Source organism: Neodiprion pinetum, chromosome 5 (genome assembly GCF_021155775.2).
Source record: "Neodiprion pinetum isolate iyNeoPine1 chromosome 5, iyNeoPine1.2, whole genome shotgun sequence".
In the NCBI taxonomy this organism is placed as follows: domain Eukaryota; kingdom Metazoa; phylum Arthropoda; class Insecta; order Hymenoptera; family Diprionidae; genus Neodiprion; species Neodiprion pinetum.
In genome coordinates, this window is record NC_060236.1 from 21,765,005 (window position 1) to 22,019,237 (window position 254,233).

At 41.2% G+C, this 254,233-nt stretch overlaps 2 protein-coding genes across 2 annotated transcripts in view; both read left to right on the forward strand.

Annotated features, from left to right (window-relative positions):
- The first annotated feature begins 109,579 nt into the window (after window positions 1-109,579).
- On the forward strand, window positions 109,580-236,658 carry LOC124219716 (uncharacterized). Its single transcript, XM_046627702.2, has 10 exons — window positions 109,580-110,969; window positions 117,812-117,837; window positions 119,037-119,636; window positions 202,756-202,926; window positions 204,585-204,674; window positions 206,662-206,850; window positions 220,143-220,361; window positions 227,171-227,335; window positions 230,956-230,997; window positions 231,778-236,658. The coding sequence occupies exons 3-10, from the start codon at window positions 119,451-119,453 to the stop codon at window positions 233,275-233,277; spliced, it is 2,562 nt and encodes an 853-aa protein (XP_046483658.2). The 5' UTR covers window positions 109,580-110,969; window positions 117,812-117,837; window positions 119,037-119,450; the 3' UTR covers window positions 233,278-236,658.
- Window positions 236,659-247,996: 11,338 nt separating this feature from the next.
- LOC138191061 (muscleblind-like protein 3) overlaps window positions 247,997-254,233 on the forward strand; it is a 12,783-nt gene continuing 6,546 nt past the window's right edge. Inside the window, exons 1-2 of the mRNA XM_069136615.1 lie at window positions 247,997-248,257; window positions 253,813-253,897. Of these exons, the coding sequence (XP_068992716.1) occupies window positions 248,165-248,257; window positions 253,813-253,897 (178 nt within the window). The 5' untranslated portion in view covers window positions 247,997-248,164. The remainder of the gene's footprint in view (window positions 248,258-253,812; window positions 253,898-254,233) is intronic.

Here is a 254,233-nt window from a genome sequence, read left to right on the forward strand (position 1 = left end):
ATGTGAACGAAAAACTTGGTATGAGGTAGATTTTATTCGAAAAAAATCGAAAATAGGAATAAAACTGAAGAAAAGAAACGGACCGATCGGTTCCCACATTTGGCTATACATATATTCATACACCGAGTTGCCCTAGGGGTGATTTTGCGTTGGCGCCGGGATGTCGAGCACTGGCGCCGCGCGGACGCCTGAGCCTTCGATCGGCGGCCGCGTGGCAGCCAGTAACCGGGGTCTGGGGTCTGGTGGGTCGACGGAAAGACTTGGGCGAGAACGGAGAAGCGAATGGGATGCACGAGGAGAGCGGGTGGCGTAGAGCGGAGAGAGAATGCAATTAGACAGTGGTCGGTCGGTCGGCTAGGTGGCTTGTTTATGCGAATTAACGGGGGGCGACGGAGAGCCGGAGCCACTCCGAAGGAGCGAAGCAGACCCGAGCGGCCCGGAAACGACCCCGACGGCAAATTAAACAGAGAGCAGAAAAAAACCGGGACAAAACAAATGCGCTAATGAAAGAGAAGGAGAGAGTTATTTATTCCCGTACGGTGACGTCGTTGGCGTGGTTGGTTTACCCGTTTAAAACCGAGAAGAAACTTCTTCAACGCCGATTTGGTACGTCCAACTGTTTTTGAATTATCGAGCTTCTTCTCACCGGCCAATCACCGCCACCCTCAAAACCGTTACGCTTTGCTCTCCGCGCGCCAATTGGTCCAAGCTTCTATTCGTTCTCATTTGAAAACTGACCGTTCTACAAAGTTCGCGCAAAATAAATTTCCACTTCATTTCCAACCAGGAATCGTCTCGCCGAGTTGTAACCGTTTTGGAAACGAATTAAATATCGCGTTTTTAATTTCTTCGTAAACAATTCGTACCCTAAGATTGCTGCTTTTTACGTCAAACGACAGTTTGATGTTCTCATTTTCCACCTCTGGTTCCCGGGTTCCTCCTTGCCGTTTTCTCGCTTTTCACTTTGTGTATTTCCGGCAGTAGGCTCCGTTGTAATATCGTAGTTCTCGGAGCAATTCCGCCTCTCTAAAAGCGCGAGTCGTAAAATCCCGCGAAAATTGCGCCACCCCAACGGCCCGTGCACCGGGGGTTCGGGGGTACGTAGCGTGTGTTGCGTAGGTATCCTTCGAGCTTCGTCTGACGGAATACAAATTGATTGCGAAATAATTCATGAACCGACCAAATGGTCCATCCAATAAGGACCCTTGGAATGACCGGTCAAATTGTCCCGAAAACCAGCGCCATCCAACCACCACCCCGCCCAAAAATATAAGAAAATAATTCATGATAGCCGGGAGTCCGGGGTTTGGGTTCAGGTTTGGATCCTCCTCGCATCTCCTCCTAGCAACAGTAGGATAAAGTCACGCCCTGCTTTACTCGCGCATATACGCTCTCCCCCCGCGTTACCCAAGGGTTTCAAATTTTCCCCCGACGTTAGCTGACTCACCGAGGTTATCCTGGAACCGCTAAAATTTTATCTGCAACTTCTTGAACGAAACCAGAAATACTAAAAAAATCAAAAGAACGAGAAGAAGAACCAGAAGAAATTATTGCACGATTGGTCTATTTTTGGTTAAATATACCTAGTCTTTTACACATCATAGGTGTAAAAAAAGGTTTCCAAGGAAAAGTCGACGTTAAGAAAAAAAAATTCGTCTACCAATCTATTTTATTATCTTGTGGTTTTGGATTTAGAATTTTTAAACAATTTAGGAAGGAAATATTTGCACTGTCAATTCTCTTTTATCGAGTATTATCGTGCATAGGTATAACATATTAAGACACATATCACAGACATATACCAAGTGTGACAGAACGTTGGCAAAAATAAGGTTGTTCTTTCGCTCGCGGAATGTGGTTATGTGTACATTATATTTCGGTAATGGCACATGATGTATACAGGTAGACGGACGCATGTATTATGTGTATGTACTCGCGTGTATATTTTATACATACCTACAAGAAGTTAGAGTTAACCGATCAATGCATAAATATACCATAAACCGTCGTTTCTATCGTGCTTCCGTGAACCCCTTTTTCATCTCCCCCTCGCCAACAAATCGCTGCGGAATCACATTATATGCCATCTTTTTCGCGGTCTCTTGCAGACGAGCGCGCTTTATAAAGAGAAACCAATGCCATACATAAAATACACAAGCGATTTCATGTACTGTACGGTTTCGTGTGTATGAACATACATTATGTAGGTAATGGCAAAGGAGGGGAAAGAAGGGAGTAGAGATAAAAAAAAAAAAAAAACTTCCAGCGACATCGCTTTTTAAAAAAAGCAATTTTTTGAATCCTCCAATCTATGGAACTGTTTCAAAGCTATAGATATTCCATCAATAAATGTGACTATAGAAGAGGGGATTAAAAATTCATTCGAAGTGTGAATTACAAGAAAATAATTTTAATAACAATATCACCAATGATGTATAATTTATTCTCTTCAAAGTTTAACTCCAACGGTCATTTTGCCGACTCGATCCTACCACAGGGACACTTGACTCTCTTTGTTAATATAACTCCGTAGATTCCGAGAATCATTATTAATTACCGCGGCTATAAATAAGTACGCAATAGATTAATCAATCATCCCTATAGGGGATGCCGTGACTGTAACGATATCAGCCCGGTACTGTTGCAACACATACATCTAGGTTCGTGATGTCACATCGGTATATTTTTGCGCTCATGCAATAGCGCTGAAGAAACTGAAAATGGTTTTTTCGAAATTTGAACTACAACAGCGGGGAGGTCCAAAGAAATTATTTGGAAAAAGACCATTCGTGCTAGTAAAGGAGAAAGACGAAGAGAATTACGAGAGTGCCGGGGAAGTAAGAGCAGAAAATTTTACTCGCGGAGCGAGGGGGGGAGGAGATGGGTAAATGGCCGCGGAGGGGTGGAGGGGGAAATCCTGGATACTGCAGGCAGGTACACCGAGGCACACTCATCCTCAAAACTTTGCTTATTAAACCGTCCCGCGCGCGGGCGGTTTTAGTGCGGATACGTAGGTATAAGGTGAGTAGCGTGGGGCGGGGGAGGGGAGCGTATATAGACGTGTGGCAGCCCCCCAAGCCGCCCGGAAATCCAGCGGAAGGTAGCATATGAGCCGCTTTTTCCGTCCATTTTTGTATAAATTTGAAGTATCTTTCGCTGTTCTCTTTGGGTTACACAGATGGTTTGTTTATTAGCTGTAGCCCAAATTGTACACTTCTTTATCCGTGAATGTACTCAGATAAGTTTTTACGGGTTTGTTCGCCGGGCGAAAGTAAAGCTCGTGTCCAAGTTTGAAGCGATTTGGAGAAAAATTCACGGAGTTAAGGCGGATAATGCTGCTAAATATGAAAATTTTTCAAAAACTACATTTCGAGGTGCAATTATTCGTTTATCAAATTCAGACCTCATAAATTTTGCATCTTTTCGTAGAAAAGCTATCGAAATACAAAACTAAATGAAAAAAACTCTGTATAGGAGAGAGAAGACTGAAGGGAGTAACAGCTTTCAGGTGGTTCCGACATCCAATGGAAAGTAGAATACGAGCCACCTTTAGTGAACAGTTTTGTGTAAATTTGAAGTTTTTTTCATTAGAACCTCATTCTACAGATACATAACAGAATTTTTCCGTCGGGTTAGGCAGGAAGTTCATTGACGACTGTTACCAAATTATATATGTTTTAATCCATGGATATACTCGGATAAGCTTTCAAGGCAATTAATTGGATCAAGTAATAATGAAGAAATAATACGATAATATTAATTAAAAATAAATTTAATGTATTCAATCAAAATGAAACAATCATGCTTCTACGGAAGTTGAAAAAAAAAAATTGAAGAAAATGACCAGTGCCAAAATGAGTGTTCTGTACAAGTTTGAATTTATTTAAAGCGATATTCACTGAGATGAGACGAGCAATGCTACTAAATATGGCAATATATCAAAAACCGTACTTGAAGGTGCAGTTTTTCTTCAATCAAATACTAACGTGACAAGATTATTCTCTTGCCTTAGAAAGGTTACAAAAAATCCATATCAGAATAAAAAAAACGTCAGACGCACAGGGTGTACTATAAATAAAGAGAAAAAAAAAGACGGAATGATTTTTTTGAGCTCCGACGTCTGAAGCAAATTACGAAACAGTCTGAACACCATGCTCATTTCGTCAAGTAGAATTCCTCATCAGTTATAAATTACTTCTAGTTTCTAGACTCATTTCATTTTATTCCTTGGCGCATGTCTGGACGCTTTATAGGCAGTCAAACCGCCTCGCGAGGCAGCAGTACTCGCACTAACGCTCGCCAAGTTGTCTATCAATAAGGGGCAGACGTGTTGCACGAGGCTAACTGACGATCAGTCCGGCATAAGTAGCGTGAAATACGAGAAACAGATGAAAATATTGTAGCAAACATCTCCTTACTTACAATGAAAAAATTTTAAACCAACAAACTAAAGCGAAAAGCAAGGCCACAAAAATTTGAGGTATTTTCTCTAAGAAGAAGTCAAATTTAGATCGATCATGCTGCTTTTTCAAAGTTACCTCTAATTTTGAAGCTGTCGTATGATAAATGTTTTAGTTTCCACGATTCGTTTCATTTTATTTCATCACATTTCTTCGGATCATTATTTGTTTGTAGTAATTATTATTTTCTTCGTTTCGTTGTTCGTAAATGAGAAAAAAAAAAACAAAAATCCGACGGATCCTGAGTTGGGAATCAAATGTAAACAAACGTATCAGTCAGGGAGAAAATTCGTGGATGCTGGTCAAAGTGTGATATTTATTGATTCACTACAAAAAAAATACGACACTTTGACCAGCATCGATCAATTTTCTCCCTGTCTATTCCCCTGGTCACGAATTCATCACAAACAAATCAGTCTCTCAAACCTCGAGGATCATAATATTTTCATTTCATGTTGTAAGAATTTGCTCTCCGTTGGTAATTTTGCCGATACAATGTATCGCCCGCAGCGTAGTTACCTATTCAAATGTGAAACGGATGGATCAATCGATGCCGGAGTCGATCATCGGGCATCGAAGCTGTTACCTGGCAACCTCGACCAGGCCGTCTAATTGTTTGTTTCGATAATTATTCAGTTACCGCTTGACCGCGTCGCACGTCGCTCGCTGCAGCCTTTTGTTGCCCCGTTCTTGCTTCTCCGCGGCTTCGACATCATCGTGCTTGGACTTTATCGCGTTTTCTGGTCTTCACACCCTCGGTTCACTGTTTCATTTGTCACTTCCCTGGTGTTCGCATTATTAATTGTAGTCGTTAATTGTTTGTTCGCGTGTGTTTAGTGCTGTGAAGTTTTTTCTTCGCGTTGTGTGCCTGCAGTTTTTTTGTTTTCCGTTTTCACCTTACCGTGTTCGTGTTTTTCATCTGTGGATATCTACCCGGAGCTTCTTTCCTGCCTTCGAGTGCTTCTAGCTTCTGGAATTCTTCGTAAGTTGACGAGATGCAATTTTTTACATTTTTTTTTTTGCTTCAATCTTTGTTATTCGGAACATGAATGAAGCTGGTCATAAACAAATTTGATATTTGGTTAGAATGAATTGTGTAGTTGCCAAAATTGGAACGACAGATCGTAAAGATTATTTTAGATCCGTTTCTTGAACGATATTTGACTTGTTACATTCGACGAACAACCGTTGTGTGTATTTAATAATAATTATCGTTTGTTAATTTTCATTCTTTTCGAGTTGTTTATCGATTCACTTTAACCTCCGGTAAATAAAACCTGCAGTTTTTGTATCCATGAAACAACCTCCCGGGACAAAAGTCAGCCTCACTCAGCCGAGCAATAAATACATGAACAAAAAATTTGTCGACGCAATGTGCAATGATTTTTCGGATATCGATAACTTTGAAGTACATACACGGGTGAATCAATGTCGGTAATTGGAAACACCGAAAGATGGAGAATTATAAACAAAACACAGCTGGTATGTTGTTGTTCTTCCTTCTTTGGCCGGTCATGGAGTTCTGTACGTATAACGCACAAGGCGAGGTACACAGGAAGAAACCTGTGGAGTGTGGATATAACTCTGCAGCAGAGAGGGGCTTCGAATATCAATGTAACAGCCGTACGTTATACGTACCTCATAGGCCTCCAACTATTATAGGCGCGGCAACTGACCGAACTACTTGTGCTTTCTGTTAATGATCTCTTGGTTGGTCGGTTAACGTAATTTTCGAACGAAAGTCGAAGTCGTTGATTTTTATTTTTTTTATTAAAATTCGATTAATTCGATTACCGCATCGTATAGGTTTCCGGATTTACTGCAAATGATTTTTCAGACGGACTTGGTCACTTTCCATTTCGGAGAACGGTTGATGAACAAGTTTTTTGGTCGGGAATCAAAATGTAGAATCTTCACATAGTGGAACGATCACAGTACTAAACGGTCAAAGATGCGAAAATCTGATTCATGGTATTTGAAAATTTAGCAGGGTAAAAGTCGAGGTAAAAATATACGAAACCAAATTGTAGATCCGTAAAAATTTTTTTTATTCTCTTGTATTTTTTGTGGAGGTAAATATATAGAAAAATCGGTAAATATGAGAGTTGGAATATAGCATTTGTGTAGACGCGTAAATTTATTTGATAGAATTTTTAATATGAAGAAAAGTTGAATTATATAAGCGAAGTGAAAATTTATACAGGCTCAGTTTAGAAAACCAGAATGGAGAATCGTCAGAATTTCGCTAAATTCTTATTCATTGATATACTTGGATCTTTCTACGCTTCGACTTTTCTGTATATTAAAAATCCTATAAAATATGTTTTCAGCTTTTTGAAAATCTCACATTGCGTCCCATATATTCTCCAATCTTTCCGTATTTTTTGCAAAAATTAAATTTTCTGCATTCACATTAACGATTCTATCTATTCGCCTTTCCATTTTGCCACTTTTTTAAGGTTCGTCTTCGTACACTTAAAAATTCTACGAATCAGTGTCCTGCGGTTCTTAGAAATTCGGAATTACAAATCATCTAATGGGCGGCGATTCTACCGTTTCATCATTTTTTCATCCCATTGATAGTTCTTGCTTTTCATTCCATTGGGTAAATTCTCATTTCGCGTAATCGGACAGAAAAACTGCGCAGTCAAAGCTGAGGAACGAAATTCGTTTCTTGGAATCTGGGATAAGAAACGAATAGAAGAGACATAGAAAATAGCAGTAAGGGTCGTACGACGCAATACGCTTCTCAGTGATTACTCTGAGTCATTGAAGTTCTCCTCTGACAGTAAATGGCGATGAGTAACCAGCAGCCGTGACGAATCTCGGTAAAGTTGTGGGAAGAATCCGGAGACTTTTTTGCGACGAAAAATTAGAATTTGGTTTGAGAGTAAAAGTGTAGGAAAATTAGAAAATAGAATGGTCACGATATAGAGTTTTCTAAGGCGTGGAATCTATTTTACAGAATTTTTGAAAAGTAAAAAGACGATTTCTATATGAAAGTAGAAAGTTCAAGTGATGAAAACCAAAACGTTAGAATTTGACGATTCTGTGTTTTGGATTTTCAGGCTTTGCCTTTCTACATTCATTCATAATTAGTGTTTCTAATATTTCGAAATTGTGCATATTGAATATTCTATAACATAACGTCTCGCATCTTTTAAAAATTGGCCGTTTTGACCATTTTCATTTTCCAATCCTTTTATACTTTCAATCTCTACCCAAAGATTTAATATTCTGGATTTCTGTATCGACTATCTACGATTTGACTTTTCTAAAATTCGACTTTTAACATTTGAAAATTACTGCAAAATGGATGTTACCGTTTTTGAAAATTCTAATCCTTCCACATCCTCACCCCCACCCAAAGACTTAATATTCTGATTTTCTCCACATCAACTTCAGACCTTTTGCATTTCCCAGAATTCGAGTATCCGCATTTAAAGAATCTTGTAAAACAGGCGTTCGCGTCGTTGAAAATTCGCTTTCGTGACCCTTCTATTTTTCAATCCTTCCACGAGTTTACCTTCGCCCACCGATTTAACAATCCGATTTTCCGTACCGTAACCTCGTACATTTCCGATATTTCTACAATTCGCCTTTCCGCGTTTAAAACAATCCTGTAAAATCCTCCGCGTCTTTGAAAACTCGCCCACCTCGGCCCTTCCATTTTCTGACCCTTTTCAATTCTCACCCCCTCACCCCGCGAATTCACGCTGTCCGAGGGTTCGTCACAGTGCACCCTCGAACAATTTTGCGTCGGGTGCAGCGGCTGAGCGTTCGGTGTTGTTAATGACGTGCACCCTGGCACAGCCAAAGAGGCGCCTGCACGCCGTGGACAAGTAGCAGCGGTGGCACTCTAGCTAACGAAGAGCACAATTCAAATTATACCCAACCTAACAACCCAACAACTGGACGGACACGAACTGCATTTGCTGGAAAATACGATTCCCAGGAAAATTAGTTTGGCGCCGCCGCCGCCGCCGCCGCTTTTACCTACCCCCAGCGCTCTAAATGCACCGCTTCGCTTTGCAGACGCAACGTCGAATATCCTAACCCCTTATACTCTCGATCACTTCCCCCCCCTCCCCCACATAGAAAAACACACTCATGGAGAACTGCTGGTGGGAGTTGGATTTCTATTCGCGTATGAACCTGACAAAAAATTCAACGACAGCAACAAATATTGATGTTATTCAACTTCGTAGAAAAATCGTGTTTCACTTCGGACAAATCAAATCTACGTATTTAATTCAACCGGACATTCAGTTGGCCAGAGACTAAGACGTTTCATTGATTCAAAAAGGCAAACGTTGACGAGTGTGGCAAATAAACTTTCCGGTAGTCTTTTTGTCGGTGCACGTATTTAACTTAAATTCAGTCGACTTCGCCACTTCGGTTTACCAAGCGTAGCACGGTAAGTCGTGATATAGAAAAATTTAAATCGGTGTACAAGCGGGTGTACAAGCTTCTTCATTTTTATGTCCTGTGTTTACGTGTGCGATCCATCTCAAAATCGAAAAAAAAAAATCATGCAATACAAAATAACTATCACGCTTTGCGCTTTTTTAAACGCTTTCAATTTGCACCACCAAAAGACCGTTGTGTTTCATCTGGAAATCAGTTTGAAAAATGATTCTCTGAGAAATTGTTTTCACCTCGGTTTTCACGAATTAGGTTAAGACATAAGATTACCCAACAATTAATGTCACGTTTCATTCTGTTTCTTGAAAATGACTTTTCTCAAAAAAAAAAAAAAAAAAAATACGCCGACACATTATGAAGGTTGATACATTTCAATTTTTACATTTTCCACAAATTTCATATTACATATCATTCTAAAAAAATCGCCGTCATCCCTTGGAATGTTTCCTTGACTGTCACCAGCAGCGAAAAGAATTCCGGATCCCAAAAAAATCTGTCCTTTGGATTACTTGATAGCAAGTAGGAAAAAGAACAAAAATATTAATCCTTCTACTGTAATGCAAATTTACTAGGAAAACTTTGTAAATTATCTTTGAAAGCTGTATATGTATGTATAATCATTTTATCACATATTTACACTGTTCTGACAATCAGTGTGAATGTACAAATCATCTGTGAACTCTCTTCTAGAAGTGTTCCAGATGTCGTGAAAAATGGACATCGTAGCGTTATCGGTATATTTATTTCCATGCAGCTGGAATTTCCTAGCATTGTTGAAAACACACAAAAAAAAAAATAGATGGAAATCAAATACGACGCGAATTAATATTTCTTTGATTCAAACACACGTGACTTTGTAGTCGATAGCCGAAATTATTGTTTCAATCACTGTTTCGTTGAAAAAGATGACGTCATTTTGAATTAAAAAAACAAAACTTCTTCATCCGTCACAAAAATCTTTTCCCTCTGTGACAGCCAACATCGAATTATATCTATAATACGTAAAATCCAAAATCGTCATCTGCACGTATTCGTTGTAGTCACTGGAGAAGAGTAATAGTTTGAATAACACAGGTAAAAAAAAAAATATTTATTTTTCCGAGTTCATAATTCAATGTATAAATTTTAATAATAATAAAAATCTTCATTGATTACTCATAAACTTTGTTTTTGTCTTTTCTATGTTGATAAATAAGTCTTCAAGTTTTTGGTTGATAGTATGAGCAGCAGGTGGCAGCACGTCGAAATAAAAAGCAAACTTTATTCGATGAAACTGTTTCTTCTTTCATTAGTTACGTATAAGAATTACAAATTTGACATCTAGTAATATTTCGTCGGAATTGACGCCTCATAGTCAATTTCAATGATTTTCGCGACGATTCTGGATCCCATTGTCCGTGATCGTGATTTTTTTCATTACCCTCCTTCTTTCTCTACAGTTTAAACGGTCCGTGAGACAGCAGAATACAAAACCATAAAACTGGCGAAAAATGAAAGCTCGGACGTCGGTTCTCGTCGAAGAGCATCATCCAGCAATCCTCCGCGAGGTCTTGAGAAGAAGGCGAAGCCTAGCGAAAAAAATCTCGCGTCTCTGCCCCCGGCCTTGGCTCGCAAGTTCAAGCTTTCGGCGAGCCTTGACCTTGGCAATGACTCAGAGGATGTTATCCTGCTGGGAATGTTGAATTCGGGGGTGGTGGAGGTGGGACGAGATCGGCTCAGGTGCGGAAGGGCAAGCGAGCGAACGACGTCGGCGCGAGACGGAAAGAGAGCGAGGAATAAGGGACGAAAGCACGGAAGGGAGAAAGGAAGGAAGGAAGGAGGGAAAGATCCTGGTTGGCGGGCGAAAGGCGGGGCGCGAAGGGGGGGGGGGGGGGGCGAGGCGTGCAGGCAGCCGGCTCGACGGCTCGGTTTCCTCAGTTTCCTCAGTTTCCCTCTGCCTCCCTCCGCCTGAAAGCTGCTAGCCAGCTAGCCAGCCGCCAGCAGCCAGCCAGTCGTTCGTCGACACTTCGCTGATAGCTTCGATAGCTTCCCTGCGTTTGTTTCGTGCCGAAGGCTTAAAACCACCCTCACTTGCCAAACCCAAAGAAGAACCAACCACCCACCCCCCACACACACACACACACACACACACGCACACGTACGCGCGCGCAAACTCGCATAAAACAAACAAACAAACGAACAAACAAACAACGCTTTCCTCAAGCTCTCACGCATAAGCTCATCCTTGTCGCGATATAATATTAACAGCTGTAATCAATCGCTCGTAAATAAATAACACGATAATCACACCGATCTTTCACCCCCGACGAATTTGCTTTCGAATACTGATATCCGACTTCTCGATCGTAGACGTATACACGCGACAATCGGTTTCGACCGTAAAAAGATAGATTTTACAAACAGTTAGCCGGACCCGACGCGTGTGTCCTCAATGCGCTTGCATCGTACGGAGTGAGCTTTTACACTAATCGTGTATCTTTTTTTTTTTTTCTCTTTAACTAACAGTATAATTGTGTGCCGCTGGGGTTATTGTAACCGAACGATATACTCCGAAGAATGTAAAATACTAAACCAGCAAAATAGAAAAACTAATTAGCCGTTGCGTATATAGACCGCGATAAATTGTCCAGAAAGCCAGAAAGAGAGAGAGAGAGAGAGGAAAAGTTATCGCCGCCGCTGCTGCTGTCGCTGCTGTTCTCTAAACTAAACTGCAATATTGTGCGTTTTTATTGTGCGTCGTAAGTTTCACGCCGTACGAGTTGGGTGAAAATTACGCGAAGAAAAAAGAAAGGAAAAAAAAAAAAAAAACAAGCCTGAAAATATCTTCGAAGAGATTTCGATCTTGTTGTACTAATTCGTACGTTTAGTTGGCAACAATACATCGCTTAAACAATCGCGCTCCAATCGAATAAGCATTCTTCGAGTTACTTGTAATTCGATACCGTTAAACGTTGTTTTTTTTTCTTAACGTGCAGTACCGTCGTGACGTTGATGCTGATCCGGGTCTAAACTTCCCCAGGATTTGAATCGTAAGCTCGAAGTTTACTGAATCAATGTCAATGTTATAACACTTTGGGTAACTTTTTCACCCTTTTTACGACTCGTTCTGAAAGACGATTAATTATTTTTTTTTCTCGTACCGCTCCTCTGGCTCCTCACGTTCTGGTGATCTTTTTTTCTTACAATTAGTACAGTTCAATTAACGAGTCATGGACAAGAATGAAATTATTGGTTATAGAAAAAGTCCGTAGATATTTTTAAAATCCGAGCTCATTTTCAATTATTTTCCTCTTGATCTTATTTTTTTGTTTTAAATATTCGTGTTTCAGGTTGAACAGTGTGAGACAAACGTTTGGACAGACGGAACGAATCCGAAAAGCTGAGCTTTCCCAAAATATACCGTAAAAAATTTGAACAGCAAAAAACGAAGAAAAAGAAACCGAGAGCTAAATAATTATAGTAAAGAAAAAGTTGCGCCCGATTAATTTTGACAGCTGCCAAAACTTCGGACATTTATACACACAGTGAGAATATTGGACATGCATACACATATACATACATATATACATATATATCAGTGTGTGTATATATATGTATATATGTATAATATAGTAATCTCGTAGAATTTGTAGGCTAATCATTTTCTCTCTTGCATATTTATTTTTTTTTTTCAATTATTTTGCATGACATATTTTCAGAATAATATAATATCAAACACAGATTGAAATAAAAAAAACCGCAAGAAAAGGTGTGAATATTTCTTTAAATTAAACAAATTTTTCGTATATAAAAAAAAAAACAAAATCGCGGTCTGAATAATTTTAATCGTTCTCGTCGATATTTTTTCGTATCGGTGATGTAACGCGCAAAGTTTGAAAACTCGTCGTTCCAAAAATCAAAATAATAATTTAAATAGAAATAAAAATAAACGGTAAACAGAAAAGCAGATTATTTAATTAATACATCGATTGATGATAAAAACAAAATATTAATCACATCGAAGTGTGTAAAGTGCACTGAAAAATAAATCTACGGAGAAGAAGAAGAAGAAGAAGAAGAAGAAGAAGAAGAAGAAGAAGAAGAAGAAGAAGAAGAAGGTAGACAGTTCTCTTATCCAACACCGGAGAGGAGAAGATGTCGAGCTTTTTTTTCTTTTGAGGATCAATCATCCCTTCGCATCCCGATACTGTCGATGCTTTTTCACGCAATCGAGTAAGGTGAGTCCTTGAAACTTTGAAAAGTATAGAATACTCGATAATAATTAATTCTGCTTCAACGTTCGATCATTATTTCGTGTATTTCCCGATTCTCGTGTAACGTAAAAACTCTCGTATAACTGTTTATCTGACTTGAAAAGCTTTCGGACGTATTTTCGCGAAATTAATGAACCCTGAAAAAGGAGAATCGATTTCTTGTGATTTTGATTGCAATTCCCGCGATTGCCGAATCGATGCGATGACCTGCGACAATCATTTATTGACCGATTATCGAGAAACGAACGTTGATTAATTTACGTTTAGGGATACTTGGGTACTCAATCAATAACATAGATTATTAAAGAAATGAGAATAATTTTTTTACTCTCTCGTAAACATTTTCGTGAACACCTAAACTTTATTCACTTGTAATAGAAGATGACATCGAAAACGTACATTGAGAAAAATTTCGTTTGTCATGGTAACTAGAAAAATTTAGTAAAACAGGTATCGTTAAAAAAACTGTTTGAATATTGTTGGAATTACGAAAAACGAGGTTCGCGTAACCATTTTGCGCTATCGTCGATCCTTTTTTGGTAATTGCAACTCAAAATCAGTTTGTTCGGTTTACTCTACTTTTTTTAGTTAAATAAGGCTTTAACGTCAATTTATTGTTGCACAGGCATTAAATTTTCGCAATAATTACAAGAAAATACAGTAACAGTGATCGTAATGAGAAATAATAGTAACGGATACTAGACTTTTCGGTAACAGCTAAAAAAACTAATTTTCATTTTCTACCTAGAACTATATTTTTCTATTGTGGTAACCGGAACTAAAAATTTCTCTCAGTGTATCTATATACATTAGGGTGGTCCTTATTCAGGGTGTCGACGAATTTTTGCCAGACCATCCCCCAAATCAACTTCAAATAATTCGAAAACAATCTAAGATAGTCCGCGTTGTGATCCAAGTTTCTTATGGAAATTAACACGGGTAAAACTTTTTTTCTCAGTATATATTTTATTGCAAGAGTAATAATGTTCCAAATAATCTGTAACCGCGAGGTTTTGGTGAGGATTAGTGCTACTATCTGGGAAAAAATACACATCATTGTACCAGGCAATCTAGACGAATTGCACAACCTCGAAACCTGACTTTTTTTTTACTTAGAGGAAGTGCAATTGGTTTAGATTGCCTCGTACGATGATGTGTATAATTTTTTTCGCACAGTATCACTAATGCCGACTAAAACCTCGCAGTTACAGATTTTTCGGAACATTATTACTTTCACGATAAAATATATAGTGCGAAAAAAAGTTTTTCTCGTGTCACTTCCATAAGAAACTTCGATCGCAATGCGGGCTATCTCAGACTTGCTGTAAGAATCTGAAAAAATTTGGCGACTCTTTTCAGATGATGTAAAATTAATTTCAGTGATGGGGCGGTAAAAATTCGTCAACATCCTAAACAAGGACCACCCTAATAAACACAGACGTTTTATGAATGCTTGTTGGCTTGGAAAGGGGATGAGTGATTACCAGCGATTCTCGTAATTGCGTGATTATTTTTTGATTCCGCAAGATTTCCTATAAATTTTGAGAAATCATTATGAAATAAGAAATCACGCGATCAATGATTTCTTAAGTGAGTAGCCCCTCGATCGTATGATCATTTTCCCGTTTCCTAACTTTTAATTCGTTCGACGTTAAACGCTCCAATATCCTCGCCTCATTTCCGGCGATCATTTCTATCGGGAATTACACGCGTACCTCACGCAGAGACAGAGAAATATCGAAGCGACACGCGTCAGAGGCTCGTATAATCGGGGGTTGGGGCCAAAACACCGAGCCTCAGGCCTCAGCTTCGGGCTTCGGGGTTCAGGCTTCAGGTCCTTTGGCTTTGAGTCGGTTATGTCGGTCGCTTCTCGTCCTCCCACGTCGCCGCCCTTTGACTGACAGCCCGAGTCAACCCCTGTCGGCTTATTCCTGTCTGCCCTTTCTCATCCCTTTCCTCATTCTCGGTCACGTTAATCTCATACCAATTTATTCACACACTTGGTTCTATTCATAATCCCAAGTTTATGAATTTATTTTCTTCATTGATGTGGATTTTTTTTTTTTTTTTTTTGTCCTTAAACGAACGAACCGGAGACTCAACCGTAATTAAAAACAACTCTAAAACTTCCGAATCGGTTTCGGAACAGTGTCTGATAATCATCCCCTGCAATTTTTATCATTAAATCTTGGAGCTTGGAATAAAATCTTCGTCAACTTTTCGGAACTTTTTTTTTCAATTCAACAAATCTAACAAACTTCGGTTTTTAAAGATAATTTCTTCCTCTAATTCGTCTCAGAATCTATAGTTGATTTTGGTAAACATCTCCAGAGATTCGGAGAAAGTAGCATCGTTATACATAAGATGCGATAGAAAATGCGCAAATAAGGGATGAAAATTTGGGGCGGAATATACGGTCGACTGGTTTGAAAATCTATTAGTATCATCCTCTTCGTGGATTTGTACACACGTGTAGTACTTTGCAGAAATGCGGCTAAACGATATTACGATCGTTTTAGTTTTATACTATAAATCTATTTCAAATCCTCCGAGCATCTCCCTTATGAAAAGCTTATTGACTGTAGAACTCTCTCTCCCTCTCTCTTTCGCTCTATTTTTCCCCGTCTCTCCTTCTATCTCCCATTTTTTCTCTTCATCTCTTTTTCCGTATATGGACCCCGTCCGCCGGCTCGTTTCGCGTTCATGATACTCGTTTAGTCGAGGGGAAAATTAATATAATGGGTTTAAAACGAGGAGCTATTCTTCCTTCTTCGTTTTTCTTTCACATTTTGTCAGTCCCTTCCGGAGCTCGACAATTTTTCTTTTCCATCGGATGATGATGACGACCCCCTTGTTTAGTTACCCTTGTTCAATGAAAAACTTAGGAAAAACAAGAGCAACGGAACGCACGCGATACAGAAAAATATTGAAATTCATCCCTTGCGCTGACGCTTATGGAGCTCAGCGTTACACCATCTAAATAAGCGGCGGTAACGATACACTGACGATGAGAGAAATTTTTAGATCCGATTACCGCTCAGTCCTTGGCTATTTTCATTTTTTACCACAATCGAAAAATATAGTTCTAGGTGTAAAATGAAAACTAGTTTCCCAGCTGTTACCGGAAAGTCTAGTATCCGTTGCTATTCTTTCTCATTACGATCACTGTTGCTATATTTTCTCGCAACTGAAAATTTAACGCTTGTGCAACTATAAGTTGACGTTAAAGCCTTGTTTAGCTAAAAAAGTAGAGTAAACCTCACAAACTGATTTTACGTTGCAATAACCAATAAAAGGATCGACAATAGCGCAAAACGATTACGCGTACCTCGTTTTTCGTAATTTCAACAATATTCGTACAGTTTTTTTTAACGATACCTGTCTTACCGAATGCTTCTAATTACTGTAACAAATGAAATTTTTCTCAGTGCAATAAAAGCGAAATTAACAGCGAAGCATAAATAAAAGAGAAAATATAAACTGTGCTGTCCCGACAATCGGGACAATTGAAAATGTTCTCGCATAAATGCACGACAAGAAGAAGAAAGAAGAGAAAAAGAGGGACAAAAAAGTAGAAAGAAAGGAACAAAGAACCGCTTTGGTGTGGTAGGCTCAGGCATTTATACCTTGGGTTACAGTTACGGTTATTGTTACTGTTGCCGTTGCCGTTACTGTACGAGATCGTAACTCGAGTTATTTTTATTTTTTTTTTTTTTCCTTTTTACTTTCCTCTTTCAACCCCCTTCGCGTCGGTATATAACAGGCGTACGTTCACGCGCATTATTTAACACTTACGTGAATTTTCGTTCCCCTACGACCTGTCACAAAGTCATTAGCGGAGAAAAACGTTCAACTTATTTTGGCACTAAATTTTAATGTATTCGAATATTAAAAAAATAACGCAATAAAGCGCAAGAAGAATGACGCATTGCTTGACATGTTTTTTGTAAAAAAAAAAAAAAAAAAATTTTTTCACGCCTCTCTTCTTTCGTTACGAAACTGGTTTGGGGGTTCTGAACGAGAACAAGAAATTGCATCACCCGTTTGGCAGAGAATATATATTCGTGAATCAGCAAAGTAAACTTCATTTCAAACTTGCATATCAAGTAGTTTTCCTCACGCTAATTACCTAAGCTGCGCGAATTCTAAACCGAGTAAACAAACGTACGTGAAGTTTATAATAATAAATCGTAGTAATACGTCGACGTCACTCGCTTGTATAAACCAGAACGCCATTGCAACGTGTAAATTGAATACACAGCACATATCTGCAGTTAAAGAAAATTCTCTCCGCATGGTCGGTGGAAGTTTTCTGTAAAAAGTGATAGAAAAAAAAAAAAAAAATCAAAAAAAAAAGAAATCGCACGCCGGAAGTTCCGTGCTTATCGATTCAATTGAATTCGAAAATCGAATTGAATAACCGGAATTCCGTAACGACGACGGTGATGGTTTTTGTCTCGTTGAAATTTCGCACACGCCAAAAAACCCAAGCCGCAAGACTAGATTCGGAGATTTCACCAGACAGGAAGATACCCTTGGGGTAGAAACGGGGGTGCGGGAATTGGGGGCTAGAGCAGCATGCAGCCATTACAGTAAATCCTGCTTTGCGCGCGAAAACACAGACGCTAAAGCGATTAAATTATAACGGTAGAAGGGGCCAATGGTGGCGGAGGAGGGCGGTAGATGAAGGGGGGGGGGGGGGTAGTTCCCTGCATTTCCCTCCCTCTCTTCCTTCCTTCCTTCCTTCCTTCCTTCCGCCCCCTCTCCTTGCGTAGTTGCTAATAGTTGTAGGCGTAAATTAGTGGGTTGTTCCCAGTGCGGACAAAGACACATTGCACCCCTAATTTATACGCATCATGTGCATACATGTGTACCTTTACACGTTCCGCATACACGATTCAAAATTGTGTTTTTCATACAATTTTGTTGAATATTACGAATCTTTAGGTGTGTTTACAAGTACAGCCAGAGTACGCGATCGGTTGGCTTTTTTTTTTTTTTTTTTTTGCCAAAAACTAGTTTAAAAGAAGAAAAAATTTCACTTACGCCGGATTTTGTGGCGGAAATTGAGTCCTGAATTTTTTTTTTACGTTTTGTGAACATTTACATTATTGTTCAACTTCCAATCACCGTCTCCAGATTTATAACTAATTTACAAATTGTGAACCAACGAACAAGCCTTTCCGCAGTTTATTTCACACGATAATATGCTGATACGGTGTGGTTGCGCTCTTTTACAATGCCCCGATAACATTCACCAAACTCAGTATTCTTTTGCGAGAGGTTGACCAACGAAATTACGAAAGAAACGAATACAAAGCGTGCTCAACAGTTTGAAAATCTTCAAAGAAATGTTTGAAAATTGGATGAAAAAGAAGGCAAACGATATTGTTGTGCCAAGTTTACTGTCAAATCGACGCAGTATTAATTTTTTTTTTTTTTTTTTTTTTTTTTTTTTTTTTAACGGGTGGTGCAACAAAATTGAATATAGAGCAACAAGTCAACAACGAAATACTAAACGGAGAAAAAGGAAAAACCGAGTAGCTGTACTAATTCAAGTAACAAGTCTGCAGGAACACTGTTGTAAAAAAAGAAAAAAAAAAAAAAAAAAAACGCAGTAGAAAAATTGCTTCAATTACTATCACGATTATGCTCACTTGATTTTGTCAGCTTACCAGACGCGAATCCGACAATCTAAAAAGTTGACTTTTCCCTTAAAATTTTTCAACCCATCTCCTTCGTTCAGTGCAAAATAAACTCAAGTACCAATTTATATTTCGAATTATTTAGTGGTATCAATTGATATTATGTTTCCTCCGCAGCCACCAAATTCACAGTCAATAATTGACTCGGGAAATTTATCCTCCTAATTTGGGTTGCGAAATGAATTCGACATCCTTTTGTCCCCTTCAATGAGTTTCATGCTGCAATAAAAATTGGAAGGACGCAATTTTCCCTGCCTCATACACTCATACATACGCCGGCATCTCGTCCGAGGTAACCTTCTGTCAATACGTCCGAAGATATCACGATGATTAGCCATTGATACACGTCGAATTCCACCTGATTACCCCGTCGCGTTCAGATATAAATATACCGACATCCACCCAACTCCGTGCGAAGGCTTACATCCGCAGTTCGGTCAGTGTCGCGACTATATTTTATAAGCGTATGCATGTGCAGCACTAAGAGAAGTTTTTAGTTTCGGTTACCGCTCACCCCTTAACTATTTACATTTTTTACCACAATGGAAAAATATTGTTCTAGGTAGAGAATGAAAATTAGTTTTCTAGCTGTTGCCGGAAAGTCTAGTATCCGTTACTATTCATTCTCATTACGATCACTGTTAATATATTTTCTTGCAACTGTTGCGAAAATTTAACGCTTGTGCAACGATAAATTGACGTCAAAGCCTTGTTTAACTAAAAAAGTAAAGTAAATCGAACAAACTGATTTTGCGTTGCAATTACCGAAAAAGGATCGACGATAGCGCAAAATTGTTACGCGTACCTCGTTTTTCGTAATTTCAACGATATTCGAACAGTTTTTTCAACGATATCTGTTTTACCGAATTTTTCTAGTTACTGTAACAAATGAAATTTTTCTCAGTAAAGGTGTCGACGATGACGAAAAAAAAAATCTATCCTCACATCACAATTCCGTCGGGTTCTTTCGTTTTTTCTAATCATTCTGAAATTTTTAAAAATATCTTTCAGGGTAGATTATATAATATGTAATAAAATTAGTTTCAAACAAAGAATATATAATAGTTAATAGTTAGTTAATATAAAATAGTTTTTTGTACAACGGGAATAAGACTGTGAGTTAAAGGGAGACTTTAGTGAAATCGTTGACAAATATTACCAAATAAAAGACTCAGTCAGTTAGGGTAATAAACACTGAATGATTTGTAAAACCTCGACCAAAAGAATCTTCCAAGAAAGATCAATTCGTGGCAGTAGGTGGGTCGAAAAAAAAAAAATTTCTACCATTCTACGATTAAAGAAAATACGAAATCAGAAGCGTTTGGAAAAAATATTAGAAAACTATTCACAACTTTCAGATAGCTCTATTTTTATCGATCTTATATTTGAAGCAAATTTTAATTTCATTATTCTAGAGACGGGGTAAAAGTTTGAGAAACATTCATCCAAATTATCGTGAAACTTTTGAGTTTCGAAGAAGCCTCCCCTTGTAAGGAAGTAAGAAAAAACAGATAACGGTTATAAATCGTATAAAATTTGACGTTGAGAATTATAATAAAAAGCATCGAATCAAGGGGTGAGAAAGGGAAAAAATTGGCACAGCTGACAAGGAGAGCCGTGTGTACGTGTGTATATTAATACAGAGCATATTTGCACTCGGATCTGACGCAATGGCTCCGGGCTTTGCGAGACTCCGCGTTACCCCTCGAACTCAATGCATACCGCACGGTATATAACAGAAACCGCAAACCTTGACAAAACAACCATCTGGAACCGCGGTCTTCTATACCAGGTGCCCGACTAGATAGCGACGTGCATGAGGCCGCAATGCAACCAATCCCAATCCTTCCTCGCATCTCTCGGTCTCGCTCTATGAAAGGAAACTTCAAAACGGAGCAGAAACGTGAAAAAGGAGAGGAAAAAAAAAAAACTTGCTTTATTCCATGAAACATGTCTAGTCTAGTGAGTAATTTTTATTTCTTTATTTTTTAAACGTTATCTAAAAAACCTATGACTGGACACAGGTTTCGTACCGTTGCTATTTTTTTTTTTTTTTATTATTACAATTCAGAGACTCTCGGTCGCAGTCATTAAAAAGTACAGTTTTTGCCCGTAGGCTCTCAAAGTTTCTGAAAATTATATCTCGTTCAGGAAAAGTTGCAAAAATCTGAAAATAATTGAGGCTATTTCTAGCGCGTAGGGCAATGTGAAAAAAGAATCTGAAACGAAATCAAAGAGGGTTGAATAATTTATTTTTTTCACACGCTCATCTTCCGGTAGAGCAACCCAAATAGAATATCCCAGCTAAATATGAGCTTTTAATATCGATATTTAGAGGTGCCTATTTTATTTTTTTCATTTACCTTTTGAAAAAAATTGCACCCCCCCCCCCCCTGAAACGACTTGACTTATTGACTATCTAAATACAGATTTTTGTAGGCAATTTCACCTTGTATAAAAAAATACTAAGACACAATTTCCCCAACTCTAACCGACTAAGAGATATTTGTCTATAAACATTGAGTCATCTTGAATATCTCTTAATCGGTTAAAGTTAAGAAAATTCTGCCTCGGTACTTTTTTTTTATAGAGCGTGAAATTTCCCGTAATAATCTGTATTTAGATAGTCTTTTCAAATCTGTGATTAGATTAGATTAGATTAATATCTAATATTATTCTAACGAATAATCTGTATTCAGATACAAGTCAAGCAGTTTACAAGAAAAATAATTCCAAAATTTTTCGATTTCTTTCGCGTGTCATTTGAATGGAAGGTGGAAAAAATAGCACAGGCACCTCTGAATATCAATATTAAGACCTCATATTTGACCGAGATATTTCATTTGAGATGGTCTACAGAAATTTTGATAGGCGTTTAAAAAAAAATAAATAATTTTTTCAAGGAACACCCAAGGGTTTATTAAATCTACTTCCGGATTAAAGTGGTATAAAATGCTCCGCGTATACATATACCGTATAAAATATATATATATATATATATATATATGCGACCGAATTGAGATGTAATGATAATGAAGTTTTCTGCCTCCCTTCCCCTCGCTGCTATATTACCTTCTCGAATTATTTGTCCCCGAATAATAATTTTTACCGTATCCGCAGCGGGATAATTTGGTCGGGAAAGCTGCGGGTTTTAGGTACCCTCAGATATATGGGTGCAGCGCCGGTATATACTGCATACATATGTATACCTACATTGGGTACACATATATACCGATGCGAAATTACCGCCTCCGCCGTCGGAAACAAAAACTGCAATTAAAAATAACCGAGCAAAGTTTTCAGCACGCCACGCCGCGCTCCCTCGTATATTTAGCGACTCGGTGACGCGGTATGTTTTTCTAATATCGATGGGGTGGATTAAACCACCGGGATTTGAACCTACGATTATTATTGCCAAATTTCTATCTAGATTCCGGTATATAGGTTTTGTTTTTTTTTTTCTTTTGTTGCGTTTTTGTCTCCGTTCCGTTTTACTTTCCGAACCACTTTTTTTTTCCGACGGAATACTTTACTAATCTCGAAATGAGATCCTACCGGTTTTAAAGATATTTTGAAACACGTTATTGGTGCATTTCGAAAAGCAAATAAGCGGAAAATAAACAAGGAATTGGATTTTCAGCATTCTTTCGAACTAACTAGAATTATGTGTCACGATTGTACGATTTTCTGTTGAGGATTTCGAAAGGATGCTAGAACATGATTTTCTTGGGAGGTATCGATAGATCCTCGGCTTATAAAAGGAATTTTTTTTTTCTTACGGAAATTGAGTCGGATTTATGAGACAAATTTTCGTAGTCAAGTCAATTAGAATCATCAAAAAGTTCTTTTATATAGTATACGACCCTCAATACGACTGAAAAAAATGTCTTTCTAAGGATTTGCTAGAATTTCGAAAGTTTCAATGTCGGATACAAAACAATTTTTCCCACATAATCAAGGTACAATTTCGAAAGATACTTCTCACGAGGAAGATTTGTTCTATTTTGATATATGAAAATGTTCGGAAATACTTTTTCACAACTTGCAAAACCGGTTCACACTTGCTGCTCCGAAATTTTCGCATGTTTTCAATCGTGATGAAAAATGATTACCGGGACCTGGACGCGACGTAAAGAAATTTAGTCAAATTCGATAAGGCGAGGCAATCGAGGGTTCCGAGAATTTGATAAACCCTTATCGCAGGCATTCGAAGCTACCAGAATGTGCATAATTTGAGGTGGTTTTGACCGCGTCGAATGCACGCGCAGCACACCGAGTGTATACACAAATGCCCTGGGGGTGTGGTAACATGAATGAATTCCGTCTAGGAAGAGAAGAGACCGCAAGCTGCCGACGTCGCCGCATGGTATAAGCGCGAAGGTGGAGCAGAACCGACGCCGACGACGTCCGAGGTAGTTTCTCCACCGTGAGTTGATACGTGTGTATGCGAGGAACCATTGTGTTCCTGCACAGCACCGAGCACCGAGCTGCGCCGCGCCGCAGATCCGAGGATTCGATAAAGGGTAATACACCGCGTCATACGGCAAGCCGACCTGCCGGCATGCATGGGCGTCCGCCTCGCCGTGCTCAGCCACTAAAACTTTACGACGTTTGATTATAGTGCTCGTGAAAGCATGGTTAATGAGTGCATCAAATTATTTCGCACATGTATGCCCTCGTACACGCGCGGTATCGTCACGAGTCAAGGAGATAGAGGGAGATAGAGAAAAGGACGCCAGTGGTAACGAAAAAATTCGCCGATCTTACATCTGGCCGCAAAAAAATTTACCGCCGTATTTAATTATAGACTGCATGCTCCGTCCCATTTTTTACGCTGCGTTGACCGAACGTGAAAAAAATCAGGACCTCTCGGTTCTACGTGTCCCGGTTTCCTATAATTACGCCGAATGAATCAGCTGTTCGATCGATCCGACGCCATATTGCTTTTTCTAATCCCTATTGTCAGTCATTCGAATCGCGTTGCGTCATTCGTTCTGTTGAAAGTCGTTCATGGTTTTCACTTCAATATTCACCCCTGTGCTGCCGGTAACTTACAACTGTATACACGAGCTTCGTTGATTGCTAATTACTCCCAGAATCAACAAATGAATGGTCGACTTTCATCAGGTTGTCGATAATTATTTTTGAGGACAATGAAGTTATCAGGTTGAGTCGAACCTCGTCGGAGTCACGGAGACTTCTGCGCATCGTTTTGTATTGCTTTTGATTTGACCTTTCGTGACTCAGAAGGCCTTGTTTTAATTTGATAATCAATCCATAGTTTATCGGATGAAGATGAAATTTGACTGGGTTTCAATGGTTTCAAAAGTGCACCAAATGTACCGTACCTTGTTCCAACGCTTTTGTAACTCTTGTGTGTATTCCGGGGGTGTCAAAATGTACAAAAACCTTATTTCCCACGCATTTTGTATCGTATGTAATATTCCCTCACCGTACGTAATATATTCAGCGTATTTCGCTCCGAACTCCGTCGCCTTGTTCCTTTTCTCCCACACGGTACCCAGCCACGTTCGTTCTTTGCAGTTTCATATCTGACAACAGATGCCGCTGCTGTCGGCCCTCCTGTGCGATGTCCTTTATCTAATAATACCGCCGACTATACGACACCTGAATGAGATATCTCTGTTTCCACGTTATAATACAAGCTGAATGTTTACGACGAACATTGGGTGCATGGTATATAACTATGGTATATTCGCAGCTAATGCCGTTGAGTCGCGATTTGTCGAGGAGTTTCTTTCAACAATGACTGTGCAGTCTGACGAAATTTTTGCGCCCTAAAAAGACTCCGTGAAATACTTCTTGAGGCTTTTGATCGCGAACCGTCCCTCCGAATTGACCTCCAGATAGAGCCTCACTTTTCTTGCAGTCCGGCGTATCGATTGAGTACCCACATGCCTGGGGAAATATAATAACAGTCTGATCCGAGTTACGGTGTTATTGAGCGCAAAAAAGTGTCTGCTATACAGAGGTTAATGGATAGGCACTTCTAGTTTTCTTTTTCGATAGAACTGCCGGTGAGCTCAATGCCAAATAGAGGCACGGTGGAGGTTCGAATTTTTGAAGGATAACACGGAGCGCAATAAGAACTAGAGAGCAGGCTTCATCTCTTAATACACACACATATACGCCCTTTAATGCTATGCCATACTTGGCGTGGCGGCATAATTCAACCTCTGCGATGCCAAATTGATCCTATTACCGTAAGGAGAATAAGAAGAAAAAACAGTGCGCCCGATCCCCGTCTTTCTTCTTAACATCCCCGTCGCATAAACGTGATTTGTGTTACAATATTGCGCTTCGGCTTACCGAGTTTACTGCCAAATTGGCCAATTTAAATCAGACGCCGATACACCGCCTAGTTCTCAATCTCATTTCTCTTCTCCTTCTTCTCCTACTTTTTCTTACTTTAGTCTCGAAAGACTCGATTCCGCTTTCAGCTTTTCACGGACACGTAACTGATGAATAACTAAAAAAACTTTCCGCATTCCGCACATGTCTGACCAATTAGATAAAGATGTTTCTTTCCCGAAGAATGAATACCATGCTCAACGCCGTATAATTGAAACACGAGAAGAACACGAAAGCCAAAAAAATCAGATCCGAGTAAATTTTTCGATCCGTTTTTGATCTTTCTCCTCAAAACTCAAGGCTGTTGTCCATGCCTTCAGCTATCATGTTGAGTATTTTTCTCTCTCTTATCCTGTGTGTTGTGCCCATAACAGATGTTCGGATAATCTGCATCGACACAGAGCGCGAGTCGTTGTTCGCACTATTGTGAGACGCGGTTTGCTATCTCTGGCCCGTTATATCCCCGTTATCCGTTCGCACTTCAACCCCCGGCTACTCCCGAAACCCGCTGTCCTTTTGCATACCATCAGACTTTCAGGTTTTCAAGCTTCCCTAGCCTTTTCAACTTCCGAGAGCGAGAGAGAAAGAGAGTGCGAAGAGAAGAAGGACCGACAGCCCTTATCCCTTCGACTTCTTTCTTCCCCCTGCTGCCTTCATTCATTCACCTTTTGTCGACGCTATCTCCCTCGAAATGGGGTGAAGGAAGAAAAGCATTGGAAAAAAATTGCAAGAAACAAATGCGAACTTCAAATCATTTACGAGAAGCTGAACGAAAAAAATTCTGGTAAATTTGACTAGATGAAGAAGAATTGTTATTTCAACTGCTCGCTATGAATCGATTCTCGGTTTTTCTTTCAATTAATCATTATATTATATATTATATTGTAATTATTATATATCAATTTGAATAATTTAATTTTTTGCACCACAAGTTTGATGATTCAAAGGTGCTGAAACATAAATTAAAAGCTTCTTGATTCACGTGGTTGTTGATCCGTTCACAAAGGTCGAATTGTGTTTATTTCTTTGTAAATTCCTATTCTCTATGATTATTGATATGCCTGATGCGAAACTGGTAAAAATATAAGAAAGAATAATCCTCCCAAAAAGCAGGTCTCGTGCTAAATCCTTTCGCCAATTACATTGAAAATGTGGTCATTGCCCTCCAAAATACCTTCTCTGATCAAAAATGTATGCATTTAATCACCTCGTCCAAAAAGAAAATTCGAATCAAATACTACTGTCAATTACATGTCTGCCAATTTGCAATAAAAGAATGATAGAAACTTGACCCTCAGCTTCCACATCTCTCTGGAATCACACTGCTGTCACACTGGGGTCAGACCAACCCAAAATTCATCCAATTCTAAATGATGATTTAGTATGAATAATAAACAAAATAACTCAAACATGGATGAAAAGCCAGGAAAACGAAAATGTACTTTGCGAAAGGTTCTTACACTGGAAGTGCTTTTGGGGGGGGATATCATTGCTTTTTGTATAAATTTATTTGTTACTCGTTCTTATGTGTAAACTACTTTTGGTAGACATTGATGGCTTCGAAATGCAGAAAATTGTCTTAGAACCAAATCATGGTTATTTTAAGACGGTTTCATCGCAGCATCTAGTTGGTTCGAAAGTGCAATAAATTGTCGAACCAAGTATAGCCGATTGCATGAGCATAAACTTAAGCTTCGCGAGACTTTCAACTCTGCACTAGCCTCATCGTGAGCTCCGTTGTCCATGAAACCAATTTAAAGTAGTCTAATAGTTACGAACAAAATGGTATATTTTACCGAGTTCTGAACATGTGACCATGAACCACGTGAACATCACTTTCTTGCGTCACATTATGCAAATTAAGTCAGTGTCCAAAAAATGACATTAGCACTGTGACCAGTTATATTGTTTTTATTGTATCAAAAAGGTTCTTTTCTTAAAATTTATAAATTTGTGCTGAGATTCGTATTGCTGACGTCGCTTGATCGAAGCTTTATGCTTTGTGTCCCGGAAGATGAATTACAATTGGAAAGATATGCTTTGTTAGTTCGACTTTATCCACCTGACTATGTTCGATACAATGAGCACTCAGTGCTACATATATCGCTTCATATACTTGAAGTTTTGATCAATCAAGCTTATTTGCGGAGATTGAAGCTTCCCAAGTTTCCGTAATTATTCAAATATTTGTCATGCAATCTGGATATCAACACCGAATTAACTTTTTGATTGTAGTTTATCGATCGAAACTCCAGGCAAATCTCGTTTATCAATCAGGCACTAGGAAATACAAAATTTAATTAACGAACGTCACGTAGCGGAAGACTTGATCGTTGAAAGTTACACAACATCAAGAGTAAACATGTTCGAATTATCTTCAATCTTGTGAACTTTTACTCCGAAATGACCAACATTTAATTGGTGGATTTCCTGGTGATGTCCAATATTCAAAAACAGTTTGACAATCCACTAGTCTTCAAGTGGTTCCTAAGCGTTTGAAGATGGTCAGTATACTACGGATTTCCAGTTGGTGTTAAATATTACAGTACACCTTGATTCCCAGTGATTTCCAATTAATTCCTCAAGTGAATGGTCCCTCGATGCTGGTGTTTGATCCTGCGTTCGGTACGTTCATATTAAAAAAACTAGTTGTCCATGCGCACGTTACACCAATTCTACTTCAGTCAAAGCTTTTAATATCTCAAATATAGAAGTAATGTTTTAATGTTCAGGATGGACAGAAAAATAGATTACGTAAAAGAGAGCACTACACATTTCATAAATGTTTTCACTCCAAGTTATGGCTCAAACAATATATCAAACCATCAATAGCGTTCAAGTAATTATCTGCCGCCCTTATAACTTGCATTTTGTAGCCCTACAAAATTCCCAACCCTTGTGACGATAAATAAATGAACAAAAACCGAACAAGAACAGATCTGGAACTAGTGCGCACAGAATACAATACAATCAACTTTTCGGGGTAACAAGGCCGAAGAGGAGACACCAAGGCCAGTAAATGCTTGAACGGCAACTCATTTGACGGATAGTTTTCAAAATTAGTTGTTAAATGAGAGCCTACTTTTCTGTACATTCCAGCCCTTGTCCTTCGCTTTTCGCCAGTATCAGCTGACTTTTGTAGATGCCGGATCTACGCTTCTTCGGTGAATCCACATGAGAGAGGCAATAGTATGCTTACATTCACTTGTCAAAGAAGATAATAAATGGATGATACTTCACACATATTTTACGCCAAAACGTATCGCTTTGTACATTCCAGCTGTCGCTGCACACTCTTCATATTCTGCAGATTTCATTGGCTCTTGGTCTTTGTCTGGCATCGATGTTACGACGTACCATTTGCTACGCACTTTGTGCTCTGGACTGATTTTTGTTCCACAGTGCATGCTGTTCCGGCGTTTATGTTTTTTTTTAATGAACTTTGCGCGATCGGCGAGCGCCGATCTTGATAAAGTATGGAAGATTATCGATTTCATGAAGCGTGGCGAATGGCGAAGTGGAAAAAGCAAATAGAAAAAGAAAAATAGAAAAAGAAAATGGAAAAGAAAGAGAAAAGCGAAAAAACCGGGGGCTACTTTCGAATTCAGTTCCTCATCTTCGGGGCGTCAATACGTTACGTGCTTCGCCAATTTACGCTCGATCTGGTTTTCCCCGAGATCCTTGCAACCCCCGTCGCACATACCAACTCTCGAATCGTGGCATTTTCGCCTGTAGGTACATACCTGACTCTGTATATATTCCTGACTTGCAAGTACGCATCGTAAAACAGCGAAGCCAGAGCTATCAGCCAGCCAGACTATTCCATAGCTGTAGAAAACCTCTCCATCCAGTCGAGGCTAATTTTAAAAATCGATTACATTTTTTTTGTTACAGGTGAGTCATTTTACGCACACCTTTTTCGTCCGAGTGATCAAATTCGACGTATACATATGTTTTTCAAATACAACTTTCGGGACGCTAAGACTAAGGTACGTGACTGTTTTCATTGGGGTAGAAAAAAAATTGTCACACGCATTTTAAAAAATTTATTCGTCTCAAAAAATAGTAGACTGTGACGATTACCTGGTTAATTTTCATATTTCTGTACTAATTTGTGGTGGAAATGATCTGATCAGAAATGTTTACAAATTAGATTGAAACTGTCCATTGCAGTGTTTTGATGACTTTTGCAAATGATTTTTACTCACTTTAATCTATTTCGGTTTTAATTCTAACGATTGTATCTTTAATCTTGAGTGAATTAGGATGACTTGTAACGGTTTCGAATGATATTAAATGAGGCTAAATGATAACGACCGATTTCACACGATAGTAATTCTGATTTTGAAGCATCACCAACTGTTTTAAGTGATTTCAAGGGTGTGAAATTCTGGTTTAGAATGTATTGAAGTAGCTTGAGATAATTTTGAATGATTTCGAATGTTTTGAACAAATTTCAACGCCGTTTCCGACCGATTTAAAATTTTTAGGATAAGTGATTTCTGATTGACTTGACAGTCTGATTCCCATCAAAATGCCTTTTATTTAATTTTCACAGCAGGTGATAAAAGTGGGACAAAAAATTCCTAATGAGCTCTCAACTAAATATTCGGTGAGATTAAGAGTATTGAAATCGGGGTAATGTAGAAAAAGAACTCGAGTTTACTTCGCGAAGCACCTAGGGAAGTACGAATTGTAGGTGCAGGCTTAAGACCAATGCGGACTACATTGTGCAGGTATAAGGGTTCGCATCCCTTATTCGCACGCTCGGTCATCCGGTTCATCTTGAACCACTAATGAAATTCCGACGGGGTTTCAACCACCTCTTCTTTCGCCACCGCGACCAGAGCCCTTTTTACCACGCAGCTTCACCGCAGATCGCATTTCTCTGTCTCTCACTCTCACTCTTTTCTTCATCTTCCTAACTTTTTTCTACTCTCCTCCGCAGAAGTCCGTACACCTCATATTTTGCTTTTACCTAACAACTAACTTCATAATTCTCAAGTGGAAGAGATGGTGTTCATTGTGTGCAAATATCGACGAACCAAAAAATTTTATAGATTGTCTGTTGTTTGTGGCTAGGTAGCTTTTCTAGCTACAAGTGTGAAAAGAGAAACGAAGAGAAAGAGAGAGATGTCGCAGGTGTATTCCGAGATTGAGTAAATAGGTTCAACCTGGAAACGCTTCTTAGTCACTATCGGAGATTGCAGGTCGTCGTGGTCCGTATCGCCGAGCGCCTAAGCTAACCTAACCTAACCTGATGCGAGTTAACCTCACCTAAGCGAACCCAACCTCACCGCATCGCAATGGCGCAGCCTGGCTTGATACGATTTTATTACCAGGCAGCGGCAGTTAGTCTTCACTTAGGGGTCGGAGTTCGTCCGTAAACGTCTGGCAGGCCAGGATAGGTTGGTTGGTCGGTAGGACGTGGTGTAAGGTTGGTACGACTACGCCGCAGCTATCGGCCCGAAGTGGAACGCGGGAAACGGGAAAACGGGAGGACCTGCGGAACAGGCCGACCTCGGGGAAGAATATGTCAAGTCTGCCAACCCTTATAAATCTCCCTCTCTCCTTCTCGTTCCTCTCTTCACGTCTGCACTCCCCTCTTTCTCTCCCTCTCTACTAACTTTTGCGGGCGTTAAATACTAAGTTAGGGGTTTGTTTTGGGATTATCGAGGCAACACCACCCTTTTGGATAGCTTTCAACTTTTCTCGCTGTCTTTTTTGTATTCTTTTTTTCTTCCGCTTCTGCTTTCGCATTTTTCAAATTTTTTCTAAAACGACTATTATTACCCATTATAGTCATGCGATGTAATTATTTTATCGATTGTAGAGAGGAATCGTGACAAGAATATCAATATACAAAATGAAAGAATGAATATGAACTGACAACGGTAAATTCCTTTTTCTTTTATACCGCTAAACTCGTACCCGCATATACAAAAAATTTTCACTACGCGGAACAAGCGAAAGCGAGAAGAGGAAAAGAGATCAGCGAGGCGGAATTTGGTGCGGATGAGTAGGTGACAGGCTCGGAAAGAGGAAGCGGAAGAGGAGCTGGAAGCGTAACGTATGATGCCGCAGCAGCACCAGCAGCGAGGCAACGTGTCCCTAGGGAGAACCTGTTCCCCGTACCACATTTCCCTGGTACGCCGCGCTCGTTTCCGAAATTACGATGACGGTCGTTTAAGCATAGAGAGCGAGAGAGAAAGGAGCGAGAACGAAAGCACGGAAGTTGGTGATATCCGCAATGATTATTACCGTCAGTCGGTAAAGAAATATAATGACGAAGTAGATGATACAATTACGCAGGGGGTGAAAGACAGGAAATTACATCGAATGAAAAAAAACATCATATGAATTCTTCTTTCAACCCTGCAAATGGCTTCCTCACAAAAAATCGAGCCGATTTGGTTTTGACGAAATTTTTTCAAATCCAACCGTTTCCGAATTACAGTCTCTCAAAGTGGGTCGACCGTTACGGAAGTCGCGCGACGCGATTGGTCGAGAGGTTCGATCGTCTCTAGTTTGAAAATTTTTAGAGCTACACGAATGTTGATCAGACAAAATCGCCGTGGTTTTTCGTGAGAAATCTGTTAAATATATTACGAAAATGATCGGAATCGTTTTTACTTTAGTCACACTGTCGTCAATCATAGGTTACCGTAGCTTGAAAACCGTTGCTAAGATGTTTGAATCGAATAAAATGGTTCCCAAAACGTTCTCTCACCGCTTCTGTGTGTCAAGGAAAGGTCTAATCACCGTCTTTGTCGGTGTTGAATCGGCTCGAGAAGCGCGGCTGAAGAATCTTACAATTAGTGGGTGGTGCCCGCGCTGTAAGCGGAGCAGTCTTAAAAGCACAAAGAAGCTCGAACTTTCCCTTTCCTTTACTTCCCTCACCTACCTTTCCGTTTCATTTGATCGTTTGATCCACCAGTCGATGAGATTAGCACTCGGTATATAAAAACCCCATGCGGACGAATTCGAGAGACTCGGCAGAGTCTCGAGTCAAGTGAAACAGCTCTCCAAAACGAGGAGAGGTACGAAAAAAAAGGTGTAGAGTGAAACGGCAATCGACGAAAGAGCCACTCGATCTCCCCTGTATATTATGCGTGCTTACTTTTTCTTCTTCGTCGGGTTCTTTTCTAGCCGCGATAATTATAATTATCACAGTTGAACGAGCGAGCGGGAAAATGAGAAGAGAAAGAAGGGAGAAACGCAGCGGGGAGTTCATTGTCGCCGCGGTGATGTACATTTGGGAAAACCGCACGCTATTCGCACCCGACGCGAAAGGTGGTGAAGAAGCGTCAACGATTAAAGCCTATACCGTCGGTAATAATTCACCCCCTCCCCTTTGCCCTCTCTTTCCAGCTCTACCAATTTTCCTCTGAGTATACTCCGAGCTGGCTTTTTTTTCTCACAGCATCGCGCGCTCGAGAGATTAACTCTCACACACTGTCTCCTTCTCTCTCTTTCTCTCTCTTTCTCTGTCCGTCCCTCTCTTTAGCAGGTTTTATAATCCGCGAGGCGGGTAAAACAGAAGAGCGAAACGGAGAAAGAGAGAAAATGAAAAATAATGATAATGAAAAATGAGAGAGGAGAAGAAAAAAATTTAGAGAGGAGAAGAGAAGAGGGAGGGCTCGACTGACTTTTATTTTAACGCGTTGCCCATTTTCACGGAGTCCCATAAAAATGTAAAACAAATGATTTTAATCTAGCTGTGTGCTTTATGTGCTAAGTATTAGCTCTCTATGTATATTACCTGGCACCGGGTATTATACGCTTTCAGCGCCATCTAAAAATCCAATGGGCGCTCGGCGAATTCTTACGGTTTGTAAAAATGAACTTCCGTACAAGCAAATCGCCGGATCCAGCGACGAATGAGTTTCATTTTTGGAGAACACCTGGTTAGAAAGTTCCAATTTTTCAAGCCTGTGCAGCGTGCGTAAAGTGTCCTATTTCCAAACATTGCGCACAACCAATGTCGGCGCATGCGCATAAGTGAACTGCTCTGTTTTCCACACTAGGACTCTGAATAGCGCACGCGCATGTTCGAATCAACTCGATCTTACGCATCATATCACTGAGCGTAAGTTCCCTTTGCTGCTTCGCAAATCAAATTTTTTACCCAGGTATTGCGAAAAAGTATATTTGCAAATCTTATTAAAACATGTACAGAATTATTCAAAATGGGGGATTGAATTTGGTGGGTTTAGATTGGCGCGCGTGGCTCTGCAGATGCGCGACCCAAACGCCGACTAATTGTATGTAAACCGTAGTGAATGCGACGCCGGGAATCCCGCCTATACGCCGTGGCTGGTTGGTACAGCGGGTTTTCCGGGTCAGGCAACTGGCACTAAGCGCGGTATTAGTCGGTTATAATCTCAGGATATACAGACAATGGACCGTAATGGGCATCTATTAAGAGAGCGAGTGAGACGGCGAATGAGCGTGAAATCATACTCGCCGCACCCTGGACGGTCAGTTGAATTATAATCAGTTGGGAAATTCGGATTTAGTCAAGAATCGGTTCATCTTTTGTATTCTCGCACTTAAAGTCTGGATCGGTTCCGAAAGTTTCGGGCTGGAAGGGTTAGAAGCGAGTAGTCTTCGCCGCTGGAAGACGGAAAATCATTTAGAGGTTGGCAAAACGGAACTCGCACGTTTCTCTTCTTCTCCTTTGCTTCTCCTTTTGTCGGAGACACTCAACGGCGGGTGGAAGTTCGTCTTGACGGGGGTCGCGGAGAGTTTCACTTTGACGCTTAGCGGGGTGTCGAGCGGTCACGGGTGGTTTGCGGGCATCCCCGATCCCCCGCAACTTCGACGTCTTCGCACAAAGTGATGTGCCTACACCTAGGAGCAGTCCAAGGGTAGTTTTGCGCGCTGAGCGCTCGCCAAATCTAATTACTCGATAGGTCCCCACCTCCGGTTTCCGCACCGCATCATCATCCATCCCCGAATTAGGACGCGATTTACTTTCGTATCGTGGATGTCTCACCCTAATCGCGTTTCCGAGAGTGAGAATGAACGCTTGACAGAACAGGCACGCAAAGTAATGAAGTTCAGTTAAGGGAGACAAGCTTCTATTCAAATTTTACAAGCTCGGAAATGCTTTTCACAACCTTACGACTTCAAGTAACGCCGTAGTGATTCTTAGAACTTGAGAATAATCAACACATTCGAAATTCCAAAACTTTAACTCAGCATAAGCAGCAATCAGGGGTCCATCGTACTCGGAGCAACGCGAGGACTTTATGTTGGAATCATCTAAAGTTACTTAAAGTCATTTAAAGTCACCTGTACTCACTTTAACACTAAGAATAGTTGAAGTCACGTGTGTTTTTGAGACTAGGTCACTCAATTAAAGTCATTTGAATCAAGTTGACGAGAAATTGGGTGAAGTCAGTTACAGTAAGTTGAAGTTCGGTGCAATCTTGCTCCTAAGTCACCTGCAGAATTAGTTAAATTGAGGTCATTACAATTCTTTTTTCAGATAAACTCACTTCAAGTCAGTTGAATTCATTTGAATCCACTAAAACTCATACGAAGTGAATTGTATTGATTGGAATTAGTCATTTTCAAGCTTGAGCGAATTATATCCTCAATTCAAAAACGGTAAATTCTGATGAACCTCCAGGCGATTTCCACGACCATTAATCAAAAATTTAAGTGAAATTTGTCGGTACATTTGCTGATCGTCAATCGATGGGGTGACGCCATTAATTTTCAGACTTGACATTGGCTCGAGAGGTTCGAAAAGCTGAACGGTTCAGTAGAGCAAGTCGGCGGCTTTTGGCCCCCAAGGAACGAAAGTTTTCTTTAAAAGCCAGTCGAGTATTAAAGACATGCAAGTGCTTACATTACTTCAGTTGGTACCCCGAGGCCCTCCTTAAATCTCAGGCGATTTCAAAGTGTTTGATATCAGACAAATCGGACGCAGAGCCTGGTTTATTAATATTATTTTTACCTCATTTTCCCGGCCGTTAATATAACTCCGAGGCGTGGGCTGATCTCGGCTCGCGTCGTCTCGACAGCCAACCGAGCGTGTGATGAGATAATAAGTTAATCAGATTCATATCTCCGGTTTCTTCTTAGCGCAGTCTCCTTTTCCTGCAGCAAGCAGTGAGCTGAGGAAGAGAATCTGCGAAATCCGACTCGACTCGCCTCGCCTCGTCGGGCAAGTTTCTCTCACCCTCCTTGAAACTTCCCTGTCCCCTCTGCAGGCATCCGAAGACAGTTCGTTAAGAAAGAATAATATTTGAGGCTGTAAACTCGCTCCTTAGTTTCGCCCGTTCGTCGAGTCATCCGACTGTTTGAATATCTCGACGGTTAAAAAGAAACAGAAAAAAAAGCAAATCGCACCCGGAAGGGTAAAAGTTTGTGTTTTGACATGGGGATGACGACTTCCATCCCTCAACCCTTCCACCGTTCCTTTTAATTAATTACCCCACAACGGATCTCGGGATCCCAAGAAGGTGGATAATTCTGTGATTCCAAAAGCAAACTGGGAGACACCATCTATCAGTCCGTCTTGCCAAGCTCCGCTGTATACACACGCCGTAGAACCCGCTCCTTTTTAATCTTCCCCTGAAGCATCGTCCGATGGCAAATATCGCGGCGGGCATCCCCTGCAACGCCGATACGTTTGGATTACCCGGATCTACGTTCTCCGTCTTGCTGCAGGTCCGAAGAAGAATCCACGAGCAACGTCGGCCTCATTCTTCCCGGCACTTTGCTTCATACCGATACATGGATGCTAGGTACGCAGAGTATGTATGCGGACGGTGTAACCGCCCACCCGCCTGCGTATAAATATATCTTACAACCACTACCATCATGCCACGATGCAGCCATAGAGTCCGATTCCACCGATAAGTCGGGTAGACGCATATTTCTCTCCTGGTGGAATAACAGAGGACAAGAACGGGGGTTGGAGAGCCTTGGATATTCGAAAAAATACATACATTTTTACTACGCACCAATGCACTTACCGTAGGTTATATATAAATGTAGTATAGACCGATTTACGTGTGCCTCGAGACCTTCTTCTTTTTTCATTTCTTTTTCTCTCTTTCGTAATACGCTTTGTTTTGTTAGTGTGGTTTCTTTTTTCATCCAGGATATCGGAGATTCGAATTATAACTTAAGAAGGTTCAATTGAAACGGCATCGTTGAATCCACGGTCAAGATAATGAATGGATTGTACAGTTGCTTTACTTATGCCATACTTTTTACAATAAACTTTCATCATTGACAAAGCATAATTGAAATTGCCGAATTACGGAAACGTTATTATTCGATGAACGATCTTCCATGAACAGCTTCATTTTCGAACAGTGTAAGTTTCTCGTTTTCATTTCTCTGCAAAACGGCAGACATCATCGTACAAAATCGCGTTCACTCTTTCCTGGCAGAATTTGGGGATTGCAATCTGTACTCCGTGAAAGGTTTCCGATTCAGTTATGACGATGCTCGTGGAAGTCAAGAAGCAACAGGATATCTGGTATAAGTTGAAAGGGACGAGGGAAGCGAAGAAGGAAGCTTTCGGACATTAGGATAGCTGTGTGAACGAATCAACAGGAGTGAGTGAGTGAAGGAGGGGATGTGAAGCGGCGGCTCGTTAATCACCGATAGCAAACAGCTCGCTCCTCTCTCTCTCTCTCTCTCTTTGCGACTACGTCGGCAAATTTAGATTGGTATTTAAATTTCGATTTCCAGTCGTTTCCTAAGCCCTTATAGACCGCCTACTGCGGGTGTCTCGACTCTGCTTATACCGAATGCTGACTCCGGATGGCCTTTTCCCGCATCCGAAACCGCAGTCCAACCAATACTCCGCGAAACTCCGAGTTCAGGACCCGGGGGGACGTAATGTTGGTCCCAGAAGCTGATGAATGTTGTCACTCGGTTCAGAAAGTTGAGGAAGTAGACGATTTTCATCATTCAAGTGGTGAACTCGACTCCTTTGTCATGTGCGGTGTCACATGTGTGGATGATGCGAGATTTCAAATAGTTCCCATAGATTCTCAATATCGAATAGAACTGCAAGTTCAACAGGGTGAGAAACCGAATTTCGGAATAACGACTAGAAGAAGAAGAACAGGAAGAGGAAAAAGGGTACAGAGCAAGGGTCGAGGATAGCAATTCTAAAATGGTACACGACTGGTGGGTTGGTTTGAGTCTGTGACCGTATACATGAGCTGGGAGTTGGTTCACATCGGCCAAACATCACGAGGCTGCAATACGTGTTCGGATTTCGAAGTCGAGGTAAGGAAGGTAGGAGAAATGATAGGAATTGAGGGAAGGCTGGAGGACCTCGGCCAGTCGTTCCTTCTTGCCTGGCCAGTAAGGACTTTTATTCCTTCCAAATATACTATTTTCCTCCGGTTCTCCTTATTCCTCGATATATATGTAACTTTCATATTGATTCTATTTTATAAATTTTTTCGCTGTTCCTCTGTCTGCCCATTTCTCCATCACTTACCGGGTTCACAATATCAGGAAATGAATTGGAATATCAGAAATAAGAGACACGCACATTTCGGTGCTTGGAACGAGTAAAAGGGAAAGATCAGTTTCACATTGCTCTTTTTTCTCTTGAAAAGGCAAAGAAAGAAAAAAAAAACACAACTCACACACTCACCGAAATTTTGGAATCCCCGATGGAACGGCTTTGCCGATCGGAAAGGGACCCTATAACGACTATCGGTGTGTGTGAGCGGGTGTATAAGGTTACTTTATCGAAAGGTCACCAGCTCAGCCTGACTGTTCTACTCTGATTATCCCCGGAATGCGGTCGCAATCTTATACCCTCAACGAGAGCTCGAATACTCGAAGCAGGTTGAAAAAACTCGACGGTAACGAAGGAATTATTTTCCCTGGTGAATCGTCTTCACGGCTGATTGCGCTAATTTTCCTTAATTGGTTCGTTGAATCATCGATCCGGAGTCTCGAAAGGCTTTCGTGAAACCGAGCCGGAATTCTGGTGAAAAACACTTTGCTCTGCAATTGGCAATTGATCGGATCGGGTTGCCACTGAATCTTTTAATAAAATGCTGAAGGGAGGGGAAAAGAGAAAAACGAAGAACTATTCCACAACTCACTACAGCTTTTTATTTTATGACTGCAGGGATACGCTGCCTACAAGAATCTAAGCGAAAAGTCGCTCCAGGCTCTCTCTCCCTTTCGTTTCATAGGTACTTTTTCTGCAGGCTAGTCCCGGAATCGGCGTTGATCGTCACGGAGTTTCACTCCGCAGAACACGAAAGTTATTGCCCCAGGTTGGCCGGTCATGACATTCAAATAAAATTTCACACTTTATCGCCGCCGCACTTTCCATAGATCCGAAGAGTGAATTTAAAACGCACGTCATTCCCGCGGTATGGCTGGGGGATTGGGGCTGAAAAACCATCCGAGAAGCTTTTCCTCCCCTTTCCTACGTCTCTCGCTGCAGCTCGGAAATTGTACCGTGTATCGCAATCCCCTTCCTGCCTGCCCGCCCGACTCGCTTCCTAAATGTTTAAAACTTCACCCTCTTTGCCTTGTCGATGTATCACGAAAGGGGAGAAAAGTCGAAAGCCACGACGCAATTTGTACTTATCAATAATACTAGAACGGGTTTGTTAAAAAAAAAAAAAAAACCAATCGCAGAGAAAAAAGGTTTTGCAAATTACTGCGGCTAACTTGCTTCGAGATTTGGAGTTTGAAATTTTAGCGTCTAGAATCTGGTGTATTTATTCAAAGTGAAAGTAGGGAGGCCAGAGAATATGGAATAGCTACACAACAGAAGGCGCACAATACCAAATTTCAAAAAACACGAAGAGCTTAGTTTACACAATATCAAATTGTAGAAAGGTGAAGTAGAGTGAAAATCGTAATGATGAATAATGTCAAATCGGTATTATCAAAAGAAAAGTTACGTCATTATCGAGAAATTTTCAGATATCAATTTTTAGTGGTAAACTTTATAGGTGGTTTTAACTCACGAAACAGCTGGATAGGTACGTGGAAAAAACACGTCTGTGATGTTTTTTAATTTACTACACATATCACAGACTAAATAAAATTGGTGGGACGCACCTTGGCTATTTTCCTTGTGACAGTTTTTTAATCGTGTAAAATAAGTTGACTAGTTAAAAGTTATGAACGTTATTTCAAGACTGCTATTCTCAAGTGCTCCTCTGGCTTTTCACTCCAAGTTGGAAATTTTTATCGGAGTATACAAATGTAGCTTCGCCATAGCGGAGGCAAAGTACCTATCGGTAATATTTTAGGGGTTGGGGTTTTCGCATCCCTTCAATTTGGGGTTGGGCTTCCAGGAATTTGCGTTCGGACCTTCGAGAGGCACGAAGTGGGTCAGGTTAGGTCGGAGCTGAGGTCGGATTTGAGGTTGAGGGAAAACGCAGGGCCGTATCTCGCTCACTCGACGTTCCCGACGCTCGAGGAGGATACGAGTTACAGTCTTCTCTCCGCTGCCGCGCGTTTAAACTTACTGAATTATACAGGTACCAGGGTTACTTTACGGCAACGCCTCGACCCTGAATAACCCAAAACCCCCGCTTGCTCCAAACCCTCCCCGATGCCCACCCATCGTGAAGTCGTCGCCCTGAGAACGGTTGCTCAGGGTGTGTCTTGCTCGTTTATTTATTTATGTATTCATTCATTTTTCTCGCTTTTCCTCTGGCCAAACACACTTTTCAGAATCATGAGGAAAAGTTGCTTTAACACGTATTCGACGATTCACATTTGACGGCTTTGTTTTCGTACTCGAAACCGATATCTTGCATGTCGAGAAAAAAAAAGAGTCAATTTCAGCTATATCATCATTGTTAAACAACTAATATTTTTAGTTTTTATTTTAAGATTAAATTGATACTAGCAGAAAACACCGAATAAACCTTTTTTTTTTTTTTGTGAATCAACCCTTTAGTAGCCAGTATACCAAATTTGGTCCATTACTATTCAGTGTGTTTATTAATTTCGGTCACCGAACTTTGTAAGATATTCTCAAGCTTTCGGACAATTTAAGAACGGATCTAGTAGACAAAACATCTGTTAGACAAAAAATTTCATCCCGTCGAGAAAATTGAACAACCGAGTGTTTCAAAATGAAATGGTGGAAAATATTTTACGAAGTATAATCATTCCTCTTTCTCCGATTTTCGGTAAGCATAACACGGCGTGCGATCTTAATCGCACTTCTAGTTTGCGAATATAGTATATTTGCTATGCAAACGCGTCTTAATAAGTTCGCTTAGGATATGCACCGAATAAAGCCTGAACAAGTGGCGCCGTATCGTCGGCAAGAGAAGCCGTTTTCCGATATTCTTCGGATCTTAGAATCCCCATCTTAATCCTCAATGCCTCTTATACGTATCCTGACTGCCTGCCCCGGTACCAAGTCGCACGAAAAATCCCTCGGAACTCAGGAAGGCCGGATATTGTAGAACACAGGGACTTTTTTCTGTCGCTGACTTTTTCCGTTTCTCCAAAGTTTTGATGCAAATGTTATTTCCCATGCAGTTGTAATCGAACGTCGATTATTTCTCTTCCGATCTGAAATCTGTTCACTCTTGCGTTCCTCCGTTCCTCCATGTCCTGCATTCACAGGCGTAACCATACCGTGATATTACGCTGGTGGAAAATTAGGTAATACCGTATATAACGTACCTGTGGATAATCTTTTAATAAGATCTCTTAATAACCGCACTTGCTATTCCATACGCATACTATATACATGTATATTCTTTAAAATCCTATCCGTTCCCCTCTTCACAGAGTCACATTTCATCCCCTATTATTATCACAATTATGATCATAGCCACTACTATACGGTGATGATAAAAATTTAATTGTTCTTATTATTACAATTGTATGACAGTTTTTTGTGAGATCAGGAAAATAGCTATACTAGAGCTCATTCTGTTGTAACAAGTCAACTTGAATACTGCATCTTAGTTACCTCGGAGAGAGAAGAAAGAAGAATAAATTGTTTACGAAACGAAAAACCGACAAAGAGGATCTCGACGAGTAAATTGGAGAGAAAAAACCACCCCTGTTAAGCTGGTTGTGCCAATATAGCATAACGAGTAAGTACAAATTGGAGAATAAGTCACTAATGAAAACAAAATTTTTCGCTCCAGCCGTTTTCGAAATTCAAAATTCGAATTTGAAAACTTCCTATGCGAGATTTATTTACTAATTAATCGCTGTTGATTAACATCAGTTCCGTTCTCTTACAACCACCCTCACCCCTGATGTTGTACCCCCGTCACCACACCCCACCCTAAGCCGATAATTACGCAAACTTTTTGTACATACGTAAAGCAAAGCGTTCACGCGATGACCCAAAATTCGATATTTTATCGACGCGTGAAACAGTTTGGTTTTTCGACATCAGGGGTGGAATGTTCGGGGTGGGGGTTCTAACTAACTAATTACCGAATAAATCTCGTGTTGAAATTTTTCGAATTCAGCTTCATTTTTTTTTTTTCTTTTCAAAAACAGTTGGAGTGAAAAAAATTTTGTTTTTCCGCAATTAAAATTCGTTCAATTAGCGACTAATTCTTCAATTTGTATTTATTTGTTGTGCTCCATTGGCATAGCCAGCTTAACGGAGGTGAAAACACGGAAACGGCGTCAGAAATGTGGATAAAGCGTGCATATCTATAACAATACCCCCAAGGCAATACCAGCCAGGTACAAATACGGGCGACGTGGGGTGTGAATAAGCGATCGGTGCGGGGATTTCGAGGCATAAAAAGTATTGCTGTGCACTGGATCGCGGAGGGTGCGGGTGGGATATACGTATAAAGTGTATACATATACATGTATAAGAATGCTTTCAGACTGTTCCGTGTTATATTTAAATTAGGATGGCGGCGACGAGCCGTGGAGGAGAGGAAGGGGTGAGTCCGTCGGCGAGCAGCTACCCCGGCTGTATGTATGGTATATCTATATCTGGATAAATCGCCGACGAGAATCCTCCAGGCTCCCGTATCTACTCCCGACTGGTCTATGCACCCCCAGAAAACCCTCTTCCGCCAGAATATATCATCCGTTACTCTTTTTTAATCTAAAACGCGTATAATAATTGCACCCGGAGTTGGATTCTGGCAGTCATTTTTGGAATTTATATAACGTCTTACCAATTTCTCAAGAATACACCAGTGGTGTACAGTACCTACTTTCGTTCGGTAAAAGTCATTTCCGTCCAACTGAAGTCTTTCTAGATGTTCACAAACTCACCCGATGTCATTTGAAGTTAATAAAAGTTTTCGAATAGACTTGAAGTCTTTTGACTTCTTGGAATGACTCGGAGGTTCTTTAACTTCATAAATTCATTCGGTAAAGTATTTTTTATCCTTTCCAAGTCGTGAATTGACTTTTAAGTTTTTTCGAAACATTTTAATCGACTTACAGTCTTTCGAATCAGTATTGTCTCGAAGTTAATCTTACCATGAATTCCTGAATGACGAATCTCTCGGAAAATGCAACTTATGTGAGTGCATTCAGAAGCCCGTGGTTCGACCTGAATGTATCCATCTCTCCGATACGTCACACGAGATTCGTACAGAGAGAGAGAGAGGGAGGCGGGGGGGTTGTCCGGGGGTACGTCGAGAGGTAGAAATAGGATATTCGGAAGGAAAGGAAGCAACTTGAACGAACGACTTAAGGGCGAGGCGGAGGTCTCAGTTTGAGTCTAAGGAAGGCGCGCGCCTCGTCGTGTGGCACTAAATATTCCCAAACGGTTCTCTGGAGGCCAACTCAACTGGATAGGGACAGAATTATATTCCAACCATACCGAGGAGCCAAAGGAGCCCTGTGCATGCAGTCAGTCGGGCCGCGCAGACGAGGCCCCTCTTCCTCTTTCCCCTTCTCAGTATGTGAGGGTACCTTCACCACCTGAAACACACCCATACTCAACGGCGAAGAGGCGTGCATTTACGCTAATACTTCGCAGCACTGGGCGAATTTCGCTCGAGGCCTGCAGACTCATACATACCGTCTAGGCACGTCGGGAATTCCCGTGTCAACCGCCTTCGTGATATTTGGCAGTACAGGAGCCTCTTCGACCAATGCTTAAGGCGCTCGGCAGTTCTCTACTTATCTACCACTTCCATCTTGACACGTGGCCTTCGTTTCCTGACTCAAATCTCCTTGTTTCTATCTTCTAATTCCTTAAACAAGAATCTAAAGCATTTCGACGAGACTTTGTAAAGGTCCGATCGCATTGCTTATTTAAATACATTCAGAGACATGATTCTTTGAATATCGTAAAAGAAATGGGAGTAAGACCGCAGTCTCTGTTAAGTTTGTACGAATTGGTCGAGTATCTGTTTATAAAAAACAAACCAAGAAACATTTTACCACCAGGGCATTGTACCTCTGAGGATATTCACCGCTTCATCTGATTTGGAATCTAATTGAAATGATTCCTGGAATAGAAGGCTGGCAGCTTCCTTTTCTCCTCTTCTTCCGATGCGGAAAGAGCCACTTGATATTTCCACCGACCTGCAGAAGCTCTCTTTCTCTCTCTCTCCTCGGTTCATTTAAACGAAACCGCAGCGAAATAAGAAGAAGGGAATAAGAAATGGAAGCGAAGGAATAAGAGAGGGGGGGGGGGGGGGGGGGGGCGCGTGATATTTCACGGTAAACTTTTGTCCGAGGCAAATATTGGAATCAACTTTCCAATACCTTGAATTGGACGCTCTCGAGTTGCGGCCGGCTACAGGGGTTGGGTCAACAGGTCTGACCGACCCGGGACGCGGATTATTTCCTCCGGATTTCTCCCGTCGGCCTTCGAGTATGTTGAACATAGAGCGAAGTGCGGCGCGCGCGTCGCCTTCGCGTCATCGGGTGAAAACGAATGCAGGAAGCCGGCAGCGCTCGTTGCTTGCCCGGCTGTCTGCTAATGGTGAATAAACGTGAGTCTTAGAAAGTGATTAAGAAACGTTAGCGGAAGGGCGAATTGGTGAAGAAGTCGCTTCTCTCTCTTTCTCTGCTGCTCTTCTCCTTCCTCCCGTCCCCGAGGCTTCTGACAGACGACAGTTGGCCCAAAACTTTTGCCCAAGAAAGAGGAAAAGAGAGAGAGAGAGAGATAGATAGAGAAAGGGGGGAGGCGATAGAGAGATGGGGGAAAAGTTTTCCACCAAGAATACGTAAACGTCTAGGGCGATTTACATTTGTTAGTGAATTTGTAACGGAGCCTAGACAGGACGGGCCGAGCATCCGGAACACCGAAAAGATTCTTCGGCGGGCAGGGAAACCAACCGGGAGCTTCGAATCGCCTGCAGGAGGTGATAACTCCTGATTTACTCTCTTCTCTCCTCTCCTCTCCTCTCGGGCGGGTACTAGAATTCTCATTTTCTCACCTCTTCGACTCTCTGGTAGTCCGCCGCCTGTGCGACGGAGAATAAGAGGAACGAACAAGAAGAAGACGAGGAAGGAGACGAAGGAAGAGCCGGGCTCCACTCCAATTAACTTTTAATGGCGCAGATAGGGAAACGTATGCCCCCTTCCGCCTCCCCCCCACCTCCTTCCGCCCCTCAAAGCTCCGATCTACACCTCGCTCGCTCGCGCCACAATTTTCCTCGCTTCAAACATCGCTATAGAACCCCGCCTGAAGGCAACGACACAACTTTGTAAGTAATTAACTGTTGTTCCAACTGCTCGCTTAATAATAATTTACCACCGCTTAAGCACGCTTCGAAACATTATCACTTATATTCCAAGGACAGCGCCCGTTGCGTCTAAAGCGGTTTTCACTGATCGTTTGAAACTTTCCTCAGGAATAAAGAACAATGTATTTCCAACGTCAAAATCAAAATCTTGATAAATTCCGATTGAAATTTAATTAAGATTTTCCTTTGTGCGTGGTAACAAAGTTCAGTACTTGATGCAATTTATGACCATGCGTAGAGATAGTGTTACAGGGTATACTATTGAAAATACCCAAGGAAGATATCAGCAAACGGTAAGTTTCAAGCTCGATTCAAGAGAGTCAGCACCTGTGTAAGAAACTTCCACCTCAGTAGGATTACGGAATCCCATCGTCGGGTGAGTTGGGCTTTCTTAAGATGGAGGTGAATGTCGTCTTCTCTTCCTCTGCCACTTGTGGAGTGCTCTTGCAGGTATTGTGAGTCATCCAAGCGGCATATTTTACCGGTTTACCTCATTGTGGTCCGAAACATTGTCCCGAAAATCCGTAACATCCGAAAAAATATCGCCGAACTTTCGGGGATCAAATTCAAGGCCGACTATCGTGAAAGAACTTAGCAGTTGAAGCAGGGCCAAATCATAAAGATCACCAAGTTCAAAATGTCGAATTCTTAGTGAGCATATAAAAAGTTGTGACATTTTGTGAACCACGTATTCTATTTTGATGAATTTTTATTGAAAAAAAACTAAATTTATCACGAATGCAGTAACTTATGTTACAAATTTTAGCAGTTTCAAAGTTCACCTACTCTCTTAAATGGTCATTAAAACACTATATTTTGCATTTAATAGTGTTCTAACCGCAGCAACACAAAGAATACGGTTTCATAAGATCATGCTTTTCTTGTGATAGAGTTCGACATGGTAAATATATGAGGAAGACGGCTGGGAGACAGTTATCAAAGCAGTCCAAGATCCATAATATCGTAGGAGTCGAAGCCGAGTGCCTGACACTGTAAACTGATATGAGCCCACCCTTCTTAGCCCAATATCTCGTCGAAATTATCCGCAAGGTCAGTTTTCCAGTCTCACTGGTCTCGGTGCCGGCTCCTTGGAGAAGAAATTCGAGAAAGCTGCAGCAGCCTGGAATATATTCCAAATTTTCATTCGGTGCTACTACTCGACATCTACGTGTCACACACCCCGTAACAACGCGGGCTGAATCTGTAAGCATCGAGGGGCGCCAGCCAGCCAGTCGAGGCGGCAATACGTCATTGGCGAAACGAGAAGAGCCGCCAGAGAAGGAGGAAGAGCGTGTTGAGACGACGAAGACGCGGTCGATCATTTGTTAGAGAAATTCAATAATCCGATCCACCGGGTGACAGCCGCTGCTGCAGGGTGACGTTAACGTATCCGACGGAATCACCTCACGGCAGAGAGAGAGAGAGAGAGCGAGAGAGAGTGGGTGAGAGGGTGTCGCGTCGCCGGACTCTCATGCCGCCCCCTCTGGCGCTAAACTCTCTTTATTTCCACCGCCGCGCCACCTCGTTGACGTCGGCGTCGACGTTTCTCAATAAGGTTTAATTCTTCAACTTCTGCTTCTTCTTCTTCTTCTTCTTTCCCTGCTTTTTCTCGTCATATATCTTCTAGTTCATAGACCAGCGCCATACCAGCTACCGCAGAATAAAGTCAATTACTACCAGACACGCGAGGTTTAGTCCACACTGTACAACACAACACCGAGCCAAACCACCATCATGCGATGAGATCGGATCCTGACTATCGAAAATTGAATATTAAACCTCATGACCCTCGTCAGAAGTCGCCTGATCAATTTCGACTATTCTTGGGCCTTCGTTATCGCCTAAAATTAAATGTCACCTCAAGTTCGTCGTTAGCGCTTCATGCGAACACGTTTTAAAAGCGATTTTACTGGGTAAAGGACTGTCAAAGTTCACACATGAGGCTGTGATGAGCTTTTTACGCTGTCAGTGACAAATGGTGATGTTGAAATTGACCAAATTGGCCAGGGTATACTACTACAAAGTACAATTTACGTGGTCAATTCGGAACTTCAACATCAGATAGTGTTAGATTGACATCAAATTGCAGTCCATAGAAGTCTTGACCGCATTTTTGCCACAGTGCGCAAATTGAGTACCTGTTGTAATAGTTTGACAACTTAACGTCGTGCAGCAAAAAAATTTTTACGTCACAAACGCATAAGAAAGCCGATACAAGTAGGTCTGAAATTATAAGAGTCGGTAAGAAAGCCTCTGAATTCAGAACGCAAACAAAAAAATTTAAAATAACAGTGGTGGTGGAGGATCGAGAGGAAGAGGAGAGTACACGTGCTAATGAAAACGTGCTCGAGGCAACGCTAGTCGAGTTAGACTCGCAACGCGATAGTAGCAGCTTCAAGGACCTTCACGTCAAGTGCACGCAAGCTCAGTTTAAGCTCAAAGAAATTGCACCAGATTTAGAGACCTGCTTCTCGATGCTGGTTTCTCATCGTGTGAAAATAAAAATTAACTTTAGTGATTTCATTAATGCTTCCTAAACATATTCCTATTCCGTCAAGAGTATCCAACCAGCAACAACTTTGTGATTGGAAATAAATACTCGGAAAGATGTCAGTTTTAATGGTAAGTGTTCAAACCTGATAAATGAAAAATTCATCTTCATGAGGATTTCTGAGACTTCATCCTCAAAAGTAAATTCTGAAGGTATACATTTGGAACCCTCCATATACACGTGAGATCAAACTACCGTCTTATAATCAAAAGTTCGGAAATCTCTGGGATCCTATAATCGTCAGGAGTAGAGGTATAAATCAATGTAAGCGATATGTCGTCTTCAAGAACGAACTCCGCACATTCCAGACATTTAATCTGCACGGATGAGTAAATTCCCTGTGTTCTGAGCCAAAAAAGTTGGTTCGAAGGACAAGTCTCCTTATCACGGTGATGAAACATATTAAAAGTGGAAATTTGTCATTAACGTTCTTCTTTCACTTCTCTCTTTTCTTTCTGTTTCTCCTACCCAACAACAAAGTATCCATTCATCTGACCATCCAACTATCTATCTGTACCGCATAAATTTACCAACCGACCGAAAAGTTTTCTCCGGCCAAAAAGCGGGATGGAGGCTTAAGGGTGGAGGTAAACGAGTGGGAGAGGAAGGCGGGGGGCAGCAGGGAAGGGGGAAGAAGAAGAGAAGAGGTGCAAGTCTATCGATTATCAAAACTTTTCCGCAGTCGAAACTTTGCGGGAGTAGGCAGCGAGTTCCGTGGCGATGCTCAAAAGTCCGGGTATCTATCTATCCGTCTGTCTATCAATGCATGTATATTCCTCTCGGGAGGATCGCGTGTCCATTCGCCATAGCGGGAACGGCGGTTACCACTGCGCAGAAAACGCTCACGGCACACACAGACGACACTATCGCACAACTAGCAAATGGGAACCGGCAGACGGGGGCTGAGGCGACACGGAGAATGGAGTGAAAAGTAAACAGGCCCCCGGCAACACGGGCGTGCAACAAGGCTACTGGCAAGTTGTGCAACCCTGAGGAGAGGAGGGCCTCCTTACCCTCGCCCCTCGCCCCAGTTATTAATGACTCTAATTAATTGTAATTCACTGTTCCATAGGGTCCTTGTTGTCTCTTGTATATCCGATATATACCGCCTTCGCCATACTTTACCAACATCCCAGAGGGGCCCGGCCAACCTGACTTACCGAAATTAGAAACAGTATATGAGACCCCGTCTTTGCCCAGCAGCCTGCGACCCCAGACTCGATAAGCAATGACAAATTTGATGGCAAAAGAATCGAGCTCAGTTTTGCTCTCTGGGACCAACTATGCAAAATCACTGTGGTCAGGTTTAGAACGATTTGGACTGGTTGGAATCTTTACTATAAACTAGGTGGGTCCAGTGAATGCATGGTTCGTTCAATTTATTCTCTTTCCTTATTCATACCACGATTCTCTGCGCGCGCACGGATCTTATACCAAAACGTGGAATCGTGATACAAGTTCACGGCGCTATCTTGGCGATGCGGAAGACGAATGCAGTTCTTCCTCTACTCTATCCTCCCACTTCTGCACCCCGTCTTATCTGTTTAATACTTTGCCTGCGAGGGGGTTTTGTGCCAGTGTACACGCTGAGCACGCTCGGCATACAGTCCAGGACGTATAAAGGTGCAGGTATCCTTCCATCTTTATCTCTCCCAGCCCCCGACCCTCCATTTCCATCTATCCATCTATTCATCCGTCCATTGTACTCAGACCAGACCCATCCTCTTGTCGGTATACTTGACGCAGTGTAGCTGGGTAGTTAGCTTAAAATACAAAGTGTAAACCGTGTACCGGTTATACAATGGCGACATCGTTGTTTTGCAGATCATTTGCCAAGTATGCATATCAACAGTGACAGAAAAAAACGTGTTATTTCTTGATACTTTCCTTGACGACACTGATTAACATGTATTTAAAATCCTGACGATAAAACAAGACTTCCGAATCTTCTTACTAAAGTGAAACTTGTCTCGGAAAAAGATTCTGCGTTTAAGTGCGTAAATAATGGAGGTAATGTATTAGATGCAGGGGGTTTCCAGAATTTGTAACTGGGGTGAAGGAAAATTGATGGAACCGGGAATAAGTTGCGGATCCCCAAAACGCCGGACAGCGAACTGTGTATGCCACCCGTCTGCCTATACGTATAACGTACCTCAATATTTCTCTGCCGAATTCATACAGATGGATTACACGTATGTCCGAGTATGTGTATGGGTGTACATATGGATCATATATACCTAGGGCATAATGTCTATACGGAATCGAACTTGTGATCCAATAAATAAACCACTCAATCGAATGAACTCTGGAACAAAACTTCTTGCCTCATATTTCACACACACAAACATACATACATAATACATATATATATATATATATATATATACGTAATTTATACATATGGGGTATTCCATGTCAACTCAACCAATGATTTTCCCTCACTGTTTTTGATTTGATTCAGGATTTTTCGTACGATTCTCCGATCTCAAAAAAGCACACCTAAATTTATTCAGGTTTTTCCGTACAACCGTTAATTTTTTATGATTATTCAGAACTGTCTAAGAATTAGCCTTTGTTAAAAGTCTCAAAAAATTTTAAAAAATTTTATTCGTCATTCCGAGCATTCTGATATCGATCCATGATGGGGCGAATTTTTCTCGATTTTTTTTTAGCCTTCTAAACATCTTCAACAAACAAAGCACCATATTTAAACGATCAGAAAAGTCTCAAAAAAATGCATCAATAGATTCAGAGTTAAATACAATAATTTCGAAATTTTTTTGAAAATTTTTGAAACGTTTAAACATGGTGTTTTATTTCTTCAAGATGTTTAAAGTGCTTAAAAAAATCTAAAAAAAGGCGCTCCATCATGACCCGATATCAGAATGATCGAAATGAAAAATAAGGTTTTTAACAACATTTTGAGATATTTAAAAAATGCCCATTTTTAGGTAGGTTTGAATAATCATAAAAAATAGCGGTTAAAGGGAAAAAATTGAAAAACTTCGGGAGAGCTTTTTTGAGATCGGAGAATCGCGTAAACATCGTGAAGCAAGTCGAAAGTGGCAAGGGAAAATCATTGATCGAGTTGACATGGAATGGCATATATATGCATGTACGTCATGTCTTTCTCTCTCTCTTTCTCTCTCTCCTCTTCTCTTTTCTAAGCTGTCAATTGAACGCACTCGGACGAACACTTTCCCCCTCACGCCAAGCATCAACGTAGATGGTATATATTATTTATTCCATATCCTTTCCTTTCGTATTCATTTCCAATTTTTAACCTACCTGTACGTAAAATAATAACATCTCTTTATCAATGACCGTTTTGTACGTCCCGTGTTTATTCATAATTTTTTACCCTCTCCTGATCTTTTGTCAAGCATTACATATAATGCCCATTTCATAAATTCGTATAATCTTATTGTGCAAATGCAATTGTTTAGTCGTTAAAAAAAAAAATGTACTTCAAGTTTGTTTATTTCAATAATTTAAAAAAGTTTTTTTTCCATCAATCTTCTTTTTTATCAAACACGAATTCCAATGCCCTTTCACTCTTCATCCCTTCTCATTCTTTCACGAACCGAAACTTTCATTCGAACCCTGCAATTGCTGATCTAACGTACGAGACTCGGCATATATTTATACATATACATATACAGGATATACTTATATGTAAGGTACAAATAAACCCAGGAACAGCAGCAGCATAGCGACGTGGCTCGTGACAACAGTTTTCGTTCCCCGGTGAGCAGTAAATCTACCCCCTACCCCGGCTTCGACCCCCTCCCTCCTCCAGCCCCTAAACCTTTTCCCTTTCCGCTTTTCCAGGCGAAACATTTATCAATTATTTCGCGTAAACTTTTTCGACCCCCCCCCCCCCCCCCCCCTCCGGCCCCTGACCCCCTTTACACCCCTCGGAACGCGGATGCGCGCTGCAACGCGGTTCGTCCGTTAGAAAGGGTGGATCCTACTATACCTGGTACGCGACACGACAGACAATCACGTAATTTCGTCGTGCGGCTTACCGTCAGTTGTTGCCCAGCAAATTCTTTTTCCCGAGATGTGATGCGGGAGGGGAGGGGGGGGGGGGGGGGGGTGGCAAAGGTAGAAGAGGGGCGACGATGCGTGCAGGGGTTAATAAAGTTCTCTGAAACGAAAAGAAAAAACACAGAAAATAAAATAAGGGAAGGAAAAGATGATAAAAACTTCAGACAAAGTCGATCGCGGAGTTAAAACGACTCCGCAATTTTTCCGAGATGCAGAAAATGGTTTTCGCATATTTTTCGTTTATGGTAAAACACTTTGTAAAGATGAATTTGTAGTGACTATACAATTTTTGGCTAGTCATTCGAAATAATGGAGGTGAATCTCGAAGAAAACAACACGTCACTAAAGAGAAACAAATTAGTTGTTAGGTTGCATCCAACGACTGAAAAAAGGTGACGCGATAGGCACTTCATCCTCTAAAATCTTGGACTAACAAATGATCGCTGTTCAACGATTATTATATACTTAAAAGTGTTAGGTTTCTTTTAATTCCAGATTTGTAATAACGAGTTTTTCACGAATTCTGTCTACATTTTTTTAATGATAATTTGATCTGTTAATATCGATTTAAAATATACGTAACATAATTGTCACACCTTTGTGAAATATATTGCCCATTGAGGAATCCGAGGCGTTTGAAACGCTTTGCTTTGTTCCCAATTTTCGATTACGTAACCTGGCCTCTAAATAATGATCGTTCAAAACGTTCAAAACGAATTCCAGTTCTCGTGACTTTGTAGTCACAAATTTGAATTATTCTTTTTTTCCGGCAAACCCAATATTCAACTTTGATGTGAATTACCACAGCAGTAACTTTGGAAGAACACACGAAGACACAAATTCCGCGAACTGAATCGTCCGATTTTCTTCGCTCCTGGAAGCCAATTCGGGCATCCCTAGAAAACCCCGGTCAGTGGTGGGGGTGGGTACATATAATTGCTCACGTACAACTCTCGGGGCTCGGAGGGAGGCTCTCGTTGAGGCTGGGTAACGGAGGAAGGGGATGCAGGACAGGAATAATAGAGACAATGGATAAGAGAGTCTGCAGGGTCAGCCGAAAGCTAACGACCCATAGCAGCCATCGGGAGACCCCAATCATTCGATGTTAATTGTCCAGACTCCTCGGAGGATCGTCTCTCGCCCTCCAAACTCTTCTTCTATTTTCCTCGTCCTCTTCGTCCTGCACACGCGACCGACCGACGGAGAATCAACGGAATTGCCGATCCGACGAAAGAAAAACGCCTCTCCGCGATTTCGTTCCCAACCATTCGAATTGGGATTAAGGAAAGAGAGCTGAATACCAAAGAGAGAAAATGATGATGATGACGATGATCACGATAATAAGAAAGATTAAAAAACGAAACAACTTACCTACCGAAAAATCAAGAATTCTAGTGAATTGTTGAATCGGAAGAAATGCGTTGTACATAACTTTTTAATGATTTTGATCACTCGGGAAGTATCCAGGGTGCACCTCACCGATTTTGTTCTTTTTTGTAACATGTTGTAATACACCGAGAAACAATGGCTACGTATTTTTGTCACCTGCCAATTCGTTCGTTTACGGGATAAAAACCGCCCCTGAAGTTTAACCCTCAAAGGTCAAATGTTCAGTCTTTCGCAATGACGACATATGTTTTTTTGATAAAAGAAATTGGATATTATCCACCATTGACAGTTCACAATATTCTCATTGCTTTTATCATTAGGGGTTGCACCTATTAATTTTGGGTAGTCAACTTTGGGGGTTGCTTTTGCGCGTGAACGACTAAATCAATACGTGAAAAAAATACGTGGCTAATGTTTTTTAACGTACTACAGCATATCACAGAATGAAGAAAATCCCTAAGGTACAGTAATATTCATTAATGCCTTAACCTTCCGGCTAAATTGTTTCTCAACCGGAAGGTCGAGGCATCAATGAATATTATTATACACCTGGGTTACTTAACTTACGAGATGAAAAATTTTAATTCTCTGAAAAATTCTTTTCACAAGTCAACCGTAAAAATAAACGATTTTGCCCGATTGTTGAAAATGAACAAAATACGCTATTTCCCAACCAAAAGCGCGTAATTTTACATTTTTAATGTCAAAAATATAATCTGCAACTCACGGACAACGACGATTCTGAGTCTGTGTAACATCACGCAACAACAGTCTTTGGCTGACTTCACACTCGCTCAGAATCGTCGGTTTTGCCCACTCGGTGCACAATATACTATTTCTAGAAGGAATTACCCCTGCTACAGATGAAACACTAACAAAACAAAAAAACAAAAAAAAAAAACTCAACTCGTAACAAATATAGCAACACCGCCTGACATCCGCTGTCTTTCTGCTGCAATATTCAGCAGGGGTCGAAAGCAGCTCGGTTAATCCGTGCCCCAGGGTGTAAGGCTGAAGAATTTTCTCTCCCTCTCCTCCTCCTGTTTCGCGACATACGTAGACACGTAGGTGATGTACGTTTCGCACGTAACTCTTAAAAGTTATTCAATTTGGCACACGGACTTGCCGCTTGTAAATCTATTTTGCAATTCTATCAACACCGTCGTCTCTGCTGCAGCAGCTCGCTACTCGACCCCCGCCGTGACTGCAGTTATACCAACACCGCGTCGCACCAGCCAGTTACTTTCTTCATTCGTGCGCGTCAAGAGTGAACTGGAGAAACTTTTTCCCCACGTACCTCTGGTCGAATTTACCTTGGTTTCTCCCTTTTCTTCGCGCTTTTTTCCCTTCCTTACTTCTTTTCTTACCCCCCTCGATATCTCGCGCCGAGCTTTTCCTTTCTCATCTTGTTTCGCCGAAGCTTCATACATCCGCGGAACGGCGATCAATGAAGAAACGCGGGGCGGGAAACGAACCAACGAACCTTTGGAAGGTTAATCCAAGGAGCTTTTGATTGCGGCGCCTGGGACGTCGAACCGAGTCTGGGAGAGGAGTGAAGCCTCTTCATTTCCCATCCCCGTGGTGTGCCTTTTACGCTGCGTACACGAAAAAGAGTGAGAATGAAGAAGAGCAACCATTCCATAAAAGAACGAAACCGGCGTTATGTCAACCATAAACCTTGGTCCCAAACACCATCGGCGATGGTAGTTGCGGATGTCCACAAGCCCCGTCTCTTTCACCCCCTCAACCCGAACTTAAGCCCCTAAACCCACCACGCAACCAAACACCTCGGATCAACCACTTTTACGAGTTGTTAATACCCATTCCCTCTTACTAGATATTACCTAACACATTACGTGTACAGGAAACGGCGACGAAGCGGAGCAGCATGAAGAGGAACAACCGTCATGAAAAGAGAACCAAGATTCATCCAGTTCTACGCTAACTTCTATTGATTCCATTCAATTTCACTGGCATTTCGTCACATTGATCTCCGAGCTTTTTTTATCGAGGCACAGTTCCCGTCTGGCAACAGGTTAAATTGACCGACAGACGACGAAAACAACACGAATGAAAAATTGTTTTCTGAAAAGAAACTATTGACTTTGTATGACAGCCAGTATTCCCCCTTCCCCATCTCTTCGCTCTTCGTCCCGATCACAGCTGGTGGACGAACCCCACGATTTGTGTCAAGTGCCGGAGGATGCGAAGACACGCGCGAGTCTTGTCGAAGAGGCACTCACATCCCTCCTTCTTTTTCCACATATCTCTCTCTCTCTCTCTCTCTCTTTTCCTTGCATCAGGTGCAGCACGACGGTCGAGTGGTTTGGGGTTCTTCTCTTTGACGAAGTGAAGAATTTTCCTTTCACTTTACCGCCTCTACAAACCTTGGCGATACATATAGAATAAGTACGCCTGTGTTTTAATCTAGAAAACACGAAACATGAGGCATGGATGAGGCACAAGGTTGGTTTGCCAATTAACTGGTCGATGAATTTACTCAATCATTTGTTCATTCATCCGTTTGTTCGGTGATGTTTGTAGTGGCTGGTGTCTATTAAAGTCTTCTGGCAGCGTCTACCTTCTGGCCGAAAGACCTTGACTACGACTACGTATTGATCTAACTCCAAAAGTCCGTGAACGAACAACAACTCGTGCAGGCCAAATTATACTTTGAACGACAATTACGACTAACCTCATTCGCCCCGTCGAGAGACGTCGTGACGCAGAAGTTGCGAGGAACTTATAATTTCCTCGCTAATTCCTAAACCAGCTAAAGAAACACAATTGAAACCAAAGGTACGAATGGGACCTGGAACTGACGGTTCTTGAATACTGTCTGCTTCAAAGTTCTTCAGAGTCAGGCTGTGCAATCGATCGGAAGGTGCTGAGAGGGCTTGTTGTTATGTGCTGATTGAAACACGGGGATGGATAGAGTCGATCATCTGTATTGAGCTCTGTATCGCGTCCCTCGGCGACTCGACCTCACAATAAGCCTATGATTTATGCGCTTCGATATCTACGCCCGGAAACCCCTTCCTTCGCCCCCCCCCCCCCCCTTCAGCCCCGAAGAAGATAAGAAAGGATCAAGCACCTCTGGATCTCGTTGTCACCGTTACTCTCCACCATCAGCACCATGTAGTACGCGACGCTGTGTAAGAACCCATAAAACGGCGGAAAAAAACATTCTGCACCACATATGAATATAACCTGTACACTAGATTTTCAAGGTAATTGAATTTTCTGGTATATATTTTTTATTTGTTTTTTTTTTCTTAATTTTTTTTTTTAATTATTATTTTTACAAACGAAACGCAAAACGGGTAACGTATCCGAAATCCAGCGTGGTGGTTAGTCTTGTGGGCTTTTTCCACTGCGACGATAATTCTTTTTCTTGCAGTTTGTTGCCTGGCGATCTTTGCAGGTACGTTATGCAGAACGTGTGAGAGAATATCAGAAAAGCGGAAAACCGGCGTTACCGCTGTGATAACGCCCGAGAGAAGGGAACCTGGCGTAAAAAGATGACTATTAATTACAACCTCGCGTTCATTACCAACAGCAGCAGCACCAGCGGCAAGCGCTGGGACACGTTCATCTGATACGAAAGCGACGCGGTGTTAATGCAATTCGTGACTGATTTAATCTTTTTATAAATTCATTATACTTCACCATACCCGTCTGATCTAACCGCAATTCCCGCGTCTCGATTAATCACGCTGTTCACATAAGATAAAGAAAAGTAATTTCTTCGTCTCTACTTTGCAACATACTATTCTTCTTTGAAAGAAACACTGTATTGATTCGATTCTGCAAATAGTCACGGAAAAATCAGAACTAAGGACCGTTTGCCAAAATGTTCTATGTGCAATAGTTTTCAAATGAGAAGCAGAACCGTGTGGATGAATCACGGAACAGGTTCTTCTATCGGTCGTCGTCACGTGACGCCGCGCGATTGGTCGAACTTCAAAGTTATGTAATTCCAAAAACCGGTAGACTGTAGTACGCGTAATTTATATTTCAAACGTTCTAGCTTCGACTCCGATTTTTATTCCATGGTTTAACGGTTTGTTTTCATTCTTCCTTTTATTATTTCAAAAATGACTGGGTCCAATCGCGGCTACTCGGCATATTACGAAGTATAGAATAATGACTATTTTTTTCACTCCACTTTTTTAATTAAAGGCAGATGTTGAAGATCGATACGAACGAGCGTAGCAAGGGGCTGGGATCGTTCTTGCTCCGTACCTCCTGCGGTAATCAGGGTTGGCCTGGTGGCTCCAGATGGTACGTAGCTTAACCTCTCTTTAGCTCGCTAGCTTCGGCTGCTCGCTGCCTTCGGTTGAACGAAGGAACGAACAGAGAAAAGCTCGACTTGAGATTCTACGGGGGTGCATGGGGGTGCGGGGAAAAGAAGCCCGGGTCGCGCCGGTGTCCCCGCAAGAGTATAATATCCATTCTCCATTTTTATCGGGCATAATATCGGAATATCCTCGACGACGATATCCTCAATTTTCAGCGGAGCTTCTGCGTCTCTCTCCCGACGCCTCTTCCTTCCCACATCTTCATCTACATATCTGGTATACCCGATCTTTTATATACGAACAGGTACCAGCGTTATACACGTGTCCAAAAAAGGGAGAGGAAGGGGTGAAAAGGCAGCGATTTTCACCCTTGGCTCCACGATTATATATACCAATGATAAAGAAATTCCGGCGCTCCTCCCTCTTTGCAGTCAGAGATGCCGAACGAAATGTGAAAGGGTTGCGCGGACCGCTTTACCCCGGAGACAATGCGACCCATACTCCGTTTATTTACAGCCAGAGTCGTGTTAGTTTTACATTTGGGATCGCGATAAAATCTTCCAATATTATAAATTAACGCATCTGTTGCAGGGGGTTGTTTCATTGTTCACGGTGTATCGGTTTTTTCGCATTGATCGCAGGGCCCTGCTTTTGTGCATTATACAGAGTGAATTGCTAAAGACTGTATGCTTGATCCGCATGCGCTAAGATTCGAGAGAAAGAGCAGTTGTTTTGTCAGGGCAACCAACATTCATAAATTCGGATGATAGGTCACCGCGATGTATGTAACCTCAAAAATGTTGTTGGCCCTGACGGAACAACTGCTCTTGCTCTGGAATTTTTGCGCATGCGCATCATGCATTCAGTCTTTAGCAATTCACTCTGTATAGGTTATACGGTAACTAACCTCCCTATTGTTTGTGTTTAACGCCGAGGGAGAAAAAATAAGAAACAACAACTCGGGAGTAGAAACTCGGGGGAGAAGTGAGAAAATTAGACAGACTAGGCGAGGTCAGGTTTAGCTTGGTTAGGATTCGCTCGCTTATTCTTCAGCTCGATCCGAATTCGCCCTGCGTAGAAACGCGAACGATGCGAGTTGCGGCCCCGGGAAAATTATCTACACCAAAAGAAAAAAAAAAAAACAAAAAACAACAAACTGAAACGATTGCCTGTGTGTGTTGCACACACCGATAAACGCACGCGCGTAACCTTAGCACCGCTAAATCTATTTGATCGTCTTTTATTCTTCTGTCCATTATTTTTCATCTCCGCTCCCTCGTGCCCCCGTATTTCTCCTTATCCTTATCCTTATCCTTCCCTTTTCGCGTACGTCCCACGGGAGCCTTTCTCCGTTTTTTTCATTCTTTCTATTTTCTCCCGTATGACCAATAACTCGACGCCTTATCCTCCAAATTAGCCCTGCCTGCCTCCGGTGTGCCGGAGTAGAAAAAAAAGGAGAGAATTGAACGAGAAAAAGTAGGAGAAATAATAGAATAAAATACGATAACAAAAAAACATATATATAATATGTAGAAGGGTGATGGTAAAAAAAAAAAAAAACGAATGTGGCGGAAAAGAGGAGACGTGCAAGCTCTTTTCAGATATAAAAACAATATCTTTCCCCTTCCCATATTTTTCCAGTTTTCGAAAATTCATAAAAAAAAGAAAAAAAAAAACGATTCAAAGCCAATATGAGAAGCAAAATATGTACATATTATACGTTTTAAAATTCTCGTTTCTCTATTTTCTGAGAAAATAGGAAGTTATTGACTACCCCGAAAATGAAAAATTGAGTTTTTACCAGAACTCTGTTTCAATGTTACAGAATCAGCTACAATCATTTTAGGTGGACGTCTGTGTGTATGTGCGTATGCAATTATGCATGTACCTAAGTTTACACGTATGTGATCAATTTTTTTGTCCGACGATGTCTCGAAAACGAGTTGCTGGATTTTAAAGATTTTGGTCTCAATCGACGCGGTTTTTCCAAACTTAGAGCTGATTAGATTTTGGCTTTGACCGGTTCAGTAGTATTCGCGTTAGTTCAGGGGATTCCTAACCTAAAAGCGTTGTAAACATGTTTGTGATTTGCAAAATTCTATGAGTTGGGGAGTAAGACAAGAAAAGAATTTCAGCGAATTGGGTTTAGAAGTGCGGAATTTCAGCCTTAATTTGAAAAAAAAAATTATTTTGCAACATGAAAGCCGTGGTTGCTATGGCCGATGAAGTCATGGTGTCCAAAAAGCAACGTTGAAAACGGTAACCATGTTTTCAGTTAATCGAAGTATGCGAAAAACAAACAAAAAATAACTTTAAATGTTAAGTTACCCTCTATCCTCCTATGGAATCGATTTTCAATTAACTGAAATTTGGTAGAGCTGTGAATTTTTTTTATTGGTAAGTCACATTTTCTGGATTTTCAGCAGTGTCTTCAGCTGGATATGCCGAACGTAGAGACGGATATTAAATCCGTTCCATAGGCGGTTAGCCCACAATCATATGCAATCGTGTATATATTTCAAAGTGATCGGATGAACGGTTTTCATGGAATTGTGATTACCGTTATCAAAAACAACCGCGCAACGGCGAAGCGGGGATCGCCATTTCTGCTCATAACTTCTTTAACTCGACAAATTTCTGGTTCGGTTATCAATCAGAATAAAGATAATGGACCCGACTGCAATAATATGTAGGAAACCAAAATTATTGTGACTTAGGAACCTCTTTAAATAACAAAATTCTGAAAACTAAACGAAAAATGATTATGCGTTGAGAGCGAATGATCAAATTCGCATGAAAATTGGTAGCATTCAGTTTTTTGGGACGCTGATCGCGAATTTAGAGTCAAATCTCCACAATTCAAATTTGGCGGATTGAACATCCCGAAAAAAACTAAAAACATCTGTATTTTGATGAAAATTAGTACTTCACGGTTATTTAAATCGCTAATCACGAATTTGACATTGGGATTCCCAAGTTCGAACGAGATGACGACATTATTATTATTATTATTCAAATTTTTATTATACACCCTATTATTACTATCGCATTATTATTATTCTAGCTCGAAACGAGTTTGAAGACGGAAAGTTCACAAGCTGGCTCACGGTCAGCCCAAACCCGCTTGTTTTAAATGTATTGATGATTTTCTTTCCTTTCTCATAATACGTGTACTCGAAAGCTACGAGAACGCGATCGGCAATCGTCTCAGGATGCTGCAGCCATGTACGTATGTTTTTGAGACGTTTCTTTATTTTTGGTTGTTTTCCTTTTTCTACAGCAAGGCGTGGCTGGGCGTGAACTTGGTACAGCTACAGTTACCCTTATACACCCAGTGGCGTTAAGAGAGCGGAGAGCGAAAATCTGCGGAAAGAAGAACGAGAAAGAGAGAGAAGGAGAGGGAGAGACGAGCGGAAGAGGGATTGCGTGGACCGGGGAATGGGAGGGAGTTATTAGAGCACTTTGCCCGGTTTAGCTCGAGGGGGCAGGCAGACAGTAGCGCATTACACCGTCCAATATAACGCGGCTTATTGTGGTTTATCGCTTTTGGTCTTTCGCCTACTTGTTTCTCTCTTTCTCTACCACCCACCGTTACCCGGTCTCTTTTCCTGCCTTTGCCCCTCCTCGCCACTCAGACGCGGCCCTGATTTCATCGGGCAATCGATTCTACTCATCCTCTCTCCCTCTATTATACCCTGTACGGAAACCGTTTCAAACAATGACAGAAACAATTCCTCAATTTACTTGCGATCATCTCTCGTCGGTCTTTTTCCGCTCGATATTCAATCCGGAATACCCGATGTCACAGTCTTGGACATGGGCGGGATCAGGACTGCCTGCCATGCCAACTCTTCTCTATCGGCACCAGGTCAAATCCTGATCAACCGTTGAATGGTTCGTTTGGGTGCGGCTTTTATCAGAAAAACTTTATATCGGAGATCAGAATTTGATTAAGATTAGACCTAGCTTCCATGCGAATTTTTACCCATCAGCACCAGATTAGGGCCAGGACCTGATTAGGTAATACTTCGCTCGTTCAGATGCGTTTTGGTTTTGGAGGTGAATTTTTTCGAAAAATGGCCAAATGATACCTTGTGATAGCCTAGTGCTCGGAAAAAAATATTACCCTGACCATCCGAAGACTTCTGGAGATATGGGTGAGCAAAGTTGTTGAATTTCCATATTTTAGGTAACGGAGCTTATCAAAAATAATTTCAGATTTGCAAGAGAGACCATGATATTCCCAACTATTTTTCGACGCTGAATCCGAATGTGTCCTTTGACAACTGCTCCCCCCATATCTCCCCCCATATCATATAATTTTTCCTGAGTATTAGGGTGTCGTAAAATTTGGCAGGTTCTTTTTAGAATTTGATCGGGATCAGTCTTGATTTTCATTGTAATATTTCTCTTCCACTACGCTAAATCCGAATCCGATGCTGATTGGATTATGATGTCAGAAGTGGTCAGAAAAACTTGTCATTAAAGTTGAGGATTGTTAGTTGTGATTTAATGTTTAATTAGTTATGTTTAATTAGTTAATGTTAGTTGTGATTTAATGTTTTTTGTGATAATGACGATCTGTCAATCTCAGTCAGGGCCTAATTAGAAATAAACTGGAGTTTCTAGACTTCCTTAATTTACTTCTGCTGCATGTCGATGAAATCATCCAGAGTCCAAATTCACCGTGGTAAACCTTACAAAAATTGAAAATTCGTTTGAAATCAATCATGGCTGCCACGGTAACGCCTAACTCTGAATTTCTGGTCAGAGTTTGTTCACATTGTAGACAAAAGTCATGTTTTGCAATCAATAAAAGGGGTGTAAAGGAGACTTTTTCCACCCCGTACACATCGTGCCGTAAGTCTTGTCGCAATCTAGGTTGGTTCGCAGACAAGGAGTTATCCAGATGGGCGATGCGGGATATGAACGTCGTGTAAGTTGCGCCGGGATATGAAGAAAGTGCAGCAACAGCGGCAGCAGACCGCATGACAAAGTGGGCAAAGGTGATTGCGGCGGTCAGGAACTGCGGGACACCGTGTAACGCATCCTTCAAGAAGGTTTTCAAGGATTATGGGATTCCCTTAACCGAGTGTAAGGTGGACTGGTCCTTGCCTTACCCAGGTGGCAAAAATTCGGTCTCACTCTCTCCCTCTGGAGGAGCAGAAAAAGGCTAAGAGAAATAAGAAATGCACGAATGACCTCGGTGACCCCGACGACCCGGGATCACCTCGAACCGATTCGGCGCATGTGGCTGCAATGCGTCTCTAAAACTCCCGGGAGTTTTACGGGCATGTGAAAATTGGAAGAACCAAAGAGCCGCGGCAGCTCTCGCGTATCCAGTTTAGAAAGCTCCGTTTGATGGAGACCTGCTCAACGTTGCAGCCTGGAGTTGATTTTCACCTTGGATCGCGGTTCGTCGTGAAAAGTTCAGCCAGATGATCCGACGTCATCCGTCAAAGATTTTGCTTCGAAATTTGGAATTCCCTTTTACTTCGATAAGGACCACGGAACCCGAGAGAGACGAGGAATGAAGAGAGGCGGAAGGGTGGGCAGATGTTTCAAGTATTATACACTTGATTTATAGGCGAGTCACCGTTGCGCCGGGGCTTAGGCGATGAGGTTTTGGCTACGCTGGAGCGGAGTGAGTGGTCGCGTTGATAAAATTATTATCGGGCGACGGGATTTATGAAGCCGGATTATCCTCGGCGTGAAAACCCGAGGAGCCTGCCTGCCAGACACGCGTGGTCCGTCTTCCTCGAAGACAAAAGAGCGGGGGTCCAGGATCACCGAGGCTTATTGTTATAACCTCCGAAGACGAAGAAGAAGGCGAAGGAAAAGGGAGAAAATAGAATAGGGAAGGTCACAGTGAGGAAATGATCAGTAACTCAAGCCCAATATCAATCTCTCCTAAGCTTGCTCCCTCACCAATGACGGACCTAGGAAGTGGGCTCATTTCTTTGACCCCAAACCATGGACAGAGAAACACACCACCGTGTACGATTCAGGATACTTGGAACTCGAAGAACAGTAAATGGCGAACGGATCGAAACTTGATACAGCGTCGCACTTTAACATGTGCCTTGAAAATGGGAAGGAAGGTATTGCGTTACTCAGTGCAGAGTTTTTCACCCCGTAAAGAGCCTTCCAGCTCTTGTATCGTCGGGGAGGCGTGGACCTACAAAGCGGGACGAGACAGAGTAGCAGAGAATCGAGCGTAATCGAAACTCTTTGAACATCGGCAAGGGCAGTTTGAGCACAAGAGAATTATTAAAGACACTCTGTAGCGGATTCGGGAACTTTGCCAGAGTGTTGAGTCCGCTGGTACTCTGCAGTCGGAACTCTTCACGTCTGGGGACTCGATGTCCAACCCCGTCTGCGAGTACTCGGAATAGGTTAGCGCGGATCCGAATATCGACGAGGATGCCGTTTTCAGAGGAAAAGCGAGTCAAATTTGAGTTTCAGGATCGCGTGGTGAAATTCCAGAGTGTGAAAATACTGAAAGGGCGATAGAGGATGCGGGTCTGAAAGCAGAGACTTGACTTCGGGTGATACTGAGGTGTGAAGTTGGCTGGAGGAGGCGTCCGACTTGCTCCTCTCACAGCTCTCTGCAGTAACGCGGAAGAACAATTTCACAACATCCGGTCTTCCGGCAACCTCGCCACCCCAGACCCGCGCCATTAACCCCAGCTAGACCTGCCTGCGCACTTCTCTCTCTGATTTTCCTGAGTGAGCGAGAGAGATAGAATGAGAGAGGGAGAGCGGGGGCCACACTTTCCCCTGTAATTAATTCAAATTCCTCTAGCCCTGGCTGCTGGGCTCGCTTCCTCCGGCAGCCCACCTTTAACTCTCGATTCGTTTCATCCTGGATCAGGTGCACTAGACGGTGAATCTTGTTTGAGAGATAAGAAAGAGGGATTGAGTTACTGATCTTCTTTGATTCTCTGGTCATTTTTTTTGTAAGGAATTTAGAGTGATCGCTGTATCGACGACCACTTTCGTGAAAAATGGCCACCCCGTCGTCCCTCATCTCTTCGCGTCCGTCGGGGATGACGTAAATGTCTCTTGACTCCAACACCCTTGGGAGAAGGATTGCCGGAGAAGAGGGAGAGGCCAAAGTCGAGAGTAGCGGTGTCTCTACTGAGAAGCAACAGTTTCGACATGTCCGACGACTCCTCTATCTTCTACTTTTTTTCCTTCCCTCATCATCCTCGCCTCACCCTCACCTCACATAGTTGATCTCCTCTCGATTCTTCATGGCGAATGACAAACGATAGATGAAGATACGAGGAATATACCTATACCCTTAGCTCAACTTACTGACTTACCGGCCTTCCGACATCACTATCTCCTAAGATCGAGCTTTTGTCATGGTCTACTCGTAACTCGCGTCGTCGGCCGAAGTGCTTGCGGAATTTTCCTTCTCGGAATCGCAAATCTTATTCCGTCCATTTCTCAGTGAACAATCGATCGCACCAAATGAAGGTGTCAATAACGAAGTTTCAAGCCCGTTAAGATGTTTTATTCTATACGATATCTTTGTTTCTGGCCTTATGATTAACCGTCATCAATTTTCGTTTGCATTTTCTATACACAACTACAAAACGAGATCTAAACGACTGGTCAGAATAAGTCATATGGTGACACAGGGAAAAGGGTAGAGGGACTATGGAGTGGTGTGTGTAAAGGTAGATCAGACCGAGTCGTAAACCATGACGCCTCGTACTTGAGGGGTTGGCTGGCGTTTGTTAACCGCAAAGCAGCTTTGGCTATAAATGAATAAATAATAAGCGGAGTTTAGCCCCACGTCCAAGGGTGGTTTTCTGCTCAGTGTCCGCTGGTAGAGAGTGGCGGTTTGTTGGACTCCCATAGATCGTCTAGCAGGACGTAACCTGAGGCGAATAACACGCAGCAGCACACCGTTCGCGGATCCTCGTACTCCGACGCCAACGTCTAGCAATTTATATTAACCCTATAATTATTCTCCCTCGGCCATTTTCCGCCATAGCTTATGCATGTCGTGTGAGCGTGCTCGACGAAAAGAGGATGCCACGCGTGCTGGTCTCAGTATGTGCAGAACGATGAGCCATGCAGAAAAGTGGTCGCATAGACCTGAATCTAAAATGAATGCTTCGGAGGGCGAAGTTCTGACCACTCAACTTTCCTCCGTCCTCTTTCGGTATTCAAACATCCGTCGCCTAAAATATTCAGCATCATACACTGCTGACCACACCCTAATTGTCAAGTGTAAACGCGTTGCTCGTTTGGTCTTTAAGTGCTTTTATTCTCACTCCTTGTCCAAACATCGCTGTGAACACAGTTTTCAGTTGGTTTTATTATAGTATAGACTCTGTGCAATATGCTAGCTGATTCCGATGCAGGACTCGGTGAAGAGACGTCTTGAAGATTCTTGTACGTATCAGGAAAAACTTTTTCGTACAGTTCTTCGAGATGCCTCTCTTCATCGAGAGTTACGGAACTTGATGTATACTTTTGCGGAAGGACTTTAATATTCCAAAAGTCGGTGTGATCTCTGTTGAAAACTTTTCACACTGTCGTTAAAGACTGTCGATAATTCCTTTTCATTTTTCGTATCGTTTATGCGACCGATTCTTTGCGTCCAACCACGAAAACATTTCTGAATAAAAAACCGAAATATTAATATGGCGTATGTTGCTCGTCAAGGGGGAAAAAAAAACGAAAAGAATGAGAACTGGAGTGAGAAATTAATTTTGCACCACAGCGTTTGTATATTATTATGCGGCCCTTGGAGGGTGGAACTCGACTGACTGGGCCGGAAGAGAGACTGAGGGTATGGAGGCATATTGCCGTATTATGGGGCCGATGATAATAATGCGGCGAGACACACGTACACACGTAGTAATAATCAGGGTGAATAGCGAGTGTGAGAGAGAGAGAAAGCGAGCGGAACGGGCAGTGACCGGGGTGGATGGAATGGGAGAATATATAGCGGTAAAGAGAGAATGAGAGTAGTTAGTAGGCGCCTAGCTGTAATAATACCGGGAAACGAGTTTCCCAATTCACACAATCGGTGCCTAAAATTTACCCGATTTGCATCCCATTAGGGGGCGGATGGGCTGAGGACGCGGATCAGGGGCGGATATTTTCATGCGATACCGCGTTAATGCCACCCCCGCCCCTATCCCTTCGCAGGTACATCGACTGCGCGCTGGACGGCGGTGTAACACCGGTGTGATAGGTACTTTACCACACCAACATTTACCTATCTATCTCTATCCTTTTCTCCCTGCAAATCCGCAATTAGTCGCAATTTTGAACACCCTCGCGTGCAGCATGATTCTCTGTGTATAGCTACGAGTTTTAAAACATCGACACGCTCACTTTTCCTCGGAAGAACCGAGCCGTCGCCCTCCACATGCGCCAAGGGCTGCCTAAAAGGTTTAACCTTCAACCTTTGACCTTTTTTTTTTATAGACCTGAAGAGAGAGAGAAAGTGGGAGAAAAAGCTCTCAAATTTAAACTTCAAACTACTCGGTTCTACCTCCCCTACCCCCATTTCCTATATGGGTACCTGAAACTTTCGAAATACGGGTCAACTGCCGAACATATGGTCTTCCCGTGCTTCTGTAGAGATTTTCGTCGTAGAAGGTTTCCGGCACTCTTTGATATTTTTTGTTTTTTTCTTACTTGTCGCTTTTTTCCTAAGAATAGAGCTTAAAAACAATATTTTCAAAACGTTTTTGTCTTCTTCAAAGACGAACAGAACACACGAGCTTCAAGTTCAAACGACACTGAGTTTCGCAAAAAATCTTTGGACGACTCCGTTTTCAGTAATATTTTTTTGGATGGTCTTAACGTTTTTATCTACGAATCATGTTTCAAGTCACGAAAATAATATTTTCTGGTGTTTTTCTTCTGAAAAAGAGCAGAAAACTTCAGCGCCAAGTCCAAGCAACACTTTTAATTTCGTTCAAAATTTCTAGAATTACTACATTCTATTTCTTTTTTCTCAATATTTCATACGAATCAGAATTGAAGTGAAAACTATTGAGAATGAAGAATAAAAACTTCATCCTCGCACAAATATTTTGTAAAACATATTGTAACGATCTAGGCGTTACAGAAAAAATATACAGGTTCGTGAGCTAATGAAGCGAATTAACAGGCAGCGAAATTAAAAGATGGAGAAAAATCCTTTGATTGCAATGCATGCTTATCATTTAAAGTCTGAAACAAAACTGTTTTTACAATAAGATTGGTTGGCGCAGCAACCTTATTCACTGTGTAACACATGAAAGCTCTTACGCGTCTTTTATCTATGACGACTATTAGATCGGAAGAGATCGGAAGAGAAGAACGAATAGAAAAACAAAAACGTGTAAACCATAACAGGGCACATAATATATTGTTGCAAAGGGTAAAACCATCCGTACATACGAGGGGGCATTCGTTTCTAAATCAGGAACGGGTGATTTCACCCTTTGTAATAATATATTATGTAAAACTACTATGGTTTACACGTCTTTTTTTTAATCTTCCATCTCTCCCTTCCGTCATTCCGTCTTACATAATATGGTACAACGCAGGTCGGACAATATTCGATCAATTTTTAAGAGACTATTTATTTTATTTTTTTCTTTGGGTACACAAGAGCGCTGGGCATTTCCCTTCAGCCTCCCGCATCCCGTCTCGCCACCTGTGAGTATTCCAAATTCCGCATATCCCCCCGTCTTCCTCTTCCTCTTCTGCCCCAGCTATTGTAGGTACAAGAAAATTCGTTTTCGGGGGCATAGGGCGCGGAGGGATCTCGGATAGGGTGGAAATGGCCTTTAAAATAAAGGCGCGAGGGATGAGGAGAGGCAATATTTTGGGTAACCTTTTAAAATTCCGACGGTGTTTTTTTCCCTCTCTCTCTATCTCTCTCTCTGCCGCCGCCGCCCCCCCCCCCCCCCTGTCACCGCCTCTCTTTCTGTTTCTCTCTTCTTCTTTCTTCCAGTTTTGTTTTTCGTTTTTTCTTCTTTCCTATTTCTTCTAATTCTGTCACTTCTTCCTTCTATTCGCAACCTGCTCAAATCCCTAGCGTGTTGTTTTCTTTTCGTTGAATTTTTTTTTATTATTTCCATACATTTCAATCTTTTTTTACTTCTCCGTCGTGCACTTTTCGTCCCGAAAACGGACCGTGATTTTTCTCGTCTCCCTTCTCAACTCACTTTCATCCCCTTTTTCATTCTTGTCATGTTTGCTTTTTTTTTTTTTTTTTTTTTTTTTTTTTTTTTTTTTTTTTTCTCGTTGATTTCGCAATTTGTGGGGTGGGCTTCGGGTCTTTTTCGGGGAGAGTCGGAGAAGGGATGCGTGCACCCGCCCGCGGAAAAGTGCGGGTCGCCTTTTAGACGGCCGTAAATTCTGATAACGTGGAAATTGGGGCCGGCCTAACGAACTTATGTGCCGGTCGGGCGTCGCAGGGGGTGGCGGCGTTTCGGGACGCGGAGAGAGAGAGAGAGTGAGCGAGAACGCGTGGAGGGGGGGGGGGGGTAAGAGGGAAAAATAGGGAAAGAGGAACTTCGGCCACCCTCGGGGCTTCGAAGCTCTACCGCGTGTGCTTCAGATTTTAGCCCCGCGCCCCTCGCCGCCCCCCGTTTCTCTCTCATTCCCAACCCCCCAAACCCCCATCCCCACACAGTACCCCACTGACTCCGAGCTTTCGGATCCCAACGAACAACCCCTGCGTTTCGCCCGCGTGCGCGGTCTCGAGAAGGTCAAATTACTTTCTTCGCAGTGCGCCCCCCCTCTTCAACCCCTTTCCACCCTCTTTCTTTCTATTATTTTGTTTTCGCATTGCAACTATTTCCCTCCTTTTAATGCAAAAAACAACAAAAAACATAATATTTTTCCTGTAGTCGGACTCACTTCGATATTTGTAACGCCCTATAGGGTCGAATTTTTGAAGGGATGTTGTACAGTTGTGGATTGGTGATTTTTTTTTTTTGATAAAATTTCATCACGATGGTCAAGCGTTTAACATATTGTTATATTCGTAAGTTACGATGCTTTTCCCGGATATATTCTTTTAAATTGTTTACCATTTCAAAGCAGATTTGAATTAACATTAATATCGAAACTTATGTTGTTCCTAATTTTTAAATGCTTATTTTGCATTTATGAATGACTTACAAAATGTAATAGTTTGACAAACATTCGATAGGTGACCATGTCGTAATAAAAATACTAAAACGTATTGATTTGCAAAGCCCAACATTGTGTAATTTAAAATTTTGTTGTATAAATTCTGTCAATCACGTTAATCGATCAGCTGCAGATATTCCTGAAGCCTTGAAATTCGGTACTGCTGTGATACGTACAAAAAATTTGATTTCCCATTAGGAGAATCTGGACTTTCTGAATTGTTCGAAAAACCGGAATCGTTGATTACAAATTGAAGAAGCGGGTTTCGGCAGTTCGATCGGATAATTCGAGAACTAAGAATGAGAGCTGGAATCTCCGTGCAGGTAATATATGGGGAATAATTCGAGTCAGTGAGAAAAACTGGCAAGAGGGGTTGGTTTTAAAATCAAAAAATACGATTCTCTGCCTGGTGCTTAACGCAAGGGAGACAGAAGCGAGAGGAGAGCAGGGGAAGAAAAGGACTGGTTCAAGATTTATACACTCGAAGTAAATGAAAAACGTGTCAAACTTAACGGGGACTGGATTAAGAATTTATTTCTCTTGGTATAAAACGGTGCCAGTTCTGCTGCTGCTGATACTGGTCTCAATATCTTCTCCTCATCTCGTGGCTCTGCCCGCTCATGACACTGGTGATACTTCTGCTTCCACTTCCGCTAAGGTGTTGGTTTACACGATACGTATAGCGTTTCTTCTTCGGCGACAATGACACGTTTTCTTTCTTGTATCAAAACTAGGCTAATGCGGGTAAGGGAAACGTCGAGAAAAACGAACAAGTTTCTCGCGCTGGAAGAACTGATAGCGATTTTTTTTTCTCAAGTACCAAGGGTAACTGTTCCACGTGACTTCAGTGCTAATGGTTTAGACCGATTTCGACAGTTGAAAAAATATGTATATATGGGGCATTCCGTGACATCTCGATCAAGATTTTACGTCAATGTCTCAGATTTGCTTTACAATTTTTTCTACGAAAGTGCATGACGAAAAACTCATTCGAAATTTGTTTTAAGAATTTTTCGACCCAGTATACCTGAAGTATGATTTAAAAACTTGAAAAAAAAAATCGCCCCCACTTTCTAAAATTCGAAAGCAATCTTGTGAAATATAACAAAATTTTTGACACCTATTAGAAGATGAAGATTTCATAACTTCAAAAGATGAATGAGAAAAATAAAAAAATAATATCATTGTTATTCGATTGCATTTTTAACATAAGAATGAACACAAAATATTCATTCTTAATAATAATAATAATAATAATAATTTTTTTCTTCATTTTTCTTGTTCATCCTTGGAAGTTATTAAATCTCCATCTTCTAATAAGTGTAGAAAATTTTGTTATATTTTACGTGATTTTTTAGAATTATTTAAGATTTTAGAAAGTGGGCTTTTTTTAAAGTTTTTAAATCATACTTCAAATACGCTGGGTCGAAAAACTATGAAAAAAGTTGCGATTGCGTTTTTAATCAGGTACTTTTATAGAGAAAAATTATAAAGCCAATCTGAGACATCGACGTAGAATCTTGATCGATATGTCATGGAATACCACATATAAGGCCCATGCAAACATTAGGATGGATTAGGCTTTTCTGAACCGGGAGGCTTAGAATCAATTTTGGGACATCAGGAGCAGAAAAATGTGACCAAAACATCGTAGAATCAACAATTGAGATAATACAATGTAATGTTTCTCCGTTTTTCGCATTCAGAATCGTATTAAATACGCAATATTTCCTTATCACTCCCGGTACGAAAATATGCCTGGTTTCTGCGCTGCTTTGCCAATTATTGCGAGTCGAGGAATTAGCGAGAGAATGTGACGACGGCTTGTCGGCGAATGCAGAGATATAGAATAGAGCAATCCTCTCGAGATCCTTACGTACAGAAAAAGAAGGCGGAACGGAGAGCGAGCGAGGCTTGCCGAGAGGATCAAGTTATTATTTCAAGCTTCCCTTCGCCCTGCACCCCGGCATCCCCTCCGGTTAATTTACTTTTTAAATAAATCCTGTGGTAGCTCGTTAAACCAAGAAAACGGAGCTGACTCAGCATCCCAACTGAAAAGAGAGCGCGAGAGAGAGAGAGAGAGCGAAATAGTAGAGAGAAAATTAGAGAGTAATAGTGAGAGAGAGATGCATAATGAAACGCTGGTCGATTGTTTTCGGTTCTTTTTTCCTCTCTCTTTATTTTTCAGTACCTCGATAATTCTCCATTCGCGATCGGATCTCTTCGGCGAGTCACTTTTTTCCCGTAACACAGCGAATTCCTATATTCACCCATACGCGTATTACTTGAGAAGATTTGTTAACCCCCCCCCGAACTTCGACCGAACCTTGCTGAACTTAATTTTCTCGACACGCCACGGGAGTCGGGAAAGGAAGGGGGGTTGGAATCGCAGGTAACGGCGTAGGATCGTCAATTGGAAAGGAATAAATCTCTGTGAAAACCGTACAGTGAGCAGAGAGAGCGGTGCAGTTAAAGTACGCGATTCGAACGGCATTCGATTCCGCGATTGGAAGGGTAGCCGCCGACCAAGGGACGGGGGCTGGAGCTAATTCTACCTCTACGTACTCCGCGTTCTATTACCCTCGCAGTGTTACCTCGCCGGAGTGCAACGAAGAAAAGGGAAAGAGGGAAGGCCGAGAGCAATTTGAGCAGCAAATCAGGTACAAACGCCTGTAAAACTCACACATCGTCCTCGTGGCTTCGCTTTAGCTGCGCTGTTGCACAGCTTATCAAGATCCCTGCTACCGGTACTGCTGCTACCGCTACTGCAAGGATCTGGATCTATCTATCAAGCCAATTGCCTCGCGCTGCAGGCTAGAGTCCTGCTCGCAGGATGAACCCGGTACCTTCCGGTCAACCTTCCAACACGGACCTGTTGTTTCGCCTGTATGTAAGGACTGTGAAGGAGAGGAAACAATCTTCCGTAATAGAAGAATTAGTCTGACGGACATACGGAATAGGGTGATTTCGTTCCAGAATAGTGAGACATCGTTCTAGAATAGTAGGATGTCATTTCAAAACAGTGGGACGTATCGTCCAATAGTAGAAAAAATTATAGAACGTCATTCGGAATATTAGAACACGTCATCTTGTGGCAATAATTGTTTCGAAGATGTAGAAGATATGCTGTATGGATCTGGAATCGGAGATCGTAGTCCAAGACTACGGTGAGATCATAGAATCTATTAATTTTTTATAGTGTGATCTTTGAAGGCATTATTACAGGAAAAACTGGTTCTGATGACTTGAGCATGTGCACATAGCTTTATATTATAAAAATACTGTCATCGAACTACAAACTTGATGGTGAACATTAAATCAGAAATTATTTTTCCATAAATGTCATGTAAAATTAACTTCACAAAATCACAACTTTTATTTCACAGTCACACTGTTTCCTCAACTTTGTACTTTCTTCAAAGTTTTTTAGGGTTTTTATGGGAGATAATTACACGTAAACGATATGAAAAACTAACATCTTCGTATTTCCTTTGTATCTTCATATTCGCTGATCTGCCGATGTTAAATTCCTTCTCTGAAGTTCTTGGGGTCCGATTAGTTGAAAAATGGTCTTGCAATATGATTCTGAAGTAATGAGTTCTCTGTTTCGTAAATTGCTATCAAAAAAGTTTACGACCTTCGGATTTTCCTGACAAATTATGACTAATTTTCAAAAACGCTGAAATCAACCAACTCCAATGTTATACTAATATTATTCGCGCTAAAATACCATAACACGTGGTCTTCATTCGTTGCTGATATCGGATTGAAGGTTAAATCTAGAGAACGTTAACTGTTCGTAAAAATTTTGCCTCGTTATCTGAGAGTTGAATTCAATTTACCTACCGTGAATATGGACTTGAGAAGTCAGTGATGTTTCATGATGACATAATTAATGGTCACAAGATCTGTCGAGGTAAAATGCACGACGCAGCGATAGCTGACTAAAGGAAGATGGAAATTGGAATACCTCGCGATCAACTTGATCCAGTGTAACTATTACTTCGTTTAATCTCCATCATAAAAACTAGTGAAATACTCGCTTGTTTCACTCTAGGGTAACATTATTTAAGGGATGAAAGAAAAGAGGAGTATGATCAAGGGCAGGATACCAGGATAGGTACGATAGTAGCGTTTCTAGTACACCAGCAGTTTAGACATGATGAGATAAAAGGGTGAATTCGTCCTCTCTATCTATCCATCCGTGGGGGTGGGGCAAAGGTATTCCGTGTCTATCGCAGACCATGATGGAGTCGGAGGAAACGTCGCAGGTCTGAGGATGGAAGGGACGCGATGCTAATGTAAAATTCGCGGGAGTGACGACGACCGACTTTGAGTTCTGGGGTTGAGGGTGAGCCAAATAAATCCGGTAAACGAGACTAAACTTTGGTAGTTACCCGAACTTTTTATTGCATGGAATATACTATTTAGAAAAATAATGTCGACAAGTTTTCTTCTTACACCGAGTCACGGCTATCCTTCTTTCTCCTCGCTGCCTGTCTCTTTATTTCTCGGTCTCTTTCTCTCTCGCTTCCTATCCGAATTTACAACCTCTTCACGTACACCTTACGTTACCGGCATCCCTGTTACCAACGAATGAAGACCCGTACCTGCACCATCAAACAGACACTGGAGTTTAGTCAATTTCTACAACGAAAAAAAAAAACTGCGACGCATGATGATCACGAAATTGTTCCGACTGTTTGAATAAGCATCCAAGTTACGGTAAGATTTAAGTGCGGGAACGTATTGAACGGTGGTCATTATGGCTAAAACATTAACAAAATTATAAGAAAAGCAATAGCTTCGGATCCACAATATATTTCAGCGAAGTCGATGTATTCAAACGTGGAGTGGAGTTTTTCTTCTTTTCACAAATCATTCGACTTGATGATTTCCAGATGTTCTGATCCCTCCGTAGCCTTTGCAGCGTATTCTCAATATTCTAAATTCCCCGAATATGCCTTTGCTGTTCATTTTTATTTTCGACCGCCTAATCGAATACTATAACCAAACTTTTTATCTGTAGCGTAATTGGACCCGTAACTTCGGCCACCCGAAATGTAGTCCAATGCCAATACTACTCTTGATTTCGATCATGAAGATTTTCATCGGTTATCCAGTACAGTATTCCCGTTTGTATCTAGAACCCTATAAGTGTCTATGGCACTCTGCACCTAGTCTAGCATTAACTCGCCATCGCTCGAATTCCCAAAGAGTCTCTCGTTCCGCCAAAGTTCCTTCGCAAAACCGCCACCCGCATCTCCCACTGCACCTCCGAAACCAGAACCGCTTCGAAGTAGTTTTGCAGCCCAAAGGTATCGGTAATTTGTCAATCGGTATGTACTGGCGGTAGTTACTTACCCACGTTCATTTAATTCATTACCCAGTTCCTCGCACCCCTTTTTCCGTTTCCCAACGTACTTACGGCCGTACTTTCTCAACCCTCCGCATCCCGGCGACTGCACCGTGTCAACCATTCTGCTCCCTTTTTACTTTTCGCGGTCCAGTTAATTCGGAATTCTGTGATTCGATGTTCGTCAAAGAAAGAAATTCAACCTTATTCAGAGAAAGAGAAAGAAGAGATTGAGGGTGCAAATACGAAGTCTTACAATGGTTCGAACAAGTATGGCAGATATTTCATTCGCATGATAATGGAAAAGTAAAAATTCACTATTTTTAACCGCCGGATTCACCATTCTAAACAGAGAGTCTCTAATGAAGTGAGTTGATCATGCTCAAATTTTGTAATCCTTAGGGACACTAATATTAAACCGAAGTTTTATTACTGTAACATGAACCCTGATTTCTGTGCTTCAATTTTTGAGAACCGTGAATATAAATCGATAGGGTTTTTGGAAATCTTTACTGTCAAAACTAATAATTGCTTTAAAAACAAAAAAATTGAACTGTTTACTTTATGGCTAATGTTTTGGACAAGTCGGTTACGTTGGCAATGCAGAATCAGCCTGCAGCCTCCATTACCAACGAAACTGACTTGTCCAAAATATTAGACATCTCAGAATTACTTGTGGCCATGTATACACATTAGAAATTACGGATCTCACTTTACAAGATATAGTATTGTTACTGATATTTTATTTTTGAATTTTCTATTACATTCATCATTTATAATCTGAAGTTTTACTTTTTATTCATTTCAGTTTATTATCTCTCTTTTTATCACGTGATTTTAATATATATAATACATAATCACAGAATACACTCTTAATTGCAATTTGTGTGAAGGTAAAATTTGGCTGGTTCAGTGTTTTCAAATATTTTTGTAGAGTAACATCATTGATATTTTCACTGCTAAAAGATTTAATACTGTCAACACTCGTGCAAATTCATTCTGACATGATTCGACAACTGTTTTATTAATTTCCTCTACATAAAAAATTCTTTCAGAAAGCATCAAAATTGAAGAATTTTTTTTTTTTTCCTACGAACATCAATCGGGTTGAAGAACTAATATTGCACAAATCATACCCTGCGACGACGTAAAATAAAATACGAGAACAGCAGAGAAATCAATTTTTTGATGCCGAAAACAGTTCACATAAATTGATTATAAATTGGACGGTTTCGTTTAAAACTTACATGTTCGTATGCACTAATGTTGAGTGTAAATTGAAAGTAAAATAATGAAAAGTGCTCTAGTATTGGCATAAAAAGTATCTTAATTTCTGGAGGAAAGGGCGGTTTTACTTGAAGTGGATTCACTTTTACCGCTATTAATGAAAAAAATGATGGGATTTACTTTTCCTGCGTGAGTTATTTTCATCTCCTACTTTCACGTTTTTCAGATTTAATCGACGATTGTACGAAGGGTGGTCGACGTGTTTCGGTATTTATTGTTGGCGTAGGCGAAGCGGCGGTAGAACGTTGATTCCAACGTTCCATAAAGGAAGGAATTCGCCGGTCTCAGTCGGGTCTCGGAGCTCTGATCTCCGTCGTAGATCAGAGTACAAGGCTTTGTCCGGCAGAAAGTAATGGCTGCGATCTCGCGAGCCCCTCCAGCCCCTCTTCTCCCCCCTTCAACCTGTTGGAAGATCAAAGAGCAAAGTTTCCACCCCCTTTCTATAACAAACTATTCTACTTATCCCAAAATCCGCTTTTCCGAGGGCGACAAGTATCACTGCCCCCCTCTCGAGTCGTTGTGATTCTTCTTTTTCCACCCTCCGAGCAGAGTTTCACTAATAATCCAAGCAGCCCTTAAACCTCAGCAACGATTCACAGATTCTTTTCTTCTCGATGAGTCAATTAAGGGGGGACTTCGGTTAAGTTCAAACCTTTCGAAAACATCTGACTATTTGTCTAGAACCCTGAAATCAGAATCGAAACCAAATTCAACCTCAACAAGTTCATCGATTTGAAAGTTGTCGATACTTTTGTGCAAGATTTCTTCCCAACGTTTCTTTCTCGTCAGCTTTAATCATAAAATTTTCAAATTTTTTATGGACACACTTGCCACCACAGACTAAAAATTATTGCAAGAATGTTTTGATTGTAGTTTTCTTAGTCATTTAATTCGTTATCTGAATTGACTGATTTTTTTTCTCGATTATCATATTTGAAAAAAATTTCACCCGCAAAGCCAGGAATATCTAAAGTTTCTGCATCCTGGTTGTGAAAGGGCTGCTAATTCAGCATTTTCCTCGGTCCCTCAGCCCGGACTACCCGATCCATCCGAAAAAAGGGGTCCTACTGTATCACATCCCGAAAAATCGCATGAAACGTGCACCGCGCGGCTCACTTGGCGAGGTTCCCAAGTCCGGGGGTGAAGGGGGGGAAGGGGGAGAGGATTCTCTCTCTTTCTATTCTACAGACTGCACGCGAGTGTTCCGTTCGCGTTCGTTCGGGAAATACACGCCGGTGCTGCTCTCTCTCACATTATAAAACGCTTCAGAAAATTCCCTGTTTCGGTTTTATTGTCCGGAAAAATACTGCACAGCTCTCGCTCGGCTCGAATTTTTCACTTTTTCGCACCCCCTCATCCTCACCCCTTCTTATCCCTACGCCGCGTTTATTATCCTCGCCCCGGCAGAAATTTTCACCGTTACAAATTCACGCACGCTTTTGAAATTCATCACCGATATAATTCCCGTGAAGGGGTTTTAAAAAAAATATATACCTTTCTTCTCTCTCTTTCCGTCGCCTAGTGTAAACCTTTTTCCAACAAAATTCTGATGTTCAGTCGAGGAGGAAATACAACCTGCATTTAAGTCTTGGCACGGCGTATATAGTAAATTTGGGAAAACCCGGGACAGTCGCTCGGACCGATCGAGTAGCCGGTGACGGTGGCGTGGCTTGGAATAATTTAATGAGAGACGAAGCATCATTTTATTTATAAATATAAACGGCTCTAGCGGTTGCCACCGATGGCCGTCTCCGCGTAGCTGCGAAACGATGAATCTGAGCAACCTCTGGCGCTGATCCAGCCGTGCTTTAAAAATATTTTTTGGTTCGAAAGAAGCCTCGGTCGTATCAAAAGCCGAACGAGCTTCGTCGGTTCGATGCAATATTATATAGAACCGTTTACCGACGTTATCCTACCTTTCTCTGTCTGTTCACAGGTGAGTCAATCGCGGAACTCACCGTCCCGAAATTCTGGCCGCAGGTAAGTTACGCTCCTGAAATTAGTCAGTTCGAAAATTTGACTCCCCGGCATTTGAATCCGAAGCAGGGAAACGCGATCATGCCGGCACGAACGTGACCGTCGGAACGATTAGCTTCACGGTGCAATTCATCCGGAGGAGGAATTATCCGGGTCGGAAATTCGCTGCCAGAAATCCGCGACGCTCATCCCGGCTCCGCAAGGATGCCTTCTCTTTCCACTCAGCCTGCCTGTAGTATTAAAATACGCAAATGCCAGTCGGAATTTTTGAAATATATCAAATTTCTCAAGTATCCGTGGACATCTTGACATACCGCATTCGCGTGAAATAACCGAAAGAGCGTGAATTCACAGGAAATCGGAGCGGTGTTGACGGTATATTTTTTGTTCCTGAATGTATATTGATTATAGAAAAAAAAAACATTCTGATTATTTGTGTGTGCGTGAAAAATTACCAGAAATGTACTGAGAATTATTCAATAGTTTTATCAAATTGTGTAATAAACTGTAACTATACTCGAATGAAAGTAAAAAAACTATTCACTAGTATTTGTGAGTCTGTCTGCTGGTCCATAGCAGGACAAATACGAAACTCTACGAAAGAAATATTTTTTATTTCTTGAGTACGTAGTAGTAAAAAAAAAATTGTACAGTTATTATCTACAGGCGTGATTATTATATTCAAAGTAGGAGAAACTCATGAATTTTGTATGGAAAAAAGGAAAATGTATGATGTCACCTGTACGAAGAGAAAGCGATTGTTTGCTATCGTTTACAAGCTTTGGTTATTCCAAAACAGGAGACACATGAATCTTGTTGATAAAAAAAAAAAAAAAAAATAAATAAAAATATTTTCCATGTCATTCGTTTGAAGAAATAAAATTTTTCTCTATTCTTCACTAGCTTGGCTATTACGTCAAAAGTGAGAGAAACATGAATCTCGTCGAGAAGAAAATGTTTTTGATGCCAATATCGAATTTCCCGAGTTCCAGGGTCAATCAACCTGGTATGTAACCGTATCATGTATGAGAGGGAGTGTGGGCTGCAGTCCGGTTCTATAAGAGCTGCGAGCCGCTGTCTCCTTGCGTAGCGTCGCGTCGCGTCGCCGAGCACCGTTGTACAGCTCGCCGAGCTCGCTGGCATTATTTTAGGTCGGTATACCGTACTGCACACAATCCATCCTCCCCCGCCTCCCCCTCCACCGCCACCTCCACCTCGGTCTCCGCCGGCCGGGGGCGGCAAGTCCGCGTCACACGAGAACGAAATCCGAGTCGAGGAAGTTGAGGCCGCAACGCGCGAGCTGGCTGTTCCCGGAGGGGACATTGTGGAATCGGAACGTCGACGAAGAGAGAGAGAAAGAGAGAGAGAGAGAGAGAGAGGGCTAATCCCGCTTCTCTCCGTATACGCAAATAGCCCCGTTCCTCTGCCCGTCAACAAGCCAAAAGCCAAATGCCAAATGCTTCGAGATGCGCAGAATGTCCGCTCTGACCGCCGATTATCGGCCACAATTTTTCCATCTCCCTCTTATTTCACAGTGAACAAAACCAGACTTGATCTTCATATTTGTATCGGCGAATCGTGAGATGGATAGACCGTCGAAATTATTCATTAGAATCATCAATATCGGCAGAATTATATGAATTCACTTATCACTTCTTCTCACAATTTTTAAAGTATCAGAAACAATGAGGGATTCATAAACGGACTATGCTATGCTAGTTTCTAAGATAAGGAGTTGGGATCAAAAGATGTTTTCTGACCCTTTTAGTTTTTGTCTGATAAATTACTAATATACCTGTTCATTTTTCACTTTTTCGTCACTATGGTCACACAGAAACAATGAATATTCAAAAATTTAGTATTAACAATAAGTCTTGTTCCCGAGGTCAGGAGTCACCAACCAAACATGTTTTGCGTCCATTTTAAGTTCTACTCTTGTCAGTTAATAAACTGTTCACCTTTTACTCGTTCATAACCGTAATCATACAAAAGACAATAAGAATTCAAAAAAGTGCCTTCTGGTTTCTAATGTCGAAGAGAATTAGCCAATGATGCTTTACGTAACATCGTACAATTGTGGTTCCGGAATGAGTTCGAATAAATTTTACAGAAAAGCTGGACAGTAATTACATAACCTCTACTTCTCTCAAAATTGATCCAATGATCATCCGATGATCCCACAATCAAAGCGGCATTTTCAGCACAATAAACCGGAGGACAGAATCGGACATGACCGACAATTTCCGTTGCGTTTTTGGTTTGGGCATTTCGTCCCCCTGCATTTAGTCCGGTTTTTTGACCGGGGACACATTGTACACATGTTGTACAATTTCCCGGGGCTATTATATCACTTGTAGAATACCAGGGAGTATAGATTGCACTGGGTGCCTACGTCGTTATACCCCGACGCCGTGCCTACGTGCCCGGTAAATTATTACCCACCAGTGGTCGCTGGTCAGGTCACAAGTCACTGTGTCGGCCCGACTCACGAACGCGTTAACTAATATACACTGTCAACCATGGCGGTCTGGGGTACTCACTACATCAATTTATTCCAGATTTTTATGCATCCCAGTTGCCAAGCAAACGCAAAAATCCCGGAAATCCACTTTGGAACTACAGAAAATAACGAATAAAAATGCAGTGTCGGATCACGGTTGCCCTGAATTTCTACTAAGCCGAAATCAGGACAGAGTATTACTGGAAATATACTACCTCGGATGAAATATTTAAATCCTAAAATGGTTAAGAAGACGATTTTCTTTTTGCAAACCGTACAAATTACTATCAAGGTCAAGTTTTTGCGTTCTGCATTCTAGAAAAGTTTTATCTACTTAGTTGAAACACGGCCACTTAAGGCAGAACAATTCTCCCGGCGCGGAAATATCTTGTTCGACAGAATAAGTAGGAACAATAAGAGCACGAGAACAGCAACAAGATTGCGAGTTTCGGTTTTCGCAGGGAGTGTTATAAAGAGGGAGGGAAAATTTCGTTCGAGCAGAGTTCTTACCAAGTTGGAAACTGCAAGGCGAACTTGAACGAGGTATTAAATCCGCGGTGGGTGCGTCGAGCGAAACCCCAGACTGCGAAACAGCCCTGGTAGCAGCTGTAATTTTAAATTATTCTTTCCGGCGACGACCGTACAGAAGTGAAACGCCAACGCCTAGGAGAGAAAGAGAGCGAACCCCTGCAATATACGAAGCACTGCTTTTCTCTTAATTAACCAAATACCGGATACCTCGAACAGGTGTGCATTACCTTTGATATAAGGCTCTTCTTACCGGGTTAGCTACCAAACTAAAAATTGACCCTTTCAAAACCCTCCGAATGCCAATTGTTCGATTGCCAAAGAACATCCACAATGCACTGGAGATCATTCCTTGATTCTTGATGAATGGTAATGCTAATGGATCGCCACACTGATGAAGATATACTCAACTGATTCAAAACTCAAGTTCAGATCTTCCAAAAATCATTATAGACCCTTTTTCGAGTGGTAACGACCAGTGGTTTCAGTGATAAAAGATATTTCATCACGGTTAATAGATATCATAGAAAAGGTTTGTAGTTAGTCCAACCATCATTGACTACCGATCCTTCTCACTCTTCTTCTCTTTCGGTTTCTGGAAAAGGCTAGTCTTGACATTGATCACTGTAGTCTTGGATGATCTGGGTAAAAATTGAGATGAGAAGATAGGAAATTTGAATCCACAGAAACCTCTAGTACTAAGGAATAAATCTTGAGCGGCGTTCAAAGAAGAAGTAGAGAAGTGGTATAAGCAGAAACGGGAGTAACTGATCAAAGCGTCTAGTTCGTCTCCACCCGTTTTTTCCCGCCCCCGTCGGCGGAGCGAAGCTCGAGACGAGTGACGTTCTAATGATCGTGGGTTGACAATGCGAACCTCTGCGACCCGGCGGGTCAGATGCCGGATGCCTAGACCCCGAACCAGCCGTACAGACTCGACCCTGGATGCCAGACGCGCCACGTCGCACCTCCTCGCCCTGCCACGCCACTCCGTACAACCAAGTTTAATTAGAGATACAGGACCGTTGAATAGTTGTTACGTTCCTTATATCCCGGCACCAGCGCGTCGTCTCTGCCGCCCATTCCATCTTCTTTTCTTTTTTCCGAATAGTTCTCTTCTTCATCATCGTCATCAGCACGCGGTGGCTTTTTTGAAACAAGAATTCACAGAACCATTCTTTAATCATGAAACACGAAACTAGGTTTCGCTCGTGGATTTTAGAACCTAAAACAAACTGTGCTTTGGACGCCAAGTGTCTGTCGCATTCAGGTTCCGAGTTGTAACTCATCGACAAAATGCAACAAGGATCATCCTGAGGACGCTTTACTGTCTGGTTTGAAGTGAAGCTTTATCGAATTTAGTTTCCAGGTTTCGTTTGACGACATAAGAGCACCCGAGTGTATTTCGAAGATATTTTTCCACCTTGTCGTTTCTAGATGGCGGTCGCGCAGCCCCGTGAGGTGGGCGAAACTGCAGGAGGTTTACAGGAGCGTGAGCAAGCAAGCTTGGGGAAAACGGTGCTAAATCAACGAGACCTGTACTCCGTCCTGGTCGCACTCCCGGATGTAGTAGGTAGCGAGGTGGGTAACTCGTGTATACGTGCAGCAGTGCCCCGATGCAAATAGGAAGGTGGCGGTGCCAGTGCGCGCGACTCGTTCATTCGCCGGCTGAAATATATCGCCCCTAAATAAATAAGGAACGGTGTAATATGTGAAATTACGGAGCCCAGCCAGCCATCCTACCTCCTCCACCGTTGCCCTGCAGGCTTCGGATATCAGAGGTTGAGCCACAGGTCTCTTCTCGCAATTTCTCTCTATCGCTACCCTTCTCCTTCTTCCTCTTCCTCTGCTTCCTGGTTGCATCTTCTATCAGGCATACATGGACACCATGTGCTTGTGGCACCTGGAGTCAGAGTCAAGGGTGGGTGCGTCGATATCGAAAAAACTATTAGGGGTCCGGGCTCTGTGGAAAGGCAGTGCAGCGCTGCACCCAGACGCCGAGTAGCAGCCCGGTGGAGATAGCATTCCTCGCCCTGTGCCTCGTACATCATGCAGATACCACTTGGGAATATGATCAACTACCATGTAAAGGAACAAAAGTAACCAAGACTAGAGCAGCTGGGTTGTTGAATGTGAATTGGGTTGATAATTCCCCTTCATTATCGTCATTTTTTCTACGTTTTGGCTGGTAACGATTTGGTTGGATTCACGAAACTTTGCGGAACATACCCACAAAGTTATATGACACTGGATTATCAGTCTATCCCAACTTCGCGGAGAGTTTGGTGGGTGTATTATTCAAGGTCGAAGCTTCGCGGCGGCTGATCTCTCTCTCTCTCTCTCTCTCTCTCTCTCTCTCTCTCTCGCTCTCTCGCTCTCTCACTCTCTTGTTCTCTCGCATCCAACGCGCGTGTGCCAATATACCATTATATACAAAACCAACCAACCAACCAACGAGCCGACCGGAGGGTGCGAAATCCTGGCTCGGATTTTCGTTTAAAGATGCAGAAATTGGCTCGGTGTTATAACGCTCGAGGTTGCAGAGCTTAAGATTAGATTAGGTAGTCGTGAAGGAGAGCGGAATGAGGGACGGAGGGGTCTTACCAAAGTGTTAAAGCGTTACTTATTCCTCTAAAAGCTTTGCCAGTAACGCCCGCCGTCCGCCTCTCCCGCCCATCCCTCAGCCGCAACAGATGGGGTCAAACTCTTCCAGCAGTTTTGCGCTGGCACTTGTGCAATTATACCGATAAAGTAGTTGGAAGAACAGGAAAATGGAAGCAGAGACTCTTTGCGGCAGTTTTTCACCGAATTACTATATTCCTCCACCAGGATTCTTTTTTTAGTTCTTTTAGCAGCATACTTCCGAGGATATTGAAAACTTTTTTACGAAACACATCTTTGCCTCTTACAGTCTTCTCTTAGAACTGTTTCTCTACTGGTGAAACTAATCCCGGATGCCCCGAGGACTCGGTACTTTGCTGATCGATACGAACGACGCTGCGAAAGAGAAGCCGAAAGCACGTCGAAAGCCTTTAACAAGAAGAGATGCCGTTCGTTCGTTCTTCATCTCCGCATGTAGGGAATAGGAAGAAGCACATTTGCGTTAAACTTCCAGCTCCACCGGAGGTGAAGATTCGTCGGCAGATCCTTATCCCCGGACTCTCTCAAGCCGCGTCTATCACGAGTCTTGACTCCTCTCAACTGCAGCAGGATATAGCATAATAATCCTCTCTAACGAACGGCGTAGAGAAGGAGAAGAAGAAGAAGAAGAAATAGAGACTTTACCTTCCAGTTACCGGGCGGACCTTCGCAAAGGAATGCAACTGACTCGAGAAGCGCTGTATCAACGAGGATCACTCAAAACCGGATGTTGTCATCGAGCTGATTTCGAGTATGGATCCATCCATCAAGGAGGACACTCAGACAGCATTGGACAGAAGTGAACTCCGGAATCCGTCCCTGGCATAGATAAACGCTGATAAAGTCTGCCGGCGTGCATAGCTGAAGAGGACCATTTGTGTCGTCTCAGGAGAATCCGAAGCACCATCAATCTCGATTTTTCCCCTTGATGCGTTCCTGCATGGCGATTCCACTCTTATGCGAGTTGTTCTCACTTCCTAGGTCAGCTTCACAGCGGTACCGAGTTCGCGTCGAGGACTGGCACTCTGCCCACTTGGCGCAGCGACAGAACTTTCGACGACTTGAGCTCCGTCCATCGGTGGCGATAATGCTGCAGCGGGTCCATGCACACAGCTTCTCTCGGTGTTTACAGCGCTACAAGCACCGAGGCCATACGCCCGGTCGGTGGGACAACAATTAAGCAAACGACTATGCAAATTGCCTTCGTTAGGAAGGAGTGCTCCGTCTTTCCTCGACGACTGTAGACTCACTCTTGATCCGCGAAATGTGTGAGCTGATCGGTGCGCTCGACTTCTTTCTCCCGTTCCGAAACCCGGAATCAGAATCTCCTAATCCGTGGTCGGCTGAACGGACTGCTGGAACCGTTTCCCGCGGGTGTTTGCTTCCCTGCGTCCATCAGACCCGCCACTCAACTGGACCGAACAAAATTCCCCAGCCGGTTTGTGGTTTCGGCGGTTCCACAGCTACTTTTGCGGTTCCTGCTATCCCGCTCCCTCCAGATCATCCGGACTTTCCAAAAATTCTTATCGACCGTTCCGCGCGAGGAAGAAAATGGTCGAGAAAATAAAAATACCTCGGACCTCATTCCATGCCAGGTTTCTTTTGACGTTAGAAATTCCGTGACCGAATTCCAACCCCGGGGATCTCGGCCCTCTTGACTACTCCACGGCTTTCATCAATTCATCGCATAGTCCTGTTCGCGCCATATCACAGAGGACTGCTCACCTAGGGTCGTCCACCACTCGGGGCATCCCTGCTCGTCGAGCTGTGAACTCTGAATGTCGAGAGGGTTACGATTATTACGCGAAGCATCCGACGTCGCTGCCAGCCTCTGAGGGTTCCTGTCTCCGGGTTCCACCCGCACAAATCGGGCCTTCCGCCATTGTCGTGTCACGGTTAACGGCATTTGCAGGCATGCAGACCTGCAAGGGGATTTGAAAAAAAAGTCAGACGCGAAAGAAGAAGAGGGACGCTTATCGGATCAGTCGATTTTAATGCCGATGAACAAGAGGAGGAATGATGAGGGGGTTCCCTCTTTTTCTCTCACGAGGAGAGTATCAGGCCTCCGGATCACAGATTCTGCTCAAACTCATAAGGGTGTTTTTTTTCGCCCAAGATATAGAGCTTTCAATGTGTAGTTCCGTCCACTAGATCATCCTTCGCTCAATCTACGATGGATCAGAGTGTCGCAAGTTTGCAGAAAATTCGCAAACAGCATTGAATCTGAATCTATGAAAACCCGTCATGGAACTTTAACGAACACAATGTAATTAATATTTTAGGCCAAACATACACAACTCCTTATGTTTATTACGGTATTTCACTCATTAAACTGTTCATACGGTCACTTTCAACTGGTGCCAAGAAAGGGCCAATGGATGAAACTACACATCGGAAGCTCCATGTTTTGGGCCAAAGAAACACCTCTAGAAGTTTCAGAAGAATCCATGATCCGGAGCACAGATACTCCGCTTTTCAGTTTCAATTTCATCTTCGGAGCCTCCTCTTTCAACCTCGCAGCCTTGGACGACGTCGCGCACCGCGAAGCGCGGCGAGATGCCAGACAACAATGAATGTACATCCAGTACGACTTTGCATTTTGCAAAGTACATTACCACCTCATCCCGCGTGTATCGTTACGGATTAATTGCGGCCGTCGAGTGGCAGGGTGTCCTACGCAAAACTGCACCGAGGAGAACTGGCTGCTGTGCCAGTGAGCAAAAAGGTGGAGAACGGTGGAGAATGGCGGAGGAGGAGCGCCGGCTATTTTCGTCGGTTTAATCAAGCAGTCCTCTACTCGCCGGACCGGGCATGGAGAAGCTGGAGAAAGAGGAAGATGATATTTTGATAAAGTATGAGTTCTGGTCCCCATGGCAACAGTACCGAAAACGGCGTAGAATTTTGGTCGGATATTGGTACGGCTCGGAAACAAATTCTCCTCCACGCTTGGATATAATGAAAAGGCGTTAGTTATAAAATTACCCGGAGAGATAGAGAGCGGGAAAAGCGCAGCCCGGAAAATCCCAGCCTATCCCACCCGAGATTCTCCTATCGGAGAGGGTAATAAGAAGGGTTGGTTCGTCGGGTGGGTTTGACGTTCCTTCTTCCACCCGGGAAGAGAGAAACCAGGGCAGCAAGAACTCGCCTTCCGAGATATTGAAGTAGCCGGAAAACGAGCCCGCAGCTGTTCGACCTTCGCCAGATAATGAAATGAAATTAGCGACCTTTCTCTCGCCGTAACAACAACGCCCGGTCTAGGCGGGCTATAAAGTGTTTATTTTCATTTCTCCGAGATACACCAAGGTCGCTTATTCGCTGATCTCGATCCCGAACCGTGACGAAAAATCGACTCCATGCCTTCGACTCGACATTCGTCACAGTAATATACCGTAGAAGAGGAGAGGAGAAGAGGGAGCGAGGAGTCTGCTGCACCAGCTTGGCATGATGCAGATTAATCTCTGACTTGCTCGATCTCCCTCGCTCTTTGCTCCATCGCTCCGATATTCGTACTGTATACAGGTATACAGGCGAGTACCTGACCCGAAGTGCGAGCGAGAAAGTCACCTCTGGTGCTCTCTTCTCTTTCGAGAGCGACTGCTGCTACCCCGAAATCGCCCCGCATTTTCAGCCCCAGAGTCGAGGAGCACCGGCTCGAGTACTTTGTATGGAAATCGGCAATATATTACGACCTCATACGGTTATTGAGAAGTAAATACATACCGAACCCAGGACAAGTTTCAACCCATGAAGAGAGTGATGATTTTCTTATTATTTTATACCCTCCATGCATACCCTAAAAATTTACTGATCGTGAAAAAAAATGTTTTAAATGTGAAAAACAATTTACAAGTGTTTATGTATCGTCAACGTCGTCTCTTCAAACTACTGGCTAACAGTGTGAAAGAGTTCGTGGTTAATTAATCACGGCTTCAAAGAGCTTTCTCGCTGAGGGGAGAAGGAGAAAAAAGAAAAGGGAACCCGGAGGGAAGAAAGCGGGGAAAAAAGAGACCATCCACTCATCCCTGACTGCAGAAATTACTCAGCGTCGTCATCAAGCTGCCGGCGTTGACGCCAACAGGTGTCGGGGCAACTTGGTCACTTCGACTTCTCTGCACCTTTGCAAGGCTTGCTTTTTTCCACATTTACCGGGGACTGAAAAGACAAACTGTTACGCGTTGAACACATTCTCACTTCTCATCGTTTGTTTCTTCTCGATCTTGAGGTGTGCTTACTCTTTTCTCTTTTTCTCTCTCTCTTTGTCTCGTCTGTTTGAGACCCATCGAGCCTAACCTGAACTAGTTGGTACGCTAATTGGTAATTAGAAAATACCTCAGCAACAAGAAATCTCCCAATTATTTTCATTAATTGCGACATTGATCCCTCACCCGACACAGCAGACGGCACCAAATTACCATTTCGGCCTCGGGCCAACAACCCTATTCCTCATCCGAACTCGTAGAAAATCTCTGAAAACCTCGAGCATGACCATAATAATTAGATTCGTTTCCGTAACATTCACGATCTTGCTTCGGACAATATTTAAATCCTCACGAGGTAGATTTCAAAAATGATCCCAGTCCATACCACGGCGAGACGATTTTCTCCGTCTTCGAAACCATCGAACTGAAGAGCTTGGACACTTTTAGTCGGCTCGGTTGGCAGTGTACGTTTCCTTTTCCGGCGTCAGTGCCGAGGGTGATAATTTAACTTTAGGAAGGTGATACTTATCTCGGATCTAGCCTCTCCTCCTCCTCCTCCTCCTCATTCTTCTTCTTCTTCTTCTACGCTGGCTGGTGATGCTCTTATCCTGATATACCCGAACCCTAACGCCGGCGTTAATGTCCGACGACGATGAGTCTGGTACCTACCGACCCGCCCACCTAGGCCATTGCCATTGTCCCCGGAAGTGGAAACTGGAGCACAACCCCCGTCCCGCGAAATCCCCCAGGAGAAACGAGAATCGCCAAAACTACACGACGACACTTCTAAATTACCTTAGGCGCGGACGATCACCGTCAGTCTCCCTAAATTCAGCCCTGAAATCTCTCCTTAGGGTCGTCATGATTTCTTCCCCGTATCTCGCCGGTTCCTCTATACACAGCAAACTCGATCATAAATTTACACTTTTCGCGGATTATGCGCCAGCGTATGCTGCATTACTAACTTTTACCGAATATTCTTCTGCGACGGGATTTTCTATGTCCTGTTTTTTTTCATCTCCTTTTGCACCCCGCGTTGTGTGCATCAACAGCTAAGCCCGTTACTCGACCACACACACGTGCATACACTACATGAAGACGTGTACATGTACACCTACGTCGGCGGACAACTTTAATCGAAACCTTTCCCTAAGTGCAAAGTGCTGTTGGCTACTACAACCCCCGTCCATGCAGCCTCTGCGAGAGGTCACTTATACTCCGATGGCCAAGGCGTGGATCAGACCCGATCAAAAATACGGCTCCATGCTTTTTCCTTTTGCTCTACCATCTTTTTCTTACCTTACCTCTATGCTCAACCTCCGCTTGGGGCATATTCCAAGAAAAAGAGAAAAACATTCTTCCAATTCTCGAAAAATTATTCATTTTTTTGGCATAGATCAGGATTTAAATTCTTACCTAGCTTAGGTTTGATTCCAAAACAGTGGAAGAAATTGTTCAAAGGGAAAAAACGTAGAATCAGAGTATGATCGTAACAACGTTTACACGTCAAAATTGCGAACAGGTATAAAATAGTTAGTTCCAGGTGGGTGATAGGTGCCGAGTGGTTGGGAGGAGGGGCCGATACGTCGAGGCAAATGAATGTAATTTAATTTGTTCATTTACCGAGGATCCCGAGTCTTAATTAATAAAAGTAATTTAATGAAACGCGCTGTAGCGCGTAGCGTTACCTACACTTTTGCATACACAGACACTAACACAGAATCGGTTTGCTGAGGACGGCAGGTGAGCACCGGCCTCTGCTGCAGAGTGGATTAAACCAGGGTAATCAACGCAAATTGATAATCCTACTTGCCATCTCACCCCTCTACCCGTTCCTCCAGCTTCTACTCCTTCATCTGCTTCTTCTTCTTCTTCTACGAATGTCGGCACGGGCTGAAAAATTTCGAAGAAAATGATCCACAGCCGAAGACGCTGGACACCTACAATGGCAATCTATCCGAGATGTCCGAAATGCTCGATTATACCTCTGCGAAATTTCATTTATCTGCAGCTATGCCTCGAACATTTTTAATGATCGCTGAGTGTGAAATTTTCTCAGTTTCTTTCCCCTGCTTGATAGCATAATCACCTGGAAGTTATACGGACAGATGCATCCATGCAGGGGAAAATTAAGTTGTTGAAGCGGAAAAAATGTAATCACACTTGTAGTCTTCACTTGATCAAGGAAGAAGATCCGATCGGGTAATGAAGACGACGTGAATGAGGATGAGGATCGAGTGGCGTAAATTACACTGCTAGGAGGCCAGACCGCGAAACTTCGACCACTTGTAGATCTATCACACTTCTCTCCGCTAGAGAAGTGAGAGAGAGTGAGAGAGTGACTGACTGAGACCACTTGTAACCTGAGAATGGATGAGGAGGTAGGTTGGACCGCGCTCGTTGTTGACTGTCTAAAACGTGTTAACAGCACCAGCACAGTTGTCGTCTTTTGGCTATTTACCATGTTGACGAGGACTCTAAAGCTTCTGTAGTAGAAAAAATGGACTGATCATTGCCAAACTATCTTTACGAGGTACTGAAAGTAGAAAATGAACGTGCAAGCAGCGTGAAATCACTGAGAGGAGAAACTGGCTTGGACTCTACAGTCACGTCAGCTCGCATTGCACCTCTTCCGACGCTTTTGGGTTGTTTGCTTAGTCTCTGAAGGGAAAAGTTGACTCGGTCCGATTTGTTTGGTGACATCTGAAGCTGGACCAAACAATTCCATCGGCAGAACCTGCAATCGCCTGACTGCCAGTGAGCCTCTCGTCGTCAATTCAAGTTTCCGCAAGTGAGAATAGCTGGGGTACGAGCTACGCAGCAGTCCATGAACGTATCTCTCTGTCCCTATTCTCTTTCTCCTTCCTTGTGCGATCATCGTCGTAAACGACTCGCTGACAGTCTCCGATGAGGATTCGACATCGACACCCACGCCACACGATATGACCATAAGCATGACCGCACTGCCGAGCTCAATTGACGCTCTTTTAAATGTTGATTGAGGCAAGGTCGAAACGTTTCATCATTCATACAGCTCACGTACACGGCCAACCAACTAGGAGAACTCCGCCTCAGCTGGAGACCCGCAGCTGTGCGGCTGTATTCCCGATGATCGACGATTCGTGCATTTTTTCCCGACTATAACAACAATCAGAATAAATTTTGAAAAACGAGAAAGAGAAGTGGGCGCTGAACTCTCTTGACGTGCCCGGAATTCGGAATGCCGCAGTTTGACTAACAGTGTAACGGTACCGCCTCTCTTGCCAATGCAAATCATCGGATGAACTTCAAAAGTTTAATCAGATTTTGCATTTTACTTCATTGCGTAACGCAGATTCAGAAAAATTCATCTTTGAGACTGGAATTTTAAGTATATCAGAACATTTCACTAATCCTCTTCTCGTTCTAATGACCGTTCTCACTCATCTTACACACCGCAAGTCCACAGTCGAATTTAGTCGATTGTGTTAGTGTTCGGTTGAAAATTTTGATTAGATTGCATGTTTTCCTCACTACAGTGATAATTTATTTCATCGGTCTTGCTCAATGTGTACATAATTACAAATATTCACCAGTGTCATAAAAATCATGACTTGACGCAGCTCGGTGCGTCATGACGTCGGATGACCGACGGGGATGAACGACATCCTTAAGTTCAGACCAAATTGGAACTTGTCATCTAGTTAATCACGAACATCGTAGCAGCTTAGCTCGTTAGTCAGCCGGTGATTTATCCAGCACTGAGCATAACAACACCCACATTCTTCCTTCTGTCTCGACCTCCTTCACGTTGCTTCTTTTTATCCTGAAATTCATCTCGATACTGACTGAAGTATAGACCATAATATATGTCCCACTATCGATAACATTTTCCACAACGAATTGCGGGAAATAAATTGGTATTCAGCGATCTCTGCTGCTCGTCTATACTCTTCTTATTCTCTTGCCTTTTTATAGATGTTATTTGTACTGTTTTGTTCACCATTGCTCTATGAGATAATCCAACGAGTGCATTCCCAATCCTGCCTCTCGTATGCCGTATGTATATATTGTCAAAACGAGAGGCTACCCTGGAGCGCAGAGAGTCCCGCGCATAACGTCGGTATTTCATCCGTTGACATTCCACTCCTGCAGTCGATCAAAGTTCATGACCCACCTCTCCTTCCTCCCTCCACCCCCACCAGCCCCTCGTCACGAGGGACGTGTGGAACAGGGCGCAGATCAATTATTCGACGTTTCACGAATCTAACGGTTCAACTGTGCTTTAAATCTCCTCTGTCTGTTTCGTTTTATTTCTTTTTTTTTTAAATTTATTTTCAATTTCCTTTTTGTTCATTTTTTGCCTCTGTTTTAAAAGCTGTCTTCTATTTTTATTCCGTGACTCGTCAAATCCAAGCGGAAACATTTTTCGAAATTGTGAATATTGTTTCCTGATTTTTTGGTCCTTTCTCATTCGCTTCTCGCTCTGTAATTACATTTCTTTAAGAATTAAAAGATGGAATAATAATAAATTCAAATTCGATTTATAAATTTTAGGATCTGAGGGATGTCTATTTCATAAACATGAAAATTAACACTTTTTCATTGGGAAAACATATCTCGTTGACTGTATATCGTGCTACCCGTCGTTATTATGTATTTGGTAATCAAATTTGAACTAAAAGCGGATTTTCCCGAAGCAGATGATTTTCGGAACATTGTGAACTTGTTTACTTACCCGAATAATATAGCGAGGGAAATTTGGTACGCATTTTCGACAGATAATTTTGGACCTACATAACTGCACATTGAGACTGGCTCAAGTAGTCGTTTTCATTTGGAACTCGTCCTCACGATGTTCAAGCGACAAAGACTTTCCCTCCAATCGATGGAGGAGGGGAAGAAAAAGCAGAGCTGAGATCGGCGGTGTTTCTCCTGCGCTTTTTCTTCCTTCTTCTTCGCTTCCTTCTTCTTCTTCTTCTTCTTCTTCGTGGGCAAAGGGGCGAAACGAGGGAGCAGAAAAAGTGGAGCCTAGCATTGTTGGATATGACGAGAACCCAATTTTCTCCGAAGCACGCGTCTCCCCTCCTCCTCCTTGTCACCGTTCGCGTGTAGGACCCGAAAATAGGAATGAGGAAGAAGAAGAGGAAGAAAAAAAAAAAGTAGAATAAGAAGACGAGACCATATCGGGGTTTAACAATAAAATAACGCACGCGGAATTATTGAGAAGTGCGAGCGGAATTTAAACGACTATTTTGCATGCGTTCGCGTTCCCGTTCTTCTCTTCTCTCCTTACCTCACCTCTCCTCTCCTCTCTTTCCTTGGCTCCCCAACGGCGTCGGCAGACAGGCGACGTCCTACGTGCTTCCTTTTCTTATTCTTCTCAGTGTTATCATTATTATTTTTATTATTATCCTTATTCTTATTCTTATTCCTCCACCTCGTGCAAACTCTCTTTTACCTTGTATATTTCCCCGCAACTCAGCGCCAGCAGCCGAGAATTCGGAAATACTGGAACCACTCCAGCTGATCCAAGCCCCTCTCCTCCTCTTTGACCCATCCAAACAGTTACACAGGAGGTAACAGATGATCGGCAGAAAGTGATTTCCAAGTCCGAAAAATTCTCCCTTTCTTTTCACCCGCTAATTCTCATCATACTTCTGTTATCCTGATTTTATCAATTTTTTGTACAACAACACGGGAGAACAGTTTCAGGTTCGTGACCGAGCTTGGGGTCTGGATGCCAGTATTTATATATGTGCCGTGGGTACGTGTATGAAACAGGGAAACAGAGGTAAAGTTTCGATTTGTAACGTGTAACACGTACTCAATTTTGCACCGTTATCCCTCTGCAGCAGCAGAGGAGGCAAGCTTTCTCCCCAATGCTGAGACGCGCAAACCGCTTTACCCTTACTCCGTTTTCTTTTCGTTTCGTTTCGTACCCTTTTTTTCTTCTCACTTTATACCTATTTCCTTCTCTTCTTCTCTCTCTCTCTCTCTCTCTCTCTCTCTCTCTCTCTCTCTCTCTCTCTCTCTCTCTCTCTCTCTCTCTCTTGCTCCTGTTTCTCTTTTTATTTATTATTATTATCATTATTTAATTTTTTTTAACAGTATTTTTAGTTTTATTTTCATTCTTCTTCTTTCTGAAGGTATTTTTGCTTTTTTCTACCCTCTTTTTATCGTTTCCCACTACCATTTTACCCTGTGAATGATTATACAACGTTTTTATAGGTTAACAAGATGGCGAAAACTTCGTGTGCAATGTTCTCTCGATCCTTTTTATCTTGTTTCATTTTCATTGTTATTCACAATTTGATCAGAAGACTTTTTCTTTTCATCGGTTTTGTCACTAATTTATAATTTCATAGTGTCTCCATGACTAATACAATTCATTTTACTTGTGAGGTTAGTTTTTTGATTCTCACGTTACAGATATTATGTAGTGACTTACGAATAGTTGTAATTCATTATATTTTGTACCCGTATTAATAATTCGCCTTTAAAATCCAAGACAACTGTATCCCTGATATATTTAGAACACTATGTTGCTTAATAAACTGATCGTCTAAATGCAACGATTGCAGCAAACTCAATTAAATTGACCAAAAAAATAGTCAGATTACCTGCACATTCAAAAATTCAACTCTGTCGAAAAATTTGCGTGATTTCTGCAATCGTCGTGAGAAAAGATTTCTCAGTTAATAATTACATTAGCTAATTAGGAAAAAAACGGTAAGAGAAACTTCGCAGTTTTGACTGAATTCTTGGTTAAATAGTCTTCGGTAGGGAAGAAGAAAAAAAGTTAGGGGGATGGGGACGGCTAGAGAGAAAAGTGGGGAAAAAATCACGTACATCGGACAACTAAAGCGAAAGTAATGATATTCCATTACCATCGACTGTGTTTGAATATAAAAGAGCGATGCGATGGCCTCCAGGGCATCTTCGTTACTCCCCCCTACCCGGTTCTCTTCACCTCTTGCAGCGTAAAGAAAGGAGAATGAAATGAAAGAAAAAAACAGCGATGGAGGGGGGGAGGGGGGCAGGTTGTGAAGATGAATTATTTTCGAGTTTTGTAACCGGTAGTTGAGAAACCAGCTCATTCGTCATTCTGAGCGCCACTTACGAATCACCGTGAAAAAAGTATTACGTCACTTCTAAAATACGCGCTTTTAGCACAATACCTACACTCGCAATTAGGTCGCCTGTTCCTTTTACCTTGATCATCGCATCATACTCAGCGAACTTTTTCGAACACAATACTGTCATCGATGATGATGTTAACCTCAAACTACAACAATTCGCTATACTCCTGAAGAGAAAGGTGAAGAGTGATTCCTTCCTTCAAAAATCTTTTATTCACATCATTATGCGATACATTGCGATAGATATATAGATAAATACATGCATTTTTTTTAATGAGAAGGGAGAGACAGTGAGAGAGAAACGATAGGACGGAAGCTTTTACGGCATAAGAAATGATCGTCTAAGGCACCTTGCAAACATTGTTGTCTGGAAGACTAAAAACCGAGCCAAACACGCGGGTATTGTCGATATTAAGACGTTTTTAATGAACAAAAATCGGTTCGTGGACCAATTGACGCTATTAGAGAAGGAAATGTAGGTTGGTTTATAGGATCCGTCTGGTTATAGGTTGTGCATACCTGTGCCCACCACCCCACCGCTGGGAACAAGGTCGCGTCTACAATTACACGGGATATTTCATGAGTTTGAGCAAACAAGCGGGTCATTAGTGGCGTAATTGACATCTCTCGCTCTCTCTCTTTGCTTTCTCCTTCTCTCTCGCGCTCTCTGACGCGCTGTTAACCATTTTTTCCACCCTTCCATCTCCCCCTCCTCTTCCGCTTCCTCTTCCTCTACTCGTGTATTTCTTGTCCTTAGCCTCGTCTAGCTCTTTTGATTCCCGTTCTCGAGCGGCGAAACGCTGCAGAGTCACACTCTCTATCTGGGTCATACTTTAATTGGTTTATACAACGCCATTCTTGCCTCCACAGCCACTTCGCATATCGCCGGGAGCTCTTTTACCCACTTCAAACTTCACTTGTTTATCCAGAAATTTCGAGATTTTTCATTTCTGCCTAATAGCGTTTCTCGAGTTTGCATTAGACTCGCTTCAAATTCCCACGCAGTTCCGCTCTTCGCGTATTTCTATTTCGATCACAAATATCGGAGCGTGCCATCTGGTGGCAGCCAGTATGGAACATCAACACATCACCGCATTTCATTATCAAACTCGTTTTCCATCGTATTCCTCCCCACGTACGAATGCAACGAATCAAATCAGCGGCTTGACAGCTTGCGCAGCGTTTCTCTTACCGTGATGTTCGGTTTATTGACCAAAACCGTAATCAGCTGACCTCTCTCCTCAGCGCCATCTTGTTTCGATGATCATTTCTAACTTGTTTTTATGCGCTCCTGGTCAATAGCTACATCTTGAACCAATCTAATACTTGCGATACGTATCCGAACTTCCAAGACTTATAATAAATTCAAGCTTCGGTTTAACAGATGTTTGAAAATTGATTGCAGGTGCACAGAAACGGCGTCTCGTAGACTTTGAAACGTCGCGAGGAGACGCGACCGAGTATTACCAGTTCCCCCGATCGTTCCTCACTTCCTATACACCCGGGCGTCTCCACATTTCACTCGATTAATTATAGATTTCGCCGCCCGCGCTGGAGTTCGAGCTGACTATTATTATTGCAACGAACCAACGAACCAACCAACCAACCGACCGCCTACGCCGCTCTATCAAACCTACATTTACCCATATCTATATCTATACATCTCTTCTCTTCATCTCTGGCTGCTAGTCATCAGCTATGCATTACATTGTATAATCTATTATTTTGCGAATTGGTGAATTGAAAATTAAACGAATACACAGGCGGAGGAACAATTTGCCGTTTTCCTTAAATGCTAAGAAGTTTTTATTTATTATTTTAATTTAATTTTTTCCATCAAATCTTTCCATTTATTCAATACCTCAATGAAAATATTTGACTACGCCAGAGGAAATGAAATTTTGCAAATAAACAAATGGTCAGGAAAAACGACATGGATAAGACTGAAAAAATATTACCAGTCGGACGACTGTAGCGATACCACAATACGGGTATTCAAACACACGATATCCTACGTGCAATATGTTACACGAAATTGAAATTATTGTCAATTTAACGACGTCAACCCGGTTTTGACAGTTATTTTAGTAACTTTACATATGTACCTACCTACCTTCCGGGCCTTCGTGTAGCAAAACAGATGGATGGTCTCTCCGGGAGATTAAATGGAGCGGATCCCGATGCTGTTAACAATTTTACTGCTGCAACACGTGCTGCAGCGGGCAACCGATATAGTGTAGGATGAAGTGGACTAGATTTTTTTTAAATTGCGCCATGCAAAAAAAATTGAAATTAACAACGAAACTTCAATCCAAATGAAAAAAATGAAAACTCTCTAACCGTGGATGAGATATCGAAAGCCGCCATCTGGTGACGAAAAATGTTTCCATCCCGCCGTATTTAAGTTAACAAATATTTTGCTCTGTAATCACCCACTACGAATCGACTTGATACCATAAAAAAAGAACACAACAGCTTGCACAAAGGTTCATGTGCTTTGACAGCTGCGAAATTTACCTAAAATATTCAGCTGATTACTGTCTACGAAGGCCATATTGATTAGGATTCTGTCGCCGATATTTACCGCCAGGAGGCGTCACGTTGCCGGTAAGAACAGCAGCACTGTCGAGCTCGCCTACGCCTAGCCTAACTCTAATTGATCCTAAACGGTCTTAAACGATCCTAAGAGTCGAGTAGATGGCGAGGCACAGAGCCGGGATCTTCTTGTCTCTCTCATAATGCGCATATCCACAGACGCATGACGCAGTCTCCGTTACTTACAATTAGAGAGGTTTCTGAATCGCGTTTTTTTTTCACTTATTTTTCGAGGTTGTAGACGCGGCGGTAATAGTGTTTCTCCCAGCTCAACTTTCACGTTCCTCGTTATAGTGGCGCTAATGTCCCGTCTTCTTTCTTTTCCGCATCCTAAATTCTCGTTTATTTCTATTATTTCGTAATCCGTTATTTTTTTTCTACTTGTCATAAAAAATATCACTCTCTAATTCACGAGTTCGAATCTGTTAAAGAAATTCGACACGCTCATCTGGCTTTTTTTTTCTCTCCTTCTTTTCCTGGACTCTGAACCAACCGCTCTGACCACGGCAGCGGCTGCTGGATTTTCTCTGGCATATTTCCAGAGCATTGATCAAAGGTAGAAAAAGAGAGAGCAGGATGGATTTTCCATATCGTTCATCATAAACAAGCGCTGCTTCTTCCAAATTATCATCCATCGCTGATGCCACACGCGAGTTATCGAAAGAGAGACGGAGAGATGGAGAGAGACTCGATTACCTAATTACCCTCCATGAAGTGATAAACTCCGACTCACGAGTTTGATTACTACCTCTATCCTTTCCTCTCTCTCTTCCTCTCCTCGCTCTGGAACGAATAAACATCCAGCGAACCCACGTACACAGAACTTTGCAAACACTCCTCAAACTCACTCCGATTACTCTCTCACATTGTACGCATCCTCATCTTTTTTCATCGCTCTTACTTTTTCCTCGGAGCTTTTTCCTTATTCGGCCAAACCTCTGACGAGTCGTTCAAGCCTCACACTTGTCACGGCTGAAAATACGCAGCTTGCAATTTCCGATGAATTTTAAGTTGCAAAAAGTAAGTGGCTTCTCTTATTATACCTGATTCTTACAACTCCGTCCTGGTTTTTAAAATTTTGTAATGTGAAATGGGTTCCTTTTGCGTCCACAATTACAAAATTAGGAGATCGATGAAATGGCAAAAATACGGAGCGATTTTATCGACTGATGATAACGATCTAGAAACAAGAAAATTCCACAATTCGAACTGGATCCAAAAAAAGGGATTCGCTACAAAAATAAAAAGGAAATAGATGTTAGCGGGTATTGTAATCGTTATAAAGTGCTGAAACTCGTGAAATTGCAACAGTGGACTTGGTATACCTACACTGTCGCAATTTTCCAGGATGATGGAACTCGGTATATTCTATGGCATTCAAGATACACGTGCATGAATACGTGTCGTAGAGCTACAGCTGTGTGTTTCTATGCCTACACTTACGCACACATTGGCACCGGATGACCGCACAACCGGCGTGAGCATCTCCCTCGGCTGTTTGCATATTCCGGCTAATTAATGCCATTCAATTCCGCAGTTCGATCCCCTTTCGACCCCCCTCCTCTCTTCTCTCTGTGCACATCGCCGGTACGCACAGCGCTGTGAGCTGCCGCTGCATTGTAGACTCTGTAAAAGTAGCTGATACAACTACAGTCCCACACTTTATGCCTATTGCATTACAGCGCAGAACCCGCTTTCTAATTCGGAGAGAGGATATTTGTTAGTTTATTGATTGATGACACGTTGAAGAGAAAATAGTACTTCGATGTATAGCGCATCCTGATTTTCCATTGCAGTTTAGTCCCAACATCATCCGTGTACCATTCTTTGGTTCACCTTCTGTGAACTTTTGCAGGCTCTAAAGTAAAGTTTTCTTTTTGCCATGATCAAAGTTTTTTCACTCTCAAACATTTGAATATTATCAAACCATCGTCAACAGAATATTTTTATCTGTATACGTTTTCCAAATTTCTCTGAAACTGAGGCTAACGTTAATTTTTTCAATGATGTATTCACCGTCCCCAATTTTCACTTCACAAGCACTAGCTATTTTTCATCGACATTCGCAAAGTTCAAACGAATTTTACTCAACACGTGATCTAGAAAAAAAATTCGAGCAATTAAATTTCTTTCCCTCTCACCTATTTCGCTGTCATCTCTTTTCCGTACGACTATCAATCTAGCTTCATTGAATAATCGTCAATTGTAGAACGATTTTACTAATTATATAAATAAGGTACAAAAATCGTTGCATAGAAAGAAAACAAAACACTTGAAAAGAAAAAGAAGCGAGAGGGGCACTGCGAAGCTTGATGTTCCTCGAGGTCATCGTTGATCTTCGTGGGGGTCCAAGGGCCCGGGGGGTCGAAGAGTCCAAGTCTCACGGTCCGTGAAACCAGCCCCTGAATGGGCGATGGGGCAAGTAGCGCAGCGCAGCGCAGAGAGAGTCCGGCTCTTCGCGAATGCGCGCACACATGCGCCATACTGACTCTTGAAACGCGGCAGGTTCGCACCTGCAGACCGTAGAAGAGCTGTGCACACACATACGATTCTCTTCTTCAGCTCGGACGAGAAAGAGAGAGAAAGAAGGAGAAGACGAAGAGAGTATGACGAGGAGAGAACCGTGCTGCGACACGAATTCGACTCGCTCTCGGGGGGCACCGAGCAGCCGGGCCGCAACCGGTAATTTTCTCCCTCCATTGCGCAGGAGCACCGATCCTGATGTCCAGCTCCGCTCCTGCAAGATCCTGCAACTCTCAAAAACCAGACCCGGGCCTTCTTTACTGCTTTTTTTCCATCTTTATTCGTCCATTCTTCTGTACTTCGTCTCTTTCGTTCCCCCGCTCATCGTCATACACACTTCACGCTTTATCACAGAAATTTGTAACTTAGCTAATTTGGGCTGACAAGAAAGTGAATTGTTTTTAAAAATTATTTACGAGTGTATGCTGAGCAATCAAATCTAATTAGATACTCTTTAAATCGTGAGAACATCTGCTAGGTATTACTATTCTATCGAGTAATTATTTAGTTGTAAATATCAATTTTTTTCCTTTTTTTTTGTTTTGTTCCTAAAACGAATAAACAAAAGTTTCCGTTTACACGAACAAAAATTTTAAATCACTGTTGGCGGGGAAAAGATAATTATTCTTTCCTGTACATTCGCATGATTTTTCTGATGAGTGTAGTTTGAATATGCATAATACTAGTAACTAGGTACCTATTGTATGAGTACATACATTTATATACATATACCTGTGTGTGTATGTGTAAAATTTATAATGTATAATGGTCGAAGACCCGAGTGATCCTGCTGCTGCTGCTGCTGCTGCTGCTGATCGTGACTCACCGCCACGTCGGTCGCTATGCAGAGATTGCGATCTGACCTCCCTCTCTTCCTTCTCCTCCTTTTGCTCAATTCGCTCAAGCCTCGAACTCAACTCTTCCCTTACTCTCTCTCCCCCCCCCCCCTTCTCTCTCTTTCTTTCTTTCTTTCTTCTGGGTTTCACCTCGGTCATGAGCTGTATAGCTTGACCAAACGAAGAATATGAAGCAGAAGGAGAAGTGGACGAAACAGAAATGCGGCAGCTAGCAATTTCGTTACTCTCTCCCCGTCATTTTTCATCTATTGCTTCTCTATGTAAAAAAAAGAATTTTCATATCGAGTGTTGTTTCGTATGCCATTTTTTAAAAAAAATGTATCAACCGTTATCAATATAGGTACAAATTTTCAATTCTGAAAGTACAAATTTTTCACGTATCTCATCAATTATAGATTTAAATTATTCTTTATCTCGATGAGTAGAGTTAGCATGGAATGGCCCATAGATAAATTCATGAAGCATGTCCCGGAATGAGTTCATCTCTGTTAATGTAACGCAACTCAGAGTTAAACTCGTACATCCTTCTTAACGCCTTAACACACACCACGAAGCACACTTGTGTGACAGATGCGTACATACATGTCCATAGTCAGACACACACTGATACCGCCGCTCCGTCTTTTTCCTCCTTCCCCTCCTTCTCCTCCTCCTACTCCTCCGCCTCTTCTTCGTTCTCGTCTACGTCTTATACAAATCTTCGTCACAGTCACTTGCGTCATCTCCTTCGCATTACACACTCGCTGATTATATACCAAGATGTTATAATGTACCGTCTATCGCAATGTAATTTATCAAAAGACAAAAGATGAAAAAAAAATATGATAACAAAGAATAATTGACGAAACTACTTTTCGGATACTAAATTTCAATTTGTTTTCGTCACTTTTTTCACTGGCCAACCGTGTTACAAAATCAAGTTTAATGAAGAAAAATTTTTCCTTTTCGGAACCTTGTGTATATAACACATATTTGTCACACGGTAAACAGGTGAAGAAATTGAGAAGCCATTCGGGTTAGTTAAACGAGTAGAAAAAAAATATAATCCAGTTTTTAAGTAAATTTTAATTTTAGTTTTTATTCCTTTTCAAATTTTAATCAAACGTCTTTTAACCGTCTTCTTCCGCGTTCTGGTTTTCTCCTCTTCTTATGACGCCATCACATTTGTCATATTAATTCCATACCTACTTCGTTCTCGCAGAGTTATAATACATCAGATACAAAGGGCGAGAGTTGGAAATAGATAGATATGTAGATAGATAGACGCTCAGAGGTTGTACGAATGAGAAATCATTATTGAGAGACGAAAAGCGAGAGTCACATAGAGTAAGAGAGAAAGATTGACAAACGGAGACAGAAGAAAGAGGAAATGGGATTTTACCCAGTTGATCACGAATCTCGACCTACTTTCCTGAAATTTACTGTGTATATATAACTTTACCGGAATTCCGTTAATTTAATTTTGCCTTTTTTCTACTTTTTTTTTCCTTCTTTCCTTACCCTGGAATCAATCGACTTCGTCGGCTCATCTCCATCTTCCTGTACTTCTTTCTATTCTTATTCTCTTCAACTCGAGCGGCATTGTCATATACTTCAAATTTTATTGTTTTCTGATTCTTCTTCAACGATACCTCATACTCGTCATCTTTTTTTTTGATCCTTCAACTTCAACATCTTCTTCACCCCGTTCGCGAAGCTTTTCTCACGCATCGTTACAGGAACCGTAGAAAAAAGAACGAGTCGAAAATTTTCCAATCCCTTCCAATGGCGCTGCAGATGCTGCAAAATTTCTGGAAGGCTGCATAAGGTTCCCACCAGAAGCAACAACGAATTGGACGGATTTCCCTACGTGATCGGGTCTTGCAGAAGTGCAATAAAAAGGATGTCGTTGGTTGAGACTGGTCAGGGTTTCTTGGGGTACCGGGTCGAAAGGCGAGTTGAGGGGAACTTCGACCCGAGGGCTAAGGGCCAGACATCATGGACCAAGGGCCAACGGGTCGCGCGTGCTGCAGAACGGACCCCTGCGAGTGTTCAACCTCATGATCTCATCACCTTCTCTCATAACCTGCAGCAGCCACTTGTTATGCAGCTTCTTGTGTTGTACCGTGAAAGCCGTTCCGGTTTTGGGTTATTTTTTTCTTCTCTCTTGCTTGCAGCTTCTTTTATTCTTGTTTCGACAACGAGAGTCTTACAATATGAGGTCAGAGATAGACACGATTGATTACCGGCGTTTTGTTGGTATAAGAAGTTATATCTAGCACTGCCGCAGGAAACAGTAACGGAGCATTGAAGGAATGCCAAGAATCCTTCGGTTTTCAACCCATCGTGATTTATTATAATAGTCGGCCAAATTCTGTACAGCAGATTAAGTTTGGTCAGGTCGTTTTATCTGCCAGTTCATCTGTAGATACTCGCTAGCAGAAATCAAGGAGCTATAACAAATGAGTGAGGATTTTATGTGGTATCCATTCGCTCACTACCTCCTTTTACGTTGTTATGTCACTGATGGTTGAAGATACATCTTTTGATACGGTTAGATTCAAGTTATCTTCCACGTAGTTGGAACCTTTTTCAACAAAAACGAGAAGCTCTTTGGCAAGTTGAATTAGTCCAAAACCCTTAGCCATACAAGGATTGGGGACCGTGAGTGATGGATCAGGATTTCCATTCCATGGACTCAAGAACTTTATGTCGTAGCTGAAACGGTTGTAACCAAACCAAGCGAATTCTGAGCGGTTTCTTTCATTCCGGTATTTTATTTATATCACTCACATGCGTATTAGATGTCATTACGGTATCATCTGGGACACAAACGTACAACGCTGCCAGAGAATTTGGGACTGATTGTGAGTTACGGATAGAAGCAACGGGGATTGCCATTGTCGTCATACGGAAACCGCATGTAACAAAACACAATATTGTGAGGGGGGCAGGGGGTATGCCGATCAATAAACAATTCGGACACTCTAAGCTGGCGTGACCGATAGCTTGATAGCCGATAACCGAGCCAGCAGAGTCCAACGACGATGGTCGAAATGTGCCCAATGTATATGACACACAATGGAAAATAAAGAAGAAAAAAAAATACACTTGAACAAGAACGAGTAAGTCAATCGGCTCACTATGTCCGTCCAGAATAAAATTTCTTTGGTTTGAATCAGATTTGCAATCAACGATTTTTTATGCTTTTTTTTGAATAAATTCTACTTGCTTGAATATTGTATACGTACGTCGGTAATGGTTGTTTACTAAGAGGTGAACAAGGGCATTTTAACGAATTAGCAAGTATAAGTATGCTAACCGATAAAAATATCTTAACTAATTGTAAGTAACGACTATATCTTAACTACACAAACCACCTGAGGATACAGAATAGGTTGATAAAAATACCATAGCGTATTATAACACAAACGACGCGATGTTCCTTCGCAAAATCACTCTCACGCCATGTTGATATATCCACATGTTATACAAGATTTTAAGAATACACACAACCTAAACTAAACCGTTATTTTTTTTTTTTTTTTTTTTTTTTAGTTTCAATTTACCAAACCGGCAAATGAATTTTTGTTCAATCCAACTTCTTTCCTCGTTCTAATCAAGCAAAATGAGATTACCCGTCGTTGCAGGTGTTTAAAATTTATTTTTCTCGCGGACGTGGATTTACAGGTTTTGCGAGTATGCCGTGAGCAAGTACGAAGGAATTACAGTACCAACTAGTGCAGGTAGAGGCGAATCGAGAGCAAATCGTCCCGCTGCAGCGCGCAGTTAGGTTAGGTGACGTTAGGTTAGGGTAGGTTTCAGTGTAACGCCGCCGGACGAGGGGAAGCGTGGGGAAAAAGGGGGGAAGCGTTGCCGGTATAAGGCACAAGGTGTGTTCGCATCGGAGAGGTTATACGCGGAGGTAGGCACGGCATGGCCTGATTGTCTGCCCGCCATCCTGCAAACCGCCCTAGACCGCTGTGCCCCCCCCCCCCCCCCCCCCCCCCGCCCCTCTCGCGCCTCTCGCCTCGCGACTCGCCTGTGCCGCCAGCCAGGCTTATCGCGACTCATGGCGACCGTTGAGGTTTTATCTTGTGCTGTAGTTATACGTATATGCGCCAGTGAGATTAGATTACGGCCTACCTACTCCGCTAATACTCGCCGGCTTCGGGCCGCATACACGCCTGTGTTTGCGTCATGTATAAGTTACGAATTGCCGTAACGTCAAACTGCGAATATAACCCCTTAGAAACCCTTTATAATTGTTGGAACCTCGCCGCGTGGACTCTTTTTATCGTTGGAACTCGTGAACGTGCGGTGGGGTTTTTTTGTTTGGTCAAGATAAACGCCAATAGTAATAACCAAGTCGAGCTATGACTTCGGCCCAAGAATTCTGTATTTATCAATATTTCTTACTTACACAAGCTTTTCTGCACCTCATTTATATCCGGAGATTATCTTGAAATTGAACACTGGTTTACGTTGACCACAATCCACTGTAGCCAACTTCTTGACGGATATCGCGGTGCAAAGCAATAATCACGCTGCTTGGAGATAATTTTCAGTTAATGAGGCTAGAATGGACTAGAGCACGATTTTGAAAATTTTTTCAAATATTGTAACCTCGAATGCAAGAACATGTGTGACGTTATATTTATGCAGATTTAATTGAAGAATTTCCTTCATTCCGTTTTTGTTACTTTTTTTCGTTATTTTATATCTTCCTGAAGTCGGATGTAGTGCATTCCTCTTGAAGATTACGTCCGTTTCTGTCGTGCTTGCATGTAGTCTCGTTGACTTTGTGGATTATTGCGAATTGTTAACGCTTTCACCGAGGGAACGGGCTGCAGAAGCGGAGGATGGCCAACCTGCCTGCAGTGTTACGAGACATGCATGAATGCTTAAGAGAAAAAGAGAAAAACGGAGAATCGAAGCAGGTTTTTCCCCGTTTAGTCTCCCGCCCAATTCTCTTTGGTCCGAGTCGAGCGAAGCGCTGCGCTGCTGTCGCGTTTCGAGCAAACTCACTCCGTGTGTTCCATGTTCCGTCGTCCATGCGTTATTTCGCTTCGCGATGTGATTACCAAGAAATTTCTGCAAATTGCTGAAAGGTGGGAAATCTGTACCGTACATTTCGTGAGTGATTGGATAAAAGAACTAAATGGAATGTTCCCAAACAGAAAGAAGATGATATGGGGTTATTTGCCTAAAAATAAGAAGCATAGAAAAACGAAGGAGAAACAGAGAGCGAAATTGAAAAACTGAATTATTTACGTCCTAGTGTTTGAGACACTGTACATATACTGTGCGCACAACAAAGGGGACAACGTTAAGAATTAGGATAAAAAGAGGACGGCAAAAAATAGTACTCCGCAAGGTAGGAGAAGTAAATTATTAACTTTGCGCGCGACTCCACCGCGTCTCTTGATAAACAGAAGCTGCATATAACAATATAGCTCTGAGTCCTGATTAAAAACAAACCACATACAATCGAGCAAAAAAATTCTTGGAGGGTAAAACGATGAGACGGAAAAAAGGTACGAACAGAAATGCAGACGTAGATCAAAAGGAAAATAACAAAAATAACCGACTTCTAAGACCTCAGCAGACGGAAATCTCAAAATATATGAGCATGCTGCAGGAACTGGGAGAATGTCAAAAAAAAAAAAAAAACACGGCTGTGATTCTAAATGGTTAAGATTTAACGCTTTATTCAATTCGACATAGAATGCACTGAATAAAAATATGTGTATGGAACTCATGTTTTGTGTCTCACTGTCCAGATGTTCAGAAGGGCAAAAAGAAAAAATATGGAAAGCGAAAAAAAAATTAGTCTCGGTCAGGCCGTGGTGTCGAACAGAAGAAAATTCACACCAAACGTAATCCTGAAGCCACTGACATTTCTTTCGAACGATACAAAATATATAATTCTGAACTTGGCAAACTCTGCATTACTTCAATTTTTGACCACGCTCGTTTTTGTGTAAAGTTTCTTTTGGTTTTTAGCAGGGGAATTAACCGAATAATCGGGAAAACAAAATAATCCTTCCGATTTTATACACGCGTCCAGTTTTATGCGCAAACAGCTTTTTGTATTGCTGGCAGTGTAATATTTTCTTTTTGTGTGACACTTTCATACAATTTATCTTAATACAATATCAACTTTTCGTTTTTCTAACATTCCTTGTAACATGAAAAACGCAGGCTGATCCCTTGGTTTACTCTTTTGTTAATTCTTTCTCTCCTTCGCAACATCAAGAATTTGTTTACCCACTTTCTCTGTTCAAAATTTCAATCGCAAAGTATTGCGTGAGGCATGTACCCCTAATTGTTCGTACAATATGGAGAACGCGCTGGTTCTTATCACGCTTTAAACCGCTTGTAGTACCACTTCCTGCCCCCATGGCGTCGCATAGTTATCGTTCATTTCCTATATGCGTACGTATTATACAGTGCTGCAAGTCCAACGCTGTGGCCGTGGTTTCATGTTTTTTTCATAATTCCTCTCTTTTACCTTCGAATCGGATCGTTAGGATCGAAGCTCGGGGCTATTCACTTCATTTTTGGGTTTAGGAGTGACTTCCGCGTTTTAAAGCCTTGCATTAACTGCCAAAGACTTCACATGACTTCCAGAAGACTACGTATGACTCCATAATGACTTCCAGTAACTTCCAATAACTCCTAATTACTTCCAAAGATTAATAATTGCTTCAATTGACTACCGATGACTTCCAAAGACTACTCATGGCTTCAAGTCAATCTAATAGTGCCTTCCAATGATATTCAGTAATTTCCAATAATTCTGCACATTTCCTAAGCAATTTCAACGTTGCTGTAGTAATTAATTTCAAGCGCGAATAACTCAATAACTCCTGGGTAGATTTAATTCTAATTCGTCGAAGAAAAGTCTTCGCTAATGTGGTTTATGATCATCTCGATGCGAAGATACAAAGTTGAACTATATAAATTTCGGATGGTCCTCGACGGTTTATGAATTTTGTTTGAAATTTTGCGTGTAGTTAGCGTGTAGTTGCAATTGAGCTTGGTGTGTGTATCATATCGCGTAGTAAATTTGGATGTTATGTAGTGTCGAACGCGAGGTCAAGGGCTCGATTGAGTGTAATGTACGAAATTAAAACAATTATCCTTTTGATCATACTTTATTTTTATTTCGGTTTCAGCACAAACCGTTGAAGCACACATAATTAGAATAATTTCAACATCATTATACGTGAAACCTTTTTTAAACTTGAGTCTGGTCTCATCGTAAAGTGCGAAATATCATGACACTGTAATAATTAACATATTTTTCAAACGTTACTTTAATTTTGGTACAGACTAACGATAAAATGGAATACGACTTGTAAGAATGAAACTTCATTGACTACCGCTGACTTCCAATGAGTTACGATGACTTCCAGAAGACTCCATATAACTCCGTAGTGACTTCCAAAGACTTCCAAGGAATTGCACGGTCTTCCAAAAATATCCAGACTCCCAAAGCCATCGGAGATCAGCGTAAATACGCCTTCCCAAGTAAATAGTCCCTTGGATTGAAATCTCCTTTCTCATTTACTTGACACGTTTATCCAACCTTGAATAGCGCTAAATTTACGGAAGAGCATTTAGCTGTACTCCTTTCAATTTAAATATAAATGTCTAATTAAAAAATCAGAGACCATCATTGAGTCATGTTACGTAATCTCAATTATGCATCAATTTTTCCAAAGTCTATTACCGTTGTTATAACACTTATGTGTATGCGCACGTGTGTGCGTAGAACGAGGTATATTATCCATGTACTGTGAACGAAACGCGGAACCATACGTGTACGGTGAATAATCAAGTCGCATGTATGCGAATATCAAATACGGCGTTTTTATCTTCCATTCGTCCGTCAACGGAGTCTAAAACATGGTCTCGATGTACGAAGTGAGGTGGTTCAACTTTCACACATATCGCGGGAGACAAGGTCATATATTTACCATTTCATTTCATGGAAGACGAACCACCTTAAGCTCGAGGAGAGAAGGAGCGGCAGCGGCAGCGTAAAAGAGCTTAAGGTTTCCCAACTCCTTCGTGGCGCGCAGAATACACGAAGTAAGGGGTCGCAAGGAGGCCGAGAAGGGGGGTCTGGGGTCCGGGTGGCCGGCACATCAGCAGTGCAGCAGCGCGGCGAGCGAGGAGGACTAGGAGCGAATTTTCGGGTGGGAATCGAGCCGTGGCGATTCCGCGCATGCGCAGTGCTCAGATTTATCGAGTAGCGCGGCGTAGCGCGTGGGCGGAGGGGAAGGGAGGAGAATATTCGCGGTGCCTGGTGGGGAGCAGCAGTGGACTCTCCTCGACGCCCGCGGGGCATGTGGAGGGGGGAGGCGAAGCGGCCGCCGCGTTCGTCAGTCAGTCGCGCCAGGCCCCCGCTAGCACAAGCAAGGCTAACCAGCATCGCTCTCGCCTCCATATTTTACCCCGAAAAATAACAAATAAATAAATATATCTATATATATATATATATATACATATATATACACATATATATATATATATTATTTTCGTTCTTATTGCTTCATAGTATATGTATATATATATGTATATGTATATGTATCTTCATCCTAGCGCGCATCTTGTTCTGCTTCAACAATAAAAGTAAAAATAATTGTAATTGTTGTATTTATACATTTATGTATTCGTTATTTTCCTTCCTCCGAGGTTTATTGTCGTAAAATGTTTCTAATCGCGCGTTAATAATCAAAATAATGTTTATCAACATCGTCGTCGTCGTCGTCGTCGTTGTCATCATCGTGGTGGAAAGAAAAGGCAGAGATAATATTTCGTAACGGGGTGATAACACAGTCTGCGCTTCTTGTTAATCCCAAACGTTGTGACTGCGAACTGCATACATACATTGGTTATCCAAATCAACATCGTATTATACTTGTTTTAATAATGACATCAGAAAGGAACGAATAAAACGCTGAAAAAACTTGTGTCGCAAACGGTTTCTCGATTGGTGTGATTTTCTGTGTTCTCGTGGTCAAAGTTTCATTGGTTAGCCGTTGGCTGTCAACTGATTAAACAACATTACGTTATACTGGTGCTTCTGGCGAGTACATAAAACGTCATATCGCGAAACGTATGTTACAAACGAACATTACATACGCGTGAACAATTGTAAATTTTTATCTTAATTTTTATTCATATTTCATTCCCCACGGTTTTAATCAAAAGTTATAAACTATCGCGAAAAAGTTTGATAGTAAGACTTGGTCGATGATAAAACCTAAGAAACAGTCAACAGAACGAGGACAAATCCACCGACTCGAGCCAGTTTCGAATTGGTCGTAAAGAAACTGATACAAGCAAAAAAAAAAAACACAACACAAAACACAAGAGGAGAGAAGAAGAGAAGACCAGCAGCATCGATAACATAAATATACACGTGTGTGTAGTACAAAGGATAAACAAGAAAGTAACGAAAATACGAAGTAAGAAAATATAATGGTGCTGTAGTTTTATGAAAGATTAGAATCGTTGGGCCAACGTCGAGAGCGCGGAGCGTGGAACTCGTGATAGCGTTGCGAGGCGGCGAGCAGCCGTTGGAGTAACCAACTCGTGGTACTGAGTCGGCGTCATCGATGACTTGAGAAGGAGAGGCGAGGAGCGGAGCGAAGGAGGCGGCACTCGTTCGCCGGAATCGTTGCTCGAGTCCCGAGCCCAAGTCGTGGCGGCGTCATACCGGTAGAAAACTGTGCGTGCCTGCGGTAGCAACAGCGGCAGCGATACAACGGAGGTGTTTGTAATCGTACTGGTTTTCGGTTTGATTCCGTGCGATGAGTATCACGTGAACAATCGCCCTGTGTGCATCGCTCGTCGAGTGCCGCGTGTATAATTTATCGCTTCGATCGTTGTTGTTCCCCAGTCCCTCGTTTTCCTCTTCGATTATTTGTGAATATCGCGTTCCTACCGCGTTTTTAAAACTGACGTAAAACCAGCCGAAGGGGGATATTCCGATTCAGTTTCCACTTGTTCTTCTTCGCTACTTCACCGTTTGCAGAACTCGTAGGTAAATATTACCCACGCTCTTGTGACTTGTTTTATGCTAGACGCGACTGTGTGTGTGTGTGTGTGTATGCGGTTATCTATTTATGCATATTTGTGTTTTGAATACATGTGTGTGTGTGTATATGTATATTGCACCTCTCAGGTGCGTTATGAAAGAAGTATGAGAGAGTTGAAAAAGAATGATTGTGTAAGAGTGAAGTCGGTCAGAAGTCAGAGACTGAGAAAAGGGAGGCGATAAAAAGGTTGTACTGGAAATATACTCACTGGTGTAAAGTAACACTGACGCTCAGAATCGTACATTACTTATTTATTTATTTATTCTTTTTTCAATTAACAAAATCGCTTCATTCTATTCTTCCAATTCTGAATTCTATCGGATTAATTTTTATCCATAACTCTGCATTTTAAGTAGTTGTCTGCTAGGTTTCACAGTATTTTTTCCCATTTATAACATTCCATACTGCACAAGTCGCAATTTTGAAGAAAGAAATTGAAGAAAAATATACTAAGCATTTCAGTCAAAAACGGTGAACAAACTGCGTTTTATACTGTTAATTTTTAGTTTTATTTAATCCATGGATATAAAATATTCTGAAATTTTCTCCAAGTCACATTAAACGATATTTTGTTGCCTCCTTTTGTTTTGTGCTTCCACCATCGTCGTAGTTACGTGATATTTCTTTTTCCGATACTTAATATCATTGTTATTATTGTTATTACCGCAAAGTATTATCATGAAACGCTTAAGTTACATCATCGTTACGTTTAATCGTATTAATACGCAACATGTATATATATACACTGTTTATAATCAATCAGCCTATTTTATAAACCATATTATTACCACGATGACGATGGACCTGAAACAAGGACGATGCTGATGATTGACTCGCGTTGATCGATTTTTTTTTTTTTGTTTCTTGCTTTCTGCTGAAAACGTGATTAATAATACACCTAACGCGTGCAACACGCGTGGTTAACAACTGAGATAAGTTTTGTTAAACAGAAATCTTCTCATCCAATCAGTCAGCCAGTCAGTTAGTCAAACCGATGAGAAGATGAGTGGCAGCAAACACACATCGGCAATATTGTTATCTGTGTGTGTACAGTGAGCATACGCGTGTTTTCTGCTTTCCCATCTCCTTCTTCGTGTCTTTTGTTTCTCTCTTTCTTTTGGTAGCCTTCATTTTTCCTGCGTCGAATAATTCACCGGTTTCATCGTCGTATAATTTAATACAACGCGAGAAAAAGGAACTGCAGACGTAAAAGCGAAGAAAGAAGGAGAAGACGACGAAAAAGGAGAAATAAAGTATGCTATGTGTTGAAAAGTGAAGGCAAAAGCGGATTGAAAAAGAAGACAAAAAGAAAAACACTACCGCGAGATAGAAAAGTAGAAGGGAATAGTTCGTCATAAAATCTTCACTCATCAAATCAGTTCAATCCTGCAACTCTAAACGATATTTTTCATTCAGAGTCATCTTCTTCAGTTTGCTGAGGAAAAATTATTCTCTTCGTACGTAGCCATTTCTGGTTTCATTTATTTTCTTGAATGTACAAATAGTTTTAACGAGAAATGGAATGATAACAAGTAAAAGAGGCATCGAAATGGTTGAAAATTATAATTTGAAAAATTCAACAAAATGGTGTACACATATTTACAATTATTTTACCATTAACAACGATAAAATAATAAGTATTTCACATATAACGTGTCTCTGAAGATCAATATTTCTTAATTATCGTTTGTCTTTTGCGGGTGAAAATTTTGTATGTGTACCGTATTGATTTATTAAGTTTCGCATAAGGAAAAAACAATAAATAAATTGGTAACTGTTACTGAGTTTATTTTAATCGTGTGCCGCAACCGGGAATTCCAGGAAAACCGGAAATTATACAGGAATATCAAAGTGCCCTTGAAAATACTGGACTTATACGGAAATTTCCCACAGCAACCGGGAATTTGCAATGAAATTATTCTTCGGAATATCGCTGCAATTGTGGAATTTTTAACTTACATGGAAAGTCAAAATGTAGGAAGAATAGAGTATAAAGAACTGTAATATAAAATTGTCACAACGAATACATCAGCATTGTAACGGTTCTGTATTCTGATTTTTAATACTTTACCTTTCGTTTTAACCATTCTTTACTTTGGCTTTCTAAATTTTGAAAATCTTTGAAATACATTTGCGCGTAATTGAAAATTCGGTATTGTGACCCTTTTATTTTTGGATTTTTCTACATTTTTGACTCCACCCGAATTCATCAGTTCTACACATCGTCGAATACGACGGTGTTCAACGTTGATTACATCACAATAAAGGACAAACGCCATAGAGATCACGATACACGAATATACGGAAGTTTTGAAAAAAATAAGCAGGAATATACGGGAATTATACATGAATATTGAATTCTGATATCGCTGGACACAATATTAATGTGCTTGCACAGTATTTCCATGAGAAAAACTCATTTTTGTCTGCGTCACGTGACAACGACGACGATGCCGACAAGGACAAAATGTCAACAAATTAGACCGTGTTAACGAGTCGAGAGAACAGTCTCGAATGGATAACAATGTTTGTTGCTAATATGCTGCGCTGCAGCTGCAGTCTGGCTGTTATTGCACGCATTGCACATTGCACGAAGCGAGCAGTGTTGTTGATCGTCGCTGCCATCGTCGGTGTGACGCATGTCTGCGAATCGGGAGAGACTCGGTGGAGTCTCGCGCCAAGCGCAGTGGAAATCGATAAGAATGAAAATGCACGGCAGAATACTTCCAGAGAAGTTTGGAAGATTCTGCGATGAGGGGTTTGTCCCATCAGTTGGAGCCCTCAGGACCGTAAGCATATGAATTCGAAAGACTTTCGGTTACACAAGTCGAGAATTCAGCTGCGGTCACAAAGCAAATGCAACGAGATTAATTCCGTTGAAAAGACGAGAAATTCAAGTGACATCAAGTTGCTCGGGCAAACTTGAAATAAATTCACATGACTTGAAGTTACCAAATCACTTTTCGCCGGATGAATACCCGAATTCAAGCATGTTTAATGCCTCAGAAAATTCAACACCGTTTACTACGAGGGTCGATTGATTGCGTGATTCCACGATTATTCGCAACTTTCCCAGTGTCAGTGTTGCTTGGGCATTTGTCTTGATTCAATCGGCGAGCTCAGAACTCGTGAAAGTAATCTTGTGAAAATACACGACCGAATGGAAATCACTGATTGTTTAATCGCTTTGTTCTACGATCAAAATGATCGTCTATGCCTGAGTTACAGTAACTGCAATTACGATAGGCAAGAAAAAAAAACTATACAAGAAGAATTGAGCAAACGAGAATTTAGTGGCTGGTGAATGACTGAATAATTTTTATAAAATGACAATCAATAAATCATTCTAATGAAGATGAATGAATGAATGCAAATAAATTTTGATGAGACAACGATTATGACTAACAAACACGTTATGGGAAAAAAAAGTGAAAGGGAATTTTGATAAATGGATGATGATGATGATATTGAATAACAGATATGAATAAATGTACATGTACAAAAACGCTGCCTGCTACTTATTACCGAAAAATGAAAGAATAGAAAAATTCGAACAGAAGGAAACAACGTGAAAGAGGCAAAAATTCATTACATCCATCTATTCGTAGTGTTTTTTATAAATAAACCAAACTAGCTTCTTCCCGTCTCATATATCATCTCTTCTCCTTGTTTCCCAACATTAATTTTTCACGTCTACATTCCATTAGCCTCTCTGTTTTGGATTTTGTGTTATGATTCTTAAATCTGCTGCCCCCCCCCCCCCCCCCCCCCCCCCCCCATCACTTTTACGCTATGAATCTTCTTCACGGGCTTGTTGTAAATAATTCCGTTCGTTGTTGTTGCTGTTGGTTGGAACAAATTGGAAAAGCAGTGTCAAATTTTATGAGAGTCGCACAACTTGATAAGCAGCATAACGTAGCACAGCGCCGAAATAGGACGTATTCGAGTATAAGATCATGTAGCAGTTCAATCTCTTACCGACCGAGCAAACTCATCCTTTTTCTTCCTATATAAAATAAACAAATGAACGGATAGGGTTCAAATTTCGACAATGCATCGCTCTTTCGTAGCAGAATTCAGGAAAACTACTCATATCCCGAAAATCGTGAATAACGGTGTAGTTTTGTGATATATGTTACTATTTCTCGGGCCAAAAAGTGCATAGTTGAGATACTTTCCGGGATTGCGTAAAGTATGTAAACTATGCACTGTTTGGCCCCTGAAGTGCCAGAAATGTAGAAATGGGAGCACGTGTCGAAAACCCACAAATTTTTTGACGATTTTCCGGATATGAGTCACTTTCCTCAATTCAGTTACGAAAGAGCGATGCACGGTCGAAAGTTCAGCTCTTTCCGTTCATTTGTTTATTTAATATATAGGAAGGATATAGTGAGTTTGCTCGCTCGGTAAAGGTAGGACTGTTGCATGACTTTAATATCAACTTGAGGGTACGAATTTAGGTCAATTTCTATCAAGTGCCATACTTTAACATTTGTTCGAGGATGCGCTTAGGTTCTTTCCCACCAATTTCAAACGGCTCATTGATCAACTTTTGGGAAATGTTTTTTGAACATCAATGAACTCCCGATTGATTTAAACGATTGTTTTAGTCCAGACCAGTCGAGACAAAGTAATTGTAAGGCACAGATTCAACAGGTGTAATCGAAGTTGTTTGAGCTGGAATTCAATCGATGTGTTATCCTCTTAACACGGAGCTGAACGAATCGCGCTGTTCATTTGCATCGAAAAAATATTGAAAAGTTTACGGAAAAAGGTTTCCCCACTGATAAAGTCCGAAAGAAAGTTCTTATCACGAAGTGGCCGTCAAATGTGAACTGACAATTCTACAATCATCAAAAACGTCTCGTCGTCCAAAAATTGGGTGGAAAAAAAAAAACAAAAAGAAACAATGGTTCCAAGAATTGATAAAAAACAATTCGTGCTCATTCGTTGAAATCGGAACACGAAACGAGAGGGAATATATGTTCTGACCGTTTCGATTTCTCCGTTACTCACTCGAAAGGACAAAATTTCTGCTAACATTGAGAACGGTAGCATAAATTTTAAGGTCACGCCAAATTTTTCACGACTATTTACCCTCTCAAAATAAACACAACCAGTTTTGGGCGATGAAATCGCGGATGATTATGCTTAGGAACCGTGGTCGTAGTGAATGGCTGACTGGTTGGATGGTTGGGTGGTTCAGTTGGTTCGGTTTGTTAGGTGGGTGGGTGGGTGTGTCTCGTGTTAATTTTAGCCACGTGACAAGCTGCCGCCGTTGCTTCGTCGGTTTATAATGCTGCCTCACTGCCGTCACCGACTATGCAGTACTCTCTTGTTCACTCTCTTTCTCTCTCTATCTTTCGCCTACCTATTCCTTAGCCTACACTGAGAAAAATTTCATTTGTTACAGTAACTAGAAAAAATCCGACCATTAATTCCTGAAAAAAATTTCAACTGATCAATATTGCCGATCGTAATTTCTAAAAATTTATGTGCCGATTAATAAATTGTGAAAACCTATCCATGGAAGGCTTTCTCTTGTTATCCCTGAATTATTTCGACCAATTTACGACACTTTTTCTCTTCGTGGTCTTGGGCTATTCGTTTCAGCCCTTTCGATTGATCTCTCATCCTTCATTCCCTGTCCGCTTTTCCCTCCCGTCGTACTAAATAACGCCACTAGCGCTTCCTCGCTTTTTCCCTCTTCTCTTTCTTTTTCCTCCTCTTTCCCTCTATTTTGGGCGAATCCCCTCCACCCCCTTCATCTCCCTCCGCCAACCACGAGGGATATTATCGGCAACAATGATCCCATCTGTCCGAGCGATAATTTACGAATTTCGAAAGCTGGTGTAGCGTTACGCGTACCTACTATATATATTGTATATGTATATATATATATATATATACACAACTTGCTATACATACCTGTACTTATGTACGATATTGTACGCATGCGTCGACGAGGGCGGCTGTAGAGGCTGCACGCGCGTGAATTGACGCTGACCTCGATATATACATGGTGTATGTGTGCGAGTGTGTGTCTACCCATAATATACTATAAACCCATGCATACATAATCCCCGCGCGTTTAAAAAGTTTGCAAATCGAATATACATGTATTTATACACTGTGAAAAAATTTCACTTGTCATAGGAACTAGAAAAATTCATTAAAACAGGTATCGTGAAAAAAACTGTTTGAATATTGTTGGAATTATGAAAAACGAGGTACGCGTAACCATTTTGCGCTATCGTCGATCCTTTTTTGGTAATTGCAACGCAAAATCAGTTTGTGAGGTTTACTCTACTTTTTTAGTTAAATAAGGCTTTGACGTCAATTTATCGTTGCACAAGCATTAAATTTTCGCAACAGTTGCAAGAAAACATAGCAACAGTGATCGCATTGAGAGAGAATAGTAACGGATACTAGACTTTCCGGTAACAGCTAGAAAATTAATTTTCATTTTGGACCTAGAACTATATTTTTTGATTGTGGTAAAAAATGAAAATAGTTAAGGACTGAGAGGTAACCGGAACTACAAATATTACTCTCAGTGTATGTATGGTAATAAGTGATTGTATCTGTGAGTTGATAATTTTTTCCTTTAGTTGAAAAGTATACATAATCATACTAATCACCATGCGATGATTTTTTTCGATAAGAGAGTTGAATGTATGGGAACGAATGGCACGTAGTATGTCCGTGTGCATAACGTTGTATAATCGTATTATCTTAAATCATTCGCTTGAGGCTAACAGGATATTCTTTTTTTTTGTGATTTCAGGAGAACAACAAAGGCTCAGTGGTTCTGTGAGTTTTTTTTTTTTTTTTTTTAATATACCGCGCTACCCGATGACGATGGCGATGATACAGAAAATGGTGCAGTAAAACGACGATAACGATAAAAGAAAAAATAATAAATAACAACGACGACGGTGAAAACGACGGAGGGAAAAAACGAAAAAAGTAATAAATGATCAATGATGATGTATGAATTCAGTGGCTGATCTTTGATTATTTTGCGGGAGGGAAATAATAAAAACATAATTATAATAATCAACGTCGGATAAAATTGCATTACATTAAAAGAAAAAAATATTTCCATTTTCTACTCGAATAACGTGAAATCAACGATATATTATTATAATGAGAAAGTAGAGGAAATTTAAACGATATCAAGAATCTTTGAAACTAACCCAATCTGAAATCGCAATCACGTAGAATAGTTATACGACGTACTTTGTTTCGCGAAATTGCTAGTTTATTGTATATTTGAAAATAGTCGGGCTAATTTTTGTATACTTATTCTTTTCTTTTTAATAACTCTCAAGCAAAAAATGATTCATCAATTTCCGAAAGGAAATCAAGCGATAACGCATTTCGTCGTAGATTCAGAATGACAAAGAAAATCAATAATAATAGTGGTCATTATAGCGATGATTGCAATAGTCAGCTAATTCTTATCAGCCGATGACTTTGCCGTCGGCGTTATCAAACGTCCAATAAGTTTCAGTGGTAGATCTGCAAATGAAAGCAACAACAGTAAAAACCAATTTGATTGTACCTATAATTGGATGATTGATCGATCCATTCATCGTTTCGTTCGATAATTTGTATTCGGGACTTGGGAAATGATATTGCAAACAATATCAAAATCAAATTACTTTCCCTTTTAATCACGACGTATAAAAAATATTCCATAAAATCGAATAACAGTATAATACATAATACGACGATGATAAATTTCTGCAAAAGTGTTTGTGTTTAATATCGAAAGTGCTGTTTAAATCAATAAATAAAAAAAAAAACAAGAAAATTGCTTTTTATTTTTCAGTGTATTTGTGCATAATATATATTTATGTATATATCGTACACAAATACGCGCAATAATAATAATAGTGATATCAGTAATTATATATAGTAGCGATAATATCGATAATACTAATTTGTTTTTGTTTTTTTTTTTTTTTTTTTTTACAATTTGTTTCTCTCCATTTCTCCAAGTTTAGTGAGACGTGAAAGAAGAAATATACACACATAGAAGAAAGGCAGAGAGAAAGAGCGAAAAGGAGAAAGTGAGCGAGGAAGAGAGATAGAAAGAAAGAGACAGAGAGAGAGAGAGAGAGAGGGGGGAGAGGAGAGAGAGAAAGAGAGAGAAAGTATAGTTTAAAAAAAGTTGATAACAGAGATAGAAAGTAGCGACGAAAAAGGAGTTAAAACGAAAAAGAAAATACAACTAAATACGCATGAACACATGAAAAAATTTGTGCTTTTTGTTCCGCGATTAAATTAATATATCGAATAGAAGTTGAAGTTTGGTGATAAAGCAGTAAAAAGAAAAACAAAAAAAAACAAAAAAAAAAAAAGAAAACAAAAACCTTAACAAACAAAAACTATATAAAGAACGAGATATAAATAAAGAAATGGCGATGGTAAACATGAATAACCTATTGAACGGAAAAGATTCGAGGTGGCTACAGTTGGAAGTGTGCCGAGAGTTTCAACGTAACAAATGTACGAGGCCTGACACGGAGTGTAAATTTGCACATCCACCAGCCAACGTTGAGGTACAAAATGGACGAGTCACCGCTTGCTACGACAGTATCAAGGTGAGCAATCAAATTTGTATTATTGCGACAGTTTTTTTTTTTTTATATGTATCATTTTTTCGCCAAACGGCAGGGTACGCGAATCTCTAGGTAACATTTTTCGTTCTCCTTATAAGACCGGCTCGGGGGATTACTATGACAAAAAAAAGTTGGACCAACTTAAATCTACTCTATTTGATGATTCGGTGAGTCAATTGATGGGAAAAGTTTTCTTTCGTGGAAGAAGCGGTCTTATAACGAGCGGATTTATATCGAACGGTTTTATAACGAGAGAGAAGAATTTTAATACACACGCAGCGGATCGAGTAGGAAGAGTCTCGGTTCCTTCCCTCTGTCCAGTCGAAACCTGGTCGTTCCTATCTACCCACACACACATAACTATCCACCCACACTCTTTTAGCCAGCGATATATTTACCTATACACTTTTACTCTCAATTGTGAAACTTATGTACACGTGGGTCTCTCTATGTACCCATCTACATCGGCCCCAGCACTCCCAGCACCAACGGCGGTGGCGGATGATATCTTTCGCGTTGTAATTGCGTCGCATGAACGAGGTCGTTGGTCGTTGGTAATATTGTTAATCGCCGGTGATAAATTTTACCGTATGTTATACATATACATATATGTATGTATGTGTGTATATATATATATATATATACTGCATCTGTACGTGGGAGGTTTTTTTTTGTTTCCCCCTTTTTGTTTGTGACTGTATTTAATACACGCGGAGAACGGCTTTTCGGAGTGCATATATTTATATATAACTAATATTATATATATGTTAACCTTTTCAAACATAGGCTAGGCACCGTGTATATACGTTATACATTATACATACATGCGCTGGAAGTTTACTTGTCTCTAGGCTTATGTAAGCGAGGAAGGAATGTAAATATATATATATATATATACTATATACTATATACATTGGGAGTCAGAGGTCTGTAATTTGAGAATAATTACTCAGAATCAATTTACCTGTTTTAACACCCTGTGACCTTGCGCCGTGTCGATATTTTCCGACCGTTCTTTTTTTTTTTTTTTTCTGTACTTTCATTTCTTCTCAGTAAGACCATTAAATAAATAATCACTTAGTTTTAGTACTCTTGAATAATTCCGCTACTCAGGTATTTCCTACAATATTCATTAGTTGGTTTGACTACTATTTTTTAAACCTATTACAATTCATTATAGTCTTTAGTTTTCGTTGTTGGGTAATTTAACTACTTTGGTTTGAAATAATAATAATCAATGGCGTAATTTACAAGACTTTTTTAAGACGTAGAATTCGGCTGGATAGCGATTTGTTGCAATTTTCTTGAGCGTGTTTTTCATTGATTTTCCAATTCGTCGTAGAAGAATTAATGTCTTTTGTTTAGTTCGGTTAGGTTAATCTTTGGAAACAGGTTGCCTTATTTTTATGCCACTAAATTTTGAATCTCGCTACAATGTGCGCCGATATTTTTTCCATTCGCTTGCTGCTGGAGGTGGTTGAAATTTTACAACGACGTTTCGAAATTGCTACGTGAGTGTCGAATGCCCGTCTGTTTTACCAACAGTCGATATTATCTAATTGACCTCCGTAATCCGAGTTGTACAAATTCCGACATCGCACGTATTATGTCGTACACAATATGCTTGTGTTGTTACGATACTATAATCTTTATGCGGTAAATGAACGGGGGTAATTAGTTGTCGTTGCCAGCCTATTATATCCGTACGTATCTACCAGGATACGTATCTAGATACGAAGATTACCCCGCCTTAACTCGCCTCAACTTACCCTAATTAACGAAGCTTGCTGGAATTAAAACTACGCGTGCGTGTGTATTCGGCGCTGGGGGGTAAATAAACGAAAGTCAACCGCTGCCTGCTACTTATTACCGCCATTATCGTCGTCATTATCATTATTATATATAACGTATGCACGGGGTCCTGGGAACGGAATCGAATCGATTGTTGAACATCAACACCGAGACGGAAACCGGAAATCTGCGGCAAATAATCATTTTGAAATTGGTAACGTTATCGTAACATTTGATGGTGGGGAAAAATTTGTAATAAAACAAAACACGCTCATATTTCAAAATCTTATTCCTAGTTCCTTCAAAGTCGTCGTAAAATTTAAAAAAAAAAAAATAGCGATTTCTTTCCCAATGTTTTGTGTTACGATCGCGTTACTTCAACCTCGTGCACAAATAAGCTTCCGATGCTTGTAGAACCAAACCTTCCGAACCGAACCCTTGCCTTCTTCCCTTTTATCCTTTTACACCAGCCTGCCTACCTGAATGATTGACTGATTGACCGGACAAACGAATGACTTACTAAACCCAATTGCCGTGCGCTCTAACAAGCCTTGAGCGTAACCCGATATCGAACCCTCGAAAAAAGTCATTCACTGTTTTGATTGCAAACTCAACTATGCTTGGCTTATTGAATCATTTCCGGAATCAATTCTTCCTGAAATTGTATCATCATTAGCTCGTTCGTATAATTATGAGAGGTTATTTTTAACCTTGATACTAAATTCTTCCATCAATATGGCTATTGTTCCGCAGCATTGAGCTGATACTAGATTGGCGCAAAATCTGGGCACCGCTCTATCCGATGAGTTTGAAACAATGTGCAACATTGCGTTTTAGAACACAACACTGGGCAAACGATTTGCTGCATTGTGTTTTTCTCCCATTTTTCGAAGCAAGTGCATTCCGCAATTTCTCTTTCAATGTAATAACCTGCAAACATAAATGTGAAACCAAGGCTGAAACAGAAAGAATTAAAAGCAAGGTTGTGCAACGTTGATTAAGAGTGAGAGAATATTTCCCGTCAGAAAATCGAAGGTATATCAATATTGCTCGTTAGCGATGGAAGTAATTCCGCTATTTTACACTGAGAGAAATTTTTTGTTCAGGTCACTCCTCAATCCTTGACTATTTTCATTTTTTACCACAATCAAAAAATATAGTTCTATGTAGAAAATGAAAATAAATTTTGTAGCTGTTACCAGAAAGTCTAGTATCCGTTACTATTCTTTCTCATTACGATCACTGTTACTATATTTTCTTGTATAACTGTTGCGAAAATTTAATGCTTGTGCAAGAATAAATTGACGTTGAAGCCTTGTTTAGCTAAAAAAGTAGAGTAAACCTCACAAACTGATTTTGCGTTGCAATAACCAAAAAAGGATCGGCAATAGCGCAAAATGATTACGCGTACCTCGTTTTTCGTAATTCCAACAATATTCAAACAGTTTTTTTAACGATACCTGTTTTACTGAATTTTTCTAGTCACTGTAACAAATGAAATTTTTCTCAGTGTAAGAATGTCCTCCAAGTTTTGGACACACGCGTAGAAGCAATAAACGATGATGGGAGGCACGAACCCCCGAGAAACTAGAGAAGCTGCATCGTCCGTAGCAGGTGTATTAGGCGTTTGGATTGGTTTAGTGTGGGTATTAGCTGTGAAAATAATCCCTCAGTTTCGGAAAATAGACTCGGTCTGAGCACTCTTTCGCCTCTCCTCGGCCCTCTTATCACTTCGCTTTGACTCCATCGGACGATGGTACATGTGTTACGTCTTTCCGCTCGTCTTGTAAATCTTTCCATGATTCGTTACGGAAAGAAAATCATCCCGCTGCTGATAGCTCGGTGCTAACAGGCTCCTTTTCACTCCTTCAACGTTTGGATCTATTCTCAAACTCCTCCGTGTAATACGAGAATGAGAGGCAAATTAATGGCGCATAACTCTGTCTATCTTCACCGTTGGGCCGCCTCTATCCTTTTGCTTCTTCTCCTCGATGCTCGATGGTGATTAGCACAATGCTGCAGCGTTGCTAGCCATTCCCGCAGACCCGTTTGATCTTTTCAAACAAAATGTGTCGAACCGTGCGTTCTTCTTTTCTTCTTCATCGAGAGAAAAATAAAATAATTTTTCATAGTATTTAAGCTGAGAAAAAACGCATCGTAATCGCAACAGCTCTCAGAGAACATATCTTGGAATTTGAAGGAAAAGAACAAAGTTGTTTGCGTTTTCTTGTGTGCTTATTCAAAAACCGCTCTCAAATTGTCGGTATACAAAATATGCCAGCGTATAATGGCAGGCGAAATACCGGAAGCTATTTGTGCCGCTTTGCACATGTATACACAAGACAATTTGATCGATCCTCGTTTCAGCGACAAGGATTATATTATGTGGGTTAGGCTTGCGTTCCTCGCATATTCTAGTTTTAGGTTCCTTCAAGAGGGAGATGCGATGCCATTGACAGGTGACATAACTTGCCTTCCTTCCCTTTCCTCCTTCAAACGACGTGTCAGCCGCGGCTCGGGTGGCGCCAGGTATAAAATTCGTGGGGATGAAAAAAGAGAGAGAGAGAGAGAGAGCGAGAATACTCGACGAAATATAACATCCAAATGCGAGGGAGCGAAATAAAAAACTACACGTAGAAAGAGAGGAGATACCCCAAGCGAGGGGGTGGAAAAAGGTCGAAGAGTTAGTCTCGATTATCGGTAGAAATTTCTTAACGTTGAGTCGGTCTCCGTATTCTCGGCCATAAAGTGAACACCCATAAAATTTGAAAAACAACCCCATCCCATCAAACACTTGGATATAAAAAGCAGAAGACAATATTAAAATGAATCTATGAGTCATACAGTTTTGTGTAACGATTCTTTTCCCTTTCGTCAGCCATTGTTTTTTTTTTCTTCCTTCTTTTCTAGCCTCAGGTTTATCTTTCATTACCCCATTTTTCGACTGTTATTTATAACTGTTATTACTTTGTTTTTGTACCTGTTTTAATTTTTTTTTTTATCTAATTTACACATTAATTACTTTATAGCTTGCTTTTCGTATAACGCGTCCCACTTTTTAGTTATTTTGTATTCCAGTTCGTATTCAGTCGATTCTGTTACTTCTTGTCGATAGATATTTTTTTTTTTTTTTTTGTGTATCTGCAGCTTACCGAATGTTTGTTTTCAGTATCATTCCGTTACGTTGCCCTTTGAATTTTTTGTCAAGCCCGTTCTCTGGCATATCTACTCTTCTCTCTTCTCCTCTCGTCTTGTTTTTCATTTGAAAGAAGAAGACGATGAGAGGAAAATGTGGAGGCGGTAGGCTGCTGCAGGTTCGGTGAGTCGGGGATGAACCGAGGGAGAAGAAGAGGGTGGCTCGGATTCTTGTAAGGGCTTTAGGGTTGCCCGCGTCCGCCATTCTTCGCGGCGGGGGGACTGGGGGGGAAGTGTGAACGAATAATCGATATAGAGGAAAGAGAGAGAGAGAGAGGGAGAGAGAGAAAAGCGTGCAAGTGCGACTCGACCTGAGCCTTCACCGAGTCAAACCGTCAGGCGCTTCCCCCCCTACACCTACGTCATGTATAAGATATTCCACGCCAATTCCATCAGACCCGAACTCGCATCTTCTTCGATTTTTCTCACCATATTTTGTCGCATATTCTCACACACGAAAGAAACAGCCTTTAATAGTTTTGGATTTTTTTGATGGTGAGTCAACGAGTTGTGATTTTTCGAAAAATTTCAAGCTTAGTAAAAACTCTGCGATTCTCAGGCGTTCGAAAGTCAAGACATAAATTTCGATAAAATTACTTACGGTGAAATTACTCCCAGTGCTCAGTCGTAGTACCAAATCATCAGTCGGAATTTCTTCTTCTTTGCATAGCGCCTTATTTATGTAAATGGACGCTGTTTATACGAAGGTGCAAAAAATAAGAAGGGTGGGTAAAAAAATATCCTCTTTTTTACTTGTGCAGATCGCGGGATGCAGCTACCTTATATCCACCTGCTTGTGTATAAGGTGGAATGGGGTGATTTTAATGGTCAAAGAAAATTGTCTGTGCGCGGTGCGCGATATTGAAACGATCGGGAACGAAACCCCGAGGGAAGCAAGAGGCTTCGCTAATCCCTCCCTTCTTCATCGTATAGTATGTTTTTCCACCTTTCCGTTCTCTCTTTCTCTCCCGTTATTTCCGAAAGTACAAAAGAAGAAAGAATTATTATCGGTCCTCGGTGCCTCGGTTCTCTTCTATACACACGTAATTAAATTTATCGGATAATTGCTTTGTTTAATAATTTTCTTATATATCCTCCAAAGTTTCAATCATCCAATAAATCGATTAGCTCGATCAAAACACGTATAGATGCATGAGTGAAAATTTTTTTTATCTTTGCTACGAATCTTTACCGCAACGGCGTTTCCTTACGCAATAACACGAAGTCGGCGCTGCAGCTTTCGTTAACCACGAGACGAGACGATACGAGATGAGATTAGACGAGGAGAGGAGTTCCGATCCTATTATTGCGGCGAGTAACTCACAATAGCGATCATCAGCTATAAATGGCAATAAAAAACAATGAAACTGACTGCAGGCTAAACGGCTAATTGTGATATACTGCCTTTTTGAGTCTCAGGAACCATTGTTATCATTTTTGTCATTATTACCATTATAATCATTATCGCACCATTTCGTCTATCGCGCGCTCAGCTCAACACAAGAATAATGGTAATGGTTTAACTAATAATCGATATTATACTCGAAAGTAAGGCTGCGTTTATTAATATACTTACATGCTTATACACACAAAGGCGTGATGGACATTTTTTGTCGTTCCTTCATATATACGCGTAAGCGGAGTCACTGCGACTGGTAAATAATATGTAATCCGAATGACGATCACGCTTCAAATAATTACGACTGGTTAGTACGACAATTCGCATTCTCACGTCGGACTTTTAACACTTGGTATAAAATGATATAACGTGTATAGATAGATACACACGTCATGCGGGCAGCGAGCGTTCTTCCTCGTGTATCAAGATTCGCGTTACCTGATTTTCGTATGCAAACGACCCGTATATCATTCCCCCCGAAGCCACCAGACATTCGTCTCTAACGAAGTTCGGAAAAAAAAAGAAAAAAAAAAAAAACAGGGACACCAATTTCCTCGTATCGTGAATAAAATCAAGCAGAGTTGAAAAAATAATCAAGAAAAAAAAAAAAAAAATTTAATCAAACTAACCAGTCGTAAGAGGAAGTGCTAAGAAGAAAGGCAAGCGTTATACGCTGGTACGTCGGTGACGTCATCGTTCAAGTTTACACTGTACATAATTAATCTCGTATATATATAAAGGAATGCCCGCGGATGTTACCGCAGCCGCAGCAGTAACGCGACGGGATGATATCGAATTATACGCGGTATGGTTTCCAGTATCGTGCAAGGTATCATCATCATCACCATCATCGTTACTGTACTGATGATACGAGTATGTGTGGATATAAGTATGCTGGTTAGGTTAGGTTACGTTAACGCGGCGCAAGAGCATTACTATATTTAGAATTTCGTCTGCATTTAGCCGTGGAGTAGAAATCTGTGGCGGTGATCGCATAGTCGTGGGCTCGGCGATCCTTCCTTATTGGTATCTCCGTTGACTAAAGATGTTTTTTTAATTTTCATTGCTGCTCGGATATTTACGGATATTGCAAAAAACATTAATCGCATACTTAAGGAATATTGCAGTAATAATCGAGGTACCATAAATCGAAAAAAAATCTCAACCTCCTAGATCTGGCAGAACAAATTACGCGAACGGTACACAGTGAAATTGGAAATACAACCGTTCGACCTTGAGCTACGTCATACGTCTCTGTTCAATCGGAGAGCCCTGACCGTGGCGCCCTCGCGTGAAATGTTTATGCGAAACATTCTTTGCTACTGAAACGCGTGGCGACGCATTCTTCGCGCCTCTTAATTAAACCGCGGCTTATGATAAAGGGTGGTAATTTTAAAGGATTCGGAGATACTGAAAACAATAAAAGTATGTTGCGAGACGGAATTTTTCTCTGAATATAAAGTGGGAAATCTTATCCGGTTATAATGAAAGCGTCTGGTGTAATGACATAAAAAAATAATTGCTTTCTTGAATTCGTGGAAAGTTCGTCTCGTTCGAATCAGACTTTCAACGTTCACAAGACGCAGATCACAACAACAACAACAACAACAACGGTCAACAACAAACGAGAAAACTCTGCTAGCTATTTATAAATAAGGGAGATTCGAGGAAGTCGTTGGACAATAGAAACTTCCGTCTCTCCGCTCGCCACGCTTCGTTCCCATCTTCTCCCATTCTCATCCCTCTTCCTTCTCGCTCTCTTTGCGCGCGTCGCTCGAAGTGGACCGGACTTAATTACTATAGACGACGAGTAAGAGGACGAAGAGGGAGAGGAGGACACGACTGGAAATTGGGGAGGGATACGCTCCTGATGGCGATGCTGTGTTGCTCTCCTTTGTTCCTTCATACCCTTCGGGAATAAGGCGTACCTATTTATCGAAAAAAACGAGCTGGTGAACGAGCGTTTGGTCAAAGTTCAGGAAAAACTGGTCGAAATCGAGGAACAATTACTCCTGAAATTCTGTCTCCTTGTCAGTGCGGCATTCCGATTGATTCTGAATCGTTTCCTCTTGTCTCACAGAAATTGGAGTCAAAGTCGTTCGAAACCCACTGAGACATTAGCCAAACAAATTCCAAATCTGCTGAAAATTTCGATTAAATCTGTATGAAAGACGTAAATAGATGAGAAAAAGAAACCAATTCGTTCGAGTTCTTCCGCAAAACAAGGACCTTAATTTTCCTGGTTCGGAATTTCTTGTGATATACAGCCTGCGCTCCTCTTATTTACGGATTTCTGTCTCCTTGGCTTTCGGAACGTCAAAATTCATTTATTCATTCTATTCCTTCGATTGTTCGCCGTCTGACCTCCACTTCGGATTCTGGCCCTCCAACCTCCCGTCAGCTTGGAGATCTTCTCTCATCTCTCATGAGACGTAGTAATGATATTCCCGGGAATTCCAGGAGGAATTTTCATTATCATGGACCCAGAGAACAAACCCCCTCTCTCTCTCTCTCTCTCTCTCTCTCTCTCTCTCTCTTTCTCTTTCTCTTTCTCTTTCTCTTTCTCTTTCATCGTCTCGACGCCGTCGCCTCGACGTCGACATTGTCGTCTTAAACGCGAGCTGTTCTTACAAAACGCCCCCGCGGTTAACGCGTTTCATTATAATCTTCCTCATTGTTCCCCATATACTAATGCTGTTGTCCGATCCTGTTGCAGCCACGACGATGTTATAAATACCCGAATTAGTCGACGTAAAAGCCGGAAGCTATAAACGGGAGGATCACCAATTTTGAGTGTCACTCCACCCCCCTGCACCCACCTCCCCCCCTCGCCGCCCATTTTCTGTTTAAATTCAGGCCGGAGATGGCGAAGACATCCATCATCGGGTTCTACCGTTCGCGTATCGTAAAATTTCAAATACATCAAGTATTTTAAAACAATGGCACTAGAAGAAGTGGCTGAGAAAATTTAATTGGTTCTAATTTAGGGTAAATGCACCATTTGTGATCACTCACGTTAATTCGCCTTTTCATCTCTTCAATCATTCGATTCATGCCGGAAAACCGACTCTTAACTAAGTCATAGCCAAAAGTTTTTTATACTTGGTACACATTGTATTGTTTTTAAAAGTAGTCTTTACGAGATTAAACCACCTCTTTGCCATTTGTGGCCATAACCTCAACTTACGCGTAATGAATATGCCCGAAACGGGATGAAACGATGGCCACAACTGGTATAACTAAGGTGAGTGGAACCGGTACTACTACTCTACATAAAACAAACGAGATTTCGATAAACGAAGGTGAGGATGATGGTGATAGAGCAATTAGCGCGGCGGACAGTTCCAGCGATAGTTTCTATAGTTGAGTAGCGTTAGTCCATTAACGAAGAAACAGGAAAAGAGCGGAGGAAAGAAAAAAGCGAAAAAGGCGAGAGGAAAATAAGAAATTAACAATTCCTTTGAACGATTAGAGCAAGCTAGTGTGATCAGGGAATGGCAATGATCGTCTTTGGCTGGTTTCAGGTTCGCTAAAGTTTCTTTCATCACGCATTTTGCACTTGCCTCATTGACGCCTGCGGCGGCTCCTTAAGCCCGTTTCTCTTTACAACCAATGTGTATATACATTTATCTTCTTTTTTTTTTTAATTTCATTTTTCCTTATTCAGGTATCCACACGTGTATTAGTTTGCGCTCGTTTCTACAGGGTGTCGATACTGACACTATATTTGATAGGACGAGTCTTTTCGTTACTTTTCTCATCCAATTCCTACCGAGATATAATAAAATTGATCAAGTAACGTAAAAGGTGTCATCGTTATTAGGTGCCACTCTGTTTTTTGTGGTATCATATCATGAAAAAAAACTTCACAGAGTTGATTTATTGATAAAACCAATCTTTGGTGGGTTTCAAAGACATGTTACAAGAATCGCGAATATAGGTTGGTCCTCTTCATGGTATTATCTCGCCGATCATTGACTTTGTCAGAATAGCGGCCAGGAAAACTGTGCGGCCTTAAACGAAGCGTGTATTTTTTGCGTTGACCGTAGTTCCCATGCTGAGAGGACACTTGTCCAGATATGGTTATTTTAAGGAACCGATCACTTGCACGTTCTTCGCCAAAACTGTTCATGAATAAAATATGATACAAAGTAGTGCTCGTTTCGTTGCGTCGTTACCGATCACCGTGTACGGAAGACGCATTTACAGTAGACGATGGTGGTGGTGGCCTACCTCAGTCTGTCGGCTCACACACGGTTTCACCAACTGTCGTGTATAGCACAAGCTCAGGTACAATGAGGACGAGGAACGAGTGTGGGTGCGTTCGCGGCGAGGAGATGGAAGAGAGAGAGTCGAATCGAGTTTGAGTCTCCTCTCGACTCGTCTCTACTCGTTGAGGAGTGGAGAGACGATGACGTGGACTCGGGCGACAAACCGGTCCTCCTCTCCTCCCGTCTGGCCTTCGATGATGATGCGAACGCGGTGCAGCCGCACCGGGGAGCGTGAGCAGTACGAGGGCCGGTAGCCAGCTCTGGCTATGGTGGCAGCGACGATATTTTCCCGCGTTGCATCTGGAGTAGCCGAACAAGTAGTCCCAGTCGTAGGCGTAGCTGGTAATCGATAATTTAAGCAGTTCTCCACTTCACTCCACTCGGAGTAGAAGAAAATTGACCATTATTTATCCATACCCGGTCACCGGATGCTGATGATGCTTGCATCGTTCGCTTTGCTCTCCGACTGTCCTCCAGCTCCAGCATCGTGCATCGTAATTAACCGACTGACAATTACCCTAACATGGTCACTCGGTGGTTTTTCATATTTTTCACAATTCCATGCTATCTCCAGATGGAATCACTGACCAGGATTAGCTGAATTAGATGGTCTCGAGTCATGGAAACGAGGAAAAGGATTGTTAATGATGAGGAACTTGGTGGAAGCGTTTAACTTTCCATTGCCGAGAGTGGAGAAATAGTACCAATCGTCCCGACATGGTTACTTGATAACTTTTACTATCTCATAACGTTCCTTGCTGTTTTGAGAAAGGACGACTGATCAGGATCAGTCGAAGCAAATGGTCTCAGGTTATAGAAACGTGGAAAAGGATTGTTGATGATGAACTTGATGGAACCGATCTATTATCCAGTATAGAACCAGCATGAAATAATCTTAAACATATTCTCCATTCTTCAATGAGATTCCTACGAAGTGCGAACCTTACTTTTTTGCTCCCGCGCAGATGGTCGAAATATCGTATCAAAGTGCCAAGCCCACATGCGGTTCCTACCATACGATAATGGTGACGGTGTAGGATTTCGTGAGTTTTCTCTCTTCTGTCCTAGGGTGTGAGTAGTAGACGCATAAGCGTGCACTGGTGCGTAGGTCGTGACGTAGGCTTGGATTCATTTGTACGCGTTAGGTAGAGGAGTGTACGTCTCGCGTGTGTGAAGCAAAGCGAGCCGAGCCGAGCCGAGATCGTTAAAGCGACCGATGTTAAACTTCCCACGCTTAGCTTCGCGACACGGCGATAACCACTAGAAACAACACGACCTAAACCTAACCTAACCCAACCCAACCCAACCCAGCTCTAAGCCGACCTAACTTGCCTAGAAACTGAACTAATACTCGTCGATTGTGAGTAACGATCGGACGGTGAAAACACGGGGAAATGGTCAGTATCGCGCTTTTGGCGTTACTCCACACGAGTTCTACGTATTTTTCAATCTCAGCTTTTCCTCTCATTTTGGCAACGTCAACGATTCTACAGCCAGGACTTTTCTTCTGAGTCTAATTGAAACGAGTCGTTATACTCGACGTTTTAATATACCGACCACCAAAGAAAAGAAAAAGTAATAAAGAAGAAAAAATAAGAAGCTTTGAACGATGAATTATACAGCCGTTATTATATTTTCTCTTTATTTCATCGTGATGCATAATAATACACAAGATGCCGAGAGAAGAGGGTGTGGATTCGGGTGTAAGTAAGGGAAAAGAGAGAGAGAGAGAGAGAGAGAGAGAGAGAGAGAGAGAGAGAGGTGAAACATGGCGTACACCAACTGAAAGTACGCAGGGTAGATACCTGAGAAGAGTTGGCGGAGGGCTTGGCGGAGATCGATTATTTTTAACGACCGTGCAGCTCGCAGAGTTTCAGTTCTCCTCGCGAGACGTGCATACATACCATCGCCAACTGGGGCTGCTACTCGTGTGTTGGTATGCCGATGAGAAAAGCGATACGAAGTGGGAGGGACAAAGTGAGAGAGCGAGAGAAAGAGAGAGAGAACGATGTGGTAGTAGATGGACGGATTCGCAAATCTCTCTCTCTGCCTCCGGAATTATTCTGGTGAAACGAGAGAGCCTCAAACCCAGCAGCAGCAGTTATGGAACATCGCAAACGTCGCTTCATTTGTCGGTTTGCTCATCCGCGGGCTGATGTTACCATGGTCTCTTCTCTTTCCCGGCACGAGTGTTAGGAGAGAATAACGGATAGAAAGAGTGAGAGAAGAGCAAGTTGCACCCCTGTTCTGGACCCGATGGTCCAGGGTGCTCCTCTCTCAATTTTTCTCTTCAAGCAGCCCTGATCGCCGCAGCGGGGAACAAAGGAGACGATTCTTTCGGAAGACAAACTTTGATGATGGTACGAGGTTTTATTATTCCTCTCTTCGCCCTTCTCCCTTCTTTTTTATATTCTGAATTTTCATTTAGGGGCCTCTTTCTTCTTATTTCATTTAGGGAAGTAATCATTCGTCGGTCGGCGAACCAGGTCTAAGTGCTTTGCATTCTTACTTCCGGGGGTTGAGCCGCCAGTCGGTCCAACCACGGCTTTCCGGCGGCTTCGCCTCGTCATTGTTGTCACTTTATCCCCTGAGCCGGACGCCCAGAGTCCAACTTCCGAGTCAAAATGAATCCTTCTGTGATCCCCAGAAAAATTTTGATGAAAAGTTTACAGTGTCATAACCGAAAGGGATGTGGAGAGCTGCTGCTAGGTTCGGTTCGGTTGGCAGGATTGTTGATATCATCGCGCCCAAGTACCTGGAAAGTGGAGGAGTGCCTGCTCTGTATTGTTATACGTATGCCTACCGTATAACCGTACTTTAAACTCGGGCAATATACACGTAGATATATAGGTGTGTATATATATATATATATATATATATCTGCACGCCCACCGACCGACCCCACGCGTTTTCCAACCTTCTTACCAACAAACACGAATATTTTCCGCGCTATATGATTTCCACCCCCTGCAGCACCGGCATCAATCCGCCAAGCGGGCCGGCTTGTATAAGCTGTACGGATAAAAATATGCAAAAGTAAGTGGTTTTCCGTTTTACCAGAGGAAGCAAACAAGCCCGGGGCAGTTCGAAGCTGTTCTAATAGAAAGAGAGGAGCTCTTCCGGTTCCTCTCTCTTTTTCATTCCATTCGAATTTGCTTTTCAACTCGTTATCCCCGATTTTTGGCATCAGAGAAGAAAAAAAAACAACTTGTCCCAGAAGCTGGACTTGAAATTTGTTCCGAAAGTGGTACCGGCAAACAATTACCTTATCACCGTTGTATTTAGTTGAGCGAGCTGGTCTCCAGATTGTTGAGGACGAAGGTTTTGCGTTTGTCGAATTTTTAAACAGTTCACGACCAGTACCCGCTTTCGAGGAGGGAGAGAAAGAAAGAAAGAAAGGAAGAGAGAGGCACTGGTGCATCGGCTCTCAGTCGGGAGTTGTTAATGGAAACCCATTGTTCTCTAATCAAATCACTCGTTCATCCCCTTACTGGTCCCGCCTCACTCTCTCTCTCTCTCTTCCTCTCTCCAGAAATGAGAGCGGCATCAGTAGGAGAAGAGAGAAAATCTCTCCTGTAAAGAGAAGCAGATTCCGCCAAAGGATAACCTCCTACGCGCTTGAACAATCCTTCCTTCCTTCTAGAAATTTGTATGCAGAACTGCGTGCCCTCGGTGTAGGTACAGGGAAATAGAAAGGGAGGAAGGAGTGAGGCTCCCAAAGAGGCCATTGAGTACCGGAACAACGGAGTTGGGAAACTGTGTTGCGGAAAACAGAAGACGTAGTTTAGAAACATTGTTTCCGGCCCAATTCGAAAAAGGTAGGGAACGGTGAACGAGACTCGAATTTCGTCCATCGACACGAGGAAGAAGGCGAGAAATGTGCCAAACGCCGAAGCATCAACGGCAGCAAAATGCGACCACAATACGGGTTACACACGGTTGTTGTATTATTATTTAATTTTCTGCCAAACCTTGGCGTTATTAACACCGACGTTACTGTTCCCACCTCGACCCTGACACTATGATCGAAACCTAGTCAAGACAATGGCCGTCGAAAGATCCCCCCGAGTACTTGATGATGACTACGTACAATTCTGAGACTGGAACACTCGGAGCCCGATGGTGTAACCATGACGAAACTAATATGTGTGCAGTGGCGTGACTGAGAAATGGAAATGGAAATTGATATTGGGGCTGGGAGCGCCGTCAGCCGCACTGATTCAACATTCGGATGAGTAGAGACAGAGTACGCGAGTGGACGTAGGCAGCGGCAGAAGTATGACGCATCCGAATGAATGCGTAAATAATTCAGGTCTCAATTACGTAAATTGAGGGGTGAACCAGAGAGGACATCCCTACCAGCATTCACTGTTCCCCCGGTAGTCGGCACACCGTGATGGGAAATCCCTGTAACCTTCATGAATGCTCCTCTAATTTCTACCGTTGGCTGATTCCCGATCCGCCAAAATTCTTTACTCAAATCTTTCACCCTTTTTTTCTGCCTCCTTTTCCGGGTCAGAAGTGGGCAGATTACCCGGTGGCCTTGGTCGTTATATAATTGCCGGGAAACTGTAGCTGATGGGCGGGAATTGAGTGCGGCTAACCACCGTCACTGGGAGAGGGAGAAGTACGACGAGGTGTGTGTGCACAGTGCTGCACATCCGCCGTCGCTCGCAGAGAGGCGAGATAGTTGCTCGGATAACCGAGTACTGCCCGCCTCGTTCTGAAAAGATACACAGAGAGAGAGAGAGAGAGAGAGAGAGAGAGAGAGAGAGAGAGAGAGAAGGAAGGGGAGCCAGGAAGTTAACGCACAGAAAGGACGGAAGGGAGCGAGTGACGAGGGAGTTTCCTAGTCCGTGTCGATGTACACGCTCTTTCTCTTTCTCTGTCTCTTTTCTCTTCCTTCCTTTCTTTCGGGCGCGTGGATCTTTTCACGGTGCTTTTCAACCCGCACAAAGCACCCCCAGAGATGAGTAGATATCCCGTGGTAATTGCACGCCTTCGTCGTTTTGTACCATTCCATTCCGTTCCTACATGCCCTGGTTAGGCAGCCCTCTCTTTTTCTCTTCCCTTATATACCTACCGATCCTTAAGCTCGCTACTTCTTTTCAGCTAAAAATATAATTACCAAATATTCCTGCTGCCGGAAGGTTTTTACAACTCTGACAACACTTTCTTGACGATTCAAACCGGTTCGTGTCACGTGTCAGTGTGTTTCATTGAAAAGCTTGATTCACTTCATGGTCTTCTTGTTCGGTTTGTTCTTCGTTACGCTGTTATATGACCGCGGAGGGATAGATATGATGATAGTGATACGATAAGGAGAAAGTATTGGGCCAGAACAAGAGCAAGCTGCGTGGGTAGATAGCGCACGCTCTACCCGTTCGTCGTAATGGAGATTCGGTGAAAGATTCTCACCAAACATCGAGAGCGATATTACGCCGTCATCAGCACCACCGCACTTTGAAAAAGCAGCCTTTGGTTCACTGTTTACGCCGATACGATGATACGATATTCCTCATCCTGATTCGTAGACTTGCGCCGCATCCGGCCCAAATCAAACATCAAACCTAACGTCGAGCTTGATAGGAAAAAACATCACCTATCATAAATTCGGACATGCACTGTCACGCCGCATCAGGCAAGAAGAATATGAGAGAAAAGGGGTTAGGTGCGACTCGTGGCAGCTGATCAAACATAAATATCGCGCTAGTAAGCGGCGACGACGAAACTCAACGTGAAACAGCAGCAACAGCATTAGCTTTGCTGGTAGTTGTTAATGTATTTGTGTTGGCGAACCAAGTTACTCAGTCACTCAGTCAGCCAGTCACTCAGTCAGCCAGTCCTAACTGTATCTCTTATTCTTCTCGGTACGTGATCTTATTTTCTAGACTAGAACCATCACGCCTTCAACGCTCACCTGCTAAGCTAGCTTCTGCTCGAAAATAGCAGGGCCATTGCTATCGCTGGTAGAAAAAGCGGAGCATCGAGATACTCCGTCAATTTCATTTTGTTTTTTAGTTTTATCAATATATTTTTTGCTCTTTGGTGAATGCAGTTAACTACAGACGCATAGGATGTGAAAAATATGCGCACTAGATGCGTCCCTTATTAATTTTGTTACTCTACTTTTAGTTTTTTTCATCTATAGTCCTGGGCTTTGAGCGTGCGATAATAAAACGTCAATCCCAAACGTGGACAGAGGTTATCGGTGCCCCAGACTTTGGCATATCGTTTTTTCTTTTTTTTATTTGTTTCACTTGCCAATAATATCGATCACGCTTTACTGTATACTTATAACCGATAGACTGACTAATGTGTTTGTTTTATGTTTCTCTATTCCAGGTGAGTTATCCAGGTTATTTCAAGTGCTTACACACTACCGCCGATCGGTGAGTAATTTCCTTGCCGTTCTTTAACACGTTTATTCTCTGCATGGATGGCATATTACGTCTTATTCCCATTTTTCCACAATCAAAACAAACTCAACTTTTATCTCTGATGTCGAGTACGAAATAACGTAACGTGAGAATATTTAATTCCACGTTTGCGCATAAGGGTTAAAGGCGTTACCTATACGTATACCTACGCGTGGATGAAAAGAAAAGAAGAGGAATAAAGAAAAGAAGAGAGAGGGATAGAATATCGTCTGTAGTGCAGCCACGTAGCGCCGTTTGTCGATCGTACCGCAATAATTCCTTATTGCTCCTCCAACCCCTCGGCCCCGAAACCCAGCCTTAAAATCCCACCCGAGCAGTATTTTCTCTCTCTCTTCCCCTCTCTTTCTCTCTCCGTACCTCTCACTCTCTCACCACCCTCTGACCTTTCCCGAAAGCAAGGAGACCGCCATCGTAGGTATACCACTATCATCTTCATTTACAAATACCACCGAGAGATAAGACACGCGGTAAACGTTAACGCTCTGAATAGAAACCGCTTCTCGAGCTTTCCTCCCCATCCGACCAGCTAGCGATGGGATCTGCAACAGGAGTCTCGAAATCATTTCTCGAAGGAGTCGTAGATTCCTTTTTTACCTCTTGAAAAATGTATACGTGACAAGCGAGTACGAGTTTGACGGCACGTGATACATTTACAGCGCAGCTTACAGTCTTTACAACCGGTTGTCTGACGTTGCGAAGATGAAGAGGGTTAGTAAAAAAAATGTTTCTCCTCCACCGACAGAACTCTTTTCATCAGCGGCATTATCGTCATCAGAACGATCTATTCCCGTGATGATATAACTTAACTGGCGCAGTAGAGCTGAAATTGAGCAATGAATAAACAGTTTAAGTGATGAAGTAGATAGAATGATGGGCACTAAATGTGCGTTACATAAACTTTTCACAAATTTTCTCGTTGTATTTACAACCGTTTCTTTACACACCAATCATTTGATGCAATCGAGACTCTCCCCCAGGAGAATACCATCACGCGTATTCACATTAAATTTGTTCCACGGTACCGTTTCATGGTGTCGTCATTACTCGCCCGTTGAGAAAACTCGATACTGATCCTTGAAACTCGACTGACGAAAAGAAATCATACACTAGGTGAAAAAGCCTTTCATAAGCGAGCAAACTAGTACCTGAAGAGGAATTACACGAGTTCATGAAGAAGAAAATTCCTCTTCTCTTTTCTCCTCCGTTGGAGCATCACGTGCTTCTTATAACTCGCGGCGCGTTTATTTCGTAAGTAAGAAGTAAGCATTGTACAGAACGAGGGCGTCCCTACTCTCCCCTTCGTTAACTTCTTCAGCCACCAACCACCCCTTCACCCTCCCCGCTGACGCGGAGGTGAAGTAACGTCACTGGCGCAGTGTATGAAGCAGCACCGCGACCACTTTGGGCTACCCAAGAGCATGCTGTTGGAGAACTGGCCTCGTGTGACCACCTGGCAGTTTGTCGCGAGGTGTTTGTAGCCGTCTTACGCTCCACTCTACGCAGTGCAAACTTGACGAGGTGACGTCGGTGGCCGGGACTTGGTCAGGCGCACCCGAGCATACCAAGTCCGGGTGGTATTCTGGTCATGTACCTATTCCCCGTTCCCTTCCCCGCCCCTCGTCGACCACCGGCTTCGGGGCGCTGTGCGGTATTAATTGGCTTACGAGGCGACACTCATTAGCACTTTGTGAGCACCGAGCATCCCCGGGAACGCCCTGCAACCTCTTCTGGATACGGTGATGCTGGTGTTAGTCCTCTAAGTCTGCTGCACTCGTGGTGAATCGATATTGAGCACACCTTGTTCAGTTCTTCGACTCATGCTGATCCATTCATTTGTTATCCTTATTGTGAGGGAAAAACACGAGATAATGTTTTGTTCAGCATGCTCTTGAACAGTTACGGGCACTATCTATGTGGAAAGAATGGGCTATTCCAGTAACCTTGAGAAATAAATGAGCCAACGTACAGTACAGATCACTCGATGTAATACACGATTCGGGAGTTCTACTTTGGTAGTGTTTTTACAACGATTACGAGAGTCTGAAAGTCTTCGTTTAGCTTGGCGGGGAAGGCAACAACAACGGTAACAAGAACTAATTGCGCGATCCAAGTGATCCACTCGAGATTGTCTTAGATGCGGTAACGGCAGGCAGAGAAGGGCGGAAGGAACTCAACTCGGAGATAAGTTGGTGGGGGCCCCAATACTGTCCTCGTCCCGTAGTTCTCCATACCTTATTGCTACACTATGTATACTACACCGACGACCGACCTTGCGGACAATGGGGGTGTGTCTTTTCCCATTCCACCTACCTGCCGTAGACAATGTTGCCTCGATAAGGCATTGTTCCACCTACAGTCTCCGGCTATATAACCCGCTCCCGGCTATATTACTACTCTCTATACATCTGGATCTGCACGACTCTTATACATGCCTCATCTCTGTCTCTATCTTCTCTCCTACCCTCGATTCGGGCCAGCCTATGTGCTGCAGGGTTCGTCCGGATTTACATCACCGGCGTTAAAATACGATAGATATGATCGTCGTCATCATCATCATCGTCGTCGTCGTCGTCGTCGTCGTCGAAAAAATTCGACTTGTTTTCAATATCATGGTCCTGGCTCTTTTTCTCATTCTGACTCTTAGCCTTCTGGCTCGTTTCTTTATTCTTTGGTCTTCTCGAGTAGATATATCAATAGCTGAAGTAGCAGGCGATTGGGAGGAGGTTTTAAATATATGCAAATATCCACCATTCAACAAGGTCGAGGAGCTCAGACGATCCGACTAGAGAACAGCGATTAATAAGACGCGGTTCGGTGCTCTTTCCAGAAGTGTAGAGAAATCCTATCTCTGTGGAGAAGGATTTCTTACTTTTTTTTAGTTTTTTCCTTGTCTTCATCTTCCTCGATGGATATTCGCGGACATGTCTCTCTTTCGCGTATATCTATAAAACTCGCGATTGTTTGCCAGAGAAGGAAAGAGGAGAAAAGAGAGCAGCGCTGCAGCTCAACGGCTCCTCCTCTTCAAGTCTCGTTACTTTGGTCGTTCTTCTTTCAACGACTCTCAGACGCTCCCGCTCGCGGCTCTCTGCAAAGGTTTCCACCCTGCCTCTGCACGACTCACGGTGCGCTTATGATGGTAGGATATCGAAAAGGAGGAGCAACTAACCTCGAAGATTACTGCACTCGTCCTCTGCCCGCGGACCCTATTCATAATAGTCACGTTTTGATCGACGGTGACACGGTTCCCTGTCTTTCTCAGGCTGATCGTCGTTTTTTTAAATCGTATAATCATTTTTCCTGCATGGCATTGTTACTGTTGGAAGGAATGAGGCAAAGCAAGGCAATCTGGAGGGTGAAATCCCGAGATATTCGATATAGGGTCGAGTCGGTGGATGTTGCCTTGAGAAGAGCTTCGCAAACCAGGCTGATAATAATTAAACCTAGGAAAACACGAGGAAAGTGAGGAGGAGGGATGGAAGAGGGAAAAGCGAGAAGAGCAGTTTCACAGTGAAATGGCTCTCTCGCACCCGCTTATGCGGAAATTAATTCCTAAATTGCCGCTCCGAATATTATCTTGTAACGTTTGAGGGTTCGCTGCTACCACCGTCAAGCGATATTATATTCCGAGAAACTCAACTCGACGCGCCTCGGCTTAAATGCGCCTAAAGTATTCCCCTGGATGCTGGTGTAACAGAGGGATGAAAGTAACAGCGATGATCCAACGGTTTTTCACCCCGAACCAGACCAGACAACAAAGATATTCTCGCGGACAGCGGCGCGCGGCTATCCTTGCTTCTTCTTCTCCGTTTTAGGTCGATCTGTGTGGTTGTTGTATCACAGTTTTCATTTCAACGGGATTAAATTAAAGCCGGGATATTCTCTGCGACGATGATGAGTATTAAAGGAAATTAATGAATGACGGATGAAAATTGCAGAGAAATTGTGAGCATACGTTACAACACAAAAACCTTCATGAAGTCAAGTTAGATAAAAAGATAAAGAAGGTTAGGAAAAAGTTGGAATGGGTCGATGAAAAAAACCGTTTGGTAAAGCGGGAAGTAGGGATGGAAAGAAACGAATGTCTGAGCTGAGGTTAATCATTCTTGAAGTCTTCAGAGGGGCTGCTGCACTTGGCGAAGAACCTTTCCGCGTAAAGTCACTCGACGTTACTCAAAGTCACTCAGTCCAAACTCTCCAAAGTCACGTGGTCGTTTAAAGTTGTTTCTCTCGAAAGGTTTTAATTCGCGAACAAGCCGTTTACGAGTGTTTTTAACCCATGAAATAATCTGAAGTTTAGCCAGTCCCCAATAAGAATAATCATCAAAAGCATTAGCATTACATTTAAGCCAGCAGCAGCTTAGAGATTACGAATACGTCAAAAGTAGCTCCAGTTTCCCCGAACCGCAGTATGCAAAGTACATAAATCGGGTATTTTCCAGTACGGTCTCAAGAGGATGAAGCAGCGGTGGCAGCAGCCAAGTCTGGACGAGGAAAGTCGAGAGAGGAGAGAGCGAGTATTACGGCAATTAGGGCGGATGCCATGTCCCGTGCCCTGGCTTTACTTGGGTAAAGTCCGCAAATGCGTTGCATATTTTAAAGATTTCTCGCGCGATGCTCGTCCGCAGTTTATACGCTGCCTAGTAGCTGGTCGTTTGAGCTTCGCTAAAATATTCAGGACATTTGGCGGCGGCGGCGCTGTCAAGATAAGAAGAGAAAAAACATCCACGGTCTGATCCTCCGTGATTTGGGGTCGCTCGACCTTAGCGATGATTCCGAAATATCGATGTCGCCAAGTGTCTCGCATTGAAAAAGCACGGTACTACAGTGTTCCCCATTACTCGAGGCCATTACAAAGCAGCTCGTTGAGGCGTAGCGAAGAAGAATGAGGAACCGACTCACACTCCCTTTTGAACGACCTTATTCAGAGTTGATCAGTATGGTAATTAATAATATCGAAGGTCTGTCCGCCGAGGGAGTAAGGCCTCAATCTGTCTGCTCTAATAGCGTCTTCCGAAGTGGGTACCCACCCGCCCCTGGTCTCGAACTATCCTCCTCGCCGCACGCTTCCGGGTGTGATTAATCGAACTTGGTAAGGAGTGCAATTGCGGTCTTCTCTCCTCTCGGCACGTGGCCTCCTAATACTGTGTAATAACCGCGGCATAGCTGTGTATCGAATTGACGTTAAAATGTACGTAGAGGAAGGAGGTCGCCCGACGATTTTATTGTAGTAGAGTTATCGCCGCTGTTATCCATCGCTGTTGTTGCGCTAGGAGGTATACTTCCAGCGATTTATCTATAAATAAAAGTAACGCAGGCCGGATCAGGCTGTAAAATTTTACCGTCCAAATACTGCGGCATGAAACCGACCAAACCACGTCGGTGGGACAGGCAGGCAGGCAGTTGGTGCAACCACCCGAGAGCTTAACCGTCCCAGTGACATAAAGGAGGAGCTAGGTGGATAGGTTTGTGAGTCGGTTCCTGCTATTCGTGAAAACTGGTTGGTACAGCCTAACAGCGATATGATAATGCGCTCGTCTAGCTTCAGATCGATCTGGAAGAGATAAAATCGAGGCACTAAAATCCGGGCAGGATGTATTCGAGTCTTCCAAAAAGGTCAGCCCCAACTTTGCAGTCTAATCGCGTCCAGTTGATACGAAAATCGCCCAACTCTTTATCTCCTCGACTTGAAATAGAGAGAGAGAGAGAGAGAGAGAGAGAGAGAGAGAGAGAGAGAGAGAGAGAAAGAGAGAGACAGGTGGTCCTCATCGCACCAAAGTTCATCAGTAAATCGAAAGGCGGCACACCTCTTAAGGGCTTGGGAAATGGACGGCGGTGGTGTTTCGAGGCTTCTGGACTGTCTGCCACGTGCCGGCACATCTTATCTCACGTCAGACGCGCACCGCACCCTTGCCGAAGTTCCTCGTCACATTTTATCAATTTTACCCACCCGCTCGGCTTGCTCCTTTTCTTACCCCCCGCACTCTACCGCCTGCTGTTACCGCTTCTCCTCGTTCTCGTGACAAGAGACAGTCTAGACAGTGATTGAAAGCCTTGGCCTAAAGCCACCACCATAGTCGTTGTCGTCTTTTCCTCAGCATCGCATAACCGCGAATCGTGCCGCGAAAAGGACCTTGGCTCTGAATTTATTGTCAATAATAAAAAAATTAATAAAGTTGAACTCCAACGAAATTATGGAGAGATATGTAGACGTAATCACCTTGACCATGCAGTCAGTATTGCATCTTTGTCGTATCCGTAGTACGAGTACGATCATAATCAGGTTTGACCCGTGGTTCTCTTCTTTGATTCAATTGGAAATGGAAGAGAGGTGAAGAGAAAAAGAAGAAGAAATACCGGAGGTGGATGGCTGTCGTGTAATCTCAATCTATCATAAGTACTGGAAGCATCGAAAACGTTAGGCGACGACGCCACGATCGTGGCTACAACCAGACTCTGCGCGATTATGAATGATTAATTAAAATCTCCGGCGCGGGTAATGAGCTTCAGATTAATGTTCCCGCATATCGGAACAGTGTTTACCCTCCTTCAGACCGCCTGCTCGCTATCTCTCTCTTGCTCTGGCGAGGAGCAGCAGTGAGTTACTTTTACTTACCCGCTACCATCGCCGCCGACTAATCCATCAACCTCCGCGAAAACCCTTACGAGCGAGAAGAAGAGAGAAGAAAAACATTAGCCAGTCAAGAAAAGTCACCCTTCACTGATTTATCATCGGGCGATTATTGCGCCCGTTCGGTTCACCGGAGTTTTTAACCTCGAAAACTAACTCGGTGAAAAACAACGATGACGAGAGAACAGCGCTCTCGGGAAGACGAAAATAGTGGAATGAAAAAAAAACAAAAAATGCAAAAGAATCTGGACAAACGCGTCGAATTTTTATGAGATTCTAGCTAGCGAAAGCGACAGAGAGCATATTACGGGAGAGCCGAACTCCGGGGGCTGGAATTTTTTTAATACATGCTTTTGGCCGCGTTCACGAGAGGCTGGAAGCGCAAAGGTGTCTCTTCTGTCAAAGGGGGTATTGAAATGAGTTCCGTCAGCCCCCCCAACCGGATGTCCTTTGACCGAATTACCTGGCTACGTGCGCTGCGGGTCCTGTTGACCCCTGATCTGCTGAAAACACACACGAGGAAAACAACGGCGAGGCGAGAGTGGAGGCAACTGGTCTTTCGAATTCGGACTCCGCTTCACACCTCGTCCACTTCCCTCTTTCAGAGAGAACCCCGAACTTCGCTAACCAGTCCTGTTACCGTAGCACCTCCTTCTCCAATCCTTTCTCTGCCTCCTGGTCGGCCGCCATATTTTTTGGTCGGTCACGCGGGAGAGGAAGGAGAAGAAGTTGGGATCCCACCGCCAATGGCTGCAGGAATCGTTTCGTTGTTCTGCAACGATGTTTTGACCCTTCTGCACTCGTTGGCTGCTGGTTACCTCAAACCTATCTACCTACTTGTATGAAAAATAAAAGTAGGTCCAACATGGTCGTGATGTTTTGGAATTGAATTCGAAATGCTTTTATAGATAGTTTTAGTTTCTTCTTCAGAGAGTGTTTATGATGATGAATGTGTAACCAAATTGTTCGATTTTTGTTCCAAGATTCCAAAACAGCTGTTTGTCCGATGTCCGTCATTAGGGTTTGTCAGTCTTCAGGCAAAACTCTCTATAAAGAGAGCCATCTGTGATTGAATTCGTTTTGGAGAACATATTCTCTTTGGAGAACTTATTCCTGACAGAAAGAAATTAATTTTCGATGTTCCTACTGTGTTTTTACCCTTAAATTCTACCACTTCAACTGCATCTTGGTTGTGATGTGAAGTGTGGAAATTTTCGTAGGTTAATTTGAATCATTATACCCAACGACTACGGTTCAAGAAGTTTAGAACCAGCCGAGTAACGAAGGCGCTAAAAAACGCTTTGATTTCAAGTACTCAACGCGCCGTGTTATTTCATCGTCCCGAAATTGCAGTGAGGTCTAAACGAAGGACTTTAGCATGAACCGCTGTGGCAATTAACCAAGCTCAAGGCTGCGTGGTCTCCTTACATCCTAAACCATCCTTCTCAAATGCGCAGACGCACGGAGGGAATGGAATCCTTAAACCAACAAATTATATTTTATTGGAGTCCATTTGCTTCAAACAAGTATCCCTTATTTGTTCCAAATACGACGGCTTCAATTCAACAATTTCAATTTAGTAAGTTTGACAAAATGATTTAGTCAAACAAATTTCTTGATTCAAAAAGCTTTCCTTGTCGCAATCGAGTGAAGCGTTGATTTGACTGAATTTTTTGATGTGCTTTCGTAATTGAATCAATTAAATATTATTTCATTTAGAGTTTATGTATTTTTCCTCCAAGTCGCATGTTTATTCGCAGAAACACTCAGGCACTTGAAATAATTTAAGTACCCAACCAAAAATTTATATCGATTGAATGCCATACTTTGCTGATCCAAGCGAAGCTTATTTGGCGTAAATGGTTGAGTCAATCGCACTAATTTGTTTTCGCGGTAAAAGAAAGACCACATGCTTTGAAACAAGTAGAGAATATATTCATCGTAAACATCAGTATGCTAGTACTATAAACAGCCACTAGGCGGTGAAGTTTCTCGCTACGAGAGTAGCTTTAGAGATAGTTTTAAAAGCGGATAGTCGGATAGAACTTAGGAAGTCAAATACGTATAACGTTAGATAAATTTTTAATCAAACCTAGTACAACTGAAGAAAGCATAATACCAAGTTTCGAGTCATCGAAATTAATATTGACTACAAATAATTAAAAACTACCGAGACATTTTCAATTTTTACCTCTAAATATACAACAATAAGTTTTCGGGTTTTACCGAGGGTTTAACCCGATAAATGTCGAGTAGGGTTTTGAGTCAAGAGAATTACAAAGGATATCATTCGAGGAATACGTTTTGTGTACTTGAGTAACTCCAATGACTGAACTCAATGCAAAAGATTTTTGTAACAACAAATTTAATTACCTGTTTCAACCATTGGTCTCTGATCTCAACAAAACTTGAATTCAGACAAGCTCCATTTGTTTTGATATAAAAGTTGCATATTTTCAAAATAAAACAATTGAGGTTTGTTTAATCTAATGATCACTCACTACAATCACACATTTCTCTAATACAAAGTTCATATTATTGCAAGCAACGCAGGCCGTGTTATCTTAAATAAATGTATAATCAACATGAGCATTCAAGTGCTTGATTCAATTCTATATTTAGTTACCCCAAGTACTTCATACGACAAAAGTATTTCGTTGAATCAAGTGAATATTTATTGTGTTATCCGCATCTGACTACAGAATTTAGTTGAGGCAAACGAATATCACTCGACGCAACTAATCCTTTCCCTCCGTGAGAGATTTTGAAGCCTTCACGAATCCTTCGTAGTTTTATTTGAAATATCATCACCCAGGCACTTGGTTATTTAGTAGATAAATCTTTGCTCAGAATTATGAATTCTAGCCGATGCAGATTTCGGTTTCTTAACCGAATTCTTCGGCATCGCACGTGTAAAAATATACTCGGCTTGTTGGATTTCGAGGATGCTGACCGAGCATTTCCCATTCGCGAAGTAGTCGGAGTCCAGGGGATTGGCAAAAGGTGGAACCTGACCTAACGAAGGATAAGCAGGAGGCAGCGAATCTTTCGGAGACCCGAAATGAGAGATAAAAAAATTCTCTCATGGCCTGCAGCGGCGGTGAGCGAAGGAGACGAAGAAGGAGAAAGAGGGAACCAGAATGAAAAAACGAACTGCACGAGAAAAATCGGCCCTTGCGAAACGAGTCGACCCGACCAACTAGCTGGCGAAGTCGTCTTTGTTCTCTCTTGCCTTCTTCTTATTCGTTTTCGCTTTTTATTCTCTTTTTAAAACTGGTAACCACACACGAATCGCGCTCTGAAACAGCCGCCGCCCAAAAATCCAGCCTTCTCATTTTACCGAACACTCGGAGAACGCAGTTACGCTTATTTTCAATCGCATGCAGCTTGCGCTATTATTTTTGACACGAGCCTCGATACGAAATTTTTTGCCTGAAAAGCTTTATCGCAATCAGGTTTTCTCTCTCACAGAGGTCGAACGGCGTTTTTGTTCATTTAGGAGCTTGCATTCGCGCGGTGGATACTACGGCCGTGTAAAGAATCTAATCTAATCTGTGATTCGAGAACTTATCACCATCGACGAAGATCGTGTCGTTGAGTAATTACCGCAAGCCGCCGACGCTGAGGAAATTTTATTGCGTACACGTTATTACTTTGTAATTTCAGTTATGCTATATTTTCCTGCTTCGTTGCAACGAATATATATATATAATACATTACAGACTACTTAGCGAATATATTTATCAAAACGGAGAATAAGTATACGTGTAATATGAGTTGTGGAGTAATTGAAGGATTTTTCGAGCATTCGGATGCGACGCTCTCAGCGAATCGATTGGGCCATTTGTGTCGTGCAACGCTGTACACATTCACCTATCTACTTGCGTATGTATTGTACATTGCACACGTACAGTGCACATGCAGGGATTCGATATGGGCACACAGGCACGCGGGACGCCGAGTGAAATGAAATGTGACGCACCCATATAACCCGCATTTCTATACGTATCGCGTTAAGGATGTATCGGGCGTACAGTCCCAACGCGAAGGTGCAATTATTAGGAACCAGAAAAAGGTTAATCACACCCCACTCGTAAACCTATGCTTGAGAACTGTTTGATATAGTTATTCGAAATTCATGTCAAGCGATCGGTGGTAGTAAATCAATTTACGAGCCGAATGAACTTTCCATCGAATTTGAAAAATCAATACGATTTTCGGATCAAGTGAATGGAACAATGATATTGAAACTTTTCAACTTGTGAAAAACTAAAGTTTCGTTGGGTGTCTGAATTTTACATTACGCGGTTACCCTACTGTGACGAGCGACGAAACATGCTAGTTTTCGAAAAAAACAACTGATATCATATTAATAAGTTGTTTATATGAGTGATGAATAATTTTTATCGGGAATAAATACAATTTTATAAAGATATGTCGCCTTTCGATGGTTTTCGTGCGTGGTCCGTCGATAGTCTGATGCGAAAAAATATGCTAAGTAAATAGGTTGTACTAGCTTTCGGCAGACGAAGCTTTTTTTGTCTTTGGTGTCGAGAAGAAAATTCCTGTGAATTTTTTCGATACTTTCGGTACAAGAATACGTTTTATTACCATTAATAATTACTGACCAAAAAAAGAGAACGATAAAATCGTCCGTAAGCCGAAAAGTACTATTTCTTTGAATATGTGTACTAAATTTCAAGTCAACATTTATCAGTTACAATTCAAGATATCGTGTACACGGTTTAGAAAAACATAGTTTCGAAGAAAACTGCGTTTAAAATTTGAGCACTGGTATCTAGTGAAAAAATTGCATAATAAAAAATGCACGAACTCATAAAATATTTCGAATATTGACAAAAAATTGGTTGCATATCGGTCAAATTATTTTTTGAGTAAAAAGAAAATAACAAATTTGAAAACTTCACAGTACATCGTAAGCAAAGATTCCTGGAAGATTCTATTTCACGTAATTACCTCAAGGTTCACTTTTTGCACTCGATTTCCTTTTGAATCGTTCAATTTTCTCACCGGTCTGTACGACGTTTGATAAATCCTCAAAGCTACATGCAGACAACGTGCGTAATACGTTACGTATCTCATTCCTTATTTTCCCGCGAATATATTTGTTCGGGATCTTCTTTCTTTTAATCTTCTCGTTTTATTTATTGTTATTATTATTTTTTTCTCATTTTTACGTCCTCCTTTCGACCAACGAACGAACGACGAAGCGGCGGCCAAAATGCTGCCGCAGTCGATTGATTTACGTGCCTCGTTACGCGGTTCACTGCTTGGTAGAAAACGGGCCAGAGAGAGATAACGAGAGAGAGAGAGAGAGAGGGACAGAGAGGCGATTTTGTATATATACGTATACATATATCCGCGGATGCATGTGAGAAAGTGCGAAAATATATGTGTTACGACGGTGATTGGTGAAGAGGGACGCAGTAAGAGACAAAGAGGGAGACGAAGGAACGATTTCAGATAGGAAATGCAAAGTAGAGTAGGTATATAAGAATTGTTCCCAGGCAAGGCGAGGCTCGGTTTCTTTTCTATTCTCATCTCTCTTTGTGTCATACTTCTCCTTTTTCGACGTTACGTAAGTAACATTTCTTGGACGATGATTCATTCCATCCATTCTCTCTTTTATTTTATTTAGTTCCAATCGTTCTGTTCATTTTTCATCTTTCCATCAATATCGTAATATTTCCCTCTTCCAGTTTCTCATCAATTATACACTTTCATCTTGCATGTTTCCAAGTTAAACAGTTCAACAGCTTCTTTTAATCACTACAATTCTCAGAAATATCTGATCTCATCTCTGTTATTGTTGGTGAAAATTTTTGTCCACATTGTCGAATAAGATTTTGCGTCTTCCGTTTGCAGAAAACAAAGTAACAACGTAAAAAAAAAACAAGCCGGGTAATTTGCGTGGAATGAAACAACTCAACTAGACTGGAACTATAATGGAATACTTTCTGAGTTTGAATCGACAAAAAAGAAAAAGCTCACCCGGAACAAAAAAAAATCACAGTAAAATGTATATCAAGTTTACGAGGAGAACATTCTTTGTCAAGCGGTAATAAATCGTTAGTTGGGGATTTCCCAATGCCCAAAAGTCCTAGCTAATGACTCAATTCTACGTTAGCCGAGTGACACGTTGTGTTCACAGTGGCATTTTTACTGAATTAAGTCGCTACTGATAACCAACAATTAGGTGATTCATATTTAGAGAGCGGATCGAGAAGTGGCATCGAGGTATTGGTCCTTCCAGCTTCAATGGAGAAGGTGTAGAGATAGGTACTCGACAGTAACGAGGTGGGAAAACGACCCTCGATTTAACGCCTAATATAGAAAATTCATAAAAGCCTTGAACCCTCGATCGGTACTCCAGTTTATATCGACGAGGTAGGGAACTGTCATTCCCTCTTCCTACCTCTCTCTTTCTCTCCTCATGGGTGCCAGCAGCCTAATGTCGCAGATAGCCAAATGGCGAACGGCAAATGGCAAATGGTAAATGGCAAATGGGGAACGGTAAATGGGCTGGATAAATGCTTCGGGATGGGCCTGCCTTTCCTCCCTCTTCGCGTTCACCTTCACCTCCCCTTCCCCCACCCCTATCGTGTATCTGACAAAAATATCTCCAAAGATCGTGAACGCGCTCAACTTATTGGTCCAGGTGCCTCCACCCTGCAGATGTTTCTGTATTGCTTAACGAGAGCGTTATTCTCCCCTCCCTTCCATTCTCATTCTCATTCTCAGTCTCGGTTCAGGCTTCTTCCCTGTCCTTATCGAATTCCACATTCGCGGTCTCTATCATCGCACAGAAATCGTGTGCGTCGTTTATCCCCACACCTTTCGGAGCAAACTTCCATACAGACATTCGCGTTACATCCAGAGTACGGGAGATGGACGCGTAACGCGTGTGCAGAGGGGCACAAGGGTATATAGATTGATAGTTGTTTGGCATTCGAGGCACGTGCCTCCTTTCCCTCACTCTCGTCCTGCTTCGGCTTCGCTCGCTCGGTCGCCTGCTGCAGATGCCTAGCCAACGGAATACAAAATTTCTCGTATTCAAATGGTTTTGCGACAGAAATTGACTTTATTGAGGTTTATTGATCGGCAATATTGTGTGTCGGTTCGGTGTGCGTCGTTGTTTCCTCCTTCTTTTTTCTACCCCCACTGTCGATGCTGATGCTGCTGATGCTGTTGCACCATCTACCTCCAGGTTATCGCTACGCCGAGTTTATTATACTTCTCAATCCTATCGACGATAAATTCTCCTACATACTTTCATCTTCAACCGTTTTATAACTGTTTTCGAAGAGAGCAACACATCAAACTTGTGTCAAATCGTTTCAGTGAATAATCTTTCTCTTTCCTCATAACGCTTCTGCAGTGCATCATTTCTATTCTCTGTATACCTCGCTGGCTTTTCTACATGACTTAGTCGTTTCTGATACCACTAGAAAGAAAAAACATGCTTTATATGCAACTATATGAAGCCACAAAATCTTCGGCGCTTCGTAGTCTGGACTTGTGCGTTGAAAACATCCGTTCGCCAAACGACCCTAGCCTACTCTGAACTCCTCAGGAACTGTTGAAAATGGTTAGAAATTAACCTTTCAATGACCTTTCCGGTACAAAAGTGTCGTCAAAAACGAAAGTTACCATTTTACGCTGGCGATGAAAAGTCTCGTTTCGAAAAATTTGCGATCATTCAGTGGATTTGGTGAAACTGTGACAGTATAATTTATGTACTTTCAAAGCTCCTGGTGTATTGGACACCCGTTGTATGATCGGAAATATACCTTGCATGCAACAGAGCTTATAATGTACTCTGTACCGAACTCGAAGACACCGTCCTCTGGACCGGACTGTCGTAACTGGTACCCACCAACAACCAACCAACTTACACACAAAGGCACGGGTCGAGCTCTCCTCCGCGGAGAGTTGAGAGGAGGAGAGGAGAGCGAGTCGTTTACCGGACTGGTTTCAGTTCTCACAGTTCGACGCTGGCGTTCCTCTCCTCTTGATCCTCATCCCAGTCCCGCTCTTTCGTTCTCGGTATTCGCCGCTCTCGCACATCATCCTCCCTCTCTTTCTTTCTTTTTGAGTTGTGTACCAAGAAACCACACAATCGGGGACTGACCGAACTAAGACTAAACAGTCCATTAGTATATCTGTATGGGTTGTTCGCGATCGAGGAGCTTCATCTTCTTCTTTGGCTTCCTCTTCGGGGAGCCGCCAGTGAGTCTACGAATGAGAGAGATGGAGGGAAGGATTATACGAAGACTCTCTCACGATTCCTCCTCAGCAGACCATGCCTCTCTCATTCCCCTCTTCCAAAAGATAGAATAAAAAAGAGGGGAGTAGGGGCAGGTGGGCGGTTGTCTGCATGACCAGCCTGGCTCTCTCTTTATCTCTCACTTCTTTCTTCTTAAACTAAGACAACGGACTCGATTCTCGCACGTTTCATGCATGTTTGTCAGGTACGAGTATGGTTAGTTGAGCTTTGCAACTTCGTTATCAATTTTTTGAAAATTTTCCCTCGAATTAAAAAGGAATACATTGAGTCAACAAGGTAGGAGAAAAACACAACGACGGAAAGAGATAAAGGAAATGGTAAGGATAATAAAAGAAGTGGAACAAAAATCACGTTCGGGAGTATTGGCCAGATCCCTGGGCTGTCTGGACCCTCCGAACCATTCACCTTGCCTCGTCTTCTGAAGAAATGGTTTCTATATAGTTTGAAAATGGTGAATGTTGCTCTCGTGTGCGCCCTCTCACCCTCCGAACTTAGAGTCAGCCATCTTTACTCTCAGTTCGAGTTGGCTTACTTGAGGTCTAGAGGGAATATTTTTTTTTAAGAGTTTTTCGAAAATATTTGATCCGTATCGTAAAAGTAAATGACGAAACATAGTCAAGCGCATTCGAATATCTTACTCTCTCTCCACGTGTGTCCTGAATACGTACTCCCACCATCCAAGCGGAGGATTTTTCTTCCAGCTTGTTTTTTATTTTCCATCCTGGATAGAGGAAATATAGAAAGGGACCTCCGGTTTGTAACGAAAGTGTTCCAACGTTCGTGACTGCGTGTGTTGTCGGCGCAGCGGCACCGTTGGGTTTGGTGTAGTGGTCAGTACAAACGATTCGGGGTCGCTGAGGGGACAGCTAATTATTTAGACACGCTCTGACGCCACCCCATCCATCACTATCGTTATCTCTCTTCCTCCCACTCAGTCTTTCTCCCTCAATCTGTATTTACATCCCTCGGGTCCCGTTCGCTCTCAACTTTGGCTTCCGGTTAACCATGCACCGCGTTCAGTTAGGCTAGGTTAGGTTTCCATTTCATCACATTCGATGCATCCGAAATCGCGGCCTCGTATCTGTATCTCCATCTTCGTTTTTCTGGACTGCTAGACCCTGCACTGTCTATCGATAGTCCTGATCGTGATGAACTTTTTAAATCGATTTAATCAGTGTATATAAAAACCTGTCACGAGGTCATGATATAACGATGATGAAAACCAAGTCCAGAATAGCGTCATTATCGTCCTAGTTGGATGGAGTGCCGGTTGAGAAACGCTGCTGGTTCGTTGGACGAACGTATGTATAACTCGTGTGTACGAGAGAAATGGGAAGAGAAAGAGAGAGATAAAGAGAGGAAGGGAGGGAAAGCGCGGAATACGGAATGGATACACTTAGGTGAATTGTGCTTGGAGCGTAACCGAAGGCTCGCGCCCCGTGAAATTAAAATCAACCACCACCGGCAGCACAGGCAGCAGCAGCACCACTACCACCACCACCACCACCTCCATCCATCCAACACGCGCGCAACCTCCAATCTCTGATCTCCAATATAACATTCTGTGTGGTGTATTATATATACATTCTCGTACAGTATATGCACGCCTTGTGTTCCGTACCTGTGACCACGGTGTATTTAGCATACCTGTTTATTCTTCCTCTCTTTTCTTTCGGTCTTTGAGAGGGCGACTCAAACAATCCACCCACCTCACATGCCTACCAATAACCTCTGAATCTCTCTTCTCTCTCGACTCGCTTTTTCAATCTCCAACCAAAGCGCCCACCATCACCACCTTGGCAATTTGGTTAAAAGGTTCTTTTGTTTGCATTTTCTTTTTTTTTTGGTAGGGAATATTTGATACTGTCACGGTCATTGACGCGCTGGGTGTTTGATCATCGTTGGTGATCGCTTTGCCGACCGTCGTACGTATGTCACACTTGGTGCGGGATTTGATGCAGATAGTGGAGAATATTCAAAAGACTGAAACGTCAGATGAAGGGGAAACAAAGGGAAATAATTGGGTAGTAGGATCATTCTTAATAGTTTCATCTTCCAATCCCGAGTAGACATTACCCTGGAACCTGACGAATCAGAAACTTTTCCTCCTGTCGATTTTAGAAAAGTACAGTAAATGCAAATGTCCATCTTCTTTGGAAAGAACATTGGTTTCTTCATGCGACCAACAGCAAGAGACAATTACTTTGACCCCCCACCCCACCCCACCCTAATCCTATATTCCAGTTCTAATACCATTTCAGCTTATGCCGTTCTCCTCTTCCTTGACGTAATCCCTCAGGTACAACATATCGAGTATCTGAGTAATCCGTGGGCTGCTCCATCGGGCGTTGCGGCTTGTGTTCGATTCGGTTGTTTAGCATAATTCGGGCATAGTGAAGACGTATACTGCACCCTAAACAGTCTACCTTACGTGTGCACGCGCGCTACGTGAAGCTATGGCGTTTCCACAAGTGCACCAACACACTTGCGCCATCGGTACAGCGCGATAAAAAAAGAATTTGCATAATCCGTCACGGTTCCGTGACACTGCGGGCACCGAACCTAACCGTGGCACGGGCGCCATCATATTTGCCAGTTGTGGGTATCCGTTTCCCTTTTCTTGGCCTTGTTCGTCTTCTTGTACTATACGAGTATAATTCGGCGCGGTTTAATAATAGATTTTACATTCCATTGCTCTTTGTATATTGTATAAATCGTGTAGCAGCCATTATCGTAAAAACTGTAGATATCTCCAAGTAGAATTCGGTTTTTCCTATATACATTCTCTTATATCTGTTTTCCCTGGGTTTTTCCCTTTTCGCTCCTGCACGTGAAATTGAGCTTCGGTCCTTTTTCTATTGATTCTCGTTTTCTGCAGTTTCAACTTTGTTGCATCGCGCAACGTGCTTAGTCGTTCGACTCGCCAGAGAGGGACAAAGAGAGACACACGTTTCGCCTTACGATATGACCCGACATTCCTACGACGTGAAGTAACCACTTTCGCTTCTCTGAAGTTGCGGTCATTTTGTACTATTTATAACCCAGGCCGATCCGCATTACAAGAAGTCCGTTGAACGTTCCGATGCACGTAGGTACGTATGCATGTTGAATGTTATAACCTGGCGGTGCAGCGTCCAGGCTGCCCGGTCAGTTCAATCTTCGTCCCGGCCATCCACGAAGCCATGAATCAATTTTATGCATCAGTGGTACTCGGCTAGTTTCATTCTTTTTTCATTACTTTTTTTTCTACCACGACACTAAAAAGTAAGATGAAACGTGCGAAAGGATGATAATTAAAATCTGGATACACAGCTTATTTGTCATCTTCGAATATCTTTCACCATCCTCCAGGTAAAGGAATTCTTTCCTCATTTGACTCCGCGTTTTGCATCGCTTGACAGGTGCTGCTGCAGGTCGTGTGTGCCCGAAAGAACCCTGGCAAAAAAAAAAGAAAGAATGAGAAAGGGGAGAAAAAATCTCGGGTTACGAATTGCTCGTCATAACACAACACACTCGACTCTTCTTCGTCTGCTTTATTACGGTGAAGAAGGGGTCTCGGTGGTCGGTCCCCCTTGCTTTTAGAGGGCATAATACAACCAAGCGTCTATTTGCTGGTCTCAAGGGCCAGGCTCAGGCCTAAAAGGATGAACTTTTATAGACGCCACCTGCCGGAGTAATTGGCGCGGCTCGCGCCTTCGCCGAGATCGGTAGATGAGTAATATTCCAAATCTGGAGATGGATAAAAATACATAGTTCCTTCGAGATTTTGCCAACAAATTTCGACCATCCATCATTACAACGAGCACGATGATCTGGTACAATCGTCGCTTTGCACATGAATGAAAACCCGAGGAGTAAAGAAGAAGGTTCATTCTGTCCGACTCATTGACTCTCCACCGCAGCATCAAGACCATGATTTCGCGAATCCAGCTTGGGATGATTAATGACCTCCGGTGTATCGACATCCATCTATCCAGCGACACACTCCCGTCAGTCTTAATTAGCTGGATGCCTCGCTGAAAGTTCACCCTCCTCGCTTCGTGGAAGACGTGCCGCCACATCAGCCTCTTCGAACTTCGTTTGATGTGACGTCGTCTCGCGTTGTCGTTGGGCTGGGTCAGGTTGTCCAAGGGACTGCCGATGCCAAGGGTTTCGGAATGAGAGAGAGACCAGGTACCTAGACGAGGATGGGTGCGACAACCCGGGCCAACGTTCACGGGTGGCTAACGACTTTCTGATGAGGCACTGTGCGCCCGCAGCAAGTCGACGCGGTCGGCAATGCGCGACGCAAACCACCTCGTCGCATTCATGGACCACTCGCGATGCTGGAATCATAAAAAATTCCAACCCCTGGTATAATTCGGTGTCGTGATTTGCTGGGCCTCGTTTCATTCTTTTCCCCGTACCTATCATCTCCAAAATTTTCCCTTATTCAAATCGGATCACTCACAATTTTTATTCATCCCCTTCGCTGCATGTTTATTCCCTTCAGGGATGGAAACGAGCGAGTCGGAAGGAAAAAAGGGTTCTCTGAGTCAAAAATAGAGACTTGTGGTAGTCGAAGAATACGGAAACACGTTTCTATGTTTCGTCAACCCATCCTCAGTTGTTCTCACGTTACCTAAATTTTTGTATCGGGTTTTTTTTTTGATCATATTTGACAATTCACAACAATATAAATACCATATTTGATAACATTTTGTACTATAAGACCAATCTTGCCCTTGTTTCTGGCTCTTCGTGATGACTTTTGATTACCTTCAACCATCTTGGCAGATCATTACTTTTATAGTAATGATGTAATTCATGACCGTATAATCAAAAATTGGTTACCTACTGGATAAGCTTTGATGACATTGGATATTGAGATTTATCATTTTGAGCATTTCCTGGTGATTTTTGATTGAATTGCCTTGACTTCTGGATAACCTTAGCATATTTATGATTTTTGTAGACTTCCCCACTCTGTATAAAAAAGAATCGCGAACTTCTGTAGACTATACAGTGTTAGTTTGACACTATTTGACATTGAATTTCCTAACTAACGAACAAAATTATTCTTCAGCAGTCGACACAGGCCAATTTCGATCGAATTCAGCACGATCATTTTTCACGGTGTAAAAACTGTACGAGGCTCGCTATATACCAATGTTTAAAAGTTCGTTTTGTCGCGTAAGAAAATTGGAATCGGATGAGCGAGGCCGCCCTCTTTCTTCCCGGCTTGTTTTCTCACCCCACGAGCCTTCGGTACCTCGAGTTACCGGGTTGTTTCGAGAGGGGGATAGTTCGCGCGCCCCAAACGCGGGCCGGAAAACAGAAGTAGGCACTTGACGGCACTTGTTTAGCGGCACGGCGCGGTTGCCCCCCCACCCCTTTCATCCCATTCCGGCATCCCCCGCGAAGGAAGCGGGATACTATATTGTTCCGTAAATTATTATAAAACAACGCGCCTAATGGCGCGTAGGATCTGCGCGTATAAGGGTGAAGGAGCTTCGCTGTTTCTGCTGCCGCAGCCGCTGCCGCTGCTGCTGCCTGCCACCCTCATCGCGGAGGGTGGATACCTCGCTTATTGTCATTCTCGACTAACGCCGCTTTTACTCTCTCCTTTCTCTGTCTGCCTCTCTCTCTCTCTCTCTCTCTCTCTCTCTCTCTCTCTCTCTCTCTCTCTCTCTCTCTCTCTTTTTCTCTCTCTTTCTCTCTCGCTTTGCGATCCTCCCTGCCTCAGCCCACCTACCCACTCGACCTCGAGGGAGGACGCGAATTTTTCGGTCATTAAATGTTCATTCATATTCATACCTGCGCGGTTACATTAATGCCATTATCTCTGCTTACTTCTCCGCCCAGTTTCGTTTTTGCTCTTCCTCTCACCCCCCACCCTCTCTCTCCTCTCTATCTCTCTGTTGACAACACTTTTCTCACCCACCCGTCCAGCTTCTTTTGCTTGACGCTTATTGGTCGGAATTAAATTTGGCTACTTGATGAGCACAAATCTTAACACGGTATTACCAAGAATTAAACATACTTGTATTAAGAAATTCACCAATTTCATTAAATATGGTTAGTGAAATGTTTTTCCAATACAAATAAATCATGCCAAGTTTTTATTTTGCTACACGAATTATCAGTCTGATTACATTTTTGCCGAATCTAATAACGTTTTACATTTGATCTCTAGATAATATTCAGTTTAATCGAGAAATCCTTCCTCAGTGTTTGGACCCCATTTACGGCGTAACACGACTCTCAGAATACCTATTGTGCGTCGAATAGATACTTCTTAGAATGGCGTCAAGTCGCCGCTGTGAATGCGCAGGGTTTGTTGTTGGAGGGTGAGGATGATGTTCAACTCAGTCGGGGATGAATCGACGCCGCACCGCATCAACTCGTGAGAGTAGAACGCGTGGGTTACAGAGTGAAATGACCTGCCTTTTTGGATCTTCCCTCATCCCTGTGTTATACACACTTTCCTTTTCGCCTTTCTCTGTCATGCCCGTTTCAAATTTACACCCGAAAAGATCCAGCGACCTGAGCCACTCGTTTGGTGGTCTTGATCCCGGTTCTCTGACCTGATCTAGAATAACAGAGAGAGAGAGAGAGAGAACTAATACGAGAACCTCGAAACCCCGAACCGTCAGTCACCTCTCTTCATCCCTTAATTACTCTCCGGTTAGCTACTCGCCGCGATTCCGATTTAATTGCCGGTGTTGTTGAATCACAACAACTGATTACTCGTTACTCATTTTACTCGATCAATTGATTAGTTTTTTTTTTCCTTTTCGTCTTTTTCGACTTAAATATACATGTGAAAATTGTTTTGGGATCTAATCTCATGTGTTACAATTTTTTGTTTCAGGTAAGTGTGCCGAATTAACACTCGGGAGCATATTCTTAATTTCGTTTCCAAGTCAAACAGCTGCAGATTGAGTTTATCGGAACCTGCCGAATTGCCCACGTGAGTGAGAAAAAATATTCCATTAACATAAAATTATTTCTATGGGTATGCTCGCAATTCTTTTTCGTGAGGATTGATTTAGTGGTACCATAGCTGACATCGTACGCGCGTAATATGGAACCGATGCAAATCCCCGACAAAGTGCTAAGGTCATAAATTTTTAAGTGGATTTCAGGGATTTTCTACCGGGGTCATAATTATGTCGTAGGGGACGCTTACGTGTATCTATACACGTATCAAAGGTGGAAAAAATTTGAGCACCGCGACCCCGAAAGATGACAGGAAAAAAAAAATGTACAGTATAATTTAGAATATAAATCGGCTTAATGCGAGGAATAGCGAAGAGCAAAGAAACATAAACAATTGAAACAACTCTGCGTCAAAGTTGTGTTTTTCACAAGTATCGATTATTCTTTGCCTTTGTTTCCTTTCAAGATAGCGAAAAGGAAACAAGATTCCTTTTCACTCTGGCGATCATCGTATTCGAATTAAATGTCAGAAAAAAATTAATCGACCGCCATTGAACAGTGAATAAGGGATTTTTTTTCTCCTCATTAAGTTTTGACTCAAGTATTTTCAAGAATAATTATGGCAATCAAATTTAATGATTTGCAATTAAGGGTTGCTCACATCGCCTTACAACAAGCCTATTATTGGCATAAGAATTGGGTGAAAGAAAATGATGAAAATTAAAAGAATGAATGGAAAAAGCTAACCGTAAACCGGTTTGTCCGTCAGTCCCAAGCAGTTTCTCGTATATTGCAGGGGGATGAAAGGTGACGAGAGCGGGGGCGGGAGTTTCAGGGCGGGGGATTGGAACTATTCCAATCAGCTGGGAAAAACTCCGGCTACGTGCGCATAAGACGGAGAAAAATGCATTCAATGAAATATCCGGTATATACCGTTCATACCTGTTAACGGGGCGAATGGGATACGGAAAAACGAAGTAGGAAAATAAGAATAAAGATAAAAGGGAAAAATCTATAGGCATGTGCAGTGGGTATAAGAGCTACAATAAATGGCAACTTTACAAAACTGTTACGATGTCTCTTCACCAACCTGCAGTAGCATCGGATTCTTGAAATATTTTACTGCAACGTTGTGGTCATATTCCTTAATTTTAAATGGTTCACGAAGGCGGAAAGAAATTACGTAATTGAATAACGAAATTAATCTATTAATTTCGTTGAATTTTGATATCAATTTTTTTATTTTTAATCTTGTGGAGGTTTTTTGACATATTCTGAAAACAATCATTCAAGTTCGAAAATAACAAACATGCAAAGAAATCGAAAATAACGACAAGATTGACGGTGTTTTTAGCACAACATATGGCTTCTACTGGCTGAGGTGACAAATCTGAGGATGGTACTTTGTAGCTGTATATACGGAGAGAAATTTTATCCCCCCATACATTTTATGGGAATCATGAAAATTTGTATTCCGCACGAGTCCGCCTTTAATTCGGTTCCTTCAGCGCCGTCCGTTTCTCTTTTACTACCCTCTGTCTAATTTTCCTGATTTTCCTCAGACTCTCCCGCCCTGTTCCTTCTCTTGGTATCTGAACAAAGTCCTCGCGATTGCCAATAATTTTTAACTCTATTGTCTCCCTTATTCTAAACTGCCATTGTTTTTGTACCCATAATTCATTCATCTACTCGAAGATTCGCGTCACCGAGGAGACCAAAAGAATTTTGATTTAAATCGAGGAAAGTAAGAAAATGTTGTTTTCTCCGCAAGCCTGAAATATAATATTTTCTCGACGATTCGCAATTACAGTTGGAATATAAAATCCTCCGACATGTCATATTGATGCAACCTATCGAAGGAGAAAGTGATCACAAGTTACAGAGTTGGCAAAGAAAAAAAAAACTCGTCAGAGAATTATAAAACGCTCGAAAAGAATGAGCTCGTGATAATTGGAGAATAATTTTTTGAATTTAATAATTAATTTTTGCGTTTGGTTCGAACCTGTTTTATTGGCTTCGGAGTTCGTTAACGAAAATTGCGGATAGATGCAAAAAGGATTGCTACAGACCGATTATTCGCGGATGTTTTAAATATGCATTGGCAAATGCTAATAACCGATCGGAAATGTGATTACCAATGATAATCTCGCTTATTAATCGCATTGTGCACGTTACACCGGCACTCTGAATTTTAATATTCTTTATCGCATCCGGCCTGAATTCGTTATCGGTCCGTGAGATAATAAGGTACCGTGGACATCTGTCATCCTACACCACAGATGCAGGGTTACCTCACCTGAAGGCGCTGGGAGGAAGAGGTGAAACAGAGGGAAAAGGAGGTCGAAGCGACCCTCTGTTTGCTCATTCTACGCTGATAAGACTCCAGATTTGGAGAGAAAAGGAGAGGAGTGACTTACTTCTTCGTTTTTACTCTGCGAATGAAATTAAAGTCTTTAATTAGCCAGTCCCCCGTGCTCGAATTCAAGGGACGCGGCGAGTTTCAGCCGCTTAAAAAGATACGAGAACGAACTTATTTCCTTGATAAGGAGCAACGATTATCAGTATTCTCCCCGGGTAAGAAGGAGAGGATTTTGTTACAGTTTCGATGGTGAGAGACGAGGGGGACTTAGGGAATTTCGAAAATGAAGGAACGTAATGGAGAAATAGAAACTCGTCATGTTCAAAATCGAATCAACTGAGGCTTCTGCTCTTGCGGAGGCAAAAATAGTTTCGGAGTGTTCGTATCGAGGTAGAAAAGGCGATGATCCCTTTCGCGTACGCGTATGTATAAATAAACGCAAAAAAGATTGAACGAGAATTTAAGTATGAGTCCAGGAACGGGACAAGTTCGCGGACCGTCAGCAGTAGGCGGGTGGGCTTATGTATCCCTTCGGTTTCATCCACCCCTAAAAGAATAAGATGACGAAAAGGAGGAGGAGGAGGTGGAAAGTCACAGAAGAGAAGGAAGCCGCCGTCGGCTGCAGCGGTATTTTCCGCCTTAGCATCGGCAATGGCGTCAGCAGCAGCAGCAGCAGCAGCAGCAGCGGATCATAGTTATCGAACTTTTCACATCCCCTAATGCGAATAAAATTCCCGAGGCAAACCCATTCCTAACTCACCTTTAACGTTCTCGGTTCTTCTTTCTATATTTTTCGAAGCTGGATACTGTTTCTTCTCAGCGAAGCTGGCTCTTCGTTCTCCATTTGCTAACCGCGAAGAATGATCCAGCAACGCAGAGAATATGACCACCATTCCAATCCGCGTGAAAAGCGAGAACTCGTAATAAGACTGGTTCAAGAAACAAGATTCCAATGAATGGGATTTTTGTTCGGAAGTCGTTTTTCCACACGTGTCGAAAACCCGTCAACGGCGAAAACGCCAGCAAATCCTTTGCATCGGGTGAGCTTGTCCGCGATGCTGTTTCCGAGCTAAGACCCTATCAAAAATTTCCTCGAGCCCGAGACAACGCGACGTTTTCCTTCCGCCTCGGTCGACCAGCTTTCAAACCTTCTTCCGCCCAAGCCCTGCAATCATCCACTCTCGACGGCAATATGCGCCATGGCGGCGGGTCTTGTTTGTTCGCGCACCAATGCCGAGAGTCTCAAGACGGAGAGAGAGGGACACAGAAATGAAAGAAGAGGGAAAAAAAGAATACTCTGACGAGGAAGGAAATGAAAAGAAACAAAGAGAGTAAGATAGAGAGACAAAAAAGTGAATTTAAGAAGAGAAGCGCAGAGGAAAGAGAGAGAAGGGTGGCTCACGTTATTGCCGTAACTGTACTCGATTCGAGATGCGCTTTCCTGGGATGAGCAGGTGTTGGCTCGAGGCCAGAGTCCTCAATTTTGCCTCTTTCACCCTGCAGGTACACTTTTTCCACTATTTTTGTTTCACTCTCAGCAACTTTTAGCACTTGGTTCACTACGCTTCCTCCTTCACGATGGACTATGTGGTATACAGTGAATAGTCAAAGTGGGTAATTGATTGGCGGAATTCAATCACCGACAAATCGAAATTGTTATTTTTTCCAGGGTACATACGGCATCCGCGTGTATCAATTATTCGATCTGATCTCCGCGCAGGATGTATGTATATGCAAACAGACGGATGGCTCGTGTGACGTTTGCCTGCTTGTGACTGGTAACGTGAGTGAGTGAGCGCCGAGCGGGAGTGAATGATTGTCAATTACAGTGTCAGGTTTTATTTTTTCGCGTGAGGTAGCCTTTTCTGTTTCGCTACCACCCCGACAGTGATGCTTCATGGTGCTACGGATGTATCCATTCGCGATGATCGGTTTATAAATCGTTTTAATCACATCAAAATACTAACGAATAAAACGACCTCGATCCAAAGCCAGCTTGACCGGTCATAATGTAATTCTAGACTCGTTGAATTATCGCAGAAACTGATAGTGTTTGTTTCGAAAAACGTAGAAACGTTGTGAAAATGTGTTCTTATTTTAACGGATGCCCTCGTCAGAAGTAGAAGAGCTTTCGATAAAAGATGAAGAAGATGGTACAGACGAACCTGGAGATAAATAAGAAGAACCTGAAGATGATAAATGAGCGCGTGAAAAAAATGAAGAGAAGAACATAAAATGAAATTATTCGGAGGTTCGAAGGTACACTTTCATTTGCGTTATGATATACAAATGTGTTCAGCATGATTAGACGATGATTTCCGGTTGGAGTGGTTGAAGACGGGGCGATTAGCAACAGCAGCAGATTCGGGGAGTGTATCGAGCTGCGGTATCATCGGCATTGCCGGTTCCCAATCGTTTCAGGATGTACATTTTCAATTTAAAACTCACATATTTGCTAATGAATATCGTGTCTCTCTATCTCTCTCTGTCTTCCTCGTCCCTCTCTTTCCGGGGGTTATACTCCTGATTGGAAATATCGAACCCGAGAATCCCCTCTCATTTATCTCGCTGCAAACCCGATGCTGCACGGTGTTCACTCGTATAATTATGAAGAATAGATTGCACACCTAACGAAGCAAATTTCCACAGCATGTTCGACATTTTCGGTCTTCCAGCGAGATAGAAGAAAGTAAAAACTTGTATTTTCGATCTTCACAAGATTTGAAGATTCGTACTGCTCGTTGATTACAGCCCCTGTAACAGCGTCATATAGTAGGCCTATCCCAACGAAGTGGGAAGTAGGAAAAGAGGGCGACGGTGAAAAATCGTCTCGTATACATGATGTAGGAAACTGTATGAGGGGTAAGGAAGAGGGAGGAAAAGACAAAGACGAAGATGCCGGGGTTGAGTTGGATTCATTCTTATTCACCGCAGCTTCGGACAACAAAACTGTCTGGACTTTTACCTCACGACCCTATCTCCGAACCAGCCTTTTCTTCCCACCCTCTCGACGAATGAAAATTCGCTCAGTCAACTCAAGTTCTAGTCTTATTCTCGGACGGTGAAACAAACAAGCCAGTTGGCTCTTTCTTCGGGTTCCCTTACCTCCATCCCTTTTGCTCTTTTCCCTCTTCCACCCTCCCTCTTTCCACGCTCAACAACTACCTACCCGGTTAATCTAGAATAGAGACTTATCTCTCCTTTTTTTTTTCACTGGGATGCAGAGAAGGCGCAGACACGACAATCAGAAAGAGAAAGACAACTCTCGATTCTCGAGTCCGCTTGCGTCAACATCAGCGATCTCTTACATACGACGCTGACAGAGGGAGTGGTTCAAACAGTTCATAATCTCGGATAACAAGACCTATGAGGTTGTAGTCTAAGCCCAATTCGAGAAGAAGTTTGTACCGACAGAGACTGGAAGGATGTAAATAGCGTGATTTGTATAAATAGTCGATGAGATTGAGGAATGCAAACCTAGCCCGGCTCCAACCTAGATGAGGTAGGATGAAAGCTGGCTGGTTGGCTGGCTGGTTGGTTGCTTGGCACTTGTTTACAAGAACTGCCGAACTTTCTGGGCGGGTTGGTATAAGACGCATCCAACCCTCCGAGTCGTATGTAGGTACCCAGCAATAAATTGAGACTCACAGTCGCGTTCTCGCCTTTCGCTGTTTCCTCGTTCGCCCGCGCCACCCCGCAGCGCGTCTCTTTTCCCCGCTTTTCAAGTTTTTAACTCCTCTAACTTCGTTATTTATGTGTCGCACGGCAACGAATACATTTCTAACGGGGGCACCGACTCACCCCAAGCCCAGCCCAACAACCCACTTTATGGTACCACGGCCCCCCGCCCACCGCCAGCGCGCAAAAAGAACCGGCAAAACCATTTCATACCTCAACGCGCCGAGAGCTCTACGCCACGATCATCCTTGTGCTTTTGCTCAACTGCCGTCCAGTTGTCAATTTTGATCGCGGATCAAAGAACCCTTCGAATCAGGTACGCTCTTTGCATATACATGAATTTATCCAGAATGATGGGGGTTAGATGCCGATTGTAGTCGTTGAGAATCATTTGACACACTTACAAGTCACGTCGAAGGTTCCGCGTGAATCGTTACAGTTTCACAGTCATCTGCATCGTCATACGATGATGGTACGTAACGGAAGGTCAGGCAGTTTTGTCGCCCGGATGTTAGGATCTTCAGTTGACTGGTTGGCGACGAGTGAGAAGTGAGAAATAGTCGTCATGGTTGGAAATGGCGTTTTATTTTCCAGCAGAGCAACCCATGGAAGCGAACGAACGAAAGCCCCGAAGCAAAACGTCTGAGGGGTACGAGCAGTCTCCTAATATTTATACGATTCAAGCCACGTATAGCATGAATGCAAGCCGTGTCTCGGAATATAGCGGCCCACCGACACTGTTATATTATTCGGTTATACACCCCGGATCCTCACCCCCTCCCGCCTCCGCTTTCTTCTTCCTCCTCCTCGCCTCGACTCCATCCAGCCACCGCAGCGCGCTGGCTGCGCAAAGCAGAGATACACGCGCCGACCGGTATTGCTCTGAATTATTAAACCCACTGCCGAGTGGCTGGAACGCCTGGAACCTGGAAGAGCGTCTTACGAGGAACAGGACTGGCTCATTCCTCAGCTAGGAGAGCCGATCCCTGGGTATTTGCAATTTATTTGTTCTGCGATTCCACCCTGGTTGTAAATATTTACCCCCTTGAATTGTCGGAAGAAAACGAATGCTCGTGATGTCCCGGTTCGACAAAGAGGGACATCGCAGCTTGTTGCTGCTTCCGCTGCTCCTCCTCGTCACCTCCTCGGGCTTGTCGAGACCCTGCAAGAATGTTACCGTTACTCAAATGAGCTTTTCCGACCGCAACCTCCGCCTCGGCATCTTATGACTTCTTCTCCACCTCCTGGTCCCGGTTCTCCACCTCCTCCTCCTCCATCTCGGCGTTCCCGGTCCGGATTTATGGATTTCATTATTGTCGGCCGCGGTTGGTTACACCGATGGGTGGAAGCCGGCGGCTCGCCTAAACTTAACTTAAACTTGTGCGCGCCCCGTTTGCATTTTATGAGCGAGCCGTGCAGCCTCATCCCTCGTCTCCCGGAATTCCATTCGGAGCTCAGCCGAAACCCATAGATCCCCTTCCACCTCGTCTGAGCTAGAATATCGAACCTAACCTCGCATAACTCTGACCAATGCGTCTTTTCTCCCCCATTTCAACACGTCAGTTGCGATTTTTATACACCTTTTGACTTGACGAAGGCGGTTGAAAAAAGAAAATGTCAAAAGAGGATTGCCTAGGATGGAAAGAGCGGCTAGGACAGTTTGCTTTTCCGCGGGGCTTAAAGAGGATGAGATGTGTATTTGGGAACAAATACAATTTGAATGAATTAGCAGTAAAGTGGAAAATGCGCAATTCAGGGTTACCCAAGTTCCGTCGACCTAAAGCGCGTCTCGAGAGTTTTGCCTGGCTCGGTAGTTCCCTTGGGATGAAGAAGAAGAAGAATAAAAAAGAAGAAATAGCACTAACGGGAGAAGAAGAAGAGTAAGGAGAAGAGCGGTGCTACTGTCTCGTGGCGCGTCCCGCACTTTCTCGAATTCCTTCCTACACCTTCTCACAACGTCTAGACGACAAGGACGATATTTTTCGGTGTAAGGGAAGAAATTTGCCGCAACATTTAGAACGAGATTATACCTTGAGTACTCTTCTTCTTCTTCCGGAAACCCCTAACTTTCCTTATTCCGTCTCTCTTGCTCTCTCCGAGTCAACGACCAAAACAACAGCGACAACATCAACAAGTCTCTGCAGTGAACAAAAATTACGGATTAACCAAGAAGAGAAAAAAGTTTACAGACACACGCACACAGACTTCTCCCGCCCTCCATCATAAGGGTAGCGACATGTTTATCTCTGTGTTATTCGCGCTGTTAAAAACTCGACTTAAAGAGGCAATTCCAACACTCCATGGGGTTGTGGAATGATGGACACACCAGCTGCAGTAGTACAGTAACGTTAATCGTTTCCCTACGTGCCTTCAATATCGCTTCAAAGAGTAGAAATGTGGTAGCGAGAAAAATGAGAGAACCACTTTCCCGATCACTCCGTAAATTTTCGTGTCGTTCTCTTCGTCTGCGAGACATTATAATACATCCGGTATCCAAACTTTTTCCTTTTTTTTTCGTCGCAGTATTTTGTGTTTTTACCTATCACCGCCCTTGTTTATTTATTTATATTTACCTTTTCTATCACCACCACCGGCGGCGGTGAGAAACCCACCTTATATCTACCCCTCCGGTACCGCGGGGGGCGGTGTGTATATTTTATTCATCCCCTATTGAATTCAGGCTCAATCTTGCGAGAGTGTCTCTTACGCGGTGCCCCCTTCCCTACCTACCTCTCTTTCTTCTTTTTCTTCTCAGAGTTCTTCCAAGTGACGTAAGTTCCCAGGACGCCTTCCCAAACCCAGTTCTTTTTCTTCTTCTTCTTCTTCTTCTTCTTCTTTGTATTACTCGGTTCTATTAGTGAAAAGGATGACGATGAAAGGGATGATGATAAAAACTTCTGTAACACTATTCTGTGCACACTGTCAGAAATCGACTGCTCATGACGCAGTAGCTTGTTCTTCGTGAAGGAAGGGAGAAAATAGAGAGCGGGTCGAGGGGAGAGAGAAAGAAATTAAAAAATGGAACGGTGTCAACGCGGTTCATTAGCGACGCAATTTTCACCGTGTTTTTCGCCCCCTGATGGGCTGCCGTCTGCCTGCCTTTTTTTTAATTTCACGGTTTTGGGGTGAAAATTAATTCATCCAATCCCGAAGGAATTAGACGTTGAAGACGGAGAAAAAGACGACAACGCTTGCCGGCGGCGGGGGTCGATGCAGGAGGATTCAACTGCGTACAGACACGTCGACAGTGGTTGAAAAGGGTATAAGGCACCCTCTCAATATTTAATACGGTCAGACCTAGAGGAGAAGGAGGAGGCGGAAGAGGACGACGAGGAGGTGGCGGAGTGCTGTCTCGACACTTCTGAAATTGCAAGCCGGGCGGAAGCTAAGACTCGTTGGTTGTGGTGGTAGTATCGAAGAAGCCGATGGTGAAAGCGTCGGTTAGCTATCTGACGAAAGTGTCTAGACTCCAGACTCGAGACCAACCGACAGATATACATGCACACTCCGCGAATCTACGCGTCTGCAGCCTATCGGTTAAAATACACTCTCAAGGACAAGAAGCCGAAGAATAAGAGAAGCGGCGAACGGTGTAAAATGGCAAAAACGAGCAACGACCTTCGGGGAAAAAGCGTCTGGAAAAACAGGGCGGTAATTGTGATTCCATCATTATCATCGTCATTATCGTCGTCGTTTAATGAGTGGGGGTATTTTTCGCAACTCGTGCCTGCATGAAAAACTCTTGAAAATAACGAACTAACGAGGCGACACACGGAGAGGGAAAATCTGTGAAGAGGCGGGATGAAGTGATTATTCGTAATACGTCATCAGCGCAATCCTGTACACTCGCAACGTTTCCGGGTTGTTTTTAAACGAGTTTCGAACCGCCAGTGGTGAGGATGCTCCGGGTTCAAGCGACAGTGAAAGGAGAGAAGGGAGGAAAGGAAGGAATCCTGGCTCCTCCTCGTGCTCACCCTTAATTACAACGAGACCCCTCTTCTGTCCCATTAATAAGCGGCCTAAACAAACTGCCTCCGTATAAATACTCGAATATCTCTCTCTCTCTTTTCCTCTCTCTCCCACTCTCTCTATCTCTCTCTCTCCCTCGGTCTCTCGCTCCTCTCCGCTCTCCTCTGCTCATGTAATTAAATTTGCATTGTATTTCGCAGCTCTTCATTCGTCCTTTCGAACCTTACTTTATTTTCCTCACTTAACCGTTCTTATTCTCGACTCTCCACATTTTTTCCGCCCGTCGGTCTCTCGAGCATGGGAAGAATCTAAACATCTCCGTTATGGTCTTGTCAAAACAAAAATTCCACAGCCATCAAAAAAAGAGAAGAAAAAAAAAATTGGGATTACGTAAAGTTTCAAGTCAAGTATACTACTCATCGATGGCCATTGCACAGTGCCGCCGATACCATTGTTGCGAAATAAACGATGAAGTCACCCACCATACATAGAAATAAATCATTGAAAAACTGGCCTCTCCTCTTATCCTACCACTTCACATTCGTTCGGTTAGCTGTGGTGGTCGTCGTTATACCCGACTATCCGTTCGTTCCCGGAAGGGCGCTGAAGCGTACTTCCGGAGGCTTGGCTTGGCTTGAGCTAGCAGGGGCCGCAGTCAGCCAGGCAGCCACTCCTGCTCACACGGATGCACCATAAATTGATATGTTAATAGAGAACCGATTGTTGGATCGTCTAGGCTGTCGCTATTTACGCAGATCCGTGTTCTCTGTTCAGAACTCAAGGCCTATCGCGGTCGCTTTTGTTATCTTGCAGAGAAGGTTGAGCCACGGAATTAGGTGCGTTCAATCTATACTTCTTGCTTCCCTCATTATCACTCTTCTCGCAATACCTGTTAGTTATGATTTACTTCCCAGTCATGCACCACGCTGCGTGATCTCACCTAGTCCTTCATTGCTTTGACAAAAAGTACACGGTTTTTCGAAGGCTCGCCGTTGCAAACCAGAATCGAAACGCACTTAGTTTTGGTGCCCCGAACGCTTAGGTGGCATAGAAACGAGGACCTTATCAACCTCGACACGCCATCACCACCATCAGACATGGGTGATCCCGTTGTATGGCTCACCGGCTCACACCGACACTGTTACACTATGCTGTACCTGGCCTTGGTTTGGGTTCCTCTTCTCACTCGGCACGCAGTCAGGCACGCAGTCACGCAAATGGGTTGCTGCTTTGCGTTTGAGCACGCCTGTCACGTGCTCGGCGATGACTGACTCATCGAATTGATCTTGAGAAAAAAAAAAATTCCTGCGTACTCTTATCCAACAGTAAGACGGAACTGGAATAAGAAACTGGGAAGGTAAATACAAATTTGCCAAAGGAAGGAAGCAAGCGTCGTCGATTATGTCGTAAACTATAATGTTTGTCAATGCCATATTATTATACTCGTGGAATCTCTACAGTGAATCATTGTTCTTGTCGGTGCTCTGATGGCGTTGTTTCAAACTTGAAACACTCACTCCGGTAGGTATTCCTGTACAGATACTGAGTACGGGGGGCGTCGTCTACGTAACCTTTACGGCGTGCGCTATACATTCACACTTTGGAATACAATACCCAGTTGAATACTCCGCACGATACGATATACACACAATGGTGCCTCCGGAACAATAACCCTGTAATAATTGACCAGTAACCTACCACCTTCTACCGTGTACAGAAATATCATTGTTTACATTATACGTGTATAATAACTTTTACCCAACTGTGATAAAATCACGGTCGCGCGATGTCCTGCTGTTTCACACTTCGTCTTCCTGAGAAATTCGGAGAATCAGAGGATTTCGTATCTTTGCGAAGACTCGATGAATGGTACGACGAAGAATCTGAAGAAGGTATTAGGGCTAGAATATAGAATAATTTGAAGATGATGAGGTTCAAGTAGATCGACATCGTGGATGGAGCTTGAAAATTTGTACATTCGAATCGTCTTAGCCAGATAAAAAAGACAGTGAAAAAGATTGATTGGCATTACTACTCGAAGTTTCGGCTCGCAAGAGCGAAAGAAAAAAATTTTAATCGGTAAACGTATGCAATTAATTCTAACCTGATGCGAGTTTAATATTATAACAGGAATAACAATGAGAAGACGACGGTAGTTGAGGTACACATGTACATGGCTAAAGCCATCAAGACGTAAGGATACGAGGCGAAAGATAAAAGGACGATATTACTATACTTATGGAAATGAAAAACTCGTACTCCACCTCTATAAATATTTCTCTCCCCTGCCGATCTGCCCTTCTTTCTCCTCCTTCTGCTTCTCGTGGAGGACGACTTACAAGAAAATGACTTTGCGAAGGTTCAACTTTAATCTCCAATTTTATCCCTGTGGCCCCCCCCCCCCCCCGGAAAACGACCATCGCTACTGTCTATGCCTGCTTTCCGTTATGGTCCATACCACCCACCCTCGTGGGCACGAGAGCCCTAATTGTTCGAGATACTTGGAAGCTTGTACCTTTGCCAAACCGCCGCATGATTTTTAATTATATACCCTCCATATCCATTGCCTTCAAGAATGAAATTTGAAAAAGCCTTGTTCGAAACGCGACGAGAATAACCAAACTGGGAAGCTTCAAGGCTCGCGAAAAGCTGGCGACGGGTGTCGGAACGTCAGAGAGCAAAGCGTCGGTCGGTTTTTTCCAATTTTCGTAATTATACGTCGAAAGTTGATTTGCCTTAACAGACGGGTTCCGGTTAAGTCTGATCGATTTTCATGCTTGGACACCGAAACTGATTGATTTCGGCGTGGCCGTCTATCTACCTATCTATCCATCCATCCATCCATCCATCCATCTATCTATCTACCTATCTATCCGGTTCCCCGGCCGACCAACGCAATAAAATGATTGACGTGTTGCCCAGCGGGGGTCTGACAGAGTCGGGGGTCGTAATGACGTCAGCAGCGGATTGGCGCGGGGTGGTTGGTTATTTTGGCATGGCACATGGCGCGACACAACGAAGTAGCTGCGCCGTTCCGACCGCACCAGCGATTTCGCCAAAATTTATCGCAAGCTCTGCTATGCTACGCTTTTGGCTAACGGACGGACAACGCGTCGCGTTGTATATACAGTGTATCACCGCCTGCATTTACCCTCGCCCTTCGTACCTACCTGTGAAAGCTGCCACTGACCCACCCCCCCCCCCCCCCCCCCTCACCCCTCACCCTTTCGGACTGATAATGTAGGTGTGTATTAACAACCTGCAATCCTCGCCGCACCACCTGGGGCGCAACTTCCACCCTCCTCTTCCTGCTGCTGCTGCTGCTGTTGCTGCAATACCATTTGATATGCACGAAAATTTGGAGAGATAACAACCCTAGTTGCAGCTGTTTTACACCCGTACCTTTGTACCTTTGTATCTAATTTGACTACAGTGATCCCCTTCTTTCGGTCCGTCGTTCGTCACTTTCGTCCAGTTAGGTAACGACACATCTCTCGACAACGTTTTTTTTTATCTTTGTTGATAACTCGGTCGGACGGTTTCATATCGTTTCTTAATGCTCTTGACTCTAATATGCATGCATGCATTTTGTATGTGTAAGAGTGGGTGAAGCGATGAGAAAACGGGGTGTATTGAAACCCCTGATAAGAGACCCAATTATCGAACTATCAGGGACGAAAGCCATTCCGTTTGGGTTTCCAATTATTCGTCAGGGAAACGGTATGCCAATATTCCGCTCGATAACACCGCGCTAATGGAATGCTCGAATGACAATGGTAATGGTATTAGTAGTATTACTAGTGGTAGCAGTGATGATATAACAATAATAATGATGAAGGTATTTTGAAATCGCCCGAAATCAGCTCACGCTCAAAAATATTCAAGAAAATTAATAAAAAATCCATCAAGCCTTGGACTCAAACAATACGTAACGGGAGACACAAGGATTACAGAATCGTTAAAAACACGAATAGATTTAGTATTTTCAAACTTTTATGTTGTGACCAATGTGCTTAAAACGTCGCAAATAACAGACCATTAAATATTACGAATAGATTTATATACTGAAGAACAGGACAAAGGCATAACCGTAAACTTTTATACACGCTACTACACAAATTTTAGCAAACAAAGTTTTAATGACGCGACGCGAGTGCATACTAGAAAGAATTACAATAGAAATAACAACATCAATTTGATGACGTACCACATTGCACAATACATTCTAGAGGCAATAAATTTAGTAGCACCACAAATTAAGAAAACAATACCTGTAAGATGGAAAAAGAATCCGTGGATTACGCATCAAGTTAAAGAAAAAAGTAATACTTAAGTAAAGTACCTAATTAATAGAAAACAAAGAGTCAAACTTGGTGATACTACATCGAATAGACGAGCCTTTGGCAAATATTTAGCAGAGGTATTTTTCGGGGATTTCATGACTTTCTGCAGAGAATTATTTTAGAACAATGGCATGGTTGTTCTAAGTTAATTTTACAGCATCATTCAATTTGTTCGGAGGCGCTATACATCGACAAACCAAGCTTAACCGATCACGTAAGCATAAACTTGGGCTTAGCAAGACTACTGGTCATGCGTCTAGCCCCATGGAAAGCTCCGCATTTGATCAAACTAATTTGTATATTGTTACTTATTTATAACTATGAATCACATTTACACAAGAACTTTATTTTCCGTCGTTATGTTATACGAATTACATCAGAGTCAAAAAAAATTTCTTATCGCCGTGATTCGACTTATATTGTTTATATTGCATCATCAAGACAGTTCTTTTTATGAAATGTATAATTTGTACTCAAATTCATATGGCTCACTTCGCTTGATCGAAGCTTTTTCTTACTTGGCACGAGACACTTTCGTGTCTCTTGATAAATAAATTGTTCTCGTATGAACGCATCAAACGAAAACGATGTAGAAGCATGGTAAATGAAAACAAGTAGCCTGTGGCTAAATAAACAATATCAATCTCTCCCACTCTCTCCAGAAATCGGGCATTCAAGCATCTTCAAAATCAAAGAACAACACAGTCTCTTTGAAAAAATCGTCTCACAATAAAATGCCCAGAGCGCTGTTAGTTTGATGTGCATTCTATCAAACCCTCGGTGCAACCCTCGAAGCAGTGGCAGCAAATTTGCGTTTGATGTCTGACGTAACGCCACGCGGCTGCTTCGGCCCTGACTCCGTCCGGATGATTAATGCTCCGCCACGTCGTCGACGATGACTCTCGCTCGATGGGTGACCGGACGCCTCGCTTCAGGAGCGCGCATTTTAATCATCAGTTGCACAACAAAAAAAAAAAAAAAAGGGCGAGCGACAAAAATGAACAATCAAAAACCTCACAAAAACACTTTACCACAGTCATCCGGCAAAACAGATACGAGGATTGCGTTCATTCGCAGCACAGGGGCGATGAATTTTCTTCAAATTTCATAAAAACCTTCCTGCAGATCCTTCGATCGATCATCATCGCTCGCCTCGATCGTTCGGCACTTGGTGAGAGAAGGAAAAAAGGGAATTGGAGAGAGACAGAGAGAAGAAATACTGCGTTAGCGTAGAACACCGTTGGGCAATATTTCCTGTTTATAGCGTTGCTAAGCCGCAACTAACCGCCTTGTTAGGAAGTTACCAACCCTCTCTCTCTCTTCTTCTATCTTTGCCCTACCTCCTTCTCGCTCTCTCTCTCTTCTCCTTCATGCCAGGCCCGCGGCGCGGTGCAGACCGTAAATCATAACTTGAGGAGAAATTCGCGTGCGAGCACTGCTGGGTTCGCTTTAAGACTTAAGAGGAAACTTTGCGCCTTCGGTTTGCTTCCCTTGCAGTACGTGAGTCAGCGCGCCCAGTCCCATACTCCAGGAGCTTAGAATCTTCTGCCGATTCATCGACGATTACGCAATGTACCATTTCATTCGACCTTGGGATCCGGTGAAGTATCAAACTTGGAGTAAATAAACCAACCACTACGGCGTTATCATTGAATCTAGAAACCAATAATTGATCAATGACGCGTAAAATTTGATGATGCGATGGGATAAATCACACGGAGCGAGAGCCAGATTCTCCTGCACGGGGATTTGAAAAAGGGTGAAAGCTCAGTGCGGGAATGAAAAGTTGAGTTTTCCTAGGAAAGAGGAGAAAAATCTAGAAAAGAACTAGTTGATCATAGGAATACGGTTCGTTTGCCGGAACAGCTGCACGTAGGCAGATACTATGTGTGGAAATTTAATAAGCGTAGAAAATTTCCATCCCTCGGCTCTTTGCCGCCCCGGCTCTTTTGACAAACAAGGAAACTGCTCGGCGCCAGCGCCGGAATCAGCGGCCTGGCCTTTCCCGGCCCGCGTGGACGCCCTTGGCAAGCACTCGGCACTCCTCGTGGATGTGTACGCGGGTGGAAGGAGTGAGTGCGGCTGTTGGAAAGGGGCTGAGTGCGGCACTGTGTACGCGGATAATAAGCTCCGCTCGTTTCCGTTTCTATTCCCTCGCCGTTTGCCCGGTTCGCGCGGTCCTTGTCCTCCATGGCGTCGTCGTCGTCATCGTCGTCGACATTCTCGGGACGAAAAATTGTTTATGGCTGAAAAGTAGCACCCTTCGACACTCGCGCACACCGAGAACCTACCTGCGTTGCCCTGCCTCTCGTGCTAATTACGAGCAACGGTCGGTCTTGCCCCTGGTATACATGGGTGTGGCGTCACGTTGCGTCATCCAACCCCCCCCAACCAGATGACGACTCGACACTTTCGACCTTTGGCACGCGCCGATGAGCAAATAAGGGTCGCCGGGGAGCGAAGATTAGGGCAGGAGAATTCTAGACCGAATCCACGTTGTATGTCATGTACCGAAAATTGGAGATAATTTCTTGTTGCGATGATAACAGTGATAAGTTTGCTATCGGGATAACGAATGTCATCATTTAATATCGTTGATATGGTTTTGGATAGGCATTCACCAGGATTCAAATTCAGAACAAAAATCTATGTCACAATGAGTTGGATTTCTTAATCGTGAAAACTTGAAGACTTGACAACCAACAGTATCCCCGAAAAATGATTTGATGATCCCCCTGAGGTTTGTTTCGTGATGGTTGGCGGCATTTCAGTTACTTGGACTCCTCCTACGACTTCGAAGAGTCATTACCTTCAAACCCTTCTTCTATTTCATTCAATTTTAACCGAGTATCGGGGGGGGGGGGATATTTCGACCGTGTCGAATGGGGCATGTTGCAAGTCGAGTAAACAGTGTCTGCAGTTCTGGTAGAATGGCATGAAAAATCGGGACTACACGGAGTATCAGGAGCAGCACCAATGTGCAATGTGCAGTCAGTTCGCTAGTGCGCCGAGAGAGGTGAGGGGTAGTAAACTGCATCGGGCTGCAGCACCGGCGGCTACTTGTCAAGGAAAATTATCGGAAATTTATTTGCATCGGTTGTTCCTGCTGCTGCAGTTGCGGTGTACTTGTCCTCTCAACGGCGTTTTGAATTCCTGTGAAACAGAGTGGAGAGACGAGAAGGATCGATTCGAGAATCGGTAAATGAAGGAAAGTGGTAAACGAGAGGGAAGAAAGAACCAGTTAATCTTCACGGTCCACCAGCCTCACGGAAATCCACTAATTAGTTCCGTATCCACTGCATTTTCATCACCCTTGGCACACCCTCGTCTTGCCTCCCTCGCCACCGCATTGCAGCCTGTTGTGCAGCTTTCAGGAACCGGGAAAGCGAAGGAAACATCGCGGAGCATGCATTTCGATTCCCTGCTAGGAAAGAGCAAATCCAAAGCAAGCACTTCGAAATTTTATACATCCGACAAAGACGATAAAAGGCTGTGCTGATTGCCCTTTTTCACCCACTGATTTTCCTCGTTTTCCGCTCAGAGATCTAAATGCAAAGGTCAATCATTCTCATCAGGTGAAGAATCTTCAAAGAGCCTTAACAATAATAATTAAAGTATCTTATGAAGAATGACTTGAAGTACTTTTTTTCTTGACTAGAGATTAATTCGTATGACTCGAAGCTACCCCTACGATTTTACAAGCTTTGTACTGACTTCCATGTTCGATTCCAAAGTGTCTCATCACGCTGTTTGACCAAACGTGAGTAAACCTTCCAATTGAAGAAAATGGTTAACCTTTTTTCAACCCTATGTCGTCATATTATTGGTTCCAAGTTTTCGTTGAAATTTTTTGATTTCTGACTTTTCTCGTGTTCTTTCTCTTCATACTTGATCGTGGCGATGTGGTCTGGCTTCTAGGGGTGGAAAATATCGGTGACTCGATACGTCGGCGTGCGCAGCTATTCGGCGGCAATAAGGAGGGGCAGGGGAGAAGAACGGTTGTTTGTCCGTTCGCTTGACACACCGCCACAAACGTGGGAGTGGTATGCGTCCCTATCCGAACGGCATTTTTATCTATTTGCCTTCTTTTTTTTTTTTTGTTGGTTCTTCATTTTTTCGATCTGTTTGCTAAACCAAGTGACGCCGCTGCTGCCATCGCCGGATCCACCCCAATATCGCTCTGCCGAACAAAATACGCTGAAATTCATCCGCCCAGCAGACTCATGTGCGCATGTATGGGTATCTGCCTCCATTCCCCCCGCCGGCTCGGTACCATCATCAAAACTCACCCCCGGATCATAGCCGCGCAAACAATCACCACCCAGACCGAAACCCCATTGTTCACCGAGTAAATTCAACCGACCCCCGTATTCTCTATAGCTATGCCGAACTGGACTCTTAATTCCGCCCTGAAAATTTTTGAAAACAATGTCGTATGCGAACGAAAAAACGGAGATGAGGTACTTTTTTAACGGTCTTCTCTACGGCCAATGTTTATACGATGTTGGTTCATTTTAGCTTTTGGACGAAAACAATCGAAATCAAAAGCTGATCAGCAATGTTGCTAGGATATTTTGTATTCGGTCTGGTGCGAATGTGAAATCTTTCTTTTCGACAGTAGCAAATGTTTTCTGGTTCTCAAAATTCGATTACCGCTCTCTGTCTTTCTAAACACGGAATTTGATTGATATTTTTCTGGATCTTTTTTTGGCGCCCCGAGTGTTGTTTGATTATTTCATCGTTCGATCCGAGAAACCGACTAGATCTGACTCGCCTTTGACGCGGTTTTTTTTTTCTTTTCCTTTTTCGGTTTCTCCTATTCTTGTCCGGTTGAGCATGGTGTACAGCTAACTAATAATATAAAGGCATGGAAAATAACGCGAGGCGAGGGGTTGTATTATAGTTTGCCCTCGGTTTGCTTAGTCCCTCTCTTCCCCCTTTCCTTCTTTTCGCTTCGAAGTCCGTCCGTTCGTTCGAAGGGTATAAAGGATGAAACGGAATCGGCATGCCACGCCCGGCTGCGCCCGTCGACGACTCAGCTCAGCTGAGCTCCTCTGCAAAGCAGTAAAGAATTCACCCGTTATTGAATCAATATTGGACCAACGTATCAACCCCCGCCTCCCGAAACCGATATTTCGAAAAATCCTTGGCATGCTGTTTACGATCAATTACCATCCCAATCCCATCTGTTCTCCATCTCTCCTCCTTGTTCCACTGTTCCCTTTACGCGTCGAAGCGTTTTGTTTCATGCGAAAAAAGTTGACCTCTGAAAAACAAGAACGGCATAGGAGAAAAAAAAAGGAAGAGAATCGGTATGTTTACCGCGTGCGAAATGAGCGATTTTTTCCGGTCTCGTGCAAGTCGCCTGCGGTCATTTCTCACTGGAATCCACCGAATTATTTAACAATACCTACCCTAGCAGCAACGTTTCAGCGAACGGTGATAATAAAAATTAAAAAACGAAACGTGGAAGCGTATAAAAATGAGGAGACGGAAAAGAATAACTGAGTGAAAAAGGGGGCAGAGGCGGTATACGTATAGCATACTTATTTGCGAAATACATAAATCCTTTTCGCAAAAAATATTTGGGGGACAATATTGCGCTCTAAATTTTCTTCTTTTTCTTCTTTCTCTCCTTCCCACTTTCATGCACAATTCGCTCAAATTTCCCGCCCGCTCACCAGTTTCTTTTTACGAACACCACCAAATTTTCATCCCTCTCTCTGTTTCCCGTACCCTTTTGACCCTCCACCGTGTTGCGCCTACAACCTGCACCTCAACCAACCGGAGGGCGCGCGACTCAAATTATAATTAATTGACTGCTGCAGGATCATAGCCGCCCACCTCCTCCTTCTCCCACAGTTTTTTCTGCTCTCCCCCCTCCCCACCCTTTTTTTATCGCTGCTTTCTCTTTCTATTGCACACAGTGGGGGGTAAGAAAATTAACCCACCTTCTACATTCGCATAATCGTAATTTCCTTGAATACACATTGGTGGATTAAACCCCCGCGTTGAAGTAACAACACTCTAATTTGTTTTTTGTTGTTTTTTTTTTCTCCCTGCCACTCGACTTCCAACGACAAAAAGCGTCACGTCTTTTTCGATTCATATTAAAAGCGCGAGTGTTAAGTATTCATAGTCCCTCTTTCCATCTTTGATTCTTCACTCTGGACTTCGTCTTCTTCTTTATATTCCGTGTAATTGTGCGGAGCTTTTTTCGCTATAGAACATTCACCCCGTCCCATTCTCTTTTCGGCTATAAGTTTTATCGATTGGAAAAATCCTACTGGATCAGTTTTCGAGTTTGCGGTAATGGCGGTGGTGATGATGTTGGTAGTGGTGGGCGATCGTGTTCGGGGCAACAAGTCGATACGCCTGAAAGACAGTGCGGCGGGGGGGGGGGAGACGATGTCGAACATCCTCACCCTAGCTCACCCCGTCCCGACCCCATCCCCATCCTCCGAAGAAGCTGCTGAACCTCCTTTATCCTTGTCTACTGTCCTGCAGGCTAGGAAACGTTAGGTGACTTTAAAGTAAGGAGGCCGATGGTGGTGGTGGTAGTTTGGGTAAAAACTCGCGACAAACGAACGAGCGAACGAATCCGTCGAATGGAGTTTCGGAGGGCGGGAGGACACCGAGTCACTCTGGCGAGAGTAGCAGAGGGCAGAGGACACACGGGGAAAGAAGAGAGAGAAAGGTCAAAGGCTACTGCATTGCGCCGTCACGTCCCCGGGGACGACGGCGTTCGAGGGTCCTCGGGAAGATGGTTCATTAGTTGTCGCATTGCAGGACCTGCCTGCTTCCTCCGGACCCCGGTGTCATCCTCACCAAGCCGAGAGCTGGATACTTTATCGAGTGAACCACGTTTTCGGGGTTAACCGAAAATGGGGCTTTTCACTTCTCTCACGAAATCCTTGTCGCGGTCTCTCTCATTTCCCAGCTATAACTGCACCACCTGTACGTGCCGCCAGAGTTAGATACACCAGTAGAATACACATAAAGGTTGGAAACGCTACAGTTCGGCTGGCTTAGGCAAGTGTAGCTAACTGAAAACTGAGGGTGAGAAAATTTCACTGCCAACAGAATAGAACCTCGCATTCAGTACCCGTCATTCTCATCCTCGCCACTCGGTGTACGCAGACCTGAAACTATCTTCGGACGCTACTCTGCTCTGATCGACGGTATCTGCAATCAATTTTCACATCGCGCAGACGGACCTGACGATTCCATAATTGTACACGGTGCACGGTTGTGTTCAATTCATTTCGAGTCTCGTTTATGTTGAGCATTTCAAGCTCACGAAAAGTATTACACAAGGTTCTTTTTATCCTTGCGTTAGTAATGAAATCGAGAGATTCATCATTTCTTATAGCTTCAACGTATTGAATACTTGACGGAAAAGTCTTTAGTGGTCGTGCGTTGTTGAAGTCATCAAATCACGCATGTATTCGAAAAACGCTTAATACCGTCTGATTGGAATACTGCACAATAGAATTTTCAATGGACAGGTAAATGCAACGAAAATCTATCATGAATCACATTGTACATTACGTTATTATAAATTTGATACGTTGTGTACAGAAGAGGACATGTACATCGAAGAGACCCGTTGGTTGGTTGGAAGAGCACGTGTTGGTATAAAGGGATTTTGCAATTCCAGCTATTCTCTGATCTCCTCTCTCTTCGAGTCGACAGGCGAGTGAACCCGACCGAACTCAACCCAACACAGCTTACCCTATACCGGAACATCCCAACCCATATTATCCTATCCCGTCCCGTTCGTTCCTCCTGTTGTGTGTGAGTTCTCTTCTCCACCCATCTCTTCACTTCTCTTCTCTTCTTCTATCCCAATGTTTTATCGCTATCCGGCACATGCCTACCAGCGTCTGCAGCACTAGCAGTGTGCTCGTGTGCTGCACCGAAATGCCGAATTTAGCAGAAAACTTAGTTGAATATTGTTTGGTTGGGGGATTTGTGCCCGAGTGAGCTTAGCCAGCTCGGCGCGCTGCTGCCCCAAACCTTCTTCATCCCCGTCTCCGCATACGTCTACCAGATATGTAACGGCAACTGGGCAAAGAGAGGAGGTGGATAGACACACAGAAGGAGTAAAACGAAAAATGTGCATCTCTGAGCTCATGGTGCTGTACCTTCAGGTTTTGGTGGAGGCGAAGCAAGGAGAAAGGGTAGAACAGTGGAACGGGGTGAAATGTATTGCACGAAAGATATGGAGGCTACTGTTGCTGCAGTGAGACTCAGCCCGGATGTACGCCTGGTATGAGGAAGAGGGTAAAAGCAGAGAGCGTTTCACGCTACGTTTACCATTTTATTTTAGTAGTTGAATATAAAATTCATATATATTTTGACAATCTCCTCAGAAATCTATTGAACCAAAAAAGTCCTGAGGTGCATTCGTCATTCGTGATTATAGGTGATGGTGATGAGACATACTTTGTGGAAAAATAAATGGATGCTCAACGTCGACGAGATTTTTTTCATACTACAGCTACTCAACAACAATGACAAAAACAACAGTCTCATTAGATGATCAGACCAAATGACTAATAAACTTCTGATGCTTCTACCTACCATTCAAGTTGTTCGACCAGCTTGGAAATATCAGGAATTATAAAAAGTCGGATCGATGCTGCCAGTGGAGAAGGAGGAGGCGGTCTGAAACTATTTTCGTAACTTGATCGATCGGTTTTGTATGTGTGTTTGTAGGTTTTAACCGCCTACTTACCTGCTTACGCAAGTGTTCCGTTCTCTCTCCAGCAACTTCGTAAGAAGACTGGATAAAATGCAAAGCTTCTTCATGGGCGTCGTCTTCGATCATTATCATCGGCAACTGTTCGAATCAACCAGTCGCAATTTTTTGCACCATGCATGCGTATGTGGAGAATTGTAGTGTTTAATTCGTGCACGAAACTCAACTACAGAGTGTGAGGAATGGGGTTGTAACCAAAGTTTTGATTCGGAGCTCGCTTCCGCTGTTTCCCCGCGTTATGTTTTGACAGTTTCCCAGAGCTTTCGAATTCTAGTGTGTCCGCTTCGTCCGGTGCTCAGTAATGCTAACGGGTCGAAGGACTGTCCGCCCAACCACCACCTTTGGCAGAGGAAAGTTTGCCTCTGGAATTCTGCCGAAGGCAGGCCGGCAGGCAGGCGCAACGTGGCGGCTATTAGACGTTGCCTGCCTGACTTGAATCTCCCGCAAAACTTAGCCAAGTTATGAAAGTGGGATTGAGTTTGAGCGCCTGCATCGTCGCCGAGAAGAAGGTGGCGATGAGGATGAGTAGGAGGGGTGACCACGGCCTGCTGAGGGAGGATATACGAAACATATTAGGCGCTCTGGCACGTCCCGGAATTGTTGCAAACTTTTTCCCCACTTGGCGACATTACGCCAACCCAACGATGCTCGAGAAGAGTGAGGCAGCCCAGACCCAAACCAACCAACTAACCAACCAACCAACCAACGAACGAACGAACCCCTCCGAGCACAAGTGCTGCTCGCGGCAAGATTGAACCATCAAAAGTTAGTCGTTCGTGCTCTGAATTCTTCGATGATATTTTTCCATAAGAAGTCAAGAACAGAAAAAAAAATGTCGTCTATACCTATCCGGAGCTGTCCAATCACCGTGATCCCACGAGCCTCCGGAGTATTAAGGAAAACTAGGAAACCTGTACGCACGCACAAGGAGGGGATGTTAAAGGATTTTGGGGATGGAAGAAGATCGGGCGGGTGATGTCAAGTAGGGGAGAATTCGCGAGAGAAACGTTCAAAAGCCGAGTCGTGAAACGTGAAGAGGAGAAGCGGCCGAGCGAGTGAGCGACCCCTTTGGCCGGTTAAGAAAATGTGCTCAAGTTCCAAATAATTAGTTTCCATAGGGGTCGTTGGGGGCTCAAGTTTTCAACCGTGCAGAAGCAGCAGTAGCCTGGTACCGTCGCCGAGAAGAGGAGAAGAGAGATCTCTCGAGCTAATTGGAGCGATAGTTAATGAGCTTTGAGGCCCTCTAATCAGACGAACGTTTTGATTGGCTACGCGAGCGAGCGACTCGTGAGCCCGGTGCAAACAACCCTAAACTCAAGTTATACTCTCAGACCTCCACCTCCATCTCCGCATCCTCCTTCCGGTCCGCTCTTCCGCGATTTGTCAACAGCTCTTGAAACCTTCAAAAGCAATCGCGCTGCACTGCTGCATGAATACTACGGTTCATCCGTATCCACTCGAAAAACAAACTTTATATCCAGGCGAGCACTGAATCGAATCAAGCTGTGTAATGCAAAGTTCTTCTTTCGGGGTATTAGCTTCCTAGACAGCAGACAGGTAGGCTGCGCAGCATGTAAATACAGAACGAGTACGGGAACGTTTCGATTTCCCCTCACAATCAGTCAATCGCCAATGATGCAGTCTGCGTTTCGAGCGAAACCTTTGTCGACCTAGTAGCAAAGCCGATTCTGCACAATCAGTAACGTCGTCGCTATTCCAGAGTCTTTGTCTGGCAGATCGATATCTGGGGGTTTGAAAAGCCAAAGTCCTCTGCGGGCTCGACGCCGTGGGTCTTTCCCCCTCCCTTCGGTGATTAATTAACCAATTATACGAAGCGACTTATCACCCTTCTCTGGCGGCCTGGGTTCGGAGGAGAACAGAATTTGTAAGCGACCTACTATACAACTAATCGTTCGTCTCTTGGCGTTAATTGCCATTGTACGCCTCCTCGGCCTGATTCCAAGCAGCTCCGGATTTCAAACGCGATGAAAGAACTGGCTACAGTCTCTCTTTCTCATTACGTTCCAGAGAGCTGGACACACGCACACGACCAGTCTATTCGATGCCGTTAATAATAAATTACCGCTCGTCGAAGTTCGCTATTCCCCCCTTCTCAATGACTCACCGAGAGGAGGGAGGAAATAGGAGAGGAAGAGAAGGAGAGACCAAGTATCGCGTGTCCTAACGACCCCCCCTCCGAGTCCCTTCATCGACCCAGACGGACGCCAACTGCAGTTGGTAAAGATTCGTTCGTTACTCGGAATCTCCTCACTCCTAGACCAAACATATCGCATGGTGCGGTTCCAGAAATCTCCGACAGTGAGTCAACTTTGCGGGATACGTGTACGCAACTTGCGAGCACCAGCTGCAGGGGAAAACGTTTGCCAACCCTGAGCGAAGAGTTTTCTTCAATTTTGTACCATAAAACAAATCTTCATCATTTCCTACATTTGTAATCAGGAAGGATTTAGTCAAGGTCATAGAGTTAATGTGCCGAGTTTGTCCCCCCGAAAGTTTGCGTTCAGGATCGATTGTCGCGGAATTGTATCCGTGGAAAAATAAGAGTGGAAAAAGTTATTTTCGGCATCCGCTGACTGTGGAGCGAGTATTGATACACAGAGGGTGGTGGATACCTATAACTTGTAACTTTTGATCTGAAAAATGTAATGGCCCTACGAAAGAAAAGGTACGAGACGTGAACGGAGCCCTGAGGGGTCTCCGGATGCATTTTTCATGCCGTGAAAAAGATCTATACCGGAGAAACGATTGGAGTACGAAGGAATAGAAAGCATATTGTATTCAAACGACGTAATTCCTCGTGTATATTCTTATTCTTCGGAGGCGAACTCACGAAGAAGAAGCGAAGAAACTATGAATCGTCGGCTTCTGGCGCTACGATCCAGACGAATTTATCGTCATCCTAGGGGTGATCCTTTCTTGTTGTTATCGTTTTTCGTTATGTGATCCTCGTCCGCTTGACTGCTACTGGAATAAATAAAAGCACACGGAGTATCTCGGAAAGATTAGCAGGTTTCCGGACATATTACGAGAGCAACCGGGTGCCAGACGAGGTGAAGAAAAGAGGGAAGATCCGCTGGGATAGCAGGGTTCGAAACTCCCTCGGTTATCTGAACGCCTCTTCAGCGTCGCCCTTCCCCCGAATAATTACCTAATTAATTACCACTCTTACGATACACGGACGGGGGCAGAAGGGGGCTGCAGGTGCGAGCGCATGGTAATTACCATCAACGAACGGAAGAACCCGCGTGGTTGTTCCCCGCCTGTCTGCCAAACCCCCACCGTTAATTAACATAGATAGTAACCCTCGCATGCGTTTTTTGCAACGTAACATCTGCATTGTATCCCCCCCCCCCCTCTTTCGTCGTCCGTCATCAACTTCTTTTTCATCCCACTTCCGTCTTCGTCGTTCAGTTTTTTCGATAGCTGAAAACACCCGTTCTTCGTCGTTTACACATCTCTGCAGATTCTCCAGGTGCCATACTTACCCCGAGGCTCGAACGCATTGTCGTGACCGGAATGAAAAAGTGTTTTCCTGATCGCGTGTAAAAGTGAGAAAGAGAAACAGAGAGAGAGAGGGAAAGACGCGATGTGATGGTCGGTCAGAGCTGAGAGCGTGATTTGAGCTGATTTGAGCTGTTGGTGCGGGGATTTCGAATCGTTTTTCGAGGATGGAATCGAGAAGCCAGAGTGAGCAGAGAGAGGCAGCCCGAAAGCCGAATGGTGGGCGGGACTCGAAGGGAGGAAGAAAAAGATTCCGTGTGTTAAAAAACGCGAACCAGGCAGAGGTTAAGAAAGGGCCGGTTCGCGTCCGAAATCTCAAGTGGCCTTTCCCTCTTTCCTTCCTCCATCGCCCCAATATTTCGGTCTCGTAGCCTCAGATTCGCCCCGGCAACTCGCCACCCAACCCCATCCCACCCAACCCTGAATTTAACCCAGCATTTTCTTCTTCTTTTTCTTCTTCGACGACGATGTTCTTTCACTCCTCTATTCATTCCTCATTCGTCTCCTTTCCTCTCCTGTGGTCTGACCTATAGTATCTGAAACGGATGATAACCGCTTGTACACAGTCAACGACGTTAACGTGCACCTTTAGTAGAAGGAAAAGGTGGAGGATGACGATGGATAAAAGCAGACCTGAATACCATTCAGGGTTGACGATTTCAGGATGCAACGATCAAACTTTCAAATGCTATAGGGGGGCTGAATAGACGTTTGGAAAAGTTATCGAATCTTCTTCTCTTTCTGTTTTATCCATTTCTATGCATCTGAAGGAAAAAAGGAGGAGGAGGAGGACGCTAGATACATCATTATGATGCAGTCTGCAAACTTTCCGCAGCTCCCCGTCCATTCTTCTTATTTTCTCCAATTCCTCGTCGCTCCCAGTGCCGCGGGTCTCTTGTTTCCGGTCAGCTAATCAACGTCGACGGTGCAAGACGACGAGGATGTGGATGCCAGAATTGCCACCCGCGACGGATTTATTTCGAAGGGGTGAGACTGACTCGAAGCTCTAGCGCATTCTGATGGGAGCTAGAAGAACTGCACGCAGCATGAATCTTTCATCCGTTCTCAATCGCTTCGTTTATCGTCTTGGATAGAAACCTGACTGCTATACGTAGACCGTCTAAATCCCACCATCGAATTCCACCATCGCTGCGAATGTTACCATTCAAAGAATAAGAAGTAGAAGAAGATGACGAGAAGCTGTAATAAAAAGAAGACGGGCGAATGGCACGTGTTTAAAAAGTATTCGCGCAGTTTTCGCGAGTTAGTGACATCACGACCTGGGTGACATTTCCTCTCCTCCTTAGTCGACTGTCCTCCTTCAACCTCTAGCCAGAGTCTCATCGATGTGACACTCCGAGTCGGAGAATTGTTGGGGCTCGGGGAAATACGTAATTGAAGTAATCCACGGCGGGCTGCTACGGGTTTCAGTATTCTGTATTGGTTTGTATCTACAGGCCAGAGGGATGAAGATACAGGATAGGGATCTGGTCTGATCACGATTCCGCGGACGGCACGAGGAGTTGAAATCCGATTCGAATTCTCCGCGGGGCAGAGGCAGCAGTCGAACGGGGGCGTAGGGTTAGATCGTCTTGGCCCCAGGGCTCATCGCTCATTCATGGGGCATTTACTTCCCCTCCCCTCTATTACCTCTCTTCTTCTCCTCCCTTCCTGGATCAGCTGCGGGGAGGAAGGAGAAAACCTTACCGGCCCATCTACACAACCCCGCGAACTGAACTCAACGCCATTAGGGGGGCAAGCGAGAACCCGAGAACCCGAACCCGAACCTAACGGCAAGGCATTACGGCTGTCCTCGTCCTTCGGGAAGTATCGGGAGCCTGGCAATTGCCGTCTCAATTTCGCACCCCGATGTTCACCGTCAGCACCCCTAAAACGCAAACAACGAAGAAGTAAGGAGAACGGATTTCCCAGTCATGGTAGTACTATTCTTCGCCAGTAACCTGCTGGCAACCAATGCTTACACCCCGATCTTCCTCAGGTTGTTCCTGTTGTTCTTATTCCTATTCTTTGAGTCGACTACGTGCCGCATCGATTGATCACGTTCCGGGTGCTCGGTTATATCCCGTTGGATAAGGAGCGGGCGAGGATGTACAGAGTGGAAGAATCGCGCTCTCGAGAGAGCCACACGGCAGTTAAGGGTCCAATAACAGCAATCCAGTGCTCCCGGGGGCAGCGGACCCACCACCGTAGCCATAGTCGTTACCATTACCACGGCAAGGGCCGGGTGGCGAGGCCGTCTGCCTTTATTATGTCCTTCGCAGCGAACACGTCCGTTTCCTCCTACGTACTCTCACAATCGAATAAGGAACAAGCGACCACCACGCCTCACCCGCCGACTGACCCCCCAGTCACACGCAACACCATCAACCGCCATCGCTAGCCTACTCGAAAACTCGAAATGGTGCCACTTCCTGCTTCTTCCCCATTCCATTCCGTTACGTACGCTGTTTCCGTTCACTGACTCTCTTTTCGAGACCTCGAGAACCGAATCTTTGAGGATAACCGATACTCGAGATGAGAACTCAGATCATTCCGGGTGCAAGGATAACCCCTATCACTCCCGAAACAGGATCTATAAGCTTCTATTGAGCGGAGATAATCCTCACGTTTCGTGCCCCTAATAGCTACTGCCTAAACGATTCGTGCGCCAAACTCTAGACTTCCCGAATTTTGATCAGATTATGAGAGGAAGTTGACAGTCTCGGAAATGACTGGCTGTAGTGACGAAATGGGGTCCGTCAAAGGACGATGATAATGATGATGACGCGTATTTAGCATTTCCTGATCCTCGTGTCTTTACCGCGCGGTTAAATACCGAATACAGTAACCATGTTTCCCTGTTAATTGCGAATTGCAATCTACGCAATAATGCGGAAGAAGAGGCACCGCATGCACAACGGGAGGGATGCAACAGGAGGAATGAAAGTTGAACCGTTGGTGCAGCAAGCTGGCCACCTCTGCCGGTGGCGGTAGTAAAAATTAACGAAGTTAATTATAGAGCTTACGCTGCGCGCTGCAGACATTGTATAGTAGATAGCCAGCCTGCAGCTTAATGTAATAGCACATATATCGTCCCCGCAGTCTAGCCCACGTGCATGATGAAGAAGCGTTCCGGGATTTGAACGTACCAGCCAGGAGGTGAAAGATAATAAATACGCGGTCCTCTTTGTCCTCGATCTTTCCCAGGTCATTGATGAAGGAGGGGGAAATCAGAAATGCCATTGGTGGTTGGTCTCAGGGTCTTCTCATGAGGTAGAACGCTGGGGTCAGGCATCATGGTCGCGCGATCCTCATCCCCCCATCCTTACTTTTCCCTTTGCTCGGGGACCAGTTGGTGAGGATGAGGTTATATTTTTTTATTTACCCAGCCCAATTTGCTCGCTCTTATTCGCGGACACGGCGCCACGGTGAGGAAGAGGAAAACCAACCACACGAGTGGGTATACGTGTTGTGTTCCACGGCAGCACATCTAATACGCCGAGAGTGGATTGAGAGAGAACAGCCGAGGCATCTCTGCCCGCTGCCTCGTAAAACCCGGAGAGGGTTACCCCGCTAGCTGCTGGCCAACCTTCTCGCTTACACCAAACCTTTGGGGGATGCGATGCGATGCGGTGGGATGGGCCAACGGATAGACGGACACCCTAGCCAAGTTCATTACATTAGTGCAGGTACCTCTATCCGCTCTTCCACATGCCAATAAGAGTCGCCGGACACTAGCCGCTGCTTAATGTTTTCTCTTTCTCTATCTACGACCCTGAGGACAGACTCTCGGTTGACGTAACGAGATTAGGAACAGAAACGCCTGCGACTTTTTTCCCTTGATTTCTTTCTTCCTTTTGTTTTTATCGGATAAAAAAGAAATATCACTCCAACCCCGAAGCGTCGGTTTAAGCTCTTCGAATTACCCGAATACATAAAACAGGGAAAATCAAATGGTGGTCGCTTTTTTTGATAAGGGTCTGAAGTTTTTTCTGCTGAGGTAAAAATTCATCCGTGTTTAGGAAGACGAAGAGGATGTAGAAGGTTTCGAATCGTATGGAAACGGTGAAATCGGATACTAAGCGTTCTAGACGGATAGATAGACGTGATTCTGAAGATGATGAAGAGAGATTACGACTTGCAGAGGATGAGAAAGAAGGTTTCAAATGACGCGACATTATTGGAGTAATTGAATAGATATTCCTGCAGGTGGAGTCGCAGGCTACTACTATCGCAAAAAAGAAAGAAGTCTCCCTGTTGAAGAAGAACTTACGCGCTTGAAAAATGACCACACCAAAAACCATATCATTGTGGCAGGTCAGCTTTCTTGGTTTTGACCGATATTGTGCGATAATGAATATCATTCAAACGCATCTAAGTGGCCGAGCAATGGGGTTTGAGTGCGTGTTGAGCACCTCGACCAAGTCTGTGGCGTCGATAATAATATAATTGGAGATAATAGAGCGTGCATATCTCGCGCCCAAAAGGACCATCGAGAGTCAGTATCTCTTCCTTCATTCCTACTTCTCTCCCCCCCCCCCCCCCTATCCTCTCTGCAGTTTCCATGGTTCCATCTCTCCGTTATACGATTATTGGCTTATCCCTCTCGGCCATCGTCACCCGACCGCCATGCCAGCAGCAATCATCTCAGGAGAAGATCAACCCTGCTAACGGCGAGCCCCGCAATCTTTGCTGTTCTCTGATTGTTTTCCAACCCATTTTTCCCGCGCTTCTTCCTCGCGGCCGATTATCTTATGAAAATCATTCGTTTAGTCGCCGGCGCACCGGGTGGGAAACATTGCTGCACTGGGATTTTCCTGGTGCCGTGCCCACGGTGAAACTCTTTAAACCCCCAACGAAGCGTTAACCGCACCCGGTGCCGGGATGAAGGCGGAAAAATAGAATAGAAAATGTGTATATATTTTGCCGACGTCAGTGTGTCGAGTTGAGAGAGGAGAGGAGAGGGAGAAGCACTATAAGATGAAAAGTTTGAATGAAAATTTAATTAAACGAAATCGTAAAACGATCCCCCCGCTCGCCCGCCCGCCCGTCCCTTGATACAGAATATCCGACTCAGCTGGGAAACTTTCTTTCTTCCACTTCCAGGCTAAGTGACTTAAATAATTAGAAAATTAAAAATTGCGAATATTTCGCGGGGCGAAAAGGGGTGATAAACACAAAATTACGGCGGATGAATCTAAATAATAATTAGCGGCTAACGAGGTGCCGGTGGTTTGGATTACGGTGTTGTTCAAGACTCGTCGCCGTTGTCGCGTGGCGGCCAAGTGCAAAAGTTGAAACTTAATCAAAATCCGGCTCTATTTAAATAACCGAAGCAACATCCCACCGCGCACAGTTCAACACGCTCTCCACGCTGATCCAGGCCTCTTCGCCTCGTGTTTCTAATTTATTATCACACCACCCTCATAACTAGATACACCTTATGCCCTATATCAAAAGTTTAGAGCTCGGGTTACCTTGCCAGCTATCGGGGGTGAGAAATGTATTAGTCGACGTGATTCCTCGCCTACTTTCCGAGGGGCTGTATGTGTATACCTATATTAATAGACCACCTCCATTGTGCTCAGTTGTCTAACGAGTCAGGTGATGCATTGTCCCTATTATATCGTACAAAATTTAATTCCGTAACTTAACCTAACCAAATTTCGAGCTAACCCAATTCTCTAATTCTATGTTGCAGGTGAGTCGGGTCTTATTCTTTTCCGGGCATAACGGGATAACTCAGTGTCCGTCATGTTTGGTTCGTATTCACCTTGTAATAAATATAATACGATGCCGCTGAGGATGGAAGATTTTCAAAATGCGGATTTCATGAGGCACAGAAGACCATAGTATAACAGAAATCCTCTTTATTTATTTATCATTACACATGATCAGCACATTTTCATTTTTTTCTTTGGGAAACTTTGTCATCGTTATATGTGGTGTGTGTAATATTCCTCGTTTACTTCGAAACCTACTCCGCCTGAAGAGACAAGGGAGTGAGTTGATAAAAGCTCGATACGCATATGCGGACGTTTATACATATATACAATATAATATATAGGTATACCTAAAACCTTGAACGAGTCGCTTCTTCTAATCGTCCTGAGATGTGAAATGGAAGGGATAAAAAAAAAAAAGAAACCGAGAAGAGAAGAGGAGAGGAGGAGGAGGAGGAGGAGGAGGAGGAGGAGGAGGAGGAGGAGGAAAAGCGCGCGTGTTATGTGCCTGACATTTAAATATCGCGTTACCACGCTGATAGGGGTAGGAGGGAAATTTCGGTTGGGATATTTCTGACGATGCCTTACTCTTAAAGAGGAGGTGTATCTATTTATTCACTTATTTATTAATGAAAAAATGTGGAGTCACTTTGGTTAGCTGCGTTTTACGAAATTGCATTTGATTTCGAATTCGTTCTGTTCCGATGCTTAATTTTTGTTCAACATTACTTTTTCCACCCTGCTTCCATGTCCAAAATTTTTATGTCTCCGGCGGGATTATAATCTTGTCACAACGCAAGGGTTAGAGAACCGTTGGTTTTCGGGCTTGCGTGAGTTTTAGATGGACAGATATCAGCTGCGGCCCGGATATCTAATCTGCGAAGGGAATACGTGCTGAACCAACACGCGTGCGTGCTTTCGTGCGTCCGTGCGTTCGTTCGTGCGTGGGTAGATATCTACTAAAATTAAGGGTTTCGGTATTTGCGCGCTGGCTTAATATCCCCTGGGGTTGGAGAGGGCGGGGTGAAGGGGGAAAGAGAAAGAGGCGTAGCTTGGTATTGAGGAATCGTATCATCACCGAAGAAGACGAGCCTCCGTTGCAAGCGACGCGCAAGAGTGGAGAAACGGGGAAGGATCGAATTGTACGAATGTCATGCCGCTACCCTAAGCTAGCATTCCCTACCCCCAAAACCCATCGGTCTCATTCCACGGGGCGAGAAATTTTCAATCAAATGCCAAGGATTCCGACCGCCGTCTGACTATCTCGACGTCGTCGACGCCTTCCAAAGCTAAATTACGCAAATAACAACCCCGACGCCCCGGCCGTCGCAGCGAGGCAGCTCTTCCCCTATTTTTTTTCTCACTTTTCCAAGTGAGAATGAATTTTTCCTTTACACTACTTTTATTTACGTTTTTACTCTCTGTTTCGCAAGAAGCGCGTACGAAGCTGAAGCTAGCTGCCAAAATTAACAGCCAAACGTTACGATGTTCATTCGAATAAGGTAATGAAGTCCGGAAATCAAAATTTTGTGAAATACCTTGAACCACCGATACTTTTATAGAATTATGAGAATAAAAATGGACTGCGTTTTTCTATTTCCATAACGCTTAACACGTTTAGCTGCCAACTCTGGCTGCTAGCTTCAGCTTCACGAAGCGCATATCCCTAGTTTGTTTCCATTACTACGTGAAACGGTGATTTTCTGCATGAAAATACAATACAAGATCACCGAACCGGGAATATCATAACACTGAAAAAATACCCGAACAAAGAATGAAGAATTAAACTTCGGTCTATTTTAAAAAGTGATTTTTATTTTTTTCCATCTACACAAATGATCAAATCTTCATTCTGGTTCACCTTACGAACAAAAATGAAAGTTCACGCAGATCAATACAATGGTTAAAAAATCAGCAAAAACACAATTTTGGTGTCGTGATTGTGCTGCGGGTGGGCAGAGAATGTGAGGTGGGGGTAGGATCATGGGTGGGAAGCGGGTTTAACTAACCCGGTTGGAAGCTGTCCAGGCGGTTGGCCAGCTGATCGGGTCGCGCACACGAATTCCTCGTGGCGTCGTCGTCTCGACGGAGGGTTGAGCGGAGGCACAGGGCCTGGGGGTTGGACGGAGATGCCGGTGACGCGGGGGGTGAATCCGCCGCGGAGTGGCGCCGCGACGCCGGCCACCATACGTACGCCCCCATACACGAGCACGCTTACGTATTTGCCAATACACACATCCTCGCACCGGGGTATGTACATTGTACATTTGCCCGCGTGCGGTGTGGTACGGTCGTATATTGGCATAGAAGGGTGGGCGGCATGCGGAACTTGTGATGTGAGTATATAAGCTAGGGAGGGATGTAGGATACTACAGTATACGATTTTCATTTAGTTCGATATTTGTTTGGGCAGTTAATTGGAATCTAATGGCGCGTTGTAATTGGAGTACCTCGGTGATAACGAATTATCAAAAACTTCGTGATTACGTCCCACGTTAGGTCGGTACGAACTTTTCACGGTTATTAAGTAATTTGGAACTCGAAATGAACGATGATTCAACTCTTATTCCATCAATTTTATTAACCAAAACGAATTCAGGCAATAGTTGAAATTACTATGTTCACTATTCGTGAACTTGAAAGGAAAAAAAAAATCTACCCACCGATATGTACTCGGTACCAGCACACATATTTCCAAAAGTATACGTGCAGGGTAGAATTTCGGGAAAGCAGTAAAAGATTATTAATCCTTGCGCAGCAACGGCGAGGGACACAAGAAAGCGAAGTTCGCGTGTGAGTTTAACATTTGATGGCCGCGTGCCAATTCCGCGATACCAACCCTACCCTACCCTACGACCCTACCCCACGAAATTTTTCGCGCACAATTCCAATTTCACGACTAGGCTCTTCTCCCTTCCACCCTCCCTACCTCTCTCTTTCTTTTAGTGTCTCCACGCGCCAGCGTCTGGGAACCCTTGGCGACTGTGAGGCGTCTTCGACGATATCCATCCGTCCGTTCGTCCTTCGCCCGAATTTTATGGGGGTAGGTTCGAGTCTTCGCCGAGTCCCCACGAGGTTCGAGGAAGCGTTTAACCGGCCGGAGCGACGCGAGCGCCACCGCTGCGAAACCTCGGGCTTCGTACACTCTCGACCGATTGCGCCATCTACACCGCCACGTGTGCGTGACGCCCAACACCCTCGACCACCTCTCTTACGTGTGTGCGTGTTGCTCACACGCGATGTTATCTGTGGTTGCCATGGGGATGCTATTGATTGGCCCCGACGCGCCGACAGACGTCACGCGGGCGTCGCGGCGCCACTCTGACTGTCACCCACCCCCAATCCCCCCCTCGAGCATCACAGAAACTCCCCACGTCCGAGCTACACCGACGTCCATCCACCCACACAGTCCGTCGGAGATCAGCTGAGCGCGTCGCGACGCCGGGCGCCGCAACCACCCGTCTCCTCCGTCCATCGGACGCCGACGTAAAACGTGCCGTTTTCGGATCATCAATTCGAACGGGGAATTCAAACCGAAAAATGAGACAAACACACAGAAAAATACTCACATAAACGCTTGCATGTATTCAACACGTTTCACAAGTCGGAGTTTTCGTTTTTTGGTTTTGCTCGTTATGTTTTCAGAGACGACAAACGAAATTGGGTATGTATTAAATTACACAAGAAACATTTTAATTACGAAGAAAATATTGCTCATGAAAAACAGTTGTTTTTTTTTTTTCTACGACGTTCGCGTCACAGCTAGCTGGTATACAAATATGTTTGCATAGTCGCTGATATTCGTATACATGTAGATATAGACACCTATCGGTACCCTGCACTTGCCTGGAGCAGCAGCAACGGCTATTCGTAATAAGGGAAGCAAGCTCTGGAGGCGGCAGGGGGCAGCGGCGGTAGAACCCTAGGGAGTGATAGCCGAGCGATGTATGGTTATTGGCTGCCCAACGGCATCGATTCTCACGGCAAGGGAGCCACAGATCAACCGGAAACTGAAACTCTCTCTACCTGCATCCAACTAACACCCTCGTTGTACCAACCGCGGTGCAATATTGCTAACCCTTAATTTTCACCTGCAATTTCTAATACTGAATATTTTACAATCGGTACCCCCCGGATCGATGGTCTATCTCAGTTTTCATCTCTTCTCTGCTAAAAAAGACGGAATTTATTTATAAGTCGAAATACGAAACCCGAAATCGGCAACGAAGGGTAAATTTAACCATAAAAAAAAAATCCTTTTTCTCAGCATTTCTGATCATTTTATTTTTCACTTACCTTAAAGCGGGAAGTTAGAATAAAAACTTGTATCGAGATTGGTGAACTTTTTCCCCGACGACTTTTTTTTTGATAAAAGTAACATTTTTTGCCATACTGATTTGTATTATACCTAGCTTACTTTTCGCCGAGTGCATTTGTACAAGAAATTTTTGCAAGAACTCGAAGGCCTCGCCAATAACGAGAACCGATTGGGTTCTCCCCGTTCTCCCTAGACTCCCAATGCGCCCCTATTTCATCGCTGCGCATGCATAGTACACCCGTAGGTACAGGTATATTTGCAGATGAATTTACTTATTTATACGCTGAGAAGTCGAAGAAGGAGACGGAAAAGGAGGGAAAAAAATGGAGGGCAAAGGGGCCGCGCTGCTATCGCCTCTTCCGCAGTTTCTAGACACTCACATGTAACGTATTTATGTATGCATTCGGTATTCGGTATTCGCGTGTCGGGAATGTAGGAGGGCAGGTATACGAGCTCGAAGTGGTATTACGTGTATATACTATGCGCAAGGAATACCTCAACCCTCCCTCTCCTCTCCCTCTCTTTTCTGAATAGCTCGCCGGGCTGATTGGGCCAGCCTCTCGGGAGTCGTTTCACCATCTTCGACTTTTTACATTCCCCTAGTTTCCCTCTTCCTACCCACGTCTGGAACTCACCAAGGTTCGACGTTCTGGAAACGGTACTGGTCTTTTTCAACCCTTCGTTTCTTCCATCTGTCCAGAACAGTCAAAAAAAGAAAAAAGAACTCTTTTATTTCAAAATACACAATTATAACGGACTCGTTTCTCTTTCGTGTGCAGCTAACAGTCGGACGCTAAAGTATTAGTCTTAATCATCCCTCACCCTTCTGATCAGTCACGCAGACGTGAAATCATATCTGTAGTAGAAAAAAGTATGCAACACCAAACTAGCACAAGATTAGCACTAAACTCTTCATCCATTTTCAAATGAATATTAACTTCAAGCTCATCAATATCATTTGAGACGCTATAATATTTAACGATTTATTTCTACGGAAAGCTTTCTTTCTTCGGCACCAGATTACAAGAAACCGAAACAAAATATAATTTTGGTCATTTGCCGTCAGACTGAGGTGTTAACGTTGAGGTTAGATGAAAAACTCATTTTAGCTTCCACAGACTTGTCTGTGACTTAGTGAAAAGCGTTTTCTTTGTTGCAACAAAAGGCACAATAAAAGCACAAGATTCCAATCTTACAGTAGGATCCGTAAAAATTGTGAATACGTTTATTCGCAACTAGTTGTGCAAAAAATAATAGAATAAAATTTTTATGCGCTGCACGGGTTAGCAATGAAATCACCGCGCAATTAGTCGTAACGTTCATTGTTTCAAATACGATTGACCAACCAGTTTTGTAACCCCCGACATTATCAATTCTAATCTCATCGGATATGAAAAATCCGCCAATTTCCTTGTTTTCGCGTGACGCCTTCTCTACGTTCCGTTTACCCCAAAGAGTATAAGGGTAGGGTTGCCGAGTTGTTCGATATATCGCTGACCTCGTACTTCTCCTCCCCGATTCAATTAACCAACTCTTGCACGCACCCACGCACGCACGCACCAAGGTATTATATACGTTTTTGAGCCTTAGTTATGGACGATACAACGCATCGTTGACGAAGCAACATGCACAATAAAACAACGGAGTTTCAGAGACCCTTTTTGCATCGAGGGTAGTGAAATTTTTCCCCGTTCGTGCAAAAAATGGCGAGTAATTTTTGCTTTTTGATTTTTCAATGAGCGTCAACTGTTTTTGCGAATTTTCGTTCTGAAACCAGCCGTGCACCATTTTCGCATGCAGGGTTAGCGGGAGAGAGAGAAAGAGAGAGAGGCACGAGCAAAAACGATGAGTGGCGGTAGCGATAGGCTTAAGCACCGACCGCGGAGGGAGCAACCAATAAAGGAGAGCGGAAGTGGCGGCATTGTATGACCCCCGCGTGGCAACTACACTTCCGGTTCGCAATATTCTGCACATTTATAGCCCGGCCTGTGCTGTGCTGAAAAAAAGGGAATTATACAAAAAAAAAAAAGGGGGAAAATGTACGCGATGTAAAAAGGCACGAAAGAAAAATATATGTAAAATGGCGAGGGTACAGCTTGTGCGCGAAATTCACGTGGGGCGTTTGTTCTGCACCCCTTGTTCCGCTGTAGAGGAGAGGGGAACCACATCGCCTGATAGCAGCAGGTGGTCGCACGGTGCTGCCGCGCACCTGGGGTCACCAACGGCGCAGAAAAGCGAGGAGGGAAGCGGAGAGAGGGTAAAAAACGGAGAGGGAGAAAGAAAGAGAGAGACATTGTTGTGATTTGATGCATTTAATTATGCCTTGGCAAGGATATATGATTATACGATTTGGAAATCGGTAAATAAACAATGGTGAACAATGGTAACCACTTATTACTAAAACTTGAATAGTGAAACTAAATCAGTGAGGAAGGGAGGAAGGAAGGGAGGAAATGAGAGAGAGAGAGAGAGATTGAATTTTATTGATAAGACCAAGGACTCGAGGTCCTTTACAGTCCAGTCAACTGACAAAAATAAAAGGTATGCCAAATGGTTGGAGATTACGACTGCCTGGATTGTACAAATTGAGTCGCTTCGCACGTTGGCAAAATACAAATGTTCTTATACCATGAATCTAAATTTAAAAATACAAAAAATAAAAGAGAGAGAGAGAGAGAACCGGTGCGAATACCTACACGCAATATTTATTGTTATTCCTAGACTTAAAAAAAAATCAGAGAGAGAGAGAGACCAACTTACTCTCGGTACGCACTTACACTGCGCCACTTTGAAACCAGTCTCTGCAGTTGCTCGATGCCGGGTAAGTAGAACGAGCCAACAGCTGGTCGGACAGCAGGTGATCGGCCAGGTGATAAGCGCTGATGCCGGCTGCCAGCGCCAATCGCTTATGACGCCTCATTATCGGTGACAATCGAAAGCCGGTCAATTACTCCCGTTCGCGACTTCTGAACGATGACATTCCGTAAACTCATTATATGCTTTCGTATATTTTGGCCTACCGAACATCGTTACACCATTTAGTTATCAAATGGTCGGATGGGTTCGTCTTTATGATAATAATAAAACTCTGAAAAGTTTTACAACTTACTCTGCTAGTGACATTCAGATAGTGATGTTTCAGAAGGCAATAAAGATAGCCGGTGAAGGTCAGCTTCAAAAACCAGAATCTTTCGAAAAACTTCGGTAGACTTAATCTTGGAAAAATACAGTATTGGATGGTTCAAAATAGAATCTGTGTCATATTTAATGCTGATAATCAAGGTAGACTTTGGTCGAACTTTTAAAGCGGTCACACTGTATTCTTGTACTTCATATGTTTGAAAGTAACCTGAATGATCGCTGAGGTTCACTTGAAACTCGTCTTTATTATTCCTAATTCTAACTTGACGATTTGTCAGTCAGAGCGCAATCTTGGCATGATTTATAATTTAACATGAAGAACAGCCGAAGGTAACTTGAGTAAGGAACAAACCAAATATCAGAAAATCTATGCTGATGATTATGCAAAAGTATCAACTTTAATAGAAGGTATTCCAGTCGGTCCCATGAGCCTTGATTTTGATCTTCTGCTACTGATGAACGAATTTTAATCATCAAGCCCGTGAAATTGCGGTTCCTCGCTTCCGCGCCAACTAGTTAGCCAGTTACTACCTGGCCGGGCTCTGGATTCGATTAAACAAACGTATCCATACCGCTAAATGAGCCTGCCTGCTGGTTGCTGCTGGTGCTGGCCCATAAAGTTGTGTTTAAAACAGGGGGAGGAAGGGAGCGAGTGAAGCCTGCAGTGATGCGGATGGTGCAAAATTACCTCCAGTCACGCGAACCGCGGTACGCCAACCCGATCCTGAATGTCGCTTTGACTCTGCCGTGAAAATGAAACTGAACTGAAAACTTTTTACTCAAGTACTCCTTTATTTCTCGTTTTACATTGTTAACAAGAAGCAGGATGAATGGAGGGATTGGAATAAAAGATGATCGAAGTCTTAGATTATAGAATTGTCGATGAAGAAGAACAACAAGGTGCCTAGAATGCAAATCCTTTCTCTTCGAAAGCTTTCCCGAACTTGAGTCGACTCGCTGATGCAAGAAAACCGTTCTCGCGACTCCAAAGCTTTCAAACCTTGAAAAAACGAAGACAGACGGAGAAAATTGCACTCTATTGTTAATTGGTCAGTCAGGTGAATTGCCTCCTGGAAGAGAAAGGAGAAAAGCTAATTTCAGTGACCACAGACAGGCTCCCATGCCTGATCGTCAAGACTCGAGAACTAGGTCGCTTTTTAACAGAGGCAGGCTCATCTTTTCTTTTTCATCGTTACCAGACAAGACTTTATTCGTCACTATCTCATTGACCAGCTCTGAGGAGAATAGAGTAGCGCCTCGTTCGGCTGACTGTTGATCATCACCGTCGGTATTACGTGGTGAGTGAAAAACGGGACCGGGTGTTTCTTTTCCTTTGTTGAACGGGGATGAAGTACGACCCCTGAGCAACAAAAGGGTGCAGTGTTCAATTAACCACGTAGACGTGTCGATAATTGGAACCAAGATCGATCACCTGGAGCCTTGTCCCCTCTCTCCTTTTTCGCACAATGTTCATTTCAAGAAGAAGCGGCAAAGCGGGGTCAAAAAATGAATACGCATTAAACAGCGAACGTCTTCCTTTTTCTCCCACTTTGTCCTTTGAAGCGCGAAGCGAAGACTGAAGACCGATTGCGATTTTGTCCGGTCCGTGAAAGCAGAAGAAGATACAGCCGAGATGATCCTGGACTAGGTTCGTTGCTGACGCCCCATTGTGGGGGGGTCGAAATCGATATGCAAATCTCTTCGCAAATCCTAGTAATCTCCCAGGTAACCCCTTACGCCCGTTCCCCGTTCCCCGTTCCTCGTTCCTCGTTCCCCGCGTCTCGCTCTCTATCTGAACCTCGCGTGCCGAGAAGAGATCCTAGGAGTAGATCTCTCCAGTCCCCGCGCTGCCTTCTTCTTCCCGGGAGACGAGGCGCGGTTATAAAGTGGGGTTAGCACCCCGCTGAAGGATCGTGTATTAGCCACCCCCTCCGCCCCTCGGCCTCGGTGATGCCCATCCATGCTGCACCGCGTCGCGCCGAGGTGACACTTCGTTCGACAGTCAAATGGCCAACCCCCACCTCGTGCTTTGATGACACTGACTCGAAATCGGTTTTCTTACATCGATTCCCAAACCGCCCCTTGTGTTCGGATCCTCCACATCCTCCACCTCCTCCGCGACTTCGCCCATCTCATCTATTACGCCAAAGTCCAGGGCTATCCCATCTCTTCTTGGTTAGGGTCGAATGCTGATAACTCCGGGTAGGGATGGCAATACGCCCGGGTGTACGAGGTAGGAGATCGAAAATAAGATCGAGAAGATGCAGGAGAAGGTGGAGAACTGGTTTAAAATCCAGGAGATTTGGATGGTAACGAATTGGACCAAATACCGAAGATGACGAGCACGTAGACGAAGATTAAGAGAGAATTGAGATTGAGGGTTACAAATCACAATTAGAAGATGCTTAAGACGATGAACATTTGAAGAACATACAGTGGTTGACGAATCGAGCGAAGACGACGAAGATGATGAATATCTAGAAGAGGACAAAGAAAAAGAATCAAGAATACAATGTAACAGATTGAAAGAATAATTAGCAAGTTCAAAAAATGAAGGAATCAGAAGAATGCACCCAAGACGATAAACATGTAGGAGATAAAAAAAAGTTATGAAAAATGAGAAGAAAATAATGAACAACATATTCAAATCTTGAATTTCAACTCCAACTAAACCTTGGGATAAAGGACTACGTGTGTAATATCATACATATTGAAGAACATTCGAGTTCAGTTACGATTGAAACCCTCCCTAATGAGGGTCGACTTACTTTCTTCGAATGAATCGTAAAAGATCTCTCACAACACCTGTGAACATATAAGAATGGAATGAAGGAGCATGCTGACACGACTCGTCTCGAACACTTGTATCAGAGTTGTTGTTGTTTTTGTAGTAGTAGTGCTCGCTGTACACAGAGGTCAGCACATCTGTGCAGACGCCAAAATCAGGAATCTGATACCCGAGAGCAAGTAGTTCAGTTCTTACCGGTCCGCCATGGTGTAACCACCATAGTTAAATTAGTACGCGCGCGCGTGTGAGTGTGTTTATGTATGTGCGTATGTGAGGCTGAAAATATTGACGGATTTCAAGTATCTGTGACTAAGAATGTTTATGATTTGAGTCTGTGCAGCTAAAAATATAGACTAAGATGACAGGTAAGAGAGACGATGAGCTATAGGTGGGTTTTTATTTATGAATGCGCTAATTTTCATGGAGAACAAAAGTAGAGTATCGAAGAACCGAAATGCTCAGATTGTTCTCAGCGATTGAAACAGTGTCGAAATCGCGTTCCGAGTTTTGCGCGATTAGTTTAAAGACGTGGAGCGTATTTAGGGTTTTATTATCATTTTGAAGAGGTGAATTTTGAGCTTCAGTGGCGCAAAATTGCAAGCCAACTCTGACCTGACCTAATCTAACTTGACGTAACTCATGCTGGACCTCCGCTTAATTAGAGGAATATATTTGACGACGTCTGGGGTTGATAAGCATCGGGGTCACCATGACCATAACGTGGAAGGCAGTTGGTGAAATTAAGGGTCGCGATTATACGCAGTGCCGACTTGATCCGCGGCGGCAAAGGACGTGCAGAGACTCCAGACTCTTCCTCTTCCTCTTCTCATCCTCAGGCGTCTTGCCTGAACTAATATTATTAAGGTCTAATTAGCGCGGGTCTCATAAGCATCCGCGACGCTTCAGCGATATTGGATGACGAAGACGACGAGACTCTTCTTTTTTCCTCATCGCCTCTCGCGAAGAGCGCCTTCCGTCTGCAGGCTGATGAAATTCCGGATTTTTCATGCAGTTAGCTTTAGAGTTACGCTCACGAGTAAAATGCCCGAGAGGTACATCACTGATATTCTTCATTCTGTGATGTGTTATAGCAGATCAAAAACCGCGACGCACGTTTTTTTTTTTTTAGTTACAATTGGGCCTTTTAAGAGGTAAAAATCTGAGGAACAAGTCTCGCGGATAAAAAAAAAAAAAAACTGCGCATAGTATCGGCTGTTTACCGTGTACAATGTTCAATTGGTTTGATCCAAAAAATGTATCTCATTATTAAGAATTCGTTGTAAAATAGATTTCTGAGGGTAAACATTGGGAGGGGGGGTGAATTTAACCCCTTGCAAAGCTAATTGGCCTGTAAATACGTGTCTCGTGTTTTAAGTACTACAACAAATCACGAAATGATAAAAATTGGTGAAGTTCACCTCGGGTAGATTTTTTAATACTTTTTAAGCATCAACGTTATCTAGTCATTAACTGTTGTCAGTACTCGCCAATCTGCTTCTGAGACATGATTAATCATGCATATTTTCTTCTTCTTGTTATCCAGGGTCGATGTAACAGAGAGAAACCACCTTGCAAGTACTTCCATCCGCCACAGCATCTTAAAGACCAGTTACTAATCAACGGTCGGAATCATCTCGCGTTGAAAAACGCCTTGATGCATCAGATGGGCCTTACACCAGGACAGACCTTAGTGCCAGGCCAGGTGCCCGCTGTGGTATGTTGCTCTCCGTCTCTCGATATCACTTTTTATATATTTACACATTAATATCGCAGGGTGGATTATATGTCGGGTCAATTAAAAATGCCACCCACGTCATACTTTCATTTCGTTATTGAAATATCTGTATTTATGTTTTACCTTTTTTTCTTATTCACTTCCACACCTGTCGTATAAACAAGCTTAGAGTGTGCAGATTTCGTTTCTCATCATCTGTGTGTGTTGTTCTTCTTTTTAGTTCCAACCGTAGTAAATTATTATTTTTGTTTTTCAATCTGTTTTTTGTCTCTTCGTTTCTTTTTTCCTCTCTACATTCACGCGGCAATTAAAGTAGTAACAACAATTGAACCGATGAATTCTAAATAATTCCTCTGATGATAAATTTTTCTTACCATACAGTTTTAAGCCTCGTAAATTCTGATTATATTTCGTTGTGATGGAGTAAAAAAGAAAAAGAAAAAAAAAAAAAAAAACAGGGACAGAAAGAAACGAAGAAACGTAAAATGACATACGATATTTTTATTACTATTATTATTTGAATGAAGGATTAGCACGCCGCATGTTTCGTCAATGTTGCTCCCGCTCTCTTGTTATTGTTTGTTTGTTTTTGTTTTTTTTTTTTTTTTTCAGCTATAATAAATATATTTTCACTTCTTCATTTTCACCATTTATAAGTGTCTAATATCATCAATTTAAACCTGAAACAGTAATAAAAGTACGTAAGAAAAACATTTTCTCGGAGATACAGATCAGGTTTTTATTATTTTTTTTTTTTTTGCCCCTTTCTTCTATTTTCTTTCGATCACTTGAAAATTTGTCAAATTGTAAGCAAAAACAGTGAACGGATATGGATATATTTCGGAAGAATTGTCAAAAATTTAACAGATTTAATTTTCATCCACTGTGTCTCCTTACAATCTCCTTGAGGATGGTTTTCATTAACGCTATGATCTCTGTCTTGCACCCCGTAGCGGACCTTCAGCATTTATTGTATCATAAAATATAATCAATATACATTATTGTACAATTCAATCCGAAGAAACACGATAATTGTCAAGAGACTCGGTAGGGTCTCGAACATAACCTAACTCATCATTACTATACACGTTGCAACGCATTGCCACGTAGCTCAACTTCACGTTAAACTCTTGACTGTTGTGCACTGATCTGTTATTATCTTCTCTCCTTCTTTCTCTCTCTCTCTCTCTCTCTCTCTCTCTCTTTCTCTCTCTTTCTCTCTCTCTCTCTCTCAAATCATTGTTGAAATAAATAACGAACAGCGATCGGCGAAGAATCAGCTGTGATAATTAATCGTTGTGAATTTTGCAGAAAGAAAGAGAGACTATCCGTAGAATCATTACTTTATCGCACCTGTAACGGCGATGAATAATTAATTGATGGACTAACAGATTAGTGATATTAATGATGATAAATAAATAAATACTACACACGGTACGTACCGCCTGTCTGTCTGTCCCCCATGTTGTCGCTGTGTTGGCGCGCTCGCTCGAATGTGGTTGGTTGTTGGTGTGTTGACCTTCTTCTCTACTATCTACGTACCTACGCAATGAACGTGCCCATGCACCGCAATAACGTGCGTGTGCAATGAACCTACTACCTACTACCTCTACCTATTGGTGATATGAAACAAAAAGCAGGAGGTGACTGCACCACCTCCTTCGTCACACCATCATCATCTCCAACAGCAAATCCAGCAACAGCTCCTCGCTACCCACGCCTTTATGGTAACTCCTGGTTTTGGTTGGCTTTCACTAAATTCGTTATTTTTTTATTATTTGTTTTTTTTTTTTTTTTTTTTTTTTTGGTCTCATTATTTTCTTACCCATTTGTTTCTTTTAAAAATATAAGAGTATCTTGTTTTTATTTATTTATTTTTTTTTTTTTTTTTCACCTATTTCATAGACCTTCAATTACTCTCGCAATGTAATCGAAAAGCCTATCAAAATATGCATATTTGTGATGAAATGGAAAGATAACGATTCGAGAAACAGTAGAATATACGGTAGCCTCTTGATAACTATATCCGCTGTTCGGACTGCACCTGAGAATAAATTCTCACCTCGCTAAACGCAAAATTTTGGGTATCTCACGCTTATTTGTCGCTGGGGGGAAGTTTCCCGGTCATGTTTTTTTGTTAATGATAAGAGCGGGCCAGTGACGGGAGGCTACTGTAAATTTTATTATGCAGTAATCGTGCAAATTAGTTTGTCGGTTTTTTCAAAATAGTAGTTTTTCGTTTTGTTTGCTTTTTTTTCGTCTCCAATCTTATCCGTTATCTTTCCATTTTGATTCGATTTAATTTCATTGTGATTTTACACTTGGGAAAAAAGGAACGTCCTTGTTTGAACGTTTTACGATTGTTCCATTATCGTTTTTTAGTTTTTTACTATTTCAACAGTCGCACATATTATATCGTAGTTGTAGTCATAGCAATTGCATGAGCGAATGTATATTATTCCAACGCTGTGGTAAATAGCTCGTCTATTCTATTATAGTTGCGTAAAGCTTTCCAAAATCTATATAACATTATACTACACAATGTTTTTTTATTTTTTTCTTATTTGTTCTTTTTTTCCATTCGAACTCTGTATTACACTGTCGTATATTTTTATTTACATACATATTTATAATGTCGTATCGTATATATATCGATGTCATAATATTAGGCTGTCGTCTCATACAATGGAGAAATATCGAAGATCTGATTCATATTTTACAAAACCATACATCAGAATTAATTAAAACTGAATTTCTAACAAACAATATTCGTGACTTCGATATTTTTGTTTTATAATTTTTTTTTTTCATAGAGCCTTGCTGCAATAAAATTAATTCCGAGCACAAAAAAATGACCAAAAACCTCGTATAATCATTAGTTTAACAAACATGGTCGATCAGTGTGATTGTGATGATAAAATTTGTCAAATTTTGAAACAGCATACTCAGTGTGCAACATCGTCAATTGTATATTGTCGTTTAAAAAATGCAAATGAAAAAAACGTCACCTACTCTCGTTTTTGTTGTTTTATTTGTTCTTTCTTTGATGTGAATAATTATTTTCCATTGATTTCCGAATGCCAGAGATGATCATCACAATTATCTACTAGATCAAGAAGTTTTCATATACCGGGAGTTTCTGTGAGACTGGCCGTTCGACGTCAGCACCGACACAGAAGCTACATTCGTACTACGTAGCTATACAAAACATGCAGCAGCATTTTGACTATCGTGACAATACAAAAGTGTACCTACATTTGAACTGTGTAGCCTCACGGCCACATAGTATCTACATTCCGAGTAGGTATTTGAATAATGTAGCTACATTTTAATTATTTTACAATACGAAATGTAGCTCCATTTTAATGGCACGGCAACGTAAAACGCAGCTACATTCGAACTACGCGACAACGCGAGTGGTAGCTTCGTTTTAACGGCGGGAAAACAAAAATGTAGCTTCGGCTTGACCGTTTCACGATTTACGATGTAGCTTCGGTTGACTACCTGCCAGGGTTGAGCGGTGAGTTTCACAGAAAACTTGCAGCATAATCATTGTCATCCGCCATACACAGAATATCGATATAAATAAAATCTAACCTACGCATTCCAGTACTTATGATAAAAAGAAATAACCGTTATTTTTTTTTGTTCCTTTCCGTTCGTTTCCTTTGTTTTTTACTTTTTCGTTTCTTTGTTACGAATTTGTGTCAACAGGCGACGAATCCGTACCTGACAGGAATGCCGCAGGTCGGTAGCACCTACAGCCCGTACTTCGCGCCTGGCCCCATAATGCCAGCGATAATGGGTCCAGCCGACCCGACGGGGGGCGTCGGAAGTCCGCTTGGCGTAGTTCCGCAGACGGTCGCCGTACCCCAGAAAATGCCAAGGAGCGATCGACTCGAGGTATGTCTACCACCAAACTACCTTCACCAACACGCCGGGCAGCACGGGGCCCCGCCCCCACAGTGCCCCCAAATGAACGGCGGGGGCGGCGGAGGCGGCGGCCCCCCAACCACCGCCGTTTACCAAGTAAACCCGGGGACCGGTCCCCCGAACCAGGTGTCGCCCGTCTCTGGATCCATTTCCCCCTCCCCGACGACGATAACTACCTCAGTTTGCACTCCAATCCACAACCCCCACCACCACCATCACCACCACCATCACCATCCCCTCCATAACCTCGTCTACGTCCACGCCTATTACTAATCTCTATCCGTGTTATATCGCCACCCCCCAAACCCCCCCATATATTATACCTACGTATATATATACATATACATGCCTACATACATATATATATATATATCAATATCCATGTAACCCGGCTGCGAAACTACCGACGTCTCCGAAACCCTGCGGACCCTCGCTGATTTCGTCCATTATTTTTATATTATTGTACCAATATCAAAAAAACATGTTCCACGGTTTTTCTTATTTTTAATTTAATTTTTTTTTTCTCACTCTCTCTCTCGCTCTCTCTGCTCTTTTGATTGATCAGTTAAACACCCAGCTTCTTCCTCTTGTCTTCATCTCTGTACTCAAAAAAAAAAAAAAAAAAAAAAGCATGAAAATAGCTGAAATTCTCTCTTTCGAACGAATCGATATCAAAAAAAATCGAACGGTGTTGTAATTTCGATAACCGATTTCCTACGTAAGATCATTTGTTTTGTTTTTCTATCATCTTTCTGACCGCGATGCTCTGTTGTGTCCCATGTTTTTTTCAATTCACGCATAAACACATCGCTGATAAAATCGAAACGGTGCAATTTATTTTCTATCAATGAATGTCGACCAATTTCTTAAAAAAGGGCAACGAAGAAAAAAAAAAGAAAAAAAAACATACCTGCAATAAAAAATGTGATACCAAATTTTTTGAAGCTTTTAAAATCGTTCTTTACGGGCCATCGATAGAGAACAAAAAATACCGTGACAATGTTTCAGAGATTTGGCATAATTACGTGAAAGCGAAAAAACGAAAACAATATAAATTGAATAATATAGCTAGGATCAAATTGGGGATTGTCTGAAGGATTTGACGTCGGTCGTTAAAGCTATGGCACGAAACGCCGTGAATATAGGTACATACACGAAAACGTTCAACGAATATAATATATACCTGATATTTATTATACATGTATAAACATATATGTATGTATATATACAAGGTTTGACGTTTACATATATATATATATATATATATATATATAATAATGATATCCTTAACTTATATGTCAAACAATTTGAATTGATACGAAAAGAAAAGTTAATAGAAAAAAAGAAAAAAAAATACCATTATTCTGTACAATAATAACAACGCGAATGAAAAATGAAAAATGAAAAAAAAAAAACTACTACTACTACTACTACTATACTATTTCTGCAACTACACTAAAAAGATTATATAATGCAAACAGAAGGAGAAACAACAAAATCTTTAAATTTTAGAATCACGTACTAAACAAATCGAGTATGTAGTTAACACATAGATAATATACACACACAATCTACTATGAACGATAAACGGAAACCACTACTACGACTACTAAATATACTAATTAATGCAATCGATTAAATATACAAATATAATAACAATAATGAGCATATGAGCATGCATAATTCTTCAGTAACGATAATTCTAATGATAATAACGATAACGATATTATGTAAACAAAGGAATTGGAGTGAAAAATCAAAGTTTGAAAAAAAAAGAACGGAACATAAGGAACGGAACAAAGAGACGAAGAAAGATATTTAATACAATTCGCATACAGCGTCCACGCTATTTATCTACGCATAATAATTAACACGTAAATATAGATAGGCATATACATATAATGACTAGGTGTACCTATAATATTTTATAGCATATATATATATATATAAATATAAACCGAAAGAATTCACTGGTCGGAGGGGAAGAAGACACATCTATATATTTATTTATACGTCGGGATATTTATTCATTGGTTTCCTTTTATTTTTTCACACTCAGTTGAGTCAGGCAAATTGAAATAATTTATAAATATGAAAATGAATCAAGTGTATATAAAATCCACGTGATGTCGACTGTACGAAAATCTATACAAGAGGAGAAAAAAATTATACCGATGTTCACTCGCGATTATTGTTTTTTCTGTTGCGATCATTGCATTTATTGTTATCATTATTACTACTGAATACGAATCACGGTAGGGTAAATAATCGGGACGTGTTGCATACATAAATAACACTAGGTAATGCTATCGCGATATGATCGATTTTTAGTTTTGCTATCACGACAATGTTATTACGATACTACTGTAGCTGTTGTTGTTACTATTATTATTATTATTATTATCATTATCTTTATTCGCTTTAACAATAATAATTTTTTTCCAATGTTGTTACTCGAAGTTTATTTGATAATCGGTGAAAATTATAGAAAAGAAAATAGACGACGGTTTGGAAATAAATACTTAACGATAACGAACACGACTATATATACAATACATATATATACATTAACTGGTGTATTCGTAATTTTTTTTTAATTATAATTATACAAGTAAGTACATAAAATGTAAAGTGGCATGAAACTATTATAGTTACATAGGGAAGAGAAGTAAGATTTAATGAAAATTTCGCTCTCTGTAATCGAAGAAAGAAAACAGAATTGTTAGGCGAAGTGAAGAATTTTTATGTAGATAGACGGACGGTTGTAGGCAGACGGATAAATAAATACCTAAATACGTGATGAAGCATTAATTTTTCGGTTGGTGAAAAAAATCTTCATATTTGAAATATTTTGCATGTCTTTTAATATATATTTGTTGTTATAAACATTATCATTGCAAATTCCATGGTAATAAAAATGTACATCGTACATTTTTTCAGTAAGCTATAATTTATACGTTATTCAAGTTCGAATCGACAATTCACAATCTCTTTTTCACTCGATAATCTTGATTTTCTCAATTTTCATCGTTGTGAATAATTATGTGTGAAGAAGCTTGAAATGAGAAAAAAAATATTGAATCCGCGATCGAATATCGTAGGTACGTACGATACATTTCTTTTCGGCAAACACAATTGAAAAAAGGAGAAAATTTAAAAATCAAACATACCGACGAAAATATGACAATGACAAGAACAACGACGATAGGTGTATTAATATTTGTAATAATAAATTCTGTGTAAAAGAATGAATGCATATTATTTATGTGTGTGTGTATATATATATATATATATATATATATATATATACATAAGGATTAGTAACTTTTAGCAAACGAATCAGTAAATTTATAGGTTATAAGCTGGACAGTAAGAAGGTCGAACCAGCACGTACATCGTAATACAAATACATTACTATATATCAATATAAATACCTACAATATAAATATACATTATACGTAACAACGTTCAGTGAGAAAGACGCAAACGCGATAAGGAAATCGGGGAAAAAAGTGTATGTGGTCCAGTTCGTGAAAACGTTGGGTTCGAAGTACATAATATATACACACATAAACCTGCTCTTAAAATAAACTAATTTGACCCAACACGTACACATGATATATCATATACCCAGAATTTTACTTGAAAAGAACTCCGCGACAATTGAAACTCGTCTAGTTTATAAGCGTAGCCAACTTCGTAAAAATGTTAGTATCACGGTAGGCAGAGTGACCCGGCTATTCTTAACAAGCGAGAGGTTATGTTTGACTGTCACTTATCAACCGATCGATTCTAGGGAATTTGTTCGTGGCAGCGAAGGTTTGCTTCAGGCTGCGAGCACGGGTGTCAGCCAATCAAAATCAAGCAAGTTGAATCGTGCGCGTTACAAGCAGGTCCTTTCCAAGAACAATTCTCGGTATACATACACAGGTTATATTTTTAATCGGCCACAAGGACGTGTTGTAAATATTATATAATGCCTAGTAATATTTTAACTTCTTACGACAATGCCGATATATCGCAGAAGACTCGTGTATATATATATATCCCGTGTTTAATGGCATAAATTCGTAAGCGCCATGTTACGCCCTTTTGCTACTGAAGTAGGCGAAAAGGCGTTTCTTTTATCGTATCAATGCTTCAAACATGAAAATATAATCCGAAACTTTGAAATTGAATGACGGTTTAATTAATTAGGAAAAGATCGTATGTACGACCTTCTACTACTGATTCAACCATAAAAACTTTTGTCCACTAATTCCATAAGGTCGTATCTGCCAAAATGATTTTTTCCACGTTTCTTGGACCCGAGTATAAATTCTTCAATTGAAAGCAAAAGGCAAAATTGAAAAAATGATCTACTACGGTAATTGTATAAGGGCGTAACCGCCAAAAATTATTATTGTTATTCCTATCATTCCACTACTTAACGATTTGTATAATTGATGTTCAGAAAATCGACATCCTCACTGTATATAATTTTGTTAGTTTCAAGTTTTTATGCGTTGCAGGAGTGTTTAAAGCGTTTGCTAAAAAAAAAATTACGCTTACGACCTTCTGGTTTTATTTTCGAACTTTTGTTTTTTTTTTCTAATTTCTGAATTTATTCGTTGCAATGGTTTTCAGAGTATTGGCAAGAAAAAAAAACAGTGGTTACGACCTTCTGCTTTGATCATTTTTTTCATGTATACTTATTAATGGAAAAAGGTTATATCTACCTAACATACAACCATTTGCCTTCATATTTTCAAATACTTGATTTCAATCTTGAATTATACGTATTGATCATTTGCAATGAAAATGATTTTTAAAAAATTCAAAAGGTGGTAAAATCGCATTTTTGGTGGTTACGACATTATGCCATTAGACACGCGATGTATAACCTCCCTGCAGTTTGTGAGGTGGAGCGAGCTGGGCCGAGACCGAGACTCGTTTTCACCACCCAATTGTACGTGTTCTCCAGAAAATACGTTTACAGAAACGAGGAAGAAAAAAAAAGTTGAAGAAAAAACTGCGACGAACGTCTGAAAACCAAAAGAGAAAAGTAATTTTCACACTTTCAGAATTTCTTTTTCCTTACATATAAACATATACATAATAAGATATCGTCACAGTTTTTCTTTTTGTCATTACTATTATTGTTGTTGTTGTTGTTGTTGTTGTTGTTATTATTATTATTATTATTAAACTATTCGTTTTAGTTTTGAATCACTTTTGCTCTCTATATGTATATACATATACATATAGTTTTCAATTTGTCCGTGTATACTTCAAATAAATAAATAAATAAATATAGATTCATAAGTGAGTCGTTATGTGAACCAGTTTCGTTCAACACTCATAACACGAATTATAATTTAATAATATTTATTTAAAAACAAGTTTACGCCGACATTAATAATAATAAAAATAATAATCACAACAACAGCAACAACAGCGACAACGCCAGTGAAAATGAAATGTGAGAAGAACGAAGGAATCGTGAGAACTGACGATAGGTGAAAAAACAAGATATGCGAAATAAATTGGCGAAGCAAAAAAAAAAAAAAAAAAACGATAACAATGTACGCATACATACATATACCTATGTATAATGTATATTAAATAAAATAATGAAATAATGACGGTAAATTGATGTAGTAATATTGCATAAAGAAGTAATGATAACATTAATAACAACCATAACAACAATATAATTAATAACAGTACAATAATAATAACAATATAACAATAATGATGATGATGAACAACGATGGAAAAAAAACTTTAATAATAATAATATTTGTGATGATGGTATATGATGAGGATGATTAATTTTTATTATAATTATGAAGATAATTATTATTATTACGATAATGATGATGATGATGTATTCGGTGACTCGCACATGAAGTTCGGGTCTCGTGAGAAAGATAAAAGGAAGAAATTTTGAAAATTTGATTATGATGATTATGATGATGATGATGATGATGATGATGATGATTGGAATTTCAAATAAAACGAATATAATTGAAACTAAAAACAAACCACCAACGCGTAGACTGTATTTATTGCAACTCATGATTATTATTATTATTATTCTTATTCTTATTCTTATTCTTATTGATATACATATATTACATTCATATATATGTGTGTTTAGCAAATGAAAAAAAAACTACGTTTGATAAAATTTCAGTTTTCGTTTAAGGTTTTTTATTCAACGGTCTCTTGCTCTTGTTTCTTCTTTTTTTTATCATTCTGCAAACCTTGATCTTTTTTCCGTCTCTTTTCTCATCCTCGCTTTCATTGACTAATACTTATATTTATAAAGTAAAAGATGCAAAACTCGGTGAGCAGAAGACTAAAAATGACGGGGAAAAATTTTCAAGTCATCAAACGCTGAGGATGAGGAAAGAATAACTACGTTTTTAATTTGTTTGGTTTGAGAAATTTAATCTGCACTAACTTAACCCTCCGTGTAGGTATATAAACTCATACGTATGTATGTATATATATATATATATATATATATACACATATGTGTGTGTGTATATATATATACGTTTATAATACAAACCACCTCGAATACCGATAATTATTGTTATTAATATTGCATTTATACCATGATATATAATTGCCTGTTGCCTGTTTATTGTGATAGTTGACAATCTTTCCGTTTTTTTTTTTTTTTTTTCTTTTTTTTTTTACTCAATTCGTTACTTTCACCGAATTTATGTGACTTTCATCGTTGTTATTAATTTTTCAATTCGATAACCGCACTTTTGCATCACATAATACTTGATTAAATACTGATCGACAGTTGAAATTGATCTACGCTTTCGTTTGTTGCTAAATATCTCAGGTAATAATTTGAATATTCAAAAATCATTACGAAGTTTTGAACATTCGCGTATTTTTATGGTAGAAAAAAAAAGAAGCGGAACTGTTTCACATTTGTTTACCCGTATTCGTGATGTTATTAGGTTCGGGGCGTAAATGTTTTATTTTTTCACACAATTGTAACATCAATTACCTATCAGTTTTGACCTAAACAGACCAAAAAATTTATGACCCGTTGGTTTGACGTGGAATGCCCCATATACATTATATAATTGAAGTTAGAAAAGTGACGCGTCGTATTTTACAGTAGACGGCATACTCGGAAAGTGAAGAAAAAAAGAAGTAAGACCAAAAAAATTATATCTCAGCGCATTAAACTGAACCAAGTTTTTGAAATCAGGATTGTTCCACTTATTTTACTATAACAATGATAACTTGATGTTTCACTCTTTGCTACAAATGATGAACCGCTTCTTGATTTATTCTAAAATCATAACAAAAATGCACCAATTTGATCTCATTTCGAAAATTCTTTCTATTTTTTACCGTAGTGAATTTTCTCACTCTTTCTTTCAGATTTTGTTGACCATTCTTTTTTTTTCCAACCGCCATACTTAACGTGCAATCTGTCGCATATCCGTATTATATCACTGCATATTAAAATATAACATATTAGTGCATTATGATGTAATATACTTTCTTAGTTAGTGGAGTTTCTAACCGTTGCAGATCGGGGAAAAGAACCCTACGTCAACAAACAACAAACGCTTCCTATTTCGTACGCAAAAATATATTATTGTGTAATACGTATGTGTACGTATGTGAACAAATATATTTTATTCATTTATCGTATATACGGACAAACAATTTTTCGCAATATTTCTTTCTTCCGCTGGGCATACGTCGCATCAAACAAGAACAGTAAAAAACCCTGCTTCTTATTCGCGATTATTTTATTACACTTGAAATTATAGACGTATTGCATTATTAGAATGCGGCTTAACTTTGTAACTCTGTCACGTAAAAACCTCTGCAGAAATAGTAACATTAGTAACAGCAATATGATGGTAACTAAATGAATTCGCTTGAAATTTTTTTTTTTTTTTTTTTACATGCGCTGTTGCTTCAAAAACAGAAAGAAAAACAATAATCGCCAAGTAATGTGTTTATTATTTTTTTTTTTTTTATTTTTTCTCCATCACACGCAGCTATATATCTATACGTTTAACATACGTACACGTATTTGTTACCGTTTCATTATGTACACCAATTTTCTGCAGTTAATTTGTTTTCGTTTTAATTCGAATCATTCTTTTGAATGGGTGAAATATCGTTTATTCTGCAGCCACGCATACACGTAATATTATTGTTTGTACAGTGCGCTCTCTCAATAGGGCCGCTTCCCCGCTTTCGTATACGATTACTGTCCCCCCACTCCCCGGGCCAATTTTATCTTTGAAGCACAATTCTCTCGCGTGAATAATCACGTACAGGGGGGGGGGGGGGGGGGGGCATATGTGTCAATAACAACGAATGTGTGCTAACAATAAAATAAAATTACCGGCAATGAGAGAGTTTGCGACTTTTGGAAAATCGTTTCCCTCGTCGTACCGTTTCGGCCCTATTGAGAGAGTGCGCTGTATTACGTAATATTGCATATAGAGAAGGATGGAGCTTGATGTGTAACTATATGCGCAAAATAAGAGAAAAAAAAAAAAAACACCGCATGCGCTGCCGTATTGATTAGACCAATTTAGAATTTCTGCCTTATTTTCTCTTTACCTGCATATGTATTTATATAAATCTATATGGAAGACAGAGAAAAACAAAATAACTCGCTATGTTCTAATTGTACGTGTTTAATTTGCAAATTTTCCAATTTTCAGTGCCATGTATACGAGTATTAATACTTATCTAATTTCTTCGTTAATTGTTTTTTTTTTTTTTTTAATTATTTACGTTTTTTTTTCGGAAGTATTTCACGTACTATACTGTGTATGTATAAATATTTTATTGCCTGGGTACATGAAATGCAATGATTGAGCCATTCTTGAAACGACGATATTATGTGAAAAAAAAAAAAACGTTTTGAAAATTGCTGTTAAGAAAAAAAATGACTGTGGTGAATTTTTTATTTTTTTTCTTGTTCCCTCCAGTTTGTCTCGGAAAAACTTTTCAAGATTGGTTTCCTCACTGAGATGATGCTAACAATAATAATACATCGTCGTCGTCTAGATGTTGTGTGTGTAGTATTTTGCACTGATCTTTCTTTTCAGCCGAGTCGATTATAACAAAGCGAACAGATGTAAAAAAAAAAAAAAAAAAAAAAAAAACAAGAAAAAAAAACCGCAACACACCAAAAATATAACACAAATCGAAACGTTTAAGAAGAAAACAAAGTACACACCGAAAATCGAAAATATTAAAACAACAAAACCAAATTAACCAAATAAACGAACAAGCGAACAAAAAAAAAGAAAACAGAAACAACACACGCGTGACAATTACAAAAATTTTTTGTTTTCCGATAAAGATACAATCACCAAAACAAAAGAATAATAATAATAATAACCACATGTGTAATGAAGTTAGTAATTGTATATGTACAATTGTTAGGGATGAAGATGAAATACAAAGTTTGAATTTACGATTATTATTATTATTATTATTATTATTATTATTATTATTATTGTTATTATTACCACTATTATTACGTGTATATTTTTTGCACACGTTTCTTTTTTTATCTTTGGTCACTTTTTTCATCTTCTGGCAAAAAGGATGGGAGAATAAAATTACAATCGATTTGTTTATTTACCGCTATTATTATAGGGACCGCGCGACACGTGCACATGTTATGTTTGCCATAACATATTTGCAAAATAGGCACACATTCACGGTATATCGGCAGATTATTAGACAGCAAACATGCCCACATGTTAATATGTACTATCGAGAACAAACGCAACCAATGAAAGGTAGCAAATCGCAATTCACAGCGTTGATCACAGAGGGAAAATTTTTCAAATGTATCGGATGTGATAACGGAACTTGAGGGAATATGAGGGAAAATAATTCAATCGATTGATATGATCGATCAGGGGGCCTAAAACCTAGCATGCGCCTCTTCAGCCGATATGATCTATAATTTCTTCTCTCTCTCTCACTCTCTCTCTCTCTCTCTCTCTCTCTCTCTTTCTTTCTATCTTTGTTATATGCGCACACAGGCACACATGCGCACACTCACACCAATACATGCTTACATCTCTCTTCTCTCTATCTCGCCATCTCTTTATCTCCCTTTCTCTAATTCGCAAGCGAATACCACGCGAATTGTACGCGCTAATTCCGTATCAGATCCGCTGTTGCTTTTACTGCTGTTGCTACCGCTGCCGCTGTATTGTCCACAGTTTTGCATTACAGAATTTTGTAATTATAAACAAAGTCTAAAGGCACAAACACAAAATCGTAGATAAATAGAAACCATCTTCTCTGTCTCTTGAGAAAACACGAAACGTTTCTCTCTCTTTCACCTTCTCTTAAATCGAGCGATTTGATTCGCACAAATTTTGCAAAAAAACCGCGTTAAATGTTTCGTACGAAAACTCGTTGCAATTACAAAGAAATGTACAAACTTTACAAAAATTTGTCACGTCAAATGCTTTACAGAGGCGTAAAAGAACAAGAAAAGTAGAAAGTCCGGTACAGACGGATAATATAATTAATATTCGAGGTTCGTTTACAAGTAAATTATTTTTCTGCATCAAGAGATTTGGCAGAGTCCTCGACTCAAGTACGTTTCAACTTCTCTTTCATCCCTTTCTCGAGCGATTTTCAAGAAGAACTAATCCCTTCGCCTCTAAATCTTTGTAACGAATGTGGTTCGTTTGCATTTTCTTATCTTCTTCTATCCATCCCAATTATACTTCTATTGGTGTTGATAAATCGTGCCCGTTTAAAATCGTCATTTCAAAAACTCACGATCAATGTAGCGCCTGATATATGTGTATATAATATTTGTGTGTGCGTGCGTTTGTGCGTACCTCGTATACAAATTATATTACATCATATAAAACTGTGCATATTGTGCTACTATTCATATATCATAGAAATATTTAAACACACAAATTTTTCAAAATACATAGACATTTGAATATATACCATTGGTAGCATAGTATATAGAATGCTCGCTGTGCGCGGACAGATATTTTTTATTCTCTCCTTTCGCCTTGACGTTATTTTTCGTTCGTGGTCGTTTTTCCCAACTGTTTCTCTACTTTCAATTTTTCTTTCAGTTTTCTAAATTTGTTTTTTTTTTTTTTTTACCTCGCACCCGTGCGATTTGTACGATATATTGTACACATACGTAAACAATAATACAAATAACAGTTAACGAAATTAACGGATGAAGAGTTTATCGGTGTAAACCTATTGTTATTATACATGCATTAAAAAATGGACGAAAAATGAAAAAAAAAAAACAAAAAACAAAACATCAAATTTCGTATACATGTGCCTAAAGTAATCTCGCATTACACGTTTCAACGTAACAAACACACGATGCTTTTGTGTCTGTACAAATACCAGCTCACGATTTTTATGCGTCCGAAAAAAAAATTCACTATTTATAAAACCTAGTACATACACACCTAGTACCTTACATAGTACCTAGCGCCTAGTACCTAGGACCATCGCCCGATCTAACCTGACCTAACCCCTAACCACGCTCTAACTCTTCTTAGAAGTAAGCACCAGACGATTTTGAAAAAAAAAAATGAATGTATCTTCGGAACGATGCTACGTAGAGGATTATTTCTTTGGGATTCGATAATTTATGTGTGAATGATGGGATGTAACAAAGTCATGAAAATCATCAAAGTCTAGAGTAAATGACGTTTTCATGTGACGTGTCACTAATTTTCATTATTTCCCAAACTCACGCATCACAGACGCGGTTCAAGCAATGGTAGCCCCGTTATACATTCAATGCCGAATATAGATGTGTAAAAAAAAAAATGGAGGTCCGTGCAATAATCGCATCGATTTTATAGAATTGACGTTTCCATGTTTTTTGTTTCCATGATTGGCGGACAGAGCGCGCGTTAATCAAACGTACAAGATCCGTCGGTAAAACTGTCATCCTAACCTCAAAGACTCATCAATTCTATGAGATAGTGCGCCAATTACCAAAAATTAAAGGTTTTTCTTTTGCGATACGATTATTGCACGATACTCGATTTGTTTAATTTTTTTCACATATTTGTGCTTGGCATTGAATGTAGAACGGGTTTATCACGCCCGAATCGTGCCAGCGATGCATGAGCTTGAAGAATAATCAAAATAACTGACCCATAGACACAAAAAAGTCAGTTTTTTTTCTATATTTTGACGATTTTCGTGACTTCGTTAGATCATATTACTCATAAATCATCGAATCCCAACGGATCAATCCACCGCGTAGCATCGTATCGGAAATATATTAATTTCTTGTCAAAATCGACTCGAGCATCATTTTAACACACGGTCCGCTGTAGCGAGTAACCTAACCTAACCCGACCTAACCCTAACCTTTAAAAAGCTAACTGCCCATACACCCTCACGTAGTATAGGCTGGTGGCTGAGTGCTATCTGAATCCAAAGAACTCGTATACCCACGTATACTAGAAGACCAGTTCGTCGCTTATTCATGAATGTTGTATATATATATAAATTTGATCCATACATGTTATTTATTCTTTTCTATATTTTTCATCTTCTTTCGCGTCACGTGCCTCATGCTCCACACTTTCGTTATTCTCATATTATTCTCCGTTTCTCTGTCGCTTTCATCGGTCTCTGCATCTGGTCAAGAAGAAGTAAAAACACGCGAGTCCCTACCGAGTCTACCGATTGAATAACGGGAATATTTCTCTCTTCCTCTTCCGATTCTTCTACAATTTCATAGCTTACTCAGATCCGCCACCAGATGCAGGATATATTGTACATTGATGAGGTGATCGCAGAGTATTATGAGAATGTCTTTTTTCACCACTTTTCTCTGTGACCACACACCGTCTCTCGTTATAAGACCGTTCGGTCTCAGGCCGATTTCTCTCGACCTTGAGTCTACGAAACGTGTTACAAACCGTCCAAAGTGATTTCGGTGATCAAACTGACGCGATCAGTCCCGCTACAGAACCGCGGTCTTGCAACGAAAGGCTCTCGTAAAATGTCTATCGCTGCAAGCAACAACCACCAGCACAAACAATTATCGCTGAAGTAAATGCTGAGGTAACCGAAAGCCCCCCGACCCACTCTTTCGTAAAAAACAAAAAAAAAAACCTCGAAAATCACTTCCACCACCACCACCACCACCACCACCACCACCACCATTAAAAAGCAATATAGAAAGTATAGTTGCCGTGCGATTGCCATGCCATGCGTGTTCGCTCTTGCTGTAGGTATGTCGTGAGTTCCAGCGCGGGGCGTGCAAACGCGGCGAGACGGAGTGTCGGTTTGCGCACCCCCTGGAGACGGTGCAGGCGAACGAGGACGGCTCTGTGACGGTCTGCATGGACGCAGTCAAGGGCCGATGCAATCGAGACCCCTGCCGCTATTTCCATCCCCCTCTGCACCTTCAAGCCCACATTAAGGCCGCACAATCTCGGGCTAGCATTGCGGTAATGCATTCTCTCTCTCTCTCTCTCTCTCTCTCTCTGTCTATCTCTCTCACTCTCTCTATCTCTCTATCTATCTCTCTTTCTCTACTTTCTCCTGTCCTCGCTATTTCTCACCCTGCAGCATCACCTCAAGCAGCTAATACCACGCTCGGGCTCCACTTCATCTTCTTTCTCTTGTTTGACTCGTTCCACGGTTTTTTTTTTATTTTTTTTTTTTTTTTTTTTTTTTACTAACCATTCCACCGTCCGTGTTACTTCTTTTTCCGATCAATAGTATTTTTTGCTTTCAACCCACCTCCCCCTCGTTACATTTTCCCAGCGAATCATTACTGTGATATCCCGTTTTGTTGCGCGTTGTTGAGAAACGAATTATAAGGGGAAAAGAAAAAAAAAAAAAAACCGGAACCAATAATACGCGAAATTTTTTTTTCTCTCTCAAAATGCTTCCGCTGCCGCGCTGCTGCGCTGCTTTTACGCCAATGCATATGGGTATATATTGTATACTATATTATATGGCTGGTTATACGTCTCTCCAGGCAATCTGTAACACTATAACACTATATCAGGGTACTCCTAGTCCTTGTATACTTACAAATTGTTCACATTACATATGTATACACACAGATATTGGTGTGGCATCCAAAATTATTACACACGCACACTGATTCAGCCTTTTCTTCTCTATATCTATTCTATTCTAACAATCCATGTGTTCAATGTACATTCTATTAGGTAAGAATTAAAATCAAGTCAATTACTTACGAAAAAAGAAGAAGAAAATTGAAAATAGACTGTGGAATGATAATCATTGGATAAACGTAGCGCAGTGGTCGTTTTGAAAGTGGTCACATACGATTATCTGTATTTTCCGACGGTTATCAATATTATCACTATCATCGTCATTTTAATTTCTATTATTTCGCATGAATTATTCACTTTGTCAATCAAAGCGCGTGAAATATTCTCAAATGATTTCTGTGTATACCTTCCGTTTCACCGAAATCTTCGATTATTCGTAAGACGAAATGTAAAGAACCAATAAAAAAAAATAAAAATGAGCAGATGGAAGAAAAAATCGCTGCACTGCGATTAGACTTTTCCTATTTTCTATTTTTCACGCCGTTTCTTGCTACATATGAATATTTTGTTTGAACCAATCTTTTTATCGCTCAATCAATTACGAAAATTTCTCCTCCCGTTCCCGCGCCTCTCAGACCCACTTTATATAATCTGTGCTTCAACTTGTGTTCGTGTGTAGAAACTTTGTTTGGAACATAAAAAAAAAAAAAAAGTACCTGATAAATCCCGAAAAAATCCTGTGTCTTTGAAGTTTAGTCGTGACCTCTAGTTTTATCGTTGTGTTTTTCCGTTCCTTTCGGATTACACTTTTTTTTTCTTTTTTTTTGTTTTTTTTTTCCTTCTCGTCAGTAGTTTACTTCTTATCACCATGTATATACCTAAATGAAAAAGTAGCAGTGTGTTGTGTTGTATTTATATATACTTACATTGTCTATTCAATAGATATGTAGAGATACCTTCCTCTATGTATATTTATTAGATATATATTATGTAGGTCCTGTAACAAGGGCAAAAAAAAAAAAAGTCTCTGTTTTTGACCGTCACCGTCGTCGAAACCACCGCTGTTGTTTTTCTCTATTTTTCTCTCTTTCTAGCGCAAGCCTATCGCCAGCAATATTTATATACCTATTATTATGTATACCAAGGTGCAATATACATACATATATACCGATACCTGTACATGCATAACCACTATGACCTCATACACACTGACCACCACTTTACCTGCACATAATGTAATACCAAATCAAAAATATGTTACACCTATGCATTCACATGTGATTTGTCTCTGGGCACCATCGTCGTGTGGATAATTTTCCATTATATCAAGCTTTATCGTGCAGTGTCACATCACGTTACGTCACTTCGTATCATATCGGAATCCATCATAAACCGGAAGACGCCATCTAGCGGAAGAAAATATCTCCGACTCGAAAAACAATCGTATTCCACTTTGAAATACTTTCTAATAGTTATTTTCCACCAGAAATCGAGTTGATGCGACGGAATGATAGCTCGACTTCTTGCGCCAGGTTTTTCTATGCTTTGATATTTATAAAATTCACCTAAAACGATCTGCCGATTACTATATAATATCAAAATACGATTATACGGCGCCAGGTATATTTTATCTGGTTTGTTAACAGATAAAAGCTTGGCTCTTTGTTAGCGACTGTTTAATTTCAATATAATCTCTGAATGTAGTCACGTAGTCCAAACGTTTCTGCTTAATTGAGTATCTGAGAAAAAATATAATAATAACTTGATACATTTGTGACTCGCCAGTAATCCGATGTTGTTTCTCGTTTAATGTTTTTTTTTTTTTTTTTCAATTTCTTAATTGTCCAGAGTCAAATTTCCATGATCTGTTATAAATTAGCAATTTCGTGCCTGTTCGTTATTTCGTTGATCTCTCTCTTTATTCCGATTCGTTTTTCTTTGTCAGCAAAAGCATAGCGAAGGACCTGAGTGTAAAACGTGAAAATATTGAATCCTTGAACAGAACAGAAAAAAAATCGAAAATAATTGAAAAAAAAACGGTGCACTTTACTGCCACAAAATGATTTAGAACTAGACGTGATTCTTTTTTAATTGTGAAAGGCACACACGCGCAAGCACAAGTACACATCAATAAACACAAACACGCACACAACCACGCCAACCTTGCTGACAAGCTGCGCTGCACGAAACCCCAGCTAAAACCCCCGCTGCTGTTTGCTGAACCCCCCAAAACCCCAGCGCCTTCACTGCAACACAAACGCCTATATATATATATATATTATTTATACACACCGCGACATTGGAATTACAAAATGAAACGGACCAAAAATAAATAAAAAGAAATTTTTAAAACGGAATAAAAAAATTTAAAAAATACAAACAACCAACGGCACACGTCAAATTTAGAGGGGAAAAAACTTTTTCTTGCATCATCACGGGGTTGTGATGTATAATAATAATAACGCATCGCGAAATCATTCGAAACTATCTGTATGTAAAATGCATATTATGTTTTTATACCTACCGCACTAGAGCGATGCCACTGGTAACAAAAAAAAATACCAGATAAATTTTAAAAGGGTGAAATTGTAAGAGTGACTGAAGAAAAAAAAAACTGTTCTTATCGACTAACGAACGCGACAAAAAAAAAAAAAAAAGGAAGATCACGCTGCGTGAGTTGACCGCAATGAAATCGAAACTCGCTGTTGGGAAGCACGGATCTGAGAGGACCGCAGTTTCTTTTGTTCGTTTGTTTTTTCTTCCATTTTTTATTTTTTTTTCTTTTTTCTTTTAAATACCGATAAATAAAAATTTTTCATCGCTGTGCCTCGATTGGCTCTCTGCAGTTTATCTTTGTTTCTATTTTTATTTTGATCAGTGCTATTTCGTCGACACGAAAATGAGAACCGGAAAAAAAAGCAAAAAAAAAAAAGAAAAAAACGATATGAAAACAGACGTCACCAGTTTTTGGACAAAATTAATTCAAGTAAGTATACAATATGAGTCGAGAACATTTTCTACTGGTACGTTACCTAACCATATGCTAGTCATTTGAGGCACGGCTCTATCTTCAAGTAACACGCTTGTATATCTTGTGACGTGTAAGGTGATGGAAAAAATATTTTTCTTTGTCGTTGGCGATAACAACAAAAAAAAAAAATTAACGCAATTGTTATCCGTTTTTATCTCGAAAGCAAGTAAGGAACTACGACGAGGTGCATCGAATTGGAATACCGGGTGAGTGGCTGAGTGAAAGCATCGTTGTGCAAAATGTAAAGAGGGAAAAATGCGAAAGTAAAATTCTCCAATAGAAAGAAAAAGAAAAAAACAGTATAAATCTAACATAATTATCTCGATTACGTTGATACCGCTAAATCGATTCCACAGCTACTCTTCGGCCACGTCAACAAAAGGATAGTGTTTGTATGTGTGAGAGAAACACAGTGTATCTCGTCTTCTCTTTTCTCTCTTTCCCTTTCTTTTACCTTCTCTGATTTATTCCTCTTTCTCTTCTAAAGAAAATAAAAAATAAATATAAAAAAAAAAGACAAAAAAAAAAAAAAAACAGTGAAAGAGCAGAAAAATAATTTCCCGGATTGAAAAACCTCGGGGCCGAGTCAGTCGCTCTGCCCCCGTAGCAACTTCTTTATCTCAAGTCATTCAAGGCGGGCCGAGTAACAGGAAACACGAAAATCCTCCCCCCCCTCCCCCGAACGAACGACGGGTACGCCGACCGGATTTTCGTCGCAGTCCAGCTTGTTGGCAGGGAAGTCTTATTCTCTAAAACAAAAAATTAAGAAAAAGAAAAAAAAAAAAAAAAAAACAATTAGCGAAGATGAAAACAGAAAATTATGGGTTACAGTTCGCAAAGGGTGCATCTCTTCTTCATTTCCATCAGATTAAGTTTTGTACCTGCCAAAATATCTACATTTATCTGTTCTTCACTTGCTTCTATCAATGTGTATCCGTCCGTTTTGAATTCGAGTTTTTTTTTTTTTTTTTTCTTGGTCGTCTTACATGCATTAATTGACAATAACTAAGGATAGATAACTGAGCACTGGGACGGAAAATTGATGGTTAGTTGTTTTTTTTTTTCTTTTTTTTTTTTTTTCTTACAAATTGTAAAAAGTTGACTTTCATGTAACTATTTATGCACTCTTTAGAATTGCAACGCAGTATAATTTACCTCGATATTTTGTACAAGTGTCTTTTCTTTTTGTCTTTCTTTATAACTATTGTACAACAGATGATGGTAAAACAAGTTTCTCACGCACACGAATAATTCTTTGATTCATAAATAAGTATGTGCATATATCGTTATCGTAGTTTCAGTACTTTGAAAATCGAAATTTACATTACACACATACACACGAAAGAATCCAATTTATAGGTACACACGCATATCATACACAGCCTCACACGACTCTGAATGAAAAAAATTTACGAAAAAGAAACTTTTATGCAGCGATTCACATATTCTAACACAACAACTTGCGAACGAACGCATACGATGTTACCCTTTATCGTACACACAATGACATCGACGGATATTTTTTTATTTTTTTTTATACATTTGTTTTTTTGTTCTTCTTTGACTCAGGCGTTACGACTAATAAATCTGTAAAAAAGAAATATCAGCAGCGAAAAAGACCAAGAAATCTGTATATACTGTACAAAACTGTATGATGATCGATTATTATTATCATTTCTTTTTTTTTTTTTTTTCAAAGTATATTCATGTACACGTGTATTTTTGATTTACATCTCTTCATTTTCAGGATATAGCGTTGCTGCAGACGATGACGATGATAATACGAATAATTCATACATTTATTTATTTCTCGTAATGTTATTTTCTGCAAGTCACCTATTTCAATTCTCTTGTGAAGAAAGAAGATTTGCTACACGTGCCCAGAGATCGACGGGAAACCTTACCGAGTCCTTATTTCTTCCTTATCGGTATAACAAATATCTTTCCAGGATTGATCGTGCGCTCAGCCGATAACAGCGAGGAGTAAACTTTGCAGAGCGGAAATCGAACAGAAATCGATCAAAAATATAGAACGATCTTGTGTATCATTATTTTTCAGCAAGATTTCTACCGGATGTCGAACGTCTCGTCCCTCTTTAATTATTTTTACTTCTTCGTTTCCTTTCAGTATTTACAGGTTATCTGTATCGGAATTCAGAGAACTGCTGCCAGTGAACATGTGAATGAATCCATTTAGGAAATTGGCCCACTAAATTTAATTTACAGAATGAAACGAACGCGTGCATCTAATCGCAGGACATCACCGAGGCACTAGATCAATTCAGACTTAACCCATCTCAATCCAAACCTCTAATCTAAGCGAACCCAAGCTAACTTAATTTATCCTTATTTATATGCCCTGAGACGCGTGGTGGTAGGATATTAAAACCTCATGCAGAAAAATTAAATAATACAATAATAATAATGATAATAATTATGACAGTAATAATAATAATAATAATGATAGTAATGAATTATTTCGAATTTTAGAGCTGCGTGTTTAAGAGACGTATACAAGTAACTCATATATGCCACCTACGTATGGATACATCGTATGAAATTGAATGGGAAACTTTGATACTAATTTATACTAATCTGTATAGGGAAAAAAAAAAATGGTATCGAATCGCAACATATTTTACGATACCTATATTAGTATTACTTAATTGACCGTTCGAGGGAATGATTTTTTTTTTTTTTTTCAAGTATAATCTATTGATATATCTATGTATTATAAATATATATTCTCTGTGCCGGAGCCTCAACTAGTATTTTTTTCTTTTTTTGATTTTGATCTTGTCCTCTCGCTGGCGATGCTTCAAAAAATGCTTGCTGCTGCTGTTGCTGCCGCTGTTGCTGAACATTACCAAACAAAAACCTGCACATACCGCCGCCCCGTGCGCTTCGCTCTCTACCTGCCAATTAACGCCTGCCGCCAAATGCCGTTCTGCCAAAAAAAAAAAAAAAAACAAAAAAACCAAAAAAAAATACCTACAAAAACACGATGCTCTCGACCATCGCACGTTCGTCGACTTCGTCGTCGTCTATCCGTTTCAAAAAACGAAACAATCAACGGTAACAAAATTTCAAAACCGACGCTGGGAACACTGGGGAAAAAAATCCGTTGCTAAACGAAAAAAAAAAAAAAAAAAAAACCCACCATGTGGAACAAAAAAAAAAAAAACACGCATTAAAGCAGACGGCGACTGTGCAGACGAATGTACCGGGAATGGGCACCGTCGCAGGAGTGCCAGGAGTGCCAACGGGACTCCAGAACGCAGCTGCAGCGGCCGCTGCAGCCAATATGGCCGCCGTCGAACTCGGCAAGAAACGGATGCGCGATCCCAATGACGACCTGCTAATGGTACCACAGCTTTCGCATGGAGTACACTATTACTTCTACTACTATCTATAAACGTTACTACTTCTTTTTCCTCTTTTCTTCATTTTTCTTTTTTAGTAGCAGTCGGTAATGTCGGAAACTGATCTCTTTGCCACGAAATTTCACATGTTATTCTAACGTTATAAACAGCTTCTTCTCGTTAGTTATTTTCCCATTCGTTTGTCGACGCAAGAAATCAGCTCCCGACTCATATCATTAGTAGTCAATTTGATCAAACTAGTTAGTTAAGTACCAGTAACCTGTATAGGGTGTTTTTGTACAATTATCGACAGAGCGAAAGATTCTTAAACGAATTATTACAGCTGAACGATATCGCAACCCGAAATACAGACCGTGCGATCGGTACCGATTTCAATCGCGCACTTCCGTTGTCGGTAACTCCGGAACACCCTGTACGCAATCCTATCCTGCTTTTCTTATTCTTCAAATGATTCGGCAAAGTTCAAAAAGACAGTTTTTTTTATTTCTCTTTTTTATTTTTATTTGCTTTCAAACTTGAAAATAATCGGACGTACAGAGGCAATATACATATAATACTTTCAGATTATCGTATATAGACTATAATTTTTTTTTTTCTTTCTTTGCCTATGTGTGTGATTCCTTAGTACAGAGCTTACGCCTCGTAATATTTATATATATATACTTACATTACTTCTACACACACAAACACACACACACACACACACAGATTGCTCACACTGTATACACCTCTAGGTAACTCTAATTTTTCATAAAAATTAATGCTGGTTTTTACCATCGTGCAATTTGAGCTGTGAAATTTCTTTCCATCTCGCTAAAAATTTTTCCATTTCTAATTAGAATAATCATTATGAGAAATGTGTAAAAATTTTCACTAAATTCGATCACAGCAAAAATTGAACTTGACCAGCAGCATGTATCTCTGAGAATTCTTACATCTTTTACATCATTGTAATCTACCCTCGAATTCATTGAGATAAACACAAGGACACCGTTTTGATGTACATATACGTGTATAGTTCTCCTGCTCACAAAATCTTCTTTCTACATGAAAATGATGAGAATAGTTGAATAATAAAAAAAAAACATTCCAAGAGAATTGAAGTTTTGTATTAAAAAAAAAAAAAACACACACACACACACACACACACATGGAAGATACAATTTGCATCTTCAATGCAAAACTGTTTTTACTACTCAACACTATCCCTTTTCCACACACGTACATGTATACCCTCAGTAGTGATGCACACATACGTACCTGTACACCACGTATGACGTGATAATAATTAATAAGCTTGCGCCGATGATGCATGTTGTGGCTTTTACGCGAATATTTTCGAGATGGGTTTATATACTTATATGGTTATGTCCATATGAACTTAGTAAAAAATTTGTCCCAGGGTTTTTCTATGGTCGAAAAGCTAGCCATTCCCCCGTTCTGACTATGTAACGTTACATGGTGGATGTGAGTCCTAATTATGTACCTCTGTAAATCCGGATTCACGAAGATTATTGTCATGTTTAATTATCGTATGTATTTTTTCTGCTCTTCGTGTCACGTTCATCTAAATATGCAGTCTGAACGACAAAATGAGAAAAGAAAGAGAAACGAATTCAACCGTTTTGGGTTCGAACAATTTATTAACTTTCGTCTGAATTCAGGAAGATATGAGAAATAACTAACCACGTTCAAACGCATCGCAGTAGACCGCTTATGTACAAAACACACGCTCACGAAAAAATATTTATATATACCTACCTACGTATGTGTACGAAAGAAAAAAATCGCACGTGTTGTAAACTTCGAGTAAAATGGAAAAGAAAGAAAAAAGAGCACTCCAAATTTCCTCAAGGCTTATACAAATAGCAAGGATTTGAGAACACTTACAAAAATTGATACGCAATGCATAATTAATTATCAGAATATACCAATTGGCTTATATAATTATTACAATAAATGTGTAATCCCTGCAGCTTTGAAGCTTGTGGCAAAATGTCGTCGCTGCTGCTTATAATCCTCCTCTTTCATTTCACCTCTTATATATTATAAATATAGTATAATTAAACTCAGGTAACTTGAGAGTGAAAGAAAACAATTTCTTTCATCGCTTTGCCCTGTTTTGCACATAGTTGTGTTCTTATTTTTATTAATCTTTCTTCTTACTAAGACAACGTTTTCTTCTTTTGCACTTTTTTCTTTGCCTCAAACCGCTGTTTACGTGCAGTAAAATTAATTTCGTGTAAAGGTGGCGTAATTCCTTAGCCTTGTCTTTTTCGCTCTCTATTTTTCGATCTTTCCTTCCATCGTTTTACTACATCTCCCATGTTACGTGACGAAATTTCAAATCAACAATTAAAAATGTAAAAAAAAAAGAGAAAAAAAAAAACACGTGCAGAAGCTCCTAAAAACGATCCGCGATTCGTTCTACTATTCTTGGTTTAAATCTCAACTTGAATCTTCCAATTCCTATATGCATCGCCTATATACTTTCCCATGCTTTCTTCTTAAGTAGGTATCTATAAAGCCGCGCGCGCAAGATCAAAAAACAAAAAAAAAAATTTACCGTACCGCTGTAAGAATACGGTATAGTAAACGAGACAGCTGTAATGATGATAACAACAATCATTCAACCGTCGGAAAAACATCGGCAAGGCTCTGATTTGATATTGTCATTGTATATCTTTAACACCAGAAAATAAATTTATATGCATATATGTATGTTGATTCGAAATGAAACAATACAAAAATTCGCAATTATCGTAAATCGAAGAAGAAAACAAAAGCGAAATAACAAAAGGATGCCAGAAATGAAAACGTGGATTAAATTTTTGACTGAAGTGTAATTTAAAAAAAAAAAAACGACGGACCACCAACCAGTATTTATTTCACTGCGCTGAAAGTACGTCGCTCTTTTTCGTTCCAAATAATTACCCGTATCCATCCCGTGGATTATTTATATGTATACACGTTGTACTTATATACCGACTTGTATTCGGGTGAGAAACAGAGAAAATTTTCTTCTTCTCTCAAAAGATATTCGGGATGGGGAAAAGAACGACTGAAAAGTAAAAAAAGACGAAAAGTATATGACAGTATATTTGTTATTAACCATACATGTATACGTGGATAATTTCGTATTACATACAAAATCTCTTAGTATGTATAAAATGCAATCATTTTCGAGTGGGACTAATCCAATTCCTAATTTATCATGCGTCATCGGCACAATTATATATTATATGTAATAATAATTTATATTTTTTATCTATGTATATTATTATTATTATTATTATTATTATTATATTACGATGATGATGATCTTAACCACAACAATAACGATAGCCATACAATCATTGCCTTTGAATTCCTGGAAATAGTATTTCTTGAACAGCACAGAATTACTGTTATTGCTGTTATTCTTATCACTGTTGCTCTATCGTTGTTATATAGTGAAAACAAAAGAACAACACCATCAAATAATAGTTTTTATTATTTCTATTTGTTATATATTAAATACATTGTAAGTAATATTATCATTATTCATAAAAATCAATTATCATCGAACAAAAACTTGAACACATTCGTGTCTTTGTTACAGATGGACATGAAATCAGTCGGGTCATTCTACTACGAGAATTTTGTAAGTGCAAAAAGAAAAACCCTTTTAGAAATGTGAATGAAAAACGTCCCAAAAAAAAAACGAAATAACGAACATCTAGAAATTGATGCAAAAAAATCCAAGTTCAAATCACCAACGAAACAACAGCCAAAAAGAATCAAAGGATCCAAATTCACTCCAAACAATTAAAATAATCTAAGAAATAAAGAGAAAGTAGCAAAATTCTTAAAAACTGAAACAAAACTTCGAATTCAAAACCTTTGAAGGTGCCCTGGTCGATTTCTACGTTGACGTAGATATCACCAAATATCGTAGTCCGCGTGTCTCAAACGCGGATAAAAGCTCAGCAACCCCGTTCTGTACGCAATCCTGAACAGAAACACTCGAATCCATTTTCATTAGGAACAGAAATAAAGGATTCTACGAAATCGTAATACTAAATCTGTCGAATTCATGCCATTTCTTTTTTTCTTCGTCAAATGAAAATGTATTCGTGTTTTTTTGTTCAGAATTGCGTATAGAACGGGGTTGTTGAGCTTTTTTTTTCGCATTTGAGACACGTGGACTTCGGTATATACGACGATTTGGAGATATACACGACAACGTCGAAATCGAACTTAACAATTCGTCATATCTATGAATACATTGTCACGCGTACTTGATGTTTTGTATCTTTGCAAATGTTCGACGCGTTACGATAATATCAACGACAAAAAGGTTTATATTGACGTTGTTCAACTTCCGATTTTTTTTTTTTTTTTTTTTTTTTCCGTTTTCCGTTCCGTGAAAATATTCTTCCAGGCCTTCCCCGGAATGGTACCGTACAAACGTCCAGCCGGCGACAAGTCGGGCATGCCTGTGTACCAGCCCTCGGGAGCGGCGACGACCTACCAGCAGCTGATGCAGCTACAGCAGCCATTCGTCCCCGTCTCATGTGAGTACGCTGGAGTAACACCAACAAACCACCATCACCCACCACCACCCTCGATTGTAACGACAACGCTACAATCATCTCAAACCTCAAATAATAATAGTAATCTTATGAATAGTAATAGTGGTAGTAATAACAATAACACCAATGCCTCGAACCCGGGTAACATTAACAACAACAACAACAACAACCATCATCACCACCAATCAGCCGCCGTCGCCGCCGCCGTTGCCAACCACCAACTTCACACCGCTGGTTCGGGTTCCGGTTCCGGTTCCGCTGGTTCCGCCGGCCCCGCAGCCCAGGCCTCGAGCCTCGCGAGCGAAAACACGAACGGTGTCCTGGTCGATCCCGCGAACCCGCCGCCCCCGCCCCCGGGGGGCCTGAGCGTCGGTGGGGTCGACAAGCAGGGCAGCGAAGGCGCCGAGGGCGCCGTAATCCGGCCGCGTACCTCGCCCGAATTGAATCACCATCACCCCCACTCCCACTCCCACCCTCACTCACACCATCAGACCCCCCACCACCAGCACCACCTGCCCCCCTCGATGTCCCCGGCGGCTATGACGTCGATCGCCTCGCTGATGAGCAACCCGAGCATGTGCACGTCCCTGGCAAGCATGTCGTCAATGGCGGCTAGCATGCACGCGAACATGCAGGCCCACTACACGATGGCTAACATCAACGCCCTGAACAACTTCAACGCGGTTCAGAGCCTTGCGATGGACCCGGCAGCGCTGGCGAAGGAGGTAGCTCAGAAGAACTACGCCAAGGCCGTAAAGCTCTCCGCCTCGCAGGCATCATACGGCATAAATCCCCTCACGGCCCTCAACTACACCGGCGTAGCACTGAACAAACAGGCCCTCGCGATGCCGCCGCCTTCGATTTCGGCTCCCCCCGCGACGCCCCGCCCCCCTCAGCCTGGCCTGGGCCTTCAGGGCCTCGCCGGCATTCCGGGAGCTCTCGCGGCGTCGCCGTTATCGGCGGGCCTCTTCCACTACCCGAGGCCACCTCCACAGCCTCAGCCGATAAATCCTTACTCGCTTATGCGGCCGCACCACCAGATGCTGCCCACTTCGTACATGCAAACCGTGCCGCTAGGCAGCATTCAGGGCATGCAGGGAAATCCTTACGCCGCCGCCGCCGCCGCCGCTGCCGCCGCCACGCACCAGGGGCATCCCTACGCCGCCATGTTGCCGCCTGGAATCCCCGGCGTCTCGGGCGTTCCGCAGGGTGGCGCCACTGGGCTCCAAGCACAGCTAGCATCTGGCAATGCCGCCACCATCGTCGCACAGCCGCAGGTTGCTCTCAGCTCGGCCAATACCGGTGTTCAGGTTATCACTCAACCGTATAAGAAAATGAAAACTACCTAAATTTGAACAAGGGTGATTCGATTGTCGTTTTGTGGCTCAGAGACGGTAAGGCGAGATATTTGAATGGCGCTGTGTCGTTGTTCGACGTTGCGCAGACTCTGAATCTTACCCGAGACCCTTTCGAACCATAAAACTGCCTGTATTCAGGGTGGTGACGAACCTGGATTAGTCAAGGTGTTTCACCGATCGACGAGGGGAAAACATCCTATTCTTATTTTTTAAACAGTCGCGCGACTTTAATTGGCTTTTTAACGTGTATTAGTTATTTGTAATTTGTACATAGATAAAAATTAGAACCGAGTATTCAAGTTCGAAAGTTGGCACATGATTTTCGTGTATTTTTTTTTTTTTTCTATTGTTAGCTATCGGTCGCGATTCTGTATATCTGTCGGTTAAAGTCCCGCCCCTCTCCCTCCACCTCGTTGGATTGAGTCGTGAATTCGTCTGTTTTTTTTTTTTTTTTTTGCTAATATTTGTTTGCTTTTTTGTGAGAGGGGTGATATCAAATATCAAATCCAAAATACCGAAGCCATTGTAGCAGTCACAGACACTTGGATACGGTTGACGTATGTATCAGATTCAATGAGAAAAGAAAAGAAAAATCGTAAAAAAAAAAGATAGAAAGAGAGACGTTGAGTTTCATCTTCTAGTCAGACATTGTCGGTGAACAGTGCCTTATATAATAAATACATGCCTGTGTATATATATATATATATATATAAATATATATATATATATATATATATATATAAATATATTAAAGAAAAATGAGAGTGAAACCAGAAGAGGGAAAAGAAAAAGAAGAAAAAAACCTAACCAAACCTTAAACCCGGTCCTATATATGAATTGATAATAGTAATCGTAGTCTCTTGTATATAAATTATACAGTGAATGAGGAATATAGAAAGATGAAAGACAAAAAAAAAAAAAAAAAAACAATTTATGTAAAATATTGAGCTTATTCGTTTGGGTAATAATCACTATTATCATCATTAATATTTCATTTAATTTTTTTTTTTTTTTTTTCCTAGATACCGTGTGACGTTTTCATATTAAATTCGTCGTAACTATATACACGTGCATACGTACATACATCGTAGAGTAAAGAAAAACCATGCCTCACATAACCCAACTTGATTTCCTATCTTATGCAGGCACAAAATATATACACAATGTATAAACGCGCGGTTATACAATAATTGCGGTTTAGTAGTCGGCGATTATGCTAGTTCGTAGTTATTGTTTTGGTTTGATTAAGTAAGCTAGTTAGTTAGTTAGTTATTTAGTTAGTTAGTTAGTTGGTTACATGTAGCTAGTGATTTTATCGTAAAGGATATTGTGTTATTACCATTAATATCGATAATTTTTCTTTTTTATTATCTCGTTTTTTGCTGTATTACAGACAATTTCTATCGCTCCATTCCAGTTTCTATTCGTTCGCCAACTCACGTTGTTCAGTTTTCAGAAAATTTCGCACGCCAAAGCCGCCAATGGCGCAACGTGCTTTTAAACTTGATCGTTGACTCGATATCCTATCAAGACTCTTTGTCTCCTACAATTTAATAAGCAACGTTTCTGGCAAATCACCTTTCATCTTTTTCGTGTACAAATAATTTCATTCGCTGTTCTCACCTTACGTTATATTGTTATTATTTTAATGATTATTATTGATTTTATTGTATTAAACGGACGGACCTCAAAGGTCGATAATTCTTTTTAATAAAAACTCTCCAAATTTTATTCACGGTTGAATGATAAGCCGCAGATTTTACCGCCACTATTTATTCTATACCATTATTAGATTGATATGAAACGAATTAGTTTTGTAATTGTTTCTAGTTTGTTTGTTTCTTTTTTCCTTGTAATTTCTTTGTTAGAGTGTAGTTCATATTTGGTCAGAAAAAAAAATGTTGTTCAGTTTCTATCTTTTAGTTTTGTTCTTTTCTTACCCGTTGTCCAGACTCTGCAATTGTCACATTTTTATCTCATATTTTAACCCCCCCCCCCCCCCCCCCCTTTCTCATCTTCTTTACGTGATAAATTCTTAATTTTTAATTCTAGTTATCATATTACTGTTATCAATATTATTGTTATTATTGTTATTATTAATATTATTATTATCGCGCCGATAATTGTCAAAGTTCCCAGTATAAGCAGAGCTATACAGTGAAAAATATGTTTCCTAGATAACCTTGCCCTCCCTCTACCCTCCACCGTCCCTTTCATAATTAGGTACATAATATATAGGGAGATATATGTATACATACAAATACACATATACCGGTTAGTAAAGAACGAGCGCGAAAATAGATCCGAAGGATAAAGGAAACGGAGAAAATGAAGAGAGAAAAAAATCGGAAAATAGAAAATTGAGGGAAAAAAAACAAAAAAAAAAGAAATTCAAAACAATATTCTAAAAGAATAATTATCTTCACCGATCATTAACGAAAAAGCGTAATATGTAAATACACGAATATATATGTATACATATATTATTGAAAGGTTTGTTAGTAACTATTAATATCATTATTCTATTATTATTATTATTATTATTATTATTATTATTATTATTATTATTATTATTAATCCTCCGTATATCCTCAACTAACGTATCTATTTACCCTATAAAAATTTAAGTCCAAGATTCAATTCGGGTGAGATGCGTATACATACATATAAACGCTTTATGGTATATGAAAATACAGAGAGGAAAAAAAAAATGCGTTGAAATATACCTACAATGCTATAACTATATTTAATATATAACACACACACATGTGTGCGTATGTACATATAATATATACGTATTATATGGAGGTAGTAGTGAGAAAAGTACCATTTTTCCACGATGTTTTGTGTTTACTTTTTGATCGTGATTCGATGTCGAGTGAGGCGTGATTTTTTGCCGAACAAAAAAATTAAATTTAAATATGAATTCGAATAATCGAGACAGTGACGGGATAAAAATATTAAAAGCGCTCGTCTGCATTTCCAAATTTTTCCTTACCCTTGCGCGGAAGACGGTAAAGTTCGTTGACGACAAAACAGTGAAAAACATGATTCAAAATCACGCAAGTATAAATTTTTCTCCTTCTTATCAACAAGAATTCAATGAAGCTGAGTGGAAAAATTGGGTCTCGTAAAAAACTGACACGAGTTGGAGCGGGAATGAAGAGTGAAAAAATATAGAATTTGATTTGCTTAAAAAAAAGAAAGAAAGAAAGGTTTTCTCACACGAAATACAATGTGTGAACATGCACTATCTGCTCATTTGCTACCTCCCAACTCCACGTACCGTGTCACGCCATTTTTTCGTGAACACATTCACACAACATACGGCGAAAAAATTTTAAAAAAAACATACATATATATATATATATACGCACACACAGAACACACATATACACATGTATATATATAATATTATGATAACTCTACATAGTGATAGTCGTAAAATGTATTTTATATAGTGTGTAACAACAATTTTATTATTATTATTATTATTATTATTATTATTATTATTATTATTATTATTATTATTATTATTATTATTATTATTAATCGTTTAAGAATATCATCTAGATATATGATGGAACTTCATCGAAGAAAACCGAAATGACCTATAGAAAGATTTAAGAAACAGCTGTTTCAGCAGATCGAATTGCAAAAAAAAAAAAAATTAGGCAAAAAATGAATTTCAACAATACACCATGTATACGCGCAAATTGCATACCGGCACAAAAAGTTAACAAAGTACGTAAGAGAAAGCAGCAAACGAGCAATGAAACAAGAAATAAACACGCGCATATTATACACAAACAGGTGACACGTAAAGGTTCGTATTACTAAGTAGTCGGTAGGCTAGGAGGTAGATAGCTACAATACATACATATATGTATATACGTATATGCATGTGTGTATAAAATCCAGTGTTTAACCAACACCCCCTCCCCCCCGCCCCCCGCCCGGCCTCTCCGCCGCCGTCGCCGCACCTTTTTAAACGCACGAACAAAAAAATTTTTACCGATAAAGAAAACGAAACGAAATCGCTGGTTGAAAAAAAAAAAAAAAAAAAAAAAACGGATTTAAAAAATAAGAACAAATCAACGATCCTTGACAAGATTTAAAATCAATTTGACTCTGGCTTTTACTATAGCTTTTTCTATATCGTACGCATAGGTATATATTTGATAATTTCGTTGAAAGTACAAGCATTATTATTATACATATGAGGAGATCGCGATGATTAAAATACTAGCCGCAGAAAAGTGATGAGAAAAAGTTATAAATCGCACAGACACGCGCATAGTCTTCCAAATTATTTATTTATAATTATTATCGTGTAGTAATTTTTCTCTAGTTCTGATCTATTTCGGAATCTCGATTTATCGCGCGGGACAATGTATAGAGGAATTTTCGAACAATTGTTATATTATTGATTTCATTCAACTGCTGCCGATTTTTTTTTTTTTTTTTTTTCTCCTACGCTGTCAACCGAGAAGAAAAAAAACCCAAAAAATGTCAAAAACAAAGTGACGAATCGACAAATCGTTGATCAATTTTCAATCTCACATAACGAAGCGGTTCGTAAGGGGGGAAAATAAATAATTAAAAAAAAAAAAAAAAACGGAATTATATATAAATATAAATGTACATCAATAATTGATTAGTCTTATTTACAAATACAAATGAGTAGACTCTCGTTGTTCAACCAGAGGCTACTGCACGTACTACTACTATTATAAATACTACGTTGTAATTATTATCATTATACTGTCGTAAACATAGATAGGTGATATGTTATATATAACGTTATTATATTCCTCCTATGTGTGTATGTATAATACCGAGTATTCAAACACACGAACACGTATAACTAACTATTAGACTGTAGCTGTACAGAGAATACGCGATTATGCTGTCGCATTATTTTATTTTTATTTTTATTTTTCCTCGTGGCTTATTTTTTTTAGTTCTTCTCTTTCGTAACTTCCTGGTTCTATTTCGGACTTTAGATATTATACATGTACGTCTGATTGTCCCGAATATCCCGATCCGTATTTTATAGGTGTTTGTAAAGTAAAGTAAATAATTACAAAAATGACTTGACAACTCTGAAAAAAGAGGAAAATCATGAAATTGCAATTACATGCAACAGTTTCCACACATCGAGGTTTGTTTCTCTGTTTTCCAATTCATTCGATGAATACCCTATATACATACATATACAGATAAAAATTCGATAGCGGTTGTGTCCTAGGGCGGCCAAGCGTCATAAACATAATCTCAAAAATTTTCACATTTGTTCACTGACAATTGTAGTCAACGATGATAACTCGAATTCTAGCGCATGCGCATTAGACGACGGATCATGCAGTCTTTAGTAATTCACTATATATATATGTATGTATGTATGTATGTATATAAGTGTATTCTTGTCGGTGATTAGAATTCTCAAAATTTGTGCAAGGAAACAGAAGAAATCACTCGTGAAATAATTTTCTGCCGAAATTCTGCATTCGAGTTGTTTTTTTCATGCCTTGCCTTCTTACTGAATCTGAAAACAATCTGTAAAGCAAATGCAGGAAAGATTAAAAATATGCAACTTCAATGGGGAGGGGGAGAAAATTAAAGCGCAAAATGAAAAAGTCAGAAAACAAAAAAATAAATAAAAAACCAAGTGCCTTTAAATTGCACCGAAGTTTACACACCACACACACACACACACACACACACACACGCGCGCGCGCAAACACAACATATAATTTAGTACGAGATAGAATGAGATGTTGAAGGAGAAAGGGTAGAGCGAAAATAAAAACAGTAGTAGAAAAGCACGCGTGCGCAAACACCTATTACATTATTTGTATTGAAACTAAAACTAAAAATACTTTTTAATGATTATATACACATATTTATGGTATAAGAGTTCAATAAGATATATATATATGTACATGTAATCGCGAAACGATAATACACGTAGATAGATAGGGATGTATTAGGGTACATATTTATATTATACGTAAATTGCGGATTTAGTCGATCGGAAGAGAAACGAGGAGAGCAAAAAAGTGCAACGAAAAAATATGATAGAGAAGAAAGCCCTGTGAAAAAGCGGCAAAAAAAAATAAAAAATTAACCACCTACCTACCAAACTACTGACGAGATGCATGTTAAAAAAAATTTTGTACACCAAAAATGAGAACCGAAAAAATTTTTCAATTACTACTGTTACCGCTACTGCTACTGCTACTACTACTACTACTACTACTACTACCACTACCACTACAACTACCACTACCACTACCACTACATAAACTTATACCAACCTATACCTACATGCATAACACCTACGTAGGTAGTGTTTTTTATTATTATTATTATTATTATTATTATTATTATTATTATTATTATTATCATCGTGTACTTGTATCGTCACTGATAATTCTTCGCGCGTAAATTAATTTCTGTTGTTATTATACATACATTTATTATTATTATTATTATTATTATTATTATTATTGCCTATATATCGATACGCTATATACCTACTTCTGGCTCCGTGGAATCTGCAGATGCAAAGCGCGATTTTGATCTAAACATAACACGAAGACAAAACATACAACTTCGCGAAGTACACATAAAAACACATAGACACACGTAAACAAAGAAATAATTCGTTAATTTATTATTAATTATAAAATGCTTCTGTGTCCGCATTCATAGACAAAGAATCTGAAATGTGTATCAGAATTTGTTTTTCTTTTCTTGTGGTTTTTTGAATCATTTTTTCTTCCATCGTTGATAAGATCGATGCTTTGGGAGGAGGCGCGGGCGCCTCGGCGTATATTGTATTGTAAAAAAAAAAATTTCCACGTTCGATTGAGCGCGTGCGGATCGTGAAATCGAAAGTAAGAAGAAGAAAAACTGGTCATGATTGCAGATTAAAAGAAAGCACAAAAAAGAAAAAAAAACACGCATTCAAAAGACGACAAGAAAAAGGAGAAAAAATCCAACCAAGTAATTAGGAACTGAGTGTAATGTTACGTTGATTAATAGTAATTATGTAGATCGCTTGGAATTAAGATTAAAAACTAAGAGATTTAAGATAAAAAAAAAAAAAAAAAATGAAAGAAAAAAAGGTACCGAATAGTTAAGGAAGACAACTATGGAAACTGTATTGCGTCTGCATATTCGGTCGGTGGGCTGGGTCTTTAATTGTCAAGGAGTCAGAGTCAGTCAATCATTCAGTCAGTCAGCCAGTATTTGTAATAATAATGCTTGATAAATGCATGAATATTTGTTTTATTAATGCTTTATGATCTTATTTCATATTTATATACATATATATATATATATATGTATATATATTACATTATATATACATATATATATATAAATATATATATCTATCCATACATATATCTCAATATGTCTCCAATCATACAATTCCTATAGATTGTATCTTATATACTATGGTAATAATTCCCTCCTCTGTTTTCCCCTATTTTCATATATTTTTCTTCCATCCCGCATTGTTTTCGTTCTCCTCCCGAATTTTAAATTTCTCCGCAATTACGAAAAGGAAGCACATTACAAATTAACCTCTATTATTGTAACTCTATTATATATGTATATATACATACATGTATATACATATACATACGTATACATAACACAAATATATTTGTGATTTTACACAATATATCTTGAAGAGAATAATTGATCGATGTAAGAAAAATCAGTCCATTCGTACTCACCCAATACCATCCCCCCTCCCCCCCCCCCCCCCCTATCTATTATCTATATCTTCATCCCGATCGAATTCTCCCCGTCGATTTTAAGTACCATCGATATCTCCCGTATTAAAACCTATAATATATAATCATGCCTATATTACCTATTTACGTGATATTTTCTAATACATGCATACGTAGATGCGCGTTTGCAGGAAACAGTGCTTGGTATTTTTTTCAACTTCTAATTGGTATATCGAATTTCACGTAGCTTGTTGTTGTTGTTGTTTTTTTTTTTTTTTTTCTTTTTTTTTTTTCTTCTTCCCCTTTATTTCTACCGATTTTCCTTCTGTTCCTTCTTTGTCCTTTCCCGTTGTCCGTTCGAAAAAAAAAAGATCACTCAAAAATTAAATAAATAACGAAACAAGGAAAGAAATCGACCAAAAAGATTGATTTTTCTCATTTCTCTCGCGCCGATCTTGTAGCGGCGAACCCTCCGCGTATTCCTTCATCCCCACTCCTCCTTACGCCGGTAACTTGGCATAACCCTCTTTGCATTTCTCTTCCCCAACCATCCACTTCTTTTTGAATCTGTAGATGCGTATGATTTCACATATTCCTTTGTTTTTTTTTTTTTTTTTTCTTATTATTATCATTTCTTTCCTACGAGACTACCTATTCCTGTTTTGTTTCATGAGATATTTTCATTTCGTTGTTGGTAATCATTGTTGCCGCTATTACACACAGTATGATAAGAAGAAAAGAAACCAAGAAAACGGAAATGAGAGGGTCTTGTTCGAGCTTTTGCTTGCGACACACGCGGCCAGTGGTGCGAAGACGTATTTTGTGCTTTTATTAATTAACCATCCACGCTCCCCCCACCCCAACAACCGGAGTCAATCCCCTCGAGCCCGTCTCGTATCATAAAAGCTTCTTGTTTTATACACCGCATGATTCAATCCTCAAGATAGATCCTCGAATCTTGATATTCAATAAAAAAAAAAAAAACTCACATAATACATTCGATATATTTGATTATGAAATTTTACATTTGAAAATAATTAACTTGGAAAAGAACAAAAAATTTGTTGTACAGGTCATCGTGTGTAATATTATTATATATATATATATAAATGTACGACGATGGGTTTAACAGAGTGATGGGCTGGGGGAAAACAGACTAAGCCAAGCACTAGTTTTGAAGGGCGGTCCTTTTTGTATCCACTTACTTTTTTCCACCTGTTTTTTGTATCCAGTAGATAAATATATATATATATTTATATATATATATATATATATATATGCTTTTTGTGAGAAAAAAACATCAACCAGGAGAATCAGAAAAAAAAATAAATTGAAATCAGACCCTCCCGTAAAAAAAAAAAAAAAATACTTATACCCTATCAAACACTGCAGGAGAGAAGGAAGAAAGAATGAATCAACATCGTGAAGAAATTTAAACAAACATAATTACAACCAATAACAATTTCCATAATAAATCAGTGAAAAAATACGCATTCGGTGGTAAACAAATGATTGAATAAAAGCAGAGCTGAAAAATTTCGGTAGCAAAAGAAAAAAAGTTAATAACGATGACGGCGACGATACCAATCATTCTGTTCTCTCCGTATTGCAACCTCGTAGAATCTTCAGATGATTTGCAAAATGGAGGAAACAAATTAAAAAAAAAAAAAAAAATGATGTTTGTAACTAAGAAAATAATAATCATGAAATTGAAGTAAATGAGGAATCATCGCCGCTGCCCGAAGCTGCGGGCGCGAAACTCTGCCGAGTCTTCTTGTGCTTCTGAAGAACGGATAAAATATACAGAAACTTGTTTATTTATATTTATTTTCCTCCCTTATCGATAAGCACCGACGACCCATCAATCCACTAATCCGTATACTTCTTATCCATGTACGTGGCTTATGTGTTATTCTTTTCCTCCCCTTCATTTGGTGAAGCTTTTTCTCCTCATGATTTCTCTCTTTCACTCTCTGTGTCATTCTTCCTCTGTGTATGTATGAATTCTTTATACCATGTCATTGTGTCCCTCTTACTAGTTCCTCCCACCATGTATGTGCAGCTTTTTGTAGATTCTTATCTTGTTAAACATCGATCCATTTTTGTAACGTATTTTTAATTCTAACGTAACTCAAGTGTTTCGATAATAATTCACTGGTTTGCCAAAATAAACTCGCAACCTTTCGTTTCTGAACTTCTGGTGCTGGTACAATAACATTTAAATAATTGACGATCGTTACACGTTGAAAATCCTTCTTGTTTAAAAATCGTAAGAATAAAATCATTGTTACAAATAACTGCTTTTCTTGAAACCGTACATGTGGAATTTCAATATATGGATAATGTAAAACTATTAAACGGTATGTAATACATATAGTAGCATATCGCATTCTCCTCTATGTGACACTTCTGTCTACCCGCAGCCTGATTCCTACCAACCATTCACAACTACCACTCTGTACCTATACTGCATTACAAAAATTTAATGATTGAGCTGATAAAAATAATTTTAGGTAGAGGTTTTGCTGCTGTTGATGCTGTCGCTGTTCACCCCTCCTGCTGTTGTTGCTGATGCTGTTGTTGCTGATCTGTAGAATATCTCTATGTATCAAAGATAACACTCATATAACCATACACACGAACAAAAAAAAGAAAAAAAAAAAAAAAGAACCAGTGATATCGAATTTGAAAACTTGAAAAACAACTTTCTCTCTTGTAAAAATTTCCAACACCTTCCACTATATTCGTTGGACTCTATACGTATTTAGAAAAAACAAATAACACGAATTCATATCCACGATAATAGAGCTCTCTACTACTATCATTGATAATTATATTTAACTATGTATGGTTATGAAATATTCTATAATCTTTTTTTTACAGAGCTATATTACACACATTGTATTAAGTTGCAAAGCTTTGTTCACGTTGAATCTTGCGCAGGCTTTACGCTTTACAAAAAAACGGACAAAAAAAAACAAACAAATGAAATGAAATGAAGTGAATCATAACGTAGAACAAAATACAAACACATCTCCCATAAAGGATCACTTTGTCGTCTCTTTCGAGGTTGATAAGAAAAAGTGAAAAAGAAAAAAGAAAATAAACGGAACGAAAAAAAAAAAAGTTCTAGAGTGAGTGACGTAGAGTGACAGAAAGTGACGAACATTAATTTATCGCTGTGAGAATATTTCAAATCGAATAATGCAGGTGAGAGGAATGTTGTTGTAGGATGCTTAAATAATGTGTTGCGTGTTGCTAACTGAACATCTATGATTTCTCTTCTATATCATTATTATTACGACTATCATCGTCCTCGGCACTCACGATGAAATTAAAATGGCAATGATAGTACAGGTAATAATAATAGCGATGAGCATGTGCGGGGCTCGGCATCAATCTAGATTTTTTGACGATTGTGAACCTTGATTAAAATCACTTGATACTGATGTATGTCGAACTAGCATCGTGCTAGAGTGTTCTGCACATCAAAACTAATGCTCACTCATCCCGATTTCTCCATTCAATTCTTTTCCGTGATAATGAGCGTTTGGTGATTCAAAAATTGTCCATGTATTCTCAACTAGCACCGTGCTAGACTGTGCTAAACATCAAAACTATCGCCAGCTTAATCCGATCGATCGATCCCAATTTTTTCAACGGTTAATAGCGTTTATTGATTTGATAATTGTTAATATGTTCTAAACTAGCAGCGTGCTAGACTGTGATTTGCGTAAAAAACACTTTCAGAAAAAATCGGTTGAACGTCAAGCCCTATGCACGATACGCATACCTGTTTGCCTAATTACGTCTAAGAATTCGTAACGATAAAAAAAATTACGCAAAGTAGAACGATAAAAAATCGTTTATGCGTTATAAATCTGCATGATCGTCCCGTTGACGCCTGTTGTGTGCTTAATGCTATTATAGTTGCTCTCACTGTCACCCGAACAAGAATTTGCCTTGGACAAATGTTCGAAATTCTAGCATAATTGAAAACACAATACAGCGTAAGCTTACAAGGGAACGAAAAAATTTTAGTTTTACATGCCAAGAAACCAGTGAGCTTCAAATAAATACGGCGTAATCATATTTCCACCAAAAATTTACTTCTAGCAGACACTGAAGAGTCAAAGAAATTTTCGCCATCAATGCTAAATATCAGAAACTTTAACAACGATCTAAGAATTGAATAATTTTATAGATCGATTTTTTTTACTAGAACACAAAAAGACTTGGGGCACATGCTCAGGGTTGAAAACCCCAATAATATGTTAAACAATGGACAATTCCAGAATTTCATTCAACCATAAAAATCGAGCACCGCATGTTTAGCGCATACTCACGTCACCAAGCGACTGATTTTTAACTAGTGCATGTTGAACTCGAGGTTACAAAATACACAACGTGACATCGACTATGCATAGAGCAGTAACATAGTGCTTAAGAATGGGTTCACACGGTTGTAAATAGTGTGAAACTTTGTTGATTGCGTTAATATTATTAAGTGAGGCTGCATGTCAGTATCCCGATAGACGCATGTTGTCCCTGGTTTCGGCATCGATATTTCGGCGCTAAAGAGAAGTAAATTTTGAAACCGGAACAAGACAAAAGAGAACAAACATTGCTCACCGTTTACCTTTTAAAAATACTTAAAATTTCGTCGGTCAAACATGAATATTGCTCTTCTCTGCGTGCGGAACCGCACTTCCAATTGACATAAAAGTGAATTTCTCACGGGGCAGCGCGAATTCCAAAATCAAAGACGTGACCGCGGTTCAGTCACTGTCGGAGCGTCTCTGCGTCAAGGCGAGCGCTCGCTATCTTGCGCGCATGCGCGTTTCCAAACAAGCTTTCGCGCAAGCGGGCCCGCTATTCGTGTTTGACGAACGGGATTCGCTTAGCATTCGATCGTACAACGTGCAGCGTTCTCTTCCTCGCGCCGAAAGATCGTATTCATTGTAGTTATCAGGTGCTACGGAAACGTTCGGGGTCAGTGAAACTGAGCGAGTTACGAAGAGTGAATGATGTGATAAATTTCAAATTTTCGTCAGTTCAGCATAATTCGCGCATGCAGTAAAAAAAAAAGAAATAAATAGCAACGTTCGTTATTATTTATTTTATTTTTTTCTCTTAAACATTGACCATTAATTATTCAATAAATATTTCTTTTATCTTTCTGTTTCATGCCTGCGCCTATCTGCCTGCTGGATACACACGCCTGTTATTATCGATTATATTCGTGCCTTTCCTCGACACTTTTAATGCCGTTTTTTATTTTTTTTTTCTTTTTATTTTTTTTCTCTATTCTCAACTCTGCATCCTGATATCGTCTTCTCCTGCGCGTTAATGGGCAACGCTTCTCCTCCTCCCAATCGTCCTGACGTCGAACCATGGCACCTCACATGAAACTTCCACATCCCCCGCATGATTCTTCGATGCAATGTTATATCCTTTACAAAAAAAAAAAAAAAAACCTCCGAATCACCCAAATAACATACTAAACAAAAATTTGACCAATACCGTTCGATCCTTTTCCTGTGTTTTGTCCCCGTTACTTGAATCGAATTGCCGTTCACATTTTAAATACGATACGATACTTGTGTAACAAAAAAAAAAAAAAACCATCGGTATATGTTGACTTTCATCGCGTTTCACAATTCTGACATACCTGTTTGTTTACATTCTCGTGGATATGTTTTAACTTCGAATTCCTTTTTTTCTTTTCAACTTTAAAAAAACGTGGCTCTCACCGCATACGCGAACAAATGCACTTGACAATTCCGTTGAAATACCAAACGGATTATGAAAAACTTAAATCAATCGGAATTATAAAATGCAAAACGACGAATCAAATCAACGACAACTAATATAAAAATCATTTCAAAACCCTCTAATTTTTTTTCTTTACCCTGGTGTTGGGCCGTTCCGCATATTTCATACACGTATATGTATACATGTATACATATATCAATGATAATACTCCTATTTGGATTTATGATGCAAAACAAAAAAAAAAAAAAAACATGTATTTGAACCTCACCAACGTTTTTCTTTTTTTTTTTTTCTTACCATACTATTTCAATCCTTGGTTCTACTTATTTTACATGTCCCTTCAAAAATCCAATCGAAAACAATATCAATGATTTTGACAAAATTTTTATTTCTTCCTCGTTGAGCCGTAACTACTATTATTGTCTGTTACTCACTATTTACTGTTATTATTATTATCTTCGTCCCATACTCATAATTAATTCGTAATTATCGAAATCGCTGGCTTGGTTATGTGTGCACTGCCGCTGAAATTATTGCCATGGCCGCCATTGAAATATGACTTGTGATACCTCGTTATTATCCTTTTTTTTTTCTTACTGCTACTTTAATACGGTGTTTGGTAATTGACGCAATTTAAAAATAAATCAAAAACACGATCGACCAACCAAATTCATGTTTAAAATAATATAATAATTGTAAACATACCTTCGTCCCTATGCGCGCGTGTCTTGAATCAATAAACGATTGAAACGGAATTAAACCAACAATCGAAATAAAACTGATAATGGAATAACAAAATCGAATGAAATGTGTTTTGCTGATATTTTTTTTATTTTTTTTTTGTAACCCTCGGCGTTTCTCGAATTACAAAAACAAAATAATACATTTCTCTGTCACATCGGTGTTCAATTTTTGGACGATATTTTTTTTCTTCTCTGCATGGTTCTTATATTATGTAATACACGTTTTTGCCGAAATTATACGGATTTCGGTACATGAATTCTGGGTGTTTAAAAATATTAAAACAACAACAAAATATTTACTCACACGCACACATATGCACGCACGGAACGGTAATTCGAAATCGATAACGAAAATTGACGAAATTTCTTCAAACTAAAAAAAATTGCTTAAAATCGAAATGATGTGGAATAAAAAAAAAAAAAAAAAAACAACAATTATGTGCGCTTAAAAAAATTAAAAACGAATCTCGAATACGAAAATAATTCAACGACAACGAGAATGGAACAAATGAACCTACCAAAACGAATCAAAAATAATAAACATTTCGTTAACAATGATAATAATCCATTTTTCAAAATATACCGTACCAACACTGCCTCGTTTGCTGCATGTGGACCGCCTTAGCAGCCTTAGCCACTGTCGGGGCCCAAGTGGTGCCCCAAAACGCTCACTGTGTCATCTACACAGACAGCTGCGGACAGGTAGACTCATTATTGTAACCAGTTTTTATCTAGTCTCGGGCCTGTATCCTACTCCATTCTCAATTTCAACCTGTAAATTAAATTCGATGCTGTTTTTGTTTTTTCAAAAACGACGTCAATCGAACCGTGTAACCGGCACGAATTTTGACGCGTGAAAAATCCGGTGAACACCTTTCTTTGCTTTCCATTTTATTGAACGATTGATGATAAATTAAAAAAAAGAAAAAAAAAAATCATCTCTTCTCCTTTTTTCCGATTCGTTTTTCTCAAATCGTTGTTAAGAGAAAATTTACAGGCCCGAAACTAATCTTATTGCCGCTAACACTCAAAGTTGCCGTAGGGATATCGGGGTCTGTCTAAATCTTATTCTATCATCTGACTTCTTTCACCACGTAAATTTCACTTTCTCTCTCCTTCCGTATCGCTACTATCTTCACGTTGTACAACACCCTCTATCGGTCTTTCCATCACTATCTTGTCAGTCATCGGTGTTCACATATGTGTCTTTCTATGCATTCTAACAAGAGAAATAAAAAAGATATTTTTACACGCTTGTGCATAATATTATACTTTGCAATGAAAACACCAAAGCTTTTACGGGCGCAGCTATTGAATGCATACAATACCTAATAAGCCTTAAATTATGACGGAACCCTGCCGAGCCTCCCGACTCGGATGATCACAAAACGCGGTAGACAAACTGTGCGGCGAAAAGTCGTTAGATACCAGTAAAATTGCAGTCAGGCTTCTCTTATCTCGACGGCAACTTTGGCTATAACACGTAGCTTTTATCGATTGATTTGTCATTTTTTTTTTTTGTGTATTTTTTTTTTTTTTTTTGACAGAGAGAGAAGGAAGGATGCCCTCTCTTCTTCCCTCTCTCTCTCTCTCTCTTTCTCTCTTTCTCTCTCACCGGCTCACTGCTCACCGCAACTATAACTTAATTTGATGATTGAAAAATAAAACACACACACTCGAAGAAAATAATAACCACTTATTTGCCTCATATATGCATATATCTGGTGTTTGTGTCCCTCCCTCTATACATATATTATATACATATTGCGCCGCCTAAAGCAACAGAAAAAATCCAAACATAAAAGTAACCAAAAAAAAAAAAATTAGAAAACCATCAATGATTGTGCTATATATTTGTTCAATGTTTCGTTTCGCTAAATTTTCTGAAAATTTCAATCCCGAATCGAACGAAGAAAGTTGAAAATATTTAAGAAAAGTATTTCTGAATTTGTCCCGAAATCATATTTAATTGTCGAAATTTTTGGTTGTTTTTGGTTATTTTTTTCTCTCACTGCTTTGAATTGATGAACAATAAAGAAAACGCACAGCAAGAAAAAAATGCTATAGAAACATTCTCCGGCATTTAATATCGGTGTTCTGATCTGCCAGAAGCTTGATTTGGATTTGTACTTAACCGCTTATTCATCCTTATTGTGTACGCCCGGTGAATATTACTACATAAACATACATTACATACATACATATACATCTATTAAATATACAAGCATTACTTTGCTAGCCGTGAGTTTGAATCTTTCGTACTAGTTTCAAAATTATTTTTTTTTTTGTTTACCGTCACAATGAAGTTTTTTTTTTTTTCACTTCTAACAACAAATATTTTATTTTCCATGCATAAATATACAGCAAACGAATCGATGATTCCAACTTAGCCGCATTCATTTGACATGAAAATTATAACTGTTGCTGTAGCTGTTATAATTGTTAATTTATTATTGTTGTTGTCGTAACGGAAACAAAATTTTGCAAGCCCAGACATTTTACTTCATGTATAACGCATATTGTGTGTAAATTATACGTGTATCTTTTGAAGTTATTGTGCAATAACAATAATACTAATAATCGTAGCAATTGCTGTTATATCTATGATGTATAATATAGTTATGGTTGCGGAGCCGCAGTTTGAAATACTATTTAGTAATGTTGGAACTTATTTGCAGTAGAATATCTTTATTATATTATATACACATACAATTTTTATAAATACGTATAATACTTGAGAAAGATAATCTGATTTTTTTTTTTTTCATCCAACTCACGTACGTATTTATACTGATTGTTGTTATTGTTTTTTATTTTGGAAAGCTTATATATTATATACATATATATATATATATATACATTACGAAACAAATTTTCCCCCCCTGCCCCTTAAATATTTTTCATATATTTTACACAAACACATGCACACGCTGTACACACATGTGTATAACAGCAAACAAAGAAAAAAGCCGCAGTAAAACCGAATCTTTGGGAATTAAATTTATTTATTTTTTTCTTTGTTTCTAACACGCTTGGGTGAAATCACGGACGATTGATTACGCAACGAAATCACTTCTTACCTTTATCGTTTTTCAAAAATATTCAAACCGTTACCCTTCAATTACTTCAAATTGCTTGAGAAATATATGTGGTAATTTTTTTTTTCTCCACAACGCATTCGACGGAAAAGAACTTTAATGCATATTTATCTAAGCCTTTGACACACGTATAACACAACACGCTCACACGCAAGAATGCAAAAAACGCACACGCATACAAATATACAACCCCGCCCCCCCCCCCCCTTCTCCCGGGCCATTATATTTGCATGACCAGACTCTGTGTGTTCGTAGCAAGAAGAAAAAAAACCAGTTACCTCTTAATATTAATATTATTATTAATAATAATCGTAACAATAATAAATTTATCTATGTATATTTATTATATACAACTACGAGAGTTATTATATATAATTTATATACGTACATACTGCAGTAGTTACACACACCTTATAGTATATTTGTAATATTAATACAGCTTGTATAATGCCACTGTAATACCCGAAGAGACTCGGCACGGTTTAGCGCCGCATCAAATTTCGGGATCCGAAGTATCTGTGTGGCTGAGGCAAGATGGCGTCGCAACGGGCAATCAGCTGATCCTTATTGGCTGAATTTCGCGACTCTCGAGCATCTTGCAAGCTGTTACTTCCTTTTTCCGTCACGTCGAGTAAACTGAGACAAAAGACGTAGAGCGGCAATGAAATTTTATTATAAAATACATTTCGCAGACTTTTTAATTCCTGTGTCATAACAACGGTAGTAGAGAAACGCGAGGCTAACCCGAGTCGGTCTTATTGTCATGTCGCGATTTAGTTATCGATAGATGAAATTTTCTGTATGAAAATACCCGCGACGCAATTCATTGTTCGATTTATATCACTTGTAATTGTCATACGGTATACATAATTATACGTTCTACTGCTATACCGCTACTGCTACTGCTACTGCTACTGCTACTGCTACTGCTACGGCTACTGCTACCGTTACCGTTCATACACACGAACACCACTATTATTATATTATTATGTACCTAAAACTGCAGTCTTGCTTTTATAATAATATTACCGTAACTATTTTTCAAACGTACATGGATAGTTTTCATTATTTATATAGTATATATTGCAGATACACACACACACGCACACACACACACACACGTTTAAATACGCTCACTCACATTTAATGATGGATTTGAATTTTTCAAGATTGCCGAATACTCTCAATGTCAATATTACATATAGATTATACCTTGTTGAAACTTATATATTACATCTTGCACGCTTTTGAATATACGATTATATATGGTGAGCCTTGGTACTATTATACTGCATATATAAATGAGGTTATGTTTTCTCTTTTTTTTTACGCAGGCTGATCTAATAGATATTTTTAATTATTTGGTTTCATGTTTATACCGCCAACCTACGATTCGTGTTTTCCTACTTATTTTTTTTTTCATCTCGTCCCTCTCTTGCACTTGTTTTTCGACAACATGCATAACCTAACATTTTTCTGGTAGGTCGTTGTATATACATATATACGTATATACAATTGCTTTGTGTCTTAACGTGTTTGTGCTATACATACACATATTGCATATTATTTATACATTATACAATCGATGTTTAATTTCACGTAATGTATATTGGATATACGTTATACTTGTATACCATGTATACATGCATTCTTCACTATTTTCTTTCTTTATCCTCTTTACAGTATATGTATGTATCGATATAAAGTATAGATATTGACAGCAGTATATGATCTAGACATAAATACGTACAAATCACATGCCGACGCATATCAACGGATAATATATAAGACTTAGTAGTTGGTTTTGTTATTATTTCATATGTTTACACCTTTTACACAACATATACTAATAATTATCGATATCCAATATCGAGATAATCTTCGATCGACGAACCTGTCTTGCGTCACTTCATGCAGCTGAATGGCCCGTCGAGAAGAGAGGGCTTTTTCACATAGCGTACATATCATGTATTATCTACTACACACTACACATCGAACGATAACGACAAAAATCATATAAATTATTCAAAAACAAAAAAAAAAAAAAAAAACATTCGATTCACTTCCGTTTGCGTTTCTTTGACTACTTATTCACACATGCGAGCACGTACATACACATACACGCACTCGTCAAATAATCGCCCAAGTGCAGAAAAACTTATAATATAGTGAGACAGATGAAGAAAAAAGAAAATCAAAACGTTCTACTGCAAATCAAATTATAATTATTGTCATCACATGTAATACAGAATTGTGTTTTCGTTGATTTTTTTTTTTTTTTTTTTTTTTTTTAAATTCCAATTCGGAACGTACGAATGATCAACGAATCGTCGCTAATCGTGTTTACTTTTCGAAAAAAAAATATGCATATTAAATTAAAACAAATCTGCACTTTGTTCGTTGGTTATTCCAGCGTGACAATTTCATATATGATATATTAAACTAGATAGTGTTTGAATAGTATGAAGTATACCTAAGTGAATAATCGTCAAATTTTTCTTTCTTTTTTTTTCTTTATTTACTTACATAGTATGTAAGTCAGTATATAATATTGAGAGCAAACATGAAAGACGTGAAAACGGAAATCACAAAGTGTATTATATGTACAGGTCGCACGGATTGCGATCGTCCCGCGTTATGAGACCATCTGCGGGAAAAAAGATGAAGTTGAAATTACGAGAAACAGCCTTATATCGAGCGGACTTATAACGAGAGACGAGAGCGGAACATGTATTTGGGTTGATTGTTACTGTTCAGGAAAGTCTGAAGATTGTTTCCGGATAAATACCACGCATATAGTACACTATGTATACATACATCTGACAAACAAACATGTATGAAGTATTATACGGATCGTATAATATTATGATACATTTGTATGAATAGAAATAAATATTAACAATAAGTTATAGGTTAGAGATATAAGGTTATTTATATGATAGACGCTTTTTAGATTTTATTGAATGAGAAGGGGAAAGAAGGGCGAGGGGGGGGGGGGGGCGGAGGGAGGGTGGGAGGTAAAGGTATTTGTTACCCACAAAGCCCGAGATGGGGTACCTGTATGGAATTTGGGATGGGGTTGAGGGGAAGGGGGAGAAAATTAATCCACCAAATTCGATCATTCACACGGCTATAAATCGTATTTGTACTTTATTTCAGTTACTGGACACCCTCCCGGTGTGCCAAGATTTTAATCGTCAGTTATGCAATCGACCAGCCTGCAAGTTCGTCCATCTACATGACGGTGAGTCCTTTCTTTCGTGTTTCCTCTGTTTTTATAGTATTTTACTACTTGTGCAGCCCTCGGAGATGACCTCGGTTCGTTGACGATTCCTTTTTCAACCTTGTTTACCTCACATCCCTCAAAATTAAAATCGGATTTTTATCGTTTTATTGCCAGTCGTTCTTTACTTCAAATCCTTGAAAGTCGAAGTTTATTACCAGTCTAATATCTGTCATTAATGATACCGATCTCTCTCTTGCCACCGCTTACATTACCGAATACACGGAAGTGAACATTTGAATAGTTTAGTATGTTAGTATTAGTATGTATCGGTGAAAAAATCGGCTCGTCACCTAT

Bases quoted from the DNA above. Each gene is read 5' to 3' on its own strand.
- LOC124219716 (XM_046627702.2), top strand. From the start codon at position 119,451: ATGGCGATGGTAAACATGAATAACCTATTGAACGGAAAAGATTCGAGG. The intron at 204,675-206,661 runs GTAACTCCTGGT...TTGTGTCAACAG, and splicing joins TCGCTACCCACGCCTTTATG to GCGACGAATCCGTACCTGAC. The intron at 230,998-231,777 runs GTAAGTGCAAAA...ATATTCTTCCAG, and splicing joins CATTCTACTACGAGAATTTT to GCCTTCCCCGGAATGGTACC.